Source organism: Triturus cristatus, chromosome 11 (genome assembly GCF_964204655.1).
Source record: "Triturus cristatus chromosome 11, aTriCri1.1, whole genome shotgun sequence".
Classification (NCBI taxonomy): Eukaryota; Metazoa; Chordata; class Amphibia; order Caudata; family Salamandridae; genus Triturus; species Triturus cristatus.
In genome coordinates, this window is record NC_140594.1 from 499,264,935 (window position 1) to 499,553,292 (window position 288,358).

Sequence of the window (288,358 nt, forward strand, 5' to 3'; positions counted from 1 at the left end):
AAGTGTGGTGACTGACCTAGTGAATCAGTATGCGCGTGACATCCCGGCGCGTGACATCATAAGAAGTGACATTAGATCTTAAGCCCTCACATATATGTTTAACAGGTCTATCATGAGTATATTAAAGCACATTTCGAGTATACAGGGAAACCCTCCTGATTTTTAGGCTGAAGATTCACACTTTTGTAAGCTACTTATTCAATGTTGCCTTTTGGCAGTGTAAAGGGCCTGTACCCATAGCGCTTTGCAAGAAAAAATTGCGATATCTAAATAATTTCAACGCCTCCTCGGGGGAAGTAAGCTCTATATAAATGCTATTTATTTTTTTGTAAATACAGGGAAAGACCTACACATCTGACATTCTTACAGTGCATGCATATCTCCTAAACAGTCTGAACAAAGTGAAAAGCTGCATCTCATAAGTATGTTTGAAGCACTAACAAGTTGTGAACCTTTATTTCCCCTTTGCTGCGTTTGCTTCTAGGTATGAGGCTCCTGACTGCTGCCAGCCAGGAGACTCCAACAAAAGGAGGCCTGATGACCACTCAGATTGGACCTTTGTTATGGGCCCAGCAGGAGTCTGAACTAAGAAAGCCCCCTCCCGCCTGAACATCGTCGCTATCCAAAGCAGACAACAACGCGCATTACACCAGGACGCATTCACCATATTTTTCAGTGGGGTCCAACTTCTTGGCAGAGTGGACGGTGTCCACCCTGTAAAAATAGTGGGTGGAAGCCGTCCACCCGTTTGTACCCCCGACTTGTGCCCTGGATACAACAAATACGAAAAAGGGGGCATATTATAAAGAAACGGCGTTAAAATTATCGCCGCTTTAGCGGCAGAAAACTGCCACCAAAGCGGCGATAATGGGCTTGATAATATGCGCTTGAGAATTCCCATAGAAGCCCATGTTCTGGTGTCAACATGGGCTTCTATTGGAATTCTCTGTGGCATATTATCAAGCCCATTATCGCCGCTTTGGCGGCAGTTTTCTGCCGCTAAAGCGGCGATAATTTTAACGCCGTCCTTGATTATATGCCCCAAGGTTAGGCAGTGTTTAGTGATAAAATAAGATACTCCTAAACATGCCTGAAAAGTTTATCTTTGCCACAATATTCAGTACACTTTCGGCTGCGAACTTTTTTTTAACGAATTTTTATTTATGGGTGGGAACTTGATGTGCCCACTTACTGTATGGAGAACGCACAAAATGACTACGGGTTCGATATAGGTGACTTGTGATTAATTACGAAGGCCGGAAGAGGGCGCAGTTGCGCCACAGTTGGGACTCGCTGCTCTCCTGTTTTGATGACAGTGTCACTCCACAAAGAAGCATCACCCAAGAGAGAGTACGATGTTAGTATGTTCTGCTCTTGGCAAAGTAAACAGTGTAAATTACAAGCTAATTACGACTGTCAGTCTTCACTAAAGATTGGCGGCAGCGCAAGAAAATGCCCTACAAAAATCGACATGCCATGTGTGTTCATTTAAATTTGTGTTGCATTTTTTAAATCTCATTTGTTGTATAAGATAATCAGGATGCTGGTTAATACATTTCTCAATTTAATAAATATTTTTCTACAGGAAAAGAGGAAGTCCACACGCAACCGATTCACAGCGCTGTACAATAAAATATGAAATATTATAATACATTTTCAAAAAAATACAGTCAAAAGCAAAAAAACTGAAAATGCGACCAATTAATGTGAAGATGGAGATATATATAGTACGGCTACGGAGCTGTTGCTACGTAATTCCCTCCCTGTACGACAAGTCTGTATATTAGATTGTTTAGGAAATGAGCGCACGAGTGACAACTCCAGAACACGTTCCGTCTGCCAATAAATTCGCTGAACAACCGCTTTAATGGTGGCAAGGGCATCTGATGGGCACAAAGTCTTACGTCATTCGAACGTGTCTTGGATTCTTTAACCGCAAGTTTTTAGCTGCAATACGGGCTAGTGGGTAAACTCAAAGCTAAAGGAGCCTGGAGTGAAGCAGCGTTCTTTTAAAAAAAATTCTTAAGAGTGATAAGCGATTCTCATGTGTGATGACAGGATAGGAATGTGGCATCACATAACCGTTGATACTAATGAAAACATGAAAAGTGAAATCAATGACATTTACAAAAAGGTAAAATTGTAAAATATAGAGACTAACACCAAACAGTCACTAAAGTAGTCCCAAGGCTTGTAAAAGTAGTGGAACAATTGTCTGATGTGTCAAAACAGTTTTTCCCATTATCTGAAGAGCTCTGTAGTAGGGCTCTCCTGTGCCCGGGTGGCATTTTGAAGCTATGACATATGCCAAGAACTGCTTTGCGTGCAAAAGAGCCCTGAAAGGAATTTTATATAGCGCCTAATTTTACCCTGAAGGTATCAATGCGCTTTACAAAATAACCAATAACATTACATAAGCACTTCAGAGTACATGGTCAGGTTGTAGTGACAGTGATCAGGTTGTAGCCATTCTCACCATGTGTGAAATTTAGCTTGCTGCGAGAGAGAGCTAAATCCGACGCTCAGTTGTGTGAGTCTCACGCCCAAAGAGTGAGACTTGAGGTCTCTGAGAGATATCCTAGTCACAGCTCAGCCCGTTGAGAGATTGTGTGCCCTTTAGCACATGTCTGACCGCTGAACCTATTGCCTGTGAGTGACAGAAATAACAGCAGAGATACTGCACATTGAGATATGAGGCAGAACAATTCTAGCAGAAAACTAAACAGCACAAACTTTCGGGGCGGTGACGTCACAAAACACTTTCTGTTTTTTTGTCCTGCACCCTTGGTGCTCAGTTTATTTACTCAGAGGTCACTTTCCCAGCCCATGTCATTAGCCCCCACTGACATCTGGTGGCCACCAGCTTCTGGTAACAACTGCACTGCTCGTGTGCAGCGTGTTTGTGTTGCAACTATATGCCAGATGGGCCCCGAATTTAAGATAATCACCAACTGTTGTTGATTCCCTTCACTCCCCATCACCTCTCCACTCCCCCTGCCCACCAGGGCCTGTAAAGAGCCACATGCTGAGCCGTCGTTGGTGGCAATTCATTAGGCCCAAGTTGTTTACACCCACGACCCCAGTCATTTTATTGAGTCAAAGTCTGTCCAACATAAACACAAAGTAACTTAAAAACAGTTATGTAGGGAAGTACAAACACCTCTGCCAGGGTATGCTTTGCATTATTTTGTAACATGTCGGTTTAATGCAGGCGTTTGAAAATTACAGTGTTTTTCGCACGGAGGTGGACCTAAAAGAGTGTGAGAGATTTCTGAAGAGGCTGATTATTCAAAAGGGGTCTGTGACAGTCAGTCACATGTCTTCTGCGCCTTTTACTTGGCGCACTCAGCCCCAGCCCCAGCCCCGAGGACCGTTCAAAAGAATCAGACTGTGGAGGAAATTCAAGGAAAGTTTATTTCACTTATCTGTGGATGCCTAATTTGTTCCCGCAACAGAGGTGAGTTTCCCAAACTCACCTTTGCTTCAATCAAAATTTACACAAGAACGCCCTCCCCAGGTGAAAGTGAAAAGCCCCTTTACAGCAACCTTTCCCCGACACAAGACACAGGGGAGCTAGCAACACACACTTGCCAAGTACAGCCCACTGCAGCCATTGGTTCTTGTGCACAGGGAGTGACATCGGTTTTCTAGCTCACATGTGCACACCTGACAAAAACAAATGCACTTCTGTCCAAGTGCGGGTGAGTCTGTACTTAGGCATACTTTTTGTCTTTCAATTATTCATTTATTTATTAGTATTTTTTAGACATCATTGAGGTATTTAAACTACGTCTTCAGGTTAAGGCCATTCACAGCCAACTGTACCTTTTCTGTGTAGCAATAAGAATCATATTTTCCTGCCAAGCACATTAAAACTAAAAATGGTTCCTATCTCTATTTTAATTACACCTGCATGTTCGGAAGCATTTGCACAGTTCTATTAAAATTACATGGACTTGGTTAAATGTTAAATATTTATTACAAGCACATGGCCGCCATATAGATGAGGCATTTTTTCTTTTTCTTTTTATGCATCTGCTTATAAGAAAAACATTTTAAAATACTAATTTCACCAGCTTGCTGAGGCCAGAGCCATTAGATTTACCAGTACTTGTTATGCTTACTCCTTGCTAGGGCAGTCTTGCAGTGTTATTAGATGTGCATTACCAAACTAATGGTGCAGACTTTAATCACCCCAGAACAGTGGTCTTCAAACTGAGAGGCGGCCCCCCAGGGGGTTTTAATTGATACGGGGGAGGGAGGTACAGGGGGGTTGGGGGTCAGGCTTTGACCAAAAGTACCACTACGCAGATACCAGTACTTTGTTTAAAGCAGGAATTAAATAAGCAGCAGTATTCGCTCTGTGATGGGCCATCACTAACATATTTTGTCATTGATATCCTAGCTGAGAGTAGGTATGAAAATGGAGGGGGCTCCAAATATTCTTCAAAAAACCCACCCCCATTTCTATTACTCACACTGTGGATACTTTGAAATGTTAGTAAAGCATTCCTGACACAAAAAGTATGTTTGGCAATCATGTATTTGGATGCATTTTTAAAATGGTTACAGAATTTGCCAGCAATGTTTAAATATGATTTGTGTTTAAGTAAGTCCAGACATATTTAAACCTTGGCAATTTAATAGGATAATTGTGAAAAATTCTGAGGGGGGCCTAATAAATTTTATGTTTTCACTGGGGTTGCGCAGCATTATAAACTTTGAAGACCACTGCCCTAGAAGAATGAGAAGTTGAATTAACCACAACAAATGCTCCCAGTTTACCAAAGCAGGAATGATTCACTGACCTGTCTTTTTAGCTATCTACTGGCTAACTGTTTCTGCTGCTAAAATGGCATAGGGTTTCTAGGGCCTGCTACAGGAGCTCTCGCACATGCAAATGGCAAGATAAGACAGATATTGTTTTCCCTTGTACAGATCTGTTTCCAACTGTGTCGGACTGAGACAGAAAATAGCCCCTGGCACCAAAATAAATGTCACCCCCAATAACAAATCCAATAACTAAACAAGTGTCCCACAGTTGTAAATCAGGGCAGTTTTGAATTTGTAAAAAACAGGCTGTATAGATGTTTTTCAAGATATGGGAGCCGGTATTTGTGAGAAGCTGGCTTGGTATACGATGCACACTTATGTAAGTGGGCACCGTGCACCAATCCAGACAACCCTTATGGTGATTTTAGTGGTCTTAGACAACCTTAGAAAGCTCTCTAAGCTGTAGCTGTGGAGAGCAGCATTCAGGCTTAGTCCAGAAGGAGTGTAAAGCAGCTTGTTTTACCAGAACATAATCTTATAAGTATAGATTAAGTGAAAAAGAACCACACAAGGTATTTATAAAAATATGTATTTATTATAAGACAGTCACTAACACGTACAGCGATCTCCTACCCAGAGATATACACAATGCACACAATACTTTACAATAGAAACAGGTAAGTAGCACATAATATACAATGGTCACCAAGAGGGGACTAAACCATATACTAAATTACTGGTATGAGAACCAAGACTCGAGTCAAGACTGTACCCAGAAGACATAGAAGTGTCGGGGACCCAAGGAACTACCCGAGGTAAGTAACTAGGAGCCCTACAGAGGTCTTGTGCTAAGTGTGAACACGCTGCATGATCACTTCAAGTCAATGGGTACGTCGCATTTGCAATTTTAAAGAAGAAGTCCCTTCCTAGCGGACCCTGAAGAAACCCAGTGGAAGACAGAAGTTTGGAGAGCCACCCCACCAGTGGATACCTTAGGAACCAGGATACCTGCTCCAGGAAAGCCGGGTGCATAGGTGTGAAGTGGCGTTGGAAACTGCTGTCAAACCCAATGGAGGACTTCAGAAAGATGCCACTGCTGGAGAAGGTGAAAGTGTCTGGTGGAACCCGAAGGTGGATTTAAGATGGGAAGAACCTGCAAGCAGAGGGGACAGAGTCTGTGCCACTCAGGAGTGTCCAGGAGGCACGGAAGACGAATGCCCACCAATGTCGGGTACTGCAGGGGAGCTGACGGTGACGTTAGAACTGCAGCCGGTGATGCTGTCGTAGACCAGGAACCGTATATGAGCTGTCATATGTCGGGTGTAAAGAGTTGAGGAGCCGGTGTCCGGCGGCAGCACCAACAAGCCTTTGCAACTTCAACCAACGTGGAAGTGAGGAAAGGTGCAATGTCGGGACCACCAAGGTCCAGGGGACTCACCACTAGCAGGGTAATCAGGGCAGGCCCGAGCAATCAGGGGAGCCCAAAGAATATGAAGATGACCCTCAAGAGAACCCACAGGCCGAAGGCATTTGAGTCGCAAGAGGACCTTGAGCAGCTCACCAAAGATGCAAGCCCACGATGCAAGAGATGTGGTGAGGATTAAGATCTTGGTCACTGGGGATGCTTGAAGTTAGGGCTACTTGGAGTCCGAAGATCTTGATGGAAGGAAGCTAACGAGCCTTTGCAACTGCAAGTCAGCGCGGTGCACAGGGGTTTGGTTCCTGCGGCTCCGATGAGAGATACAGGCCTCAAACTTGGTGAGAGGACAGGGCATGTCCAAAGGAATGTGAAGAACTATCACCTGTGTTGCTGAGCCTTTCAGAGTCCATGGGAGCTCAGGATCAGCAGACTGTTCAGCTTAGTTGTGGTGCCTACAGATGCAGGGAAGTGACTCCTTCGCTTCAAGGGAGATTCATGCAGGTGTCTTGGAGGCCCACAGGCCTTGGAAGGTGCAGAAGCATGGACGTTGCAGCAGACAAGCAGGGCAACAAGATTAGGAGCAGCAGAAGTCTTCCTTGTTACAGCCTTGATGCCCAGCGCGAAGTCTAGAGTGCCCAGAAGGTTGAAGAAGAAGTGGTGTCTGGAATTAACCTGGTTCTACGACGAATCTAGGGACCCACCAACAGGTAACCCCTTAAATACCGTAAGGAACGGGTTGGAATGATTCAGGGGTCCCTCCCAAAGGAGTGGATGGACAAGGGGGGGATACTCTCATGTCCTTTGTACAGTTTGGCACCAGAGCAGGAGCCAACGGCTCCCTGAACTGGTTTGAACAGGACTATGCATGGAGGGTACCAAGTGTGCCCTGCACGCATACTATGTGGCACTGGCAAGCGCTCCCACCCTGACCCAATACACTAAATCCTGTCTGGGAGGTGGTCACACCTCCCTGTGACAGGATACCTATTGTTCTGCCTACCTCTGCCCAAGCTTGGCTCAGCAGCAGGAGGGCAGAAACGTGTCTCTGGCCGGCAGCAATTCTGGCTCCCTGTCCGGGTCTGGAAGACTGGTAGCGGGAGCACCAAGAGCCTCCTAAAGGAGCTTTATGGTGTGGTGTGGGAGGTATGATTCCAACATGTTTGATACCAAACATGATAGGATTTGTTGCAGTCAGTTTTGAGATGGTCATCGCATAACAATGCTGTTCCCCTCTATATGTCATATGGCTGTCTCACTTACAAGCCAGGACACTGGACTCCGTAGGCTGTAGGGGTGTCCTGCTCATGCAGGGGCACTCTCACACTTAGAACTAAGCACCCTGTCTTCAGTATTGAAAGGCCTGCTCTAGGGGTAACTTATAGGGTTTAAGTGCAGTGGCCTTAGATATAGGGAAACCTATATATTTCGTAAGAGTTGCTAGCACCAGCTTACACAGGGTGCAATGGCAGCCCTGTAGTTGCAAATTGTGTGGGCTCCCATGGGTGGCATAATGCATGCCTCAGCCCATGAGGGACCCCTGGTGTACCTATGCTCTGGGTACCTTAGTACCATATACTAGGGACTGATTAGTGTACACCAGTGTTCAATCTGGGATGTACCTAAGTACCTATCAAACCAATTTAGGGGAGAAAGCACAGACCCTGTGGTCCTGATTAGCAGGATCCCAGTCAGACAAGTCAGAAATACCATTACATCAAGCAAAAAGTGGCAGTAACAATAAAAGCAGATCCTACTTTCCTACAGTGTTCGTATGCATTTGTGTTTGCTGTAGACAATGTTTGTGTAAATATCAAGGAAATCAACAGTAACAAGCATTTGCAATGCAATAGGTCCTGCAATTGCGAGATTTTGAGAAATTAGCATTGTAAATGACAATGCCTTTTATTTATGTGTTTAAAAACACCTGCAATAATGAAAGGCATTGTCATTTATAATACCAATAGGTAAAAGTTTCTAAAATGCGAGACCTAATGCATTGCAGATGCTTGTTGTTTACAAGCGCCCCATGCTGTGCTTTCCCGTTAATAGAGGTCACTCCCCTTTCTTTAGATGAGCTATGTCTAAAGAAAGATCCGCGGCCGCTATTCAAGTAAAAATGCACGGTATGGGGTGGTTTTACCCAAAAAAGCATTTGTTTGTCAAGTTGACAAAAAAAATGCTTTTTTTTGTAAAACGTGCCTCGTGAGAGCGTGCATGACACGCTGAATGTTGCTGGAAAGCATGTTGTGCCTGCAGTAGGAGAAACACATTAAAGAAAATAGTGCTTACAGTCCCAGTCCTCATGGAAGGTTACAAATGAAGACAAAGCGGTACTAAGGAGGGACTAACAAGCCTATTAACGAATCAGAAGCCAGCATTTACGAATGACAATGACACAAGCCAATGACAAAAAGTGACGTAGAGTGGGCTGGGCTTCAAGTCCATACTCCAGTACAGCATGCCTCGCAGAGCAGCGCATGCACTGCCCAGGTTCGACCTAAAAAACGCCACCACCCCAGATCATATAATAGGCTGTCAAACACCTAAAAAAAGTCCCACACACTAACCTTTCAGACCAACCCTTCTGGCACTGACAGATTGCCCTATAGACCAGTCTGACCATGGTTTCCAATTTGAAGGTGACACTGTTAAATCATAAAATTACTTAGGCAATTAAGGTTCGTTCTAGAGAGCAGGTCATAGGTTCAAGTCTTAGTATCAATGCTCAGTGGGTTCAGGAGGTTGTTTCAGAGATCATCTTCCAGTCACAAATTGCAAGTCGAGTAAATAGTTCAGTTAGCATTGCACCTGATGCAAACACCTGCATCTACCCAGCAAAGCATATGTTTGAATTCTTGTATGGTTAAGAAACTTTCATTTTCTGAGACCAAGGGGGTGATTTACAAAACTTTTTCACTGGGTTTGCATCATAAAAGTGACGCAAACCAGCACAAAATGTTTAAATTGACTAAAAGTATCGCAAAGACGCGCAAAGTGATACAACATTACAGCCAGTAGGCTTTCCACAAGTGAGCAGCCACAGAGAAGCAAACGGTGTGAAATGGAGGGAATAAGTTAAAACACTGAAGGCTTTGTCCATAACGAGGGCAACCAAAAGGAGAGTACAAGTGTGAATACAGATTGACAAACATTGTGCCCCGAACCAAAGACAAGTCAATACCCTGAAGGCTTTGTTCACAACAAGGGCAGCGATATGGAACCCTAAAGTGAAAATACTGACTGGGGAACCGTGCGCCTCTAATCAAAGGAATTAGATTTCCCACAAACAACCATTGTGGCAAGAGTTGACATTGGAACCCCCCATTTCCACATAATTGAAGATATGACCAAGTCCAGATCCTGATCAGAACCCTTGAAAAGCTTGGGGTTTGAAATGCGTTGACCCACACCCCTGGGAAAGGACATTTGCAGCATTAGTGTCTGGGAGAGATCTAGCACTGGTACCACTCTCCTCTTGGCATCATTTTAAGCCAGCGTTCCCAGGGCGACACATAATGGCAGGACATAATGTACATTACCAAAAGTAATTTTTCAGCCATGTGTATTATATGTCAGTAAAGGACTGGTCAAATATGTCAGTAGGTTTGTACATGTTATTTATGTAAGCATAACTGTGATCTATGTATGTTCTATGTGTGTTTGTAATAAGTGCGTTCACAAATTAAGTGTTGACCTTTATGAAGACATGCTTTAAGTGCAAAAAAAAAATCAGAAAAATATAAAGAAAAGTTAAATAAATCACAAGGGCTAAGGAACTAAGGGTATTGGTTCGTTCGTTTACTTTTGAACAATTGAAAAACAAGGCAACTAGATAGTTTGTTTGTATAAAAAATATAAGTTGTCCTATCTAGTTTGTGCAAGAACCCAAGCTTACCTCTAGTAACAACGCTTTGCATTACTTTGCATCTATGGGGTGTTACATGGGCATTCCCATAAATCACCCACCCTTTTTGACACAAAACCCTATCTACCAAAAATATGAGACAGGAGTTTGGGTAAAAAAATAACGCCTTTTGATCCAGGGTTAAAAGGAGAAATGTTTTCCTTTCTCTTTTTTTCAGCCTTTGCATGTGTGCTGTACTGTACAGCACACATACAAAACAGGACAAGTTTTAGAAGTTGTATATGCATAGTATTGTGCACTAGAAGGGTGCTCTTCCAGTATAAAACCTATGCTAGACTCTCGCACACACCCTTGCACTATGGCGCAAAGGTGTGTATGTGGCTCACGGCAGCAAAATTCTGCACCAATCCTAGGAAGAGGGGAGGAGAGTGCCATTTCTCTGTAGATATGGTGATCTTCCGCTCTCTCCCTGTCACGCAATGTAGCACAGCATTTTTGACCACTGCACTGCGATGGGTGACAGTTTAAATGTTTCCCCAAATTTCATTGAAATGGCTAGTAATTACCCCATTATTAAGTGAAATAAAGGTTTATTTTGCATGCTGTATAAATGACTCTTGTGTACTGTATTTGTATACATACACCTGCATACAAAAAGTGAATTACAAATAGGTCATGTTGAGTTGATACTGGCGGTATGGTCAATAAATGTGCATGCACATTTACCATTACTGTACAGTAAATCAACTCCAGTACCATCCGTTTATGAGTTAAACTCCAATTAAATGAGGAACTACTGTGTAGAAATTCTTTTTCCGGTCATAAAAAACACTCACAATTCCCAATTTCAAGGGCTTTAAGGTATATATTCACCACCTACTCTGTTGAAGTGGTAAATGTATCCGTGGCCATTAGATGGGATGGGGAAGGGATGGGTTAGAAGGAAAAAGGGGAAGAAAAGAGAAGCTTACTTCTAGAAGGGTGGAGCATGTTATGCTCACCCTCGCAAGAAAAACAAGCACAGGCAAAAACAGCAGGTTTCAGACAAATTGACTTTGCTAATGCTAACAGAGTTTGCGTAGCCACACAATAACACCTACTTTAAAAAAACTGAAATAGAGGGGGATGGCTTGGTAGATTAAAAAAAAGTTTTTCGTCGTAAATTTTTAACTTGATAGCAGGTGAGTCGACATTAAGCAATGTAGCCAGTGGGGAGAAGCACACGGATCAGCCTGGAATAAAGAAGGTGATGGGGCGCAGAGAAGCATGCAGAAGACAATGAGCTATACAGTCATGGGAGCCCCAAAACAGATGGTAAACAATATTGTGGTGCGCTGGGTGCAGGGAAGCACACGGTGCGTCAGAGGGACACGGATAGCGTGAAGGAGAGAAGCACAAAAGGCTGCAAAACACATGCACTCTGAAGGAGTGCTTCATGAAAATGTAAAAGAAGAGTTCCAGAAAGCGAGCACTCTGGAAGGAAAGAAGGACTTATCAGAGTGATGATAAAAACGTCTATGCTCCAAAGCAGGGACAACAGCAAGCTGAACGTGCAAATAAAACAAGCCAATAAAAAGTAAGGGAATCTGAATTACAAAAACAAAGCCAATGATAAGCCTTGGGAGGAATTCATTCCTAAGTCAGCTTCCAGTATGTCCCCTAGAAGTCTTTCGCAACCCGGAGGCCTCGACCTGAAAAAGAGGAGAGAGACTTAGGGCCATATGTATGACCATTCACTTTAGCGAGTCGCAATTGTGCCGAATTGTGACTCGCAATTTGCGACTCGCGTGTTAAAGTGAATGTACAACAGTGTCTCAGACACTGTTTGCGATTCCCAATGGTGTCAATATTCATGAGGCAAGGGCAATTTAGAACCCCATTGGGAATGGCTAGAACTCACAGCGATGGTGGCCTGCTGGGGTCAGCAGACCACCCAGCGGCGTCACTAGGGATGTGCGGGGGGTGCGGACTGCACCGGGTGACATCCTCACATGGGGTGTCACCAAAGGGCCGGTGTGTGTGCAGTAGTGCAGAGCAATGCAACCGCGCAACGCAACCTAACCTGCTTTCAGGAGGAGGAGGTGCCTGTGCCGCGTCTGCCTCCTCCTCCACCGCGTCTGCGCGCCTCGGCAGTGGCGTCGTCACTAGAGGGGTGCAGTGATGTAATTTTGAATCCGGGCCGGGAATCCCGCATGCGCATTGGGCCCTAAGTGCGCGTGACTCGGCATCACGAGGGTCGAGGAGGAGGTCTCAGCCGGTTTGACCACCCGCGGGCCGCCATAATTTAATTTTATTCTAAGGAGCCAGGCTTAAGGCTAGCCACCGACCGACGTAGCCCCCCCCCTGTCTGCCACCATTGCCAACTCAGCAGGTGAGTGTGTTTCTCCGGCACTGCAGACCGGCGGCACCAATTGATTAAGCCATGTGGGTCAGGTGGCGGTGGGTGGTGGTCAAGCCGTGGTTATGCGGATCTCCGCTCGTGTCTGTACCTCGAAGGGTGTTATACTGTGTGTATCTGTTCTTGTAAATAACTTCAGGCCTCAGTCTCGCCTGCCAGCGCGGCAGTTCTTCTCTGAGTCTGACTCTTACTGAAAACAGTGGCTGCCTGCAAGACAGGGTTCTCACTCTCTTTCCTCTCCTTTCTTTTATTTGCACCCCTGTGAAATGGATGCAAAAAAGAAAATCACTTTTGCTGGAAATCAATATCGTATTTTCTGACATTTAATTCCAAAGGGCAGCATCGTGAATAAAAGTTTAAAAATATGAAAAATGAATAACTAAATAATGTAAGACAGAATGGTAGCAAACTGGCCAGATTTATTGTATTCACACCCAAACACATTAGCACCACTTTTACAGAGTTTGCCAGTGAAGCGCTATTTTTGTTGCCTTGGCTTTGTTTTCCCTGGGCTTGGAACTAGTGCACCAATCCTGGCGGTACTGCAATTTGAGGATTGAAAAACAAAATTTGTACTGCTGCTCTGCATCTAGGGATGTTGTCTTTTTTACCATACTGCTTACGTTTTGTAAGGATATAAGCAATGGCCATTGAAATAGGTCCATTCAGGGCCCTGTAGTCATGCCCTTAACTTTTCAGACAAAAGCACTGATTTCTGAACAGTGATTGTAAAAGCGTTAAGGTAACCATGTTGTTCCTGCTTACATTTCACATGGTTTGTGAAATTTTGCATCCCCTTTGATTATTTGCTTTTTCCAGGATGCTGTCACTTTTTTTTGTTGTAAATGTAGGCCACATATTGCTCTTGCCCAGTGTGTAATTTCAATTGAGCCGCATCCAGGTGTTTATAGCTGGCAACAATTGGGTTGTAGTTGAAGGCAGTCTGAGTTTTTCTCAGTGGGGCAGAATGGTGTTCAATGTGGGGGAGAGGATGTGGCACTATGGCCAGAGCTGCTGAATTTGGAACTGGGGAACCAGGTTCAGCCTTCATGACCAGTCCATCAGACCACTCTACTGAGAGAGCACTATCTCATGCTAGACCTTATATTAGAAGCCCCGGTGTCGTAGCACCAGCAGGGGGACCGTAGCATGACAAGTGTAGGTAAACTTTCAAGGCTTGTCCACCACTATTCATACTAAAGTTCACCTCCAGTCTTGAGGGCAGGCCTATGAAGCAGCACACCCTAGAACAACAGTGACCCTGTCACTGAGATCACAGGACCCTTGAGAAGGGCCAGCTCTAGGGTGGTGCAACCACTGTAACCGCACCAGGTGCTGACTTTAGGTGGAGGCATCATTTTTGCAAGAATATTATGGTTTTAAAAGCGCTTGCTGTCTCCTTCCTGGCCTCCAGTAATTTTCGGTAACAATAAAAATGTCATGATGACTCTGGTGATTAATGTTCTACGTAGAGAGAGATCGGAATTTTGTCTAATGGAAAATTTGACTCATGGAAAGGTAGCTCAGAGGGTTAATGTATCTGCTGCAAAGAACATGTTCCATGCAGATCACAAAGTGCACATAATGTAAATAGGCCAGTGGGCTACTGCTTTTGTCAGAGAGATCCTTTTGTTACTTGCAGTTTATAAGTTAAAATCCTAACATAGAGCAGTGAGCTATTAACTGTCATCTACTCCGCAGCAACACAAGTCACATTTTTTATTAACTTTTGATACGTTTGAGCTATAAACAATTTATTCGTTTAAATGGTCAGATCATGCTGCAGATCTTGCAATATGAGGCAAATATGGCAGAGCCATTATTATTTAGAAAACATTTTCAAACTAGGATTTTTAGCCATTCATGTTTGAACTGCTGTTGTGGAAAAGGGAGAAGTGCTGATGACAGAAACTCCATGGCTCGGAGACAAATGGCTTGTGCTTCCACATTTTATCGTATTTGGGGACATTCTGTGATTAGAAGTATATCCCACTTTGTGAATACATTTTACTGTCAATAACTCATTAGAACCTTAAATAATCATGTGTATCCATTGGTTGATTAAACTGGGCTGTCAAACCAAATACAAAAAATAGGGATGTTTGCGCATTCTGGCCACACCTCTGGCTCCGCCCACTGATCCAATCCTTGGGTTATTCCCGCCCTCTGATTCTCCACCCACAGTTCCCCTACTTTTTTTCCCCCACTTCGACCACTGATATATCATGTTGCCGGATAGTGCGAACACCACACCAGTATAAAGTACCATACCTATGATATTATAAATTCCAATAAACTGTTGACTAGCAGGTAGCCCACTGTACAACCTGATTAATGAGTCATTATCACACTGTTGTTAACAGGCATAGGGGTCTCTGTCTGCAGAGGCACGGCTGGGCGCTCACTGTCTACACAGATTTGGGTGGTAGAAGAATAAATTGGTTATATTTAAATTCATGTTTCATGCTCGACATTTCATTTTTTAGTGTTCTCTGTAGGAATGTCTGTGATTTTTGACTGGGTATCCTGGTGCTCTATAAGGTAATCATTTACTATGCTTTAAAAGTTAATACAATCTAATATGTAATGATCAATGTGTTGAAAAATGCTTTGTTTTGGCCTTTCTGTCTCCCAAATTTTCTTGGGGGGGAGAAGTTCAACCCCCAAACTCCGCCTAGTAGTGGTTGCTCACTGCGCTTGCTTGCTACACGTGGGAGCTGGTCTCACTTTTACTTTGTTCTGTCTGATTCACTACTTGTGTCTATTTTTGGTGCTCTCTGAAAGAATGTCTATGGGTACATATGACTGGGTGGGTAACCTGGTGCTCTTTAAGGTCATCATCTACTATTTACTGTGCTTTGAAAGTTGATACAATTGAATATGTAATGAAAAATGTGCTGTAAAATTCACTATCATGTGACCTGGCAGCCATCTGTAATTTGAAATGTGAAGACGACACAAGGGGTGAATCTGTGGCGCTATCATTTTTCAGACCGACCACGTACTTCTGTCACTCCCATCAGAGTACAGGAAGGGGGGTGGGGGCTATATTTGGCTGCCCTTTATTGGGCATTTATGTGCTATTGAACTGCGACCTTTATTTGGAATAGCTTGTAGGAGCACCTCCCCCCGATGTCCAAGCCTGGGTGGGAGGCTCAACTACGGTGTCATTGTCACACGACTCCACAATGGTGGAGAGCTGCCTGGCAGAAATGCATCCACCTGTTAAATCTGGTTAAACCGCCAGGCACGCCCTGAAATGAGGGGGAAGCCGGACTCGGAGCGGAGGAGGTCCATGCGGTAAGTCGTGAGGGGGTGACACCATGAGTTACCCGCACCGGGTGACACCAACCCTAGTGACGCCACTGAGACCACCATGTCTGTGACTGCTTTTCAAATAAAGCCGTTTTTTTTAAATGCAGCCCATTTTCCTTAAAGGAAAATGGGATGCATTTAAAAAAGAAAAATGAAACTTTTCAGTTTCATTTTTTAAGGGCAACCAGTGGTCAGTGGGACCCCTGCCTGCTCTTAAAAAAAAATATTTTTGCACACACTCACGAGTGGTTTACCATCTATTTGAAGTAGGTGGTAAACTGCAAGTGCTTTGCAACCGCAAATGTGGTTGCAAAACAATAGTACATGGTATTGAGACTCGCTATTAGGAAGGGACGCCTCTTCCTAAAGGCGAGAGTCGAATACGTTATTTTGAGAGTCAGTGACTCGAAAAATAGCATTTGTACATGCCTGGACCCTTTTTTGCTGTCACAAATGGGCCGATCTCCCATTTGCAAATGCAAACAAGCATTTACAATGCAATAGGTCTCACAATGACATTGTTTTGAGCTATTGGCATTGTAAATGTTATTGGTTTTTTTTCCCCCTCGTGAAGCATTAATTAAATGGTGTAATGCAAAATGGCAGTAGCTCACGTTGTTGTAATTGTGAAATCTATTGCTTTGCATTTGTACTAGTGTGAGTCTTGTATTGTAAATGGTACTGGCTTTTATGAATGTTTTTTTTCTCACATTAATCTAATGCATTAAAAATGTTAATACCCACTCATTTGGAATAAGGACTATGAGTGGATATTACATATACCCATGGCCAGACTGGGTGGGACAGGTTGTATTGTACTTCCGGGTATTGAGTGAACCTATAGAGCAGTGACACCGCCTTGATGGTGCAATCACTACTACTCATAGAAAGGGAAGAGGCTTGAATCTTAGCTTACATGTACTGGAGATCCACCACAACTCCCACTACAGCATGCCGAGCTCTTTCTGCAACCTCCTACAGGCTGTTTAGAGTGACAAAATCCTGGTGTGTTGTGTAGTAATTTAAAATTGCTCAGTTTCTTCGTGTGCTGGATCCGGGTTGAGTCCATGGAGTGGGACCATCTGGCCTAGCCAGTGAGTGTATCAGGCATCTCTCTGGAGTGGGAGCATCTGATCTAGCCAGTGAATGGATCAGGCATATTGCTGGAGAGGGAGCATCTGGTCTAGCCAGTGAGTGGATCAGGCATATCGCTGGAGTGGGACCATCTAGTCTGGTCTGTCAGTCCAGCGACCAAGACTAGCATGTCCAGAAGCTGAGGGAGATTCAAAGTTCTAAGCAGGAAAACAAAGCCATGGGGCCTTAAATCTCCATACAACTAATAAACATGCTCTGAAACTGCCAAAGAAAAGAGGACAGAACTGAGAAATATCACTGCCATGTTTCAAGTACTGCCTGGGTCACCAAAACACATGCACACATTGGGAATGAAAGATCATGATGATTAACCCTTCGCCGTCAAGCTCTTCCCAAAATATAAAGTTTAAAACTTGGCCTACTTGGGAAAGGTCATCTGTTACAGGGGTACAACCACCACGACTGCCCTGTGGGTTCGTGTGCCTGCTACAGTGGTGTGCCTGTAATCTGAAGAACACAGTGCTGCTGCTACAGAGTGTGAGGTGAGGGGGGGTGGCGGGGGTTCGGGGAGCAGTGGGCCTTGGGAGGGATGAAGCACCATTAAAGAGAAGGCTAGGTGAGAAGGGTGTTGCAGCCTGCAGGGGGTTCGTGGCTGGGCGTCAGTATTAAGTACATGCAGATGGCAGTAGCGAACATCACTAGAAGAAGTAACGCGATGCCGCCAGGGGCACGGAATTGCTTACATGCTAACTGGGTTTAATGTACAATAAAGGTAATGAAGTATACCACAATGCATATGTACTTGTACAGAATGGAGAGGGTTTGATAGCAATGCAGAGGCTGGTGGAGTATAAGTGGAAATGAGGGCTTCATTAAGCGAGGCAGTAACGTGTCCCGCGCCTTGTTTGGTGTGAATGCAAGGAATAGAATAGGGATGTGTGTGGTTATGGGGGCGGACGGCCCTGAGGGTGGATGCAAAGGGACAGAGTGGTGGGAGTGGCACAGCAGGGATTCGGGTGTCATTCGTTGGTGAGGGATTGGTGTGGGGCTTTTGCTGCCAACATGCAGTGACGCGCGGGATATACGGTGGGGCAGAGGACGAGGATGGTGCAGAGCGGTGAAGTGCCCGTGAATGGGATCGCAATGGGGGGCACCAATGTGGATGGGGGGGATAATGGTTGTTGCCCAGTGCGGCGGGGGAGGCTTGGGAGGTAGGGGTGGCGCTCGGGAGGGGGTGGCCTCTTGGGAGGGTGGGAGGCTCAGTGTAGGGGGTGAGTGGTCGGTGGGGCCCACTGGACCTCAGTGGGCATTTGCGGAGACAAAAGGGGGAAGCAATGAGGCCTTATGGGCAGGGCGGCAGACTTGGTATTGGCTTGACATGCGGTGATCCTGGGCAGAGGGGTGAATGTCCTCAGGTGACTACGGGCAAGGTTTTTTGCCCGGGGGGTAATGCACTCAGGACAAAAGCAGGATAGAAAGGGGAAGTGGGGGGGCTGAAGTGGGGGGGCTCCAGGTTCGGACCAGCCTGCTTTGGAGCAGGGGAGTGGAGTGTTGAATCTTGGCATGGCTCAACATCCTGTGAGCCTGGCCGGTTGAGGTGTCTTCCAGAGTGCCGCAGGGAAGGTGTTGGTCCGGGGGTGCCAAAAGGCGTAAGCGCCTATTCTGAACAAGAGAAAGGGTCGCAGCTCTTCAGATGTACAAATGACAGCTGAAGTGGGGGAGCTGAACCAGAAATCTAATGGCGCGAAGAGACCGAAGGCACATTACAATGACGAAGTTCCACAGGGAACTTTATTAAGCGCATGTGAACTAGAGCTGGGGAAAAGTTCCACCATCCTTACAGCGAGCCTGTCACCCAAGGGACTCTGCCATCCTCTCAGCTGGGGGTGTATACATTCTGCTCCCACTGGCCCCAGGCGAAGCTCACACATGCACTCGTGATGTTAGGGGCACTCTTTGACAGTACCTTTCTGCCACCAGTCTACGGGGTCGCCATTGGCGCTGTAGGTCGTCTTCTGCAGACCCTCGTCTACTTTCACCTGGGACTAACTGGTTCAGCGTCTCCTCCTAGGCTGGTTTTGTCTGTTGCCCTTTCTTCTTTCCCCCCCCCACCCCTCCTTCCTTCAATAGCAGTTTGAGTCTCCCGGGCCAGGCAGCGGGAGCAGGAAGGGGCGGGGATCCTAGCAACGGCCAGTAATCAAACAAACTACACCTCCCGGCATCCCCTTGAAAAAGAACCACGACTGGCACCATTGTCCGTAGCAACTACATATCCCGTCGCCCACCTGGAAAAGAACTACACCCGCTGACTTGCTTAGCGAAAAACCCAACTTTCATCGTGGACGGTGGGATGCTGTTATCTTCTTCGCATCATCTCAGAAACGGTAGGAGGTGCGGACTGTAAATTGTGATCCCCACAGAAAGTGAAGGAGTTTATCAGGTGCGATGTATGGATGCTGGGCTCGTGGTCATTTCTTGCCCTGTATAGCGGAGGCACCCCCCACCCAGTCGCCCTCCCGGATCCCACAAACTCAGAGTCAGAGCACGTCCACTTCTGCTTCCACCCCAGCAGGATGACCCTCCGCTTTCGGCAAAACCACAGCTTTCCTTTCCGGCAAGCATCTGCTTTCAGCCCAACCGTTAATGAACGTATATCATTCCAGTACTAAAACAAGCGCTCGCCAGGCAGCCTCTGTTTATTTTTGCATCGCGCTTTCACTTTAAAGTGAAAGCGAGATGCAAAAATAAACACGCGGCGCCATGTCTCCTTTTTTGTCCGGCCCATCCAGACTGGATCGCATGGCTTGTTTACATAACACGCCTCCTTGCGATAAGAAACTGCTTCACGACAGCCGTGAAGCAGGTGATCCAGTCCGGATGGCCCAAAACGAAAAGGAGGCACTTCCGTTTCAACCGACTCTTTGACTGGTAGGTTTCTTGAACAAAAGAATACCCCATTCCTTGAAGCCTACTGGGATACCATCACTAGGCCGAGAGATAGAAAACTTTACCACCAGTTTAGAGTCGGTACATTACCAACAAACTTATTCACTAAAAAATGGAAGGGTGTATCGTCTGATTCTTGTAACTGGTGTTCTGGATGTGTTGACTCCGTGGGTCATATCTTCTTTGTCTGCCCTGTTTACGCAGCCCCTCGGGCTATATGGCTAAAACCCCTTTGTCGTACTCTGGGAACTAGGCAAGGGTCAGTAGCACTTGATTTCCTGCGCTTCGACACTAGCGAATATGTTGTAGTTGCAGTTGCCAAGTTTTTAGCTTGGGCGTGGCTTATTAGATTGAGGAGGCAAGAAAATTATTGTACCCTGGATTTTTGAGATTTTAACATTTTGTATTATGTCGTAAAAATTTTTTTTTTTAAAATAAGACAAACTATCCTGTTTATATTCTTTTATATTCTGTAAACTGTCTTTTTATGATGAATTATCGATAAATAAAGACTTTTTGAATTGAATTGAAAAGGAGGCACCACAAAAAGCTTATTTCCAATGGCAGGCCACCGTTTACCATAAACGGTGACGCAAGCCAATGGAAATAAGGGGCGGGGCTACAAGCCCTTTTCTAAAACTACTAATTTACAATAAATCACGCCGAGCGAGCTGCGCATGTGCGCAGCAAAGCTAGGTGAAACCTAAAAAGGGTCATACATCTGGCCCCAAGTTACTACTGCAGCCAAAGCCTCATGTGATTTTACAGTGTGATATTGCCGCAAAGTTATATCAGGTCCAGTGTTTCAACACCCAGGAAAATGTAAAAATATTTTGAAAACGACCGGGCAGGACTCTGAGACACCGTCGGTACCGATATCAATGGGAAATAATTAAGCTATGCCCAATAGAATATCATTATTTTAACACCCTCTTTTATAAAGCGACTACATTACGAAGGATCTATAAAGTGAAGGACTGATTATATGCATACAGTATAACAGACTTGGACATTACATCACGGAACGTCTTGATATAAATCACTGTATGAAACTAAATTAAACGTACATAACAACATCATCTTTTGATATACTTATATCTTTACAGCAGTGGATACCATATAAGAGATGCTGGCGCATACATGAAAGATTAATACTTATATATTGCTGCTTAAAGTACAAAGAAAGTATAAAAACGAAGTCAACGTGTGGCTTTTTTCCTGACGAAGACGCAGTTTGCGTCGAAACGCGCGTCGAAAAGATTTATCTTGTCTGCCACAAAGAAATACTGTTTTTATATATGTTATTGTTCTTATTAAATATGTACAAAAATGCTGATGTATGTATAACTGTATACACAAGATAAGGAATGACAGATTAATTTGTACTATGAAATGTATTTTAATAATTTAATAAATATATGTTTTTAAATTTATGTAGCCATTTACCACTTTTATTATTATACCCAGTTTATTGGAATTAATTTGCACTAGATAGGCATGGATATTTAGAGATTTAGAACGTTTTCTATACATTGCCTAGGGATATATATTTCACTTGTGTAGTGCCCTTCCCTAGGAATTGCCATATCAATTGGACAGGGGGTCCCTGGTATTTTTCACTATATCAACACCCAGGAAAACAAGTTGCTTCAACATTGACCACTCATGGTCAGTCGCAGTCGGATTCCATGTGGTAATTTGGCTCCACCTGACTTGTTATGAGACATTACTATGTATGAATGGATATATTGTTTTCCATGTCTCTAATGCACATAGATGCAACAAATCTGATTTCTCGTCTCTCAACATGTTCTTCAGGTATTATCACATTCTTATTGTATCTCTTTTTTAGGGAGCATGAACGATAAAAACGCTTTTATATGTTGTGTTATCTCTTGGCCAGCTTTTAAAGTTACGTGCCAAAGTGCATCTTTCCTTGCCCATGTTCACCTACTGGTTCTGAGGGTATGTTGCGACTGTTCCTAGCTTTGCTGAATGAGATTTCTGGCAGTTACTCTAGGTCACAATCCTGTGATACATGCATCCAAGAACTGCAATGGGATCCTCTCTTCTTCTTCTAATCTTGGATGTGTTTCATAATGAGTACATCTATTTTATAAAACACTTCATATCAGTTTTGCTATTTTCGTTGCACTTTAAATAAAATGCTAATGTTAACTGATTTGAAGTTCTGAAATATACTAACCTTGAAGGCATCGAAGTCTGAGCTGGCCTTGCCGGAATACTACCTCATGACCTGTAGGTCACAGAAGATGTCAGCAGCATGTGTTACCTATCTGGGCTATTCAACTGTCTTTACATCTCCAAGCTGGCCTGCAGTTCTCTGGGGCAGAATACAATCACAAGCAAATAAGCAATATATAGGAGAGAAGATTTAGCAATGTGACAATTACTTGAAAGTAATGTCATCTACCTGTGTTCAGTCCTTCAGAACTTCCGATGAGTGGCCCTCTTAGACAGACATCCCACTACCACTACTCAATAAAATATTTGCCTATGTTCCAGTCTCTATGATAGTCTAAACCACCTCCCCTCTACCCAGGGTGGGCCTGCACACAAGAATGAACATCCCTTACTTTCTCCTGCATACCTATAAAAAATCCTCAGTAACCAAGGTGTAACCAAATGGGATGGGAAGAGAAGGTTAAGGACAGAGATGAAGTCATGACATTGCAGTTAAGCAGTGGATACGTTACCACCTGATCATCTTCCTTGTCTCAGCTCTTCATTACATGGAGATATTCTCAGGCCAGAATTGCTTTGTAATCAAACCACATCCACTGGTATCTAAACTTATTTTAGCCCAGGAACAGTATCGCACTCCCCTTTACGTTGTGAAAGATAAGAGTAAATTAGTGTCACCATTGACATTCCCCTAATCCCCTACATTTAATAGTTATCGAGTGATACATGTATAAGGGGAAGCTGAAGTAGCTGCGCTGAAAGTTTCCGTGAATGAGGCCTCCGCTCTAGAGACTGAACTATCGTGGATAGAGGTCCCCTTGAATCCATCTGGTTTGGAAATGTTAGTGTAGTCACAAGCAGTGCTTTAAATGGGAAAAAATAAGTGCAGGTACTCTTAAAATGCTATGAGTGTAGCAAGTGGGCGGGACTAGGGGCGGGGCTAAGGAGACGACATATAAGACACTTCTACTATGTGGCCGAATACTCATATATTCTTGAGTGCGCACTCACAGAAACAAGCAGCAATGCTCACACAAAGCATTCCAAGAATGCCCTTTAAAATCCCTCTCTAGTGTCTGGATTCTCTCCCTCTTTCACTTGCTTTTCTCTCACACACACACACACAAACATGCGCACACAAGCAGGCAAACACCCAGACACACAAAAGACAGACACTCACACAAAAGACTCAGGTGGGATAAAGGGCATTTTACACCCCTTATCTCCCATGGCTTTCTTAATTGCTCCTATTGCTGCCTGGATTCGAGTGTGTGCACAAATGCACACCATGGTGTGAATGACAGCATAGGGCCTGAATGGATACTGCTCCGTCAAACACAGCGTGGTGCTGAACACGGGACATTATGCAGATGAGCCCTACTGAATTGTTTAAAGGTGGCTCAGCTTGGGCTAAAGGCGCTTTGGCTGTCAGACAGCCTCGTTCGTGCGCGTGAGCCAAAGCAACAATGACCCTACCTTTGATGAGAACCGGTACCCTCCTTGGCAGCAGAGAAGTGCCGGTACTCAGAGCGGTAAAAATGAGAAGTGCCGGTACTCAGTACCGGTGAGTACCGGCCCATTTAAAGCACTGGTCACAGGTCACAAGGACCTAGCCATCAACCCAGAGCTACAGAAGATGGTTTATGGCTGAAACAAGGAACCCTGAAATTAGCAAATAGGAAGCCAAACTTCCTTTCCCTAGCTGTCTCACCGAAATACAGAACAGCCACTTCTCTTATCTCCAGTATATGTAGACTGACTTCTTTAAATAAAGCTGACTGCGTAAAAAAACACACAGCTTAAATTTCCCCTGTTGCCTGTGAAAAGAACATCCTTGGCTAGAAACCCTGGTTCCTGCAAGAGAAGCACCCAGCCTGGACTTACATGTAAATGGAGAGCTGTGACGGTTAAAGACCATAATTTCCAGAAATTTTGAGCCGATGTTATGGTCACCGTATAGAAAAATATATATGATAATAACTGAATGGCAACATGTTGTAGTGTTAAAATGGAAGTTCCTGCGGCTTGGCTAACATTAGAGGGTCGTTTTGTACAGATGTTGGACTATCTTCAGGACAAGTCAGTAAAGTTGAACTTCCCAATCTTTACCAGGCACTACCTTGGGTACTTAAAGCTCTGATTATCACCCACTGGACCTGAATGCTCAGGCCAGCCAGAAACAACTGTAAACTGCATTGAAGAACAAGCATTTGCAATGCAAATTGATCATGCATTTGTGAGAGAGTTATTCACGCTGTAAATGACAATGTCGTTTACCCATGTGTTTTGGATTGGAGTGGATGAATGTGGTGTGGAGTGGAATTATGTAAGTTGGATTGGAATTGTTAGTTGTGGAATTGTGTGTTGTGGCCTGGCTTTGTGGAATTATGCGGCATGGTGTGTAGTGAAAATATGTGGATAGTAATTATGTGGTATTGCATGTATTGTAATTATGAGGAGTGGGATTGTGTATCATAGAGTGTAATTATGTGGAATGGCATTTTGTGTGGTGGAGTGGTATGTTGAGTTTTTTTTATATATTTATCACATTTAATAATTTGCAGCACCAGCTCAACGAGGAGCAAGCCCAATGATGAAGCATGTTACCTTCGGGTGGGTGAGGGCACTTGCTCATACGAGTGCATGCTCCCAGTGACTACATTCAGCCCCCACTGAGAGTCTGCCATAGCCAGTGCAGAACAGTAAACCAGCTGTTTACTGTCTGTAGTAGTAGTCAATTGTGTGATACCAGAAAAAGTGATTTAAATGGCCCGGTACTCACCGGTACTGAGTACTGCCACTTTTTCTCAAACAAGGAGAGTACTGGTACCCATGTGGACCCGGCTTCGATGTAGGCAGCACTCCTTTCATCGGTCAACTCGTACCTCAGCAGCACCTTCAACACGCACTGCACGGATGTAATCATGGGCTGAGCTGCCACAAGTGCAGCTCTTGTCATCAGGGCAAAGCATGTGCTACTCTAAAAGTCATAAGAGCAGGGGTGCGGCTGCAGGGTGATTAGTTCAACCTTTCCTCTTTCACAGTGGGAGCAGAGAGGTAGCTGTAAAACCCAATTATCTGCAGTGTGAGGTGCATTGTTCAGGGTAGTGTCAAAAATGCCCTGGACAGAACAAAAGAACGTTTACGATTGCGTTCACCATCGCTAGCCATCGCTCCACAACTGAATCAGCATGTGCAAATAATATGGTACCTCATTACCAAAAACGCTAATGTCTATTTTATTGACCTGGGATGAAAGAGAGGGTAAGTCCATTGAAAAATGTGATATGCTCTTTGAACAGAGATGTTTGCAGCCAGTGCTAATCCACCTAGGCTTACCTGTCACACTGGTGTATAAGGGTGTATTTTTATCAAAGGCTAATAAATGTAATGCATGCCTAGGTATGTGCTTGTTATTCACACTCATGGTTACTATTTATTGTGCACTGGGATTGTACGCAAAAAGCTGGGGGGACACCCTGTTGCTGCTTGTTCTGCCCATCGCTGGGGGTCAAAGACCGCAAAAGGGACTCAGAAGCAGACCGGGAGCTGTTGGAGTGCAGGACCACACTCCCCAGCGTGCCCTGCAGCTTCCAGCGCCATCGCGCTGCCACCAACGTTTGTCTTGCGCCAGGAAGGTCCTTTAAAATCTTGCAGGGGCTCCCGCAGCGCGGGACGCGCGCGGGCGTGCCTGGGCCGTGCCCGGGCGAAGCCCCGGTCAAGGGCGTGACGGTCTGCACCTGTCCGAGACTGGACAAGGCTGGACTGGGCCAGGTCCCTTGGCTTTACGGCAAAAGTACAGGGACATTGCATTGGCAAAACTACTTCACCCAAAGGTAAGGAGATGGGGAAGCGTAAAACAGTTATGCCCTCTGCTAAGGCCCGCCCCTTAACATCATCAATTACGAATTTCCTGACAAATGCAATGGGGGCAATAACAAGTGAAATAGAGTCTGTAGAGGAGAGACTGGGGGTCACACAAAGAGCACTGCATAGTGGCACACTGTCTGAGTCAGAGCTGGAGCAGGACTGTGCGCCGGAACGTAATGTTGAGGGCGGTGGCCCAGGGAGCGATGATCAAGCTGTGGGGACCTTAGTGCCTAATGTTTCCGAAACAGGCAGGCTTGTAGTTAACGATAGCTTTACACAACAGAGAGGATTTGTTGACACATTATGCCCTCCTCCGTCCAAAAAACCAAGGCATGTGGCAAGGACAAAATAGACGCATTGCCCCCGGTAACGCGAAAGAAAATTCCGGCACCCCCCACAAGGAGAGTAGTAAAGGCCTTAGTTTCAGACACTGCTTCGAGCACTAGAAACACCGAGCATGCAGGGGATTTTTTGTCTACTACACAGCTCACCGGCATACTGGAGGATACTATCAAAACACTCCTTGAACCACTTCTGGGAATATTGAACAGCACTGATACGTCTCTAAAAATATTAATTGGTGCTAATGTCTCCAAGCTAACAACTGGCCCAGGTAGTGTTTCTGATTCTATTACTGATTTAAATCAGGACATACCCAAAGTGATGTCTTCTCACTTGGCACCCTTAGCTAAAAACTGTTTTACCGATACCCCTCAGATTGCATTACAACAAGCAACACCGCAAATGGATGAGCTTCATACACGGGGTGATGGCCGGACAAACATAACAGCCAGGCACAGAGAAGCTGGAAGGCCTAATTTTGCAGACAGTCAACATAATACAGGCTCAGGTGGTGCTCGAAAAGACTTTAGAAGAATACTCCATCTCCCGCCCGATGTCACCCCATATATCATTGTTCTCAAAAATGTTCCACCCCTGCCAACTAACAAGGAAGAGGATTGGAAGCAGCTTAAGAACAAAACTGTGCATTGGTTGGCTAAAGCCGTTGATTGCATATGTAGCGATGACTTGTGCTGTAGTATAAATAATGTTGAACGGGTCTCATGGGTGGGCTCACAGCAAAAAAAGGAAAACGGCGATTGTATTATCGTTAATTTGAGGGATTGGCTCATGGATAGGCTCCTCTGGAGCAATAATGTGAGGGGCCCTATTGAGGCAGTACCACTGGGATACTTCTATAGGCCATCAACAAACAGAGGTCCCGGGCTTGATCCTAAAGCTGTCAACAGGTCAACTGCTTTTGCCATTCCAACTTTTAGTCGTTTTTCACTTTTAGATTACATGGATTGACTGTACTTTCCAGTCTTGAGCTTGTCTGGACTCAAATATGGTTTGTCACATATATTGCCCAACACACAGGTTTCTGGGGTGGACAATTTGCCATCACCTTTCTTGAAGGAGACGGATGTTGCTAATCCCCCTGATGTTGTAGGGAACCCTCTGACATGTTTTGATGATATTTTGGGAGGAGAGCTGTCTCACGCTTATGTATGTGGCCTTTTACCTTAATCATGCTAAATTATATTACCTTATTAAGTGCAGGTTTGGAATCTCTCACTTTTCGGTTTCATATCCACGAAATGTATATTCTGATGCTCAATTGGATCTATGCCCCTGTGATTCAAAATCTACGCAGAGCTGCATTTTATGTTTTTTTGTAAACTTTATATTAATCAAAGACGTGCTTTTTGAAAACCTCTTTTAAAATTCCTAAATATAAGAAAATGTCGGGCTGCTTTGCACTATCTCCAGCTTTTAAAAGATTAGTTTATCTGCCTAATGGTTTATAAATATATGTCCACCACTGCTTTTCAACCACATAAAATGGAATGTTGAAAGGCTGAACCACCAACAGCAATATCGCCAGAGTGTGTGTCAACATTTCTCATCCATTGGCAGCAAGAGACTGAGAATATGCTGCTCACTAAAGTTATACAAAGTATGTCCCATGGAAAACAACTCTGGTTTCCAGGTTTGACAGAAACACACACTAGAGCAGATAATGAAAAGAGTGTGGGATGAATTTCTCACTTTGTTGCAGCTGCGCATTCACTGATTGTGAGAAACAGGAATCTGTGGCTTTTCTCTTAAGTAAGCAAGCTTGGGTATCATAGCTAGCAATAAAGTGGATAACTATGGTGGTTTTTGTTTTTTGAATTTTTTTGTAACACACTTTATTTAGATACCATCATATCAAATCCAATGCAGTGAAAATTTACATAGAGACGGTCATTTTCCTCTTACCATGGATACAGCATAAATACTTCACGAAATTACCATCTTTTCCCACCTCCCTCCGTTAAGCTGAAAAGGGGTATTAATAAGGTCTGGTGACCTCACGTATAGCTGCCCACTGCAGTAATGGCAAATAAATGAGTAGCATAGTGTTATTACTTTTTCCAGTTAACATAGATAACAAATTCAACTATGTCCCTTCCCACCCTAACCCTCCCATCCCTCCCACTCCTGGTCGTTCGGTATTTTCTAAGTCCAGTAGGACCTCAAAGGGGAGTACTAATAGGGTAGCACGAACTGGCACTCGGTAATCATGTAATGCAATGTGTGGGTCACAATCTTAAGGCCTAATGAGGGATAGTCACCTATTCACTCTAAGTGCCTACAAAACTTGAGTACCCAGAGGGGGCAATAAGTCAAGTGATTCAAACTTGTGTGGCATTGCCTCCCAGTCCATTGAGATGGGCTGCTTCCGAAGCCCCTTCTCCTCCTCCCTCCGAAGTGCTGCCCCTTCTGCCTTTCCCCATTGCACCATACGGGGGACTTCCACCTCATAGTAAGAGTTCTTACCGCTAAAATGAGGGCTAGGTCTATGAATCTCAGTCGTACTTTCTGGACTCTTGAGCGTTTGCGGAGGCCCATAAGGCAGTTCAGGGTGTCATCTGATATAAGGGTTTGTGTGGTTTCGCCTAGAGCTTGACGAATTCCCTCCCAGTAGTTCCGGAGATGTGGACAAGACCACAGCATATGGTGGAAGTCCGCCTCATCCCCTTTACAGCGGGGGCAATTGTGTGAGGCATCAGGAAACATACGATGGATCCGCTTGGGGGGAGATATGCCCGATGTGAGATCATGGTCTGGATGAATTTTAGTTTGGCATTGCGGGAAACGCTTTTGGGGTGTTCTAGCATGCACTGCCAAGCCTTATCGGTAATCTCCGTATTAGAGTCCCCGGACCATTGCTCTCTTAGTGAAGTAAGCGTGATTGCAGCGTGCGTCCGTATTCCTGTGTATAACCAATGAACCAAATGTCCCCCCTTCCCCATGTGATATAAAAGATGTACTAGGTTGTGCTGCTGGGGTTCACTGCGCTGCGGTGCCCATGTGTTCTTTATGTAGTGGGATATAGTGGCGTGCAATAAATATAATCGTGGCGATGCGCCTGTGGTCTGTAAAAAGGTGTCGCGGTCCATCAAGTGTCTGTCAGTAAAGAATGCTCCAATGTCCTCTACTCCGGCATCCAACCAATCCTGTATACTGGTCTTCGCTAGCCTACCCTGTGGTGTGGGGATACCTAAAAGAGGGATGTTCGGTGAGTAAGGAATCGCCACGGAAGTGCCTTCCTCCAGCATTGTAAGGCGGTATTCAAAAGGGGGGGACTGTTCGTGGGGATCTTAACCTTGGGCAAAATCAGGGAGTGTAGCATCCCCCGGTCCAACTCCCCCGATGAGTACCCGATCTCCTGTAATTGTCTCCCTGCGGTCCAATAAGATAGCCACTGGAGCTGACTAGCATAGTAGTAGGCGCAGAAGTCGGGAACTCCCAGACCCCCACCTCCGCTCTCAAGTTGAAGTTTCCGCAGGCTGATACGTCTGCGGCTCTTGCCCCAGATAAGATCCACCAATAAGGTGTTTAATGTATTAAAGGTAGTCTGAGGGATTATGAACGGTAGGTTCACAAAGCAGTATTATAGGCGAGGGAGCATCACCATCTTAGAGATGGCAAACCGTCCCATTACTGAGAGCGGTAGGGAGGCCCAGAAGGCTACACTGGCCCGGAGCCCCGTTATGGCTCGCGTGATATTACATTCTATCTGATCCGCCTGTGTTCTATAGACTTGGATACCTAAGTATTTAAAGGTAGTGGGTGCCACTGGAAAGGTATAGTCGCCTAAGCGCAGGGTATCCGGACATAGTCTATCCCTGAAAAAGAAGGCCACAGATTTCTCCAGGTTTATAGCCAGCCCCGAGAGGCGCTCAAAGGTGTCGAAGACGTCAGGTAAGGGAGCATTTTCGGCCGACAGGTCCCGTAAATACAACAGGATATCGTCCGCGTAGATGGAGGTCAGGTGGGTCACTTCATCGACCGGTATACCAAGCCGGTCTACCGACCTTCTGAGTGCTATCGCTAAAGGTTCTAGTGCGAGAACAAATAATAATGGCGAAAACGGACAACCCTGTCGCGTGCCCTTGTGAATAGGGTACTGATTAGAGATGTAGCGACCCGTTTGGGCCCGGGCCGTAGGGGCCGTATAGGGAAGGCGTACCCATTTAAGGTATGTGTCTGGGAATCCAAATCTTTGAAGGGTTGCGAACATAAATTCCCAGGAAAGAGAATCAAAGGCCTGATGGAGGTCTAGGGCGATGCAACCCACCGACTGATGAGCCTGCGGAGTGGCCTCCATTATATAATGCAGTCGCCTGGTGTTGAGAGACGTACTACGATTCGGCAGGAACCCGCACTGATCGCTATGTATGAGTGTATTGAGGGAGGGCTGTATACGATTGGCAAGAGCCTTACTTAAGATTTTACACTCCGTCGCAAGTAAGGAGAGGGGCCTATAATTATGGAGAACTAGGCTGTCACGTCCTGGTTTGGGTAAGGATATGACCAATGCTTGCATGGTAGAGTGTGGTAAGTGGCCTTCCGCGAAGGCTGTATTATATACTGCTTCTAGTGCAGGTACCAATACCTCCGAATACGTGTGGTAAAATTCAATGGGTAGTCCGTCAATCCCAGGTGTTTTATTGCGATTTATATCTTTTATCGCAACTCGTATTTCTTGTTGTGTTATGGGACCATCTATTCCCACTCGTGCCTCTTCGGGAAGTACCGGCATGGGTAACTCCCGCAGGAATTCTACGATAGAGGAGTTTTCAACAGGCGGGGGCGTAGCATATAGTGTAGTAAGATAGTCCTGGAAGGCTAGGTTGATGTCCCGCTGGGTGTGGACAATATTGCCACGGGTTGTACGGACGCTAGTTATTACCGGAGGGTCGGGCCTATCCCGAGCTATATGGGCAAGAAGTGTACCAGACCTGTCTGCTTCTGTGTGTTTACGTTGAAGGAATGCCCTCTGATCAATTACCCGTAGTGTTTCTAGTGTTACAGCGTGATCAATACGGGCTGTCTGTAGTTCCGTTTGTTTATCAGGGTCAGTCACCGCTTCCTGTTCCAGTGTAGTTATCCGTTGTTCAACTTCGTGTAATCGTTGTTGCAATTCCTGGCGAGCCCCCACCAATTGTCCTATCGATGCCCCCGTACTACCACCTTGAGCGCATCCCATTCGATTAAGTTAGAAGAGGCTGTGTTCCAATTTTCCGCTAAATAATTAGTAATGGTGGTAGAGAGGGCTGTCCGGACAGGAGCATCCTCTAATAGCTGCGGATGTAGCTTCCAGGTGGGCACAGGGGTAGGCACAGTACCCCAATTTAGTGTAAGCTCTAGGGGGTTGTGGTCTGAGGTTTTAGCTAAGTAAGTAGCTTGGCAGACCTGTGTGATAGTGGATCGAGAGCAGAGAAATCGATCGATTCTAGTGTGGAGACCATGCACTGGGGAGAAGTACTCCTTGTGGGTAGGATATAGACATCTCCATACGTCCGCCAGTTTCCAGCCATCCACCCAGGTAGCAAACAGTGCAGACAACTTAGTAGTATTTGCGCAATTAAGGGGAGGGTGGGATCTATCTAGGGTAACATCCAACACAGCATTCCAATCTCCCCCCAGCACCCAGGGGATACCATCCCAGTCCACTAGTGCAGTACCCAAGCGGCATAGGAAACGATCCTGTTCAAAGTTAGGGGCGTATACACTACCCAGGATTATCAGGGAACCATCTAGTGTGCCCTTCAATATTATGTACCTCCCTTGGTCATCAACTCGACGTTCCAATTCCAGAAAGGGGACCCCATGACGTACCCAGATAGTCGCTCCCCTGGCGAATGCAGAGTAGTTAGTGGAGTACATATGCCCCTGCCATTTTTTGCGTGTTTTTACCGTTTCTGATTCTGTTAAGTGGGATTCCTGTAAAAACAATATGTGTGCTTTACACCGGAGGAGATAAGGGTGTATGCGATGTCTCTTCTTTATTGCCCCCAACCCACGTACATTCCATGTGACTAGATTATAAGACCCTAAGGTGGTAGTCGTAGTTGGCATGATACTATTTGTAAAGAAAAGCTACCTTGTAAATAGAGCCTGCCAACCAGTTTCGACCAGGAGTCTCCTTCCCTATGAACTACAACAAAACCCGGCACCGCGTCTGAACTACGCTGGGCCCAACAAAAATATACAATGATTCCATAACCAATAACAGTGCGTACGCTGGTAGGGGGACCACCGCCCTTGATCATGTCCATGTGTACGGTAATGTCGGTTACCTGGTGGCTCCACGGGGCCCGCAGAGGGGGGATTATGAATAGGCAGAACAGAGACAGTGGTGCCGCCATAATAAAACATACATATACAAATGCAAGAACTAGACCTGGAGTCCCCGCAACCCATTTCCCCTGTGTTTTCTGGGAAAAATCAAACAGAGTGTTCCATTTAAGCAACAATGTTCACCCTCAAGCAATATTATGTAGATTATTACGAGATAACAAATAACAGAGCAATTGCAGGAGTACAGAAAAAAGGATATAATATGCGTCAGGAGTTAGCTGCCATGTCCTCTGCATTTCACTTGCCGATCCATGTTTCAAAAAGTTCTGCACTCGACAAGTGTGTCCTTCGGCTGTTCATTATCACTTATGTCATCTGCCGCCCTGGGGGTGATTGTAGGAAAAAGGATAATACTTTGTTCAGAATCCGAATTCAGGGTACTGTTCTCCGAGTCTGTAGCGGTTTTATTGGAGTCCTCGCGGCAAGCCCCAGCAGCGGCCAGAGCCCTCTCCCAGTTACAACGTTGTTGTTTGCGCGATGGCCCCATTCCACTGTTCTCCTGGGTGGGGGCCCGGGATCGGTAAGAGCCTGATTCCGGAGGGGTCGGGGATTTACCCGAGCCTTGTGGTGATGAATCCGGATGGCTGAGCTGACTCGACCCTATACACATAACTTCTATCCATTCCTCGGCGTCCCCAGGGCTTTCGAAGAAGTGAGTTTTTTTGTCATAGATGACTTTGAGCCTGGTCGGGTAGAGTAGTGCGTATTTGAGTTGCGCTTTTTGCAGTTTTTTCTTGACCGCCTGGTAGGACGCTAACTGTCTCTGTACCATAATGGTGTAGTCTGGGTATAATGAGATGCGGTGGTTTCCAAACGGAATTATAGATTTTTCCCTCGCTTTCTGTAGCAGCACGTCCCGGTCCCTATAATTCAGGATTTTCGCTATCAATGGGTGGGGTGGCGCGCCTGGTCTGTGCGGCCCGATTGGCATTCGATGGGCCCGTTCAACACAGATGTATGGGGAGAGCCTCTCCGGTGCTACATGGTCCCGGAAACACGCCTCTATAAAGTCCGTCGCCTTGTTACCCTCGCTGCGTTCTGGTAAGCCGATTACGCGGATGTTGTTGCGCCTGTTTCTACCCTCCGTATCCTCCACCCTGTTCATAAGGCCCGACACTTGTTGCTGCAGCTGTTGTACCTCGGTGGAATTCGTGGTCACTCGTGGGTCCAGGTCCTTGAGGGATTGTCCATGGTCCTTGACGGTGTCTGCTAGTTTCCCGTGGTCCGCCCTGAGTAGCGTAAGGCCGGTTGTAAGTGTACCGAGCTGCGTCGCAAATTCCGCCCTGGAATCACAGATTTCCTTCAGGATTAGATCCAGTTTGTCTGGAGCAGCCCCAGTCGGATACGGGGAGATGGCCTCGTCCCATCGACCGGAGGGGTCCGCCCTGGCAAGGGGGGCCCCCACCTCTCGCCGGCCCTCCTGCGTCTTCGCTTTGGTTCGGCCCATGACGTGAGATCACTGTAGTGGGATAGTGCAATCCCCACTCCGTTGGCACGTGAAATCATATTTCTTGGAACTCCATATGGTCGGGGGGAGAGGTCCAGGCCACCCTTAAGTGGGTTACGGGTGCATGACCCTGTCCATATTACATCTTTTGTATAGAAGGGGTGGTAGGATCTATCGGCTGGGAGGGTCTTGGATCTGAGTTAGTGATGGCACCCCTCTGTCGGCCTCACGAATCAACAGGCCAAAGGATCAGGTCTGCCTCAGAACGAGCCAGCAGGCCGGTGTAGGTCTCTGGTTCGCACGCGGACGGTCGGCTGGTCAGGATCAGCTGTTTAGTGATAGTGCCACTCCCCCTCCCCTCTGGCTCAGTCCTGCTGGTCCTGGCAGTGACTCCACCACATGTCCCGGCCGGCAGGGGAACCTGGAATGGACAATGGAGGCCCCACCGCCGGCCGCGCACGTGAGAGAGAAAGCAGCGTTGTTGCAGGAGTGGAACTGGGTGAGGACGGATAATTGTTCAGTGCCCATTGGGCATGGTCCATGACATGCCCTGATCCCCAAAAGGAATCAACCCCCTACATCCAGTGCAACAAGGTCCCTCCAGGCTCCAAATCGTGTCAGGGGAGTCACGATGGGGGGAGGGGAAGTCCAGCCGCGCGCCCCAGCCTCTCAATTAGGTATTAGGCACACTGAGGCAATCCTCGCCACTCACTGCCTATCTCTCCTCGGATCTCCTGGGAGGGCTGCACGTTGTACGTCTCCGCCAGGCCTCATCGCATCAGCGCGGCCCTCCGTAGCCGCCGCCCTGTGCACGTAGCTCAAACTCGTCAGGCCGCCCACGATCCTTTCGTGTGGCCGAGCGGGCTGTTCTTTGGAGCGTGTGCCCGTGTCTTCAATGCTCCAGATTGCAGCCAGCAGCGAGTGGGGGCCCTGCCTCACAGCACCCCGGGCCGCCTGCACCGTGCTCGGACCTGCTCCACAGCGCAGGTCACGGCTTCAGCGTGAACAACGCAGCAAGTCGGCCCGGGCTCACCACTGTACCATGCCTCGTTCCGGATAGGCCCCCAGGGCATCCAGCGGTGCGGGGGACTCCAGGGCGTCAGTCGTCAGGTGCTCCGGTCGACATGTGGCCGGGGAAGGCGGCACTAGGAATTAACACCCCCCGCAGGCACCGGAGCTCTACCAGGAGTCGAGCGCCATCTTAGGCGGCTAGCCACGCCCCCCCAACTCTGGTGGTTAATGCACTTGCTAGAAAGATCTGTGTTCATTCTAATCAAAGGTTCAACTCACCATAAAATTGCATAGATCACATATTTGTATTTTTGATGTCGCTAGCTCAGTTGATTACTGCTTTTGTTGCATAGATCCTTGTGTTTCCTATAGGTCAAAAGTTAACATCCTTGAAATGTATCTTAGTAAGTTATAAGTATATCTTAGTAAGTTATGACCCTACATCACGGACCTGCTTGCAAACAGCAAGGCATATATTTAGAACCCGCACTGTTTTTTCCTCAATCTTTTCTTATTTTAAGGGTGGTAAAAAAGGTTTAGTTTTGTTAGTAATAAACACTTATTGATACGTGCTATATAAATGGTTATTAGTGTAATAATGGACAGATGCAGCTGACATTCTAACAATGCATGCAGATTTCTTGCATGCAAAGCTTGGCCAGGTAAAAAACCTGGCCCCGCTCCTTGTTCTGCCATTAGCACCACCCTTATGCCCACCCCAAACCCCCACCCCCATTCCACCATTCCTTTTGGCGAGTACTTGCACTTTTTTCCATTTTAACACTGGCCAGAACTGATTTAATGTGGTTGACTTTTCTAGTTCTTGCGAAGAGTTTTGCTGCTGTGTTAAGAACTTTTACTGGTGCAGTGCAGGTCTTAAGAAAGCCGGTAAATAGAGCACTGTTATGTTTGATTCTTAATATGACTTGACCATGATAGTCTCCGAGGGCCATATCATCAAGGAACGGCGATAACATTATAGCCGCTTTAGCGGCAGGAAACTGCCGCTAAAGCGGCGATAATGGGCTTGATAATATGCCCTTGAGAATTCCAATAGAAGCCCAGGTTCTGGTGTGAACATGGGCATCTATGGGAATTCACAAGGGCATATTATCAAACCCATTATCGCCGCTTTAGCAGCAGTTTCCTGCCGCTAAAGTGGCGAAAATGTTATCGCCGTTCCTTGATAATATGGCCCCAAGTTCTTTAAATCAGATCTAAGAGAAAATATCTGCCGTTTTTGTATGAATCTTAGGTCCTGGTGAGTGTTTTTTGCAATAGCTCTGTTGCAAAACTACCTACGGTCTATGACCTTAAAGGACTTATTCATTAAAGGTAGGATGACAGCCAACACCTGTTTTGTTCGGCAGAGATTGCCTATAGCTTCTTCATTGCTGTAACAAAAGTCAAGTGGCAGTCGGAAGGGGAATGGAATGAGAAAAAAAGAAACAAAAAGCTGTCTCCTACCTTCCTAAACTATACCTTTTGGGAAAAGGTGTCTTGCGAGTCGGGGGGGCACGTCTAACCACAGACATTCAATGCATGTGTGGAGTAGTCATTATCACCACTGAGTAAGGTTGTCTGCCCTGTGAAACACACTCTCAAGTGAAAATATTAGTTCATTGAAAAGATGGGGCCGAGGGTAACTTTACATAATTGACTAAAAATATACACAAGGATAAATGCACTGACCACACGAACAGGTAAGCCACTGAAGATGTGTTCAAGATGTGTAGAGTTGGAATTCTGTGGAATGCTTCCCGAGCGTCACCAGCCCTGCATGCAACGTACAGACCTTCTGAACATTTTTTAAAAACTTCAGAAAATGTTGACCAAGGCACCAAAGTGATTTCACAACTTTTAACCATGTGTAAAACAATCACGCACACACAATGATGGATTAACGTTGGAATTCTCCCAAGACAATGAGATTAAAGTATTTTTCCCACTCCTACACGTGTTTTTGCACTGTGTCAGTCTGGGAGAAGAAACTTGAACCACTGCTGGCGACCTATCACACCAGTGCTCTCTCCATAGCGTCTTTTACAATTGGTCTTGTGGAGTCTGGCTCTGAAGCAACCACCAACATTAAAATATTTCCCACACATGGCCACTCAGTCTGAGTCATCTGGCTGCTTAACAAGTTTTCAAAGAACAATATATGAAAAATATACCACACGTGGCTGACCATTTTGTCCTATATTTAGTGCAGTCTGGTTTGAATACAGGTCTTATCTGTAGCCCTGGTGGCGAAAGGCCACTTCCTGTGCTGTATCACTTGCTGACATTAGAGATGTGACACAGTTCACCTTTCAGCCAGGGTCAGTTTTCTGGATGGATAAATAAGGATTGAATCAAGCGCTAAGGGGCAGATTTACGTTCCCTGGTGCATCCCTGCAAATCAGCAGGGATGCGCCAGGGAAGATAGGTCACGCAAGTTTGCCCTCACGCCACCGCAGATGCGCCGCATTTACAATGCGGTGCATCGTGGCGCAAGGACAAGCAGATGCGCGACGCATCTGCTGGGGTAAGGTTGGCGCAGGGCTGAAGTTGTGATGCAAGCGCGACACAACTCCAGCACTGTTCCAACCTGCCCTATCCCTAACATGGTGTGTCATGCCTTATGCCTGCTTGAAGCAGGCGTAAGGATTTGACGCACCAGTGTCGGAAAAGTGACTGTGTGAAATCTTGTAGATTTCACTGCGTCACTTTTCCGAGGCTTTTTCCGAAGTAACGCCCACCCTGCATACATTAAACCTGACGCGGGTTTAATGTGGCGCAGGGCTTTACAACGTGACGCATCTCCCTAGATGCGTCACGTTGTAAATCTGTCGCAGCATGGTGCTAGCTTTGCGCCGCCGCCGCGTCACAAAAGTGACGCAACGGCGGTGCAAAAGTGGCGCACGGGGCTTTTAAATCTGCCCCTAAGCTTTTACACATAAAGAGCATGCTCCTACCAGCGGGGGGGGCGGGGGGGGCGCAAATGTTAGAATCCTTCGAGTCCCACAAGCCATGTCTAGAGGCTGAATGATGCATGATTGCGCAGTTGCGACCAGTGGCATAACAAAACTTGAGGGGGGCCTGCAAAGTACATGGAGGGGCCCCCCTCTGGACACACTCAGGCGTGCTCAGGTCAATGTACTGTGCTGGAGGGCACCCGCACCACGGGGGCCTTTGTTACACCACTGGTTGTGACATTACCACCGAACAGTTACGTAGTTATGCGCTAAGTTCTAATTGGTTGCACAGGATGGTTAGTTAACTATCACATCTCCTTCCTATGACAACCTGTTTCCTTTCTCTCTTCCTATCCTAGCTTTTTGAGGCACAATTCAAGTGCGGTGTATACACAGACACCAGTGTTTTTTTTTGTCTGAGAATTTTTTTTAGAATTGCAGGCCGCTGAAAAAGCAGAAAGAATCAGTAATTTAAATACAAAGCATTACGGCCTTTGGCGGCTGAGCTGCACAGTGATGTAGTAGGTCCTGGGGCTCTGAGGCTACGAATGAGCGGGCAAAGCAACGAAGGCAGCAAGAGGAGGAAGCAGCTGCTGAAGCGAGGGTCAGCCGAGCCCATGTTAGGCTGCCACCTGCTGCTGCTCCTGGGCCCCAGCTTCCTCCTCTGTGATTCTCCACTGCAGCAACACTATATGGAATCAACAATGCCAGGGCTCACTGAAAATGCCAATATGCACCGCTGAGATGCTGGTGGCCTCAATGGGGTGAGAAAGCGTCTGGCATGATGGGACACGTAGTGCCTCCAACACGTGCTCTTGGTGCCCTTGAAGTATTTTAGAGTCAAAAAGAACTACATGGTCCTGAATTCAGTGGAACAGTATTTGATTTCCTGACTGGGTGAAAAAAGGAGGAGCCTATGGAAACGAGGAGAACGGCAAAATGAATATATATTTTATGGACTAAACACACATACTGGGGTAGGTGGGGGCAGATATGCAGCACATGGGAGGAGGTGGGAGACATGAATGGAGGGGTGCAGGACTGGAAAGCAGGAAACAAATAAATAAATTAGTCCCCCAAATGAGCATAACTATACAGTAGTTAGTGGCTGCTCCTGTGGTAAGAAACAGAAAAAAAAGGAGGGGCAAGAGAAAGGATTGACCATTAGCAAGCAAGTATTTTTGAAGGACACTGAAATAGACACATTAAAGCAGTGGGTGGGCTGTAAGCCTATATATATATATATTCACTGAAAAAACCATAGGTTTCAGGGGTGTTATAGTTAGCTGGACTTTTCACTTGTACAAAACCATTGAAATTCCCCCGTTATAGTTAGTTCAGCTAACTATAACTCGCGCGCCCGCAATGCACTGCTGATGACGTCACATATTACATCTCTCATGACATGGTCAGTGACATCACTCATGACATCACTGATGACATCTCAAATGACATCACTGATGACATCACTGATGACATCATCCAGTGAATGTGTGTTATTCTGAAAATTAAATATGTTTTATATATGTATATCTCAAGGTCGATGGAAGAATAAATGGGTATATAAGTGTCTAAATGGATGATTTGTTTTTGAAAAATTGATTGTGTAACTGACTGATTAAGTGTATCATAGTGAATACATGGCTTAGTGAGTAATGTTTAAATATGTAAATATCTGTATCAGTCTCTCACTTTGTGCATGGGCTGCATGGGTTGGTGAGTAGCTACATGGGTGTCTATATAGGTTATTAGTTGTTTTTTTGAGTATCAGTCTGAGTGTCTGCATGGTTCGGTGGGGGTATTACGTAGTGCATAGGTGCATGAATGAGTGACTCACTGTTTGTATGTGTTGAACACAGTATGTGTGCAGGACTGTATGGGTGGATGAGTGTGTGTATGGGTGTGTTAGTGAGTGAATGACTGTCTCAATAGTGTCTTTATGAGTAACTACATATGTTTTAAACTAGTATATGTGACTATTGGTGTATATATGTGAGTATATGTGAGAGTGAGAGATTGAAAGAGTTCCTGTATGAATAAGTATGTGTTTCTATAAGTGATTGTTTAAAAGACTAAGTATGTGTAAGTTTCCGTAGAAGTAAGTGTGGTGGTGTGTGTATAACTGTATATGCAAGTAAATGTATGTTTGATTCTTTATTAGCATGAGTGACTATGTGTGTGAGTAACTATGGATGAGTGGCATTGTGTAACAGGATGTATAGGTGTATGAGTACATATGATGAGTGAGTACATGTATGAGTGACTGTATTGGACTGTTGGTGAATGAGTGGATGTGTATGTGGATCTTAGAATTACTGAAGAGGTTGTTGTAACTGGTATTGGTATGTCCATTGTTTTGAAAATTTTAGTCTCTATTTTTGAATGTGTGTATCAAAGGTTATATTAGGGTGAGAGGAGGTCTGCCACTCTATCACAAGGATGATGTCATCAGTGATGTCATCAGTGATGTCATTTGAGATGTCATCAGTGATGTCATGAGTGATGTCACTGACCATGTCATGAGTGATGTAATATGTGACGTCATCAGCAGTGCATTGCGGGCGCGCGAGTTATAGTTAGCTGAACTAACTATAACGGGGGAATTTCAATGGTTTTGTACAAGTGAAAAGTCCAGCTAACTATAACACCCCTGAAACCTATGGTTTTTTCAGTGAATTTCTGAGGTTTTTTAAATGCTAATTCCTAACTATAACGTGCCTGAAACCTATGGTTTTTTCTGTTAATTTCAAAGGTTTTTTAAATGCTAATTTCTAACTATGCCTACAGAGATAGGACATGTGAAGAAAGAAGAAAAAATGCACAGAAAGAAACAAAAGAAGTGCAGAAAGAAGCAACAGAAGTCCTCAAATACGAAGATAAGTGCAGGAAGAAGGATAACGTGCAGAAAGAACAAAAAGAAGAGCAGAAAGAAGCCTTGTTGCAAAATCATCCTGTACCCTCAACTTTTTCAGACGGATACTGGTGGTAACTGAGTCTGACTAACCAGTCCTAGAGCCAGTGCTATGTTAAAAGACACTTAGAATACAGTGAAAACACCTACATACACTAGGGAACATTATGCGTTGGGGTCCCCCTGTGATTAGCCTTACCTCCTCTATAAGCCCCTAGTATATAATAGGGCATGGGGATTAAAACTACCTCTTAAAACAGGCCACAGGGCGTTTTTGCACACGTTAACTCAGGCCCCGTCCCCTCCTTTCACCATTGTGTAAACACGCCCTGTGTCCGTTTTTAGTTGGGAGATTAAGTTCATTTGAGTCCTGAGGGTCCCTAGGGTCCAACTAGCCCACTAGGTACCTCCAGTAAGTGCCACAGAGCTGCGTTGCAGAGAGGTGTAAAAAGTGGCACGGCCTGGACCACCTCTCTGCAATGCAGCTCAGTGGCGCTTACTGGAAGCACTTGGTGGGCTAGTTAGCCCCCAGGGGCCCTCAGTATTGAAGGGAAATTATATCCCCAATTTAAAACGTGCCATGGTGCGTGTTTGCACACGTCACCTCAGGCCCCGTCCCCTCCCTTCACCACTGTGTAAACGCGCCCTGTGGCTGTTCTAAGTTGAGAGATTAAGTCCCCTTGAATCCTAAGGGTCCCTAGGGTCACACTAGACCACTAGGTACCTCCAGTAAGCGCCACAGAGCTGCGTTGCAGAGAGGTGTAAAAAGGGGCTTGGCCTCAGAACACCTGTCTGCAGCGCAGCTCCCTGGCGCATACTGGAGATGCCTGTTGGGGGCGCGTTTGCAGAGTGCTGCATGGAGGGGGCATGGCCTCCGGCACGATGCCAGTCTTTTATTTATTTTATTTTTTTAAGAAGGGGGGCTGTGTGGTTCCCCTTCTTATTCTAATTTATTGGCCCTGATGACCCCATCCCCCAGGGCCTGTCTCCTAATTATATTTTTTTGACCCCAATCCCCAGGGCCGGCCACTGTTTTTTATTATTTTAAAAAAATATATATTTATAGACACACCTAGGACATGCTGGACAAACCGTACGTACCTATCACCATGACGATTTGCGTGATATTCATTAAAAGGCGACTATGCATGCAATTAATCCACGTGGAATGTATTTACACCACTAGTGAAGCTCTGACATGTCTGATGCTCTACCGTGCCTATTCCCGGTAGACACCCTTGTCGTTTATTTATACAAACATGGGTAGCTATTGACGGGCACATTTAATACACATGCACACCAAGCCATTCAAAGGGGATTCGACAAAAATTCGACCAAAACTATGCAAGAAACGCCCTCACAGTTAATAAAACACACATCCACTGCCGGATGTGTAATACTTTTTATTTTACTCTCTGGAAAGGGGACGAACATCACTTGCGAGTCACAGCGCGCTCCTGACAGAGCCCAATGCTGTGTTACACCCACCATTGCCTGCCGAGTGCCACACACCTCTGTATTGTATTCCACTAGCTAGTGCATATGCTATGACACTCTCTAGCCCATGTGCACTGTAACACCACCCCGTGAAAATGTCATGCCACACTTGTCTTCGCACGGGTTATATTGCCCCATCTAACGTGCCTTCCTCGATGCCTATGTTATAACGCACAGTGCTATGCCATACACATTACAATTTGGGATATCTTTGTCACAGTGCATATGCAACGTTACACTCCCCAGCACATATTTTATATTACAACTTTAGAGACTAGTTAGGTTACACAACACTGCCCTGTGCATATTACACTCCAAGGCGCATATCGCATAGCACACGCTAGTGCCTGTGCTATCTCGTGCTCTCCAATGAATCTGTCATTGCGCACACTGTATTGCATATTATATTTCACGCCTGGTTCATCTTATATCACACTTTTTGGTGCATAGTTTATACCATACACTATATCTAGTTTTCATTTTCAATCGTGCTCTCAGGACTATGTTCTATATAACACTGTGTTCACCTACCCTTTTCACGGGCATTACATTTTGCGATAGGGGGTGGAGGGTCAGGGGGTGTTTTTGCCAAGTGAGCCCGGAGTCACAGTCACTAACGTCTTCTTCTTCCTGAATAAAAGTGAGATTATGCTGCATACTTGTTCATATTTTAAGTAGTTTGCACAGACAAAATGTTTTAAAAACAATAAAGTTTCTAATACCCGCCTTCTCTGAACAGTTAGCTTGCTGCCCCATCCCCCTCCTCCCTATCCTCTGTTGTGTGAATCCATGGACTAGCCTCCTCCCTCCTGCCATGCATGGTCTGATGTGCTGCCACTGCCCTCAATTTAGTATGATGTACCAGTCCACTCCTCCTGCCCTCCATTGCCCAATTCTATGCCCCATCATTGACCTCCTGCTTAAACTCTGTGCTTAGCTTGCTGCCCCTATTCTCCTTCCCCCTGCCCTCCGATGTCTTTGTGCATGCCCCTGCTCCATCCTTTTTGCCCACCATGTCCCATGGACCTGCCACTCCTATCTACTCTGAGTGTTCTGTTGAGCTGCCACTCCCCTCCCACCTGCCTAGCATTGTCAGATGACTGTAACCTGTCCCTGCCACCTCCACCCTGCCTGTCCACATGCCATGCCTCTATCCTCTTCCTCCTGTCCTACATGGTCCATTGTACTGCCACACCCTTCTGCCCTCCCTGGTCTGTTGTGCTGCAACTGCTCCTCCTGCCTGCCCCGTGTGGTCTGTTGTGAGGCCCCTTCCCCTGAACTTTCTTGTCTGTGCACAGGTCCTGACCCTCCCTTCTATCCTCCATCGTCCTTTGTGCATGCCCCTGCACCCTCCTTCTTGCCCATCATAGCCATTGTGCTGCCACTAACCCTCCCACTTGCCATGCATGGTCTTCTGTGCTGCCATGGCCCCTCCCACCTTCCCTGTGTGGTCAGTTAGCTGCCCCTGACCCCCTCCCACCTTCCCTCCATGGTCTGTGTGTATGCCATCACAGTCTCACTGTTGCTCTTCATGTTGTGTCTTGCTTCTAGTGCCCATCCTGCCTGACCTCCATGGCCATCTTGCTGCTCCTGCCCTGCCCCCTTGCCCCCAGCCCTCTGTTTACATGTGCAGACCCCTACTCCCTCCCTCCTGGCTTGTCTGTTCCATTGTAATGCCCCTGATCCGTCCCTCCTGCCCTTTATGGTCTGTTATGCTGCAGCCTTCTCTCCTGTCTGTCCATTATGGTCAGCTAGCTACCATTGCCTCGTGCCCCTCTGTTCTCTGTTGTCCATGTGCATGGTCCTGTCCCCTCCCTCTTGCTTTCTATGGATTGTTGTGCTGCACTCCCGTCCTGCATGCCCTGTGTGGTGTATTGTGCTGCTGCAAACCCTGATGCCTGCCCTGCAGGGTCAGTTTGGTGCACCTCTCCATGTCTCTCCTGTCCTCTGTTATCCAATGTACCATACTTGCGAACATTTTGAACTTGGTAAGCGGGAGATTTTGAAAAAAAACTGGGGTATTGATTTTCCCCTTTGAGTTACATTGAAAAAGAGGATATTGTAGACAGGAGACAGATCAAATAAAGCCCATTTGAGCTTAAAAACATTGGACGTTTCCTGGCTGAATCGGGTCTGTTGGCATGTATGGTTGTACTACCATTGCCTCTTCCTTCTGCCCACAATGGTCTATTACATTGCCACAGCCTTGAAGGAGGGTAGATTTTGTATCACAGGGGGCCCCTGGCCCGTTCTGTCCACACCTGAAGTATGAGACCCTTGTCCTTGCCCTGCCAGCCGCATTTGTAGGCCGTATTAAATTGACCAGCGGGTCCTGTGTTGCTATATAATTATCCTGAGACATCCTTACCACTCAGCCAGCATAAAACCCCTGTGTAGGCCCTTCTGTTCAATATGTAGGCCTCTTTGTTAAATTGACCATAGCTCTGCAATTTTAGTGTATAGCAGTCTGAAGGCAGGTCTGCGAGGCCTTCTGCTCCAAACTAGTAGCCCCCACCCTACCCGAGTGCTCCGTGCTCGGTATCAAAGTTCAACATCCCCCTGAAGCTGTCGACATACAGTAGGCTGCATCCTGGACTGGTACTTGCTTCCTGGGCAGGTTTCCCGCTTTTAAGGAAGTGGCAACCGCAGAGCGTCAAGTTAGGAGAACTGAGGAGATTTTATACATGAATATATTGAATTCCTGTACAATACCCATTATTTTCTGCTTGCTCTATGGAACTTACGATAAGCGATTGGCCTGAGAGACTGACCTTTTCACCCAGTCCATTGTCAGCATTAAGTGGGTAAATGACGAAATGTCTGGTAAAATCTGCAGACGAAGCTTTTGGGTAGCATACGTAGGTAGATGTAGCGTGCAAAGAAGCCCACAAAATGATATAAAAAGGGAGCACCCACAGATATCGACGGACAACCTCGCCGTCTGTATGTAGGTTAACAGGCTGTGCAGGTTTTCCCCAAGAACTGGGAGCTCTTGTCTTCCTTTGCTTAAAATGTCTTGCTCGGCTTTGCTTGAAGTATCTTATTCTATTTTACCTATATGAAATGTCATGTTATGTTTAACCATTGTTCTCTTTACTTTTGCATTTAAAAGATGTTGTATTGTAATTGCAGGAATGCTTGCTCTAAGAGTAAATGTGAGTGTCCCTAGGTAACATTTTCCTTGGTGTAACTTGTTTCTCATGATGCATTTATAGATGTGTTTTCTCTCTCTCTCTGTCAGTCCATTAATTGAGATACAGAGAATATCATGACAGCTGTATGATTATCTGGATTCTGTATTTTGTACTTTAGGTCTCTATTCTGCGGTTTCTTTGAAGTTGCATCTTCTCATTAAACTGCCATTGTATTCTGCCTCCAATTCCATGTCTCATATGTCTGTTTTCTTCATTTTTGGAGCAAGCGTTCCTAGGCACCCCGGCTCAAATTAAGGTGCCCCTTTTGTCCCTGACTCACTCTCCTGCTCAGTTCTGTGGTGGCTCCCGGGGCTCTGGGGACCGCCCCTAGCTTCCTTGACCCGTAATAGATCTTCCCTCCAACAGCCTCTCTTGCAAGTCCTGTATTGTTGGTTTGTTGCCCCTGCCCCCCTTTCCACTGCCCTCCATAGTCTGTTGTGCTTCCACGGCCCTTCCTGCCTGCTCAGTGTGGTTAAATTGTTGCCTTTGCACCCTCCTACCTGCCTTCAATTTTCAGAGTCCGTGCCCCTGGCCTCTGCCTCTCAACAGTATCCTAATGAACAACTAGATTGCTAACATTCTATATTTATTACAAAAGTGTGGAGCGCCTGACATCATCTTGATGTAATCAAAACTGTAATACCTAGAGCATTCCTTTAGAAATTACATATATGAGAGGGTCTTATTGGCATCAAAATTATGGTTAGTGCTCTAAAAGACTAAAATAAGGACATATTTTCTGAGTTTTCAAATAGCGACAAAGCACTTTTAAATTATTTGTTATCTTTATGTTTTTTTATCTAGTTGACAACTTGATTAAATGTTGCACATAGGGGAGAGGATGTGGTGTTACTTCCAGAACTGCAGACTTTGCAACTGGGGAACCAGGTTGAAGTTTCTGCTTCAGCTCGACATTCTGTGATTCTGGTCAAACCACTTAGTCTCCCCATGTCTACAACCAAAATGAATTTGTTCTTGTGTGATGTAACCAATGCTCATGTAAAGCACTCCAATACCTGACAAGTCTGCACTATATAACACTGCAAAAACACAAAATAATAAGTGTTTTGCACACTTCTGTCATTGGGCTATATTTGGGCTATATCTGGGTGATTTTGGGCTACATTTGGGCTCTTTTGTCTCCGGTGGCCATCTTGGGAGATTTATTTGTTATGAAGTTTCCTAATTTCCTCATGTACTGCAGTCTCCTCAGTCGGAAATGCTTTCAGTTTTTTACTTTGATTCCATCATGAAGGTATTCAGATATGTCACACATTTGCCATGAATTCTGAATGTTAGCACTCTAGTTGCTCATTAGATCACTGTAGTAAAACTACTGCTCACCATGGAAGTCTGCTCCTGGTATTAAAAGTGCATGTTTCAGTCTGCATGTCAGAATTTTTTAATGAAATAGAAGAGGATTTGAGAAGTCACTCAAAATGTGCCCTCATTTTCTTTCTTCAGCATTAATCATAATTTCTATGGCAAAATGAACCCCCTCATTGTGTTCCTTTTTAAATTAAATGTTTTAAGTGTTACCAGTTTATTCCAATCAAGATGGCTTCAGGTGTGCCATACTTTTGTCATAATGAAGACAGTAAGTGCTCTAGTTGTTTTTAAGAACATTCTTGGACATTCTGTCATTGGGCTATACTTGGGCTACATCTGGGTGATATTTGGGCTACATTTGGGCTCTTTTGTCTCTGGTGGCCATCTTGGGAGACTTATTTGTTATGAAGTTTCCTAATTTCCTCATTTACTGCAGTCTCCTCAGTAGGAAATACTTTCAGTTTTTTACTTTGATTCCACCAAGAAGGCATTCAAATGTGTCACACATTTGCCATAAAATCAGAATGTTAGCACTCTTTTTGCTCATTAGATCACTGTAGTAAAGCTACTGCTCACCAGGGAAAACTGCTGCTGGTATTGAAAGTGCATGTTTCAGTCTGCATGCCAGGATTTGAGAAGTCACTCAAAATGTGCCCTAATTTTTCTTTATGCAGCACTAATCATACTTTTTATGGAAAAATGAACCACCTCATTTTGTTCCTTTTTAAATTAAATGTTTTAAGAGTTACCACTTTAATCCAAGCAAGATGGCTTCAGGTGTGCCATACATTTATCATAAGTAGGACGGTTAGCGCTCTAGTAGTTCTTTGGAACACTCTGGAAAGCTGCAGTAGAACACAAAGGAATCAACTGACAGTCTCTGCCCTTGTTGGATGTACATGTTTTACTGAGAATGTCAGACTTCATTCTCACATGACTGAGAAAGATAATGTGAATTTACAGAAAATAAGCTCTCAGTTTAGCTTATAGATCACCTTCCAAACCTCTGTGGTAAAAGCATGAGAAAATATTTTTCTCTCAATCATGATATCCCAGCAGAAGGCTTTTTCACATGGTGAAATCACCTTAGAACATACCACAATTCCTAAAATGAGTATGGTACCATCAACAAATGATTTATAATGTAACTAAAGTCTTAAAATCTTCTATTAACTGCAACGCTTTTTAATGAGGTGCTATCATGTATATTGGTCCCAAGATGGCTGCCAACACTTCTTGGATGAAGTGCTGACAGCCAATCAGATCTCAGGATGAGATGTGTGGTTAGGCTCCGCCCACATATATATATTGATTTAAATGCTATTTTCTCAGGAACTACTGAACAGATTTACACCAGACCTACAAAAGGCACTTCCTTGACCTGAGGACTACCTCTCTGCCAAATTTCAAGTAACTCTGTTCAGCCGTTCGGGCTGTAGCTGTGTCTAAAGGTCCTATGGAAAAATGCATGGGAAAAACGCGTTTTGGGACCCCCCTTTTTTCTCAGCCCCCGCTTGACGAATCCCCCCGAGACTTTCAGGGTAGGAGCGGAGCGTAGCGCCCCACCTATTTTGAAAATTTCGCGAGGATTCATCGACCGGCGCCAAAGTTATTCCAAATAGAATGTTGCGGATTTCCTATGGAAACAGGGTCCTAACTATAACTATCTACTGGCGACCGCCAGTAGATAATATATATATATATATATATATATACATATATATATATATATATATATATATTACCTACTGGCGGTCGCCAGTAGGTAGTTATAGTTAGGACCACGTTTCCATAGGAAATCCGCAACATTCTATTTTGAATAACTTTGGCGCCGGTCGACGAATCCTCGCGAATTTTTCAAAATAGGTGGGGCGCTACGCTCCGCTCATACCCTGAAAGTCTCGGGGGGATTCGTCAAGCGGGGGCTGAGATAAAAGGGGGGTCCCAAAACGCGTTTTTCCCATGCATTTTTCCATAGGACCTTTAGACAGGGCTACAGCTTGAACGGCTGAACAGAATTTAATGAAATTTGGCTGAGAGGTAGTCCCCAGGTCAAGGAAGTGCCTTTTGTAGGTTTGGTGTAAATCTGTTCAGTAGATTCTGAGAAAATAGCCTTTAAATCAATATATATATCTGAGCCAGCTTACGGTGCGCTTACGGTACGCTTACCGTACGCGTACGGTGGCGTGCGCGAGCGCGATTCTGATTGGCTCTTAGATCTTAGTAAACATTCGAATCGGCCGAAACCAGGAAGCGGCGGCCGCCATTTTCTCTCTCGCACTGAGAGTGTGGATTAAAACACAAAGCCCAAAAACATGTAAAGGGGCTGTTTTGGATGCTCCAAAACACCTAGCCATGTTGAGGGAGTCCCCAAAGATCCCCCAAGGCCAAAAACGGAATTTGTATTTTTTCGCTAATTTCGCCGATTACGCTTACCGTACGCGTACGGTAAAAAAATAGTTAAAAAAAAAATTATCCACACTCTCCCCACCCCGTGTGCAAATGGTGCCCGAACGGCACCACTTGTGCATGGCTTATAACTTGTAAGAAAAAGTAAAATATTACCTATCAAAACGAAGTGCATCATATGTCCTCCATGTGCGCACGGTGCGCGAAGCGCATCGTGCGTAAATGGCCCATCTAGCGTAACGTGGGCACGCGGTGCGCGTAGCGCACCGCGTGCCCACCGTGCGTGCACGGCACTAACTGCGTAAAGTGGGCGCGCGGTGCGCGAAGCACACCGCGTGCTCACTGTGCGCGCACGGTGCGCGCATGGAACGAACTGCGTTAAGTGGGCGCGCACGCCACGAATGGCGTAAAGTAACTTATCATTTAAAAAACCGTACAAATTCACTGAAAAAACCATAGGTTTCACACACGTTATAGTTAGGAATTAGCATTTAAAAAACCTTGCAAATTCACTGAAAAAACCATAGGTTTCACACATGTTATAGTTAGCGGAAATTTTACTGATAAAAAACCAATGAAATTCCCCCGTTATAGTTAGTGCAGGCAACTATAACTCACGCGACCGCAATCTTCTGCTGATGACATATGAGTCTTTATGAAAAAAAAATATTTGTAATATATGTATAGCTAAAAATTTATGGAAGAAGACATGGGCAAATAAGTGTCTAAAAACAGTATTAGCATCAGCAGAGGATTGCGGTCGCGTGAGTTATAGTTGCCTGCACTAACTATAACGGGGGAATTTCATTGGTTTTTTATCAGTAAAATTTCCGCTAACTATAACATGTGTGAAACCTATGGTTTTTTCAGTGAATATATATATATATATATCGAAAGCACTCCTACGCCTGTATCCTGGAAAGCGCCTGTAGATCCACAGAAAAGGAGCACGGACCACCACTGGATGCAAAAGTTTGTTTATTTAAACTCGAGGTAAGTCAGCCATGACGCGTTTCGGCTCCGTGGAGCCTTGATCACATGACACGCCATGAAGTCACCTGTTGGTTTATATACATTTTTTTCTTTTTTTGCTCACATTTGATTGGTTACCGTTATGCTTTGAATTTAAAGTGACAGTGCTTAATAGTGCCCAGTTACAATGATTTTTATACGGGGTTGATTAGAGAACATCTCGGTAAAATACCGCGGTCTCTAGTGACAGTTGTGGTTACACAACAGTGTGTGTCTGCCAATTGCCACTGACAACATCTGATAGTATGCTTTTGATTGATAAAAACATTATTTACAACAATAAATAAATAAATAAATAAATAAATATGCATAAATAAGTTTAAATAACACATTACACACTGATAAATATTCTAAAACCATATGTATGGATTAAAATCATAGAAATACTTAGACACAAATGTATTGGTTAAAACTTTAGACATAATGATCATAAGTTTACGTTTTACCACTGTCTAAAATTGAGTGAATCATTCTGGTTTAAATACCATGTCACTGTCTTATTGTATCAGTGTGTAGCTAATGTCAATCATCATTGATGTTGTGTGTAATTATGGTTGCGAGACCTGTTGATTCGCCCCTGATTTTTTTGATGTTTGGTGTCAAGAAAAGTGTAAAAAAATAAGTGCAAAAATCAGTGTACCCTATCAAAATTATTTTGGAAAGGCCTTTCACAAATAATTATTGATATAAAAACCTCTAAAAGTAACCGTCAAAGTATGTGTATAAAAAACATGGATAGAAAATATTAGAAAATATAAGATATCCTGTAGGGAAGGGGACTTCTGGGGTAAAAGAGGCCGCTGTGTGTTACCTTATCAACAATGCAGTACGTCGTGAAGTTAATTTGTGACGATACTAAGGTAAGCTATACTACTATGCAACAGGAAGTGTCTGTTGTCAGCCCATGGTGTATTAATTTATAGAGATACATGAAAGGTTGGTAAAGTCAAGAGGTTGTAGGGTAATGATATGCAGTCGTGAATCAACAAATAGTCTGTTTCAGAGATAGGTATACATATCTTCTGTTGCGTTCAGGCCATTCGGGCTCTTGGAGTCTAGTTCTAAAATGAAGCGAGTCTCCATTTGTCTGAGAATCTTCTCCCTGTTGCCACCACGTTTGTTAAGGGGAACACAGTCGATTATAACATATTTGAGCAGTTTGGGGTCTGAGTGGTGATGTTCTGCAAAGTGGCGGGCCACAGGGTAGGTAGGGTCTTTGTTGTTTATCGCTCGTATATGTTGTAGTATCCTTTTGTGCCCCTGCAGTTTGGTGCTTCCCACGTATTTCAGCTTACAGGGGCACTCAAGGATATAAACAACGTATTCCGTTTTGCAGGAAAGGGCTTTGTTGATGGTCTTTTCTTGATCGTTGAATGCAGTTTTGTATGTGAGTGTGTTAACCCCGCATTGGCAGGCTTTACAGCTGCTGCATTTGAAGAAGCCCTTACGCTGACTGAGCCAAGTGCCCTTAGGTTTCATGGTTGGATTGTTTTGTACTAATTTGTCACGCATGTTAGGTGCCCTTCTGTTTGTTACAGACAGTTTAGCAGGAACAGTAGGTCCTAAAATGGGGTCATTTTTGATTAGAGGCCAACTTTTCTGTACAATTTTGTTAATTTCATGCTGTTGTTTGCTGAAGCCCAGTATCATTCGGAATTCATCATTTTTGGGGCACAGTGTGGTGTTAGGTAAAGATGTAGATGATTCATTGGGATGTACTTGCAGAAGAGTTGTTCTGTCTAATGTTGTACATTTGGTGATGGCGGCTTCTATACATTTTTTAGAGTAGCCACGTTGGAGAAACCTAATGCGGCTTTCATGTTGGGCTTTTAGTAGTTCTTCTTCTGTACTACAGATTCGCTTTAACCGAATTATTTCGCCATATGGAATGCTCTGAACCAAATGTTTGGGGTGTAGGCTAGTTGCGTGGAGGACTGAGTTGACAGCTGTAGGTTTACGATGGATTTTGGTTTCGATGTTATCATTATGTATATAAATTTCTACATCTAGAAAAGTAACTTTAACAGCACTGATATCATATGTAAACTTTAAATTGATGTTGTTTATGTTAAGTTTGTCAATAAAAGCTTTTGCCTCCAGTTCAGTTCCATCCCATATTAAAAATAAATCATCAATATACCGCCACCAACATTTGACATTGTTATTCAGAGTTTTTGAAAAGTTTCTGTGTAGGACCATTTCTTCCCACCACCCCATGTGGAGGCAGGCGTAGCTTGGTGAAAAACTTGCGCCCATTGCTACGCCCCGTAACTGCTGGTAGACACAATTCTGGAATAGAAATAAGTTATTGTGCAGACAAAAGTCTATCATGTCCGTAAGCATTTTGCTGTGAGCTTGATAGATGGGTGCTCTCTTGTCCAGATAGTATTGAACTGCTTTGAGACCATCCAAGTGATTGATGCTCGTGTATAAAGCCGTAATATTCATTGTTATCAGTAAGTATCCTTGTTTCCATTTGAAGTTATAGATTTTAGTCAGAAAGTCCCCAGTGTCTCTAAGGTACGATGGAAGTGCCTGGACATAGTCTTGGAGAAAATAATCAATGTATTGGGATGTGTTTTCTGTTAGGCTGTTCTTTGCCGAAATGATGGGGCGCCCTGGTGGTTTGTTTGGGTTTTTATGTAACTTTGGAATAAAGTAAATTTCTGGAGTTGTGGGTGAATTGTTTCGTAGGAAGCCATAATCATCTTTGTTGATCAGCCCCATGCTCCTCCATGCCATAATCTTGCTATAATAGCATTGATAGGTAGATTTAAGTTTAAAAGGGTCGCTTCTCCGATAGCATTGTGTGTCTGAGAGTTGGCTAAGGGCTTCTGTATTATAGTCTTCCCTAGACCAAATCACTAAATTACCGCCCTTGTCGGCATTTCTGATAACAATGTCTTGGTTATTGGATAGCTTTTTCATGAGTAGGTTGTACTTGATGTTTTGTTTTCGAGTCTTAGGTTTGCTGTTCTTCTGATTTGATCTGTTTATTTTTAGATTTAGATTTTTCAGACCCAAGATTATTTGTTCATGATACACGTCTATTGCATCCCTGGGCACAATGGGTACAAAGACCGAGCGTGGTTTGAACTTGGTTGTTGGTCTTGCTTTTTCTGTGTCTGGAGTCATGATGGTTGCTGCTGCGTCTTGAGAATCTGTGGATGAGGCTAACGATTGCAAGTCTCTGAGTAATGGCATGTCTTCATTGGATAAACCAAAGACTTGAGGCTCATTTAGAGGAGGTGATGATGGGATTGCATTACTATGGTTCATTTGTTTCATCAGGTGATATTTTCTTAATTTTAATTTGCGAATAGTTTTGTAGACATCAATTCTGGTTGCCGCATAGTTAAAAGAGCTTTCTGGGCAGAACGATAGTCCAAGTGAAAGTAGCTGTAGTTCGGCATTATTAAGGGTCAAGGATGTTAGATTAGTCACAGTAATATTCTGTGTGTGTGTTGGATCAACGTCTACTTTCGATTCCATCTGCGGGTTTGGTATCGTCTTGACGAGTCTCCTTTGGTGTGCCCTTCTCCTTTCTCTTCGTTTAATTGTTTCTTTGTTGATGTTTGTTGCGGTGGTCTTTTTGGTCGAAGTGTTTGTTTTCTCTCTTCGACTAAAAAATCAAGTTCTTCCGTGAGAGATATAGCCACTGGGATTCTTTTATCTCTGATGTCTGCTTCTGTTTCGCTTTATATTGCGGAACTCAAGTCTGATGTTGATGAGTTAGCTTGATGTGTTCCCTTGTAGTTTGTGGGTCTTGTCTGTGACACATTGCTGAATTTTGATATCTTCATATTTTCATATTTTTTCGCAAAAGTGAAGATGCGACCACATTCGTAATCGGCTTTGTCACGATGATATTTATAAGTTTTGCGTTCTCGAATCTTATCTTCCTCTTTTTTAAGACGTAGCAGCATATCTGCTTTTAGTTTTTCAGACTCCACTTTTTGGTCCATTTCTGCTATTTCAACATTCAGAGTGTCTATTTGTGTTTGCAGTTTGAGACGATCTGATTCAGCATATTTTACTAGCAAAGTCACTAGTTTTCTGGAAGATTCTAGATTGGTTTCTGCCCACTCTTTGAGCATTTGGGGATCTGGTGTTTCGTAACTTGGGGCGATCAATATGCGGAGCCCCCGGGGAATTCTCCCGACGTCCAAATAGCGTTGTAAGGAGCGGCCCTCCCACCACTTGCTTTGTTCTCCTTTCATGAGTTTCTCTAAGCTCCGGTATTTGTCACGGAGACTGGTGTTTCTAGTTGGTGCTGGTGCATTATGGGCTGTGTAGTTTACATCCGGCGTGTTTGAGTCGTCAAACATCGCTGAAGCGGCAGCCTCGCGATCTTTTAGCGTGTCGGCTGACATTGTCTCGAGTTTTCAAATATATAACCAAATTTTAGACTTGCGGATGTGTGGAACTGTAGAACAATTCTAGCTCGTCTCACTGCTCCCGTCTGTAGCACACCCCTCTGCCCAGCGTTATTGCGTATGTGGAACGCCACTCCTACCTCACGGCTGCTGTCGGCACTCCCCGGGTCCTCCGACTCGAGTTAGCGCTGTCCTGCTTCGCCTGGTTGTGTAGGTCCGTGTAGTCCACTGTGCGTTGCTGGGGGGCTGGACCGCCGATAATCCTCCCGGATTGTTGCTTGGAGTCCGTTGCCGGACGGCGTCTTCTTTGCGTGCTGTCAGCCCTGATGCGAGGGGGGTCCGTGTGAAACCGGAGAAGGCAAAAACCGGTTTTAAATATCGAAAGCACTCCTACGCCTGTATCCTGGAAAGCGCCTGTAGATCCACAGAAAAGGAGCACGGACCACCACTGGATGCAAAAGTTTGTTTATTTAAACTCGAGGTAAGTCAGCCATGACGCGTTTCGGCTCCGTGGAGCCTTGATCACATGACACGCCATGAAGTCACCTGTTGGTTTATATACATTTTTTTCTTTTTTTGCTCACATTTGATTGGTTACCGTTATGCTTTGAATTTAAAGTGACAGTGCTTAATAGTGCCCAGTTACAATGATTTTTATACGGGGTTGATTAGAGAACATCTCGGTAAAATACCGCGGTCTCTAGTGACAGTTGTGGTTACACAACAGTGTGTGTCTGCCAATTGCCACTGACAACATCTGATAGTATGCTTTTGATTGATAAAAACATTATTTACAACAATAAATACATAAATAAATAAATAAATATGCATAAATAAGTTTAAATAACACATTACACACTGATAAATATTCTAAAACCATATGTATGGATTAAAATCATAGAAATACTTAGACACAAATGTATTGGTTAAAACTTTAGACATAATGATCATAAGTTTACGTTTTACCACTGTCTAAAATTGAGTGAATCATTCTGGTTTAAATACCATGTCACTGTCTTATTGTATCAGTGTGTAGCTAATGTCAATCATCATTGATGTTGTGTGTAATTATGGTTGCGAGACCTGTTGATTCGCCCCTGATTTTTTTGATGTTTGGTGTCAAGAAAAGTGTAAAAAAATAAGTGCAAAAATCAGTGTACCCTATCAAAATTATTTTGGAAAGGCCTTTCACAAATAATTATTGATATAAAAACCTCTAAAAGTAACCGTCAAAGTATGTGTATTAAAAACATGGATAGAAAATATTAGAAAATATAAGATATCCTGTAGGGAAGGGGACTTCTGGGGTAAAAGAGGCCGCTGTGTGTTACCTTATCAACAATGCAGTACGTCGTGAAGTTAATTTGTGACGATACTAAGGTAAGCTATACTACTATGCAACAGGAAGTGTCTGTTGTCAGCCCATGGTGTATTAATTTATAGAGATACATGAAAGGTTGGTAAAGTCAAGAGGTTGTAGGGTAATGATATGCAGTCGTGAATCAACAGATAGTCTGTTTCAGAGATAGGTATACATATCTTCTGTTGCGTTCAGGCCATTAGGGCTCTTGGAGTCTAGTTCTAAAATGAAGCGAGTCTCCATTTGTCTGAGAATCTTCTCCCTGTTGCCACCACGTTTGTTAAGGGGCACACAGTCGATTATAAAATATTTGAGCAGTTTGGGGTCTGAGTGGTGATGTTCTACAAAGTGGCGGGCCACAGGGTAGGTAGGGTCTTTGTTGGTTATCGCTCGTATATGTTGTAGTATCCTTTTGTGCCCCTGCAGTTTGGTGCTTCCCACGTATTTCAGCTTACAGGGGCACTCAAGGATATAAACAACGTATTCCGTTTTGCAGGAAAGGGCTTTGTTGATGGTCTTTTCTTGATCGTTGAATGCAGTTTTGTATGTGAGTGTGTTAACCCCGCATTGGCAGGCTTTACAGCTGCTGCATTTGAAGAAGCCCTTACGCTGACTGAGCCAAGTGCCCTTAGGTTTCATGGTTGGATTGTTTTGTACTAATTTGTCACGCATGTTAGGTGCCCTTCTGTTTGTTACAGACAGTTTAGCAGGAACAGTAGGTCCTAAAATGGGGTCATTTTTGATTAGAGGCCAACTTTTCTGTACAATTTTGTTAATTTCATGCTGTTGTTTGCTGAAGCCCAGTATCATTCGGAATTCATCATTTTTGGGACACAGTGTGGTGTTAGGTAAAGATGTAGATGATTCATTGGGATGTACTTGCAGAAGAGTTGTTCTGTCTAATGTTGTACATTTGGTGATGGCGGCTTCTATACATTTTTTAGAGTAGCCACGTTGGAGAAACCTAATGCGGCTTTCATGTTGGGCTTTTAGTAGTTCTTCTTCTGTACTACAGATTCGCTTTAACCGAATCATTTCGCCATATGGAATGCTCTGAACCAAATGTTTGGGGTGTAGGCTAGTTGCGTGGAGGACTGAGTTGACAGCTGTAGGTTTACGATGGATTTTGGTTTCGATGTTATCATTATGTATATAAATTTCTACATCTAGAAAAGTAACTTTAACAGCACTGATATCATATGTAAACTTTAAATTGATATTGTTTATGTTAAGTTTGTCAATAAAAGCTTTTTCCTCCAGTTCAGTTCCATCCCATATTAAAAATAAATCATCAATATACCGCCACCAACATTTGACATTGTTATTCAGAGTTCTCCCAGCTACGCGTGTTTGCACGTTGGCTGGTGGGAGAAGTATGTCCTCGGTGCCAACTCGAGGTCAGATATCCCACCACCACGGATATCAGTCAAACAGGTCATACATGGCCCGTAGCACAAACACACAAAGAAACCCCGGCACTCTAATCAAGTAAAGCCAAGCACATTTGTTTGAAATAAATCTCATGAACTGCAAACACCCAGTAATGGAGAGAGATAACCACTTGAAATAGAAAATGTTATGAAACGTACAAGTATACGCTGTAAACACAGATTTAATAATTGTTAGACACAAAGCGATTTATCTAACATGTTACATCCCATGCCAGAAAAAATTGATGTACACATTTCATTTTGTGCAATTCTTGTAGACACAGATCTTGACACGTAGAACGTTGTATCAGAAACAGCCAACGCGCGTTTCGTCACCACCGTGACTTCCTCAAGGCTGTAAAGTAATCATGGATAAAACATTGAAGTGTTCTAACGTAAATGCAAAAGAGGCTTTGATTGTCTGTTTCTAAAATGTCTTCTCCTTAAAAATAGTCAATAAAAGGAAACTATTAGAAAAGATTTCTGGGTTTGAAGTTAACCCTATAACAACGGAAATGAATATGTGAAAGACACAAAAAAGGTTGAGGTGACAGATGAACAGTGAAAAATCCGAAGCAGAATAGGAACTATAGAACAGAAAAGTTCCAAGGTACACCCAACGAAACAAGTGTCCATATATGTAGAAAACTAAACAAAGAATGTTGACCAGTGAGGAAATCCTTATATGATCATACATGTGTAAGGAGACCCATGAGCCAGAGTCTGTTTCCAAAACTAGAAAGAAACATATCTTATTGCTTAGAAAAAAAGAAGAAGAGCATTTTGCGAGCACTAAGATAATTCTACGTAGGACCCCTTCTGACCCAATATATAACGGGTCATAGAGTTATGCTTAAAAATATAAAATCTATATAGTCAACAGTTAGTCAGTTCACCTCTAATTCCGGTGCTCAGAAGATAAGAGGGATGGCTAGAGTAGGCCTGGTCCCCTGGGTCCTCCGAAGTCCTAAGAATTCTTTTAGGGAATCCGGAAATCCAATCTCCCATAAATTGTTAGGGAAGTATATCAAAGCTGGAGATAGAAAGAATACGAACCAATCTTAGCGACACCAAAGCTAATCAATTTTATCAGGTATTAGTAATTCTGAGGCCTGAGCCTGATGAGTACAGGCCCCAGCTAGGCCGCAGGACAAAAGGATTCGCTCTCCTGCAAATGGAATCTACAAGGAAGTTGGCACGGAAACTGCAAAGTACAAAGACAAAGTTTATTAACCCTTAAGGGTGGTCCTACAATCCATACAACACCCTTCGGTATTGCATAGAGTAGCACAAAGAACTTGCGTACACGGTCCCCTTTTATACACAACAGAGGGGCTCATAAGTGGGTGGATACAACATGAGGCAAAGAATATTACCTTTTATGGTCATTTTCGATACAGAATCAATACATGGGCGGAGCTGACATATTCCTTCAGCCCGCGAAAACATGGTCAAGCAGGGACTAACTGATAACAGATGTGGTCAAGTCTGGGCATGCGCCAGACGGACAAAGGAGCTATTTATAGACTGTTACTAGGCAGATTGCAAGAGCAACTAACACGAAGATAGGACTCTTCTCGTGTTGAGCACGTGGAGACATGACAATACAAAATGGAGTCCAGACTTTAGTCAACATAACGTAAGAGACATGTTTAAGGAAAGAGAATTCATGTCTTTAGTAAATGCTTAATCACATCGTCGTTTCAATTTACAACAGACGACCCTTTCAGCATTTACTGAAGACATCCGGTCTATTAGAATAATCATCGTATATGTCAATTTTCATCATTTTTTCTATTTCTTTAGTTAAATGTTTCTGATAAGTGACATTGGCAATAGCTTTCTTATCAGGAATACAGAATGATACACATAAGGAACAGAGCAAGGGACCACATTGGACACAAATGCAACAAGAAAACAGAACTGCTACAATAATACAGAGACCAGTTAAGACCTTCCACCCCCAAGCGGTGATCAATGTCCAAAACCATCCAGAAAAGGACCAAGTGCCGTTTTCTGTATGGATTTCGGCTGCAATTTTATGCAACCTGTTGATTGCATTATAGACTGACGGCGTGTGGTCAGGGATAAACACACAACAACTACTTCCGATAATTTTACATGCTCCACCTCGGTCAGCTAACATAACATCTAACACCATACGATTCTGTAATGCAACAATTCTAGTAATCTGTAATTCTTCCGTAAGATTCCCAAGAGCAGCAGCGGTTTGATTTGTCACAGCCTCTACCACTCTTGTTAACCTTCGAACTTTCCTACTATTTAGGGCAGCTCCAACAAAGAAAAACAATCCTAAATTAAAATCAATATACTGTTGCAGACTAGTGTCAGTCTGATCCACGTCATCAATTGATAGAGTACGTTTATACCTATTTACAGTCACATTATTTAACAACTTCAAATCCTTATGATAAGATGCAGGTGCCAAGAATACAGGGGGCAATAGGAATGCCACATAACATACTCCAGACCAACCGGCTGGCAAACGGTAATAACCTTTATTTCCACATACGAAGTATGTATTATGGGATGCTAAGAAGGTACTGTTATTCAATCCGTCGATATTCAGAATAGTGATGCAATCACTAACACCAACAGGAATATAACCCACACTCTGGACACACAGGTCCGCTTGAGCTTGTGCCACTTGAATCACAAATCTGTCTTTTCCCACAGTGTCTCTAGTGTTCGTGAAAATATAAGGAATCGATTCATTGTCTGGTCGATACTCTTCCCATTCCCAAATTGTCCCATTCGCTTGCGGGTATCCATCTTTATCCTGATGACATTCCCTATTAAGTCTGAAGAGTAACCGTCCCACTGTAGGTTTCCGGGTGGCAAAAAGCAAAGTGTACCATGATCTACAAGAGCCATTATGAGAGAAAGGAAGAGGTATGAATGGCGTTCCTTCTTTCTTCTGATGAGCTGGCATCATACCGCATATCCAACAGTTCGTAGCATTCGTGGCAACGTGGGTATGATGCAACATCTGGATGAAAGTGTTATTCAAATAAGACTGACGATGCTTCAACTCCTGGTACGGTAGTGTATAAAAATAGTGCTCCTCAGGCACTGGAGTAGTCAACACAAGTAACTTTCGAGCAGGAGTCACATCCTCCACAAACCATGTGACTGTCCCAACAATAGATACTGTAAGCATAAAACCTGTTGCACAAAGGATTTTCTTTTTCTCCATGTCAGAATAAAGAATCAATATCTTCCTGAAACTAAAAGGATTGTCAGAACTCTTCCCCTTGGGCAGCGGTCGATTTCTTCACCAGCGGGCCAAGACGGGTGTCGCTACGCTAATGCAGGGCTGATCCCCCCCCCTTGCCTCATTGGCTCTCCGTTTCACTAACCCAAGGGCCGTTCTGACAACATGTCCTGAAACTGAAGAATTCACTTCCTTGGCCTCAGATGATATCGCTTTCCTCCAGGAGTCGCGTGGTCCGGAAAGAGCTCCTCAGCATCGTTCGGTTCACCAGCACGGCCTTTCTCTGCAGTCAGAAGTTCTCGATGGTCGGTCAATACAGCAGGCTCCACCAATCCGGGCGGTACTTTGCGACAGTGCAGAGAATGGATCCAATTCTTTCTGTTGGAAACTCGCACAGCCGTCCTCGTTGCAAGTAGGACCTGCTCAGGACCAACCCATCTCGGCTCCAAGCTGTTCGTCCTGTCAAAAATCTTCACCATGACATAGTCGCCAGGCCGGAGACTATGTCCTTCACCGGTGGACCGATCAGGGAGCGCCTCCCGGACCTGTTGATGAATAGAAACCAAGTTATCCGTTAACTGCACCAGATAATCATTCATCATTACACAAGGTACATCATACACAGTCTTAGGTTTTGGTGGACCCCAAATATTCATTGGGCGTCCAAAGACAATCTCGTACGGTGTAAGACCGGTTCGAGAGTGCGGTACCGATCTAATTGACAATAACGCCAGCGGTAAAGCATCTGGCCAAGTCAAAGATGTCGAAGCCTGGATTTTAGCAATCTTGAGCTTCAGTGTACCATTATACTTCTCGACTAGTCCTGCAGACTGAGGGTGAAACACTGCGTGAAACTTCTGGGTGATGCCCAGACCCTTCAGAACATACTTTATAACATCCGCTATAAAGTGGGGTCCGTTATCACTCCACAGAAGTCTACAAACGCCATACCGAGGGAAGAACTCCTTCAACAGCATCTTGGCGGTAGTCATTGCAGTATTGTCTTTCGTAGGGTATGCCTCAACCCATTTGCTAAAGGCACAAACCACTACTAGAACATACTTCAAATTGTTACAGCGCTCAAGCTGGATATAATCCATCTGCAAAACCTCAAAGGGTGCAGTAGGTGTCGCAAATCCTCCTGCTGGAGTTCGAGTACCCTTTCCTGGGTTGTACCTCATGCAGATCATACAAGTCTGCACCACCCTCTTTGCCGTGCTAGCAATCTCTGGATGCTCCCAGACTTGGGTAAGCAATTTTACAATTGCGGAAGCTCCAACATGTGCTAGCCCATGTGCCATCTGAACCATAGGTTGTACAAACGCCGTGGGTAGCTTCCATCTATCCATCTGCTCATTTCTCCAACAACCCTCATCATCCAATTCTCCATCATTGGACCATTGCTCCCGTTCTTTGTCAGAAGCGGTCCTCTGCATTTCTCGCACTTCTTCCTTCGCATCGTGCCATCTTTCTACCTGCGACTTCACCACATACATGGCAGTAGCACCGGGCTGCATCGCAGTCTCCCGTGCCACCTGGTCTGCTAACGCATTCCCTTCTCCAACTTTATCAACTACTTTCCTATGGGCGCTACATTTAACGATGGCAATTTTCTTCGGATATGTCAATGCAGTTAAAAGGTTGTGAACTAACTCTCCATGCATTATTTGTACTCCATGCGACGTCAGAAACCCTCTCTCCTTCCAGAGTAGGCCGAAATCGTGCGCTACTCTGAAAGCATAGCGGCTATCTGTATAAACATTCACACACAATCCTGTACTGAGCTCACATGCTCGTGTTAATGCTATCAGTTCCGCTGCTTGAGCTGATTTCTGCGGTATGCGTGCTGTCTCCACTATTGTTTGCAGTGTGGTAATTGCATATGCTGCTGAAGTCGTACCATCTGGTAGCTTCAGGCATGATCCGTCCACCCACAGTTCTCCATCCACATCTGGAAAGGGCGTATCCTGGAGATCAATACGACCCTTTGTTTGTTCCTCAGTCACAAGAATACAATCATGTGCTTTCCGTGCTTCAGACTGAGTCTCGGGGTATGGCAACAATGTGGCCGGATTTAACGTTACACACCTCTTTAACGTAATATGAGGAGCCAAAAGCGTCAGCTCATATCCCGTTAAACGGGCACTGGTCAAATGCTGCGTCTTTGTCTGATTAAGCAGGGCATCAACAGCATGGGGGACTAATACCAACAGCTTATGAGATAACACAATTCCCTCGCTTTGGCGTATTGACACAGCTGTCGCCGCAACCGAGCGAAAACAACCAGGCAATGCTCGGGCAACAGGATCAAGTACAGCCGAAAAATATGCACAAGGGCGCTGCTTGTCGCCGTGCATCTGCACTAAAACTGATAATGCACATCCATCTTTCTCATGCACATACAGCGAAAAAGGTTTTGTATAATCAGGGGTCCCTAACACTGGTGCTGAACAAAGGGCCTGTCGTAATTGCTGGAAGGCAGCGTCACACTCATTTGACCAAGGAATCGGAGTAGGTGTGTCTTTTGTCAAAAGGGCTAATAATGGCTTAGCTATGTGCGAAAACCCTAATATCCATTGCCTACAAAAAGAAACAAGCCCCAAAAATGCACGCACGTCCTTCTGCGTGGAAGGCACTGGCGTGTCCAAAATTACTTGAATACGATCTGGTGTGAGTGCACGCCCCTCCTTAGACAAAAGGTGACCCAGATAAGTCACCTTTGGTCTACAGAACTGCAATTTCTTCCGAGATACTTTGTGATTGTGGGATGCCAAAAAGGAAAGCAAGGACAACGTACTCTTCTCACACAACTCCGGAGTGTCAGCCGCCAACAAGATGTCATCGACATATTGAATGAGGGCGACACCCTCGGGCAGAACAAAGGAGTCCAATTGTCTTTTCAAAGCTTGACTGTAAATGCTAGGGCTTTCTGTGTAGCCCTGAGGAACTCTACAAAATCGATAAGACCTATTATTCAGAGTGAAACCAAAAAGGTATCGGCTGTCGGGATGAATAGGAATCGAAAAGAAGGCATTTTTCAAATCAATGACCGAAAACGTGGTCGCCGTAGGCGGGACCAAAGTAAGCAACGTCGTGATATCAGAAACCACTGGATATTGAGGTATCACGATCTTGTTTACTTCTCTCAAATCAATGATAAACCGATAAACTTTGGCATCCGTATCCTTTTTCAAAATGGGTAGAATCGGACTGTTACAGACGTTGTAGGGAACTTCCTCCACTACTCCCACCTTAATCAAATCCTGCACAATCTGTGTAAGAGCTTCCTCCCCCTCCTGGGAAATACGATACTGTGGGAGGCGTGGTAACACCGCCCCCTCCTGGACACTAATGTGAACAGGCGGAATCACCATCTGTCCCACATCAGTATCCGAAGTGGCCCACAAAGCACGAGGGAGGGTCGCCAACACAGCATCCTCTACAACCACACACATCCGTTCAGACCGAGGGTGATTATCATTTAATATCACACGCACACCAGCGGGGGAGCAGCGGATCGTAGCTCTGAAGTGCTTTAGCATATCAAGACCCATAATGTTGTCCGGCGTGTTCGGAGCAAGCAAAAACGGACAGGGTGCAGAAAAAGAATCAACCTGAAATGTGAGGGGCCGCGAAAGAGGGCTTCGGGAGAGTGTACCGTCAAACCCTACCGATGTAACCATTAAGCCAGATGGGGGAGCCCTCGGAACCAATTGTTTAGACAGCGCACTACGAGTCGCTCCTGTATCCACTAGGAACTGATCAGTAGAACCCAAAACCTCAGCTGATACGTAAGGACCCTTCTGATCAACCGGCACCTCAACTGATTCTAACCCCCATCCAACGCATTCCTATGCATGCTGGGAATCATGGTACCCAGAGCGGTCAATCCCCGACACTTGATACCGGCAGGGTCAAAACAAGCGTGATCATTAGAATTCCCTCGAAAATTCGAGAAACCTCCTCTACCTCTCGGGCCACCCTGATTGTGTCCCTGACGCGAAGCATGCAACGCCGGGCAATCTCTGGCCCAGTGTCCCGATTGTTTACAATACGCACATTGATTCCTATTCAAATCAGATCGGCCCGAGGGAGGACCATAAAATCCTCCCCTACCTCTATTGACACCCCGACGGGGCGGACCATATACTTGCGCTAACATCACCTTCGTTTTTAAATCTTTCGATTTCTTCTCCTCCTGTCCCTTCACTTCTTGCTCTTGACGCTCATAATATTGAGCTATAGTCAGGAGGGCTGTCGGGGTCGCGGTGGACCAAGAACTTTCACTCGCTTTTAGGCGGGCTGCGATCGCCGGCAGTAAATTCGCCACATATTTATCAGCAAAGAGGTGTCGACCCGTATCATCCGTAAGTGACTGACCACTAAAATCATGAAACGTCTCCTCAAAGCGCGTAAAGAAATCTGCAACTGATTCATCGACTTTCTGCTTACACGAGGCTAACATGTTCCAGTCAATCTTTTTAGGGGGAATGATTGTTTTCAACTTAGTCAGAATAGCAGCAGGGAGATCTAAGATAATCTGAGGTGGCTTCTGCGCGGGCTTCCTCTCCCTATCCTCATCCTCAAGTTGAGACCACTGAGACTTAAAAGCGGCAACATCGTCCACCTTCCGCACGGATCGCCACATATCCGGTGGTAAAATAAGCCCAAAGAACAGATCTATATCCGCTAAGGTCATAGTACAAGAATTCAAGGCCCCCTCGACTTCTTCATAAAAAGCCGCTGGATTCTTGCGGGGATCAGGCAATGCATTTTTTAATGCCATGACATCAGCCCTATGCCAAGGGGTATAAACCCAATTGTACACAAAATATCCCTTAGCATCAGCGGAGGTAATGTCCGCACTAGTTCCCGCTCCCTTAGGGGGAACATACAAGGGTGCCGCCTCTCGCATTGGTTTAGCATGCACTAGTTCGCTCTTATCTGAGTGGGAGGTGGGTGAGCGGCCATCACCGGTACGCGAATCCGACTGCTTTTCCTCCTCTGCTTTTTGGCGCGCCCTCTCTTTAAGGTCATTTGCTGCGTCTCGTAATGCAAACAGCCGTCGAACCGCATCAGGCGCCTTAGCGGGAGAAAAAACACCATTACGCAATGCTTTAGCATCTAATACCACATCATCAGGCTCAAAAACGTTGGAATATTTCCAAAAGGCAGTAATCACTTCATCAGAAAAGTGGCCCAAAAAATACAACTTCTCTCTATCCTGCCACGTTTCCCAAGAGTCCAACAATTCAGCGAGGGATAACTTGCCCTTAAGTGCACGATAGGAAACTTGCCGAAGCTCACCCATTCGGTCAGCCGATAACATAGACCGCGTGTCTACCTTACCCGACGCCGATCCAGAATCCTGCGATCTCGGGGCGGACGCGCCAACATAAGGGGGCGGAGAGCGATCTAATAAATAAAAATCATCGTCAGGGTTATTAAGGACAGGATAAAGTGGTTGACGAACAGCATATTGACCCGAGACTTGCAACCTGCGCTCTTTCTCTTGCCTCTCCGTCTGTTCTCTTTCCTCCCGACGCTTCGCTTCCTGTGCTCGCACATGATCATTCTTCCGTTGCTCTTTATCAAACAGCGCTTTCTCACGTTTCTCTCGCTCACGCACTTCCCTCACCCATAATCGCACACATTCAAACATGTCTTGACGAGCACGCCGTTTACACATACACTGTTCCACATACTCAATCTTACGCATATCAAACGACCCATACAAAGGCCATCGTAACTCAGGATCCTTTCTGGTGTATTTCCTCCATACTGTGCTGTACAGTATGGAAGAAAGACCATGCTTCACATACATATCCCTATTAGGAGTCCCCTCTGGGGGAGCTGGAGCAGATTCCTCGAGGTTTAACCGGTTCCCAAAACAGCAGCACCACTTACGGAGTGCGCTAAAAGCAGGCATGCTCAAGTATAATGCAAAATATGCAGTATTATCAAAAAAATGGCACTTAAACGTTGTGCCGTTCAAAGTTACACAGCTCCGGAGAAATATCTCCACATTACCTGCCTATATGTGTTGCAACGCATATATTCTCACAATAACCAATACAAGATATGACCGGTCATCACAAATCAAACACAAATAGCCAAACCAGGCTTCAAAAACTCGGAGCAAGTACCGTACAACGGTTCTTACCAATCAAGAGTCCAGATTCCAACTGCCAAGCTCCAAAATTCGCCCAAACGGCTGTCACGGCAGGACCGACAGAAGAGGTCTCAGTCGAGGACCGGCGCCACCCAGATGGTCAGCTCGGAAGGGAAGGAAGAAAACCTCGGGATGCCAGGACTAAAGTGCCTCTGGCAGTGATCACATCCCCGGCCAAATTCCTCACCTTCGTCACGACCAATCCTTCGAGCATCCGAGTCGCCGATGAGCCCCACGTGACGGGCGCCAATTGATGAGTACAGGCCCCAGCTAGGCCGCAGGACAAAAGGGTTCGCTCTCCTGCAAATGGAATCTACAAGGAAGTTGGCACGGAAACTGCAAAGTACAAAGACAAAGTTTATTAACCCTTAAGGGTGGTCCTACAATCCATACAACACCCTTCGGTATTGCATAGAGTAGCACAAAGAACTTGCGTACACGGTCCCCTTTTATACACAACAGAGGGGCTCATAAGTGGGTGGATACAACATGAGGCAAAGAATATTACCTTTTATGGTCATTTTCGATACAGAATCAATACATGGGCGGAGCTGACATATTCCTTGAGCCCGCGAAAACATGGTCAAGCAGGGACTAACTGATAACAGATGTGGTCAAGTCTGGGCATGCGCCAGACGGACAAAGGAGCTATTTATAGACTGTTACTAGGCAGATTGCAAGAGCAACTAACACGAAGATAGGACTCTTCTCGTGTTGAGCGCGTGGAGACATGACAATACAAAATGGAGTCCAGACTTTAGTCAACATAACGTAAGAGACATGTTTAAGGAAAGAGAATTCATGTCTTTAGTAAATGCTTAATCACATCGTCGTTTCAATTTACAACAAGCCCATTCTTGATTTATGCAATCATTTTTTCAGACAGTTATAAGTTCACCTTATTCGACGGTATTCGGATGGTAGAAAGTGCTATGTTGTGCTGGGTCACTTAAAATCTCCAAGGTCCTGGAGAGTAATAGAGTCCCGTGATTATTTTCATAAAAGGTTTGAGCGATTAGCGAAAACTGGAAGTAAAGTAAAGAACAAAATGTCATTGATATATACGACCATGTCTCGAGCAACCCCAAGAAAAGTCAAAGTAAAAGAACATTACTATATATAAACCTCAAGCAGATCGTAATTTCCATAAAGTGTTTAAATCTAAAGACAATAGGATTTTTATATTTTTGGGTCCAAATCCATACGAGGCATGTCCACTAAGCTGCCCCTACTCACAGAAATCCTGCTCGCGAGAAATGCTGATTCTCTGCTGTCTCAAATCCAAAGGTAATGGATATCCACACAAGTATCTCCAAAAAAAGTATATATCTATGTGACAGGAGAGAAAAAGGATGTATGGGTTCAATAAGTAATGTAAAACATTACTTTTTTTATAGAATACATTTTTTATATTTCTAAGGCAAGAGGGGTGGGTTAAGTCTGACTAGATGACACTTACGAAAGTTTCTGCAAACTCATATGCTCCGCTCTCGTCAAACATCTGTTCAAAATTTCAAGGAACCATGATAAGATCCTATGAATCAATGATGGAGAGATAAATGTGACAAATGCGTCAAAGTTGGAACCAAAAGATACCTATTGTCACATATTCACATAGTCCGGTTTACACATTTAGCCAAACCATTTGTGTTATAGAAGACTTGAATAGAGTTTAAATTGATTCAGGGAGGAGAGCACGGAGTGTCAAGGCCAAACGCGGGAGAGAAGTGAGCACGGAACAAGCCACCGTTCCTGTGATATTTAGAACAAGCTCTCCCCAACAAAGGCACTCCCCCTTTCCTCTTCCCCCAGGATAGATCCTAAACGTCTGCAATAATTATATCCTCCCATCATTTAGAGTCATATATTTACTAGTGTAGCTAGCCATGACACATACCCCAAAATTGACAAAACGGTAGTTTACTCCCAATCACTGAGGAAATATGAATTTTTATGATCAATTGTGTCCCCTATCTAGACCCCAACGGCTCCATGTACATGCTACAAGTACATGTATGTTCCCTCCACTTCAAGCTATGAAGACGCAAATACAATTGTGTCCAACGTTAATATGTCCTCTTTCAGATCTGCCATGAATGGGTCAGATATTCCGTTCCTAAGTATGCCTTGCCACCGTCTTTATATGGTATACTTTTCACGTTTTCCAGCTCTGGCAAGGTAGGCCCTGAATTCTGCCATCGAGCCTTTTACTGCTTCTGCCTCTGAATGCTCCAGCCTGGACCTGCATCTGTATCCATGAACTTTGTCTTACTCCCTGCGCGGCTAACGGTGCCTAGCCCGGCCTGTTGCCTGCCAAAACTATATTCAGCCTTCAAGATTATCTGCTCCGCTCCTTAAGAAATGCATTCCTGTCTAAGTAGTTTAGGTAAACATCCCCCCAGCTGCAGAGCAAAGGGCCCGGCCTTACTGTCTCCGTGCAAGTAATTCATGACTTTCGTTACCATGGTAGGCCCATGCCCCCTCGCATCTTATGTAGACACTTAGACGCTTGTACACGCACTAGCAGTCAGTATAGAATAGGATCTGTCCGAAAAGACCTTTCCTTCCAGATAATATAGTTCCTTAAACACAAGATATTAGATATGATTTGGGATTAGGTTGTCCTGACATCCCAGACTTCTGTCTCCTCATGTAGGGCTAAATGTCAAGTTCCCTTCAACCTCTAGTCACACGTCAATCACACGTCATGCGGCTGCGCGCGCATCTCTGCCATATATTTTTGCTGACTTTGCAGGATTCTCTTATGGATCCACCCATTTGTGTCATCATCCTAATGACGTTTCTAGTACACGCCTTTATGCACGCCTATTGTAACGCCTTTTTCATTACGTATGTGTATTCTTATCAGCTGTAACGCCTCCTGCATCTGTCTTTACTGTAATGCATTTACTATATATATTATAACCTGTCAATAATGTATTGCTGATCCCTTCCTGAACCTTCGTGGTGACGGAACTCGATTGCCTGGTTCGAACCATCATCATTCCTTTGTAAGGAATAAATTCCCTTTTATAACCTCAAATACCACGGATTCTGCCTCTTATTATTACTGAGTTATTCTTCTTGAATTTTACCGCATAAATTAAGTCTAGGTAATTTAAATTTACCACATAATTGGCGCCCGAACAGGGACACCTCTCACACCCCACGCGCCGGAGGTGCGTTGCAGACCCGGTCTCCTGCCACAGCCGGACGGACAATTACGCGTACCCGCAGGATTTCCTGTATCTCCCTCAGGCCAACGGGGGCGACTGAGGCTGCGATCAACACCCAGACGAGGCGGTGAGGAGTGCGGAGAATCCCGACCAGAGCCTAGCTGAGAGAGCAAGATCCGAGGTATACAGAGGCCCACCAGATTCCGAAGTTCCGAAGTATCTAAGTCACGAGTCGAGTCCAGTCCAGTTTGGTCTAGTCCAGTCCAGACTTCCGAGGCCTTCCGTTCTGTGCTTCCCGGTGAGTACCGTTACTGGGGACGCATCTAGACGTGCACATTAATTTGTGCCGGTCAAGACGGGTTTGGGTACACAGACCTGGTCTGCACTGTTTTAGCAGTGTATCTGTACTGTTTAGCAGTACATACAGTATATTTAGTATTATGCAGTTAACTAGTTTTATTCTAATTATTATTGTTCGTTTCTAAAAAATGTTTTGATATGTTTTAAATGTCGTGGTATGAGTGATTGTTCGATCTTCATTATTGTGTCTATTGTAATTAATTGTGTTCAAGTCCGAGTAAGAATTAAGTAGCAAGGTTCAAGATGCCGTTATTTTCAAAATTAAGACAGATAAAAACTAGAAAAGGGATACTCGAGGAAGCTGTTCCCATTCCACCTAGGGACACTCCAGGGTACTTTATGTACCATAAACATGGCCTAGATGCCGTATTATATCTTGATCTATGGGTGGACTACACCAAGGATTTAGCAGAGAGTCAGAGATGGCCCGCTACTGGAACATGGGATGCAGATTGCATCATGAGAATAGAAGAAGCATTATGGAAAAAGAAAGCCAGACAGTCACAGAAAGATGCCATTGAACTATGGCATAAAGAATCGCATAGACGCACAGAGAAAGCGCTCAGAAAGGAAGAGAAAAGTAGGGAAGATTCAGAAAAAGCCCGAGAAAACATATTAATTGACGAAGGTATCCGAGTAAAAACAGAACAAGTAGACAGACAACGAAACACTCTTATGAATGGTATGTATCCTCTTCTGGCCGAGGGTTTGCCTAAGGCCACCATGGAGGTACCAAAAGATCTGCCACCTCCATTACTCCCGATTAAAGTACATCCCAAGACCGCAAAAGACATTTTCCTTTCTTCCTATTTAGATGATGCAGCCCCCGAATATGCTAATGGTGCGCAGCAACGCACACCACCTGTTAACGACGCTCAACACCAAGATCAGCTGCACCCACCTCCGCAGCAGCAAACTCCTTCTCACGTTCTAAACATTCCATCTGTTTCTACAGTCCTTCCTGCACCCACACTCTCTACCCTACACCCAACAAATCCTTTTGGCCTTGGCACCTCAGGAGGTGCGACAGGAGGTTTTTCCACGCCACCGCCAGCAACTAGATTGACTTATAGGGATTTAGCACACCAACGTACACCCCAACGAGCTAATGACAATATATTAAATGAGCCTCTTACAGATTGTAGATATGATCCAGTGCCAGGTAAACACGACAGGATGTTGCTATCTTCAGTACGTTTACGACGAGCTGCAAACTATTTAATGACATTACCAGGAATGGTTGAACATCTAGACAGAATATATCGCTTTGTCCAAACAGGGCAAGGTCCTGAAAGTATTGGCGAGGCCATGGAATACCAGAAAGTAGACATGCAGAAATTATTGTTACGCTTCTTCATAAACTGCTTGATCAGAAACAGAGATAGGCCTGAAGTAGATTCGGAGGAAATGCAAGTACTTACCAGATGGGGTCAGAATATAACAGACGGAAAACATGATAAACAGAAGTGTATAGAAGTCATGTGCCGAAGGATAAGAAAAGAAGTAGAACGAATACACGAAAGAAGATTAGAAGCAGATAAAACTGAATCAGAGGAAGAGGAGGAGGAACAGTCAGAAATGAACACAGGACAATTAGAATTACCAGCTAGACAAACGATAGCTTATGTAGGAAAAGGAAGATCTTTCAATAATCCAATACGTCCGATACGTCCAGAATGTAACAGAATTTTTCAAACAGTTATCTCAAATCCAAGGACCCCTGAACACTTATTCCAGGCTACTGATAAATTACTTCGAGAACGAAGGGGGTACCATGTGCTCGATTCTATGGATGAACAAGAATTAGCCAGGTCAGCAGTACAATGGGCTGACAGCTCTGAAAAATACAGTGATAATGCGCTAGCACACACATTTCTGAATCTCGCCCCAGACGAACAGCGTTTAGCTAGTATATACATGATACAACATCTCCTTATATTATATAAAGGCCAACACTCCGATCCTGGTCCCCTACCTGATATACTGATAGAGCTACTCATGAATAAATGGAGAGGTCTAGGTACCGATCTAATTAAAGTAATTCTAGAATACCGACATAGATATAGTGCCTTTTTGTGTCCAGAACATGATCCAGCTCCTTCCATGGAGAGAAAAACGTATTACATAGACAGACAGAATCCCTTACGCGAAGTACACCCAGTTAGAAATGATGACAATACGTTTAGACGCGTGTTTGTGTACACGCCCATAACTAAAATAGAACTATTGGAAATGAAAAAATTAGTGCCCAGCCATGACAAAGATCCAGCAGGTTTTCACCGTGAACTAAAGGACATGTTACTCATGGGTGATTATACCTATCCTGACATTATGAAAATATTGAAAGTATTATTGCCTGCCGGTATTTATGAGAAACTCAAAGAAAAAGAGTGGGAAGTGGGAGACCAAAAGATTGATTGGACCGCATTAGAAAACGAAGAAAATGCCCGAACTGCAGGCGTAGGGCTTGGGGACAGAACAAAAGCATTGCCAGGATTATTAGTACAAGTATTGCCACGTTTATTAACTACGAAAAAGGAAGACTGGGGAGCAATCTCAGCTTGTAAACAGAAACCCGATGAAGACACTAGTGATTTTTATTCCCGATTTGAAAAATGTTTTGGTATTAATAGCGGCCTGAAAGCAAGTAGCGATTCATATCCACATCTTTTTGTAACAAAACTAGTCGAGAATTCCCTGCCACAGGTTAAAAACAGAGTATTGAAAGTTGAGAGCACTTGGCAAGCTAACACTCCTTCACAGATGTTACAAATGTTACAGTATCACCAGAATAGAATTAGAGAAGAACAAGAACACGAACAAAGACGTATGAAAGACACGAAAATGAAAATGCTCGTCGCTCAGTCAGTTCCAGCTGACGGTCATAAAAAGGGTGCGACACAGTCCAGTAATTCAGCGGTTCCCGTTAAAGGGACATGCAACTATTGTAAACAGCCAGGTCATTATATAAACGATTGTGCAGTTCTGAAACATAATATCTCTACGGGTAAGACCAAGGAGAGACCACGTCCGCCTAGACAGGATCAGATCCAACAACAAGCACCTCAACATGTACAGCCTATGCCGGTTCCACAACAGACCGTAGTGGTACCACAGCCACAGCCTATTGCCGCAACACAAAACACGACACAACAGATGTACCAGTATGCACAAAATGACTATCCAGATTATCAACGCTACACATGAAATAGCCTAGAGAGGGAAGTTGGCTTACCCCTTATTGAGGTTCCTGTAGATCAAGAGGGTCCTTATGTACAGAGTCAAGTATTAGGGAAAGACAGAAAGTTTCTACTTGATACAGGGGCAAGCAGAACGACTATAAGTCACGACGAAGTCCCAGGGGCACCCCTCTCAGGCTCACAAAATATTTCCCTTGGTTTTTCAGGAAAGCCTACTATTAACGAAGTATTGCAACCGCTTGCATTTACAGTTGGTCCATTGACACGGACTACAGATTTATTGCTTACAAAATCATGTCCAGAAAACTTGTTAGGTATAAAAACATTGAAAGCTCTAGGAGCTATAATATGTTGTTCTCCGGACGGAGTACGACTATTTTTGCGTGACTTTAAAGGTCACTACGTGTCAAGAGACATGGATCACCGGTTACAGAATCTACCTGCACATTTATGGGCTCAAGGCCCCACTGATGTAGGTTGTATGCACATTACACCATATCGAGTCACACTCAAAGCAGGAGTGATATTACCACGAATGCGACAATACAAGTTACCTCCAGATGCTGTAGTGGCTTTACTGCAAATCATTGACGAGCTCATTGCACAAGGAGTGGTTGTAGAAACCGACTCCAATGTATGTAATTCTCCGATCAGTCCGATTCTTAAACAAACTGATCCAAAAGCACCCCCAGTATATCGATTAGTTATTGATCTGCGCGAATTGAATAAATGCATTGTACCACAATATCCCGTGGTCCCAGATATCTCTTCATTACTGACAGCTATTGACTCAGAAGCAACGTTCTTTACTGTAATTGACCTCAAGAACGCCTTCTTTAGCGTCCCAATCGATCCGGAAAGTCAATATTTGTTCGGATTTAGTTTAAATGGACGAAGTTTTAAATTCGCACGCGCACCTCAAGGATTTACAGAAAGTCCTAGCATCTACAGCCAAGCACTGAAAAGACAACTTGACAGTATCCACATGCCAGTTAACACTGCACTGCTTCAGTATGTCGATGATCTGCTGATCACCGCCCAAAGCGAACCCGATTGTGAAGAAGCATCACTGACGGTTTTACATTTTCTGGCCGACAAGGGGCACAAGGTGTCCCCTTCGAAGCTGCAATTCTGTGCCCAGCAAGTTGTGTACCTAGGGCACTTGCTGTCCAAATGGGGGAGACAGCTCACACCTGACCGCATCCAGTTAATTGTAAACATGCCACCACCCAAGACACAAAAGGAGGTACGGGCCTTTATAGGCCTCACTTCGTACTGCAGGCAGTGGATTCCCCAATATGCATTTTTAGCAAAACCACTCATTCAGTTGACAACCCAGGAGGCAGCGACATCGACTGTCCTCCCTTGGACTTCAGAACATACACAAGCATTTGAAGACTTAAAGAAAGCTTTATGCCAAGCACCTGTTTTAGCGACACCATGTTACAGTAAGCCTTTTACACTCTTTGTTACAGAACGTGAAGGTGCTGCTTTGTCAGTACTCACTCAGGAACAAGCAGGATCACACAAGCCATGTGCTTACTTTTCTAGCACATTAGATCCCGTAGCTCAAGCTCTTCCTGCGTGTCTGAAATCAGTTGCAGCGACAGCTCTAGCGATCAGACAAAGCGATTCCATAGTATTAGGACATCAATTGACAGTACAAGTACCACACGCAGTAGAGGTTCTCTTGAACCGGACACAAACACAACACTTGACTATAGCACGACTGACAGGTTACGAACTCACATTGTTTCAGCCACACATAGAAATCAGACGTTGTAGTACATTAAATCCTGCCACACTTTTGCCATTAAGTGGAACAGACCCACTGGCACATGATTGTATTGAAGTCATTACTATTACGACGAAACCCAGACAAGACTTGACAGACGTCCCATTACCAGACCCGGACCTGACACTTTATGTAGATGGTTCATGTATGAGAACAAGTACAGGAGAGTTAGTGGCCGCTTATGCAGTCACGACAGACACCGAAGTCATTGAAACAAATTGTATTGACACATTATCAGCTCAAGCAGCAGAACTTATTGCTCTGACACAAGCCTGTATTCGAGCCAAGAATAGAAAAGTTAACATATACACAGATTCACGTTATGCATTCGGAGTTGTACACGACTTCGGAGTCCTTTGGCGAGAGAGAGGTTATTTGACTTCTCACGGTGCCAACATTCAACACGGTCCCCTTATTCAAGCTCTATTAGATGCAATACATCTACCTACTTCAATATCTATCATGAAGTGTAAGGCCCATACAAAAGTCACCGATATCATTTCCCAGGGTAACGACCTAGCAGACCGAACAGCTAAGCAAACAGCACAGAATAGGACTCATGCAACTGACTTGACAAAGACAATAGTTCCGACGCCGACACACTGCATGACAGTTAGGGATCCCGCCCTTGATGTAATTGACATACAGACACATGCTACACCAGAGGAAATAAAGAAATGGACTGAATTAGGAGGGATCCAAACAGATCAGGGATGGATGACGAAGGGAAAATCTATATGGTTTCTCCCCGACTCAATGGTTCAAGTTATCATTAACACAATACATAGTCCAGCACATCTAGGAGAAAAAGCTATGTTAGACAGTATTCAACACATTTGGTTCAACAAACACTTACGAGCTGCAGCCAAACAGAAAGTCCGAACTTGTATGATTTGTTGTCAGTTCAATCCAGGTAAAGGCGTACCTGTAGAACAGGGTGGATTTCAACCTCCCGATCACCCTTTTGAAGTCCTCCAGATGGATTATATCCAGATGGAACGATGTCGAGGATTCAAATATGTCCTCGTAGTTGTATGCGCTCTCTCCCGTTGGACAGAGGCATATTCCGTCTCAGATTACACTGCCCCGACTACTGCCAAACAATTAGTTCGTGAATTCTTCCCACGGTATGGTTTGCCCCGTATCGTGTACTCAGATAATGGCCAGCCGTTCTCATCAGAGCTAATGAAACACATTTCACTCTTGTGAGGCTATCAATGGAAATTCCACTGTGTCCGACATCCCGAGGCAGCAGGTCTCGTGGAACGTCATAATCAGACCCTGAAAATACGACTTTCTAAAATCTGTAGAGAGAAAGGCGTCGACTGGATAGTAGCCTTACCAGTTGCACTCTTTTACATGAGAATGGTAGCACATTCTCGCACAGGGCTATCCCCGTACGAGGTGGTCTTCGGTAGGCCACCAAATATGTGGGGGACGCCTATACCTCGTAAAATCACTGATGTTGATTGTAACATGCTGACAGATTACCTTGCTTCCTTGATGTCTGCACTACAATCTTGCCGTTCACAGGTAGCTGCAGCCTTTCCCGACAACACCGAGGTAAAGCCCCATGAAGTGGTTCCTGGAGACCTTGTTTTTATACGAAACTTCGACAGGAGGAGCCCGTTGGAGCCTCGCTGGCAAACACCAAAACTGGTTCTTCTAACGACGAGGACAGCAGTGAAGGTCGAGGGTCGCAAGGGTTGGTTACACTCGAGCCATATCAAGAAATTTCATGGACTACCATCGGATCTGAACTCTCAGCCCTGCCCCTTTCCAGAGACTGATTCAAAACTCCCCCTGGTTGAAAAGACCGAATCACAGGAATATAAACTGAAACTAAGGTCTAGCAAGTCAGACAATTCGATTGTTTAAGTCCTCTCCAAGGTGAATCGGTTGAATTAAGTCTTTGACATGTATCCTCTAGACCGAATTAGAGAGAGAAATAGACAGAAACAGCTCAAGAAACATGCATACTGTAAATCACTTCATAGTCACTGTATAGTGACATTGTTGATTATGTTTTTTCTAAGTCTTTTTATTATTGCTGCAAGTATATTGTTGCACATGTACTATCCTATTTTCAAGCGTGCTCATTCTGCTTACAATGTTACTGCCGAACATTCTTTTAGTGAACTACCTCCACATGAGTTGTCCTATAGATTTGCGCTGCGCAACAACACATTCATTAGTATGTTACATCATTCCCATCAGATCAGCAATGCTACAAATTGTTGGATATGTGGCCGACTTCCTCCCTATCAGAAATACAAAGGAGTTCTGCCTCTCTTTCCGTACCCGTTTACACACAATGGTTCCTGTGGAGCATGGTTTAGTTTGATTAACTATTTAGATTCAAACACTGTAGTTTACCAGAGCAACTGGGTATGGGGAAACCTGAACTTAGTTTTGCTTAAAGCCTGTTATCCTAACAAGGAGGGACTTCCCAAAAGAACAGGAACTGACCTAGAAAATGAAGTATATGGATTAGGTAATTTTACACTTAACCTCATGATTCTGAATATTGAATCTGAAGCTGCACTAGTCTTGCCTGCTATGTCAGTATTACCAGTCAAAGGTGAATTCTGTGTAAGAAAGAATGGTTCAGTACACCTGGGTCATAGTAAATGTACAACTGTGATCGAATTCAGTGATAAAGGCAAGTCTACATTTAGAGCTTCCCGTCATTCCTACTTCATATGTGGTCATACCGCATATATACGCCTACCTCTCGATTGGGATGGTACCTGTTACATTGCATTCCTTCTGCCACCTGTTTTCCTAGCCCCTCCTGATTATCATAGAAATACCAATCTAGTACACCATAGACCCCAGAGAGATATCCCGATTGTTGATTACACTGAAACAGCATGGGAACAATATACAGATTTCAATAAAGGTCTCTTTCCTTACATAGGTGTTGTCTCAAATAGTAAACTGATACGTAGATTAACCAGAACCCTTGAAGCAGTAGTGAATGAAACTACTTCCGCCCTAGGCAACTTAACAGAGGAGCAGTCTGCGATGCGGATTGTTGTTCTCCAAAATCGTCTTGTCCTTGACGTCATCCTAGCCGATAGGGGCGGAGCTTGTAGGGTCATCGGATCAAGTTGCTGTGTTTTCATCCCAGAAAACGCGCCATCCGTATATAAAGCCATAACTCGTCTTCACAAGATTGCAAACCAGATACATCAGAATCCAGGCACCTGGACATGGTCCGGTTGGTTCTGGAGCGTGTTGTCAGCCTGGGGATGGAAAGTCCTATCCTTCCTAGGTATTGGCTTTCTCATAGTATTCAGTTGTTGCCTGTGTCTACAATGTGGACCAGCGATTTGCGGCCTGTGTGCCACATCGTGTATTCCACGTTCAAGTTTTCATTCAAGATCCCGGAAGAAGAAAGAAGAGCAAATGATGTTACATGAACAGATTGATGGATTCCTGAAGATCGATATTTCATGAAGGGTCCGTAGGGGACAAGGAGGGAATGAGGAAATATGAATTTTTATGATCAATTGTGTCCCCTATCTAGACCCCAACGGCTCCATGTACATGCTACAAGTACATGTATGTTCCCTCCACTTCAAGCTATGAAGACGCAAATACAATTGTGTCCAACGTTAATATGTCCTCTTTCAGATCTGCCATGAATGGGTCAGATATTCCGTTCCTAAGTATGCCTTGCCGCCGTCTTTATATGGTATACTTTTCACGTTTTCCAGCTCTGGCAAGGTAGGCCCTGAATTCTGCCATCGAGCCTTTTCCTGCTTCTGCCTCTGAATGCTCCAGCCTGGACCTGCATCTGTATCCATGAACTTTGTCTTACTCCCTGCGCGGCTAACGGTGCCTAGCCCGGCCTGTTGCCTGCCAAAACTATATTCAGCCTTCAAGATTATCTGCTCCGCTCCTTAAGAAATGCATTCCTGTCTAAGTAGTTTAGGTAAACATCCCCCCAGCTGCAGAGCAAAGGGCCCGGCCTTACTGTCTCCGTGCAAGTAATTCATGACTTTCGTTACCATGGTAGGCCCATGCCCCCTCGCATCTTATGTAGACACTTAGACGCTTGTACACGCACTAGCAGTCAGTATAGAATAGGATCTGTCCGAAAAGACCTTTCCTTCCAGATAATATAGTTCCTTAAACACAAGATATTAGATATGATTTGGGATTAGGTTGTCCTGACATCCCAGACTTCTGTCTCCTCATGTAGGGCTAAATGTCAAGTTCCCTTCACCCTCTAGTCACACGTCAATCACACGTCATGCGGCTGCGCGCGCATCTCTGCCATATATTTTTGCTGACTTTGCAGGATTCTCTTATGGATCCACCCATTTGTGTCATCATCCTAATGACGTTTCTAGTACACGCCTTTATGCACGCCTATTGTAACGCCTTTTTCATTACGTATGTGTATTCTTATCAGCTGTAACGCCTCCTGCATCTGTCTTTACTGTAATGCATTTACTATATATATTATAACCTGTCAATAATGTATTGCTGATCCCTTCCTGAACCTTCGTGGTGACGGAACTCGATTGCCTGGTTCGAACCATCATCATTCCTTTGTAAGGAATAAATTCCCTTTTATAACCTCAAATACCACGGATTCTGCCTCTTATTATTACTGAGTTATTCTTCTTGAATTTTACCGCATAAATTAAGTCTAGGTAATTTAAATTTACCACATCACTATAAAGCTCCAAACATTCAAGTTGCCAACCGCTAGCAGAGTCCTCCCGTCACGCACTAACTGCCCGTCTCATTTACCTCCGATCCGCAATACGTGACGTCCCGAGATTCCTGCCGTCCGTGGGCTTCCTACATCGTGTAGACCCGCCCGAGGTCTGCTTAAGAACCAATTATGCCCCGGAAGTATTCTCCACAAATTCATGAGTAGGAAAAACAAATTAGAGGACAGACTTCCGTTTGGAAGTGTGGTCGCCATATTGGAATGGGAAGAAAATAGTATGTCTCATTTGACCATTCCAAAATTTGTGTTTTTAACACACCTAAGTACTGCATTCGGTGTCCCGAAATAATAAAATCTATTATTAAATCTGTGTTTACAGCATATACTTGTACGTTTCATAACATTTTCTATTTCAAGTGGTTATCTCTCTCCATTACTGGGTGGCGATTTATAGACGACGTGTGTGTGATTTGGAAGGGATCTAAAGAATCCGCACAGAAGTTTGTCGATGAAATTAATAACAACAATTTGAACTTGGAGTTTACAGCGAGTATTAGCAATGAGAGGGTTGAATTTTTGGATGTCGAATTATATGTGAGTAATAACATCGTTCATTCTAAACTCCATAGAAAGGCCACGGCCGGTAATTCGACATTACATGCTAGTAGCACACATCCCAGACATCTTATCAAGAGCATCCCCTATGGGGAATTTTTAAGGATAAAAAGAATTTGCAGTAATGAGAAAGATCTGACAGATTGCCTAGATGATTCAATACATAGATTTTTGGCACAAGGGTATAGGATGAAGGACTTGCAGTCAGCTCTGATCAAAATGAAAGGCATAGATAGAGACACAACAATACCTAGTGATCAAATTAGTGAAGCATCTATTGAAACCAATAATTCTGAAACCAAAAAGTCAGTGGTTAGGCTCCTCACGACTTTTAATTGTCAAGAGAAACAAGTAAGGAGAATTATCAATAAAAGCTGGCCGATTCTTAAATCTGATATTACTCTTGCACCTGAATTGAATGCCCTGCCAGCTATCACATTTAGAAGGGCACCCTCTATGAGGGATGCCCTAGTAAAAACCAGTCCAGACGTATGCAATACCAGTCACTGGCTATCCAACAGAAAAGGTTTTTACAAATGCAGCTCTTGCAGGGCATGTAAATTTGTAATCAACAAACAAGAATTTTTAGATGCTTGTTCTCTTACCCCTTTTAAAATCCAGGGACTATTTACATGCAAAACTGATTATGCTATCTATGTGTTAGAATGCACTTGCCATTTGAAGTACATAGGTAGCACTAAACTGCAGGTTTTTAATCATATTTTACAACACTTACGTGCCATTGTAAATTCGGACTCCACCTACCCTGTTGCGCGTCATTTTAAATTAGTACATCACAATAACTTGAATGATCTCAGTTATTTTGTAATTGATGCAGTTCCCAAATCAATAAGAGGGGGCAACAGAGAGAAAAAACTACGACAATTGGAGAGCCAATACATCTTACAATTTGACACTAAGATGCCAAATGGTCTAAATACTGGAGAGGATTTATACAACTTCTTATAAACTAGCCTTTTATCTTTGAATATTTATCGGTGTTTTGGTCTTGCATTTTATCAGATTTTTTACTGGTTTTACTTATTGGTTTTACTGAGATGTAATGAGTGATGTCATCAGTGATGTCACTGACCATGTCATGAGTGATGTAATTTGTGACGTCATCACCAGTGCATTGCGGGCGCGCGAGTTATAGTTAGCTCAACTAACTATAACAGGCGTATTTCTCTGGATTTATATGAGTCAAATGTCCAACTAACTATGACGTCCCTGAAACCTATGCTTTTTTCATTGAATTTCTAAGGTTTTTTTAAATGCTAATTCCTAACTGTAATGTCTGCAAAACCTATGATCTTTTTCAGTGAATTTCAAAGGTTTTTTAAATGTGAATTTCATATTTTAATATTTATAAATCCTATATTTTTCTATTTTTTTGTGTAATATTTTGGAACTCTATTATCCTTTTTTTTATTTGAAAAATATGTAATGTTTTATATCTTTAAAAAAAAGTATGTATATCATTTTATTGTTTTATTTGAAAAAACTGAAGTCCTGTACCGGTAGTGTACCAAGCTCCATCAGCACGCGAATCCTATCCGCCGTATTGCTACACTCGTACAGGATGCACATTTCGTATCCGACGGGTTCATGGCACCGCGTCCTGCATAACATCATATATGTATGTGGTCGCGCCAGCTGCTACTTTTGTATGCAACGGGCACGCAGTACCAAGCCGCGCCTTATGTCATGTACGTATGGGGTCATGCCCGCTGCGCATTGCGTATGCGATGAGTGCACGCTGCCAGGCCCTGTGTTACATCATAGATGTATGGTGTGGCCCCGGGAACGCCATTCCCTCATTTTGTTTTCGTCTCAAAACTATATCTAAATAAGTTTAAAGTGTATATGAGAACAAGCGATAATCTAAAATATTTTAAACATTTATATATTTCTAACTGTAATAAACTTATATTATGGTAAATATATTTTCCCAAAATCGCGTCGGCTGTGGCCTCCTTGTGAGCTCAGTGCGCCATTGCCATGCGACCTTAAAGAAAAGCATTTGATTGGTTCATAACATTTCCCATTGTAACAGTTGGAGGACCCCACCCATTTTAGTCATTCTCTCTACTGCGTTTGATGAGAGACTCCTCTTCTGCTTACAGAGCTTTTTTGAAAACATTTTGCTATGTACACATATCTGACACTGCACTCAACATGCAACCATCATCTTCATCAATACTCATGCTCTGTAAAGTAGCCTTTCACCTGTGATAGCCATGCATGTAAAAGCTACATAACAGAACTTTGCCCCACTGCCAGAGGTAACATGGTTGCATACGCTGTCCACAGCACAATGTAATGTGGTATGGCCCAGGGGCAGTAACATAAATTATACAAAACTCTGCAATAAATAAATCAAAACAATTCGAATTGCGATCTCTGCTGTCCACTGTATACACTGTTATTCAGTGTTCTTTACCAATACCAAGAAGAATTTTGTCATTGTACTAGACCTATAAGTCATCTTCAAAAACGTCTTCAAGCAAGTATACTAAAAGGCTATTGTGTATATTTCAATAGACGTTGTAGTTAGTTGCCTACTGGATTCTGTCATTAAACAATCATCACTCGATCTGAATTGTGAGCCCTGCTGACCGCAGTGTAGGCCAGAGGCAGTGGTCATTCACGCCTCACAGCCACGTGCCGTTGGATTCAAACGCACGGAGTTGGTTGTACCTGATCAGAGGGGGTACACACAAATCATCACAGACTTTAACTTCTGACATCCTTAATCACAGAATCAAGACCCCGTTTCACTGTTCCGACCTGCTGTACCGCGGTGTACTCCACCGACTGCAGTCAGCCAAGCCCAATAATCATGTGCACCAGTTAGCTACGGAAGCACAGAGTCTGATGCACGTCAACGGAGGGAGTTCTATGAAAAACAAGCAGCAGGTAATATCAGACATCGTCCATATTGGGATCAAGACACCGTTCCACTGTTGGGACCTAGACTTGGTTGCACCTGGTCGAAGGGACTACCTTCATCTCCACTCTCAGATGCAGTTCGAACATCGTCCATTCTGGGATCAAGACCCTGTTCCACTGTTCGGACCTGCTGTACCGCGGTGTACTCCACCGACTGCAGTCAGCCAACCCCAATAATCATGTGCAGCACTTAGCTATGGAAGCACAGAGCCTGATGTACGTCAACGGAGGGACTTCTGTGAAAACCAACAAACAGCAGGTAATATCGGACATCGTCCATTCTGGGATCAAGACACCGTTCCACTGTTGGGACCTAGAGTTGGTTACACCTGGTCGAAGGAAGTACCTCCACCTGCACTCTCAGATGCAGTTCTAACATCGTCCATTCTGGGATCAAGACCCCGTTTCACTTTTCGGACCTGCTGTACCGCAGTGTACTCCAGCGACTGCAGTCAGCCAAGCCCAATGATCCTGTTCAGCAATTAGCTACATAAACACAGAGTCTGATGCACCTCAACTGAGGGAGTTCTGTGAAAACCAAGCAGCAGGTACTATCGGATATCATCCATTCTGGGATCAAGACACCGTTCCACTGTTGGGACCTAGAGTTGCTTGCGCCTGGCCGAAGGGAGTACCTTCATCGCCACTCTCAGATGTAGTTCTAACATCGTCCATTGTGGGATCAAGACACCGTTCCACTGTTGGGACCTAGAGTTGGTTACAGCTGGTCGAAAGGAGTACCTTCATCTGCACTATCAGATGCAGTTCTAACAGGTGAGCAGTCTAAATATCGATAATTTAATTTCGACCTACCATAATATCGAGTCTAAAATATCGTAGGGACAGAATATCGATGGACAGAATATCGACCCTAAGGTAAGTAATATCGATTTTTGTTATATCGATGATAGTAATATCGAAGTTAGTAATATCGATATGAAATATATCGATGTTACTAATATCCATGTCACTAATATCGATATTTATAATATTGTTATGTATTTTATTATGTATTTAATATGTATGTGTTAATTATTTTTTGTTAAGTGTTCTACTGTTTTTAAAATATATGTATACAATTTATATATGTTAATAATGGTTTTCTTTAAGTTAATTTTGTGTTTTAGTACCGTAGCGGGTTGTGGGTTTATAGGGGAATAGGGTGGGAAGTAATTTAATTATATGAATTTAATTATACATTTTTGGGAATTATAAATTAATTTTAAATATATTTTGCGTTTAAATTCTGTAGCGGGTTGTGGGTTTATGGGGGAACAGGGTGGGAAGTAGTTTAATTATATGAAATTAATTATAAATGTTTAGGAATTATAAATTAATTTGAAATAATTTTTGCGTTTAAATTCTGTAGCGGGTTGTGGGTTTATAGGGGATTAGGGTGGGAAGTAATTTAATAATATGAAATTAATTATACATTTTTAGGAATTATACATTTTTTTAAAATAATTTTTGCGTTTAAATTCTGTAGCGGGTTGTGGGTTTATAGGGGAAGAGGGTGGGAAGTAATTTAATTGTAATTAAGTAATATTTATATTTATGTATTGGTATTGATAATTATATTATTGTTAATTAAGTATTAATTGGTAATTAATTTTTATTAATTGGTAATTAGTTTTGAATAATTGATTAATTGTTAATTATATTATTGTTAATTAAGTATTAATTGGTAATTAAGTTTTTATTAATTGGTAATTAGTTTTGAAGAATTGATTAATTGATAATTATGTTAACTGTATTATTTTATTATTTGAGTGTTTCGTGCGTTTATAGGGGAATAGTGTTGGAAGTAATTGAACTCTAATTAAGTAATTATTAAATTTGTAGTTGGATATTGATAATTAATTAATTGTAGATTAATTATTAATTGGTAAATATTTAAAATAATACTTTTTTGGTTATGAAAAATAATTTATTGTTGATTAATAATCAATTGGTAATTAAATATGTTTAAATATTATTTAGTGGTATTTCTAATTAATATATTAATAAGAAATTATTAATTGGTAATTAATGTATAATAATTATTATTTTGAGTTAAAAAATATGTAATTGTTTAAGATCTTTTAATTGGTAATTAATGTTTGATAATTAATTTTTGGTATACAAAATTTAATTGTTCAATAATTTTTAAATTGGTAATTAATATTCCTTAATTATTATTTATTGGTATTTATTAATAAGTTTTTTGCTAATTAAATATTTATTGGTAGTTATGTTTTTAATAAATATGTATTGGTATTTGTAAGTAATTTTAAGTTATTTAATAATTAAATTATTAATTATTGTAAATAATTATTTTATTTTAAAGTATGTTATTTTTAACTTCTAAGCTATCCAACACTTTCTCTACTGTTGCACTCTCTGGAGTTAGAATAGTAATTTTTACCCCTACGCAATCCAACACTTTCCCTACTGTTGCACTCTCTGGAGTTGGAGTAGTAATTTGTACCCCTACGCTATCCAACACTTTCCCTAAAGTTGCACTCTCTGGAGTTGGAATAGTAATTGTTACCCCTACGCTATCCAACACTTTCCCTACTGTTGCACTCTCTGGAGTTGGAATAGTAATTGTTAGTCCTACGCTATCCAACACTTTCCCTACTGTTGCACTCTTTGGAGTTGGAGTACTAATTTTTACCCCTACGCTATCCAACACTTTCCCTACTGTTGCACTCTCTGGAGTTGGAATAGTAATTTGTACCCCTACGCTATCCAACACTTTTCCTACTGTTGCACTCTCTGGAGTTGGAACAGTAATTTTTAACCCTACGCTATCCAACACTTTCCCTACTGTTGCATTCTCTGGAGTTGGAATAGTAATTTTTATCCCTACGCTATCCAACACTTTCCCTACTGTTGCACTCTCTGGAGTTGGAATAGTAATTTTTACCCCTACGCTATCCAACACTTTCCCTACTGTTGCACTCTCTGGAGTTGGAATGGTGATTTTTACCCCTACGCTATCCAACACTTTCCATACTGTTGCACTCTCTGGAGTTGGAATAGTAATTGTTACCCCTACGCTATCCAACACTTTCCCTACTGTTGCACTCTCTGGAGTTGGAATAGTAATTTTTACCCCTACGCTATCCAACACTTTTCCTACTGTTGCACTCTCTGGAGTTGGAATAGTAATTTTTAACCCTACGCTATCCAACACTTTCCCTACTGTTGCACTCTGTGGAGTTGGAATAGTAATTTTTAGCCCTACGCTATCCAACACATTCCCTACTGTTGCACTCTTTGGAGTTGGAATAGTAATTGTTACCCCTACGCTATCCAACACTTTCCCTACTGTTGCAGTCTCTGGAGTTGGAATATTAATTTTTACCCCTACACTATCCAACACTACCCTACTGTTGCACTGTCTGAAGTGGGAATTTTAATTTTTACCCCTACGCTATCCAACACTTTCCCTACTGTTGCACTCTCTGGAGTTGGAATAGTAATTTTTACACCTACGCTATCCAACACTTTCCCTACTGTTGCACTCTCTGGAGTTGGAATAGTGATTTTTACCCCTACGCTATCCAACACTTTCCCTACTGTTGCACTCTGTGGAGTTGGAATAGTAATTGTTACCCCTACGCTATCCAACAATTTCCCTACTGTTGCACTCTTTGGAGTTGGAATAGTAATTGTTACCCCTACGCTATCCAACACTTTCCCTACTGTTGCATTCTCTGGAGTTGGAATATTAATTTTTACCCCTACGCTATCCAACACTTTCCCTACTGTTGCACTGTCTGGAGTGGGAATTTTAATTTTTACCCCTACGCTATCCAACACTTTCCCTACTGTTGCACTCTCTGGAGTTGGAATAGTAATTTTTACCCCTACGCTATCCAACACTTTCCCTACTGTTGCACTCTCTGGAGTTGGAGTACTAATTTTTACCCCTACGCTATCCAACACTTTCCCTACTGTTGCACTCTCTGGATTTGGAATAGTAATTTTTACCCCTACGCTATCCAACACTTTCCCTACTGTTGCACTCTCTGGAGTTGGAATAGTAATTGTTACCCCTACGCTATCCAACCATTTCCCTACTGTTGCACTCTCTGGATTTGGAATAGTAATTTTTACCCCTACGCTATCCAGCACTTTCCCTACTGTTGCACTGTCTGGAGTGGGAATCTTAATTTTTACCCCTACGCTATCCAACACTTTCCCTACTGTTGCACTCTCTGGAGTTGGAGTACTAATTTTTACCCCTACGCTATCCAACACTTTCCCTACTGTTGCACTCTCTGGATTTGGAATAGTAATTTTTACCCCTATGCTATCCAACACTTTTCCTACTGTTGCACTCTCTGGAGTTGGAATAGTAATTTTTAACCCTACGCTATCCAACACTTTCCCTACTGTTGCACTCTCTGGAGTTGGAATAGTAATTTTTACCCCTACGCTATCCAACACTTTCTCTACTGTTGCACTGTCTGGAGTGGGAATCTTAATTTTTACCCCTATGCTATCCAACACTTTTCCTACTGTTGCACTCTCTGGATTTGGAATAGTTATTTTTACCCCTTCGCTATCCAACACTTTCCTTACTGTTGCACTCCCTGGAGTCGGAATAGTAATTTATACCTCTACGTTATCCAACACTTTCCCTACTGTTACACTATCTGGAGTGGATATAGTAATTTTTAGCCCTGCGCTATCCAAAATTTTCCTTTATGTTGTTTTTTTGGGAGCTGGAGTAGTAGTTTTATTGTCTCTGCTATTTAATATTTATTTTTATTATTTTAGCTAATGTAGTATATAATTAATTTTAACAATCTTTAAATTAAATGTAATTTTGTAAATTTGTTATACATAATCATTTAATTTTTATTTATATTATTGTTTTATGTGTGTAATGTGTTTGCAATTTGTTAATATTTTTAAATAATTTATAATTTATTACAATAATTATAAAAACATTATTAAGTAAGTATATATAATATATATTATATGTATATGTTTAATTCATTTTTTATTAAATTATATTGATTAATTATTAATTTTTAACATTATTAAATATATTTAATTATGTTTATTTTATTTATAAGTATTATTATGTTTATTTAACATATTTATTGTAACAAAAAAAAACTATATTTTTAAAAACGATATTTTTGACATCTATATTTTTTTTCTCGATATTTTTGCACTTACCATGTTGTAGATAGGATGTCGATATTCTTGACATCGATATTTGTGTTGCGATATTTTTGTAGGTCGATTTTATGACCTTCGAAATTTTGTCAGAGATCCGTTCTAACATTGTCCATTGTGGGATCAAGACACCGTTCCACTGTTGGTACCTGTTGGACTACTGTGTTAGTAGTATACAGAGCACTCCATGGTGCTGGGCCTCAGACTGGGCGCTGTCTGCCTGTGTCGCGGTAGCCAGCGTTGATCTCAGGAGCCTTCCCAGCTCACAGACCTCGGCCCAGGAGCTTTCGCCGGCACGTGGTGGGCCCTCTTTCACATACGGCGGTGTCGAAAGGTGAATTTTGGGGCATATGTGCGTCGCAGCAGCTATGACGGTTTCTGGGTACCAGCAGGCTGAGAGCCTTATTCCCGCAGCCACCTTCGCTCACGGCGTCAGCCTCATGGCGGTGTAAGCTGCGCAGACCTGACAGACATGTTCGCCATTCCGGAAGAGAACCACATCCATAGAAACATGCCGTTTATTCATACCCCTATGCTAGCCTTGCGTACGCCGAGCCAGCCCACTACGCTAAAGATTGGGGGGAGGGGGCACGTAAGCACTAGGGTGCCAATTACGATCCGGTAAAAAAATTCCCCGTGCGACTCGTATCCGGTCTTTTTACCGTACGAATCGTACAAGTGCCGTACGAACTGGCAATCACGATTCGCATGGTAAAAAGTCCATACGAACCGCATCGGGAATGATTTCCCACACGTCCTCGGGTCAGAAAATGTGTCCGACACGTCCTCGGACGATTTACCGTACAAATGTGAAAGGTGAAGTCCGACCGAGGAATCACGATCCATCCCGTGCGTCCGATCTCACAACCGTATGGAAAAAACACCGTCCGCACCGAACTCCCATAGCAACCATGGAGACATGTGCCCGCATACGCGCCCAACACTCCCCCCCGCCCCCGTACGTCCGACACGTACCCCCCGTGTATGTACACCCCCACCCGTGCATGTACACCCCTGTACGTTCGAGTCGTACCCCCACCCCTGTACGTGTCGTACCACCGTCTATGTACACCCCAGTACGTTCGAGTCGTACCCCCACCCCTGTACGTGTCGTACCACCGTCTATGTACACCCCCCCGTACGTGTCGTACCACCGTCTATGTACACCCCCCCCACCCCTGTACGTGTCGTACCACCGTCAATGTACACCCCAGTACGTTCGAGTCGTACCCCCACCCCTGTACGTGTCGTACCACCGTCTATGTACACCCCAGTACGTTCCAGTCGCACCCCCACCCCTGTACGTGTCGTACCACCGTCTATGTACACCCCAGTACGTTCCAGTCGCACCCCCACCCCTGTACGTGTCGTACCACCGTCTATGTACACCCCAGTACGTTCCAGTCGCACCCCCACCCCTGTACGTGTCGTACCACCGTCTATGTACACCCCAGTACGTTCGAGTCCTACCCCCACCCCTGTACGTGTCGTACCCCCGTTTACCCACACCCCTGTACATTCGAGTCGTACCCCCACCCCTGTACGTGTCGTACCCCTGTGTATGTACACCCCTGTATGTTCGAGTCGTACCCCCACCCCTGTATGTGTCGTACCCCCGTGTACCCACACCCCTGTATGTTCGAGTCCTACCCCCACCCCTGTACGTGTCGTACCCCCGTGTATATACACCCCTGTACGTTCGAGTCGTACCCCCACCCCTGTACGTGTCGTACCCCCGTGTACCCACACACCTGTACGTTCGAGTCCTACCCCCACCCCTGTACGTGTCGTACCCCCGTTTACCCACACCCCTGTACGTTCGAGTCGTACCCCCACCCCTGTACATGTCGTACCACCGTGTATGTACACCCCTGTACGTTCGAGTCGTACCCCCACCCCTGTACGTGTCTTACCCCCGTGTACCCACACCCCTGTACGTTCGAGTCCTACCCCCACCCCTGTACGTGTCGTACCCCCGTGTATGTACACCCCTGTACGTTCGAGTCCTACCCCCACCCCTGTACGTGTCGTACCACCGTCTATGTACACCCCTGTACCTTCCAGTCGCACCCCCACCCCTGTACGTGTCGTACCACCGTCTATGTACACCCCAGTACGTTCCAGTCGTACCCCCACCCCTGTACGTGTCGTACCCCCGTGTACCTACACCCCTGTACGTTCGAGTCCAACCCCCACCCCTGTACGTGTCGTACCCCCATGTACCTACACCCCTGTACGTTCGAGTCCTACTCCCACCCCTGTACGTGTCGTATCACCGTCTATGTACACCCCTGTACGTTCGAGTCCTACCCCCACCCCTGTACGTGTCGTACCCCCGTGTACCCACACCCCAGTACGTTCCAGTCGTACCCCCACCCCTGTACGTGTCGTACCACCGTCTATGAACACCCCAGTACGTTCGAGTCGTACCCCCACCCCTGTACGTGTCGTACCCCCGTGTACCTACACCCCTGTACGTTTGAGTCCTACCCCCACCCCTGTACGTGTCGTACCACCGTCTATGTACACCCCAGTACGTTCCAGTCGCACCCCCAACACAACCTCCTAAGTACGGAGCGCACCCCAGGCCCCAACATCACAACCGCATGTACGAGTCGAACCAAGCCACACACAAGGACAGCACCGACCAACCACATGGCCCATGTACACACCGTACACACGCTCAAAATGCACGTACACAACCAGGACAAACCAAAACAACACAAGAATACACCATTCGAATGGCACAAAGCCACTAAACATGTCCAACAATCACTAAAATAACACATTCACTGACCTGCAACTGCCAAAAACAAACAGAGGCCCAATACACCACCACTCCTTATAACACACCCACCCAAACTTCAAACACAGCCACACCCACCAATGGACCAATAAAAAGGGCCCACACACACAAACCATGAGCCTTTGCAACAGACTCACTGCTGCCAGACACCACAGACAACCTACAGCACCATACTACAAGCTTCACCACACCTTACACTTGCACACCTTCACACAACCACCTTCACAAACACCCCCTCATCACATTCACACACACACACACCTGCACAACCACACCCACACACCCACAACCATCCACACACCCCCCCCACCATCCACACACACCCCCCACCATCCACACCCACACCCCTCACCATGCCCACTACCAAGAATCCAAAGTTCAGTAACCGAGAGTTGGAGGTTCTTGTCGATGAAATCCTCAGAGTCGAGCCACAGCTCTTTGGAACATTGGTCAGAAACACCAGCATGGCAGCAAAAACAGCCATGTGGCAGACCATCATCGATGCTGTGAATGCTGTTGGGGACACCAGAAGGACCAGGCAGGAATGCCAATCCAGGTGGTACGATCTGCGGAGGAGGGTCCGAGCCAAGATGCTGGAGGAACACAACCAGGCCAACGCCACTGGAGGAGGGCCCTCCCGCAGACCCGTACACTACCAGCCCTGGGAGGAGAGGGTGATAGCCATACAGCCGGTGGAGGCAGTCGAAGGATTAGGAGGACTCCGAGACCCGGGTGAGTACACAAACAACGCACCTCACATGGGGGGAACGTCATCCACAACCAAAATCACAAACAGGCACGCAACCACCCCAAGCTATCGCATGACTCAACCACACTCCATGAACACGCACATGCCACTGGCGCCACCATGCCCCATGCACCCAGCTGGACAATGTCAAGTCACAGGCCACAGAAGACACCAACACATGACACGGTAACCCGGATGGCAGGAGGGTGGGCCCCAAAATTCACATAGTGCAACTCAGAAGCAGACAACAATGCCCTCTGCCCATATGGCCCAGGTCACAGCCAGACAAACAGTGTGTCCCCACACAGGAAAGACTCGCCAGCAAATGGTGGACGCCTTGCATCAACACATGGGGGTGAAGGCACTGTTTTGCACATGACAGCAGCTAATGAACAGCCAACACTGTGAAAGAGTGGCAGCACACACCACCACAGCAGCAGTGCACACACAGACACTACACCCAATGGGTGCCTGGAGATCAGAAACAAACTCACATCAACAAGCCAAGGGCCATTCAAAGGACTGGAAAAAGTGTGTGTCTAGGAAGCTGGGCTGAGGTGACAGAGGGTGACACACAGAGGGAGGGAGAGGGGGACAGAGAGGGAGGGAGAGGGGGACAGAGAGGGAGGGAGACACAGGAAGACGGACAGAGGGAGGAGGCTGACACACAGAGGGAGGGAGAGGGGGACAGAGAAGGAGGGAGAGGGGGACAGAGAGGGAGGGAGAGGGAGACAGAGAGGGAGGGAAAGGGGGACAGAGAAGGAGGGAGAGGGGGACAGAGAAGGAGGGAGAGGGGGACAGAGAGGGAGGGAGAGGGGGACAGAGAGGGAGGGAGACACAGGGAGAGCAAATCAGCCGTGTGATGTGTGGGAATGTCTGCTCGTCAGCAGGTAGACTGCGTGCATGTAGCCAAGGGTGGCCAGTGCCAGAACCCCCCCTCTTCTCCATGGCAAAACACAGGGCCATGTCACAACCAGTTCACGAGCACAACGACAGCTACCTGCATCATATAAGTGTGTGGATCCACTCCATGTGCACATGTACAGTGCTTCACGGAAGGCGCCAATGCATGGCTCGCCACACCTGCCCACTCTACTGCTGACTGCAGTCACACTTGACGCAGCAAGTAAGACTGTGCCACACATAGTTAAAGGGGCCAAAGTGGTGCCCAAGGGACACACCCATGCACAAGTGCACTGTGAGTGGATTGCAAGACAGATCCTAATTCCAAGAGGAAAAGTGCCAACTTTGAAACTGATGAAACATGGATGTTGCATGGACCAAAATTAACATTGTCTCTCTCACACACAGGTCAACGTCGTGGTTCACCCCCCAACACTGGGGGGGAAGACTCACAGGACCCGGATCTGCGGGAGCTCGATCCCACCGGCAGCGACGACTCTCACCACTCTGTGGACGACCCCGACCGACCTGGCCCCTCTGGTGTCCAACAACCTGCAGCACCTGCGTCAGGTACAACTGTGCCAACCACCACCCCCACTCCTGCCACATCCCAGGAGACACCCAGGATCCCTGCCCCACCACCACAATGCAGCCAGGCTGGCCAGGAGGGACACGGTGTCCCGGGCACCCAGGAGGAGGCAGGCGACAACGCCAATGCCACCCCTCAGGGGTCCCGGAGACCCGATGTACCCACAAGGGCAGGCCAGGTGCAAGTGGGCAGGGGTGGTGGGAGTGGAGGACGGCGGAGGCGCGAGCCTGACCAGTTGGCTGGGGAACCGGTATTTTCCCATGTCCGTAACATCCTGGACACATACCGGCAGGACACCACGGGCCTGGCCCAGGTTGTGTCCGTCCTCGAGGGGATCAAGACCCAGCAGGCCCAGCAACATGCGGAGCTACATGCCTGTCTACTGCAACACCAATGGAGGATGGAGGACGGACAGGCTGAGCTCGTGACGGCGTACACGGGAATTCACGATACACTCCGTCGGATGGCCGACAACATGGCCGACCCTCCCTGTGCCAGAAGGTGGAGAACATCACCACCCACAGGGAGGGAGCAGGAGGAGGAGGAGGAAACATCCGATGGAGCATCCCAGACGTCGTCACGGCCTGCTTCTGAGGGTCCCCGCAGGAGGGCGGGTCGTCCACGGAAAAGACCGTGAGGGTCGGCGCAACATCACCATCTCCCAGGACACCTGGCCTGGCACCTGGCCCACTGGAGCAACAGCATCACAGCATCAAGAGACATTCTCTGCCACATGGCCCTGCTGGTCACTGTCTGACCAATGTTGACAAAGACTGTGGCATGGACTCTGAGGATTTCCAATGGCAAGGACACCAACTCCCCTACTGAACTTTGGATTCCAAACTCCCGGAAAGCCCCTCACTTTATCCCCCCCTCCCCCCCCCAAATAATAAATCACACTATGAAGAGAAGATGCCTGCTGGTTGCATTATTACCTTACATGTGTGTTGTAAAGTCTAAACATGCCTGAGTTCTCTTTTGACTTCAACCATCCACACCCTGGGGCCTGAGTCTGGCACAGGACACACGGGTCACAGTGTATTAGGCAAGACAGACATGGAGCACCATACACTCCCGTGATGGGCCCAACCAGCTGAGGGGGTGGCCGCACAACCGTGCTGACAGACACATTGAGTACAGCAACAGTCATGCGCAGAGGTCAGGGATCATGTGGAGTGTCCTGGGGGGCACACAGGTATGTGTAAACAGGTGGCAGAACCATGTCCTGCAAGCTTGAGTCCGGTGGATGCAGAGAATGGGGGCCTGGCCAACGTTGGATGCATGGGGATGGCACATGTCACAATACCCACACAGTCATGGACATCATGCCCAAAACACAGTCTCAGCCCACACACACAGCTTGCATCTTGCTACTCGACACATTGACACATAGCCACAATCAGGGAAAACCATGCCAGACATGCTGGATGCACCGTGGCAACACACCAGCATTGACTGAGAAGAGGCACCTTGGAGGCATAGGGACACCTTTATTATTCATGTTTTCGGGATTGCAGAGGCAACTTGAAGTACACATGAACACATCTTGTGGAGTAACATGTGGGTCCAACACTGGCACCCCCCTTCTGCAGCACAAATGCGTGTTAGCCATGGAACTGGCACACAATTGTCGGCTAACAGCTAAACACCCACAGCTGCTCACGGAGAGCCTGCCATACACCATTGATCCGCTGATGTGGAAGTCCCACACCATGTCAAGCCAATGCTAACCGTATGTGTCCGAGGGCAGTGTCACACACATTGATGCCATCATCACAATCCACTATCCCATCACTGATGACTGTCAACCAGTCAGACCATCTATTCAGGTGTACACAGCTGCATGTCGTGTCCCATGGTGATGCTACATGGCTGCAGAGGAACCAAACATCGACAGGGGCAGTGTGCATACATCGTGAACAACTGCCACACCCAATACACCCCTGATGCATCCCTTACCCTATGGAGACTTCCAAATGTGTCCGTGCCTGTAACGCTGAGTCAGCCCACGATTACGTGTCCATGAGGAATAGCAGTGCCACAACAATGCAACCAGCAGACGGCATGCGCAAGTACCTGGGGAAGAGAGACACACAAGAAGTCAGCCACAAAAAGAACAGCCACTTGCATGTGCATTTACTCGACACATGTATGGATGACAACATGCTAGGTCACAATTATGACTGGGGAAATACAACCATCACTGCCACCATCACTCCAGTGACACACCCACACACACCTCTGACTCACGTGCCATACATGCAGGTGGACACACACATCACAACACATGCCACACGGGGACCAATGCGTGCACACTCAGACACTGGTACTCACCACTAAGCAAAGAAGTCGCGTATGAGCCGAGTCTGTATGTCCTCTTGCGGCTCCATATCCTCCACATCACTAGCCCCATTGCCAAGCCCTTCGTCCTCCACGGGTGGATGGTCCTCGTCATCTTGATCCAGGATGAGTGGCACAGCTTTCTCAACTGCCATGTTGTGCAGCATACAGCAGACCATGAAGATTTTGCAGACCTTCGCAGGGGCATATGGGAGGGCGCCGCCGGTCTTGTGGAGGCACCGAAAGCGGCTCTTCAGCAGGCCAAACGTCCTCTCTATCACTCGCCTTGTCCGGCCATGGGCGGTGTTGTAGCGGAGCTGGGCCGGCGTGATGGGGTTGCGGAGAGGTGTGAGCAGCCAAGGCATGTTGGGATAGCCAGCGTCCCCTACATGGGAAGCACATGGACATCGTTAGAACTGGTGAAGCGGTCGTGCTGGTAGGCAATGCAAAATACAGGACAGACAGACTGTACCCACCAACAACACATGCTCTTTCATTGCGCAGCTGCATCATCATTTCAGGCATCCTGCTACGCTTCATGATGTAGGCATCGTGTGCTGATCCTGGAAAACGAGCACAGACATGTGAAATCACCATGTTGGACTGACACACCACAAGGGCATTGATGGAGTGGTAGTGCTTCCGATTGCGGTACGCTACCTCCCGTGCGTGTTATGTTATGTTATGTTATGTTAATTTATTTCTTCTATAGCGCACGGCTACTCCAAGGAGCGTCCCGGCGCTTTGCTGAAGAACAATAACAGATGGAAACAACACATAGCGACTGCCAAAGAAAGATAGAGAAGAGACTCAGGATATCCAGAAGTACTTAATTAGTAAAGAGCCACGTTTTAAGCTCCTTCCTAAAGGCAAGGAGACTCGAGGCCTGTTTGAGAGAGAGTGGTAGTTCATTCCACTCCTTCGGGACTAAGTAGCGGAAGGATCTGCCACCCATCCTTGCACGCTTAATGACCGGGACTGTCATTTTAGATAACAGAGATGATCTCAGGGCCCTGCCCGGTACATATCGGGATAAACGCTTCCTTATGTACTTGGGGCAAGGGCCGTGTAGAGCCTTAAAGGCAAAAGTCAGGCACTTAAAAAGAATTCTTTTAGTAATCGGCAGCCAGTGTAAGTCTCTCAAAAGAGCCGAAGCGCCGGCTCTTCTAGGGAGCCCGTAAATAGCACGGGCTGCTGAATTCTGGACCACTTGCAAACGGGTCAAAAGATAATTTGGAAGGCCCAGAAAAAGTGCGTTTGCGTAGTTTGCGTGTGGTGGTACCAAAGCTACATGTGTCCCATCTATGGACCCAATGACATGGGGCATCCCTCCCAGGGCATAGAATCCACGCTTGACCGCAGTCAACTGTTCAGGGGTTGGTAACTTGATGAAGTCATCCAGGTGAATCAACATTGCCTCTAAGAAATCATGCAGCACACGGCAGAACATGCTCTGGGACATGCCACCAACATGATCTATGGTATATTGAAAGGTACCCGTGGCAAGAAAATGTAGGGCAGCCATTACCTTCAGCTGGGGTGTCAGTGCCGTAGGATACCTGTGCTGCGGTTGCAGGTGTGGTGCCAGTCTCGCCGTCAACTCCAGAATCAACGGTTGGGGGAAGCGGTAGCAACGGATGCTGTCATTCTCCCGCATGGCAGCCAAGTCCGGAATTGGTCGGGCAAGAGGCGGCGCTCTGCAGTAATTAGGAAGTGACAAGGAAGAGTGAGTGCACTACGACAACAATTCATATGTACTGAGCACATGTTAATCTGTCAATACACATATGCTACATAGGGAGGCAGGTATGTGCTACATGCCCAGGACACGTATGGCTGCCAGGTGACACTCCTACCAAGACCCAGCTACACACGGAGATTGAGAACCTCCCCATGCCATGCCATGGGAATAGCTGTGTCCCAGTGCAAGTGAACAGCCAGACGCAAGACAGGAGTGACATACGCCCACACATCAGCAGAAGTAGGATGCCGATTGCAGAGACTGGTAGCGGAACACTAGAGCCACAGGTCACATGACATTACACTAGGACAGCCCACACACCTTGCCATGAAGGTGCACATGTCATGACTCACCACACAATCATTGTGAGGATGCAGACATGTCCTTGTCACGCTACTCCGTGTCCCATGCATACATGTGCACCTCACATCCGATACCACATGTGGCATGGTGTGCGGAACAGTGTGCAATGTCAATCGACACACAGACACATGTTGGTTGCTGCAACAACTGCAGCTTTTGAGGGTGCTCCAACATCAACCTGATGGGAAGCCCCCACACATACATGACATTGTCACATTGTGCACCGTGGGTAGTGACAAGGCAGGTGTGGTAACCCCTGTACCGGGCATCAGGGGACACTTCCGTGTGTTGGTGTCCGTGCCATGGCAGTGACGCTCACCCCAAGTGTGCAGTACGACATGCACACATGTCAAAGGAGTCAAGGGCATATCTGGCACACATTGCACCGTCACACAGTACATCTGTACACATCTCATCATACATCTGGTGCCTTCTCCACTCAGGAGTGATGTTCCACATCACAGCCTGTCACACCTGTGCCCCACACATGTAGTAATGCACAGACGATGCCTTGATGTCCATTCCTGGACAAGTATGTCCATCCATGGACAAGTATGTCCATCCATGGACAAGTATGTCCGCCCTATTCCTACCTGTGTGCCGCCTATCACCACTGTGATGTGTGAAAACAGCCGTACTGCTGCTAAGAGGGCCTGTGTACGTTCCCATATCACTATGGGAGTGCTGCCGTATGTGTACCCATCGTGATGGCGAGCGTACAGGCATTTGTACGGTCCGTACCACTACGAGTACGCATACGCAAGAACACCCATAATGGTAGGGCCGTATGCACGCCTGTACGCTCCCTATCACTATGGGTGTCCTCGCGTATGCGTACTCGTAGTGGTACGGGCCGTACACACGCCTGTACGCTCCCTATCACTATGGGTGTCCTCGCGTATGCGTACTCGTAGTGGTACGGGCCGTACACACGCATGTACGCTCACTATCACTACGAGTATGCATACGCGAGGACACCCATAGTGATAGGGAGCGTACAGGCGTGTGTACGGCCCGTACCACTACGAGTACGCATACGCGAGGACACCCATAGTGATAGGGAGCGTACAGGCGTGCGTACGGCCCTACCACTACGAGTACGCATACGCGAGGACACCCATAGTGATAGGGAGCGTACAGGCGTGCGTACGGCCCTACCACTATGGGTGTTCTTGCGTATGCGTACTCGTAGTGGTACGGACCGTACACACGCCTGTACGCTCCCTATCACTATGGGTGTCCTCGCGTATGCGTACTCGTAGTGATAGTGAGCGTACATGCGTGTGTACGGCCCGTACCACTACGAGTACGCATACGCGAGGACACCCATAGTGATAGGGAGTGTACAGGCGTGTGTACGGCCCGTACCACTACGAGTACGCATACGCGAGGACACCCATAGTGATAGTGAACGTAGGCACGCGTGTACGGGCCGTTGCAATGCATTTGGGGTGCCCTAGGGCCCCGAAACGCACCGTACCTGTGTGTGACGCTCCAAATTACATAGGGGACACATGAGGGACAAGTATTAAGGCCTACATGCATGCTGGTTGTCATGGAGACCAAGTTCAAATTTCGAATTTGTTCTGGAAGGTGCACAGCAGAAGTTGGAATTCTTCTACTTTGTTGCAATGTGTTTGTGGGGCTGACATCATGCAGGAGAATGAAACCGATAGAGAACCCACAGACTGCTAGGTTTGAAGGGATTGGAGGAAACATAGGATGCAAATGTGAGTGACCAATCACTCTGTACTCCTGTGCATGAGATGGGCAGCAAGGCAGATATAAGGCAGCCAGGTCCCATGAGGGAGCACTTGCCTGCACATCTCTGTATTCCACGACCCAGCTGCTGCTACTGATTCCCTGGAACCATGTCAAGGGCTGTGGAGAGGTCACAGCCATTCACCCTGGAGGAGAACATGGCTTTGGTGGATGTGATCCTCCCACGGTACCCCATGCTGTATGGGCGACCAGGTTATCAGGTGAGTGCAGTGTCCACTGCCACAGACTGTGTCCCTTTTTTGTGACTGTGACTTCTGCCATTGTGTCCAGGTGTGACACACATGCTATGTACTGTAGGGGGGGTCCCAGGGGGGGAATGCCTGATGTCTCCCAGCAGTGCCCTGAGACAGGAGGGTGGGTGCGGAGTCCTCCCAGCAGTGCCCTGAGACAGGAGGGGTGGGGGCCTATCACTCCCAGCAGTGCCCTGAGACAGGAGGGTGGGTGCAGAGTCCTCCCAGCAGTGCCCTGAGACAGGAGGTGTGGGTGCGGAGTCCTCCCAGCAGTGCCCTGAGACAGGAGGGGTGGGGGCCTATCACTCCCAGCAGTGCCCTGAGACAGGAGGGTGGGTGCAGAGTCCTCCCAGCAGTGCCCTGAGACAGGAGGTGTGGGTGCAGAGTCCTCCCAGCAGTGCCCTGAGACAGGAGGGGTGGGGGCCTATCACTCCCAGCAGTGCCCTGAGACAGGAGGTGTGGGTGCAGAGTCCTCCCAGCAGTGCCCTGAGACAGGAGGGGTGGGTGCAGAGTCCTCCCAGCAGTGCCCTGAGACAGGAGGGGTGGGGGCCTATCACTCCCAGCAGTGCCCTGAGACAGGAGGGTGGGTGTGGAGTCCTCCCAGCAGTGCCCTGAGACAGGAGGGGTGGGGGCCTATCACTCCCAGCAGTGCCCTGAGACAGGAGGGTGGGTGCAGAGTCCTCCCAGCAGTGCCCTGAGACAGGAGGTGTGGGTGCAGAGTCCTCCCAGCAGTGCCCTGAGACAGGAGGGGTGGGGGCCTATCACTCCCAGCAGTGCCCTGAGACAGGAGGGTGGGTGCAGAGTCCTCCCAGCAGTGCCCTGAGACAGGAGGGGTGGGTGCAGAGTCCTCCCAGCAGTGCCCAGACACAGGAGGGGTGGGGGCCTATCACTCCCAGCAGTGCCCTGAGACAGGTGGTGTGGGTGCAGAGTCCTCCCAGCAGTGCCCAGACACAGGAGGGGTGGGTGCAGAGTCCTCCCAGCAGTGCCCAGACATAGGAGGGGTGGGTGCCTATCACTCCAAGCAGTGCCCAGACACAGGAGGGGTGGGGGCCTATCACTCCCAGCAGTGCCCTGAGACAGGAGGGGTGGGTGCAGAGTCCTCCCAGCAGTGCCCTGAGACAGGAGGGGTGGGTGCAGAGTCCTCCCAGCAGTGCCCTGAGACAGGAGGGGTGGGTGTGATGCACAGTGTGAGCCTGGCTCATTGATTGTGTAGTTGCCCTAATTCCACCTGTGTCCTTTCAATGGCCCGTACAGCTATTGGCCTTCCCCCACAGGATCATGTCCCTATGACAAAGTTGCAATGCGTTGGATGCACACTATGCCTTGTTGTAAACAGCAAATGTGTTCTAATCTGTGTCCCCGTGACATGTGCAAAGTGTATTGATGTAGTGTCACTTGTTCATCCTCACAGGTAGACGCCTCTGCCAAGGAGCAGATATGGCTGGACGCCGTCAGCGCCGTGAGGAGTGCGGATGGTCGGAAGCGGCGCCTGTCCCAGGTGAGGAAACGCTGGCAGGATATCCGGTGCTGGACGCGGAGGATCGCACGGGTCCTGCTGGGGGACTCACCTGAGAGCCACAAGAACCGCGGGCGCCGCCGTCTCTCCCACATCCAGAAACGTGTGCTGGCGGTGGTCTTTCCTGACTTTGGCAGGCGTCTACAGGAGATGCAGCAGCCAGAAGGGGGTAGGTACATGTGTGTGTTTGTTGTGTTTCACCAGCATTTGTAAGTGCAATGTTCCATGGATACACTTCCAGGGTTTATGGTGCTGTGCAGATCCTGTTCCCCACAGTATTGCAGTGCTCTCCTGCCTCCCTTCCCCTCCTTGCAATGTGTTCCCTGGTCTGTGTGTAGTCACTCCATCACAAGGTTATGTAGCCTGACACCTTCTACAAGTGTACAATGCCTGCAGCATCATGTGTGGGGGTGGTGTGTAACAGGTTTTGTGACCTTGCCTGTACCCTGTCCAGTTCTGGACTTGTGGGTTCCATGTCAGTTGGCACTAATGCTGATTCCAGACATGGGAGTTAATCTCTCGAGTGCCAGGCCTTCCAGCAGGCATGTCCCATGTGGTGACCTGTGACATGATGTGCATGATTGTGCGTTAGGCATAGTGCAGGGATGTTAGCGTGTGTTGCAGTCATTCCCATTCAGGAGCATGGAGTTGTGTGGCCACTACTGTCCCCAGGGGCATCTTTTCCTAGGTATCATGTGTGTAATCCGAGAATGTCGACAATCTCTGGGTCTACAGCATAGGTTGTGCTCTGTGCCATTGTCCCCTGGCAACATGTATATTGACGTGCGATGTATTACAAGTGTCCACTGTACAGCCTGACCTGATTTTCCTATTACATACTCACGGTGGCCATTGCCTTTGTGTCTTGTTGCAATCATCTGATGCTGCCCATTTGTACATGATAATTTGCACAGCCGCACCTTGGGTAGTTTGTGTGCAATATAGAAGTTTTGCATCACATGTGTATTTCACCCTGACTAAGAGATGTACGTGCTTCCTGTGTCTCCATAGATTTGTCTCATGTAGGGGGTGGGTGGTGCGGGCATGTCCGACATGTCAAGACTTGATATCTCCTTGCTAGGACTGGCCAGTGTGTGATGTTTGCCTGGACATACACTCAAGGTGCAGTGTGCCAGTCAGGGTGGGCATGTTATCAGTATTACCTATGCTGCATGTGCCTCTAGTTCCTGCCTATGGTCCCTGCTCATCCTTATTTGCTGCCACGCTGTGTGGTGCAGATGCAGTGCTGGATTGTCCCCAGGGCCTTGCTCCTCAGTCAAAATTCCATATCATCTCATTTGCTATTGTGTCATGCTCTCCATAGTTTTTCCATGGCATGGTGGGTCAAAAAACGGTGTCTTGCATGCCCTACATATGTACCTTGTTTTGTAGATGTAACTCTTCCTTTGTTTCAGGCTATGCACTGTAACCTACGTAGATTTGACTCATGTGACATATGTATACAGGTGTATGATTACTTTCTGTCTCTTCACCCTGCCCACAGCATCGTCGGGGGACACGGAGGGAGACATGGACACAGACGGCGCGGAGGGACCGAGCACCAGTGCCAGCGGTGACATCGGGGCTGGCACTTCGAGTGGGACTGAGGCGGTGGAGAGTGAACCCGGGGACCTGTCGACTGGCACAACAGAGTATGAAGCTGACGGGTCAGAGTATGATCACTCCGAGTGGGCGGTGGCTGCACCACCATCTGACAGCAGCCCTACATCTGGCACCGCCCCCTCCATTGGCATCAGCCGCCTCCCACGTGCCCGTGTCCCTTCCCAACGTGCCCGGTCACCACATGTCTCCTTCCTGCCAGGCACCGCACCCCCTGCCCCTGTCTCCACTGCTGCCGCCAATGTTGAGTCTGTGGACATCCAGCGGCAGTTGCAGATTGGTCAGACTGCGATCCTTAATGTCCTCCATGGCCACAGCCAGGTCCTCAACAATATGGAGGCATACTTGGAGGGCATTCATTCATCGCAGGCTGACCAACGCAACTTGCTGAGGTCCATAGACTCCACACTGACTGCAGCAGTGGGTCTCCTGCAGCGCTACGTCCCACCCCCTACCCCTGCTCCTTCCACAATTCCCACTCCCATGCCTGTCCCACATACACCCAGACGTAAGCATGCACCCACCACAACAGACACAGGCACCACACCAGCAGGGAAGGTCCGCCGCACACCTCCTGACACGCACACACAGGGTGCAGTAGGCACACCCACTGGGTCGGGGGGCAAACGTGTGACACGCAGCCAGAGTGGGAGTCCGCATTCCACCCAATCCACTCCCTCCAAATCCCCTCCCCTCAGCTCTCCTGGCCACATCTCCCCCAAGGGCTCCTTCATGGCCGCTCTGTCCCTGAGCCCCACATTGACACCACCCCGCAAGCGGTCAAGGAGGTCCCCGGTCAGGGTGCTTGAGTCCCCCCCTGTCCACATCCTCCCCCAGTGGCGCTACGACCCATCCCTCTGACCCCCCCCCCTCCTTGGGGCCTGTGGTTCCTTCGGGTGCAGGGGAGTCCCTGGAGGACCTTGCTACGGTGTGCAGCGAGATCCTGGCCTCCGCCTTTGGCCCTGCCCCACCCCCTGTGGTGGAGTCCTCCATCCCTGCACCCACGACGCCTACCCTTCACCCTCCTGTCCCTGCGGTGCCTGTTTCCTCACCCCCACATGATGCCCTCACCCCTGTGGAAGACAACGGATTGTAACTGTGCAGGCAAGCTAGGGGACACGCATCCCACTGTGTCCCCCATCCAGCTGGGACTCCTGGACTGCCCTATGGGCTTTGTTAATATTGGACTTACGTCATACTAGTTTTTTGCTCATGCTGAATAAAGCTATTTATTTTTTTTCCCTTGGAACACTCCTGCATTGCTGGCATTGCTGTTGGTGGGGCTGCTACATGGTTGTGGGTGTTGGTCATGTGTTGGGTGTGTGGGAAATGTAGTAGTGTGCTGCTCATGGGGGGACCCTGGGATCTGTGTGCCTCACACGGTGTTAGCTACCTTTCTCCATTCATGTATGCAGTTGCTGCATGTTGCAATTGTCCCAAGGTGTATTCCTTTCTCTGTGTACCCTGACTTCTTCCCTGCAGGGTGTCCCCTGACTTTAGCACAGAGCTGTGTGTCCATTAGCTGGGTGTGTGACCTAGTCCTTCACCTTTGCACATGCATGCTGAGCGATGTCTCCACCTGCATCATTCGTGGCATCCTTGGTAGTCATTGTACTTGTGTATGTGGCCTATTGACATGACTTCATGTGTACATGTTTTCTTTTCTGCGCTATGCATGCGTATACTCCCAGCCTCACACACATGTGGTACATGTACTGCAGGGTCTTTGTGCACCTGACTGACATTTGTGGGCATGGTATATGTGACTACTCCACCCTTTGCGTTCCATGGGCACTGCTGGGAGTGATAGGCCCCCACCCCTCCTGTCTCAGGGCACTGCTGGGAGGACTCTGCACCCACCCCTCCTGTCTCAGGGCACTGCTGGTAGTGATAGGCCCCCACCCCTCCTGTCTCAGGGCACTGCTGGGAGGACTCTGCACCCACACCTCCTGTCTCAGGGCACTGCTGGGAGTGATAGGCCCCCACCCCTCCTGTGTCTGGGCACTGCTGGGAGGACTCTGCACCCACACCTCCTGTCTCAGGGCACTGCTGGGAGGACTCTGCACCCACACCTCCTGTCTCAGGGCACTGCTGGGAGTGATAGGCCCCCGCCCCTCCTGTCTCAGGGCACTGCTGGGAGGACTCTGCACCCACACCTCCTGTGTCTGGGCACTGCTGGGAGTGATAGGCACACACCCCTCCTGTGTCTGGGCACTGCTTGGAGTGATAGGCACCCACCCCTGCTATGTCTGCTGGGAGGACTCTGCACCCACCCCTCCTGTGTCTGGGCACTGCTGGGAGGACTCTGCACCCACACCTCCTGTGTCTGGGCACTGCTGGGAGTGATAGGCACACACCCCTCCTGTGTCTGGGCACTGCTTGGAGTGATAGGCACCCACCCCTCCTATGTCTGGGCACTGCTGGGAGGACTCTGCACCCACCCCTCCTGTGTCTGGGCACTGCTGGGAGTACTCTGCACCCACACCTCCTGTCTCAGGGCACTGCTGGGAGTGATAGGCCCCCACCCCTCCTGTGTCTGGGCACTGCTGGGAGGACTCTGCACCCACACCTCCTGTCTCAGGGCACTGCTGGGAGGACTCTGCACCCACACCTCCTGTCTCAGGGCACTGCTGGGAGTGATAGGCCCCCACCCCTCCTGTCTCAGGGCACTGCTGGGAGGACTCTGCACCCACACCTCCTGTGTCTGGGCACTGCTTGGAGTGATAGGCACCCACCCCTCCTATGTCTGGGCACTGCTGGGAGGAATCTGCACCCACCCCTCCTGTGTCTGGGCACTGCTGGGAGTGATAGGCACCCACCCCTCCTGTCTCAGGGCACTGCTGGGAGGACTCTGCACCCACACCTCCTGTCTCAGGGCACTGCTGGGAGGACTCTGCACCCACCCCTCCTGTCTCAGGGCACTGCTGGGAGTGATAGGCCCCCACCCCTCCTGTCTCAGGGCACTGCTGGGAGGACTCTGCACCCACCCCTCCTGTCTCAGGGCACTGCTGGGAGGACTCTGCACCCACCTCTCCAATTTCACAATATGTACGCTCATGACATGCACGGATGTGGGTACGCTCCATGCATTCGAGGTGGGGGTACGTGTCGTACTTACACTGTTGGGGTGGGGGTACGCTCCATGCATTCGAGGTGGGGGTACGTGTCGTACTTACACTGTTGGGGTGGGGGTACGCTCCATGCATTCGAGGTGAGGGTACGGGTCGTACTTACACTGTTGGGGTGGGGGTACGCTCCATGCATACGGGGTGGGGGTAGGGGTCGTACTTACACTGTTGGGGTGGGGGTACGCTCCATACGTACGCGGGTGGGGGTATGGGTCGTACTTACACTGTTGGGGTGGGGGTACGCTCCATGCATTCGAGGTGAGGGTAGGGGTCGTACTTACACTGTTGGGGTGGGGGTATGCTCCATACGTACGCGGGTGTGGGTACGGGTCGTACTTACACTGTTGGGGTGGGGGTACGCTCCATACGTACGCGGGTGTGGGTTCGGGTCGTACTTACACTGTTGGGGTGGGGGTACGCTTCATACGTACGCGGGTGTGGGTACGGGTCGTACTTACACTGTTGTGGTGGGGGTACGCTCCATACGTACGCGGGTGTGGGTATGGGTCGTACTTACACTGTTGTGGTGGGGGTACGCTCCATACGTACAAAGGTGGCGGTACGGGTCGTACTTACACTGTTGGGGTGGGGGTACGCTCCATGCATACGGGGTGGGGGTCGTACTTACACTGTTGGGGTGGGGGTACGCTCCATACGTACGCGGGTGAGGGTACGGGTCGTACTTACACTGTTGGGGTGGGGGTACGCTCCATACGTACGCGGGTGTGGGTATGGGTCGTACTTACACTGTTGGGGTGGGGGTACGCTCCATACGTACGTGGGTGGGGGTAGGGTCAGCACATATCCGTCCCCACACTATGTGATGCTTGTGCGGCCCGTACCCAGGCCTTTGCCACGTGGGTACGAGCCGTCCCGCCATTGTTGGGGTGACGTGGGTGTGGGCGTGGTACGACTCGTACCCACGCTCTTCAGGCGTGGGTACGGGACGTACATGTCTGGTTGTGTTGCCGGTTCGCGTCGTGACGGACTTCCGTTGTGGCGGTCGCTGGCTTAGCTGGACACGCCCCCACCCCCTCGTAGTGACCAGGGCATGGGAGTCAGGTATGTCCAGGGCATGTGTGCTGTGTGACTTTGGTGGGGGGTTTGTGGCCTGCCCTGGTCCTGCCACCCCCACCCCACCCCACTTTACCCCCTCCCTTAGTTGTTCTGACCTTCTGCGGCGTCTGCGTCCGAACCTGTAGAGGAGGTCGACTGCTATGAGGGCCGGGATGACACGTAGGTTCGGGTCCATGTCTGTCCGTCGCGTACGGGTCCTCCTTGTTCGCGTCGTCCTGTCTGTCTGTCGCGTACTGGTCCTCCTTGTTCGCGTCATCCTGTGTGTCCGTCTCGTACTGGTCCTCCTTGTTCGCGTCGTCCTGTCTGTCCGTCGCGTACTGGTCCTCCTTGTTCGCGTCGTCCTGTCTGTCCGTCGCGTACTGGTAGTCCTTGTTCGCCTCGTCCTGATTTCCCGGCAGTTTTTGGCTGCCGGAAAATATTCACCGTGCGGGATGACGTCGGTGCGAATCGTAATTCCTGGTTCGTGAATGGCAGGCTGCGAGCGTCCCGACGTCAGGTCGGCGCTTTCCCGGATCCCATTTGTAGGTTTATTTTGTTCGGTCGGGGTTTTTTACGATTCGTACGGAAATGGTGTTCCCGTGCGAATCGTAATTCCATGTTTGTATATTTTGACGACCGGGTACGCGTCGGACGGAGAATATGCTCCGTCCGACGGTTCGTACCCGGTTTTTACCGGATCGTAATTGGCACCTATGTTTTCGTAATCTTCTCCACTGACTGTACTATCATGGTTGCGTCCACTGTCCACTTCACTTAATAGACCATCAGTGTATGTTGACATGTACATGTCGGTGCTCTGCATACTCAAGTCTGTCCGGCACATCCCCTCAACACTTTTCATTGTATACTTTTATAATCGAGAATCACTTGCCACCTGCGCACATACTGTGCTCCCATCTCTTCCCGCATTCTACATTGTGTGACAGAGGTGCTATGTTTGGTTTGTGTACATGGCTAGCCATGGTTCCCACAGTATGTAGTGTTGTTGTGTCGGCTTGGTGTACATGTTGTTTGTCATGTTGTATATGATTATATATGGTAGCGCGTTTATTTACGAGCAGTGGTTTCTCCCATTTACATATCGCTGTCTTAAAGGGGATACCAAAGTTTTTCTCACAGGTGAAAAGTGGGACCACAATGGCAATCATTCATTACTATGCAAGAATGTCCAATTGCACGACACTTCTAAGCTTACAGCCCCCAATCTTGCGTGCTTTCTTTAAAAGCACGGCAACTCCCACAATCATACCAACATTCACACAGCTTTCTAACGGCAGTTATCTGCTTCTTAATAACATGGACTGCTACGCAATGTGAGCTGGCATACCGTATGTCCTTACTGTTTCAAACCGTATAACTTCCTCTGGCAATAACTATTCCCACCCACACAAAGTAACTCCCAAAGTTCAACTTGGCCTTCAATAACTACTTTGAAAACAGATTTTATTAAACGGAGAAAAATGAAAGCGCTTTTCTTTCAATCAGAAGTGTCCCTCACTTCTCCAAAAGTAATTTATCAACTGCAGATAGCACGAACTTCAAGTAAAATACACTCCCTTTTAAATACGAACCTCCCATTACACTTTGTGAATTGTTACACAATTTTCAACACATCTGACATTTAAGGTCTGGCACATTTTTTAACACTGTCTCCTCCGGCCTTCTCACAGGCTTTCAAACTGTTTTGAGTCTAATACCAGGCTTCATTCATTCGATCATCTCTGGAATAACAGCAACAGTGCCCATAATTCTCACTTTGTTTGTGGCCATCCTACTAGCTTGTTAAAAATGGCTGCGCTTTCTGTGGTAACAAGCATGTTCGACAGAATACGCCTCCACGCGAAGCTACATTAATACCGTGATAAAATGGAACAACTTTTCGGCTGCCTACTTATGTCTATTATCGGAGCCAGCTACAACATGACATTTATTTACACGTATACAATCTGCGTGCAACCATCTTTTTATCGCAAAACTTTCCCAATCGACTGGCGAATGGATCTATTCCTTGCCAACATCCCAGCAAACGCCCCCGATATCCAGCAGGTAATGGAGTATCTTGAAAACCATGATCTTGATTGTTCGGGCAGTGGAGCAATGGCGGATGCAACGCAAAAAGGTATCCTGGCGGAATGGGATTCCTGCGCAGCCGCGAAAGATCTCCTGCAACGTGCGACCTTTGACAACATCGCAGATTGCCTGCCAATTCAAATTGCCACTCCAACATTCGAGGAACATTACTGTCCCTTCGAGGATATGAATTGGATCGCTTCACTTTTCTCACATGATGGCAACAATCGCCTCTTGGAACATTACGCATCTCAAGCCGCTGAAGAACTTCTGGACTGCAATCTTCAAGACTTGTAAGAAATTCACTTTATTCTTGGATCGATTTTTTCCAACTTTTTTGACTTTTTCCTATTAAATTTTTTAATACACCTCAATTGAACTATTTTCATATAAAGACTTTCAAAGTATGCTTAGGCATTTGAGCTCTGTTTTCATTATTGGCCCTTACGTCTCCACACTAATCAGGGATGGATGATGTATGGCCTATGCAAATACGCTATTTACTCGCTAAATTAGCCTAAACCAGACATCCATTTTAAAACCATATCTATTCTTTGTACACACGTCTCTCTGCCTGCCTGTTATCCACGAAGCCCTTTCACACAAATTAGCTCATCCTCAGCCTCTGCCGATGAGCTGGCGATCAAGATCAAAAAACACGGCATTGTTTAGGAACTGGTTGTCACAGTGTGGTAATCGTATCCTACCTTTATTTTCATTCTACAATTTACAGTCATTCATGTCTAATAGGTATTGTTTATGTCACATGGAACTGTAACGTGTAATGTGGAATTGACTGATACAGGAGCTTAGGTTTCAATACAGCAGAAGCGGTTGGAGTTTGCCTCAGCTGGATGCCTTAGCTCTTGCACCAGTGGTTCCATTTATGGCACTTAAATAAAGACACTTTTTATATAACTTGCAGACTCCATCGCGTTATCCCACACAGCCACTTTCTTAAACACACCTGATTTCACCATTTGTCTTCTGTGGCATTGCAACATTCTGCATTATATTCTTCACGATTATTTCTTTATTCCTGCTTGCTAAAACACTCCATTTGAGTCTTCAGACCAGAAGGGGTCTTCCCACTTCCGCTATAGTCTAAACCCATACTAACACCACTTGCACAGCTATGCTACAGCGGCCAGTATGCTACAGTGCCCAGAGCACATCAGTTTACAGCAATCACCTCACGGTTTCATCCCCGAGTGTACTGGCACCTCACCACAGCACCATCTCACTCTGGGCAAAACAGCACTTTCACACCGCTAGGGGTGAATTCTTCGCTTCACACTCCCTGTATAGCACACCCTAACCACCCCACAGAGCTCACAGCGCTTTAGTCTAAACCCATACTAACACCACTTGCACAGCTATGCTACAGAGGCCAGTATGCTACAGTTCCCAGAGCACATCAGTTTACAGCAATCACCTCACGGTTTCATCCCCGAGTGTACTGGCACCTCACCTCAGCACCATCTCACTCTGGGCAACACAGGGCAAAACAGCACTTTCACACTGGTAGGGGTAAATACTTCACTTCAAACTCCCTGCATAGCAAACCCTAACCACCCCACAGAGCTCACAGTGCTATAGTGTAAACCCATACTAATACCACTTGCACAGCTATGCTACAGAGGCCAGTATGCTACAGCGCCCAGAGCACATCAGTTTACAGCAATCAGCTCACGGTTTCATCCCCGAGTGTACCGGCACCTCACCTCAGCACCATCTCACTCTGGGCAAAACAGCAGTTTCACACTGGTAGGGGTGAATACATCGCGTCACACTCCCTGTGTAGCACACCCTAACCACCCCACAGACCTCACAGTGCTTCTACCCTCCTCTTTCCTACTCTTTTCACCCTTTTTTCCCCTTACTCACTTCAACGGAATCACAAAATGGCTGCCAACACTTCCTAGTTGCAACCGCTGGCACCGCACGCAGCCAATAAGCAGCAAGCTTGTGCTCGTAACGCCTCAGCCAATCAGAAGGCAGAATTCCCAAATATCGATATCTGTAAATTTCAATATTTCTCCAAAACTACTGAACGGATTTACACCACATAAACAAAAGCGTGCTTTCTAGACCAAGACCCTTCTCCCTGCCAAATTTGTTGTAATTCCGTTCACCCGTTCGACCAGTAGCCTTGTCTAAAGTTTCCGATGGAAATTAACATGGAGAAAACACGTTTTGGGACCCCCTTTTTTCTCGGCCCCCCCTTGACAAATCACCCCCAAACTTTCAACATAGGAGCTGATATGAACAAAGAATATGTTTGGAAGATTTCATGAAGATTCATCAAACGACGTCAAACTTATAAGCAAAACAAAAAATGCTCTTCCTATGGAAACTTGGTCCTAACTATAACTACCTACTGGTGACCGCCAGTAGGTAATATATATATAGATATATATATATATATTACCTACTGGCGGTCGCCAGTAGGTAGTTATAGTTAGTACCTATTTTCCATAGGAAATCCGCAACATTCTATTCCCAATAACTTTGGCGCCGATTGACGAATCTTCGCGAAATTTTCAAAACTTTTGACCAGCTCCGGTCCGCTCCTATCCTGAAAGTCTCGGGATGATTCGTGTAGTGGGGTCCGAGAAAAAAGGGGGGGTCCCAAAACGTGTTTTCCCCATGCAATTTCCCATAGGACCTTTAGCCGCAGCTACAGCCCGAACTGCTGAACGGAATTACACCTAATTTGGCAGAAAGGTAGTCCTCAGTTCAGACTTGTGCCTTTTGCTTAAATGGTGTAAATTCGTTCAGTAGTTCCTGAGAAAATCAAAAGTAAAATCACATATATATCTGGTCGGAGCCTAACCACACATCTCATCGTGGGACCTGATTGGCTGTCAGCACTTCATCCAAGAAGTGTTGGCAGCCATCTTGGGACCAATATACATGATAGCACCTCATTAAAAAGCACTGCAGTTAATGGAGGTTTTAAGACTTTAGTTGCATTATAAATCATTTGTTGATGGTACCATACTCATTTTAGGAATTGTGGTATGTTCTAAGGTGATTTCATGATATCATGAATCAAGTTTGAGAGAAAACTATGTTCTCATGCTTTTCCCACAGAGGTTTGGAAGGTGATCTATAAGCTAAACTGAGAGCATATTTTCTGTAAATTCACATTATCTTTCTCAGTCATGTGAGAATGAAGTCTGACATTCTCAGTAAAACATGTACATCCAACAAGGGCAGAGACTGTCAGTTGATTCCTTTGTGTTCTACTGCAGCTTTTCAGAGTGTTCCAAAGAACAACTAGAGTGCCAACAGTCCTTTTTCTGATAAACGTATGGCACACCTGAAGCCATCTTGATTGGAATAAAGTGGTAACTCTTAAAACATTTAATTTAAAAAGGAACAAAATTAGGGTTTCATTTTGCCATAGATAGTATGATTAGTGCTGCAGAAAGAAAAATTAGGGCACATTTTGAGTGACTTCTCAAATCCTCTTCTATTTCATAAAACAATTCTGACATGCAGACTGAAGCCTGCACTTTCAATACCAGCAGCAGACTTCCCTGGTGAGCAGTATTTTTACTACAGTGATCTAATAAGCAACTAGAGTGCTACCATTCCGAATTTATGGCAAATGTGTGACACATCTGAATGCCTTCTTGATGGAACCAAAGTAAACAAGCATTGAAAATGCAATAGGTCTCGCCCTCGTTTAAGTTAAAGCAATTCTGTTTGTAATTAGGTGGCTTTTTAGCTTTGCTTGTATTAGTGTTTTTCAAACTTTCATGAACATATTATGCCTATGCATGCATATATGTATATGCATGCATTTATATTTGTATTTGTATAGATATGCAGATTATATATATGTTTATATGTATATATATATATATATACACATACATATGTATAAATGCAAATGCATATATATATGTGCATATCTGTGCGTGTAGAGAGAGGTAGAGAGAGGTGTAGAGGGAGAGGTGTAGAGGGAGGGGTGTAGTGGGAGAGGTGTAGAGGTGTAGAGGGAGAGTAGTAGAGGGAGAGTAGTAGAGAGTGAGTAGTACAGAGTAGTAGAGAATAGTCAGTCAGTGTCAGTCAGTCAGAGTCAGTCAGTGTCAGTGTCAGTGTCAGTCAATCAGTGTCAGTCAGTGTCAGAGTCAGTCAGTGTCAGTGTCAGTCAGTGTCAGTGTCGGTGTCAGTCAGTGTCAGTGTCAGTCAGTGTCAGTCAGTGTCAGTCAGTGTCAGTCAGTGTCAGTGTCAGTCAGTGTCAGTCAGTGTCAGTATCAGTCAGTGTCAGTCAGTGTCAGTCAGTGTCAGTCAGTGTCAGTCAGTGTCAGTCAGTCAGTGTCAGTCAGTGTCAGTCAGTGTCAGTCAGTCAGTGTCAGAGTCAGTCAGTGTCAGTCAGTCAGTCAGTGTCAGTCAGTCAGTCAGTGTCAGTCAGTCAGTGTCAGTCAGTGTCAGTCTGTCAGTCAGTCAGTGCCAGTCAGTGTCAGTCAGGCAGTGTCAGTCAGTCAGTGTCAGAGTCAGTCAGTGTCAGAGTCAGTCAGTCAGTGTCAGTCAGTCAGTGTCACTCAGTGTCAGTCAGTGTCAGAGTCAGTGTCAGTCAGTGTCAGAGTCAGTGTCAGTCAGTGTCAGAGTCAATGTCAGTCAGTGTCAGTCAGTGTCAGTCAGTGTCTGTCAGTCAGTGTCAGTCAGTGTCAGCCAGTGTCAGTCAGTGTCAGTCAGTCAGTGTCAGCTAGAGCAGGTCTGCTGACCTGGTTCTCTCCCTCTAAAGCAGCTCTGCTGACCTGGTTCTCTCCCTCTAAAGCAGCTCTGCTGACCTGGTTCTCTCCCTCTAAAGCAGCTCTGCTGACCTGGTTCTATGGCTCCAAAGCAGCTCTGCTGACCTGGTTCTCTCCCTCTAAAGCAGCTCTGCTGACCTGGTTCTCTCCCTCTAAAGCAGCTCTGCTTACCTGGTTTCTCTGGCTCTAGAGCAGCTCTGCTGACCTGGTTCTCTGGCTCTAAAGCAGCTCTGCTGACCTGGTTCTCTGGCTCTAAAGAAGCTCTGCTGACCTGGTTCTCTCCCTCTAAAGCAGCTCTGCTGACCTGGTTTCTCTCAGTCAGTGTCAGTGTCAGTCAGTGTCAGTCAGTGTCAGTGTCAGTGTCAGTCAGTGTCAGTCAGTGTCAGTATCAGTCAGTGTCAGTCAGTGTCAGTCAGTGTCAGTGTCAGTCAGTGTCAGTCAGTGTCAGTGTCAGTCAGTCAGTGTCAGTCAGTGTCAGTCAGTCAGTGTCAGAGTCAGTCAGTGTCAGTCAGTCCGAGTCAGTCAGTGTTAGTCAGTCAGAGTCAGTCAGTGTCAGTCAGTCAGTGTCAGTCAGTCAGTCAGTCAGTGTCAGTCAGTCAGTCAGTGTCAGTCAGTCAGTGTCAGTCAGTCAGTGTCAGTCAGTGTCAGTCTGTCAGTCAGTCAGTGCCAGTCAGTGTCAGTCAGGCAGTGTCAGTCAGTCAGTGTCAGAGTCAGTCAGTGTCAGAGTCAGTCAGTCAGTGTCAGTCAGTCAGTGTCACTCAGTGTCAGTCAGTGTCAGAGTCAGTGTCAGTCAGTGTCAGAGTCAGTGTCAGTCAGTGTCAGAGTCAATGTCAGTCAGTGTCAGTCAGTGTCTGTCAGTCAGTGTCAGTCAGTGTCAGCCAGTGTCAGTCAGTGTCAGTCAGTCAGTGTCAGCTAGAGCAGCTCTGCTGACCTGGTTCTCTCCCTCTAAAGCAGCTCTGCTGACGTGGTTCTCTCCCTCTAAAGCAGCTCTGCTGACCTGGTTCTATGGCTCCAAAGCAGCTCTGCTGACCTGGTTCTCTCCCTCTAAAGCAGCTCTGCTGACCTGGTTCTCTCCCTCTAAAGCAGCTCTGCTGACCTGGTTCTATGGCTCCAAAGCAGCTCTGCTGACCTGGTTCTCTCCCTCTAAAGCAGCTCTGCTGACCTGGTTCTCTCCCTCTAAAGCAGCTCTGCTGACCTGGTTTCTCTGGCTCAACAGCAGCTCTGCTGACCTGGTTCTTGGCCTCTAGAGGAGCTCTGCTGACCTGGGTCGCTGGTCCTAGAGCAGCTCTGCTGACCTGCTTCTTAGGCTCTAGAGCAGCTCTGCTGACCTGGTTCTCTGGCTCTACAACGGCCATGCTGACCTGGTTTCTCTGGCTCTACAGCAGCTCTGCTGACCTGGTTCTCTGCACTCACGAAACACGCACCCGACTTCGCGAAAATATATGTAAAAATAATGTAAGTTTATTATAAGTACAAATATATTATTTTTCTGAATATCTTAGATAATCTCTTGCACATACATATCATTTTGGAACATAAATGTTTTTTGCGGGAGTCGCGCACCCCGTTCGCCCCAGCACGAATAGGACGTCACGTGGGACCAGCAACCGCGCAAGCATCTCATACCGTAATGCGCATGTGTTGTGAATGCGCGGGAGAAAGAGTCGCGGACTGGTCGCATACCAATCGCGCACATCACGTAATATTAAATGTATATGATGTAGCTGAAAAACACGCAGCCGTCGCACACCGTACGCGGATCCTTCACGACTTTTCTAAAATGGCGGCTAAAATGCGTGCACTCACCGTGATGTGTACGCTTTGAGTGCGCGACTCCGAAAACAATTATTTTTTTTTTTTAAAGGAAATAATATAAATATATTAAAATAAAAAACGAACACAAGAAAATTTATCAATATTTCAGTTTGAATTTAAATTTTTTTATAAATAAACAGTTAAAAAAACTGTAGAAAATCAGTACAAAAAAAGGTATAACTACTCACACTTAAAAATTAGCATTTAAAAAACCTTTGAAATTCACTGAATAAAACATAGGTTTCAGAGACGTTATAGTTAGAAATTAGCATTTAAAAACACCTTAGAAATTCACAGAAAAAACCATAGGTTTCAGGGGTATTATAGTTAGCTGGCCATTTCACTCGTACAAAACCATAGAAATTCCTCCGTTATAGTTAGTTCTGCTAACTATAACTCGCGCGCTCGCAATGCACTGCTGATGATGTCACATATTGCATCATTCATGACATGATGAGTGACATCAGTGATGACATCTCAAATGAAATCACTGATGAAATGATCCACGTGACAATCTGATACGCCTCATCATACACTAGTATAACCTTTCATCACTCACTGTAAAATACATTGTACCATATTTGAAACCATTGACACACCAATATCAGTTACTACATACCGACGCACTGATTCCTAAGTCTACACACACAACTACCCATTCAACAACAGAATCATTTATACATGCAGTCACTAGTTAATAGAACACTATCAAATGCACTTATACACATATATAGATATTGACACATCAGCAGTCATCTTAGTCGGTTATGCAGTCATCCTACTCACTCATGAAAAAAAATAATCACACTTACATTTACTCACTTACACAATTATCCAACAACACCTCATTTATTCAAACACATAGTAACTCATAGTTACTATGTTAAAAAATCACCATTACAATTATACACTCATTCATATAGTTACTCTCACAATCACTGACTCTTACACATACTTATTTATATACACCAACCCTCACATACAATGCCTTTTATTTTTTTACTTTGTTGAAGATGTACAACTAAAACATATATTCGCTCACCAACACACAAATAAATACACTCATTTACCCAAACAACTGTTTCCACATGCACTCTTAAACCTATACATCTAGTCAATCAACCATTCACACATCTATGCAGAGAGTTACACACACACCATCCAACCCCACACAAACTCAGTGTCCCATACAAATACTCACCCAACTAATCAATAACTTTTATACACACTCATGTTGTTAGTGACCAACTGATGCAGCATGTTACAACAAAAGAGACAGTGAGTCACACATTCACATAGTTTAGTTACTAATCCATGTATTGAGTGAGACACTTTTAACTACTCACTTAAACAGACAGTCAGACAGCTACTAAATCCTCCAGACAGTTATATATCCACTCAATCTTCAATACAGATTGGTATATATATATATAATACATATTTACATTTCAAACTAAACCACATTCACTGGATGATGTCATCAGTGATGTCATCAGTGATGTCATTTGAGATGTCATCAGTGATGTCATCAGTGATGTCACTGACCATGTCATGAATGATGCAATATGTGACATCATCAGCAGTGCATTGTGGGTGCATGAGTTATAGTTAGCAGAACTAACTATAACGGAGGAATTTCTATGGTTTTGTATGAGTGAAATGGCCAGCTAACTATAATACCCCTGAAACCTATGTTTTTTTCTGTGAATTTCTAAGGTTTTTTAAATTGCTAATTTCTAATATAACGTCTCTGAAACCTATGTTTCTTTCAGTGAATATATATATATATATATTACCTACTGGCGGTCGCCAGTAGGTAGATATAGTTAGGACCTATTTTCCATAGGAAATCCGCAACATTCTATTTGGAATAACGTTGGCGCAAATTGACAAATCTTCGCGAAATTTTCCAAACTTTTGGCCAGCTCCGGTCTGCTCCTACCCTGAAATTTTCACGGTGATTCGTAAAGCGGGGGCCGAGAAAAAAGGGGGGTCCCAAAACACGTTTCCCCATGCATTTACCCATAGGACCTGTTAACGCAGCTACAGCCCGAACTGCTGAACGGAATTACACCAAATTTGGCAAAGAGGTAGTCCTCAGTTCAGACTCGTGCCTTTTGCTTAAATGGTGTAAATCCGTTCAGTAGTTCCTGAGAAAATTAGAGTTAAAAAGATATATATATATCTATGGCCTCGGTTGGATCCGCCCACCCTCCCCGCACCCAGTGCGCACCCTACCGTGCACGAGCTGTATTCTAATTGGCTGTCAACACTCCAGATCAGGAAGTGTTGGCAGCCATCTTTGTTTTATAGGTTTCTTGTGCCTCTGTTCTACCGAGGCAGAAGAAACCTATAAAACAAATGCGAAAAACGCGACAAGGGGGCAGGGTAGAAACACCCTGACCCCCTAGGCCTGCTCAGGGGGTCCCAAAAGGACACCCAGGGCCAAAAAAAGCATTTTTTTAAAAAGAAAATCGGCGAGATTCGTGCACCCAGCGCGAATTTCGGCCGAAAATAAAAAAAAAGAAGCGCGGGGCTCCTGCACTTCTTTGGTAATTGGTCCCCGGGGGGTCCAAATCCCGGGGGCAGTAATAAAAAAGTGTAGGGGGGTCCCAATCCCCCCCACACTGCCCCGGGGACCGCCACCCCCCGGGGCTCCGAGGTACTATACGCAGGTGGCTCACGGCCCCCCGCAGCCCCGGGGACCACCACCCCCAGGAGCTTATAGAAAATGGGTGGGGGGGCTCGCAGACTCCCAGCCCCGGGGACCGCCACCCCCCGGTGCTTAAACTTATTTGGTATGGGGGGGCTCTCAGGCCCCCCCAGCCCCGGGGACCGCCACCTCCCTGGGCAACTTGTCCATGTGGGAGGGGGGCCACACGGCCCCCCTCCTGGAGCCTTGAATAGGTCCTGGGGACACATCCCCCCTTCTAAAAAAAAAAGAAAAAAAGAAAAGACTGGATCGGGTCAGAGGCCCCCCTCCTTACACCTCTCTGCAAACACGCCCCCTGGCGCGTTTGCAGAGGGGGAACTAATTCCCCTTGAATACTGGGGGTCCCTGGTGGCCAACTAGCCAACCAGGAACCTCCAGTATGTGCCAGGGGGCTGCGTTTCAGAGAGGTGTAATGAGGCCACACCCCTTTTTACACCTCTCTGCAACGCAGCTCCGTGGCGCTTACTGGAGGTACCTGGTGGTCTAGTTGGCCGCTAGGGGATCTCAGGATTCAAGGGGACTTAATCCCCCAACTTAAAACGCGCCACGGGGTGCGTTTGCACAGTGGTGAAGGTAGGGGGCGGGGCCTGAGGTGATACTGTGCAAACACGCCCTGTGCCGCGTTTTAAGTTGGGGAATTAATTCCTCTTCAATCCAGAGGTCCCCTAGGGGCCAACTAGCCCACCAGGTACCTCCAGGAAGCGCCACGGAGCTGCGTTGCAGAGTGTTGTAAAAAGGGGCGTGGCCTCTGAACACCGCTCTGCAACACAGCTCACTGACGCATACTGGAGGTACCTGGTGGGCTAGTTGGCCCCCAGGGGACCACAGGATTGAAGAGGAATTAATTCCCCAACTTAAAACGCGCCACAGGGCGTGTTTGCACACGTCACCTCAGGCCCCGCCCCCTTCCTTTACCATTGTACAAATATTCCTCTAAAATCAGCCGAACTACGAATTCCGATTTACTCACCTGTTATCAGGAGAGAACCAAGGGCTGCATCTTTTAGCCCAGCACTGACCCTGAAAAGTAATTCTAAGCGTACTTACCATTAACTTGTATTTCCTTCCATAGGAATCCATTGTGTGGTTTTCAGCAGAAAATTTTCTGCGTCCATTTTTGAAACGTACAAATATTCCTCTAAAATCAGCCGAACTACGAATTCCGATTTACTCACCTGTTCTCAGGAGAGAACCCAGGGCTGCATCTTTTAGCCCAGCACTGACCCTGAAAAATAATTCTAAGCGTACTTACCAGTAACTTGTATTTCCTTCCATAGGAATCCATTGTGTGGTTTTCAGCAGAAAAGTTTCAAAGTGTCCATTTTTGAAATGTACAAATATTCCTCGAAAACCAGCCGAACTACGAATTCCGATTTACTCAACTGTTCTCAGGAGAGAACCCAGTGCTGCATCTTTTAGCTCAGCACTGACCCTGAAAAATAATTCTAAGCGTACTTACCAGTAACTTGTATTTCCTTTCATAGGAATCCATTGTGTGGTTTTCAGCTGAAAAGTTTCAAAGTGACCATTTTTGAAACGTACAAATATTCCTCTAAAATCAGCCGAACTACGAATTCCGATTTACTCAACTGTTCTCAGGAGAGAACCCAGTGCTGCATCTTTTAGCCCAGCACTGACCCTGAAAAATAATTCTAAGCGTACTTACCAGTAACTTGTATTTCCTTTCATAGGAATCCATTGTGTGGTTTTCAGCAGAAAAGTTTCAAAGTGTCCATTTTTGAAACGTACAAATATTCCTCTAAAATCAGCCGAACTAAGAATTCCGATTTACTCAACTGTTCTCAGGATAGAACCCAGTGCTGCATCTTTTAGCCCAGCACTGACCCTGAAAAATAATTTTAAGCGTACTTACCAGTAACTTGTATTTCCTGCAGAAAAGTTTCAAAGTGTCCATTTTTTAAACATACAAATATTCCTCTAAAATCAGCCGAACTACGAATCACGATTTACTCACCTGTTATCAGGAGAGAACCCAGGGCTGCATCTTTAAGACCAGCACTGACCCTGAAAAATAATTCTAAGCGTACTTACCAGTAACTTGTATTTCTTTCCATAGGAATCCATTGTGTGGTTTTCAGCAGAAAAGTTTCAAAGTGTCCATTTTTGAAACGTACAAATATTCCTCTGAAATCAGCCGAACTACGAATTCCGATTTACTCAACTGTTCTCAGGAGAGAACCCAGTGCTGCATCTTTTAGCCCAGCACTGACCCTGAGAAATAATTTTAAGCGTACTTACCAGTAACTTGTATTTCCTTCCATAGGAATCCATTGTGTGGTTTTTAGCAGAAAAGTTTCAAAGTTTCCATTTTTTAAACATACAAATATTCCTCTAAAATCAGCCGAACTACGAATTCTGATTTACTCACCTGTTCTCAGGAGAGAACCTTGGGCTGCATCTTTTAGCCCAGCACTGACCCTGAAAAATAATTCTAAGCGTACTTACCAGTAACTTGTATTTCCTTCCATAGGAATCCATTGTGTGGTTTTCAGCAGAAAAGTTTCAAAGTGTCCATTTTTGAAACGTACAAATATTCCTCTAAAATCAGCCGAACTACGAATTCCGATTTACTCAACTGCTCTCAGGAGAGAACCCAGTGCTGCATCTTTTAGCCCAGCACTGACCCTGAAAAATAATTCTAAGCGTACTTACCAGTAACTTGTATTTCCTTTCATAGGAATCCATTGTGTGGTTTTCAGCAGAAAAGTTTCAAAGTGTCCATTTTTGAAACGTACAAATATTCCTCTAAAATCAGCAGAAACTAAGAATTCCGATTTACTCAACTGTTCTCAGGATAGAACCCAGTGCTGCATCTTTTAGCCCAGCACTGACCCTGAAAAATAATTTTAAGCGTACTTACCAGTAACTTGTATTTCCTGCAGAAAAGTTTCAAAGTGTCCATTTTTTAAACATACAAATATTCCTCTAAAATCAGCCGAACTACGAATCACGATTTACTCACCTGTTATCAGGAGAGAACCCAGGGCTGCATCTTTTAGACCCGCACTGACCCTGAAAAATAATTTTAAGCGTACTTAACAGTAACTTGTATTTCCTTCCATAGGAATCTATTGTGTGCCTTTAAGTAGAAAAGTTTCTAAGTGTCTATTTTCACAAACTAAAAATATTCCTGAAAAATCGTCTGTATGACTTAATAACATTTTTTCAACTGTTTACAGGAGATTCACCTGTGCTAGATCCAGGATCCACCACTGAGTAAGAAAAAGTAATGATAACACTACTTACCTGCTAAGTGAATTTTCTGCCATAGGATAACATTGGTGATTCTATGTGAAAAATGTTCAATCAACTTTTAAAATCCAATAATAATCCTTAAAAATCACTACTGTAACCAAAACGCTTTTACTCAACTGTTTACAGGAGATGTCCAAGGACTTAATCTAGCATCCAGTCCTGTGGTTAGAAAAGTAATCCATAAAGTAACTAATTGCATTTGACTAGAAATTCACACCGAGCTCAATGTTGCTTTGTGTTTGAAATTGTGTTGCCCATTGCCACAACTGTAACTACTGTACTTAAAAGTCTATTGCCTATTTGCAAAGTATTTAAACTAAAGTAATTCATTCTGAGAAAGTATATTTTGTGTTGTAATGTATAATGTAAATAAAAAAATAAAATATCTAAAAATAAACAGTTTAAACAATGTAGTAAATCAGTATAAAAAAAATCACTATAACAATGAATACATTAAAAATTGTCATTTACAAAACCTTTGAAATTCACTGAAAAAACCATAGGTTTCAGGCCTGATATAGTTAGGAATTAGCATTTAAAAAACCTTTGAAATTCACTGAAAAAACCATAGGTTTCAGGCCTGATATAGTTAGGAATTAGCATTTAAAAAACCGTTGAAATTCACTGAAAAAACCATAGGTTTCAGGCCTGATATAGTTAGGAATTAGCATTTAAAAAAACCTTTGAAATTCACTGAGAAAACCATAGGTTTCAGGCCTGATATAGTTAGGAATTAGCATTTAAAAAACTTTAGAAATTCACTGGAAAAACAATAGGTTTTAGGGGTGTTATAGTTAGCCGGACATTTCACTCGAACAAAACCATTGAAATTCCTCCGATATAGTTAGTTGTACTAACTACATCTCGCACGCCCGCAATCCACTGCTGATGATGTCACATATTACATCATTCATGACATGGTCAGTGACATCACTGATGACATCTGAAATTACATCACTGATGACAGTAATCAACTAAAATACTCTGGTATTCAAATTGTCAAACAGAAAGAAAGGGGTGGAAACAGAATTCTTGAGTTAAGAAGAGCAGAGTCAAGAATGATTTTACTAATGGGTACTGAAAACCCATTAGGACATAATTTGGATGCTGAACTGAATGTGCACCTCTGAAATACTAGAACCGATTATTCATGATGGGTCTTTTGAACAAAACCTTCACTGTTGATCTAAACTGTAAATTGTTACTTGGACTCACTGTATCTCTTATCCCCTTCCATTTTTCCACTATTGCTGACATAGGATATGTGAATTTTTCTTTGTAATAATTGGAATAAGTCTTTTTGACAGCATCAGGCCGGAATTATTATAATCCCTTGATAACTAATTGACATTGCTAATCAACATCATTCCATACTTTATGAGAATTAATTAACTTAGGAAGATGTAAGTTAGTGGTTAAAAACTATTAGATAATCACTAATTTCGTAGATACTCATCATTTAGCAGGGTCTTATCATTAACATTTGTTAGCTTATAATTAATTACTTATTGTCCAAGGTACTTCACCGTGATCCTGACTTATTCTAAATTCCAATTGCTATACATTACATGAAATGATTGTCTAAATTTTTCTATATTGTCAGCATCTACCATGGTGGACAAACTATTGTAGTTATTTGATTTAAATCTTGTTTTACTTCAAAATGATACAATACGATCACCGATGCATTTTTGTCTAGTATGTCTTCACTTTCTATTCTTGTAATGTTTCCTTTAAAAAGACACTCTGGACACTGAGACTCTATGGTCCAGTTGAAGGCCGAGTGCCGAAACGCGTCGACCGTCTCTTGTGCGTGTTTATTCATGTGTACCTGAAAATAAACACTAATCGAGTGTTCTCTGTGGTGCCGTGCTTTCCTTGATGCGACGAACCCTTGGGCTTGAGGGTGAAGCGAGAGAAAAGTTTTGTCTCATATATATATATATATATATATATATATATATATATATATATATATATATATATATATATATATATATATATATATATATATATATATATATATATATATATATATATATACACAAACAAGCAAAGTCACTTCTGCAGCAGCCACTCGGCGTGAGGAGTGTCCGGCGGGGTAGCGAACCCCAATATCCACACAATGACCGCAATTGACTCAGACATTACACTCCTGAGTTAGAAATTACAGCGCCGACACTCGAAGTGATGAAAGACGTATGTTTTTATTCACACACGGCAGTAACAACGTCCCAACGCGTTTCGGAGTTACAAACACTCCTAGATCACGGGTTAGGCTTCAACGTGCAAACCACCTTATTTTAAAGAGACAGTAATTGCATTATTCAACCAACATAGAAGAGATACTATGTTTCCCTATTACACTTTACAATATGAAGTGAACGTGAAAAGGCGAAATTCATACAATCAATTCATGCTTAACAAATGTTTAAGCTTTAAGGCATACATACATTCAGTTCCAAAATTAAAATGAAAACAGATGTGCACCAAATGTTCCACAGGTCTAGAGACTCCATTTGCATGTGCCTGGAAAATGGTATCAAACATTGCTGTGTAATTGAATTCAAGCGCCAGTGGGCGATTTTCAAAAAGAGGGTAACATCTGAAAGGATATAATATAGTCACCTTGTAAACTTAAAGCATGATAATTTTTAACATTTCAATATCATCTGAAATATTACAATACCATTTTATCCAGCCCCAGTGGGCGTTTTAGTTCATAGATTCACCAGTAACTTAATATTAAACAAAACATAATAAGGGTGACCAAAACATTTCTTAATCTCACTAGGACCCTAAATATGGTCACAAACAACTCAGTTACGCCCAAGTGGGCAAATATTGGCCAACAATTCTTATCGATCGATAGTGTGCCAATCCCAGTCCCTTGTTGAAAAGCTTAAAAAAGAAGAAAAACATTTATATAATATTCATTTGGTATAATTCTTATACCGTGTTGTCAAACTTAAATAACAATGTTAAAGTTAAATATAGTCATCAAAACTGATACCCATCTTGGAAAATACAATTTAGATCTATTTCATAGTCAATGCTTTATGCAGGTATGCTTCAGCCATAGAGTATCAAATCACCTCTTCACTCTTGCACATATTCTCCGTCTAAAGTAAAAGTAAACAAGGTATACTCGTTAAAAAACAATATATCAATACACAGATTAAAAAAGCACTGGCCTATGCAGAAGAAAAGATACTTAATTGCAATCAGAAACATTTTCAGCCGAAATCTACTGCCATTTCATCATCAAGGTTCAGACAGTTAGGAAACACAGTATCATATTTTATTATCATCTTAGATTCAAGTCTCCTCAACTCAGTGGTACGGTCACCTCCTCTCTCTTTGATCGGTATAGTATCAAGTACTGCAAATTTCATTCGATTACAATTTTGGGAATGCTGTGTTTTAAAATGACGGGCCACAGGATAATGCAGATCATTGTTTCTAATGGCTCGCATATGTTCTAAAACACGTTTCCTGGCCCTATGAATTGTGCTGCCTATATAGACCAGTTACAAGGACACACCAGCGCATATACCACATATTCTGAGTCATATTTGAGATGTTTATTGATGATAAAAGGTTTTTGATTAACGGACAATTGAACCCTCTTACAGATATTACTGAATTTACAGGCTTTACACCGATTACATGTGTAAAAGCCTTTGATGGTACTTCTGGTTGCTTCTGGTTTGAAAAGAGATTGACATAATGAGTCCTGTAGAGATTTAGCCTTCCTGAATGTTATTTGTGGATGTTCCCCTATAGCAAGTGTCAAATCTGGAGCAGCGTGTAACACACTCCAGTATTTTTTTAGATGTTTCTTCAGATTCCAAAATTGATTATTATAGGTACTTATGAACCTGATAATCTCTTCCGGTTTTTCTTTAGGCTTTGTGCAGAATAAACTGTTCCTGTCTACATTCTCTATTTTATGTACAGCTTTATCTATGATTTTATGACTGTACCCTCTTTCCTTGAACCTTTGTTTCATGATGTCTACCTCATTAGTGAATCCTTCGTCACTGTTGCAGTTGAGCCTGGCTCTCATTAATTCGCCATATGGAATACTCTCAATTAGAGCTCCAGGGTGACAGCTGTTAGCTCTTAGTAAGCTGTTCCCTGAGGTATATTTTCTATATAACCTACTCATCAACTGATTGTTCTGTGCAGTGATTTGGATGTCAAGAAACTCAATAGTACATATATATATGTATATATATATATATGTGTATGTGTGTATGTATATATATATATATATATATATATATATATATATATATATATATATATTACCTACTGGCGATCACCAGTAGGTAGTTATAGTTAGGACCTAGTTTCCATAGGAAAAGCGTTTTTTGTTTTCCCAATAACTTTATAATCTTCGCAAAATTTTCAAAACTAGTGGCTCGCTCCGGTCAGCTCCTGTCTTGAAAGTTTCGGGGTGGTTCGACAGGCGGGGGCAGCGAAAAAAGGGGGTCCCAAAACACGTTTTCCCCATGTAATGTTCCATAGGAAACTTTAGACAAAGCTACAGCCCGAACTGCTGAACGGAATTAAACCAAATTTAGCAAAAAGGTAGGTGTGGTTCAGAAAGATCCCTTTTTAGGTCTCACTACCTGCGTTGCACAGAACAGCAGTGCTCGCGCAGGTGAGAGTCTTTTTGTCCGGGGTTCAGAAATGGACCCTGGAATCGCACACACGTGTTTTTTTTGTCTGCTCTTCTGTGATTGGGCTTTGAGTGCATGTATTTTGTTAACAGAGCATGCAATAGGCTAAAGGCGGGCGCATTGCTCCGCCCACGGCCTATTGGTGTCTGTTACGTGCACCAAAGCCCATATGTTTTCAATTATCGTGCCCAGTCAATTTTTTTTGCATTTTACTGCCGCTTGTTTTCTTAGCATGTGCTGCTTTGTATTATGGTACCTGCAGCTCTCTGCATTTGCAATTGGAAACTAAAATTACGTAATAAAAGGTGAAACCACAGAGTCGCTCTGAGTGAAAGTTTCGAACTGGACACCGGACTCTGGCCATTTTTTTATTTTTTTGCGGAGAAAGCCCAGCTGCCTGTCTTTACTTAAAGTTTTATATACTGAGGGGCAGCCCTGGTCTGCAGAGAATGTTCCAGAGCTATGTAACACAAGAGCTCTTCTCTCCACCTGCCCCCTCGGGAGTTACTATGAGCGATGAAGCGGTCAACAGACTTCCCACAAGGACCCCCAGGGCCAAAAATAGCATTTTGTTTTTTAAACTGCAGAATTCATGTTGGGGTCGCGAATCCTGCAGTGAAGATTTTAAATTTTAAAAAAATGAGCGCTGGGCTCCCGTGCTTCGTTTTCAAAAAGACTCCAGGTGGGCCAGGTCCATTCATTTATTTGCGCGGGACCGCCACCTCCCCGGGGCTTGTTCTTTAATCTGTGGGGGGCCTCCCAGCCCCCCCAAGCCCCAGGGAACGCCTACCCTGGGGCTTTTTTTAAATATGCGCGGGGGCACCCGCCCCCCGCTGCCCCGGGGTCCGCCACCTCCCCGGGGCTCTTTTTCAAAAATATTTTAAAACATGTCTGGTGCGGCAAGAGCCCCCCACACCTCCCTGGGGCACATAATCATTGCAATTTGAGGGTCCGTTATGGACCCTCAGCCCCGGGAACCACCACCTCCCCGGTGCTTTCAAAACTAAGGGAGGCCCCCCTCCAGGAGTCCTTGATGGCCCTGGGGACCGCCACCCCCCAGAGCCAGCTCCTGCAATGTCCCGGGGTGCCCACCTCCGGTACATTGCCGTTTGCCATGGCAGGACGGGAGCCTGATTGATTTTCCACAAGGGAAGCTGCATGTCAACGGCTCCCCGTGTGGAAAAGCAATGCCGGATCCTGCAGGAGGCGGGAGCCGGCGGGACCGTGGGGGCATTGGGGCTCCCCCACGGTGCCCAACGGAGTGGCCAGGCCCCAGGGGATGGGGTCCATGGAACTAGAAGTGGCCCGGGAGGGAAGCCATGTGGCCCCCATCACCCCAATTTTGTTTTTTTTTTAAGAAAAAGGAAAGGCCGGCCTTGGGGGATGGGGTCCCCGGGGCCATAAATGGCCTGAGGAGGGGGGCCATGTGGCCCCCCTCCAAATATTTTAAAAACATTTTAAATACTGGCCATATCCCGGGGGATGGGGTCTCCTGGGCCAAAAGTGGCCTCGGAGGGGGGCCACGCGACCCCTTCTCATATTTTTTAAAAAATTGAACAGGTCAGGCCCTGGGGGATGGGGCCCCCAGGGCCCAACAAATAGGAAAAGAAGGGGGGGTCACACAGCCCCTGTCTAAAAAATAAAATAAAAAACCAGCATCGCGCCAGAGGCCCCGCTCCCTCAGTGCATCACTCTGCAAACACGCCCCATGGCGCACTGTAAGTTGGGTAATTAATTTCCCTTGAATACTGGGGGTCCCTGGGGGCCAACTAGCTCACCAGGTACCTCCAGTATGTGCCACAGAGCTGCGCTGCAGAGAGGTGGTCTGAGGCCACGCCCTTTTTTACACCTCTCTGCAACACAGCCCTGTGGCGCTTACTGGAGGTACCTTGTGGGCTAGTTGGACCCCAGGGACCCTCAGGACTCAAGGGGAATTAATCCCCCAATTTACAATGCGCCAGGGGGCGCGTTTGCCCAGTGGTGCAGGGAGGGGGCGGGGCCTAACAAAACAAGTGTGCAAATGTGCCCCCTGGCGCATTGTAAATTAGGGGATTAAGTCGCCTTCAATACTGAGGGTCCCTGAGGGCCAACTAGCCCACAAGGGAACTCCAGTAAGTGCCAAAGAGCTTCGTTGCAGAGAGGTGGTCTGAGGCCATGCCCCTTTTTACACCACTTCTGGTGCACCGCTGGTGGAGCGATGAGGTCCTCTGGTGTCCTGAGGACCTCAGGACACAAGTGGACTTCATCCTCCGAGAAGCAGTGCGCCAGAAGCCGCGCTTGCAGCGTGGTGTAAAAAGGGGCGTGGCCTCGGAACACCCTCTGCAATCCAAGTCTGTGGCGCTTACTGACGGTGGCTGGTGGGCTAGTTGGCCCCCAGGGACCCTCAGGATTGAAGGGGACTTAATCCCTTAACTTACAACGCGCCAGGGGGCACGTTTGCACAGTGGTGCAGGGAGGGGGCGGGGCCTGATATAACAAGTTAGCAATCTTGCTGTGTGGGACTTACTGGAGGTAATAAAAGGGTAGTTGGTCCCCAAGGTTGACGTTGGGGGCTAACACCCCCTCCTGTTACCTCCTGTAAATCCCACACAGTGCAATTGCTAAAAGGTGTTTGGAGGTCACACTCACCTTTCTCCACCACTCTGAAAACGAGACTGCTATGTTATAGTTAGAAATTAGCATTTAAAAAACGTTTGAAATTCACAGAAAAAAACATAGGTTTTAGGGACGTTATAGTTAGAAATTAGCATTAAAAAAACCTTTGAAATTCACTGAAAAAACCATAGGTTTCAGGCACGTTATAGTTAGAAATTAGCATTTAAAAAACCTTAGAAATTCACTGAAAAAACCATAGGTTTCTGAGACGTTATAGTTAGTTGGACATTTCACTCGTACAAAACCATAGAAATTCCGCCGTTACAGTTAGTTCAGCTAACTATAACTCGCACCCCCGCAATGCACTGCTGATGACATCACATATTACATCATTCATGTCATGGTCAGTGACATCACTGATGGCATCACTGATGACATCTCAAATCACATCACTGGTGACATCACTGATGACATCATCTACGTGAAAATCTGATGCACCTCCTCGCACCCTAATATAACCTTTGATGCAGACTAATATTTTCAAAACCATAGACACACCAAAACTAGTTACTACATACGCACTCACTGATTCCTAAGTCTACACACACATCCACTCATTTACCCATACAGTCACTCATACAAGCAGTCAACCATCAATACCGCACTATCATATGCACTCACATATCTATACAGACACTCAAACACCGCCACTCATCCATAGAGTTACTCACACACCTAGTCAGTCATGCAAAGAATCAATCACATTCCCATTTACTCACCTATACAGTTATACACACACCACCTCACTTATTCAAACATATACTAATGCATACTTACTCTCTTATACAATCACTGATACAAGTACACACTCATCCATACAGCTACTCTCACAATCACTGACTCTCACGTATATTCATTTATATACTCCAACTCTCACATACACTGCCTTTTACACATGTAGTTACTTGGACATGTACCACTGAGACATCCATTCACTCATCAACACACCCATACACACACTCACCCATCCATACATCTGTTTCCACATGCACTCTTTAACCCATACTCCCAGTGAATCAACCACTCACACATCTATGCACAGAGTCACACACCTCCCACCCACCCACACAGACACTCAGCCACCCATACAAATACTCAGGCAAACGATCAATAACCCATATAGACACTCATGTAGCTACTTACAAACCCATGCAGCAGCTTACACAACAACAGACAGACTGATACAGACATTCACACAGTTTAGTCACTAGCCCATGCATTCAGTAAGACACGTTTAATCACTCACTTATACAGTCAGTCACGCCCCTACTAAATCCTCCATCCACACACTTTTAAACCCACTCATTCTTCAATAAACCTTGTCATATATATATATAAAACATATTTAAACTTTACAGAAACACACAGTCACTGGATGATGTCATCAGTGATGTCATCAGTGTTGTCATTTGAGATGTCATCAGTGATGTCATCAGTGATGTCACTGACCATGTCATGAATGATGTAATATGTGACACCATCAGCAGTCTAATTTCTAACTATAACGTGCCTGAAACCTATGTTTTTTTCAGTAATTTCAAAGGTTTTTTTAATGCTAATTTCTAACTATAATGTCCCTGAAACCTATGGCTTTTTCTGTGTGTATATATATATATATATATATATATGTATATACAAGAGGTCTCGAACACTCAACCTAAAAACAAATAACTGCATCCAATAGCATTCCAATAGTAGCCAGCCCTAGTATTTCCACTAAGTTTGCAAGGAAGTCAAATGTCTATGATAAGACCTGAAAGCGAAAGACCTCACAGAGAATTGTAATACAACTGCTAATGCTTGAGAAAGACCCAGCTATTGTCACCCTAAACTCTCAACTTGTTTTCAGAGTGCTCCAGTTTCTTGCAAGCAAAAGGCATTAGAAATTGACCCGACAGTGTACGAGCATGTTGGTAAATCACATTTTTCTTGCAGTGCCAACTGATACAGTAGAAGGAACCAATTATTCTCCTGCCACTGGGGAACAGTCATGAACAGCAGTGTTCAGGACGACTGCTTCAGCATTTTGGTTAGGACTCAAGAGAAATGCTAGACGGCTCATAAATGGGCTCTTGGCTAATTTTGGAGAAGATCATCAATTTTATCTGCCATGCTCCTGAAAGCATGAGAAATCCTGGGGGTGGTGAGGGCAGAAATGTGGCACGGGGGAAAAGCTTTTTTCCACCCAAAATTTGATAATGCCTAACATTCCAAACTGTACACATTAGATCAAAATATCTCTAAACGTTTTGGAGGAGGGAAACGCCCTATGGGATCTATCGGCTAAAACATTATTAAGTGCCCCACGATGGAAGGCTTACTAGGCATGCCTGTACCCCAACACACATTTGATCTGAAAGAGTATCTACAGGTTTTGAAGAATTGTCTACTCTTTGCCTATAAATACTTTTGTTACCATTTTATGGGTTGAATCACTGCCAGCTGGTTTTAAACTACAGAAGAAAATGCACTGATTAACAATCGTTGTTACAGGTGGTCCTTCCAACTGTACAAATGGGAAAATCCTTCCTGTGACCAACCTACTGCCAGCATTTTAAAATATTTAACGAAGGATTGAGACAAAAGGGCGGCTTTACACAGAGTTAAGTTCAAGCCAGCATATACATTCCACAGAGCTGCCCAAACAGTTCTTAATTTGAGCCGGTGGTTATTGGGGACAAACACTTATTTTTCCTTAACAGACTTTGATCCATAACATGATAGACAAAAACACAAAAGGGGAAAATAGGGAAAAGAGAAAGATGGTAAAACAGTGACAAAGGGAGAAACGAGGGATGAAAAGGACCTTGTAAGAGTGAGATAAAGAGACAGGAATTATCTGGTAGCAGATTGAAGAGACAGAGATTAAAATCAAGACTTGGTATTTGGCATCCCGACCATTGACATTGCCGGCCGCTGACTTTAGCAAATCTTTTGACTCCAAAAAGTATTAAATTAAGCACTTTGCATAAGCCTCAAGATCAAATAGTTCTTTATGCAGAATGTCACCTGGTGTTAATTTGGACTGCCAGACTTAATTACTAAACATGTGCTTTACCTTCACTGTTGGTGGAAACTCTGATTCGGCTTCACCAAAGAGATATAACGTGGACAGCTACTTGGAAATGCCTGTCTTATCCAGTTGCTACATTCTTTAGTAAACAGGCCCATAAGCACTGCATGGAGAGGCTTGTTAGATGAAAAGAAATGGGAAACAATTTGAGGAAGCTGGCTTTTCTTAGCCTGAAAGGGTATTGTTTTGATACATGTAGATACATACAAAAAAGAAACAGAGAACTCTGAGTAGTTGCCAAGTTTAGATGGAGAGCAGCCGCTGTATAGAGCACCCTACAACACCAGCGGCACTCTGAATTTGCTCACCTCAAATGTCTGGTAAGAGGCTTTTGTCATTTTCCAGCTCAGCGTGGGTGGCACTGTGCTAATCCTATACTTAAAGTCTTTGCTGTAGAAATGGCAAAATACTTTGTCATCTTCTATCTCTGCGTGGATGACACTGTGCTAATCCTATGCTTAAAACATTTGATAGAAAAGCAGACAATCGAGGTGAGCAAATTCAGAGTGTTGCTGGTGTTGTTATAGGACGATAAACTTTATATATTCATTCTATACAAACTGAACTTAATTATTACAAATGATATAGCTGAATTTTAATGATTTGAAAAAACAAAACGTGTTTCAAATCATACAGTTCAATGTAGCCAAGTGGAGTGTCGTTAAGTGGAGTGTCGTACAATAGAGTGGAGAAGAGTTTCGTATAGTGTAGGAGGAAAGAGTTGTGTAGAGTGATGTAGAGAGTAGCGTAGTGGCGTAGAGTAGAGTTGCGTATAGTGGAATAGTGTAGAGTGGAGTAGCATACAGTGAGTGGCATACTATGGAGTGGTGTATACTGGAGTGGCGTGGAGTGGCGCACAGTGTAATAGCATAGAGTGGAGTGTCGTACAGTGGTGTGGCATATAGAGGAGTGGTATGGAGTGGAGTTACATAGAGTGGAGTGGCGTAAAGAGGAATAGCATGCAGTGGAGTGGCATAGAATGGAGTGGCCTACAGTGGAGTGGCATTTAGTCGGACAGCATATAGTGTTGTGGTGTAGAGTGGTGTTGTGTAAGTAGAATAGCATAGAGGGGAGTCGAGGAGCATCCAGTGGAGCGGTGTAGACTGGAGTGCAGTACAATGGAGTGGCGTAGAGTGTATTAGTGTATAGAGGAATGGTGTAGATTGGAGTGGCGTAGAGTGAAGTGGGATAGAGTGAAGTGACTTATAGTGGAGTTCAATGGGAATAGTGTACTGCAGAGTGACATACAGTGGAGTGGAGTAGAGTGGAGTGACATAGAGTTAAAAAGCGTTGAGTGGAGTGGCATAAAGTAAAGTTGAGTACACTGGAATAGTGTAGAGTGGAGTGGTGTACAGTGGAGTGTTGCACAGTGAAGTCGTGTAGACTAGAGTGGCGGAGACTGGAGTGTAGAGAGTGGAGTGGCGTAGAGTGGAATAGCAAAGAATGAAATGGTGCAGAGTGGATGGGCTAGAACAAAGTAAAGTGGCATACAGTGTAATAGCATAGAGTGGAGTGACGTAGAGTCCCATGGCATAGAGTAGAATAGCGTAGCCTGAGATATAGGTATGTAGTAGGTTTTATTGTTGTCCCCTACCTATTACCACTTTATGAAAGTGGTACTAGGTAGTGAAATATATTTGTATTTTTGTATATATTTTTAAACAGTTTACAGATAACTGCACTACTATCTACAAAGCATTGCGGTATTTACAGAAAAAAAAGAAATATATATCAAAAATTACAAAAACACTGTAGTACACTGTATTAGTGAAATTTAGTGTAGTACAGTGTATTTATAATTTTTTAAACAATTTAAAGCTTTTTTGTAATGTTATTACTGCGGTACACCACAGACTTGTTTTTAAAGAATTAAATAAGTTTAAAAAAATTAATATATATTAGGACACTATATTGGGGAAATATAGTGTAGTACAGTGTTTTTTTTCATTTTTTTACATATTTAATAATGTTTTTTATTTTTAAGTACCACAGCACTTCCTAGGTGGTACAACAGTACTCCATGAAATTTTTAAGAATATAAATAAACTTATAAATAGTTTGCCACTTTATATATAGTATATACTAATAAAGTGGCAATAGGTAGGAAAACAAATGTCAAACCTAATACTTACCTATATCTAAGGCCTAACCCACTACAAAGCAAAAAATTACTTTAAACAACATGGTGTCGCAGCCTTGGATCCTCAGGGTCGTATGTTGCTCTTTATGGTCCACCGCTCGATACCCCCACGGTCTGATTTAGTATACAGACTCAATGAAGTAATCAAGCGGGGGAAGGGAAGGATGGGGACAGCGGGGAGGGAGACCTGTAAAGAAAAATAATTCCTCCGTATTCTAGTCAGCATATAGTGGTTATCAAGGCTCCATACATATCCGAAAATATGCAGTGCGTGGCTTTACAGGGGTGCAGGGCTGACTTGAGTGTATTCAGGTTCCCCTGTAGTGAAACAACACAAAGAGGGTCCCATGCATAGGCATATAAACATACGGTGAATAAAATACAAAGCTCCTTCAAACGTCAGGAATGATGCATTATCCAGCTCCACAGTAGTCAGGTTTTTTGTAAGTGGAACAAATGTACCCCAGATTCTGATACGTCTCAGAACATAATGATATAGAACAGATTGTTAGTCATCAAATTCTATAAACATGGGAATGTTTTAGATCATGACGATAGCAAGTATTAATGCCCTTTTTATCTTCCTCCTAGCATGAGAATCCAAAGGAAGATCCAATATCGAGCATTCCAAAAAGGTTACTCAAAGAAAACAAGCCGTTCAGAACACGGCTTGTGCATTGACATCCACGCGTTCTCTCACAAAGGTATAGACACTCCTACAGGAGAGAACGCCTCAAAAGTTAGGGAAGGTAGCCGCCTCCCTACTGAGTCACATGAACAAGAAAATCAGGAAATCAAACACACTTTGAAACAAGCGGGGCTCTTTCTGCTCTACCGCAAGAACCCGATACGACGTTCAGTCAATGGGGCAGCAGCGAAAGTAGGGTCGGGTCATCACAGGTATGCCGCATCCGCTGAGCGACAAGGATATATAAGCAAGGAAAAGCGGTGCAATATGCACCCTTACCAGACCTCGAAAGACTCCGGCGTCTCAGCGGCAGGAGTAACCGGCCCCCGCTGCTTCCTTGGAGGGGATGAAATAACGTCCTTCCGGGTGCCGATGACATCATCAACGCGGTCCCTGCATGGGATCATGGGAATTGTGGTCCGGGTCACGAACGTTATGCCTCTTCAGTGTCTTCCCTGATGAAACCTGACACATGGCTGCCTTTTCCCATGCACTCACCTGGTCCCAACTGCGGAGATGACACTGGAGCCGTTGCTGGACCTCGTATCCCTCTCAGGGCCTAACCTGTTCAAGGAACGAAAACTCCTTAAACAAAGCATGGACCCTGGGGAAGGGGGGTCGGGATAAAATAAGAAAAGAGGGACTTGCAGTATTAGATCTGCTCTGCTGGCTGTGTGACACTGAGTGACAGGACCTGTCACTTCTGAGACCTTCTAGATGCGCACTGGACCAGAACCTCTAGATTTCTGATGGCCAGCACTGGAGATAACCAGAGGAGGCAGTTACCATCTGAACACTAACAGGTCTCTAAATACAGTAACCATACATTGACTTCAGGGAAATGCACTTGCAGTATCAATCAGCAGCTCGATATGAAAGCAGAATATCCAAAATCACAGATTGGAGTTTTTGGGACACTCTCAAGGATTTAAATACAATGTTCATACATACAACAAAGACTCTAAAGTGCTTTCTTTAGGCACCACAGTTCACCAGGAAAAACATGGATGTTAGACCCATTGGTTTCTGTCTGGCTGGGATGCATTGAAGCCAGACAGAATCTACCATCCTGAATAGGATGAGTCTGATAACCTGTTCTCACCCTTTAGAGGCATGGCACAGAGAAGTCAGCCTTATCCTCAGGGTCAAAGTATAAAGTATTGGCACACTCTGCCCTCTCAACACACTCCACACCATATGTATAAAACACTAGTCTTAGTATCACACACACATTGAAATCAAAACAACATACACATTGGATATATGCTTTACAGATATACGAAAGTGTCAAAATCTACCATTTTCAGGGCATGAGAATATGTACTAGTCACAGGTATTTACTTGGCCCATTATCCCTTTCGGCATCGTAAGCGACATAAACCCATGTGCATACTTCCTTGAGGTGTTCACGATCCAAACGCCCCTCCCCCGACCAATTCAACAACGACAGAAACATATATGCAGGCTGTTCAGAGGTTTTCCACGTTCCCGCTATCACATTAGCATAAAACACAGCATTCCTAATATGGGAAAGCCCGTACAGTTTTAATGGTCAAGAAATCACAAAATTTGACTGCTCACTCAAACCACACCAGCTAATGATACACATTGCACCCACTGGCAACACTTTGATTAGATTGTTGGGACCACCTAAAGTGAAAGGAAACAGTTACTTGGTTTCCTCCATCAAGATTAGGGCCTCAGGGACCCTGCAGCATCTTCACGAGTGTGGGATCACTATGACCCCTGTAGGCACACGATTGTGATACTGGAAGCTGGGGTGCTTCCAATTTGGAGAAATATTTCCCCTCAGGCGAAGGTGCGCGCGAGACACAACGAGTCCCCTAGGGACCAGTCATGATATTATCAAAAACAGAGTACTATGTGGTGTGGGTCTGGGGAGAGGGAGCAGTACACCTCGGACTGAGGCCGCGATGTCAGGCACTGTTGTCCTCCTGATATGGAGGTCAGAGACAGTCTAGGCTTCCAGCTCGGGTCCCGCGGACTCGTCAAACTTCCCCCAGCACCCCTGGGACACCACAGGCTGCAAAGTGCGAGCTATCACAGGTTTCCAATTGCATGCTCGGGTCCGTTAGACTCAGCAAACTTCCCCAGCACTCCTTTAATGCCTCACGCTAATGCACCCCCAGATGGGCTGCTAATCATTACGAGCACACTCCTCTGCACAGTGTGATTACTGCATATGTCAGGATGGTCCTTGTCCCAACCAACGATCGGTTCAACCTGTATCTGCCACACCCTGCGAGGAAATGGGGAGATCCTTTCTGTCCCTGGGATCTCGGGGACAGGAGGCCAGCCAACTGGCCCTTGTTGAGTGCTTATGGACCAAGGCCACGACAGTTGACACTTAGCATCAGGCGAGCAGCATCCAAGCACAATCCACACACTGATGGTCTCCTTCTTGGAGCACGACAGCCCCAGGCATCACACATTTGTGGATAATCTAGTTGCATTCCCTCCTGCCCCAATGATTCCTCTTGTCGATGTCCCAGCATCGAACCACCGTAGTCTGGTTCCAATCCCTAAAGTGTCTCTAACTCCTGAGGACAGAGCCCCAATAGTTATACCCACAATGGCCTTTGAAGAGGAGATCATTTCAAAAGGCCAACTTTACACTGAACAGGCACTTTCTAAATGTTATCCTGTCTGCCAACCTACCATGGGATGCTTGATCAATATCTTTAGTGGGGCCAGGACCCTGCCCCCTAGAATGCAGGTGCAAATTCCACCCCCTCTTATCTGTCCCAGGAAGGCCCCTCAGATCCAGAGGTTTGCAGTTTCCATTGAGCCCCTAGTTTATGGCCCTCTATCAGGAATGCACTAATATAGCTGTCCCACTAGCACTGAGATGTGGATTGGAGACAAGCCGACAGGCACACTGAGCCATGAGCACTAAAATGCCCACTTCCCAAAGTGGCATTTCCATATTAGTAATGTTTAATTCACTTGCACTACCGGAGAGGATTTGTCATTACTAACTTATCGATTTCAAACACTATGGTGCCACTCTTCTGCATGTATAAAATATAGCTCAATAGCCTTTCCGCGGATCCCTTATGTCACTCAATGCGAGAAGCGGCCCCACCATACCTAGCACACCATCCTGTGCCATTCACTACCAGTGTAGTTCTCACGCAAACATGCCCTACCACTTTCCGACACCCCATCCTGCTCCAGGGAGTACTCCATTGTATGGAGAGACATGCAGGATACTGGCCAGTAGCTTTTTAAATGCCAAGCTGAGTAACTGTAACCTGCACACAGGCCCTGCCATGGCAAACCAGTAGCATGTTTCAAGTGCTGCCTCCGTGGGTGGCACAAACAGTGCTACAGGACCACAGAGGAGCATTTGAATTCAGTAGCGGTCCGTGGAGGGAGTTCCGTGGGGCGGTGAGGCAGGGCGGGGAAATGTAAACACCGGAATATGGATGAACGGAGGTAAGTACACATTTAAATAAATAAAACAAATTCCTTTCCTACTCCAGACCCCCACGACTCCCTGAGTCAAAGCCTCGAGATCTTCTTTGAACTTTAGTCAAGTGGAAGAACTAGGCTAAGTACTTTAGATCAGGTTAATGCTCATTAAACCTCCTATAGTAGTAAACACAGCTGTGCAGGAGAGAGCGAGGAGGAAGACGTCAAGGGAGCTGGTGGCCAGGAACCACAGGTTCAGATGGACATGAAGGAGACTGGAGCGCTTCTCGGTTCCAGCAGGATTCTTCAAGTGAGTGGGAAGGGTGTCACATGTTCTCCAGCGAGCGAGGCCAAGCCACAATTCGGGTTTGTTTGGGGTTTAAATACTGACTCGAAGGCTCAATGGATGTTGCAAGATCACGTGTGGCACATGTACGTCTGGAAGGTTCTCGAACCTTAGAAAAAACATGTGTTAGTACACTCTCTTTGGCCTTACAGAATGGGCAGTTGCAACTTGTTGATCGGAAACAAAATAACAGGAAACAAATGTCTCGTGTTTGCTCGAATGCGCGTAATGGAAAACGAAACCAAGGCCCCAGTAACATTGAGCACAAGGCTTCCCATTGGCTTTTGGGATTCTGGGGAAAGCTTGCAGGGATTAAATGGAAAAACACACCAAGGCCCTAGTAACAGCGGGGGTAGTTAATCCATTGGTTCACAGGATTTGGGAAACACTTGCAGGGAGTCAAGCGCAATGGAATTACGGGTTTCTGGGGAAGAATTGGTCATAAGGATGTTGGGGGAACATCAGTTATGAGGGTGTTGGGGAGCATCGGTCATGATATCATAGCATTTCTTAAAGCACCACAGGGGTAAAGCAACATGAGCCCTGCACACTAGGATCACCACACAGAGGCCACATGAGGGGGTCATGACACCTTTAACTTTTGTAAAGGCAGTCATCATCCAATCACATACTGCCTTGTCATCCCAATGTATGACTGTACTTTCGCAGAATTTAGCAAAACTACTGCGATCACAGATATCACTAAGTTAAAATGCCTTATAACTTTAAAAAAAATACTTACTCTGCTTACCTGTAGTAGCAAATAAGATCTTCTGCACACCATAATCTATAATCCTGCCAAATTCAATTGCAATTCGTTCAGCCGTTTTCACGCTACGTCAAATACAAAAGTCTATGTAAAATGTAATGGTAGGAAAACACATTTTGGGACTCCCCTTTTTCTTTGCACCCCCTTGACCAATCACCATAAATCTTTGCATCCACCACAAATGTAGAACAAGCATTTACAATGCAATAGGTCTCGCATTTGCGAGAGTTTGAGCCATTGGCGTTGTGAATGACAATGTCTTTTATTTACATATTAGTTTTGAAAACATAAAGATAAGGCATTGTCATTTACAAAGACAATGGCTTAAACGCGTGCAAATGCGAGACTTATTGCATTACAAATGCTTGTTTTTTAAGAGTAGACAGTGGTTCGTGGAACCGCTGCCTGCTCTTGAGAAATATATGTATCAACATTCACAAAGGGGAAGGGGGTCCCATGATGACCCTTTCCCATTTGCAAATGGTTACCACCACACTTGAGGTGTTGGAAAAAAGGAATGTTTTGTGTCCGTATTTTGGTTGCACAACATTCATACATACTATTGCAGATCAGTATTAGGAGGGGACACCCTAAACACGCCCCTTCCAAATACCAATTCACAAACCCAAGTTGCGATTTGGTAATGGGATACCGAATCGCAATTTGGCTTTTGTACATTTTTAAAACCTTTTTTGCATTTGCAAATGTCCTGATTCTGCAAATCAGGCCGTTTGCGACCTCAAAAAAGGTTTTGTACATTTGGCCCCAAATGTCTTTTCTTAAATCACCTTCTATAGAGTCCAAAAAGCTCCACTCTAGGGCCTGTACAGTCGTATGGCCTTATTTTGAGTTGTGGGTGGGATATTTCGTCAGCCCTATTACAAGTCCATTATAACATAATGGACTTATAATAAATTGGAGAGAGGATGTGGCCTAGCTGCTAGGGCGGTCGAACTCAAATCTGGGGTACCGGGTTCCAGCCTTGGCAAGGACGCTCAACATCCTGTGATTCTGGGCAAATCACTTAATCTCCCTGTGCCTAACAAAAATGAATGTGTCCTCATGTAACGCAACTGGTGCTCCTGTAAAGCGCTCTGATACCGTCGGGTCAACTTTGCGCTATATAAAACTCCGTATTAAGGTGGATGGAAAATGTGTTGAATTTGTGACTGGGTACCCATCTGTTAAACTCTAAATCAGGCGCTTTGTTTTTGGCACCCTCACCCTCCGCATTGCACATGCCACATACCTTCTGAGCTATTGAAAAAAGGACTACATTATTTTATAAAAGTTCGGACCAAGCTTTCTACCGAGCCCACCGCCTCAGTAAAGCAGCAAACAAATTTAACACCTGTGCAGCCTAAAATTGGGTCTAGCATTCAACCGATGGGGAAGGTCGGTCGACCATATGTATATATAGTAAGTGAAAGAAAACATAAAGCAACCTGGCCAAAAGTATAAATAACCTCGAGATAACAAAACAGTCAATCACACAAGCAGACAAAAGTGTTCAGACAGAATCAAACATTTAAAAAAAAAACACAAGCAACTCTAAAAGAAATGAAATACAACTGGCTGCAAACGAGGAGGAAACTTACAAACACATCATATTACCAAATCGACAATACACTTTGAAATTCCGGCATGATTATTTAAACTGGGGAAACATTTCTAAACACTAAAACTCTGCTAAGCGAACACATGTTCTCTGATCAATTGTTAATAAAAATAGAATTTCTACCTACTCAACTAGGCGAAACTCAAGAATCTACTAAAAATGGCCTGAAGGTATAAGGAAAAAATTGGCTCTGTAATGTCTGAAAAACAAACTGTCGGCCTTAGTCTTTTTACCCAAATCGGAGTGATATCCAACGTTCTTTATGCCAAGCCAAGATCAAACATCAATGCATCAACGGCCAAACGAAAAGCCTCTAATTAGCAACCAAAATACAAGCGCAGGATTTGTAAGAGCCCATAGCAACTCAAAGGAAGGCTGCCACTCAAGAGTCCTCAAAGTAGTGTATAGTCCCAAATCATTAGAGTACGAAAACAACAAAATTATGATCAAAATTAACTGTCTGGGAACCGACGTAGCCCCTGGTGATACTGGAGAGCTATTATTGGCACAGTTTTTGAACATCTGGTGCCTGGAGGGATGTTCATCAGGTGAGGAATCTGCAGGAAGACTATGTCCCTGATTAATACATTGGTGGAGTGGGTACTCTGTCTCACAACAGCGACACAGAACCCTCTACGCCAAAGCAAAGTTCAGTATGTAGACAGCATAAACTACTCCATCTCAGCTGCCTACATACACCTCCAACGGACCGACGAAGTAAGGGCTGTGGAAGGTTTGACCATGTGTCAGCCTGCCCTATTTAGAGTTGGCAAACACATGGTCAATTTTCACTGTTCATCACTGTCAGGTAAGAACCTGGTGGTAAGGGACAGTGAAAACAGTAAAATCACTTTTCTCCCATGAGGTTTTTTTAGTATGGCGGAGGGGTGGGGGCATTGATTTTTATTTTCAAAAATAAAATGCCATTTTAGGATTATGTTTTTTTAAATAAATAAAATGTTGAAAGTTTGACATATGGTTATGGGATGTTGAAAGAGCCGTCCATCAAACTTTCAATGCATTGACAGGAATGCTTTGACAGTAGTCCCTAGAATTGCTAGCGATTCTGCTGGACTGGCGGACATCTGTAAATCTGGCGAGCAGAGTACCCTTGCCATGGCAGGAGTAAAGTACACTCCCTCTGCCAAACTCTAAATCAGGGACTAGGTATACACCAGAATTATTGCTAGCAAATGTAAGTGACATTTATCTTACCACTTCTGCTGCCAGAAGTATCTTGTGGGTGAAGGAAGACCGCACTGCTGATGCCCATGTGCATACATACCAACATTTGAGAACAGGAAAGTGGAAGCCTTTGAACAGAAATCGGTGCAATTTAATATCCCACCGACTAACGAAGTAAGCAGAAGAAATTTAGCAACGCATAATGGGTAAAGAACAGAGAGCTTGTCGCTTGAATTGTTTGTTCAGGCATGTGTAGTTTTCCGTGAGGAAAGTATGCATTGGTGCTGCTCGTTGCGTGTCAAGGAAGTTTACCATGTGTGTTCCGTTCCATTTCTGCTGCCCATTTTGCTGTCCGCGCTATCCCCAATGTGCACCTTGCACCACATTCCCTTTGAAAAGTGTCAATAGTTTTGGCTCCTGTGAAAATGCTTTGCCCAAGCATAACATGTAAGCTACTCTTACACTGAGAAATGAAATTTTACTTTCTGTACAACTGAGAGATGTCCACCAAGCATTATTTAAATGCAAACTTCTCTTACTTTGAAGCTACAAAACCGGTGACGGCGCAAACTTACTCACGACAGTTACACGATGTGCAGCAGCACTGCAAAACTTCTTATCGATGTGAAAAATAAAGCACAGGCTATTGGAACTAATCTGCCACCTCACATACTTATTATATCCCGAACACGTGTTTTAAGCGTTCACAATCCAAAAAGGTAGGCAAAGACAATGTTTGTGACTTCCTCTGGTGGGAGGAACGCGCTCCCGAGAAGATCTGCGCGATTGGTTGCGTCAACAGCAGACTGGCAGGATCTTCCGGCTAGGGCGTGCGCACGCTTTCAAGGTGACAAGAGGGCTATTGGTTAAGGCATCTAGAACGTGAACTTCCGGAGGACGTTTTCAGCTTTAGGGTGCGCGAGTCTAACCCTGTTTGTGAGGAGAAGGGCTTGCTTGTGGTAATGCCCGCGCCTCACGCAGCAGATTCCCCATTGCATGGAGAGTGCCCTCCGCTCAGGACGCCCCTTCGTGTGGAGGTTGGGTTTTTGCTACTGAACATTACTATTATGGTTTCCAAAGGTAAGAAAGTCAGTCAATCAATATAAACTTTATTCGGCTTTAGAAACAAGTAATTTGTTATTTAATCCCCTTCCGTATTTTAAGAAAACTATGGCGGCAGTTAGACGGCTGCCAATGTTTTGCTACGAGTTGGAGCTATGCTAATCATGTAGCAACGCAGAAAGCCAATTAACGTGGCGCGAACAGTCACCTAAGCAGACGCTGATGTGAATCACTGAATGCTGGGGCGTATGTATGAGCGTTCACAGAGACTAATGAGGACGAAAGTGAAACTGGATACTGGCTTGCTGAGGGAAGAGAGACAGGAGATGTGCACGCCGCGTGGCTGTAGGCGCGTACACCAACTCAAATCCGCCGAGACCATGCGCGTGCCCATCTCCTGTCCCACTTCCGAGGCAAGTCAGTAACAATAGATCTCGCTGGCGACAGCGCTTCGCGCTGCGTTCGCCAGGCGAGACCTAAAAACCTATAGGTCTGGAAAGGTTTGTGGAGCTTCATCAAACGAAGAAAAGTTATTAGAAAGCAAAAATCAGAGGAATTCCTATACCTGGGAATCCTAACTATAACTGTATCCAATCTGTAATATATTTAACTTACCTGAACTTTACTTGCCTTTCATGTTACAGGCATGTGTGGTAAAGGCATTTGTAGTAAACTCATGTTGTAAAGTCATACATTCATTGAAGGAGCCCCTGGTTGAGGTGATCAGTCTGTTTCTATCTGTGTGTGAACGAATACTTATGATCTGGCCCCTGTGATCTTCCTCTTCGGTCGGAGAAAGTAAAATGTGCAACTGTTGTGGACCAATCTACATCAATGTGTAGTTTACTAGAAAAATAGTTCATTTATTTACAGCTGAATTGTTTTGTGAATAACTTTTTTGTGGTATAGAGACACTTTTTGCCAGTGACACTTTTTGCCAGTGATAAATGTGGAGAAGCTGGTCCTTCTCCTGCCAACTCTCGCCAGGCATCTGAAGAAAAATGTATTGAGATTTGTGGAACTCTTGGTGTAGTTCCAAATTTTAGCCTTGACGAGGGTAAAACTGCTCTCATTGGAGCCCTATCTTTGAGGTGCAGTAGTGCCAGTATTTGTCGTGCACTGAAAAATATACATTATAATATATACAGCTTTTTTTAAAAAAAAATGATTATTTGTCAAACTGCTTTTTAGTGTGCTAGAAGGAGACAGGGAAGATATTAGACTAAAATAAGACTAAATTAATATGCACCACAGAAGAAAATGTGTTACAAGAGCATGATGATCTAGTGATAAAGAAATGATAGAGAGATGGGCTAAAGGGAGAGAGTTTCAAGTGTGGAGGCAATGATGACAGAACAGTTTTTGCCAATGTGAGACCTGTTTGAACAAGGAATGGTGAAATAGGCGACTGGAGAAGATCTAAGGTTAGGCACAGGGGAATAAGGATGAAGTCACTTCCTAATTAGAGTAGGAGCCTGGTCAGCCACTGATCTATAGACCATGTATCACATTTTGAATGTGAGACGGTCATTAATAGTAAGCCATTGGAGTTGGGCAGGGAGAGGCTTAATGTGTGGAGAGAAGTGCTCATATGTGCCTTTTGGTTCCGAGTCACTTGGAGCCATTGAAGTTGGTATTTAGGGATCACCAAGGATAGGCGCTTTGGCTGCTTTTTTTCAATCAGCATTTAAAAAGGACAATTCTTTCTTAATTGGTGCCGGAGGAAAGTACATATGGAAATTATATAAGTGTAAAATACACACACATTGGGGAGGCGTAGGGGAGGCGCAATGAGAAGAAATTACTTTATTTCTTCTTGTTTTTTCCTCTTTCCATGTGCGCTGCATGCGCCAACCCGGGCACCCTTGCACCATGGTGCAAGTGTCTCTTGTCTGTGTTGTGGAAATGATTGTATTTTGTGAAGGAAGGGAACACTTCCTGCACAAAAACAATCAATGGAGGCGATTTCCTCCTTCTATGTGTGCTGCTGAATGTAGCACACATAAAAAGGGGAAAAAACTTGGAGAAATGAAGTTATTTCTCCTTGTTGCGCCTCTCCTATGCCTCCCCTGGAGAGGTGTAGGCTTGTGACACATTCCCAGGTTTACAGACATTGTAAATTAGGGAATGTGTCAAATGCCAAAGGTGTTAAGTGGGAACACCCACCGTAATGCCCATGTCACCTCTCCTCATCACAGTGTGAGGTAATGCAGTGACTTGCACTGCGTTTTGCCTCCCATCATATCTACAAGGCCATGAAAAGCCATGCTGGGTGGCTTTAGGCAGCCTTTTAGATATGGCACTGCAGTGTGCGCTGCTGGAACATCAATAAAAGTGACGTTCTGGTGGCGCACCAGGCCTTGTAAATGAGGCCCTGGATATTTCAGCTGGGACTTAGCTTGGTCAGTCAGACTGAGAGGGTGTGAGCTTCAACTTTTCCCAAAATCATGCTGGATTCTCATGTTAATCATTATATGAGAAGCAGCAAATGGGGGATTTACAGACTAGTGGAAAGTGAACGGAGTGCAGATTGTGAGGAGGAACTCAAAACACAGGGCTTCACTTACAAACTTTTGGTGTAGAGTAGCACCACAAGCCTTCTTGCTGCTCTGCCCTACATCAAAAGAAAATGGCAAGAATGCACGCTATCTATGAGATATATGCAGTGCATTCCTGTCCTCTTCCCTAGCACTAGCGCTCAACTGGCTGCCATGCAGCAACACGGGCACCCTTGCACCATGTCTGTGTTGTGTAAATGATTGTTTTAGTGCAGGAAGGAAAACCTTCCTGTGCAAAAACAATCAATAAAGGCGATTTCCTTTTTCTATGTGTGCTGCTGAATGCAGCATGCATGGAAAGAGGAAAAAACCAGAAGAAATAAAGTTATTTCTTCTCGTTGCACCTAACCCACGCCTCTCTTGAGGAGGCATAGGCTTTTGACGCATTCCCAGATTTACAGAACGTTGAAAATCTGGGAATGTATCAAATGTCATGGGTGTTACGTAGGAGCACCCACCGTAACGCCCATGGCATGCCTCCCCATCGCAGTGTGAGGCAACGCAGTGACTTGCGCTGTGTGCCACACATATATCTACAAGGCCATGAAAAGCCTTGCAGGGTGGCTTTACGTGGCCTTGTAGATATGGCAATGCACGGCGCAGCGCAGGAACATCAACAAAAGTGACGGTTCCGTGGCGCACAGGGGCTTGTAAATAAGCTCCACAGTATTTTGTAAAATAACTGTGTGTGTTTTTTTTGTCTGAGTGAATATTTAATATTCCACATGAAATCCGACACACATCTGATCATACCCGACTGAAAGCTCCTGTACCCAACTATTTATTTAATAGTACATTTATAAGGGGGGTGTAGCACCCCAAACACCCCCGACTGAAGTTAAGCCTCTGTATTTAAACCAGATTATATTTTGACAACAATGATCTGGCACCATCTCCCCCTCTTCGCTCACTTGTGAACATTATTTTGCCAGTAAACTCCTAACTAGTGCACACGGTGTTAATCATTGTAAAGAGTGCTCTATAATGGAATATGCGCCTCAAGATTTATGAGCTGAACCCTCCAGCGCTTCTCACAACAACAGATTGTTGTCTGAACAACATTTTAAATGCTTCTCCATTTATAACCAGTGGATGACAGGAAATGCACGAGAGTGTCTTAGTTTGAAAGATTTTAATGCAATGGCTAGAGGATGATTCTTACAAATTAGGTTGAAGTCAGTAAAAGTCAGACCCTGCTAAAGCATAGAAATGAAAGAAAAATCAGGGGCAGATTTACAAGCCCCTTGCGACACTTTTACGCCACCGTTGCGTCACTTTTGTGACGCAGCGGTGGCATAAACAATGCGCCACGTTACGACACATTTACAACATGACGAATCAATGGAGATGCGTCACGTTGTAAAGCCCTGCGTCACATTATACCTGCGTCAGGTATAATGTATGCAGGGTGGGCGTCGTGATGCCAGAAAGCCTCGTAAAAGTGACGCATGAAATCTACAAGATTTCACTGAGTCACTTTTACGACGCCAATGCATCAAAACCTTACCCCTGCTTGAAGCAGGCGTAAGGAGTGACGCAGCACATTAGGGACAGGCATTCCTAAGCATTGCTGAAATTGCGTCGTCCTTGTGACACAACTCAAGCAATGAGTTACCGGTATGCCAACAGATGCATGACAAATCTGTCAATCCTTGCGCCATGGTGCGCCGTATTGTAAATGCAACACATCTATGGTGGCGCAAGGGTTTATTTGAAGTGACGCATCTCTGCTAGTATGTAGAGATGCGTCAGTTCTTCTAAATCTGCCCCCTCAGAGGTTGAAAGCCTTGACTAATATACTGTTTAGATAAAAAAAAAGACTAATGTCCTTGTGACAGCAGGCCGGAAGTGAGATAGAGGAACCAAAAGCTATGTCTACATTTCAGTGCCAATTTAGGGGAACTTAAAGCCAACTGTTTAATTATGTTTTCTAATTTTAGGTTCACAACTGCAATTTGTTTGTACACGTTTGCATGTCTGGGAGAGGGACCGTGTTACACAGTTCTTTGCAATCCATGTCTTTTTTCTAAAATACACTTTATACTACAATAATGGCAGAGCAATAATAGCAATGTGCCTATTTTTTTTTTATAAAAGCAGCAGTATTCCCTACAGGCTCTAATGCACCACTGTGCCAAAAGCAAACATTCTGCAATATGCATGAAACCATCTGAAATGTATAACATAACACACCAGGAAACTTGCATCACTGTCGCCTCTTTTTTCTTTGATTGCTTCTACCGATTGTGTTATGCTCAATACTTTAGAGGCATCCGACTGTATGGAACTTCAATTGAGCACATAAAAGAATCGATATAAAATAATAAAAGTACCAATGGATTTTGGATATGTTATATATTCATATGAATTTTCTTTTTGCAGAGAGGGCTGAATGCAGGGGGGAGAGCATCTGTTTTTCCAACAGCTCACACTCGCAAGTAACATGGGGGCATATCATCAAGCCCCGGAGATAAAATTATCGCCGCTTTAGCGTCCATTTTTGGACGGAAAGCGGCGATAATTATATCGCCTAATCAGCAAGGTCACGCCGTCGCGTGAATCCTTGCATTATCGCCCTTTCCCCCAAAGCCCATATTTGCATCTCTGATGCAAAGTGGACGTTCCTGCCCTGACATAACTGGAGAATTGTCGCTAAGCAACATTTCTCCAATTATCAATGGGCACGCTAACCTGCAGAGCGACAAGCAAAGTAGCGATAACCTCTGTTATCGCTACTTTCCTTACGCCTGCTTCAAGACTGACTTAGCCATGATATCCTATGTAAGGTGGATATCATGGCTAAGTATGCCTTGCCCTATCAGCAAGCTTTCGCCAAACCTTGTTCGATTATCGCTGTATTTCCAGCGATAATCGCACAATTGGCAGCTTGCGCTCTGAATTTTATCGCTTTGGAGATAAGCGTTGCTGATAGCACACTATCTCCGCGATAAAATTCAGAGTTGGCCGGCGATAATTATCCTCGCGCTAAGAGCGCTGAGCGATAATTATCACATGGCCTTGATGATATGCCCCATGGCAGGTAAGTCTGACATGTAAGTGACTCTGCCCCAGCCCTAACAACCCTTCCAAGTCATGGGCCTGGTCATATGTGAATCCTGATGCATGGGTGTTAGTGATATAGCGTTAATGGCCTGTCAGGGGCAGCAGCGTGATGGGGAGCTGGCTTCCTGTTGGCTATTGTGGCTCAAGCCACCAAATGCTTTCATTATCATTATTTACATATAGTAATATTCTTTTTTGATGGAGTTAATTACGACCTGCTGCAGCTTTGTGAAAGATAACACTCATCACTCTTGTCCAATGTTTATAAAACTGGTGATGACGACATTTTAGATCCGTTAGTAACCACCACCTTGAAATATTGTCTGAAAACAATTTTACTAGATCTTTTTTTAATCTGCATTGTGAAACTTTCAGGGTAGGGAGCGGGTTCCACTGTGTACTCAGCTGCTTCCCCACCAAACTCAGACGAGGCTGACTCAGTGACCTCAAACCGCTGATATGTTATCTCTCCAAACATCCCATTTAGTGGCTTTCACCCCTCGCTGCCGGATTAAGTCCTCCCACTTCCTAACTTTTATAAACGTCTCTATCTGGTACTGAGGCATATCTTTATTGATAAGGGCTCAACCAGAATATTTGCAGGACTTGCACTGCTAACATCGGCATTTTGGTAATATTGAAATCTCACGAGATTCCAACGTTACCATTTATAAAAAGAATTCTTATTTTCTTCGGTTTACAACTGGGATTCAGAATCTAATCTAAAAGCCCAACATCCACACATAACATTAGATTAATAACGAAATTAATAACCACACCATACCGACCCAAAATATCTTTAACGAGGGATCTAAAAATTTAAAAATATTTAATTAACTGGGCAGCCCTAAACAGATACACTGGGAAATACTATTAACACACTATACATAATGTAATTTCAACAGTTTTGAAGACCGCTATTAAGCACACCATTTCCAGCTCTGGCAATGTAACACGAGGCACTGTCTTGGTTTCCTTTTTTTGAGAGCATAGGATTTGAACACAGATGACTGAAACATGTTCAGAACACTCAAAACGAGCACTGGCAAAGCCAATAGGTCTGGGACGGCTTGTATTATGTAAGTGTTTGTTGTTATTCTTGCTGTTTATTGTTATGTGATATTTTTTGATTTTTTTAGATAGTAGGTTCTTTATTGTCTCAGTTTATCGTAAACTTTATACAGTACAATACAATACAAAAAAAAAAATACATAGCTTCATCGTTAAAAATAATGAATGCACTGGGTAACAGAGGGGAGTAGAATATGCCAGTCACTTTCTTTCATTTGTTTTTTGATTGAGCTGTTCAAAGCCAACACATGGTAAGAATAAGAAAACAGATGCCAATATTTTGCTACAAATACATAAATGGGTATTCACTTAGTCATACCACAACGTTTCGTACTTTCAATATAAAATGCTGACGTAAAAGTATTGAGTGCAATATATAGTGCAGATGCAAGTTATAAAATACCCCAAAACAATCAACTCTAAAATTTGAATGCGTTATAAATCACATAAACACCTACTATAAAACGAAACATCGAACCTCAAAGTTTACCTACTTCTATACTTTCCAGTCTTTTGTCTAAAAATCTGCACCGTATTTCATCAATATATACCTAATAACAGTGTATACCCTTCGCCACCAGCATTAAACTCGCTCAAACTGCAATCTGGCCCTTATTTCTGAAAATGTTGCTAAACTCCCCGCGCATCTAGCGTAAGCCTCCTCAAATACCATAGTTCTTTGCATTTTGGCTCGCCTCTGTCCCAGAGAAGGAATCTCCTATATTCTCACCTTCTGCAGTATTAGACTGCGTGCTACAGAAATGCCAACATAAAACAAACACTGGACGCTTTTATTAGCCCTTCGAGTGGCATGTGAGGAGCAAAACAAAGCAAGTGTGGGTTCCAGCAATATGTGCAGCTGCGCAATATCTGCAAGCTTCTGAAAAATATTCTCCCAGAAATTATGGACTGCGAGGCATGTAAAAAACATAGTTATCCAGTCTCCTGCTCTATATTGCTTACAATTGCCACTATGGCATTTATCCAGTGGAACCTGTTGGTAGTGTGAAAGGCCAAGCACCTTGACAAGATTTCAATTTTTAAAAAGTTTGTGACACTCAGAGACTTATGTCCCAGTTCTGAAGTCAGCGAGTGGTGTTCGTGGCTTCGGTGCAAGCAGTGGCAATGCATCAATGTCTGAGGGAAATGCGCCAGTTCCAAGTGGCGCAACATCTTCAATGCATTGGTTTCTTGGGTTGCAGCACCAACCACTCATTTTCGATGGCCCAGGACTGGTTTTGGCACCACTGGCAGAGTAGGATTCACAGCAGAGGAGCCCAGGTGGTGAGAGTAAGGGGAAGCCTATCCCTGACGTTTCAGAAAACAGAAGGCAAGCCAACAAGCAAATGGAGAAACTTTAGAGATGTAGGGAGTCAAGTTCAGTTCTCTCACTCACAGATAAGAAGCAGCAGGCAGCAGGCCAACAAGGCAAATCAAGCAGCAAAGTGGCAGTCCCTCTTGGCAGCTCTTGTTCCTTTTCAAAGTTCCAGAGGTTTTTTAACTACATGGTTTCAGAGGTCCAGTGCTTATACCCATTCTACCCTTTGAAGTAGGGAGACTTAAAAGAAAGGTCTTTGTGGTGCACAAGACCCTGACCTTCCCTGCCTTGGCTCCAGACTCACTAAAGGGGGGGTTTGCAACCCTTTGTGTGGGGACCGGCACAGTCCTATTCAGGTGCAAGTGTCATTGCTGGAGTGGGGTTTTCTTTAAAAATTGTATACCCTCTCCATTTTGCATGTTTACATTAATAAGAATAATTAATTAATAGTAATTGTACTAATTGTTTGCTGTGTGAATTGACCAACATTACTAATATAAGAAATACACGTGGGAATTGCATTTGCATGGCCTAATTAATACGTAAACTAATTTTCGTATGCATATTAATAATAGACAATTAGAAATTGCATGATTATATGTTACTTTCGTGATGTATTCGTGATTTGTGCTTTATTAATGTGAATATAACCCGCATTAAGTGTTGCTTCTGCTAGATAAATACACACACATATGGGTATTAGTAAGGGGATAACATTTTATTAGTCATTTCCATGTATTAATTACGTTTTTGTGTTTCTTTGCTTAAGTTGACCATTTGGTGGCCACAAAATGGCCGACATCCCTATTTGACGAACACAACTCCATTATGAAGGTCTCTGGGTGAAGTGCGCATGTGTCACCATCAGCACCAGTGGCCTCTGGACGACCCTAAACTCGACTGTACCCACCAAGGACACACCGGGCTAACAGCCAGCTGCCCCGAAAAGAAACAATAAAAGTTACTTCAACATGAAATTATGAACTATACCTAAAGAAACATTTTCCGCGTGAGAATTTGGTGGAACTGATCTCATCAACCAATCACGAGTATTCAAAATATTGGTCGTTACTTTTTGGAATGTTATTTTACTATAAAAATGGTAGAATAGAGAGGTTGTGGAGCGAGACCCTTCAGAAGATTTTCGATTTCCTGACGTTATGCTGACGGAGAGGACGGTGACACTGCAGGACAGTTGTTTCCTAAGACTCTGACAGTATGAACTGATGACCAAGATTTTGACTTAGAGGACGACTTTTAGCCAGAATAGGTAAATATGATGGTCTACTGCTTGATTAAACCAAAGACTCGATTTTCAATTATTTAGATAAAAAATGTAAGATTTATTTCAAGAAATGTGTTGGGTCGTTATTATGAAAATTGTATTTATGTAAATAAGTTATAGATTTGGTTATCACTCCAACCTGCAGCTAGCTGATCCATGGCCTATTCATGGGAGGAGTGCTAAAGGTGAAGTTTAGGCCTGAATAAATAGGGATATACGAGCACTTCCTTCCATTACAGCGAGTGGAACAATCACCTCCTTGGAAACAGGTTATTAGAAGGATGAATGTTGGTGTTAAGGGCCCCACCAGCAAATGTAGTGATTGAGTGTGATCTATGATCTGTGACGAAGGGAGGGATTTTGCATTCCGCGCTGTAACATCAGCTCTTCCCTCTCACTCTATCACAGGAAGACACATCAGAGGGGTGATGGGCCATCAGGATGTGAGTCGCACACCTCAGCTCCCTTTGTGTGTGAGTGTCTAGAGGGAATGCACAAAGCTCATCTGGAACCCAACCTAGATGTACATTCCAGAGACGGCCAGAAGGCACTGAAGGGTTTAAGTAAGAAAATGTCATCTTTCTAAGAGTAAAAACAACAATTGATGGACAGAATGCAAACAATGTCATACATTCACACCAGTACTAAGATCTGGGCCTAAATCCATCGTTTTTTTGCTCACCATGACGTTCCAGTTTGGACCCAGCCATATGCAAATCAGTCTTGACCCTGCGCCCAATGGGAACAGTCAAGTCTGAACTGCCAGGCAAGGTCCTCCCTGGACTGGAAACAAGCATCCTAGGACCGGTTTCGTGCTTTCAGCCCTCATCAGCCAGGATAGCTTGACTCCAGTGGCATAGAGAGCACAGGACCCACGTCTGGGCATACCCGTCCCACTCGGGGTGACAAATGCAAAAACAACAATTGATGGACAGAATGCATAACAATGACGTACATTCACCCCAGTACAAAGATCTAGGCCTAAATCCATCGTTTTTTTGCTCACCATGCCATTCCAGTTTGGACCCAGCCATATGCAAATCAGTCTTGACCCTGCACCCAATGGGAACAGTCCAGCCCGAACTGCCAGGCCAGGTCCTCCCTGGACTGAAAACAAGCATCCTAGGACTGGTTTCGGGCTTTCAGCCCTCATCAGCCAGGATAGCTTGACTCCAGTGGCATGGAGAGCACGGGACCCACGTCTGGGCATACCCGTCCCACTCGGGATGACAAATGCAAAAACAACAATTGATTCACAGAATGCAGAACAATGTCATACATTCACCCCAGTACAAAGATATGGGCCTAAATCCATTGTTTTTTTGCTCACCATGCCATTCCAGTTTGGACCCAGCCATATGCAAATCAGTCTTGACCCTGCGCCCATTGGGAATCGTCTGGACTGTTTCCATGAGGCACAACGTCAGGACCGATTTGCATATGGCCAGGTCTAAACTGGGGTGGCATGGTGAGCAAAAGAATGATGGATTTAACCCAGATCTCTTGACTGGTGGTGAATGTTTTGATTTGTTCTGCATTCCGTCCATCAATTGTGTGTCTTTTATCTTTCTAAGAGTGGCATTTTCAGACCTGCAATTTAAAAACCCAATTCACTCAAAGATGTGCTTTTAAATTGTGAGTCTAGAGATACCAACCTTGCTTTTCCTATCTTTTCCCAAATGAAAGTTACAGTTGTAAAATGTTACAATGCAGCTCCAATGTTACCCTATGGGATAGACAGGCCTTGCAGTATTGAAATACGAATGTTACGAGTATTTCACTAACAGGATATGTAAAACTGAAAGGTACATGTCCTACCTTTTAAGTAGACTACACCCTGTTCATGGGCTGTCCAGGTACTGCACTAGGGGTGACCTTTGTGTCATAAAAAGGAAGGATTAGGCTTGATAATTAGGTCAACTTTTCAGGTAGAAGTGGCATTTTGAAACTATACATCCAGGCTCTGCAGTGGTAGGCATGAGGCATGTTTAAAGTGCTGCTCACGTGGGTGGCACAATCAGTACTGCAGCCCACTAGTATTGGATTTACAGGCCCTGGGCACATGTACGGCACGGATGTATGATGTAACAACGCGTACCATTACAACGCGGTATGTTACATCGCGGTTTTAACAACGCAAGTCGTTACATCGACTTGTGTTGGAGGGCGCTGGACATAGGAATAGTGTGAATTACTATTCCAACTCCAGTCTACGTACAGTAGGGAAGGTGTTGGAAAGTAATTCACACTATTCCTTATCCTACAGCGCCCTCCAGTGCAAGTCGGTGTAACGACTTGCGTTGTTAAAACCACGATGTAACCATACCGCGTTGTAATGGTTGCGTGGTAAAGGATGTTTCCCGTACGGCACTGTACTAGGGACTTATAAGCAAATCAAACATGGCAATCATGAAGAAACCAAATGCCATTAAAAAAAAAATTGATACAGAGCACAGTCAGTTCTGCACTGGTCAGTAGTGAGAAAGTGCACAGAGTCCTAAAGCCAGCACAAATGAAGTTCAGCACACAGTCAAAAACAGGAGCTCAGAAGGCAGGAAGTTAGGGAAAAGCATGCCAAAAGATGCCAGGCATAACAGTAGACATTCCATCGTATTTTATTGTCCATTACAATGCTTAGGTATGTAGGTCGACTTTACTGTGGCTTATAAACCACGTATATATACCATACCATATACCATATATACCATATACCATGTATGTTATATTTAGGGTTCTTGCATACACACAACATCAACTTTGTTTTGCTCATATTAATCACCAAATTTGTGGCTATGGTAAAGGGATGGACTCTGGACAATTAAACTTGTAGACCAATCTGTGTTGTTGAAAGGATCACTATGTGTATATGTGAGGTATGAAATTTTTGTATTTGTCGGATCACTATGTGCATATGTGAGGTATGGAATTTTTGTATTTGCCGGTTTGGGTAAATCTTCTCTTTCCGGCTGTAAAAATGCTGACAGGGCTGAAATATATAGGCTAAATAGTAGTGGAACTATAAAAACAACACAGAGATGGATGGAGTGCTTGAATTAATCTCAGCGACTGACAAACTGTAGTGGCACGGTCGGTGAAAAATGATGGATTGGGATATGCCTGAGTGATTGCCAGTGGCTGGGATTATTTCAAGCACTCCGTCCATCACCTTGTTGTTGTTGCAGCTGATGCCCTAAGTATGATGGGTAGCCAGGACGTGGGTCCCATGCTCACTCTGCCACTGGACTCAACCTCTACTTGGCTGATGAGCCCAGATCAGGGCAAACCCAGTGCTAAGTTGCTAGTAGTCTGGTTCAGGAAGGACCTGGTTTGGCAATTTGGGCTGGACTGTTCCCACTGAAGCAGGGTCAAGACTGATTTGCATATGGCTGGGTCCAAACTGAGGTGGCACAATGGGCGAAAAATGATGGATTGGAATGCGGTCCTAAACAATTGCAAGTGGCTGAGAATAATTCAAACATTCCATCCATCACCTTGTTGTAGCTGACGCCCTAAGTGTGACTGGTATACCCAGACCTGGGTCCCATGCTCATTGTGCCACTGGAATCAAGCTATACTTGGTTGATGATCCCCTATCAGGGTAAAACCGGTCCTAGGTTGCTTGTATTGCGGTTTAGGGAAGATCTGGCTGAGCAGTTTGGGCTGAACTGTTCAGTTGGAGCAGAGTTAAGACTGATTTGCAAATGGCTAGGTTCATACTAAGGTGGCAAGGTGGGCAAAAAATTATGGATTGGGATTGACTAAGATTAATTAAAGCATTCCATCCATCATGTTCTTGTTGCAACTGATGCCCTAAGTGTGACAGGTATGCTCAGACATAGCTGCTGTGCTCATGGTGCCACTTAAATCAAGCTTTACCTGTCTGATGAGCCCTAATCAGGGCAAAAACGGACATAGGTTACTTGTTTTCAGGTTCAGGGAGGACCTGGCTTCGCAGTTTGGGCTGGACTGTTCCCATCGGAGCAGTGTCAGGACTGATTTGCATATGGCTGGGGCCAAATGGAGGTGGGACACTGGGCAACAAACTCTTGATAGGGATGTGGCCTGTGTGATTACCAGTGGCTGAGATTAATTCAGGCATTCCATTCATCACCTTGTTGTTGCAAATGACTCCCTAAGTGTGAGGGGTATACCCAGATGTCAGTCCCATGCTCACTGTGCCCCTTGAATCAAGCTATTCCTGTCTGATAAACCGTTATCAGAGTGATACCGGTTGTAGGTTGCTTGTATTCTGCTTCAACAGCCTGGTTTGGCTGTTCCCAATAGAGCAGTGTCAAGACTGATTGCACATGGCTGGGGCCAAAAGTAGTTGAAACGGAGGGCAAAAACAATGGATTGGGATGTGACCTGAGTGATTGCCAGTGACTGAGATTAATTCTAGCATTCCATCCATCACCTTGTTGTTGTTGCTTGTGACACCTTTAGTGTGACTGGCATACCCGGAAGTGGATCCTGCAATCCTGAACGCTATTGGACCACACAGGTGCAACCACCTGCATCTATAAGGGGCCGTCCTGTGCCACTGTACCCTTGTCTTCATTATAGGAACCGCCCCGAACACCAGGCTTCCCAAGAGGATGCAAGGAGGTGTGCAGGATCAGCGACCCCATGCCCACCCCCAATGATCTAACTGTGCACCCTAGCTCACAAGCTGGTGTGTACATCCTCTGGTTATCTCAGGATTGCTGGACCTTACCCCTTAGCGCTGTCCTGGGGAGTCTGCTTTGGAGGATCCCCCTGCTAACTAGAGGTGACTTTAGGATTCTAGACCCCAAGCCCAAATATACGGTCAGGTGGGAGGAAAAAAAATGCCGCTGGTACGCACGCCGTCGCCGCAATGGCCAGGTCCTGAAAGAGGCCAAGGGTTGGCAATCTTTATACCCCCTTGGCCACAGTGGCGGCGACGCGCAGAAGTGACACAACACTCCTGCTACACGGTGCACTTCCTCTCGCCACACCTCTTGTGAGGTGAGACGACAGGAAGCCACCACTGGCAGTAACCTCGCTTCCACGGCACGGAAGAGGAGGGCTGGGCCACAGAGGCCCTGTGTCCTAAGCGCCGTGCCCCAACTCCCCCAAAGAGGGGCACTCTGTCCATAGGACCCGGATTCCCCCAGTTTGGCCTGCACCGACACACCACCCAAACGAGGCACCAACAGAACTTACAGAGAAAACTTGGTTTTAGTGGAGCGGTTTTATTCAACATTGGAAAACCACACTTGTGAAAATCAGTCATCAGAATTCAAAGTGATAAGAAAGGCACGTGAGGAGTGAAAACATCACAAGAAATGACACTGGATTTTGTGCAAACCTCACTTGTGGACAAAACAGTCATGAAAATTCAAAGTGTACTCTCCAAAGCCATCCTGCAATCTCGAAGGCCATCAGACTGATGGAGCGGGTAGTAAAAAATGTTGTATACCCCCCTCTATTCTGCATGTTTATACTAATTAGAATAATCTATTAATTATAATATTATTAATGTGTTTGCATGAAGTTTAATCAACATTACTAATGTACGAAATACATGTGGGATTGCATTTTTCATGGCTAAATAATTGTTATTACTAAAATACGTACGCATACTAACAGTAGAAAATAGAATATCGCATGATATATGTTGCTTCTGTGATGTTTCCGTAATGTCGCACCAGATGACATCATTGGGTGAATATGAACACTTTAAATGTCGCTATACACTAGATAATTGCAAGGACATAGGGGAATTAGTAAGGGTTTAACATTAATTCATTATTTCTATGTATTAATTACTCTTTTGTGTTTGTTTCGCTTAAGTTGTCCTTTGGGCCTAAAACAAAGATGGCCGCTGACGTAAACTGACGTGATGGCCACTATTCCACGAGGTTTCGGACGAAATGCACCTGCGCTATCACACGTTTCTGTGGCCTCGACATGACCCTACTCTCGCCGTGCTCAAGCAAGGTCACGGTGGGAAGCCCGCCAAGTATACTAACAATGGACATACACAAAGAACCGGATGGATCATGTATAATGACATAACCTCCTGAACTGTGTGAAACCTCACCGAACGATCCCAACCGACCAATGGGAGAAGCCCAAATTCTGTAAAATGTATCATCCTGACATAATTTTTATTATAAAAATGACGGTAGAATAGAGAGAAAAAAAAGCTTCCCTTATATCTTGTCCTTTTGCTGACGGAGACGACGGTGACGCTACGTTCCTGAATCTTTGACAGACTGATTTGCTGCCCATTTCTTTGATGAATTGAGGACTTCCTAAACTCTATGGGCACTGATAGATGTTTGCACGTCTCTGGTCCTTGACCATCTTTGGGACTGTAGCGTGCCGCATGAAGAACTTTTGAATTCTGACTGATTGACGACTAAATCTACTGACTTAGAGGACGACTAATAGCCAGATTAGGTAAATATGATGTTCTGCGATTTAATAATATTTAATAGATGGAACTAAAATCCTTGCAATAATTAGATAAACAAATATTGATTAAAAAGAAAATGTGTTTTGTCATTTATTGAGGGAGGTAAAGATCAAGATATTAAATGTGTTTTTAGATTATCTAAATCACCTTACTAATCCAACTAAATGATCCATTGATCACGTGGGAGGAGTATCTTGATGTTTAGGACTGAGATCTGTAGCGGTAAGGATATTAGTGTATAAATGTGTAAATAAAGTTCTCTCTATAGGTTATAAGGTATTCCTCTCATGTCAGCACTTGGAACATTCATCTCTCCTGTAAGTGCAGGCCAGTGAGAAGTGAAGCGTGAATGTTGGTGTTATGGGCCACACCACTGATTGTAGGAGTGAATGTATTAATGTGATATTTGGTCTGTGACGAAGGGAGGATATTTGGTACGGAGATTTGTCCTGATTCCCGTTACCCAGGTTCCGCGCTGCATCAGGACCACACAGGTGCAACCATCTGCACCTGTGAGGGGCAGTCCCGTGCCACGGTACCCATATCCTCATTATGGGAACCACCCCTGAACACCAAGCTCTCCAAGGGGCTGCATGGAGGTGGGCAGGAGCAGCGAAAAATGCCGCCAGTCTGCACGACGTTGCAGCGCTTGCCAGGTCCAGAAAGAGCCAAGGGACAGGCAATCTTTGTACCCCCTGGGCCACCGCAGCGGTGACACACGGAAGTGACTCAACACTCCTGCGATACGGCGCACTTCCTGTTGCCCCATCCCACCTTTTGCGAGGTGAGGTGACAGGAAGTCGCCTCAGGCTATAACCACCCTTTGCCAGCACGTCACCAGATCTTGAAGGGGGGTCTGGGCCACGGAGGCCCTGTGTCCTAAGCACCGTGCCCACCCAAAGGGGGGGTGCTCTGTCCATTATCAGTCGATGTTCACTGGTACTGCTCCTATGGGAACTTTAGGTTCTTTTAATTGTGTTGTAAGGGAAAATTTAATAAATTTTGTTTGGGTGGATATTCCACTGTATACCTTAGTTTGCAGGAGCAAGCTTTCAGATGTTGGAGGAATGTAAGATCTCCAATATAATGTCTGTCCATGCTATGCTCATGGCAGAATTATTCTCTTTCCCCTTTCACACATTTGTAATCTCCTTTTCTATCTTTCACTCATCTTTAACCCTGTTGATTAATTTTGTGACGTGAAAGGGTCTTTTTCGAATGTGACCTTCTGACCATCTGCTAGATGCAACCTTTGTGAGGCCTTTTCACTTGGAGTTTATAATCTGTATGTTAGTTAGAGCCAGACGAACACACTACTGCATATTATTCAGCTACATAGACCTCACCTCAAATCAGGACTTTATTGCTTTTAGAACTGTCAACACATCACGTCTTTGCACTATGGAGGTTACCTTCCTGCCAAAGCAAGATGTCTGAGCCCAGTACCTCAACCCAAACATGTGAGTCAACATCTGAGAGACATCCACCTTAAAACTTGACATCATGTTGTGCAACTCCCACCTGCACCATTACCAATAAACAATCAACCATGTGACTGCTCATACAACTAAATATTAGAACACTACCCCACACTTCACACATCACCATCCCACTTATAACAGTACACACAACAAAGGCCACCATACAACTACACGCATCATACCATACTCAACACGTCATACTAAATCTCACTAGAAAGCAAGAGTGCTCCTCATGCACCACAACATCACTTCATGTACATCCATACCAGGTTTCCCTTTGACCCACACCATACAGCATCCACCACCAGTCAATAACACCACAGAACATACCTCCACCTCTCAGCACACTTCTTCCTGCACCACACTCGACAACGTACCATATCACACCACGTGCCATCTCACCACACCACGCATATAATCCCACTCCCCATCATACTGACCCACTCTACCAACAACCCTAGTTGCTGCAAGGGGTGTCTGCTCCTGTTGGGACTGGTGTCTTGAAAAGTGTGCTACTTGACCCCACCCTCCTCCAGTTCATGCAAACACCATCCAGATAGCTCAGCTCCAAATATCTTAAATCAGATCCTTTATTTCCTGAATAGTGGGCCCTTAAAAGGCGCATTGGGGGGAATGGAGATTTTACGATGATCATCTTCATGATGGTAAAACAGGAGTTGCAGCAGGTGGTCTCTGTGTGAAAGGACAGTATGGAAGCGTGAAGAGTCTGAACTGCTGCATTTAACAATATGCCTGGTGGTAAACCGTTCATGTCCCAAGGGAGGGTGCAGATCACTTGAAGGAAGGGAAGACGGAAAGCTTGCCATCTTGACTTTGGCTCAGTATGTGCATCTAGTTCTGTATGATCAGACATCCCTGATGCTGGGGGTGGTTTGTGACTGCTGTAAGCAATGGTAGTTCACATCCCTCTCATATGAGGTGTGCACCAAGATCTAGCTCCAGGACAAGAAACTACACAAAAGCAAACTGTGTAATGTCCACATTGAAAGTATGTGAATGTACTAGAGCTACAGCTCGCATGTAGATCCACCAGGGCCCATAAAACCACAGCTCACGCTGTCACAGATGACCTGGGGCAGGTACAAGGCAGTATGCCACAAGCTCCCACTACAACATACCTCGCGGGGACAGCACAGGACATTTGCTACATTCACTTAGGTTTGGGCAGCAGGTTGCTTGGTTCTGCACCCTATATGGGCCACCACCGCAGGAACCAAAATCACAATCCAAACCACATCACACTCACTGACTAGGGCACAGGGGGACTTAGCTCTCCACCCCTCTGGAGATCAACCGTTACTGCAGATGCTTGTCTGCTACTAGGGTGGCAAGTAATCCCTGCCAGGTAATGTTCCCATGCATGCCCATGGGTTTATTTATTCAATCATTTGTGAGTTGTACATAGCGCGAATTTAGCCCGAAGGTATCAGAGCGCTTTACAGAGTACGCACAAAGCATGCGCTGCAGAGAGTAGATAGAGATATAGAGTAAAGGTAAAACATTAAAAAAAAAAAAAAAAATGTAAATGGTATACAATGGGATAAGTAAACACAATAGCAGCACACCATGGCACATATCAGCTATGAGTGGAGACATATGCTGTAAAACCCACGTGTGTTTACATTTAAATTGCATTTGTATAGCGCTCGCTACGAGGCGTAGTTTGCAGCCTATCAGTGTCATGCGCATATGGGATATGGAATACCTGCTCCCTGGTGGTAATGCAGATTGTTTTATTCTATTGGAAGGAGATTAGTAAAGTCAGGCTTTCCCTTCCGCGCGTGTTTGTGTTGAAACCGAGCATGGCAATTCTCAATGTCTGGAATGCTATGGGCGTGAAGAAGTGCGCACTGACAGCGGCCGGGAGCCATCAGGTTAAAGCGCATTTGTCTCAATGAGTTCTGTTTCTCCAGCCCGGGGTGGGACCATTCATCAACAGTAACAGCTTCCCTGCCGAGGGCCGTGTGGTGCCTTCCTCAAGCAGGGGGTGGTCCCATTCCCAGCACTCCCAGGGGTCCAGTCACCCCGCCAAGAGCTGGTGTCTCGCTGTAGGCGCTTGGAGTGACGCCGCGACGAATGAAACGACCAAGTGAGGTCATGGCCGCGGTTTGGAAATATACGACTGGCTGGCCTTGACAGGTTTACTGTCTCCGTTCTCTATGCAGATGAACGAAGGCGACACCCGCCACAAGGCAGGACATGGTGGCGCAACTTAACAGGAGCAACAGACACTTTTAGGTAAAAAAATGCATCGTGGCAGGGAAACGATCCGTATAATACACGAAATCATAGGATTACAAATGTATTTTTGTGTGTATTACATTCACTTATATAGAGGTGAAATTAATTGTATGGAAAACAGGAGATTCACTTAAAGGGTAGAGCCTCGAGCAGGCAGTAGGTTTTTAGGGAGGTGAATCACGTATCCGGTGCCGGCTTTAGGGTGATGCAACCTGTGCCACCGCACCTGGCGCCAAGCTGGGCGGCGCTGTATTTTAAAATATCTTACACATTTCAAGGAATCTGCTGCTGGTTTCCTTGTTCGTGAAATGGGTAATAAAAATGTCGAGATAATGCTGGTGATTAATGTTTTTTCTGAGTGTTATGCAGTTGCAGTTTTGACTCATCATAAAGTGCCTGTTATATACATCTTGTTTTAGTGCAGACGGCCGCATTCTCTGTTTTATTGTAAATCTTGACTTTGTTTTTCTACAGAGGAAGCAGTCTTATCATATAATACCTACTAGTAAGGATGGTGTGTGACTCCTGCCCTTTGAATGGCTCATTGCCTTAAACATATTCTATACATTGTTTTATATCTTTGTATGATTCATTTTCTCAGTCTGTGTGTCTCATTTAAAGCACTCTGACACTACACAATGGGAGGAGAAGCCCTATAAAAGAAATTAAATGAACTTGAGAGAGAGCTATGGAGAGATGAGGGGCACCGTTGGAGGGTGGCAGTGGGGGAACCAAAGGAGCAGGAGGCCATAGGGGCCGCAAACAAAGATCGTCGCACTGGGCACCACCAGTGCCAAAGCCAGCCCTGCGGGCATCATTCAAGTATTACATGTGACGAAATAAACAACACTCCCAAGGCAAGTTCCATGACTCTGCACTGGTGCTGTGCCATTTTACACCCACATTTGACACCGACTTGATGGCAACAGGGCACGTGTTGCGCCCACACTGTTTTAAGAGTTCATTCACTCATCTTCATGGGCTCTTGACCAAGCAAATAAGGAAAAGACTTTGTGTCTGTGCCTGCACCATATTCTAGACACAGAAGAAAAGATGCTGTTAGGAGGTGAAGTCATGACACCCTAGACATCCTCATGCAGGGGTATCTGTGCCCTTGAAAATGCAGGCCGGGTGCCGCCTGCGCTGTGAAAGGCGGAATGACTGCTTCAAACATCTGGTTTGCCTTTTTACTAAGGGGAGTTTGTGTTTGCCCTTGGGGAAGTGAATTGTCAGTAGTAGGGATCAAACAGGGACAATGTGCCTTTACAGTAATATAGCCCCAGTTGGTTAGTGCAAATATTGCTTTTTCGGTGCAAAAGTTTGTACACTTGAAGTATTGATGTCAGCAGATTGACTCATTGCACTGAATGCTTGCTGCTGACATATGCCATGAGTTCCTTTACCAGGCTACAATCACACCTGTTATATGGGGTGACAATATTTCCAGGATTTGCTAGGACACACTTGTGTGATGGGCACATTTTTTCATAATTGAATGCATGCCCCTGTTTTTCTGAGAGTGATGAGGAAGTTCGTTGAAATGTCGCTTTTTGGTTTGCCCCTTTCTCTTGCGAGGAGCATGAACCCAGGGTGCATTAGTAGCCCAGCTTCTGCACTGCTTCACCCTCACGCAGGTGTTTCTTTTTACAGTGTACAGCTGTAGACAACACTGCATAATGTTTTCTATATACAATACGCATAACTCTTGGGCGAATCAAGTTTTTCACAAATTATGTGAGTGAAGTTTTCAGCTAAATGCTGGGACGTTTTCAATGTTTTTTCTCCCAAGATCCCCATTTTCACTTTCTACCAGCAAGTTAAAATGATCTTACCTACCTCTGCATTCGGCCAATGTATGTCCGTATAGATTTTGTAAGTTGCACAGTGAACGTTGCTGGTGTGGTGAATGCAACGGCGGCACATACTTGGGTCCAGCAGCAAGATATTTTCTCCTGAATCAGGTTTCACATGTGAGATAGATGATCAGCAGTAAGCATACATTACGTTTGATAAGCTTAGCGCATTATGCATAGAATACACCAGATAATGGTTGCATAAGAAATATGTAGTTTCCCCTCCTGGAGTAGTGCAGGAAAATCCTGATTTTACTAAAGATATAGAGGTAAATATTATGAATTCCTAACTTGCTGCTTTTATTGTAGCTGCCACCAATCACAAAAAGCTACACTTGTCAGCAAACACCGGGTCACAAACTACAGGTTATGGAGAAGTGAAGCCATCAATCAGTCATGAGCTCAGTCTATATATACAAGTCAGCAGTTAGCACTATCCTATTGATGTGAAGAGAAATAAACTCCATGAATGAAATGGAAGAGCATCAGAAGAAAGCCAACAGAAAGAGCAGGATAACTTTTATCAAATCCCCAGGAGACTCGTCCGGAATATCCAGGAGTCTGGATGGTTGAGCTTAATGTGTGCCCTGTTGAGATGAAGCATTAGGAAGAAAAAGCTTTTGTAGCAGTTGAAACTGAAAGAAAGAATCAATAACATCTGTAGTACATAAGATTTAAAGGGGGAGAACACATCTGGCAAAATATAGACCATGGGTACTCACAAACATTTTCTCAGGGGCCAAAAGTACAGTAAGGGGTGTGCCCGAGCGCCACACTCGTGCTGGCGAAAGCCCAGAGAGCCAGGGTGAGATGGGGGTTTGTGGCAACAGAAACGAAACATGCACCTTTTCCAAGGATTTGTTGAAAAAGTTTTCTTTGAAGTCTTTATGCACATTTTGCAGCAGCATTTCATACTGTGTGTATCCTATACATTGTATACATTTTAAATACATTTTAAACAAATTACTTTCATATTCACAGTACTTACTATCATAGGATGGGACCCAATATCACTAAAATACACTATTGCCTTTCCCCAGTGCACTAGACAGGATTCAAGTCAATGAACTTCCATTTACACTGAGTTTCTGTATTGATCAAACTACCCTGTCCTAACACAACAATGTATTTCCAGATATTAGTTTAACTTACATCAATGGTTCATTTAAGGTGTGTGCATTACAATTAATATGCAGCTACCAGTAGGTTAAAGACCAAGAAAATGTTTACAGAACAGTTTGTCCTTTTTAGCTACATACTGGTCACCTCTCCACATTCAGTAACACTGTCCTGTGCGTAGTTTCCATGCTTTTCCAATGCCCTTAAAGTCTGCTCAGCTTAGCTATCACCAATATGCAGGGTTGCCTAGCTGATTGTACAATCTGAACTAGATGTAGAAACAAAGCCCATAGCCTGATGACCACAAATAATGTACCCTTGTTACATCGTTTTCTTTCATTTTTGATTATGGGCTTTTTTCTATAGTCATTTGAGCTCGTTCTATGACCAGGGCAGCTCAGCTCATAAAACAAGCTCAATTGCCTTTATTAGAAAAGCCCAGAATAATCACACTATGTTGATTGATTAGGAGCAACAGAATAAAAACGGAATCAAGCAGCTTGCTTTATTTCTCTGCTACAGTTTGCCATGTTTCCAGTGAGGAAGGTCTGTGGGCCGCACGGTAAGGTCTGTCGGGCCGCCAGCGGCCCGAGGACCATACTTTGAGTGCCACTGATATAGACAATGGAAGGACAATATTCACTTCAGTCTTATTAATAAAACCAAGACTTTCTTTCATTATTCTAGCAAAGAAAATGTGCATTTTATTACAAGACTGGGGGCTCATAAACTAGCTCAACTGACTATGTAAGAAAAGCCCAGAATAATCACACTATGTTGCTTGATTAGGAGCAACAGAATAAAAACAGAATCAAGCAGCTTGCTTTATTTCTCTGCTGCAGTTTGCCATGTTTCCAGAGAGGAAGGTCTTCTGGCCGCAAGGCAAGGTCTGTCGGGCCGCCAGTGGCCTGTGGGCCACACTTTGGGTGCCACTGAGTTAGGCAATGGAGGGACAATATTCACTTCAGTGTGATTAATAAAAGCAAGACTTTCTTTCACTATTCAAGCTAGGAAAATGTGCATTTTATTACAAGACGGGGGGTTCATAACATACTTGTTAAAAGCACATTTGCTACTTCTAAATAGGCATGAGGCACTGGTTCACAATAAAGCATCCTGAATGTTGATTCTGTGGACCAATCAGCAGATGTAAGATTGTGTTCTAATGCTGTTTCAGCTCAGAATGCCCTGGCAACATGCCCCATTGATTCAGTGTTAAGAAACCTACTGGATGAATTATCCTCGGATGTAGGTGCTCGGAGTGCCAATTTGCCATCATGTCAATGCTAGGAAGAAATTGTACCCCAACTGAAATTTTGCAATGGGATTGAACTCAAAAATGTCTCTGCCAGCCCTTCTCGGGATTTAGACTTGTTCCTCCCAGTTGGTGTTTTATAGGATTGCCGATGTGTTGTCCATCTGAAAAGTGCATTGAAATGTGGCTTGTCCCAGGTGGAACCGAATGGCAAAGTCGCCTGCAAAAGATCTGACCAGTTTACATGCATTGACAATTTCTTTACAGACCATGTCCTTTGAGTACTGGACACTCCAAGGACCGTAACTCCAGAGACTGGCATCTGACTCCTAGACTAGATATGGGGCTCTGGGAGTACGACCACTCCAAGCAACTAAATGGTCTTGCTACTATGTCATTTCTTCTCAAGTATCTTTCTCTAATGGTATTTAGTCTCTGTATGAGAAACCCTTCTGTAAATGTCTGATATTTGACAATAGCGTGCATGGTAATGAAGGGATTCCCCAAATATGGCTTAAGTAGACAATACTAAAGGTTCCAGATTGTGGCCAGCTGCGTGAGACATTTATGAGCGAGTGGCATCATCCTTGATTCTTTTTATTAAGAGTTATTGTGGAATATGAAGGTTGTAAAATATCTTACTTAGAATCTACAGAGAAACGTGGTGGAACAACATGGATGATAAGACAGATCAACAGGGCGAGACTTAAGTTGGTAAATCCTGGTGTGGCACTGAAATGTATGCAACTTCCAGTGTTCCAACCAAATTGGAACACAAAGGCAGGAGTCCTTCAGGTCCAGCTTCACCATCCATTCTCTTGGAAGGAAGAAAATCCCAGAGATGAATTGTCACCTCCATTTTCAAGTGACAGTGTTTTTTACCCAAATAATATGTTGGTCACAAATCTCATAGAATAGGATTATTAATTTTTCCTCATCATCGTCTGCTCCTCCCCACCCCAACCCCCACCCCACTGCTCTTACTTGCATGGGCCGCAGCTGTTGAAATCATCAGGTTAGGTTCTTATGTGATGCTCATTGTGGCCTGGGGAGAAGGAAGTCAATAACATCCCTAGCCAGAGTATACATCTTCCCTTGATGACCATGCTCCAATTGCGTAGATCAGTATCAACAACCCATTCAGCAGCTACAGGATCAAAAGTCAGATAAGAATCTAAATAAATGAGGATGCAAAATGATGTGGTGCGTAGTGGTTTCGACCATCTAAATACATGAGGATGCAAACTTATATGATGTATGGTGGTTTCAAGAATGTAAACACATGAGGAAGTAAACCTATGTGGTGCACAGTGGTTTCATAGCATGTAAATGAGTGTGGTGGCTCAGTTAGCAAAAGCAGTTGCTATAGGGGTCTGGATTACATCAAAGCTACAATTATGGGATCCAAGTGAGTCGTCTCAGCTTAATATGTGTTACTGTGCTTTGAAAATGAAGAAATACTGCATTTATCGATTCACTATACAATCATATTCATACTTAATGAACTAATGATGTAGTTTACAAAATTATAAATTATGTTTGAAACTTTATATAATGGAACAGATGATAAAAGCAGAATCATGCATAAAGAAAGAAGTGCTTCTTGGGTCTGGCATGGTGCAATCCAACATCATAGAGGGACGTAAGTGCAGACGGGAGGGCATTCTGTGGTGTCTGCTATTACATAAATGAGACACACTCAAAATGTTGAAGGCCAGAGGGAATGTTTACTGCACCTCATCCATCAGCTTCTCATCTCGGCAACTGCCACCCTCAGAACTCCCACTCAGTACATTCCACGCACAGTGGAATACTCATAGTGTAGTGTCCCAACTATGAACACCACTATGTCATTATCCCACACATTCTATACACTAGCGCTGGCCCTTTAGTGGGAGAGCTGAAGGTGCGAAAGAGCATGTTATTGAATGTAGAGAGTAGAAGAAGCCATCAAAAGAAATTAAATCACATTTGGCAAACTGGCTGCCCCGTTAGCAAGGAAGCCATAGGCTGTCATGAAATCTAACCTTTCCTATCAGTTAGGAGCGGCCCGTGCGGGTAAGAGCAGTGAGGCTGGGTTGGAGGGGGGATTCGTACGGACGACCACGAGAGAAAATTAAATAAATAAGTCATGTTCCTTTGTCTTTGTCTGTCGAATTCCCCCCACACCCGGCCCCACTGCCCCACTACTCTTAACTGAACAGACCGCGGCTGCCATCAGTCTCCAGAGCATGTTTGACAAAAAAAACACATGTGGACATGGTGAGAACAACTCCTATGCTTGTTGTGTGAGGACCTGCCACTGGTGGAGGAATTTGCACTAGAGGTCATTATGAAGAGCCTGTACTGGCAGAGAGTGTTAACATTTGAAAATGGTAGGTGATATGTGGAGTTGGGACTAATATAGTTAGGGTGACAACCGTCTGTAAATTTCATGGCCTGCCCGTTATTTTGGCCTCTTGTCCGTTGTCCGTGAGGAATTCTTTCACGGAAGCCTTTTGTCCGTAATTTCAGACATTGGAGCGAGCTGTCCCCCTGCAGCAGCCTGACAGTTCTGTAACTCTCACAGCAGAGGCCAGCTTGTGCTCCTGGTGTGATTAGTGGCCTGCAGCAGCCCCTCCCCGACTTGGCACAGGCAGCTATCGGTCCATTATCATTCTGTATGTCGGCCTTATGATCACATACAGAATTATAATTGGCCTCCCTGCGCAGTGACAGCATTTGCTGGGCCTCCTCCTGCCAGAGTCCAGGGCATGGCAAACTGCTTTTGTTTATGGGCTCCTGTCACCTCACCAGGGGCCAAGCTCTGGGAAGGTGAAGGTTTCATTTTGGTGCATGTTACCCAGGTGCATCCACTGTTAGCCTCTTAAACTGTCACACAAGCAGTGATAATGGTACAAATACAATTGTCCTTTAATATTTATTTATTTTGCTCCAATAGTGCAAAGTTTCTGAATTTGTGTTGTTATTGTTTTGATGTTTACCCTGGCCCAAGCCCCCTCAGCTTTTGCACAACATATCCCCTTGGGATGATTGATCAGCTCGGGGTTTTTTTCCAATGGGAGGAGGGGGCATGAAAAATCTGAGTTGCCTTCAGCTTTGATCTTTTAATTCTTTTTTTTTAAAATACGCAAATGCAGGTGTTTAAGTTTCACTCAGCACACACTACAGATGCAGTGCAAGGTTGTCCCAACCTAATATAAGCTTATTTTGACTTGTACTTGTGTTGGTTGCCTATTTGCTTATGTAATATTGTGCGACCTCCTCTGATGTGTCTGTAAAATGTACCATTTGTCTCGAATTTTTGTCCTGAATTCTGACCTTCTGTCCTGAATTTTTGTCCTGAATTGTGTCCCTTTTTACTGAATTTTTGCACTCACTGTCCTGAATTTGCACCCATGTCAGTTGGTCTCCCTAAATATAGTGTGAGGAGCTTCCTTTGATTGGCCCTGAGCAGGGAGCACTGGTGAGGCGTGTGAGAAGCAGTCACTGCTGAACATTGTGAGGAGCTTGGGCAGTATGAGGAGCCGGCAGTGAATAGTTTTAGGAGCACTCATTAGTGGGCATGTGATGCACTGATGGGTAGTGTGAAAGACTTTATTGGTTAGCAGTGTAAGAAGGTCACATTGGTGGGCAATGGGTGATTCAGGCACTTGTGGTCATCTTGGAGCACAGATATTGGCAACCAGTGTTGTCATCTGGCACTGTTGGGCAGAGTAAAAATTGGACTTTCATAAGAAATTTATAGAGCAGGCACACGTGGAAAATGTAAGTCACCGGCATTGGAGGGCAGTGCGTGACATTCTCACTGGTGGCCATCGTTTGGGCTAAGGATTGGTGAGCAGTGAGAGGATCCTTCCCTTCTCTGTTGAAAATTGAAATAGCGGTGTGAGTAAGCATTTACTGAAGACATGAATTCCCCTTATATGACCGAGTTTCTCTCGTTATGTTGACTAAAGTCTGGACTCCATTTTGTATTGTCATGCCTCCATGGAGAAGAGTCCTATCTTCGTGTTAGTTGCTCTTGCAATCTGCCTAGTAACAGTCTATAAATAGCTCCTTTGTCTGTCTGGCGCATGCCCAGACTTGACCACATCTGTTATCAGTTAGTCCTTGCTTGACCATGTTTTCGCGGGCTCAAGGAGTGTGTCAGCTCCGCCCATATATTGATTCTGTATCGAAAATGACCATAAAAGGTAATATTCTTTGCCTCATGTTGTATCCACCCACTTATGAGCCCCTCTTTGTGTATAAAAGGGGACCGTGTACGCAAGTTCTTTGTGCTACTCTATGCAATACTGAAGGGTGTTGTATGGATTGTAGGACCACCCTTAAGGGTTAATAAACTTTGTCTTTGTACTTTGCAGTTTCCGTGCCAACTTCCTTATAGATTCCATTGCAGAAGAGCGAACCCTTGTGTCCTGCGGGCCTAGCTGGGGCCTGTATTCATCAATTGGCGCCCGTCACGTGGGGCTCATCGGCGACTCAGATGCTCGAAGGATTGGTCGTGACGAAGGTGAGGAATTTGGCCGGGGATGTGATCACTGCCAGAGGCACTTTAGTCCTGGCATCCCGAGGTTTTCTTCCTTCCCTTCCGAGCTGACCATCTGGGTGGCGCCGGTCCTCGACTGAGACCTCTTCTGTCGGTCCTGCCGTGACAGCCGTTTGGGCGAATTTTGGAGCTTGGCAGTTGGAATCTGGACTCTTGATTGGTAAGAACCGTTGTACGGTACTTGCTCCGAGTTTTTGAAGCCTGGTTTGGCTATTCGAGTTTGATTTGTGATGACCGGTCATATCTTGTATTGATTATTGTGAGAATATATGCGTTGCAACACATATAGGCAGGTAATTTGGAGATATTTCTCCGGAACTGTGTAACTTTGAACGGCACAACGTTTAAGTGCCATTTTTTTGATAATACTGCATATTTTGCATTATTTTTGAGCATGCCTGCTTTTAGTGCACTCCGTAAGTGGTGCTGCTGCTTTGGAAACCGGTTAAACCTCGAGGAATCTGCTCCAGCTCCCCCAGAGGGGACTCCTAATAGGGATATGTATGTGAAGCATGGTCTTTCTTCCATAATGTACAGCACAATATGGAGGAAATATACCAGAAAGGATCCTGAGTTACGATGGCCTTTGTATGGATCGTTTGATATGCGTAAGATTGAGTATGTGGAACAGTGTATGTGTAAACGGCGTGCTCGTCAAGACATGTTTGAATGTGTGCGATTATGGGTGAAGGAAGTGCGTGAGCGAGAGAAACGTGAGAAAGCGCTGTTTGATAAAGAGTAACGGAAGAATGATCATGTGCGAGCACAGGAAGCGAAGCGTCGGGAGGAAAGAGAACAGACGGAGAGACAAGAGAAAGAGCGTAGGTTGCAAGTCTCGGGTCAATATGCTGTCCGTCAGTCACTTTATCCTGTCCTTAATAATCCTGACGATGATTTTTATTTACTAGATCGCTCTCCGCCCCCTTATGTTGGCGCGTCTGCCCCGGGGCCACCGGATTCTGGATCGGTGTCGGGTAAGGTAGACACGCGGTCCATGTTATCGGTTGACCGAATGGGTGAGCTTCGGCAAGTTTCCTATCGTGCACTTAAGGGCAAGTTATCCCTTGCTGAGTTGTTGAATTCTTGGGAGAAGTGGCAGGATAGAGAGAAGTTGTATTTTTTGGGCCACTTTTCTGATGAAGTGATTGCTGCTTTCCGGAAATATTCCAGCGTCTTTGAGCCTGATGATGTGGTATCAGATGCTAAAGCATTGCGTAATGGTGTTTTCTCTCCCTCTAAGGCGCCTGATGCGGTTCGACGGCTGTTTGCATTACGGGACGCGGTGAGTGACCTTAAAGAGAAAGCGCGCCAGAAAGCTGAGGAGGAAAAGCAGTCGGCTTCACGTGTCGGTGATGACCAATCATCTACCTCCCACTCAGATAAGAGCAACCTAGTGCATGCTAAACCAATGCGAGAGGCGGCACCTTTGTATGTTCCTCCTAAAGGAGCGGGAACTAGTTCGGATATTACCTCCGCCGATGCTAAGGGATATTTTGTGTACAATTGGGTTTATACTCCCTGGCATAGGGCTGACGTCATGGCATTAAAGAATGCGTTGCCTGATCCCCGCAAGAATCCAGCGGCCTTTTACGAAGAAGTCGAGGGGGCCTTGAATTCTTGTACTATGACCTTAGCAGATATAGATCTGTTCTTTGGGCTTATTTTACCACCGGATATGTGGCGATCCGTACGGAAGGTGGACGATGTTGCCGCTTTTAAGGCTCGGTGGTCTGAGCTTGAGGATGAGGATAGGGAGAGGAAGCCCGCGCAGAAACCACCTCAAATTATTTTGGATCTCCCTGCTGCTATTCTGACTAAGTTGAAAACAATCATTCCCCCTAAAAAGATTGACTGGAACATGTTAGCCTCGTGTAAGCAGAAAGCCGATGAATCAGTTGCAGATTTCTTCACGCGCTTTGAGGAGACATTTCATGATTTTAGTGGTCATTCCCTTACGGATGATACGGGTCGGCACCTTTTTGCTGATAAATATGTGGCGAATTTATTACCGGCAATAGCGGCCCGCCTAAAGGCGAGTGAAAGTTCTTGGTCCACGGCGTCTCCGACAGCCCTCCTGACTATAGCTCAGTATTATGAGCGTCAGGAGCAAGAAGCGAAGGGGCAGGAGGAGAAGAAGTCGAAAGATTTAAAAACGAAGGTGATGTTAGCGCAAGTGTATGGTCCGCCCCGCCGGGGTGTCAATAGAGGTAGGGGAGGATTTTATGGTCCTCCCTCGGGCCGATCTGATTTGAATAGGAATCAATGTGCGTATTGTAAACAAGTGGGACACTGGGCCAGAGATTGCCCGGCGTTGCATGCTTCGCGGCAGGGACATACTCAGGGTGGCCCGAGAGGTAGAGGGAGTTTCTCGAATCTTAGGGGGAATTCTAACGATCACGCTCGTTTTGACCCTGCCGGGCAGCACCGAGATAGACCTAATGTCTTTGATCGGCAAAACCAGTATCAAGTGTCAGGGATTGACCGCTCTGGGTACCATGATTCTCAGCATGCATAGGAATGCGTTGGATGGGGGTTAGAATCAGTTGAGGTGCCGGTTGATCAGAAGGGTCCTTATGTATTAGCTGAGGTTTTGGTTCTACTGATCAGTTCCTAGTAGATACAGGAGCGACTCGTAGTGCGCTGTCTAAACAATTGGTTCCGAGGGCTCCCCCATCTGGCTTAATGGTTACATCGGTAGGGTTTGATGGTACACTCTCCCGAAGCCCTCTTTCTCGGCCCCTCACATTTCAGGTTGATTCTTTTTCTGCACCCTGTCCGTTTTTGCTTGCCCCGAACACGCCGGACAACATTATGGGTCTTGATATGCTAAAGCACTTCAGAGCTACGATCCGCTGCTCCCCCGCTGGTGTGCGTGTGATATTAAATGATAATCACCCTTTGTCTGAACGGATGTGTGTGGTTGCAGAGGATACCGTGTTAGCACCTCTCCCCCGTACTTTGTGGGCCGTTTCGGATACCGATGTAGGACAGATGGTGATTCCGCCTGTCCATATTAGTGTCAAGGAGGGGGCGGTGTTACCACGCCTCCCGCAGTATCGTATTTCCCAGGAGGGGGAGGAGGCCCTTATACAGATTGTGCAGGATTTGATTAAGGTGGGAGTAGTGGAGGAGGTTCCCTACAACGTCTGTAACAGTCCGATTCTACCCATTTTGAAAAAGGATACGGATGCCAAAGTTTATCGGTTTCTCATTGATTTGAGAGAAGTAAACAAGATCGTGATACCTCAATATCCAGTGGTTTCTGATATCACGACGTTGCTTACTTTGGTCCCGCCTACGGCGATGACGTTTTCAGTCATTGATTTGAAAAATGCTTTCTTTTCGATTCCTATTCATCCCGATAGTCGATACCTTTTTGGTTTCACTCTGAATATTAGGTCTTATCGATTTTGTAGAGTTCCTCAGGGCTACACAGAAAGCCCTAGCATTTACAGTCAAGCTTTGAAAAGACAATTGGACTTCTTTGTTCTGCCCGAGGGTGTCGCCCTCATTCAATATGTCGACGACATCTTGTTGGCGGCTGACACTCCGGAGTTGTGTGAGAAGAGTACGTTGTCCTTGCTTTCCTTTTTGGCATCCCACAATCACAAAGTATCTCGGAAGAAATTGCAGTTCTGTAGACCAAAGGTGACTTATCTGGGCCACCTTTTGTCTAAGGAGGGGTGTGCACTCACACCAGATCGTATTCAAGTAATTTTGGACACGCCAGCGCCTTCCACGCAGAAGGACGTGCGTGCATTTTTGGGTCTTGTTTCTTTTTGTAGGCAATGGATATTAGGGTTCTCACACATAGCCAAGCCATTATTAGCCCTTTTGACAAAAGACACACCTATTCCGCTTCCTTGGTCAAATGAGTGTGACGCTGCTTTCCAGCAATTACGACAGGCCCTTTGTTCAGCACCAGTGTTAGGGACCCCTGATTATACAAAACCTTTTTCGCTGTATGTGCATGAGAAAGATGGATGTGCATTATCAGTTTTAGTGCAGATGCACGGCGACAAGCAGCGCCGTTGTGCATATTTTTCGGCTGTACTTGATCCTGTTGCCCGAGCATTACCTGGTTGTTTTCGCTCGGTTGCGGCGACAGCTGTGTCAATACGCCAAAGCGAGGGAATTGTGTTATCTCATAAGCTGTTGGTATTAGTCCCCCATGCTGTTGATGCCCTGCTTAATCAGACAAAGACTCAGCATTTGACCAGTGCCCGTTTAACGGGATATGAGCTGACGCTTTTGGCTCCTCATATTACGTTAAAGAGGTGCGTAACGTTAAATCCGGCCACATTGCTGCCGTTCCCCGAGACTCAGTCTGGAGCGCGGAAAGCACATGATTGTATTCTTGTGACTGAGGAACAAACAAAGGGTCGTATTGATCTCCAGGATACGCCCTTTCCAGATGTAGATGGAGAACTGTGGGTGGACGGATCATGCCTGAAGCTACCAGACGGTACGACTTCAGCAGCGTATGCAATTACCACACTGCAAACAATAGTGGAGACAGCACGCATACCACAGAAATCAGCTCAAGCAGCGGAACTGATAGCATTAACACAAGCATGTGAGCTCAGTACAGGATTGTGTGTGAATGTTTATACAGACAGCCGCTATGCTTTCGGAGTAGCGCACGATTTCGGCCTACTCTGGAAGGAGAGAGGGTTTCTAACGTCGCATGGAGTACAAATAATGCATGGAGAGTTAGTTCATAACCTTTTGGCTGCATTGACATATCCGAGGAAAATTGCTATCATTAAATGTAGTGCCCATAAGAAAGTAGTTGATAAAGTTGGAGAAGGGAATGCGTTAGCAGACCGGGTGGCACGGGAGACTGCGATGCAGCCCGGTGCTACTGCCATGTATGTAGTGAAGTCGCAGGTAGAAAGATGGCACGATGCGAAGGAAGAAGTGCGGGAAATATAGAGGACCGCTTCTGATAAAGAACGGGAGCAATGGTCCAGTGAGGGAGAATTGGATGATGAGGGTTGTTGGAGAAATAAGCAGATGGATAGATGGAAGCTACCCACAGCTTTTGTACAACCTATGGTTCAGATGGCACATGGGCTAGCACATGTTGGAGCTTCCGCAATTGTAAAATTGCTTACACAAGTCTGGGAGCATCCAGAGATTGCTAGCGCGGCAAAGAGGGTGGTGCAGACCTGTATGATTTGCCTGAGGTACAACCCAGGAAAGGGTACTCGAACTCCAGCAGGAGGATTTGCGACACCTACTGCACCCTTTGAGGTTTTGCAGATGGATTACATCCAGCTTGAGCGCTGTAACAATTTGAAGTATGTTCTAGTAGTGGTATGTGCCTTTAGTAAATGGGTCGAGGCATACCCTACGAAAGACAATACTGCAATGACTACCGCCAAGATGCTATTGAAGGAGTTCTTCCCTCAATATGGCGTTTGTAGACTTCTGTGGAGTGATAACGGACCCCACTTTATAGCGGATGTTATAAAGTATGTTCTGAAGGGTCTGGGCATCACCCAGAAGTTTCACGCAGTGTTTCACCCTCAGTCTGCAGGACTAGTCGAGAAGTATAATGGTACACTGAAGCTCAAGATCGCTAAAATCCAAGCTTCGACATCTTTGACTTGGCCAGATGCTTTACCACTGGCATTATTGTCAATTAGATCGATACCGCACTCTCGAACTGGTCTTACACCGTACGAGATTATTTTCGGACGCCCAATGAATATTTGGGGTCCACCAAGACCTAAGGCTGTGTATGATGTACCTTGTGTAATGATGAATGATTATCTGGCGCAGTTAACGGATAACTTGGTTTCTATTCATCAACAGGTCCGGGAGGCGCTCCCTGATCGGTCCACCGGCGAAGGACATAGTCTCCGGCCTGGAGACTATGTTATGGTGAAGATTTTTGAAAGGACGAACAGCTTGGAGCCGAGATGGGTTGGTCCTGAGCAGGTCCTACTTGCAACGAGGACGGCTGTGCGGGCTTCCAACAGAAAGAATTGGATCCATTCCCTGCACTGTCGCAAAGTACCGCCCGGATTGGTGGAGCCTGCTGTATTGACCGATCAACGAGAGATTCTGACTGCAGAGAAAGGCCGTGCTGTGGAACCGAACGACACTGAGGAGCTCTTCCCGGACCACGCGACTCCTGGAGGAAAGCGATATCATCTCAGGCCAAGGAAGTGTATTCTTCAGTATTAGGACATGTTGTCAGAACGGCCCTTGGGTTAGTGAAACGGAGAGCCAATGAGGCAAGGGGGGGGGATCAGCCCTGCATTAGTGTAGCGACACCCGTCTTGGCCCGCTGGTGAAGAAATCGACCGCTGCCCAAGGGGAAGAGTTCTGACAAACCTTTTAGTTTCAGGAAGATATTGATTCTTTATTCTGACATGGAGAAAAAGAAAATCCTTTGTGCAACAGGTTTTATGCTTACAGTAGCTATTGTTGGGATAGCCACATGGTTTGTGGAGGATGTGACTCCTGCTAGAAAGTTACTTGTGTTGACTACTCCAGTGCCTGAGGAGCACTACTTTTATACCCTTCCGTATCAAGAATTGAAGCATCGTCAGTCTTATTTGAATAACACTTTCATCCAGATGTTGCATCATACCCACGTTGCCACGAATGCTACGAACTGTTGGATATGTGGTATGATGCCAGCTCATCAGAAGAAAGGAGGAACGCCATTCATACCTCTTCCTTTCTCTCATAATGGCTCTTGTAGAGCATGGTACACTTTGCTTTTTGCCACCCGGAAACCTACAGTGGGACGATTACTCTTCAGACTTAATAGGGAATGTCATCAGGATAAAGATGGATACCCGCAAGCGAATGGGACAATTTGGGAATGGGAAGAGTATCGACCAGACAATGAATCGATTCCTTATATTTTCACGAACACCAGAGACACTGTGGGGAAAGACCGATTTGTGATTCAAGTGGCACAAGCTCAAGCGGACCTGTGTGTCCAGAGTGTGGGTTATATTCCTGTTGGTGTTAGTGATTGCATCACTATTCTAAATATCGACGGATTGAATAACAGTACCTTCTTAGCATCTCATAATACATACTTCGTATGTGGAAATAAAGGTTATTACCGTTTGCCAGCCGGTTGGTATGGAGTATGTTATGTAGCATTCCTATTACCCCCTGTATTCTTGGCGCCTGCATCTTATCATAAAGATTTGAAGTTGTTGAATAATGTGACTGTAAATAGGTATAAACGTACTCTATCGATTGATGACGTGGACCAGACTGACACCAGTCTGCAGCAGTATATTGATTTTAATTTAGGATTGTTTTTCTTTGTTGGAGCTGCCCTAAATAGTAGGAAAGTTCGAAGGTTAACAAGAGTGGTAGAGGCTGTGACAAATCAAACCGCTGCTGCTCTTGGGAATCTTACGGAAGAATTACAGATTACTAGAATTGTTGCATTGCAGAATCGCATGGTGTTAGATGTTATGTTAGCTGACCGAGGTGGAGCTTGTAAAATTATCGGAAGTAGTTGTTGCATGTTTATTCCTGACCACACGCCATCAGTTTATAATGCTATCAATAAACTGCATAAAATTGCAGCTGAAATCCATACAGAAAATGGTATTTGGACCTTTTCTGGATGGTTTTGGGCGTTGATCACCACATGGGGGTGGAAGGTCCTAACTGGTCTCTGTATCATTGTGGCAGTTTTGTTTTCTTGTTGCATTTGTATTCAATGTGGTCCTTTACTCTGTTCCCTATGTGTGTCACTCTGCATTCCTGATAAGAAAGCTATTGCCAATGTCACTTACCAGAAACATCTGACTAAAGAAATAGAAGAAATGATGAAGATTGACATATACGATGATTATCCTAACAAACCGGATGTCTTCAGTAAATGCTGAAAGGGTCGTCTGTTGAAAATTGAAATAGCGGTGTGAGTAAGCATTTACTGAAGACATGAATTCCCCTTATATGACCGAGTTTCTCTCGTTATGTTGACTAAAGTCTGGACTCCATTTTGTATTGTCATGCCTCCATGGAGAAGAGTCCTATCTTCGTGTTAGTTGCTCTTGCAATCTGCCTAGTAACAGTCTATAAATAGCTCCTTTGTCTGTCTGGCGCATGCCCAGACTTGACCACATCTGTTATCAGTTAGTCCTTGTTCGACCATGTTTTCGCGGGCTCAAGGAGTGTGTCAGCTCCGCCCATATATTGATTCTGTATCGAAAATGACCATAAAAGGTAATATTCTTTGCCTCATGTTGTATCCACCCACTTATGAGCCCCTCTTTGTGTATAAAAGGGGACCGTGTACGCAAGTTCTTTGTGCTACTCTATGCAATACTGAAGGGTGTTGTATGGATTGTAGGACCACCCTTAAGGGTTAATAAACTTTGTCTTTGTACTTTGCAGTTTCCGTGCCAACTTCCTTATAGATTCCATTGCAGAAGAGCGAACCCTTGTGTCCTGCGGGCCTAGCTGGGGCCTGTATTCATCATCTCGATAGTAAAAAAAAGCCAGCACAGGTGCATAAGATGAGGAGTGACGCTAGTTGGCAACACGAGGCACTAGTTCTGGTCGACATTGTGAAAATCTGACACATACTGTGGCAAGCGTGCACTGGTGTGCAACATAAGCAGCAGGCACTCGTGAGCAATGTAAGGAGACGCCATTGGTGAATGGCCAGTATGTGTTTGTGTGGTGGAAATGCTGAGAGGCTATTTAAGGAGCTAACATTGATCTGCAGTGTATCTAGCACTGGTAGCACCATGAGATGTATGCACTGGTGGGTGGTGTGAGGGCCTTTGCTGGTGAGCAGTGTGAGGTATTCACCTTGGTGTGCTCTGTGATAAAGTAGTGCTGGTTGACAGTGTGAAATGGTGGCATTGGTAGGCTTTGTATTTTGCTAGCACTAGCAGGCCGTGTGAGAAGCTGATGCAGGTGCGCAGTGTAACGAACAGACACTGGTTTGCAGTGTGAACAGCAGACATTGATAGGCAGTGAGGGGTAGTTGTGCTGGTGGGCAATGGTGGAGGGATGGTTGTTCACATGGATAGGCAGAGGGAAACTATTGTACTTTGGCCAAGTCTTGAAACTTGATGTTTGTGGAAAAAGCTGCTTTAATTGGAAGAAGCAGAGCTCACAGTATATCAACGTATGGCGTAGCATAAACTCTAAATAATTCTAATATCATCCTAACAAAGATCTCTATTCCATTCCCCTTAGTACTATCCATCCCATAAGGCGCTAAAGCCTCATCCCCCTGCTTTAAATCCAAACATTACTAACAGGTCTTAATTTTAACTTCCTATTTCCTATTTCTTATTCGTAAATCTCAGTCAACTACCCATCCAGCATCCTGACCAGGTCCATGATGTTTCCAAATTCACTCATTGTTATGTTGTCTTGCTCCCAACCTCCCATACTTTATCCATGCCTTAACCTGAGTTCTCTCTTTCCGCTTAATAACATTCCTACTCTTCCTGCTTCCAAACAGTCACATATTGAGTACTAGGTTGAGAGGTGGGATCTTCACAGTAAAGAGTCATAGAATTACAGTTCAGGAAGGAACTTAAAACTTGGTTATTTGCGTGCACCTCATCGGTGGGTTGATTTTCCGGTTAAACTCTATGGCAGCAAGCGCTAAGACGGCACGGCAAACACGCGCTCTACAAAAACCCATTTTTCTTTTAATTTCATTTCAGAATAACCCTTCCTACTCATGTGCGGAGATGCGCATGTGCCACACTATTGCTGCCTTCACCAATGTTCCAGACGCGGAGATGGTGGTCCTCTCCCCATTGCATGAGGTCTGCCTTTTGCTTGAAGAAGCAAAAACCCTTAATGACAACAACAGAATATGGATAATAATTCTTTGGTTAAATGAGGTAAGGCAACTATTTCCAGCAAAATTGTAATGGCGCAGAATCAGCCAGTTTCATTATTCAGCAGGATGGAAAGCAGTTCATTTTCACATTCGAGTTCCACCCTGCATGAAATTCCTCCTTCCCACCAGCGTGACATGCCTTTGGCCTTCCTTGGTCACATAGCTGATGGTGTGTATTTCCTCTATCAAAGCTACCTGCCTTTCAATGCCCTAGCACCTCTAAGAAGCATGTGATTGCAGGGCATGCATGCACGTTCTCTTGCCATATTTTTAGTATCCATAATTGCTGGGACTAGGGCAAGGACAAATGAAAATACACCCATATATTTACAGAATGTAAACATTTGAGTGTATTTTCATTTGGAAATAGAATAGTAAATTATTGTGTGCTAGACTATTTGGTTTTATCCCTGTGTGCCCCCTTTGTTTTCTAGTGGAAGCATCGAAATATGCTTTCTTCTGTGAGGCATGGAAATCGGGCAAATGGAGATTGTTTGAACACTGCTCCCGAAAATGAGTCAAGTCATAAGCCATTCTGACTGCCTGGCCTCTGATTAGTCAGAATCAAATGAATGCTAAGCCCAGGCATAATTTTAATTTCACTGGAGTAATTGGAGCAAGCTCGGTAATTCCGTATTTCTCTTTGACACGAAATTGCCAACAATAATGTGATTACTCCAGCTCACATAGTTAAGAGTAATTTGGGGGGAAATAATCCTCCTGCAAGAGCATATTTACCAACCCTGAGCAGCTGCTAGCGCTCGCAATTTATGTTCTGCTGCAGTTAGTGCTATTTCATAGCCCAAAATGCATTCTCCAGTCCATTTTGGGCGCAAGGGGGTATTTTGTGCTAAGAAAATAGCGCTAAATGCCAGGAGTAATTATGGGGAAAATGCTACCTCACGAGCACCTTTAGCGAACATGAACGCCTGCTTGCGATTCCTATTTTGTTGCATTTAGCACTCTTTCTTAGCGCAAAATGAATTCACACACCCATTTTGGATTTGAGGATGCATTTTTGCTTTAAGAAATAGTGCTAAACTCAGAATTACTCTTCTCCTGTAATTATGCATAATCTTGCTGCATTTTAGGTAACTCCGTCTGATTATGCTACGTTGAAATACGCGAGGTCCACCCACTGCTAATAAATATACTAACCGATTCAAACTGGTTGAATAGCAGCCAATCACACTGTCTAAATGTCTAGGGTGTTTCAATCATTCTGATGGCTGCCTGGGGAAGAATAGGATTGGCCCTTATCTTTAGACAACGATCATTGGCCACAGGTCAAATGACTGAAACTCTTGAGACCGTTGTCATTCAGGAAAAATGATGGGGGGTCCTGTGTGGGAACAGAGCCCGTGTTGTAACTCACCCTTTCCACACCACCCTCTCCATTTGTCCCATCCACAACAGGTGTCTCGTAAATGGTGTATCACATGGGCATCCTCTTTACAGTGCACGATATACATTAACCACCATTACTCAAAAGAACAATTATGTCGTACACACTGGGCGTTAGAAAGCGAGCGTTAACTCTTTTGGGCCGTGAAAAGTCGAACTTCTATCAAGCCAATCTTTCGAAGCTTCGCAATTTGCAGCCAGTACTGCAACATTCAAAGTGCACCCTCATTCAGACTGACTGGGTGGATACCCACTTTTAATTGATTTGTTCACAATCTGTTTGGTATAATTGACTTGTGAATAGTGTCATTTGCACTCTGTGGTGGAAATTCGATGTACTGTTAATCAGTGCTTTAAATGGGGAAACAAATAGTGCAGGTACTAATTTAAATGTGGCGAGTGGGCGGGGCTCAAGGCAAAACATGCCGATGCTTCTTGACTTTTATTCTAGTTGCAGCACATACCAAAACACATGAGAAATTTGTTTCTATAAACAAATCAGGTTAATTCATTATACAAAACGAAAGCCAAACACAGTGATATTTTAACATTTACTTATTTTGTAATATTTCTTACGCTTTTCATTTACACAAAAACACACACACAAGCAGGCAAACAGACAAGCATAAGCAGACACTCACGCAAAAGAATCAGGTGGGATTAAAGCCCTTTTAACCTCCATACCTCCCATGACTTTCTTCATTGTGCGGTCACTTGGCTTCCTCGATTCCTTGCAACACTGCGTGACCGCGAACACCCGGATATCATGCAAATGAGCCCACGCTGAATGATTCATGCGTTATGAAAGTACTTTGGCTGTCAAAGAGACAAACTACCACCACTAGAGGCCAATGGCCAACCCTTTTATGAGTACTGGTACTCTCCACGGCAATAGAGAAGTGCCGGTACTCAGAGTGATAAAAATAAGAAGTGCCGGTACTCAGTTCCTGTGAGTACCGGCCCATTTAAAGCATTGCTGTTAATTACACGCAGTGCATTGTCACTGGAGCCTCTTTTATTTTCACTGGGAACCAATAGACCACCGATAATCTCATCTCACTCAAGGTTCTACAATGTAAATCCAGCAGGCTGAGATCCATTCCAGATTTTCAGGATAACCACATAAGATAAATGTAACTACAATAAAACTACAGGAAAGTTATTTATGTAGTCAGCGGATGCCCTGAATATATGACTCAAATACAGACCTCCTGGACTTGACACTTGAGCGCTACAAGTGCATGCTACGTATTTTTTATCTTATTTTTCTATCCCAAAGTGCAAAGTCTTTGCAAAAAGGTAGATCACCAGGCAAATAAACCTATAACAAGACTCGCCCAACCATGGGGCATATTATCAAGAAACGGCGTTAAAATTATCGCCGCTTTGGCGGCAGAAAACTGCCGCTAAAGCGGCGATAATGGGCTTGATAATATGCCCTTGAGAATTCCCATAGAAGCCCGTGTTCTGGTGTCAACATGGGCTTCTATTGGAATTCTCTGTTTTCTGCCGCTAAGGCGGCGATAATTTTAACGCCGTGCTTGATAATATGCCCCTAAGGTCGTAAGCACGCTATCTTGCACTGCAATTGCCACACTGCAAGGGGAATACTACTCTAGGCAGACCTTTAAATGTCTTCCTTTAAATGTCTTGTCAGTGGAAGAAAATGATTGCAGTATGTTTAGGTTCCCCAAGGTGGCAGTACAGGACGGCTTTGCTTTAGTTTGTCTCCCTGAATTAAGCAGTGGCTTTAATAAGAATAATATTATGATGGACGGCAAATAAATTAAAACATTGTTGCGGTGTCAAATGGTGCTTGACTTTAACAATTTTTATTTGATGGCGAAGGTGGGTAAAAACATTGGAAATGCTTTCACAGGCTTTACATGTCAGCAGCGTCGAACATCACCTTCGAAGAGTGACTTCTTTCTGCCCTTTTCCATGGGACCGAACTCACCGGAGGACTGGTCATTCTGTTATTCAGGCATTTTCCCGATGCTTTGAAGTCTGGACATATGCTTTCGGAACTAAATGGGTGGTTGCCTGGCCCAACCATTAAAGCCCCCACCCATAGCCACATTCGTGCCGCGGCCTCCTACAGCGTGTGGTGTTTGAACAGTTTTGCCATGGCTGATTTTGGTTTTCAGTTCGTCCCAGAACTCACCAGGCCAAAGTTGGGACTCACCTTGGCAGAATTTGAATCAATTATACACCTCAGTAACCAGAAAATACTAGGTATTTTTAGAGTACCAAGAGCCTCACCCCGAGGCCTCTGGAAATGTGTTTTTGAGGTAAAAATTGGATTTTGCACCCTAATAGCGGTAATTGCTACAGATCCAGGGGCTTATTTATGAGAGGTTTGCAGGACCGGAGCGTCACTTTTTTTGACGTTCCGTCAGTGCAAGCCTCTCAATCATATCTATGAGTCCTCGCAAAGCCACTTTGCGTGGGTTTACATGGCCTTAAAGATATGGGGGCTCATTTATGAGCCCCTGCGTCACTTTTGCGCCGCCGGTGCGTCACTTTTTGTGACGCACCAGTGGCGTAAAACATGCGCCATGTTGCGCCATATTTACGAAGTGACGCATCTAGGTAGATGCATCACTTCGTAAACCCCTGCGCTACATTATACCTGCGCCAGGTATAATGTATGCAGGGTGGGCGTACCCCCGCAAGAAAGGGTCGTAGGAGTGGCGCAGCGAAATCTATGAGATTTCGCTGCGCCACTTCTAGGACGCCGATGCGTCAAAACCTTACGCCTGCCTCATGGCAGGCATAAGGGTGACACAGGCCCTTTCACATGGGGCTTGTCCAATGTGAAAGGAACATTGCTGGAGTTGCGTCAGGCTTCCGACACAACTCCAGCAATGCGTCACTTTTTGCGCTGCCAGATACATCAGTTATACTGACGTATCTGTCCTTCCTCGCGACATGATGCGTCATATTATAAATATGACGCATCATTGGTGTCGCATGGAGGGCGCACTGAGAAGTGACGCATCGCTGCTTTCACGCAGCGATGCGTCACTTCTCATAAATGAGGCCCATGGAGTAAGACAACGCAGCGCAAGGCGCTGTGTTGCCTAACTATGCACCAGGGAGGTGTTCCGTGGATGTTGCTGTGGGTTTTTCCACGCAACACCGGTGGGTTTTGGCGCTGCCCCAGATGTATCTAATGACATAAATCTGGGAAAGCACCACATTTTTACGCCTCCCAGAGGAGGCATAACAAAGAGAAGTATTTTTATTTCGCTTTGTTTATTCCTCTTTCTATGTGTTCTGCATTCTGCAGCACACATGGAAAGAGGAAAATGTCTCTCAGGATTGTTTTTTGCAGGAAGGGGCCATGTCCTGCACAAAAATAATCCCATTTGCAAGGGAGGCACCCTTGCACCATGGTAGAAGGTTGCCTACATTGGCTTAAGGCAGCAAATTGTGCATCAGCGCAGGGGGAAAGGTTAGGAATGCATCATATTCTATAAATACGGTGCATTTCTGACCTTTCACATTGGCGTAGGGGCGGGCAGCAAGAAGCCTTGCAGCACTGCCCTTCGCCAATTCCCTGTAAATGAGGCCCCCAGTTTTCCCATTTACACCTTGTCATGAAAAATGACGTAATGTGTCAGAGGAAAAGTGGTCTAAAAGAGGCGGCTCATAAGGTATCTCTGTGTGCAAAGTCTGATACTATGTGCCATATTTATTAAAGGGTTGCGTCACTTTTGCATCACGCAACAGTGTGCATGTGCAACACAACCCTTAAGTGTAATTTATCAAGCCACGCAAGGCCACCTTGCGTGACCCTGAGTTGCTTCATAAATCCAGAACAACGCAAAGCAGCACAAATTGTTGCATTGCGCTACTCTGCTCTAGGGAGGCATTCCATGAGTGGTGCTTGGGTGTTCCCATGCAACACCCATGGATTTTGACGGATTTCCAGATTTACCATAAGTGTAAAGCCTGGCTGAAGACGGCTGAAATGCCAGAAACCGGTCCTAGGAAGCTTGTTTGCGGTCCAAGGAAGACATGGCTTGGCAGTTCGGGCTGGACTGTTCCCATGAGGCACAGGGTCAGACTGATTTGCATATGGCCATGTCTGAACTGGGATGGCAGAGTGGGCTAAAGAACGGTGATGGATTAAACCCAGATCAGTTGACTGGGGGTGAGTGCTTGCAATGTTTACACTCAGTCCATAATTTCCTTTTGTTTTGCTTTGTTCGCCATAAGTTGGCAGGGTATGCTCAGACGTGAGTCCCTTGCTCACTTTGCCACTGGATTCAAGCAAGCCTGGCTGAAGACGGCAGAAATGCCAGAAACCGGTCCTAGGAAGCTTGTTTCCGGTCCAGGGAAGACATGGCTTGACAGTTCGGGCTGGACTATTCCCATGAGGCACAGGGTCAGACTGATTTGCATATGGCCATGTCTGAACTGGGGTGGCAGAGTGGACTAAAGAACGGTGATGGATTAAACCCAGATCAGTTGACTGGTGGTGAGTGCTTGCAATGTTCAACACTCCGTCCATCATTTCCTTTGGTTTTGCTTTGTTCTCCATAAGTTGGCAGGGTATGCTCAAACGTGAGTCCCTTGCTCACTTTGCCACTGGATTCAAGCAAGCCTGGCTGAAGACGGCTGAAATGCCAGAAACCGGTCATAGGAAGCTTGTTTCCGGTCCAGGGAAGACATGGCTTGGCAGTTCGGGCTGGACTGTTCCCATGAGGCACAGGGTCAGACTGATTTGCATATGGCCATGTCTGAACTGGGGTGGCAGAGTGGGCTAAAGAACGGTGATGGATTAAACCCAAATCAGTTGACTGGGGGTGAGTGCTTGCAATGTTCAACACTCCGTCCATCATTTCCTTTGGTTTTGCTTTGTTCGCCATAAGTTGGCAGGGTATGCTCAGACGTGAGTCCCTTGCTCACTTTGCCACTGGATTCAAGCAAGCCTGGCTGAAGACGGCTGAAATGTTAGAAACCGGTCCTAGGAAGCTTGTTTCCGGTCCAGGAAGACATGGCTTGGCAGTTCGGGCTGGACTGTTCCCATGAGGCACAGGGTCAGACTGATTTGCATATGGCCATGTCTGAACTGGGGTGGCAGAGTGGACTAAGAACGGTGATGGATTAAACCCAGATCAGTTGACTGGGGGTGAGTGCTTGCAATGTTTACACTCCGTCCATCATTTCCTTTTGTTTTGCTTTGTTCGCCATAAGTTGGCAGGGTATGCTCAGACGTGAGTCCCTTGCTCACTTTGCCACTGGATTCAAGCAAGCCTGGCTGAAGACGGCTAAAATGCCAGAAACCGGTCCTAGGAAGCTTGTTTCCGGTCCAGGGAAGACATGGCTTGGCATTTCGGGCTGGACTGTTCCCATGAGGCAAGGGTCAGACTGATTTGCATATGGCCATGTCTGAACTGGGGTGGCAGAGTGGGCTAAAGAACGGTGATGGATTAAACCCAGATCAGTTGACTGGGTATGAGTGCTTGCAATGTTCAACACTCCGTCCATCATTTCCTTTGGTTTTGCTTTGTTCGCCATAAGTTGGCAGGGTATGCTCAGACGTGAGTCCCTTGCTCACTTTGCCACTGGATTCAAGCAAGCCTGACTGAAGACGGCTGAAATGCCAGAAACCGGTCCTAGGAAGCTTGTTTCTGGTCCAGGGAAGATATGGCTTGGCAGTTCGGGCTGGACTGTTCCCATGAAGCACAGGGTCAGACTGATTTGCATATGGCCATGTCTGAACTGGGGTGGCAGAGTGGGCTAAAGAACGGTGATGGATTAAACCCAGATCAGTTGACTGGGGGTGAGTGCTTGCAATGTTCAGCACTCCGTCCATCATTTCCTTTGGTTTTGCTTTGTTCGCCATAAGTTGGCAGGGTATGGTCAGACGTGAGTCCCTTGCTCACTTTGCCACTGGATTCAAGCAAGCCTGGCTGAAGACAGCTGAAATGCCAGAAACCGGTCCTAGGAAGCTTGTTTCAGGTCCAGGGAAGACATGGCTTGGCAGTTCGCGCTGGACTGTTCCCATGAGACACAGGGTCAGACTGATTTGCATATGGCCATGTCTGAACTGGGGTGGCAGAGTGGGCTAAAGAACGGTGATGGATTAAACCCAGATCAGTTGACTGGGGGTGAGTGCTTGCAATGTTCAACACTCCGTCCATCATTTCCTTTGGTTTTGCTTATACCTGGGAATGCGCCAGAACTGCTGCCCCTCCCCAGGTGAGGCGTAACAAGGAAAATACGTTTATTTCTCCTCTTTTTATGTGTGCAGCACACACAGAAAGAGGAAAGTGCCTCAGGGGATTGTTTTTGTGCAGGAAGGTGTTCCTTAGCCTCCCCATGTACTGAATGAATGCACAAGTACAATTCTGTTGTCCTGCATCATAAACCTCCATTCCTTTTGACACCAAACCATATTGGTTTTCTAAGCTACACAAAAAGTAGATGATAAAGCTCTTACACTATAATGCCATTTACGTGCGAGAGCAGGTTTGACTTTGAATGCAGACAAGTGTGAGCTCCGTTAGACAAAGCTAAAATGCTTTGGTCATATCTTTTCTGAAGGGGTTATGACGCCACACCCTACTAATTTACAAGCGCTGTCAAATGGTGATCCCCCAAGATGTTTCTATGGTGCGTTCATTTCTTAGAAACATACAAGACATTGCTACTGTAAGTGCTGCGTTGAGACTTAACGAAAAAGAATGCTTCATTTCATTGGTCACATGAATGTGAGGTAAGCTTTAGCAGAATTAAACATGTCATTGAGAATGCTACGGAAATGGCATATGTTGAACATGGCCCTTCTAATGGGATATCACTAAAACCTTTTGCTTTTTCTCCTCCTGGTTTTTGCTGATTCTCGTTTTGTGGCCTTAGAAGGACTCTGGGCACTTTCCCACTGTAATGCAATGTTAAAGTGTGTACCATTCCTACCCATGCTAAGAAGTGGTGCATACCTGATTGGTTTAGGTGATGTACCTGTAAGTGGCATGTAAAAACAAACCTACTGTTTTCGTCTCATGTAAAAAGGTACACCACATACCCAGGGCAGGTACTGCACTAGCTAATGGTGGGACGCAGCACTGTGTATGTCACCCACCAGAATAGCCTTTCAAACTTGTATCAAGCTTGCCATTGCAGGCCTGTGGGTGCACAGTTTTACCTATGCTCAGCTTGGCATTTCTAACTCATTAGCTAACCCTGAGTGGGCCTTCCACAACCACTAGAGCACTCCTTGGGTAAGTCCGTGGTGGTGGAGCAAGTGGTAGGAGAAAGGCAGGGCAGGCACACATCCAGAACTCCGATGTGGGTTTTCACTACCAAAGAGGTCGGCTCTTCCCAAGGGACAACACAGGGTTTTTTACTGATTCTCTTTTAGTGGCCTTAGGGCTCTGGCCACTTTCCCACTCTAAATGCAGTGTAAAAGTGTGTGTGCCCTTCCTGCACACAATAGGAAGTGGTGCTTAATTGAAGTTTTTTTGATAAGCACATTTTTTTTATTTTGCATTTAAACATACAAAAATACACGGACAACCGTCCAAAAGAACTGGCAGCAAGAATATAGCTCCTATGTTCAGTGACATTCAATAGCAAGACCTCCCGCCCCCTCCCCGACCACTTCACTCTCTCCACCCGCATCAACACCCCTAGATCACACCCCGAGCCATTTCCCCCATATTCTGTTAAACCTTTTGGGACAACCCCGTACCGAATACATCATGCGCTCCTGTTTTGCGCACCAGTCCACCCCCCTCCTCCATGTAGCACCGTTGGGTGGGTCAGTCCGCTTCCCTGCGGCAGCAATATTTAGTTTGGCCACTACCAGGGCAGTAGTTAGGAAGAATTTCTCATGACGGGAACCGTCCAAACCGTCCGTTATCCCTAGCAGGGCCAGTCGGGGATCATGGGGGACCTCCCACCCCAGCGTCTCAGTTAGTTCAATCTCACCCCAGTAGGCTCCCAGACGCGGGCAGGTCCACACCATGTGGAAAAAGTCCACCGGGTCGGCCCCACAGCGCGCACATGAAGCCTCTGGAGAAAGACCCGCACGATGGAGGCGTTCCGGGGTCAAATAGGCAGTATGCAGGTAATAAAGCTGGATGAGCCGCAGCCTGGCTGATGAGGTGATCGTCCTGGGTGCCATAAGGGCTTCCCTCCAATCGGCCTCATCCAGTGGTCCCACCCATACCTCCCAGCGCAACTTCGTGTCCTCCCAGTCCGTTGGGGTGTTGTTGAACAGGGTCCGGTAAATACGGGAGATGCCCCCACTCCCCAGAAACCCCATCATCACCTGCGCTTCCGGAGGGCTATGATCAGGGAGCAGTGAATCTAGAGGGACATGAGACCGAATCGCGTGGCGCAGCTGGAGATATTTGTAAAACTGTGAGGGGCACAGCGAAAAGCGAGCCCGAAGCTCCCGGAAAGAGCACATGTGACTCCCCCGCCACAGGTCGCCTAAACAAGAAATCCCGAGGAGATCCCACGCTCGAAACCCTTCCAAACCCGTGACCTCCCGCAGCCAAGTGCCATGCCAGTGCGGTGTAACACGGGTCAGCTTCCCCGATCACCGGGTGTGTCGTAGAGCGGCACGCCAAGCCAAGAAGGGGGCCCGTACAACGTCCGGAAGCGACCGAGGAACCGTCGCCCCGTAGAGCATATTCTGAATAGAGGGAAACCCCAGCAGCTGTACCTCCAACCTGTAGGCCGGATCGTCCCACCCGCCCCAAAACCAATCATGGACCACCAGGAGCCGAGTCGCAAGGTAATACAGATAAAGGTTGGTCATGCTCAGACCTCCATCATATGACGGAATCCGGCACCGGCTCAGGGCCAGCCGGGCCTGACCGCCACCCCAGAGAAACTTGGTCGCCAGGCTATCTAAGTCCCGGAACCAAGGACGAGAGAAGAAGCAGGGCGTGTTCTGCAGCATGTACAGAAACTTGGGAAGGATCATCATCTTGTAGAGAGCAATCCTCCCCAATGGGTTCAATGGGAGGGGCTGCCACCCCACCAGGTCTGATCTGGCTTTATTAACCACGGGAGCCACGTTAAGAGCCCAGCAGAGCTCCGGTAGCAGGGTAACCCAGATTCCCAAATACTTAAAAGAAAGCCTCCGGAGGGGAATATCGGATTGCCAATCGAAGCAGTCTCTAGATGGATGCAGCGGAACCAAGACCGATTTCCAGGGATGGAGACGGAGACCCGACGCCCGACCAAACCGGTGCAGAATCCGACGAACAATAGGACCAGAGACCGCTAGGTCGGAGAGGTAAAGGAGGACATCGTCCGCATACAGAGCTATTTTATCGGGAGCCATGCCCGGCCAGTCCCACCCACGAAGAGCAGGGTCCGATCGAACCAAGACGGCCAGGGGCGCCATTGCCAAGGCAAAGAGGAGGGGCGAGAGCGGGCAACCCTGACGCGTCCCCCGCCCAATGGAGAACGGGCGGGATAGGGCCCCATTCACCAGCACCCTAGCCCGTGGAGCCGCGTATAAGACCCGGACCATGGCGCGAAATTGAGGACCGAACTCCATCTTCTCCAACACTTCTCCAAGACAGACCCACCCCACCGAATCAAAGGCTTTTTCAAAGTCGACCAACAGCAAAGCTAGATAAGGAGAGAGGCGCTCTCGGTGAGCCATGGCGAGATGCAGGCGCCGCAGGCAGTGCATAGTCCCTCGGTTCGGCATGAATCCACATTGGTCCGGATAGACCAGTAAATTGAGGTACGGACGCAACCGTTGCGCCAGGATGGTGGCGTATATCTTGACCTCAGTGTTAATAAGAGATATCGGCCGAAAATCCCAGCAGGACTGCGATGGAGGCTGCGTCTTAGGGAGAACGACTATCGTAGCCGTGTCCGTCTCCAATGGGAACAAACCTTTCTCTATCACCTCGGCATAGAGGCCCAAAAGCTGCGGAGCGAGGGTTTCACGGTAGTGGGCGTAGTACTCCTGTGGGAAGCCGTCCGGACCCGGGGTTTTCCCAGGTGCCAAGTGGCTGATGGCATCGTCAATCTCTTGCAGCGTAACGGGTGAGTCAAGGGTCTCCCTGGCCTCCCGTCCCAAGCACTTCAGAACCGCTCAACCCGTCCCCAGCAACTCCATAAGGGGGATCCCTGGCTCCCGAACACGGTACAGCGTGGAGTAATAATCGGCGAAGGATTGGGCCACCGCCACAGAGGCCGTGTGGGTTTCACCGGTAGGTCCCACAATGGCGGGGATAATCCTGTTTGTCAGGGGGTACGTGGCCAGCTGGTGGAGAAGGGCACCATTCTTATCTCCCCAGCCGTATACCCGCGCCACCGAGGAGCGCCATAAAGTTTTTGCCGCTTCCATGGAGTGCAAGCGGATCTCATCCCACAGAAAGGCCAGTCGCCGCGCTCGCCCGGCGTCGGTCAGAGCCTCCGGATCGCGCTCAAGCTCCAGGGCTTGCGCTTCACCTTCAGTAAGCTGCTGGAGATGCTTCCGACGTTGCTGCTGTACAAGGCCCCTGGCCGCTCCCCTAATAGTCGCCTTCCCAGCCTCCCAGAGGACGGCCGCGGAAGAGACAGAGCCCACATTATGGTGGTAGTAATTAGAAATCTCGGCTCCCACCGACTTCCGAAATTCCTTATCATGAAGGAACCAAGCGTTCAGGCGCCACACCGGGCGGGCAGAGAAGGGAGGTGGGCCGAGGGCCAGAAGCAGCGGAGAATGGTCCGAAAGGCCCCTAGGAAGAATGCGAGCATCTTGTACCCCCGTGCATTCGGTAGAGGGGACAAATATTAAATCAATCCTGGCGTGCGAATGGTGCGCCGCCGAGGTGTGGGTGTATTGGCGGGCCTGCGGGTGCCAGACCCTCCAGACATCGCACAGACCCTGGGCCTTGGCCCAGTTCGATAACTGCTTCGCGCGGGAAGCCCTGGCAAGGGAGACCGGGCCGTCGCATCCATGCTAGGTGTATATACAGCGTCGAAATCCCCTCCCAAGACGAGTGCGCCCGCCGGGAGTGTTGGAAGTAAGTTCGCAGTGTATGAGAGGACGGGTTGCAACTGGGACGGAGCCGCATACAGCGATAGAAGGGTGAGGGGCCGCCCCTCAAGAGTGCCACAAACCGCGAGCGCCGTGCCCTGGGAGTCGAAATGCACCTGGGCGAGAACGAAGGGAAAAGTCCGTCTAAGCAGGATAGCCACTCCCCGGGAACCCCTAGCGAAGCCCGAGTGCCACACCCTATCGTACCCATAACGAGCAAGAAAGGGACAGTTATTGCCAATAAGATGGGTTTCCTGCAAGAGAAGGACATCAATCCCCATACGCTGCGCATATTTAAGGACTGCCATGCGCTTGAAACGATCCAAAAGACCGTTGACATTCCATACAGAAGACGCACGGCGGCCCTAGGAATGGTAGCTTCAGCCATAACCCCAAGTCGGAGCATCTAGTGTACGCGGAAGGGGGGTGACCCCAGAGCGCATTCCCAGCAACAAGATCAGGGGGGACGCAGGCGCAGGGGCCCCCCAAGGGGAGAGACCCCGGGAAAGCAGGCCAGTGGGAAGGTCAGGAGCGCACTGATGCCATAAAACAACAACCATGAGGAGGATCCTTCCAGCCAACATTAACCTCCCTAGGAGAACGAAACAACCCCAAAACCACCCCAACCCCCCACCCCCCACCCTATACTTCGAAAACGGAAGCATCTGTCGCCCGAACTGTGAAGAACAACTACCAAGCTAAAACGCTCGGGCTTGAGCACCTAGTGGACCCCCAATCGGTCGGATTTAATTGAAGTTTTTAAACATGCCTCAAGCCTCTCATTGAACACCGATGAGGTTTTTGAACATGTATCACGCCTGCCATTGCAGGCCTTTGTGTGCGCAATTGCACTTATGTTCAGTTTGGCCTCTCTAAAGCACTGGCCAAGTCTGAGGGGACTTTTCACTACCAGTAGGGCACCCTGGGGTGAGTCTTAAGGGGTGAAGCAAGTGGTAGGTGAAAAGCAGGGTAGATGCGCATGTGTGTTTCCTGTCCAGGTATTGAAGAATACCCATGTGAGTTTTTACTACCTATGACGTTTTCATTTCTCATAGTTTAACTTGTGGGAATTGGTGAAATTACTTCAAGCTGCAATAGTGGCTTACAGTGGAACAGCCTGATAATGTTTCCTATCATTGGATTCAGAATGACAAACCCTCTCCTGTGATAAAGAGGGATTTGTAATTAATAGCTTAGAAATGCCACTTCTAGAAAGTGTTTTTTTTACAAAAAACAATGGGGAAACCCTGTGTCCCTCAGAACCTGGGTATTGAACAACAAAGCTACAGTGGTTCTGTCGGGAGTAAGACCGATTTCTTCACAACATTATATTATTTTCAACAGGAACACATGCGAAAACCACTTCATACATTCTGAGTACAATCAGATTATTTATTAACACAATTTCTCAGGCTGTCAACAATGAAAAGTGACAAATAGTCCAGTGAAATAAGTGCTCAGTGACTGTTGTGAGATGAATGCAATATATACAAGTGCAGATAAAATATGTACAAATATTCACAATAGAGATTACGATTTGATTACAAAGGGAGGGGTCAGTACAAGTATAATCAATGTCTCAGGTAATGCGCAAGAATGCATTATATTCAGAACCAGGAGACTTGATATTACTGAGCAACAAGTTAATAACGCCGAGGTTTCGACCCTTACGACAGCTTATTTCATGGGTGTCATGGCGGGTAAGGCAAGTTAGGAATCATGGAACCCTTTTTGGTTCCTGAGGGACTCCAAAGCACTGTGATGTAAGTGTTAGAGCGGAAGGCATTGGAGGCAGATTTAGAATGATGGGTTTGCAGTCACAAGAAGACGAATAAAGACATAAAAAAAACTAAGCTCCGTGTGTGGTGTAGTCATTGGTGGGTACCCTGGCTGGGGAAGACGCTGCAATGTGTTCAGTACATTGTGGGCAAGTTACGATTACGTTGCTCAGGGCATTTTGAACAGCTTTTTAGGTTTTAAGCCTCAAATGGGACAGGTATATCACCCAAATGATAAAGAGGTGTGTACCCCAGCCCTGAGTGCCAAAAGGCATGGGAAACTATTTCCTGACATTTTGGTACGTTCTGGCACCACACTAATCTAGTGTGCGTGCAGAGGCTCATGCCTTTCCCTTGTATTGCAAGGTCCACACCCTGCTCTGGATGGGTGCACCAAGTGTGCTCTCATAGTGGGCTTAGGACTACTGTCCAGGCACTGGGTAAGTTACAATAAGTGGTGGTAGCACCATCCCAAATATTGCAAATCTTTAGTGACTACTGACCTTTCTCCTGTAAAGTTCCACTTTATGTGAACCCCAGACCTTGTGCTAGCATTCTATGTGTGTGTCAAGTGTGTGTGCGTGCAGTGAGTGTGTGCCAGATGTGTGGTAGTAGGAGTCTGTGTTTAATAAGAGTCTACTTCCTGGATCAGTGGGGTCCATTTTGGATCGGCCCTGATTTGGCATCGCAGAAGATGGGGGGTGGCTATAGCTTCCCCAAACATTAAAATATATTGACTGCATTCCTCTCACTAGAGGATGGAGACCAAGAAATTATAGTGAGGGAAGATGGAGACAGGACCATCTTTAAAAATACAGTGACAGGGCTATCTAGCAAGGGCCTTTTTTTTATAAGTTCTCCCTAAGAACTGGTAGATGGTAGGGATGAGGAGTTAGACTACAGTTTCTGTTGTTCAAGGTGAGGAGGTTTCTAGTTGTTAAGGCTTGCTGTTTTTTTCTGGTTCTGATTACCGCTTCAGGAAGGCTGATGACAGCCATGTGAAAATATCTCATACTTAATTATGCCCTTGCTTGGGATACTTCTGCAGGGAGGAAGCACCATTATGAGGTACTATGTGAGCCATCACCTTGCAGAAAGGCTGTCTGAGATTTGAGATATATCACACTTCATTATATCCTTATTTTGGATAATAAGACTGGCTGATAGTGCCATTGCTGGGAATTTGAGGGCCATCACATTGCACAAACTCTGTTCCGGAGGCACAGCCAGAAAATGACTATTGAAAAAAGAATCAATCCAAACCGGTTCTGAAATCTTTGATAGTGGATCCACATTCCTTGTCTGGAAAATGTGTATAAAAGCAGGAATCACACTTCCCCTCTTTTTTCCAGTTCCACATTCTTCATGACCTAGAAGTTTAGAATCCTGCTTGCCTACTGTTGGAAATTGGCCCCCTCAGAAGGATCCTCCCAAACCTTTTGCCTTCCTCCACTTCATTTTCTGACATTGTTTTTCTTGGCCAAATGACTCGGAGTGCTTTACCACTGCTACCAGAGCTAAAGTGCATATGCTCTCTCACCTAAACATGATTACTTGTGTTTATCCACAATGACCAGGACCTGTAAATTAAATGCTACTCGTGGGCCCACAGCACTGAATGTGCCACCCACACAAGTAGCTTTTAAACATGTTTCAGGCCTGCTACTGTAGAGCCTATGTGTGCAGCGTTACTGCCATGTTGACTTATTATTTAAAACCCCTTGCCAAGCCTTAAAAAACCCTTTTATTGCACATAAGTCACACCTAAGGTAAGCCCTAGTTAGCCCTTAGGGCACGGTGCTGTGTACGTAAAAAGTAGGACATGTAATTTTAAGATAAGTTGTTTTTCACTACTGTGAGGCCTACCTTTCACACACATTAGCATTGGGAATTCCTTATTACATGTTTAAGCTGTAATTCCTGATTGAGAAGAAGTACCTCAGTCATCTTTAATATCATTGGAATGGTGATGATAAATCCTCTTTGCTGGTAAAGTTGGATTTAACATTACTATTTTAGAAATGTCCCATTTAGAACGTTGGTATTTCTCTGCTCTTAAAGCTCTGTGTGCCTGCAGCCTGTCTTCAATACACATATGGGGTGATTGATAGCTTTACTTTGTATATTCCCTTTAGACAGCCACAGACCAAGGAATGATAGGTGTGTCTGAGTGTCCATCTGCAGCCTGATGGCTCATCCTAGGCAGGATGGGAAGGAGGAGCTGACACACTTGAATAGGCAGTGTCCTACCCCTACACAATCGGTTGATTACCCACCTGTAGATAGCCTGGAACCAGGGCTAGGAAGAAAGGACCTCTGTGCACTTCAAAGACCCTTCTTTGAAGTCACTCCCACTTCCAAAGCACAATTGGGCATAAGTACTGTGTCTCTGACCCCCCCCCCCCCATCTCAGACACTTCTGGACCTGTAAAGAAACTCTGTCAGGAAGAAGGACTGCTATGCTGCTACAAGGACTGTCACTGGACTCCTGCTCTGGAAGAACTGCTTTTCTGCTGTGCTGCCCTGTTTGCCCTTTATCCTCTGACCCTGATGAGGAAAAACTGGACTCTGCTTGAACCCAGAGTGATCTCCAAGTGCTTGTTGGCTTGCCTCCTGTTTCTGAAACTCAGAGATATTAAAATCTCAACACCTGCTCCTGTGCCAGGTCTATTGGAAGAGGACCCAGGTGCCTGCTCCAGTGGAACTGACATATCTGCTGTCTGCCTGTAGCAGAACCGACGCATTGTTGCGGGAGAAGAATCGGTGCATCACACTTGGATCCAGTATATCACCTTGAAGGACCGATGCATCGCCGCCGCTGCAGTGTGGAAAGATCAACTCATACCCTCGACTACATGGAGAAACCCAGCACATCGTCTACGGAACCGGTGCATCACCACACCCGTGTGAAGAAAATCGATGCATCATCTTGTCTGCGGGATCGACACCGGCGCATCGCCTAGCTGCAGCCCACATCTAGCTATTGTGACCAGGATCAAAAGACTTTGTGCACCAGGTCTCACGTGGCTCCTATATCCAGCTTGCGCTCCATTGCGGCCAGCCTGAACTCTTGACTTTGCCTCGGTACAGCGCGACCAGATAACCTCCATAGACACTTATTGCTTCTAAGCGCTACTTTCACATTTAATCTTTCCAAATTCATATCTCGACTACTATTCATTGGATTTATGTCGTTTTGGTCTTGTTTTATTCATAAAAATCACCTTTCATGTTTTTCTAACCTGGTGTGTAGTCTTTTTGTGGTGTTTTCATTGTGTTACTCTGTGTTGCACAAATACTTTACACATTGCCTCCTAAGTTAAGCCTGCCTGCTTTGCGCCAAGCCACCAGAGGGTGAGCACAGGTTCATTTATTGTGTGTATCTGACTTACCCGGACTAGGATTGTGAATCCTGCTTGGACAGGGTGCATATCTGTGCCAACCAGAAGCCCTATTTCTAACACCTATGGAGAGAGAGAGGAAGAGCGTGCTAGGCCCCACAGGAGGATAGACTCTCCAGAAGAAGCCCAATGGGTTCCTGGCTTGAGGAAAGCATAAGTGACCCATGTGTGAAGGGTTCCCTCATCTCCCCCAGAGGCTCTTGATGACCATTGCACTAAGACATTGAATTGCCAAGCACTGTTATCGGCATCCAGCCATGTGCCCAAGTGAATGGTGTTGCCAATGCTGGAGGTTCTCATTTGTCAGAGATGCCTTGTTCGGCCTGGAGGATGCACCTGCCAAAGACATCCACTTGCTGAAGACTGGTCTGGAGGCCGCACCAGCCCATCCAAGCATCCAGTCTGCATCTTGTCCGGCAGGCAGCTACTACTGAAGACAAATGCTACAGTATGAGCCTGCTACGTTGAACCCACCCAGCAGTCCAGCCCTGAGTGAGTTCACCACAGCAGCCACCCCCCCCCCCACATTGTAGGAGCTGCCACCACAGGAGGAGGATTGATGAATGTTCCATTCTCATCCCACCAAAGTTGCATCTATAGTAAAACAGGTAACCAGATGCCTACCTGTGAATGGAATGAGAGACTGAGAAGGCAGAAGAACTCTGCTGTAAGAAGGTCAGACTTGTATCAGAAGAACTTGAAATTAGTGAGAGAGCTCACCTGCTGTGCACATCTAAATATAGCAGTATTTGTGAATGAACTGCACTTTTGCCTCTTCAATGCCTATACCCATGTTATAAAACTGGGGTTCTGACCACTAGGAAACTCCAATAGTAAGTGGAAGGTATTAAAGTGGAGTAGCCTCTCACTATGACCACAAAACAGATTAAAACCCAGTAACTGCACCCCTAATTGCGCTGTTTAATATTAAGTGTAGTTTTGCTGTGTGATGAAATTTTTTTTCCTTAAAGACAAGCACTTGCTAGTCAATACATTATTCTGTTGGTTGGTTTACTGCTAAATTCTGAGCTCTTGCTCTTCACACTTCCTCCCTGGAAAGCCTTCAAATGCTCGCTGTCGCTACCCTGAGAGTCAGGTTTGAAACAGGTATACTTGGCCCATTTTGCTGGGCCAGAGTAGGACATACCTCAGAACACCTGTGACAAACTACCTCAACCAACACTGTCTGGCCCAGTAGCCCCTGTCCAACCAGTGACCCTCCTCCTCCAAACAGGGTTTAAAATACCCTTCAATCGAAATTTCGTAAGGGAATTTCTTTGTTTTTTATTGATTCTTTATTGTCTTTTGAGTACCTAACTGTGAGGAAATGGCTATTAGTTGGGTAGCCATTAGTTGTGTGGCCTGCAAAAGTAATGGGTACACATTCACCCTCCACTTGAAAACCAAAAAACCCATTGTATCGCTTGACTCTTTCAGGGTAGAGAAGCAGAGCAGTCCAAGGCCTACTCAATGGGAGGTGGTGTGGGCTAATAATGGCCATTCACAGGTACGCAGTAATAGCACTCAAATAATTGTACAGTCAACGCATTTTCTTTAGAAAGTAAAAGTACATTGATTCACACAAATGCTACTCAATACTATGTAGTAATTTACAAATTTACATAAGGCTGGTGGAAATGCCTTTGACAACATTACATTGGACCCCAAAGTGTCATGAGCTCAAAATTCACAGTACACTCCCTTCATGTACAACGCAGCATATAGTCATATATGGGGGTGTCAGTGTACATTAGATCAATATTGTCCCATTTCAAAAATTGGAATCACATGTTATGGTAATACCATCACTGACTTCAGTACCCAAAATCCTGGTGCACTTATTATGAATAGTCAAGCATTGCAATTATGTACCAGCATTTTTTATTTTTATTTTACGGCGTTTAATATAGCGTGAACTTGACCCGAAGGTATCAGGTATCAGAGTGCTTTACATAGCACCAGTTGTGTTACGTGAGGACACATTAATTTTTTTTGTTAGGCACGGGAAGATTAAGTAATTTGCCCAGAATTACAGGATGTTGAGCGTCAATGCCGAGACTCAAACCCGGTTCCCCAGATTTGTGATCGAACGCCCTAGCCATTAGGCCAACTCCTCTCCCCAGCATCAGCAATAATAATGCATAACATCTTCGCATTAACAGTAGTAAAGTATGACCTCCTCTTCTGCACTTATTATGAGTAATCAGGCATTGCAAGAAGGTGCTCACATCAATATTAATAAAAAATTGTTTAGGAATATGAATTACTGTCAGGATTAACAACCCTTTAAGCAAAGTATTGTTGACATCTTTGAATAAAGCATTGCTTAGACTCAAAGTGCATAATAGTTTGAATGAAGCAGTGTCAAACTGTCATGAACACTTTTCAGTGAAACATTTTGAAAACCATATTTAAATAAAACGTTCCACATGTCTGTGTCTTTTTGTTTAACTATATCTAGGCCAGAGAACCTGTTGCCATAAACTCAGCCCCTTGAGGGCACTGTACTCCCAGCTGTAGAGCATATACTCGTCCCTGAGGAGTGCTTGAACGTAACAAAACATTCCAGCTTGACCCCTCTTTTGTAAACCCTTCAAACCTATGGTCAGCAGTCATTGTAAAAGTTCCTGGGAGGAGGAGCTGTGCTCCTAGAGCCACCCCCCCCCCCGTTCTCTCTTGCATCATTAGGGGCAACCCTGCCATCTTGGAGCCACCACATTGCGGCGTATTTTAGGCTAAGCAAAGTCCTTTTTTAGGTCTAGCCTAGCCTAGCGCTGCTCTAGGAAAACAACCTCTTGGAATCACTCTGGACTTTCCACACGCTCGTGCATGTGTTTTTTTTAGCATTTGTTCTATTGGGCTTTGCTTGCGTCTTCATAAAAATACAGCACGCAATTGGGCAAAGGCGGGTGCATGTCCCACCTTTCCCAAGGAATGTATCCGCCCACGGCTTGCGGTTACGAGCAGGGGTGTCATCTGTTCGGGGTCATGTCACCATCTGTTTTTAATTAGCGTGTTTGCCGCGCTGCCGTGCTCACTCGCCCCCGCTTCTCTCTCCACGCCATTCTTTGCTTTTCATGAAATGTTTATTCCCAGAGCGTTTTGCTCTCAGGAGCCAGCAGCAGCAGCACGCAGGCTGCCATCTGTTTTGGCTCAGGTTTCATTTCCAGACCTTGCCACTTTCATTAGAAGGCGCATCCCCTCCACCCCACCTCCACAAGAGTGCACTATCATGTTCTCTAAAACACAAAGGAACAGAAACTAAATTAATCATGGTGACATCTTACTGAAAACCTTGCATTTCAGCCGCTGCTTCTCTAGAAACACCAGCAGCATGAAAATACCGACAATAAGCCAGACTCAGTTAGCCTACCCGGTCCGCTCTGGTCCAAGGCGATTCTGTTGGCTCAGTGGGCTGATGCTTCCACCCTATTTATCTTATGTTTGACCTCACAGCCGCAAGTTCGAATCCCAGCGCGTCTGCTCAGCCTTTCATCCTACTGCGCTCGCTTTCTGATTTGGTACTGGCATTATATAATGCAATCTTAACTTTAAGGCAAGCACCCTATTAATCTTATGTTTGACCTCACAACCGCAGGTTCGAACCCCAGAGCGTCTGCTCAGCCTTTCATCCTACTACAGGCCGACAAACTAATTGACATTCATTTGGTTGGCAATAAATATCTGTTACTCTGCACCAAGATGCAGCATACTCCAGCCCCACCTCCACTTGCACACTTGGATAACTCACTTTCACCTCCTTTCAATTCGGCTCCTGACTTTCTCTACTGTGCTCGCTTTCTGATTTGGTACTGGCTTTATATAATGCAATCTTAACTTATCTTTTCGCTCCCCCACCTCAGAAATCTGCAAGCACTTCTCCTTTCATTCCTTTTTATTTTTTGCATTATGTAGCACGAATGACGGTATCAAAGCACTTTACATAAGTACTAGTTCCATTACAGAAATCTGCCCGGTGGGTGATAATGTGCTGCATGGCTAAACACTTATAAGGTCCCAAAGGCGAGACCTATTAGCTATGCCAATGCTTGTTCTTTATGAGTGGCTCCGGCCGGTTTCTTTGTGTTGCGCTGTGGGGTCTTGCGCTGCATGGCGTGTCTTTTTTCCTTTTTTTAAAATGTAGGGGTGCTCTGCCCACCCAGGCTCAACGTGCCTCCCAATGTTGGTGGCAGTTAAGGGAGCCCACCACTGGCTGCCCAGCAGACTCCCCAGGTGGGCAGCACTTCCTCCGCTGCCCACGGGAGCTGCCAGCTCTTCTCCCCTGCCCGCTCCTGCAGGCAAGGCGCTGCGTTTTGTGATGGTCACCTGCTCCCCTCAGACACGGGGACCGGGGCAGTCCCACCACAGATGGGGAGAGGGCTGCAGCACTTCCTCGTCCTTCTCCATGATGCCTTGGGGCCCGGAGTTGGGATCTCCTTCTCTCTCTCTCTTGAAGGAAGCGTGATGGTGCTCCCCTGTCGTGGATGCCATTGGGGACCCTCCATATGCTGGAGAGTGGGCTCCATGCTGGCCCCCTCCCAGGATTTCAGATTCAAAATTCCTGCTTGCGGTGACCCTTGGGCCCTGACCCCGGTGGAGGGGGGTTTAGCAGACGGGCAGCGGAGTTCCATGGGCTCTGAGATCGCACTGGAGGGGTCAAAGGTCAAATCCTTCTGCTGATATCTCAGGCCCCATTGGGCCGTTTTACATACTTTTGGCCTCATTTTGCTCCTGGTGGCCAGCCCCTAGCCACCTGGAGCGCTTTCCTCAGGCCTCCAAGGAGGCAAGCTTTGCAGGGAGCTGGCTACACTGCTTCCCTGTACCAGCAGGGTGGATAAGACAGGCAGAACTTAACGCCTTACACTAACCATAAGTCATAATAAATATTCATAATTCAGGGAAAAGGTTTCAGTTGTGTACTCTTATACATTATCCCCTTGGCAAAGGGAAATATCAGCTGAGCTTCGGTCATGCACTATCAAGGTTTACCACAGAGCCTGATGTTCGGCTCAGTTTTGCACGCAGTCACTATATCAACATCACCCACTGTACATTGCCTGTAGGTGTGTGAAGTGCAGGGTAAGGAAAGGAATTGGCCTTCGGCAAGTCCCTGTTCTTAGCTCCCTTCTGGACTTAACCCATTGTGCACAGTCTTTGGCCATGAGCAGAAAGGATTTAGTGCAGGGGTAGCCTTTGGATATGTCCTGTGACAAGCTCCTGCATGGATACAGATCACTGCTCACAACATTCACTCAGGCACAGCAGGACTGGAGCACAGGTTTGTATGGAAATGTTGTGGGAAACCTCTTCTCCCTTTAGATCTCCCCCTGAACATTTTCACCATCATTTGTGGTAGGAAATGGCATTTCATTAAAATAAAAGGTAACTATAAAGCAAATACAGAAAAGCCACCTTCTGTCTTAAACATATATATGGATCTGTGTTTGAAATTGACTTCACAAAACAATACTTAGCAGGTGTATATGCATTTACCACTGTGTAGCTGTATACAATAAGTGCTCACAAATAAACTCATTTCAAAATTGAGGAATGTGCAGATCAAGGTGCAGTTTCCCTTGAAAGTCTGTGAATGCCATAATCTTGTGAGCATATGAGCATGCACAAACACCTCTCCAACTCTGTCCAAAACTGGGAATGGTCGAATATTTGCTCCAGCAAAATGTAAGAGTAAATCCACTTGGAGAGTAGGAAAGGAAAGAGGACTTCACCATACTTCATTGGGGTGTAAAGAAAGAGGTTTCTCTATGAGGAAAATATGTTTCAACAAAGGATAATAAAGAAAGAAAGAAAAAGGTGCACTGCACAGTAGAGCTGCCTTCTCCAATATGTAACTGCTTGATTCGGACAATTATGCACTGAGATAAAAGCAACTCGTAAGAATGTACACAATCTGGAAACCTCTGACTGTAGCAGCTTTTTCAAGTCTCCTATTGACAATATGTGTGAATAACAAAAAGAAGTAAAACTGTACGTTGATAGTAGTGTTAGTTCAGATTTTTTTTTTTTAAATAAATGCAGTGCACTAATAAAACGAACTCTAGCTAACCTGGCAATTGCAGGCCTCATACTCCATTTTGTTTGTAATTGTTGTTGCCTATGTTTTGTAGTTTGAGGACAAACTCATATTTCCATATCTTGGTAGAATAATGATGTATGTGTTTTTACAGACAAGACAACGACCTTCACAAGAATAGTCCAGTAGAAATGTGCATGTCCGAGCAGTGCTTAATTTGTAAAAAAATAAAGTGCCAGGGCCCTTCTCGGAAGGCCACTACAGCTTGTCCCACGCATTGCCCCTGCCAGCGCTGTCAATGACAGTACCAACATAACACCTAACTATCTCACTCCTACAAGTGTGACAATTCAGACTATTTTAGGCCACATAAAGCTATAATTATGGTGTGCGAGCCTTGTGGTATTCATTTTCAATGTATATTGTCTTAATAAACACAGCTTTTGTGCTCATCTCAAATTGAAAGACAGCGCCACCATGTGGTGGACTGTCACTAGAGCCGGTGCCGACATTCAAGTACCGGTGCCCAGCACCGGAAACCACCGGCTCAAATTAAGCACTGGTCCAAGGTAACATCTAGCTGTGTTAGCAACATCACACAAATTGTAGCAATGTTTGTTCTAGCACAGGTGGGGTCTGTGAAAAGATACATGTTGTGGAATTAGGAGAGTTTTTCAAAATGTATTTACCTGCAACTGTTTTGCACTGTTTAATTCAGTTTGGTCTATTTTGTGGTGTCAGTGGACAGCTGCGTTGAATGTATGAAATCCCTTGTTTTGTTCAGAACCCTACAAATGTGTCCTCTTTTCGAATGTGTTGGAGACCCCTTTCCTACTGGCCTTAGGAGGCAAATCCATGCTGGATTGCTCTCCCATTTTGTACTCTGTGTTTTGCTGACCTGAACTTTACTAAGTTCCCTGATTTATTCTGCACTTTAACCGAGCTTTGCACTATGATTTATTGATTGCTTGATTTTGACTTTATCACTCGATTTCTGTATGACTTTAAATCTAAAAATAAGCCTATAACATTTAAGCCTTCCCTGTCTGTTATTCTTGTTGGACCAAATGGTTTCTACATGTCTAATTTGACATTTACATTTACAATGCTTTAAAGAGACACCGGTCTGGCTAGGTACACCAAAATCTGCTAAGGGATTAACACTGCTGCTGGTCCATCATTTGTGCGAGGGACAAGGTGGAGTGTTTCTGCATGTGCAGATTTACTTTCATTTATGTGGGAATGGGGACCTATCATTTTAACAGAGGAAGTAAGGTGTGGAGGGCAGATTCACTCTGTTTCATTGTAATGGCCAGGACTTGGAATGTATGTGATATGATGCTGGTGTTCATTTTTCAATCTTAGCCCATTTGGTTTCTGAAACTTTTGACTGTGAGCCTTGCAAAACTGGTTTAATGTATTCTGGTATTGGCGGGTGTTTCAACTACTTTTAACATCACACAAGAGTCCCCATTTATCACCCTCAACAACCAGCTTATGTTAAAATATGAGCATTTGTAAAGCGCACTATCACCCGCAAGGGTATCTTGGTGCTGAACAGATGTGTATTCCTAGCCCTTCCTATTGTATGTTAATTAATTGAAAAGCCCGGTCAACAGCTTCTTGCAGGATTCAAGAAGAGAGGAGGAGGCTCTGATGTGGAGTAGGTGGTCTTTGCGTGCTTTAGGAGCAATGTAAGAAGACGCCCGTCCTCCTGATCCGGTCCTGTGCATGCGTTGGATGTGTGCGTGTAGGAGACTTGTGGAGTGGAGGTACCTGGGTGGTTGGTGGAAGGAGACTGTTCAGGTAGATGAGGCCTAAGTTGTGTAGTGCTTTGAATGTGTGCATGAGGTGTTTGAAATGAGTGGGTTTAGGTATTGGTAGCCAGTAGAGCTCCCTGAGGTGTGGTGGGTTGTGAGTTCTGTATGAGAGATTAAGGATGAGTCTGGCTGCCGAGTGCTGGATGGTTTGCAAACCTCTGTTGAGATGTTTGGTATTCCCAGGGTGATGATGTTCCTGTAGTCTATTTTTCTGGTGACTGGGGCATGAGTAACATATTTTCTAATGTTGCTTTGGAGCTATTTGAAGATCTTCCTCAGCACTTAAGTATTTGATCCACTAAAGTATGGGTAAATGCACCTCCAAAGTGCAATTTTCTGCCATAAAACAACTTGGGGAGAGGAGTTGGCCTAACGGCTAGGGCGCTTGACCTCAGACCTGGGGAACTGGGTTTGAGTCTTGGTAATGACGCTGAACATCCTGTGATTCTGGGCAAATCACTTAATCTCCCCGTGCCTAACAAAAAAAAAAAGAATGTGTATGTGCTATGTAAAGCGCTCTGATACCTGATTGGATTCGGGTCAAGTTCGCGCTATATAAAACTCTGCAAAAAAAGAAAAAAAAAGTTTTGGGTCTGAATGTGCATCTTTAAAGGCCAGATACTGCTACGGAAATGCATTGCTTGCACCCTAAACGTGCTAATTTCCATTGTATTAGCTATTTATTGACTTAGAGGTTCTACACAGCACCAACACTCTGTCTTTTTTTAAGGACCATAAATTAAGAGAGAGACAACAATAATAATGGAATTCATCGAAAATGTGCTTGAGTAGTAGGTAGAGTATGCAGCGTAGGTTTTTTGGACAATGAACGTTATTTCTTTGTTATCCCAGACTTTTACGTATAGCATATCAATCACTTAACTAATATTTACGTTATTGTGTCATGTTAAGCTATTCTTGTACAGGTCTTGCATTGGCTCGCTGCTATTTTCCCACAAGCACGATGTTTGCAGTAGGCCAGGGTCTAATCAGCGTATTTTTAGGTGTCATGAATAGTATAATACAGTTGCCTACATTGCTAGCTGCAATTTGTTGGAGCTGTGGTGAAAGTATAAATGTATGGGGTGGTGCTCTCTGTGGATTCTTGTGTTCTGAACTATGATTCAAGAATGCAGTCAATTATATTTGGGTAATGATCTAGGGTGCTCTTGAAATATGCTGGCGGAATAGTGAGTATCGCTCAGTATGCCAGACGCTTAGGGCTAAACACCTAGGCTTAGAACAGGCCAAGACTGATAATTGCCTCAGGGCCAATCATTGTGCCAGAGGGCTGCATAGGGTGTCAGGGCTGGGTCACGTTACTTACTGTTGATATCCAAGGCTCAGCCTCTAAAGAGTAGAATTATTTAATACATAATCTATTTTGCCAAAATGTGTGTGTCCGTATTAGCCCCACTGTCTAAAGCATTGTCCCATTATGTAAAGGACTATTTCCATGTCAGTATTCACCTTGTGCCTTGTATGTAAATCACTAAAGCTGTGCCAGTATCCACACCATAGGTCATCCCACCTCCAAAACTTTGAGGATTGCTGGGTACACCACTGGCACACCCCCCTTGGCTACTTCAGTGTCTCAACCCTAACATAACATGTGTATTTGTAAAGTGCTCATTTTCAACAAAGGAGATCTTGGCGCTGAAAAAAAAATGTTTGACCTCCAATGAAAGGCTGAGTGAACCCGTCGGGATTTGAACCCGTGACCATGAGGTCAAACACAGGCCCCTACAGTGGATGCATAAGTCTACTAATCCACCAGACCCTCAGAAGGCCAAAACTGACAGCAGATTCCCCAACAAACCCTAAAACTCAAACTCCTGGAAAGGGAATTAACCTTGCATCTCTGAAGCATTATAAAACAGTTGCGTGTGTGACTGGCAAGCTGGCAATGTTGTAATAGTGGCCCTGGATCTAAGTTGGCCTTCCTTCTTCGTGACCTAAGAATGATCAGGATCACAGACAAGGGTGACTATGCTGTTCTGATCTGCCTCGACTCCCCTCGACTTCTATGTATTCAATCCCCAAACCTTCCTCGCCCTACTCATTGCTTTCAAATTAGAAGACCTACCATGGTAATGTAAAAGTTTCTTTAGTTTAGTCTGCCAAGCAAGCCTCTCTTCTACCATGCCACAGTGATCAGACCTCTTACGTATTCTCTTTAATGTCCACCTATGCGTCTACCTGATCACATCATGTGTATTAACATTTTATTGTATGGAGGCAATACCACATTCTAAATCTGAATTTGGAAGATGCCCATCCCACCTTTCAATCACCATGTACAACCTCCTTGAAGCCACCGTCCGAGCCACAAAAAGTTGCTCAAGTTGAATCAAGACAAAACCATATCATCCCCAGTCTCAAACAAACCTCTGGAAGCCAAGGCTTCTGGCTATGAATGCTAGGCCCCTTATCAAAACTCACAACCGGCACCACAAGTTAGAAGACTGTTAGCCATCTAAATCAAACACACCCATACTCTACAGATCTAAGCAATTTCTGCTACACATGCTCCATTAAAAGTCCTTGTATGCCAGGCATTTCTTTCCAGAGTATTATATGTGGACACTTTGATATCATCCATACTGGACTGTATTTGGTGTAGTTCCAGTCCATCAGTTGCAAATGGTTTCTGGTGGATCCGGCTGTGGACATGTATTTTTGGACTTTGAACTACATGTGTTCATTGGAAAAGTAACAAAGAAGGTTATGTTGTTTAAGGAAAAAATTCATCTGAAACCAACAGACACAATGAGACGTCAGTGTCTAGTTCCAAGATGCAACTGTAGTCAACTAGGATTTTTTAATAGCAGTTCATAAAACCAAATATTATATAATTTCATCATCTGGTGATACACAATTAGTTTCATAAAGGTATCATCATTTACACAGTGTCACCATCATTATTCAGACAACTTTTTTGCACCCATATCAAAGTGTTAGGGCCTCATTACGATGGTCGGGGAACCACCACTGACAGGCTGTCCATTGCGGTCCGCCCAACATCCAGGCCTTTGGCCCAACCGCTGGATTACAATACCGGCAGTCGAAGAACTGAGGTTGTGGGGAAGACTGCCGCCTCAGCCAGGATCCAAGATCCCGTAGGGGCGATGGTGAGACTCCAATCCCTAAAATGGGGGCAGTGACTGCGCAGGCACCGCCATAGGGATTAGGATGTCCCTTTCCGACTGCCTTTTCATGTCGGTTCAACCGCCACGAAAAGGCAGACGGAAGAAGACTTTGTAAACCCCAAGCAGGGACCCCATCCCCCGCAAAATATAGTGCCCTCCCACATCCATGCACCACGTGCTAGGCACCACATGGTGCCTGGCACATGTTGCATTGATGTGCACAAAGTGCCTTTCTTTACTGCTGCTTGTGTTTCTGCCTTTTTCCTGGGCTGCAGCACAAGCTGCAGTAGAAAAATGCACTTTCTGACTGCCTGCACGGTGGTCTGATCATAATAGCCCAAGTGGGACTGCCGACACATTGTCGGATAGTCACCCGTCCGATACAATGGTGGTCGGCGGTCAGACCGACTGCTATCATAATGAGGGCCTAAGTGTTGTCAATTTTGGTTTCTTGTTTAATTAACTTAACTGTGTGGTATTCAGTGGACTATCAAGCCCTGGCGGCCTTAAGTTGATATATAATGAGAAATGCAACTGTACATTTTCTTTGATGAACATTATATCTATTTGAAGTCAAATATATTTTGGACAGAATGTATTCCTTGCTGTATTTTTTTGCTAATATTATTTTCATTCTATTATGCATTTATGTGTTTTTCTTTTTACATTTCTTATTGTTTTGTTTCCTTCTTGTTATTTGGCGCTCTGATTCTTTGTTTACATCTCCTTCTACAAGACCCAAAACGTGTTATCGTTTAATATTTACTTATTCCAGTTTGTTTTAGCTCCTGAAATTACTGGATCTCTGATGTAAATTCACTCGCAGAGTTAAAAAAAAAAATGAGGCCTAGGAAATCGGCAGCATTTTTGTGGCGGGAAACAACAATTGCAGGACTACCGCAATTATGTAATACTTGCTTGCACCACACATTTTGCATTCTTACTGGATTTAGCTTATTTACTTGGAAGTCTGTAAAATATGCCTTTATGTGGCGTAATATTTCAGACGAGAATAGAGGAAATAATCAGTGATACAGGCATAAAAACACCTGTGCACAGAGAACAAAGAACAGGACCAACAAACAGTACATGATATGGCATAACAAATTCTCACTCCAGCCCCTTCACGCCTCGGACCGATCTACTGGTTGTATGCCAGCATCCACGCGTCATCGGCTTTGGGTATGATGTGCATGAGCTGCTTTTTTAATGAAAAAGTACACACTGCTTCGTGTACATTGGTGTATTTTGTACTACTTTTCTGGCATACATTAAGAGCAGCTCCTTTGTCAACCGTTTCTGGCCCCCGGCTGCATGCATAGTGGTTTGTCATCCCAGAGATAAGCAGACTGTGGTGTGCGCCACTGGATAAGCCGGTGGAACAACACGTGCAGTGGCCTCGTGTGCTGTGCATCACCGTCCTGTGTGCTGCTATCAGAAGGTCTCTCCACCCTACCACACCCAGGCTGCAAGAAGTCCTACTTCGAGCAGCCTTTCTTTTGAGAGAATGAAACAGCCACATGGTAGGTGTGCCCTATGCGGTTTTAGAGGAAGCTTTTCCGATGTTCTGCTGACATTTCCCACCACCCCGGACCCCAGTCCGGTTCTAGGAGTTTTGAGGACCCGTGCAAAGGAGGATGTGGTGCGCGGCCCCTTTAATTTACATAAGTGACAACTTCAGGGCTCCCGAAGCTGCTTTGTACAGACTCCAAATCTAGGCGGCGCTGCTCCCTTCTCTGCCACCTACAAGCACCTCTTTCACAGCTCATATCGGACTGAAGGTGTGAGAATAGTTTGGGGGCTGAGATTTAAAACTGTGCAGATGGTAAAGTGCTGACAATAGGTGCCCCGCAGTGTCTTTCAATGGGCAGCCAGGAAGGAGGCCTAATTGCAGGACAAAATGTGTCTCCTTGTAACTGGCACAAGATAAAGTCTCCCTCTCGCCTAAGCCTCCCCACACCATCCCTGAGAGGCCCAGGGGGGCCTCCTCCTGTAAGCCCAATTAACAGACACCTTTCTTCAATGGGATCGGCAGGGGCACAAGAGGTTTGGTGGTGTGTTGCACTGGTGCAAGGCCCGGGGCAGCTGCCCACGCTGCCCATGCCTAGTGCCGGCCCTGCCGTACCCCACCCGACACCACAACTGCAATTGTGGATTCCTCATTTGGCTAGTTTGCAAAGGGAGCTAACCTTGTATCACTTTTCGACCCACCCTTCCTGTTTTCAATTCATTATTGCAAAGTCCTGAGTTGATTCGCACATTTTGAGCAAACATCACTGTGAGAGTGACTTTTATCTATGTCCCTAGTGTATATAAGCAATCAAACAATATAGTATTTCATCTCTTGTTGCCAAATTTCGCTGAGCCCTCACTCTGTTTAGAAGAGGCTTACAATTTCAGATCAGAACATTCATGTTAAAGGGTCTTTGTTTTGGTATTTTAAGAATACTAGGAGTGTGTTTTGGCCTGATGTAGAAATTATGTCATGAATGTAAAGCCTGTGTTTCGCAAAATCACAGGGTTTGGGACCACATAAGAGATTTTTGCAATGTACAAAAACATTCTACAAATTGGGAAAGTCTTTTTGATTCATAGAAACGCTCTTGTCACCGCTTTCTGATTGTTTATCAGAGGAGGTGTGAAAGGCCCTTCTCCCTTATGTTTCAGAGTTGCAATGGGACGTATAGATGGTTTCCAAACCATTAATCAGGTACTGACCCCCAACTTGGGGTGGTAACAGATCTGCATTTTGAGAATCGTGTAGGGCATCCACTTGGGCAGCCCACAGAGGTGCGGGGTGCAGTGACCCGCTGGTCATGTTCTAGTGTTTAACAGTAATGTGTTTTCACCAGTCACTCCTATAGGGCTGGCTTCCCACTCAACCCACACCTATCCATCACAGGTGTCACAGCACATGTGATCCTGCCAATAAAAGGGGCTGGGCGCACGTGCCCTGGGCCAGTTTTGGAAAGTAACTCCATGTTTCTGTGTGATTACTTCCTGTGTATGGGGGCCTATGGCCCGACCCTTACACAGGGCACCACCGCATGCTCCACCTGATGTCTCACTTTATGTCAATATTTTTTAAACTAGACAGGGACTGCTTTAAAAAGAAATATTGACATGTAGTGAGCGTGAACTCGATGATGGAGGTGTACTGTCTCACTCAGGTCTACCTACCTAGGGAAGAGGTGTCCGCGGCAAGGGCGACTGACTCCGGAATCTGGGGATCATGGTTCGATCCCCGGTGCCGGCGGTAGATTAGCCCAGCATAATGTGACTCTGGGCAACAGTTTGCTTAATCTTCCCGACGGCCCCCAGCGCCTAGAGACCCTTACGGGTGATTGTTCGCACTTTACAACTGTGGATTATTATTATCTGCATTTGCAGCAATTCCTAAACAGTCTCATATCCAGATAATTTATTGCAATGCTTTCTTGTTGAAATTTAGGACAGGCCTGAAAGCCTGGACTTTTTTATTTATTAGTCATTTGTTTCTCCATGGATGCAATAACACTTATTAATGTCAATTAGATTCTAGTTCCAATATATCCTTGGGCGAGTGCAGCGCTTTATAAAGATAAAAAAATAAAAAACATATATGTGATTTGCAAAATGTAATAACGATGATGCAGGAGGATTTGCTCCCCCTACAATTGTTTGTTCTGGTGCCTGATTATTTACTGAGAAGAAGCAAAAAGTAAGAGTGCAACTTGCACCCTCTATTAATAAATCAGCTCATTTGTCCTTTGTGTCACACACACATAGGTCTCCCCATCTGATGATCTATTGAATCAGAGGCCTTTACAACGATGTTGCATGCAAGTCCGCTTATTCGTACAAGGGAGGCGTGGTCCATATAGGCAGTGATGTGCTGGGAGGTTGGTCATGAGTGCTGGGTCAACAATCCCTTTGATCGCTGAGCAGTTGCAAGAACTATGAGCTGAGGTGCAATTCAGTGCAGAATGTTTTATAAAAATGACCACATTTGCCTTTCAAGGATAGGCGATCATTCCCACTATAATTGAAAAATGTATTTGTAGAATGCGAAAACAATCGAGCTGCGGCCCGGTTCTTACTTTTTAGGTCTCGCTTGACCCAGCGCATGCGCTGGTCTGGCGAGACTTATTGAGAGGGCTCCAAAAAGTGCTACCAGGCCAGCCTAGAGCTACAGTGCATGTGCGCGGGCCGCTTTGATGTTTGATCATGATCACGATCACTTTCACTTTTGCGGCCGCACAGCCGCTTTGCATAGCCAATAGGGCTCGCTTTTGGGACCTTATAAGTATTTAGTTATGCAACTGTTGCATAGCTAAACACTTATAAGGTCCCAAAGGCGAGACCTATTGGCTATGCCAATGCTTGTTTTAGTCCCTTCAGAGCTATTCGTGCAGAGATGGAGAAGGTCAAATACTTCAGCCCACAATTTGGCAGGATGCCTGACCAGCAGTCATATATATATACACCGCAAGGGGAAACCAACAAAGAGGTTTTATTCACTAGTCAGGCAAGTCACTGGCCCTTAAAAGAAATATATGTGACGCCATTCACTGCAATATGAAATGACAACATTTAACACACTCCCGTCGTTATTGCTTATAATTTTGTAGTATATAACATTTTCTGTTTCCGCTCCTTCATGGGCAGGATACTCTTATGAAATTAAAAGGTTACCCAACAATCCAGTGCCTCTGATGAAACACTGGGCTGCGGGTCAGTCTGTTCCATTCTAAGTGCTTGAGAGAGCCACTGGCATGTCCGGTATGGCCATTGCTGGAGCAGGGTTTTCTGTTTAAACCCGAACATCAGCTTATATTTTTAAATGTCATAATTAAAATTACTAAAGAATAATTACTAGATATTAATTTTGTCGAGTTTCTGACTAATCAACCTTACTAATGAAAGAATTACACGTGGGAATGCAATTGCATGGCTTAATTAGTACGTGAATTAAGTTGATGAGCAAATTAATTAAATAAGTGTGGCTAAAGTGCTATTTGTTATGTGTTTGCGCTTTAAAATAATATGCTCTAACGCTTCATTGTGTCGCAAATAGCTAGATAAATACATACACATAATGGTATTAGTGGGAATTAACACTGTATAATCAATACGATGTAGTAATGTTGTTTTGTGTTTCTTTTAATTAAGATTGTCAATTCTGGCCTATTGGAAAATGGCCGACATTTACAGCCTGCATTTGAGTAGATGAAATACGAAGAGAGGCCTCGCTGAATATGGTTGAACATGACCTCGGCCTCTGTCTGAGCTAAAAGTTTCCAAGAGGACAGCACAGCAGCTCCGGGCTCATCGCCAGATATCCTTGGAAGGGAATAATAGTCACAATGAACATTTGATAAACTTGCAGTGGCTTCACTATAATTCCGGAGAAGAGCATCCATGAATGTTGCAGATTTAGTTTGTGCTTCCTTCTTCCGTGTTTTTATTTTTGAGATATTCGAGAGCGGAGGTTTTTCTAAATGTTGCGAGTCAACATCCTTTCCTGCTCGCTCTGCTCAACGGACGCTTGGAGTTTGTTTGTAACTTTTAATGTGTAAGTTTTACTATAAATATTGTTAGACTAAAGAGGGTCTAAGGCCACTTCTTCTTGAACCTATGCTCGCGAGGATCGATGCTGATTGAGAGGACGGCGACTCTGGAGACTTTACTAAGAGACCTGTTCTGATCTAAATACGATATTTAGCTAGACTAGGTAACTATGAGAATAATGATTTTGCTATTGATTAACTTTAATTGAAATTAATTTAGATAAAATAACCTTTGTTTGAATTTCAGTGTCGGGTGGTTATTTCTTTGTCAATTTATTGAGATTTCAAATGTCGTCGTATTGAGTTATATGTAGTGAGTACGGCTTCTGGAACGTAGGGAGCTGGTGACGGTTCCGTAGTAGGGCAGAGGGAAGTGAGTGCTGCTCTCGGGAAAGACGGGATTGTTGGACCTGTACGTATGCAGGGAAAAGCGTGTGACAATTGAAGTTGTGCGTCGCATTGTCTGGGTTCGATTCAGTGACATCGTCGTGTGTTACTACTAGAGAAATATTTTTTGTATAAGAGGAGTGTGTATGGTAGCGAAGGTTATCTGTGAAACTCTGGTTTTAAGTCCCAGGGATCCGTAAGGTTTGCCGTTAAAGCTTACCGCTGGAGAAGTAATAGGTATTCCTTGAGCTTGTTTGAAGGACTGGGCAGAGGTAAGCGCTGCTTGGTTAACGTGTGTTATAATTCTGTAGCAGGACAGACTGTTCGCTGTTCTCGGGAAAGGCAGGATTCTGTGTAAATGTACTACATTTTCTGGTGTGAAAGTGCGTAAATGTATGAGCATTTAGTTGATTGTGAGACTCTTTGGAGCATTCCGGGAGGAAACAGTTAATGGATGCATGTTAGAAGGGCAGAGTAGAGGGATGTGCTACTGTGTCAGCGAAAGTAATAATTCCGTAGTAGAGCAGAGGTAAGCTGTTCTGGAGAGAAGCGGGATTTTTGTGAGAAAGGTCTTTACTATTCTGTGGTTAGCGGAGCAGACAATGGAGATGTTTATATGTTGTAACAAATAGATTTTGTAGAATCTGAAACAGAGTCTACCAAGGAGGCTTTGTAAAGGAGGGGTAGACGAGTGACAGGAGACAGGAGTAGAAGCGACTGCAGCGACTGCTGACGTCAGAAAGACCACGCTGTGATTGGACAGTGGATTAGAACAGTGCTCGCGCTGTGATTGGTGCGTTAGTGTGAGCCGCGTAGGGATTGGAAGAAGTACAGGGTGACGTAGACGCTCCGGGATTGGTGCGTTGGTGTGAGTCGCGCTGTTATTGGACAAAAGATCGTACAGTTGCGGAAAGGACTAGAGGGTTGTGGTAAACGCGAAAATGATTACCAAACGGAGGAAAAGAAAAAGAAATCCTTGTTAGGTAAAATTAAAAAGTGGTTCGACAAGGATAAGGACATAATAACTAGAGAAGGTGAATTGCTACCTCCAACAAGAACCCCTGCATCCTTTATGGTTGCGAAATATGGGTATCATACCTGTATTTGGTTAGACGATTGGGCTAAGTATACTAAAGAAGATGGTGTTCTAGCGTTCCCGGAACATGGTTCATTTAATTTGGCCGTGTTGAGAAATTTAAGGGAAAAGATGATGTGTCTAGAGCCTAGACCAAGGCCGACACAGTTTGAGGCATTGGTAGAATGGGAAGATGAGGTGCATGAGCGAGAAAAGCAGAGGAGTGGAGGTAATTATAGGTACATTTTTGGGAGGAAATATGATCGTGAAACTCATCATGATCGAATGAGGAGATGGCGAGATGCTAGTATGTCAGAGGGACTATATCCGATGAGAACTATTGAGGAAGCAGAAGGGAGGAAAGGTACGGAAAAGGTACCTGATGCAGAATTGAGGAGGTATGGGGCTAATGATTATGAGGATGAAGTCTTGGATGACTTGATTTACAAGAGACCACCTCCATATAGACCAGAACCAGAGGTGAGAACACCAGATGCTACACCAATAAGGGATACTTTGCGAATTGTTAAAACAGAGGTTGCGACACATGATTTGAAAAGTGGTAGCTCTTTCGCGGAAAGGGAGAGAGAGAGAGAGCGAGAGAGAGAGAGTGCAATCGGGGATGAGAAAACAAGAGAATTAGCAAGAACCACATCTGAATTGACAGAGAAAATTAGAGAATTAACCAAGAATCTAGAAGCTGTTACAGTGCCTGTAACCATAGGTCCGGTTATGCCTATTTTTGATAAGCAAAGAATGGGTGAAAATGGTTTGACAGTTCCATATGTAGGAAATGGTTTGGTTGGTTCTTTGGGAGAGTCAGGATTGAGGACAAGAGAGAATCAGTTGAGACATACCATATGTCTAGCGCGGGGACACGCTTCCTGCGTACCCAAGCGCTCTATAAACTTCCCTAATAATAATAATAATATGTGGTGGAGAGTCAGATGTACAGCCTGATTCAGGATTGAATACTGGTTGTTTAGGGGGATCAATATTGGAACCACAGAGGATGGCAGAACGAGTGGGTACAGTGAAAAAGTCCACAGAAATAACGGCTGAGGATTTGAATGATTGGTTGAAAGTTCTCCAAAAGAAGGATAAAGATTCACAGGCAATTGATGTAGCCAGGTTGCGCATAGAACTGGAGGAACTCATAGCAGGAACAATTCCTACAGAGATGTTGAAAAATCATCATGATGGAGAGTTGTTATTCATGTGCAAGAGTATTACATGGAGGGCTAAGAATACACATGACAGGTTGAAAGGAATAGTGAGTGAAATGGGAGTTGATATGGATAAGGTGAAAGCTTTGCAGAAGCCTTACAGAGTGGATTTTTCTGATAAGGATATCGAGAATCTAAATGATGTTGGAAGAACAGGGCAGATTAAAGAAATGATTTCCTTATTGCGAAAATGGGGTGATGTGGAAAAGTGGAAGGATAGGTGGTATAAGAAAAGAAAAGATTCAGTGGACAGGACTTACTCAGCATTTCCCATGAGAGAAAAGGAAAAAACAGTGGATGCCTATCCTATGAGAGAGATTCCTGGAGGAGGATATGTACATGTCCCATGGACTAGACAGCATATTTTGTCATTTACGAATGATTTCTCTCGACTGAGAGAAAAGCCTGTCGAGTGGTATAGGCAGGTAGATAGGTTTGTGAAATTGTCAAAAGTGCTGTGGATTGACCTGAATAGTCTGTTTGATATAATTGTTCCAGCAGACTTGTGGGCAGAGTGTAAAATAGTTGTAGATTGGCCTGCTAAGGAGTACCCAAGAGATCAGAAAACAGGAGCTCCAGACCCGGAGGTTATGAAGAAGTACGAGCAGGTTATTGTGTTCCTGAAGAATAAGGTACCCCCTAAGGAGACAGACTGGGTTAAGATAGATCGGACACATCAGGAAGCAAAAGAATCGGTTCATGCTTTTTATGAAAGGCTGATACTGGCTTTTAAACAGTTCAGTGGGGATGAACACCTGGGTCATAAGGATTTGAGTCATTTTGTATACAGATTTGTATATGGCTTGAGACCTGAAATCAGTGAAAGGATTCGAGAGCACACAGTTGATTGGCAGAGTAAAAAGATTGATGAGATCTTGAGACATGCGAAGTACTTCAGTGATGAAATTGAGGCGAAACAAAGAAAGCTGAAGGAGAAAGCAATGTAGGCACAGGTGAAGGTTGCAGAAAGACAAGAAGCACAGCTGGTTGAACAAGCAAATAATCCAGGAAGTAGGCCCAGATATGGTACAGGAAAAGGAAAGGGGAATCTAGAAGAGGCCAAAAAGAAGTTCAGGTGTCACAACTGTGAACAATTGGGGCATTGGAAATCCGAGTGTACGAATCCACCATTAGTGAGTAATGAGAATAAATCTTTGAATCAACAGGTGCAGAACGAGGGGTGTAATCATCAGCAGCAACAACAGAAGGTTGTCAAACAGCAGAATCAAGAGCCAAAACCACCCTTGCCACAGAATAGAGGGTCCCAGAAATATAACCAGGACTCAGGATTCTACAATGATGAGCAGGTAAACAAACTGAGACGTTCAAATCCGGTACAACAGTACTGGCTAAAGAATGAGGGGAGTGATTCTGAAGGGGACTACTGACGGTGCCGAAGAGAGGAGGAAGAGTGCATACTTGGAGCAACTCTAGAAATAGACCAGGCAGGACCATTTGTAGATGGGAAAATAAATGGGGAAAGTGTTACTTTTCTGGTAGACACAGGAGCGACAAGATCAACTGTCAGGTCAGCAGATAGAGAAATCTTCCTCTCTCGGACGAAGCAAACCAAGTGGTTGGTGTAGCTAATACACAGATTAAGACTCGTCTTACTGAACCAGTAAGGGTAAGGATAGGGAAATTTTCAGATATGCACAGGTTTGTGGTCTGCAACACTAGTCCAGTGAACTTGTTAGGTAGGGACTTATTGTGTAAAATGAATTGCACAATTTTTTGTACTCCGGATGGAATAGCTTTTGAGACACCGGATGAGGATGTCTTGTACAGGATGACTCTAGATAATAGAGAAAGTGAGATTGTTGGAACATATGCTGTGTTTAATCCAGATGGCTTGCCTCAAGAGTTGAGGAATACAGTAAAAGCAGCAGTTTGGGATTTTACTGGAGAAGATGTGGGATTGATGAATAATGTAGATCCAGTAAAGATTACAGCGAAGGAGGGAATTACTTACCCTAATATCCCACAATACAGACTGACACCAGAGATAATTGAGGGAATAACCCCTATAATTGACAAGATGATTCAACAAGGTGTTTTGAGGGAGTTACTGAGTAGCCCATGTAATTCACTGATAATGGGGCTGAAGAAACCTAATGGGAAGTTCAGGATTGTGCAAGATTTGAGAAAGATTAACAAAATTGTGGTATCATGCTGTCCCATTGTGCCAAATCCATCAGTGATTTTGTATCAGATTCCTCATGATGCTGAATGGTACACAGTAATTGATTTGTGCCATGCTTTCTTTTCAATTCCATTGCATCATGACAGCCAGTCGATTTTTGCATTTCGGTTTGGACAGCGTATTTTGGCATGGTGCCATATCCCACAGGGGTATACAGAGAGTCCATCGATATTCAATCAGTTGCTGAAGAAATCATTGGAAAGTCTGATCATGCCTGAAAGTTCAGTATTAGTACAGTATATTGATGACCTACTTGTGGCATCAAAGACACGTGAAGCTTGTGAAGTAGATACCATAGCTTTACTGAATCATCTGGCAGATGGAGGGTTAAAGGTATCTCCAGCCAAATTGAAGTTTTGCAAGAAAGAAGTACATTATCTTGGACACAATATTGAAAAGGGTCTGAGAAAAGTGACCAATGACAGGATCAAAATTATCAGAGGAATGAGAGCCCCAATGACCCAGAGGGAAGTGAGAATGTTTCTGGGAATGGTGGGTTATTGTCGTCAGTGGATAAGTAATTTTTCCCTGATAGCAAAGCCACTGATTAAATTGACTAAGAGTGAGGTGAAAGACCCATTGGAATTGAATGCAGAACAAATGGCAGCATTTGAGGAATTGAAGAGCAGATTGTGTGATGCTCCTGCTTTGGGGATGCCAGACTATGAGAAGGAGTTTGAACTGTACTGTAGTGAGAGGAATGGATGTGCACTTTCAGTGTTAATCCAGAAACATGGACGTTTGAGAAGGCCGATTGCGTACTTCTCATCAACACTTGACCCAGTAGCTGTGGGTTTACCAGGTTGCCTGAAAGCAGTAGCTGCTACGTGCAGAAGCTTGGAACAGAGTGAGGGTATAATAATGGGATATCCTGTAAGGGTGTTCGTACCTCATGATGTGGCAATTCTTTTGACAAGAAGCAGGACTCAATATATGTCACATAGTCGGCTGACTAAATATGAGAAAATCATTCTGGGAGCATCAAATGTTACTCTTGAGAGATGTGTGAATGTGAATCCAGCAACACTCTTGCCAGATGCTGAAAATGTGAGTGTGAGAGATGATGTTGATCATGATTGTTTGGATGTGCTTGATTACTGTACAAAACCAAGACCAGACATAAGAGATCTGCCACTGCCTGAGAGTGATCATGTGCTGTTTGTGGATGGATCATGTCTGAGAACAGAAGAAGGTGTGTTGAGTGCAGCAAATGCGGTGTGTAAAGTTTCAGAAGTTATGGAAGCTTCATCTTTGAAAGGAGTAAGGTCTGCTCAAGTAGCTGAATTGGTGGCATTGACAAAAGCTTGCAAGATTGGGAAGAATATGAGAGTGACTGTGATGACTGATAGTCAGTACGGATTTGGAGTGGTTCATGATTTTGGCCAGCTTTGGCTACAGAGAGGTTTCTTGACTTCGAGTGGAACTCTTATAAAGAATGCTGAAGTGATTGGGAAGTTGCTTGAGGCAATACAGCTGCCTAAAAAACTAGCAGTTGTGAAATGTGCTGCTCATGGACAGGGAGATGATTTTGTTACTCTTGGTAATCGCTTTGCAAATGACATAGCAAAGTATTGTGCAAAGAACAATCATTCGATTAACAAGGGAAGAGAAAGGGAAACGTTTTTTTGTTCTGTAATGTTTACTAATGTCCTGGAAACATGGGATGAGGTGAAACAGTTGCAGGATGAAGCAGGAGATGAGGAAATGAGGGATTGGATCAAGGCAGGTTGTGCACCAAGAGAGAAAGATCATGTTTGGATCTATAGAGATGGAAGACCAGTTATGCCAAATTCCATGTTGTCAACAATGGCAAGAATGTATCATGTACAGGGACACCTGGGGAGGGATGCTATGATTAGGTCCTTCAAACAAACCTGGTATAATGCTAAGTTCAGGCTGATTGCAGGGAGCATCTGTCAAAGATGTTTGATTTGCAAGCAATTCAATACTGGAAAGAAAACAGTGGTGAGCCTAGGAACAATAGGCAGAGAAGGAGGTCCTTTTACCAGAATGCAAATCGATTTCATTGAAATGCCACAGGTCAATAGATTGAGGTATGTTCTAGTGGTAGTCTGTTTGTTCTCAAGGTGGGTTGAAGCCTATCCGACTAGGAGAAATGATGCAATAACAGTGGCCAAGTTGCTGTTAAGAGAGTTGATTCCTAGGTACGGGTTCCCAATGACAATTGAGTCAGACAGAGGGGGACACTTCTACAATGAGCTCATGGGTCTAATTTGTGAAGCATTGAGCATACAGCAGAAGCTACATTGTGCATACAGGCCAGAGGCTTCTGGCGTTGTTGAACAGATGAATGGCACAATTAAAAACAGAATTGGTAAGATGTGTTTAGCCACTGGAATGAAATGGCCTGATGTCTTGCCTCTAGTGTTAATGACTATTAGATCTACTCCAGACAGAACTACAGGGTTGAGTCCACATGAAATATTGATGGGACGAGCAATGAGACATGCATTCGTGCCTGTCAACAAGTTGATGACAATAACTGATGACATGATTTTGGATTACTGTAAAGGCCTGGCTGACGCAGTTCATTCTGTGTTTCACCAGGTTGGAGGAGACGCCACCACACTTGAAAAGAAGCAAGCCCATGATCTGAGTCCAGGGGACTGGGTGAGAATAAAAGTGCACAGAAGAAGAAATTGCTTGGTTCCAAGGCGGGGAAGGCCAAGACAAGTCATTCTGACTACGACAACTGCTGTGAAGTGTGCTGGTGTGAAGAACTGGGTTCATGCAAGTCATACTCTGAGAGTTCCAAATCCAAAGGATGGGACTGGGAAGGAGTATTTTGAAGAGTCAGATTCCAGTGATGATGCAGACGCTGAAACAGTGAGAAGAAAAAAGAATCCTGAAAGGGGGGAAGGAGAGTTGGAAAGAGAGTCAGGTGATTCTTTTTTCTTACCGAGAGAGGCTTCAAGAGAAACATTGAGAGCCTCAGAGGAAAGTTCGGATTCTGTAAAAGAGCCTGAAGTTCCAACAAGCAGTGGAGAAAATAAAGGGGGAAAGAGGAAAGAAAAGAGCAATTCCGCAGAGACTACACCTGAGTCAGATGAAGAGATTGAGGATCCACCTGAGATTACTTCTGAAGAAGTAGGGTCAGAAGAAGATAGAGAGGGACAGATTGCGGAAGACCACCGAGGAGGTGTAGGGAACATTCCTGATAAGCTAGGTGAAGGGACAAGTAGACAGCAAGAAGATTGTGTGTCGGAGACCCGAGGAGGGACAGTAGTAGGGAAATCTCAATTGGTGGAAAAGAAGACTGCGGAGCAAAAGAAAATCGTTGATGAACAAGAGGCAAATGAGACAGAATCGGATGAGAGTGAGAATGAGAAAGCAGAGGGTCGAGTTCTGAGAAAGAGAACTTGGATCGGAGAAAGAAATAATAGAGAAATGAGGCCGAAAAAGGAGTGTAAAGGGAGATCTTTGGCCTAACAAGATAAAGAGGCTGAGGTATCGACTGACACGAGTGAATTCATCGAAAGCTGAACAGGTGAACGAGGTGTCGAGTCAGAATCAAGCAAAGGGTGAAAAACAAAAAGAATCAAAAGAACCAGAGGAAATTAAGAGAATCAGAAAACCCAACCAGAAGTATAGGTCACCGGAATGGACGTACGTGGCGTTGCCTGAAGAAGTAGAAGTGGCAGAGAGTCAAGGAAATCCAGAGGGGACCTTACGGGAAGTGGTTGAGGAGGAAAAAGCTGTTGGAATCCTGAAAGTTATCTTGACTGACATTGGAGAAGAGTCAGATACTCAGGATATTGAAGATCTGATACAATTTGATGTTGCTGAAGAAGAAGTGAAAAGTGATGAAAATCCAAATTGAGTGAACTGAAGGAGTCACTTGGAGAAGAGTGGAAAAGAAGAAATCTAAAATTAACAGATTGAAATAATCTAGTGTTCTAGAGATTCAGTAGTGGAGTAGTAGAGGCTAAGTCAAAAGACACAGCCAAAGTAGTAAAATGGCTAACACCGAGAATAATCAAAATAGATGTACCTTTCTGAAAAGATGGTGCAAAATGTGCTGCTGTTGTACGGGACTATTAATGCTATTATGCAGTGTACTTGCTTTATTAGTTACTTTTAGAGTTACAATAGATACTTTTGGAATACATATTGAGAATATGACTAACATAGGGAAGAGTTCACAGAAAGTAGTACCAACTAGAATTAGCAATATGTATATACACAAGGATAGATCAATTAATGATTTTTCTAGCAATGTTTTTTCAAAATTGTTGTATGAATACGTAAAGACAATGGAAGTAAGGGATTGCTACGTCTGTATGCAATTGCCTGCATCCGTTTCAGAGGGAGTCACTTATCATCATCTTCCAGCTACGTATGAGATTTCGTGTAGTGTGCTAAGTAGTATCTTTTATTTGTTAGGGAAAATAGATTATGAGATGTCTAATAGAGATAACATTTTTGGGCAATTGCCTATGAATAAGAAATTGAATCCTGCAAAAGAAGCTAACATATTTGGTGATATTTTTATTGAAACAGAAGAATTAAGATTAGATTCAATTTTTAGAAACAATTTAACTTGTAGTTTGAAGGAAGAAGAAAAAGCTTTTCTAGACATGGTAGAGAAAAGGAGAATGAGCATGCATGAAAAGGCAGGAGGGTATAAAATGAGTGAGACAATATGGGACATTGAGATGGGAAAGGAGTTGAAGAATGGGGCCAGACCAACTTTGGCTTTAGATGCACCACAGAAGGGTAAACTATGCATTACTAGGAGGAAATCCCAATATGATAATTATTTCGTTGGGACTAGTGAGTGTCATGATACATACTTTATTGCAACAGGATGGGGATTCAAAGGAGGAGAAGATCCAGTTTTCCCGGGAGTGTATTATATTTGTGGGAATAAGGCTTATTACAGGTTGCCTGACCATTGGTATGGCACATGTTATGGTGGCCTGGTCTTTCCAAATATTTTTCATATGGATAGAATAGAAGATGCAGAACAAATTAATCTATTAACACGCTTTAAGAGAGAAACTTGGTCAGAAATTGTAGGAGATATTTTTGGAGCTTTGATTCCAGCAGTGGGAATTTCATTAAATGCATATGGAAATCGGAAACTGTCAACAGTGGTGGATCGCTTATCGACAAGCACCGCTGGAGGGTTTCTATTGGTAAATACGGAGATGGTTGCCTTACGCGCCATGTCTATGCAAAATCGACTTGCCTTTGATATTCTATTGGCCAAAGAGGGTGGAGTCTGTGGAATGCTGAAAGTTCAACATTGTTGCACTTACATTCCGGACGAAAGCAGAGATTTAAAAGTCTATATCAAAAATATTACTGATTTGCATGAAGAATTAGTACCACTGGAAGCTGAAAGTATCTGGACTAAAATGGCTAATAAGATGATTGCTGTTAAGAACTTTTTGCTAAGATAGGTAGTACCATTTTTGGTAAGATATTATTTCCATTGACATGTGTGATTGTTGCTTTATTGATACTTAGATTAGGGTGTTTATGTTGTAAAAACAGGAGAGGTAAAAAGAAAATAATAAGAGAAAATACTGAAAAGAAACAAAAGAGGTCAAAAAGAGACCCACAAGAAATAGAATTAGAAAAATTTAGGGAGAGAGTGTACTTAGAATCGAGAAGAGATGATGAAAGAGAGACTGGTGTGTAATGTAACACAAAAAGACATTTGAATTTCTCCTAAGAAATGGGGAATACATTTTTGGGTTGGTTTTTTGTGGTGATAAAATATTACCAAAGGGGGGATTGCTGGAGCAGGGTTTTCTGTTTAAACCCGAACATCAGCTTATATTTTTATATGTCATAATTAAAATTACTAAAGAATAATTACTAGATATTAATTTTGTCGAGTTTCTGACTAATCAACCTTACTAATGAAAGAATTACACGTGGGAATGCAATTGCATGGCTTAATTAATACGTGAATTAAGTTGATGAGCAAATTAATTAAATAAGTGTGGCTAAAGTGCTATTTGTTATGTGTTTGCGCTTTAAAATAATATGCTCTAATGCTTCATTGTGTCGCAAATAGCTAGATAAATACATACACATAATGGTATTAGTGGGAATTAACACTGTATAATCAATACGATGTAGTAATGTTGTTTTGTGTTTCTTTTAATTAAGATTGTCAATTCTGGCCTATTGGAAAATGGCCGACATTACAGCCTGCATTTGAGTAGATGAAATACGAAGAGAGGCCTCGCTGAATATGGTTGAACATGACCTCGGCCTCTGTCTGAGCTAAAAGTTTCCAAGAGGACAGCACAGCAGCTCCGGGCTCATCGACAGATATCCTTGGAAGGGAATAATAGTCACAATGAACATTTGATAAACTTGCAGTGGCTTCACTATAATTCCGGAGAAGAGCATCCATGAATGTTGCAGATTTAGTTTGTGCTTCCTTCTTCCGTGTTTTTATTTTTGAGATATTCGAGAGCGGAGGTTTTTCTAAATGTTGCGATTCAACATCCTTTCCTGCTCACTCTGCTCAACGGTCGCTTGGAGTTTGTTTGTAACTTTTAATGTGTAAGTTTTACTATAAATATTGTTAGACTAGAGAGGGTCTAAGGCCACTTCTTCTTGAACCTATGCTCGAGAGGATCGATGCTGATTGAGAGACTCGGGAGACTTTACTGAGAGACCTGTTCTGATCTAAATACGATATTTAGCTAGACTAGGTAACTATGAGAATAATGATTTTGCTATTGATTAACTTTCATTTGAATTAATTTAGATAAAATAACCTTTGTTTGAATTTCAGTGTCGGGTGGTTATTTCTTTGTCAATTTATTGAGATTTCAAATGTGTTTATTGTTTAAATCATGACTCGAGACAAATCAATTAGGTTGCATTGACCTCAGATTAGATGCAGATTGATTTAGGAGTTCTCTCATATATTCAGTGTGGATAGAGTAATAGAATGAATGTTAGTGTGATGGGCCCTAGCGTATGGTGAGTGTATGTGCGTATGACTGTGGAATTACTCTGTCCGTGGAAGTAGGGAGAATTTATAAGCTCCGATCTGCAGCACCATCACGTGACTCATTCTGTCCCAATCTGTACTTCCTGCCGGTGGGATCAGACAGCAGGGCATAGGTTGGTCAGTCAGATTGTGGGGGTATGAGCTTCAGATTTCTAAACAATGATCACACTGACATAGTGTGCTAAAATACATTATCCGAGAAGTAGGACATGAGGGGGGCTTAAGGGGCAGTGGGAACGAGAGCAGTGCGGATTGTTAGCGGTACTTAAAACATAATGGGGCAGATTTATGTTTCCTGGGGCATCCCTGCAAATCAGCAGGGATGCGCCAGGAAAGATGCGTCACGCAAGTTTACCCTTGTGCCACCACAGATGCGCCGCATTTACAATGCATCGCATCATGGCGCAAGGATAAACAGATGCGTGACGCATCTGATGGCATAAGGGCGGCGCATTGCTGGAGTCGTGTCGCAAGCACGACGCAACTCCAGCAATGCTCAGGGGCTGCCCATACCGAACATGCTGCGTCATGCCTTACGCCTGCTTCAAGCAGACGCAGGGTTTTAACGCAGCAGCGTCGGAAAAGTGACTCAGTGAAATCTTGTAGATTTCACTGCGTCACTTTTCCCAGGCTTTTTCCGATGCAACGCCCACCCTGCATACATTAAACCTGACGCAGGTTTAATGTAGCGCAGGGCTTTACAACGTGACGCATCTCCCTAGATGCGTCACGTTGTGAATAAGGCGCAACATGGCGCATGGTTTACGCCGCCGCTGCGTCACAGAAGTGACGCAACCGTGGCGTAAATGTCTCACAAGGGACTTGTAAATCTGCCCCAATGTTTTGTAAAATAACCCACAATTTTAAAGAACTTTAAAACGAATGTATGACGTTACATTGCATACATTCACAACACGGTATTTTACATCGCATTCGTCACAACGCAAGTTGTTACAACGACTTGCGCTGGAGGGCGCTGGACTTAGGAATAGTATGATTTACTATTCCAACACCAGTCTACATACAGTAGGGAAGGTGTTGGAATAGTAAATCATACTATTCCTTAGGTTAGAGCGTCATCCAGCGCAAGTCGTTGTAACGACTTGCGTTGTAATGACCACGATGTAAAGGCATTGTGATGCAATGCCCGCGTTGTAATGGATGTCTCCCCTTTAAAACAGAGAGGAGAGAGTGTGTGTGTTTTAGTTTGTGTGTGCATGTAATAGCCTACTGGAGATCCGACAGACAGCTCCCCATACCTGAATAAAAGCACCTGTCCCTAATTATTTAGTACAGAATACATTTATTAGAGAGGTGTAACACCCTAACCCCGGAAACTGCCCCCTTTCAGACTGACGAAAAATCTCCCGGTTTCCTTTAGGCAAATCCTCTGCACTACTCATTGAATGTATTAGGGGCGGCCCTGCAATCTAGGAATGTTGTCAAAACTGGTACAAAACATACATGAAATGCAGCTAAAGCATTTGTTTTTTTGCTGGTAAACTTGCGTTGGAGCCTGTCAACTTTAATTTACTGACTGTCCTCTTCCACCGCATGTTTTGCAGCTAATATTGCAAATGAATTATTATTTCATGCAGCTATACTGCCTTTTTTACAGCTTCAGAGTAATAATAAAGTAACCCCCCAATCGAAGCATAAAATTAACACAATTGTGGATGGCAAAAGTGCTATGGACGCTACCGACATGACACAGGCATTACAAATTGTGACCTTGGAATACTAATTCTATAGGAGAGGCAATGTGGGCAAGTACCTGACCTCTCCCGTCCACACTTCCGGTTGCATTTTCAAGTTTTCAACATATGGTGAAACAGCTGGCACCCTGCCTGGTGGTGTGTGTCACACTGTGCCAAGCAGGAGATCCGGCTGTTCTGTTCTCAGTCTCATCTGACCCGCCCTTGGGCTTCCAGTCACTAGGGGACTGGGCACAGCTCACTCTGGAGAAAATGGCCCTGCTGAGGCCTTCCCAAGCTCCACCCACACCGTGACGGCATCAGTGACGAACCTGGGCACCCACTGCAAACTGCACTGCCCGGAAGGGAGGCAGGGGTCTCCGTAGCAGGCCCGGCTCCAGGAATTTTTATTTGGGTGGGCCAAGGGCGCAATCGGGTGGGCCACTGCGGGCCCAATTTGTCGCTTCTGGAGGTAGCCTACAAGCCCTGATTACATCATATGTACTTGCAAACAGGCAGCATGATACAATGGATTGCTTCTGTGTGTACACGGAGCATGTGGAGAGTTATTTGAAAGTAAGACCAAGGTTTGGACCTAACTGAAAACCCTCGAATTCCAGCTGGCTTGGCAGTAAGAGTAATGTCTGAACCTAACTGCAAACCCTCGAATTCCAGCAGGCCAGGCTTCAACACAAGTACTTGAATGCTAAGCATATTATAAAGCGTTCAAGATTAAGGAAGTCCCTATTACTAAACGAAAGCCATGACACCAGTGCCCCTCATCGCTCCAAAGCACCTCCCCTCATGACCTCCTCCTCGGATTCTCTCATTGCCATCCTCCAACACTGCCCTTCATCTCTCCGTAGCCTCTTCCCCTCATTACCTCCTCCTCAGACTCCCTCCCTACCACCCTCCACCAGTGCCCCTCATCACTCCATAGCCCCTCTCCCATGACCTCCTCCTCAGACTCCCTCCCTACCACCCTCCACCAGTGCCCCTCATCTCTCTGTAGCTCCTCCCCATGACCTCCCCCTCATACTCCCTCCCTCCATACCACCCTCCACTAGGGCACCTCATCGCTCCAAAGCCCCTCCCCCACATGACCTCCTCCTCGCATTTCCTCACTGCCACCCTCCAAACATTGCCCCTCATCGCTCCATAGCCCCTCCCTCATGACCTCCTCCTCAGACTCCCTCCCTATCACCCTCCACCAGTGCCCCTCATCACTCTAAAGCCCCTCCCCATGACCGCCTCCTCAAACTCCCTCATTGCCACCCTCCACCAGTGGCCCTCAGCGCTCCATAGCCCCTCCCCCCGTAATGTCCCCCTCGGATTCCCTCATTGCCACCCTCCATCAGCGCCCATCATCTCTCCATAGCCCCTCTCTCGTAGGCATTGTATTTGTTGTATAGCGCTACTTGTAGTGTAGGGTGTCTCAGTACTTTTCATCACGCACACATTATGCAGAGACAATGAATCATACAAGTATGTAAATCAGCCTATACGGAATGTCACATAAGCTAATGAGGGTTACCAGGTGTAGGACTCACATGTCATCCATACTGCTGGGAAATATGTTTTAAGAGGGTTAGGTCTAGAGAAGCACAAACACAGGATTTAAAGCATAACCCAGTGGTTGGGTGTTGGCTTTACTGATTAGAATGTATATCTGCCCAAACAAACTCTTTATTGCAACATTAGAATTATGAAAGACTAGGAAAATTTGAACTAACTAGCAATACAAAAAAAAAAAATCGAATTATACTATTCTGGTTTGAATGCAGGTCTTTGATGACAGTTCATAGGTCACTGTCCTATGTTAGGATTGTAACTTCTGAACTGCAAGTAATCAAACGATCTCTGTGACAAAGGCAGTAACCCACTGAGCTATCCACGTTAACTACAGTTTTTCTGCATTTAAAAACTACAAACAGACAAAAGATTGCTCTCAAGCAGGATCATTAATCCTCAGAGTTATCTGGACATTTTAATAGTTGTCGTGCATCCTTAGCAGAGCCAGTCAAGATGATGATACAAACGATTTAAACAAACGATTTAAGTAAAATATACACAGCACACAAAGTATGTGTCTTGCTCACAGATGAAAAAAACTGCAACAATAGCCACACATTCTCTTACCTGCTCCTTAGGAACTCTGTCACAGCCCATCTGATAAACAGCTCAAGGGGTCAGGAAGGCCAGGAAAATGAATCAGCAAAAACAAACTCCTCTTCACCAGCTGAAAAGAATGAAATATCCATGCACAAATCCAGTGGCAAGGAAAGGATTTGTCACCTTCACCATGCCCCTATTGTACCTGCACGAGTGGGTGGGGACACAGCCCACCTTTCTAATAGTAGATGCGTGATTGGGGGTGCGAAACAAGGCCCAATCACGCAACTCCTATGGAAAGAAGAAAAATAACGTTCAGAGAACGTTTTAAATTGCAGTGCCCATTTTCTGTTGGCCTTGCTAATGTCGCTGCCAGGGCCAAGGTTCGTGTTTGGGTGGGCCAGGCTCATGTTTGGGTAGGCCTGGCCTACCCGGCCCACCCTCTAGAACCGGGCCTGCTCCGTAGGCATCTGCTGAAAATCTAGAGTGGTGTCTTCATGCAGGAAAACATCGTCTTCTACCCCAAAATACACCACAGTTGTCAGTGGCCTGGTGCAAAACGTGACTGGTTGCAAAACATGGCCAATGAGAGACCCCGTAATGGTGACCGTTGAAAAAACAGAAACTGGTTCCATCAGCTACTAACACAGTAGGGGCGGAGTTTGCGACTACATATATTTGTCACAAAATCACATTCAAATGAAAATCAAGGCATTATGTTGCAGTGTGGGGGCGGGGGGTTGGGGTGTTGCGTGATTGTGACTACTGAAAATCTCCAAATATTTCCTAAAGCTTGCTTTAGAAATGTTAACCACATGACGAGCTGGATCAGTGCTTGATTGGGGCAGTGGTCGAAGTGAGAGGGATCGGCAGGGCACGGCGAGGCCCCTACTTTTTCAATTTAATATAATCCATTCCCCATATATTTTATTTTAAAAATGCTTCCCAGGACGGCAGAAATAGCGAAGTCCTATAGATAAGGTTTGGCTTATGGGGACGGGCAGGGTGGGCAGAGAAGGAATTGGACTCTGTCTTTTCCTTCTTGGCCAGAGAAGGCAAGGACGGTGTCCACTTCTCCTGCTCTGCCGTGGGCAGCTGTCACCCCTCTTCCTTCTTCTTCTTCTTATCTGTCTCGCTCCTTCTCAGTTGAATTACATTTTTGACTTCAAGAAACAGCTCTTACCCTCTATTTCCTCTCCTTCCCTTCTTTCGTTCCCATATGAAAAGGATCCAAAAAGAGGAAGCAACACTTTTGCTGGAAATGCCTTCTTTTTCTGACATTTTTCTATTCCAAAGTGCAGCCTCAGGACGAGAGAAAAAAGGTTCAGATTACGAAAAATAACTAAATGAAGCAAGACCGAGTGGTTGCAAAGTGGCCAGATTGGTTTTATTCACACTCAAACAGATTAGCACCACTTTACAGAGTTTGCCAGTGAAGTGGTACTTTCGTTTTCCCATCTTTGTTTGAACAGCATTGTTTTACCCAGGTGGAGAAGTGCACCATTCCTGGAGGCATTGCAATACCTGGTTGATGGCTGGATTGGAAAACGTTAACCTTTTATTGGATCCAAACGAGTTCTTTTCCCTATTTTAGTTTAGAAAATGTGTTCAGGGATGTGGTCTTTTAAAACCATCCTTGTGAGAAGCTGGCCAGTTATATGATGTCCACTAATGTAAGTGGGCACCTTGCACCAGTCCAGACAACTGACCGCGAATTTGTTTTCAGCACAGTGATACTGAAGATTGATATTTTCCATCTTGTTGATCTGGAGAAAAACATTTTTCTTCCTTCATTTCAATCTATCTCAACACACGACGACATTGAGACTAATTCAAGGGTCCTTTGCTCCCCCTCCCTAAATTTTTCTATAGTGCTTACTTATTTCTCTGTATGAATGGGAGTATGAATGAGTAGTAAGTGGATTTTATGTCTTTGATGTCTAGGATGTCACCTTATCACATGAAGTATGTAATATGTCTGTACTAAGATTACTTTGTTTTAAAGAAAAGGAAAAAAATTGTTTTGTTTGTTCAAACTATATGTGATTTAAAACTTAATAGATAAAAGAAATAATAAAAATGTCTGGTTTAAAAATTATAAAGGACTTATAGTTTGTTTTCAGAAAATAATGGCATGATATGATATGATATTTGGCAGGGTCTTTTTGGCAATGTAGAATCTAACCAGATCATTTATTTAAATACATAGGCCGGTTTAGAGGTTTCCCTCTATTTTTCTATTTACCAGTCCAGACAACCCCAATGGTGATTTAAGAGGTCTTAGACAACCTTAGAAAGCTCTCAAAGTGGTAGCTTTGGAAAGCAGCCTTCAGGCTTAGTCCATAAAGAGTGTAAAGCAGCTTGTTTTACCAGAATGTAATGTTATAGTATAGATTAAGTGAAAAAGAACAACACAAGGTACTTATAAAAATATGTACTTATTATATATTCCTCTCTAACACATTTAGATATCTCCTACCTGGAGATAAACACAATGCACACAATCCTTTGCATAAAAATACAGTACATAGCACAGAATACACAGGGGGCACCAGGGAGGAACCAAACGATATACTAAGAAAGTGGTATTAGAGCCACAACTCGGGTCCAGACAATGTCAAGAGGATGTAGAAGTGTGATATAATGAATGTAACGATGAGGGTTACAACTATGTGTGCACCAGAGAGTAATATCTAGTAGATAGGTATTAACTTGCAATTAATAGTCTCCTGCTCACTTCCTAGTGGCCCACCGTTAAAACCACCTGAATACAAAACTTTTGAATTATAATGGAAAGGAGCGGAGTAATATTACATAATATAAACAAATAAATGTTGTAGTACAACAAATGAATTTATATTATTTGTTTTTATTTCTCATTCTTTATATTTCTTAATATTGTTCCTTCCTGACTTTTTCAATTATTCAATCATTAAATAGTATTCCAATCAACTAATACATTGGTTTTCATCTAAACCTATACATGTACAATTGTTACATTAATTCCAACTAACAATATTCAAAATTTCAAACAATATAATAAATCAGTTGAGTGAATATTGCTCAATGTACATAGCCATACAGCCGACGCGTTTCATCCTGTCTAGGACATCATCAGGGCTGTAATGAAGGAGAAAAGAAAAAAGAATATTGTATCACTCTCCATTATTCCATGTATGATTCTTACTAAGTACCTATACAAGGAAGAAATGTATCCCCAGTATACAGAATATACCTATTGAACAATACAATCATTAAAATAAAAATCAAAAATATCCATTTATGATCGAACAGTGTTAACAATTACTTTCCATTCTAATGATGAGCTAATCGCTACTTTGACCCGTGATTTTCCAGTTGTGCCCTTGGTCCCACCCATGGCCGTATTATTCCTTTCACGTGTTCCATTACAGAGAGGATAACCCACAACATCCTGCCTATAATATAACTGTTTACAAAATCAACATTCATTTAAGAACTCACAATTTATTATTAAACTTAAAGATATAAGTTCCAATTCAATTTTATATTTTCCAAAAATTGACCCTTTTGTCATAAAACCACTCTACCTCTCCCCTCCTGCTAATAATATCCAAAAGCTTGCATTTCTCTAATAATTATTTCTCACCTTCATATTACATGGAACAATCCTTGCACAACTATGCTTTCCTTTACTTTAATTCACCTCTTAGTTTTCCGTTGCTTTGTTTATTGTCACCAACATTTTTTTTTATCCCAATCAATCCTTCTGTATACGATTGATTACTCTAAAATATATAACAAAAGATACATTAGTAATAACAATCCTTTCCATCCTTCCATTAGTAAGTTGACTCGTCCAATTTCCTTATCGTACCTATAATCTTATGTCCTCCCAACTCCCACATCTGATCCAATGATCCCGCTCAGTTGCTTTTAATCGCCATTATCCGTTTGAAACCTCCAAGCTTCCATCAATATTATTGCAAATTCAACTTGTTTGTTATCCTCCTGTTCACTGACTATTTAACTGTAAATGTAACCAAAAGACACCACATTAATATCACTACTATCAATCCTCCAAAATTAAAATAAAACGCCCTATTACAAACACGTACCTTGCAACAGAAAACCCTCGTGACTTGCAGCCGGTCCGATAGCCTAGCTCTGTAGCCTGATACCGCTAACTCTCCTTTTGAAGGATTCAAGCACCAATAATTTTCTCCGATTTCCAAACCTCATTACCATATCTCTCCGGGTGTTTCCATTCTGGTCCACCCGTTTGAACCTCCAATCAAATCACGTTTAACTACATCAAATTCCAAGCAATGTCTGAATGTCTTTCAAACATTGCCGACCAATCATTTTCTCTGTTTTTCAAAACCACGTAACCAGGGTGTTTCCATTCTGGTCCACCAGTGTGAACTTCCAATCAAAGTGCTAGGGACCCAAGAAACCACCCAAGGTGAGTGACTAGGAACCCCACGGAGAGCATGTGCAGTGTGGGAAAACAACTGCGTGCTCCGTATATTCTACGTGTAAGTAGCGGTTGGAATTTTAAAGATTAAGGACCCTTTCCAGTAGACCCTGAAGAAACCCTGTAGAAAACAGAAGGTTGGAGAGCTACCCCACCCGTGGATACCCTAGTACCCCTGTTACCTACACCAGGGAAACCGGGTGCATAGGTGTGAAGTGGAGTTGGAAACCGCAGTCAAACCCAGTGGAAGACTTCAAGAAAGTGCCGATGCTGAAGAAGGAGAAAGTGTACGGTGGAATCCAAAGGTGGATTCTAGTTGAAAGGTACCTGCAAGCAGAGGGGATAGAGTCTATGTCACTCAGGAGTGACCAGGAGATCTGGAAGACTAATGCCCACCAATGTCGAGAGTTGCAGGAGAGCTGACGGTGACCATGACTCTGCAGCTGTGAGGACCAGGCGACGCTGAGGAAGACCAGGAGCCATGCACCAGCTGTACGACGTTGGATGTCGAGTGCTGAGGGGTCGTGTCCGGTGGGAGCACCAACAAGCCTTGGCAAATGCAACACATGCAGAAGTTGAAGAAGGTACAATGTAGGGACCAGCAAGGTCAAGCGGACTCACCACAAGCAGGGCAGTCAGGGCAGGCCCCAAGCAATCAGAGGAGACCAAAAGAAACAAAGGTGACCCTCAAATTGACCCACTGGCCAGAGGCATTGGAGTCATAAGAGGACCTCAAGCAGCTTACCAAAAGATGTAGGTCACGATGAACACGATGCGGTGTGGCCAAAGTTTCTGGTCAATGGAGATGCTCATTCTTGGGGCTACTTGGATCCCGAAGATCTTCTTGGAAGGAAGCCAACAAGTCTTTGCAACTGCAAGTTGGCACTGTGCACAGGTGTTCGGTTATTGCAGCCCCCATGATAGATACTGGCCTCAAACTTGGTGAGAGGGCAGGGCCTGCCTCAAGAGCTTTGGAGAACCATGACCTGTGTTGCAGAACCTTTCGAAGTCCGGAGGAGCTCAGGATCAGCAGACCTTTCGGCTTAGTTGCGGTGCCTGTGAATGCAGGAAAGTGACTCCTTCACTTCAAGGGAGATTCCTTCAGGTGTCTTTGATGCCCACAAGCCTTGGAAGGTGTCTTTATGGTGCACAGGCACAGACGATGCAGCTGACGGGAAGGGAGATGAAGTCGACCCCAAACGAAGTCCACCGAAGTCCAGAGTGCCCAGAAGGTAGAAGAAGAAGTGGTGTTTGATCAGAATCTTGTCCCACGACGAATCTAGGGACCCACCCATAGGTAAGCCCTAAGTACCCTAAGGAAAGCGTTGGGAGGATTTAGAAGACCCTCCCAGGGGAGGGTCTGGATGTGGGGAGGTTACTCCCATGTCCTTTGTCCAGTTTCGCTCCAGAGCCGGAGCCAATGGCTCCCAGGACTGGTTTGTACTGGACTATGCACATGGACACCAAATGTGCTTAGACTTAGTGGCACTGGCAAGCGCACCCACCCGGGCCCAATACACTAAATCCTGTCTGGGAGGTGGTCACACCTCCCTTTGACAGGATGCCTATTGTTCTGCCTTCCCCTGCTCAAACTTGGTTCAGCAGCTATGAGGGCAGAATAGTATCTATGGTCGACAGCAACCATTTTGTACTGCCATGGTCTAGAAGGCTGGTACTGAGAACGCTGAGAGTCAAACGGCTGTTTTTACTGATATCTTTAGTGTCTTTCTGCAAAGAAGTTCAGCCAACACAGACAAATAACAAGTTGCATATAGACCCACATGCATAAAAATCTTTTTTACGCCTAGTCATAACAAACAATAGTATTGGGAAACACCGTAACATTAAAATACAAAATAAAAAAAAAGAAAGTAATTTTAGTGTGCTGTGGTCTGGTCCAGTTCGTCATGTACATCTGTTGTTCTGCCGGCTCTAGTAATGCAGGTTATAGACATACCAACAATATGGGCAGTCATGACAATTTCTACGTCCTATACTAGATACCCCTCAACATCTCTTTGCTCTCGGTACATGCAGCATAGCAAGAATGCCATGGGCCCTGGTGCAATCAAGGACAATGGCCTCTTTGACTGCTGTTTGATTGTAAAATACAGCATTGTCAGTTTTCAATGGGGCCCCTAGGGCCCTGGGCCCCGCCACCCCTGCACTTGCTACACCAGTGGTAGCTAGCTTCCTCTTCAGTTCCCAGACATACTGCAACTGTTCATCTTTTAGCTCCAGCCACACAGGTCAAACATATCCACTAGGGTGGCAGGGGACCAGACACCACAGAAAGCCATTCCTCTGCTATTGTGCCCCAAAACTGTGCCTTTTCTGTGTTCCCCACTCTAATTCCCAGATCTTTAAGCACTTTACACCCAGATGTAGTCCACCTAGTGGCCTCATGCTTCCAGCTCGATACAGAAGGAGGCAACCTGGATTTCCAGGATATTTCCGTTTTGTGCTTGGTCTGTAGCATGGCCAAGTATAGTATCCTTTCGCAGTGTCAGGCTTCTTAGCCCGCAACACAGGAGATATATTTCTGGAGAGTAGATTCATTCTACCTGTTACTGATGTCAGAACAGTCAGGTTTGCCTCTTTCGAAAACAAAATATATTCAGATAGTTCCATACCATATGATGAAGACTGCATCTGGACAGTGTGTGTCCGATGTGTCATACATCTTCCCTATTCTCCTAGATGTTAAGTAGGTCTAGAGAAGATAATTTAACTGAAGGAGTTTAAAGCACATATTACACAAGACTCCTGCCACGTGTTCCTGGCACTTTTCCAGTCTGTCACAGAAACATCACGCCCAAAATCCGTCTCTAAATACAGCCGGAACTCTTCCAGTGCTCTTTGTCCAAGACTGCGCTGAGAGACATACACCAGTGTGCTCGCACTCTTCCATCCCCCTGAAGTCATTACTTGTATTCTCATTTTGTTTATTGACTGAACACACCCGTGGATGAACCGACATGCCCTCACTAATCTATGCTCAATGGTAAGTGAGGCAAACATGCATGGTATCAAACACTTGCTTTAACGCAGTGAATTATTCATGTTGTATGACTAGCACAGAATAAATTACTTCATACGATCAGCCTTGCCTTGAGCACGTTTTGTGCATAAGTGACTTGCATGGGTGGGAGTGTTTGCGCAATTAATTGTTTTGTGCATTATTAACAACAAGCAGAGTGTGGATTTATTTTTGGTTTTACATATACACATTGACATAGTGCTAATGCATTTAAAACAAATTTGCTGAGGCCCGTAGAAGTGTGTTTTTCAAATCAAATCAAATCAAGAGTTCTTTATTTCGGCCTTTATGGCCATGAAACCACAAATAAAAGGTACGACACAATTCATACATTAAAATGTCCCACAGGTAAAGTGCATGTGCATTACAATGTCAAAGAATTCCGAATTAAAGTTTTAAAATGTACAAAATGTATAAAAATACACATTTGTGACATTTAAAATATGAAAAAGATGGGGTTGATAAAAGTTTGGAATCACAGAAATGAGATAAGATGATCGAATTAGGTGGGGCCTAGTTTTAAAATGGCTCGGCGTACACACCACATAGAGAATAAATATCGAGAAACTGAGTACACGATGGGCATGCTAGTATCATATTTTAGTATCCTGTAAGCCTCCGCACAATGTTTTTTTTCAAGGTTTCTACAGACCTGTAGTAACCATTGGTGTCTAGCCTTCTTGTATGCCGGGCAAAAAAATTGTACGTGTTGGTCCATCTCCGATATGTTATTGCAGACCTGACAACCCTGAGTCAGAGTGCCCCCCCAGTTATTTGTGAATGCTCGAAATAGCAATAATCCATGTCTAAATTGTAGATAGAGCTTTTGAGCAAGGGGAGGCTGGATGACGACAAGGGCAGGTTCTAGCCTATATAGCTCTTTAACCTCTAGGAAGAATGCAGTCAATATACTAGTCGCGGGATTCCTCTTTATCTGATTAAGTTTGTATTCTCTAAAGGTCTTTGACAGGGCCTTCCTGGAAAATGACAAGCAGCTTCCTTCAGCGTTAGCCCATAAGTCACCCATCCCATAGCTTCTCAAGAGTTTTTGATATAGGCCAGCCATGGGATTTTACTAGCTCCCTGTAAGTTTAACACTTCCTTCAGCTCTTCTCTAAAAATGACTAATTCTGGGGTACTCCATAAACGTCGCCAATGTAAGAGGGGTCTAAGGGCAGCTTCCTCTGCAATTGGGCCAACCCCAAGATCCATTCGAAGTGGCGGAAGTGGTGTACTTTTGGGAAGACCTAGGAGTTGCCTGACAAAGGAATTCTCCTTCTTGGAAAGAGGGTGGGATGGCCGATGGCCCCAGATTTCTGCCCCATACAAGGCTGCCCCTCTTGCTTGGGCTTTATAAATTTCCATCACCGGTCCAACCATTTTATGAGTACACTTCCTAAGCATCTTTGCTAACCCCCTCCCCGCCCCCCCGTTGTCTGGGCCAACTTTAGGCTAGCCTTCTTAATTTGTGCACTCCAGTCCATTTACTCAGTGAGTGTTATTCCTAAGTATTCAAAGACAGTCACTTTCTCTAGTGGTTTCCCGTCTAGCTGAGGATTTGATTGTGTGGTGTTTCCTGCATTAAAAGCCATGTATTTGGTTTTCTGTGAATGTATCTCTAAACCCCTACTTTTACAAAATGGAAGATATCTAGGGCCTCTGTATTCCCATAGGGGACTTAGATAGTAGGAGGGTATCGTGGGCAAATATCAAGGCGGGAACCTTGAGGTTCGCCAACCTAGGAGCATCTATGTCCCTCCCAGCAATCAGGGCCTCCACTAGGCCAATTAATAAATAAGCAAAAAATGGTCGGGCCAACACACACCCTTGTCGTACCCCTCTATCTATAGATATTTTTCCCATGCCTGATTTGTGCATAATTACATTCATGAAGCCGTTTCATCTGGTGGCAAAGGTACGGAGGGGCCCCTATATTTAATAGAATGGACCACAGTTTGTCCCTGGGGACCACGTTGAAAGCCGATTTTAGGTACACAAAGATCAAATAAAGACTGCCACCCTCCAGAAGCACTGTCTTCCAGTATAGTAGTTGCAGCCTAAGAATTTGATCTATTGTGGACATTCTGGCTCTAAAACCTGCCTGGTAGGGGCTAAGTATAGAATACTCCTCCATCCAGCTCTCTAATCGGCCCAACAGTGTGTTTTTCATGCTCATGTTAACTAGGACTCAATTTAGGGTTCGACACCATTATGCTCAAAAGTATGTCTCCTCCCGCATTACACTGGTCATTAGTTCTGAAGCTCCCAGTCAAGCAAAGTCATGTTTGTTTATTTCCATTGACGTTGTCTTGCTCGAAGAGAATGCTTGGTCACAATAATGTTTCTTTTTTCAAGAACCTTCCACTTACTCACTGCCCTATTTATTCATAATAGTTTGCTGTTGGTCATGTAAATAGTTTGTCCTGCCATCTTCGGATGACATTAGTATAAAGTGGGGAGAAGGAATATTCTAATAGTGAAATAGCGGTTAGGTGCTAAGGCAATATGATATTTATTGAAAACTGTGCTCTGATGTGCTTTGAGAATATATGTGGGACATCCAGAGATTTAAAGCCCTGTTACAGACTTTTACAGATCCATCTGGACTTCCACTAAATTGTGCTACATCTAGTTTCTTCTCAAGTGATGTGGTCAGTTATATTCATGCATACCCCCAAATGCATAGCTGAGGTGTGCTCAGCCCACCTTTAGCTAACTAGGTATGAATATATATTTCATATTGACCATAATCTACAAAACAGGACATTTCTGTGGGTATTTGCAGCATTGAGGTAGAATAGCCTTTTGGAAACTGCTTCCATTATCCATGATTGGCCGCCAGACATTGGCTAAACTGGTAATGCTTCCTCGATTATTATACTCTATTGCTAACCATGTAATATGACATCTTGAAAATATATTCTGCATGTTGAGGTCAGTGCTTCTCTAGGCTTGGGTAAACCTGTACTCCCGATGACTCGGAATAGGGCCATGGAGTATCACATATTAATAATCCATTTTTTGGCCAATCTGTAGTAGCTAGCACCTTGATTTTACCCAGTACTAATAGAGGAGATAACATTTCTGGCTGATGTTATGCTACTGCTGTCCATAAACATTCTCATTTAAGATGTGGGAATAGCAAGCTACGCCTTTCCAAGCTGTAGCACACCATACATGCGTATTGTCATTCGAGTATTGCCATTGCTGGTGGTGGGGCCCTATCTGACCTGGATGTCTAGCTATGGTGCATGGCAAGGCTACGAACAGTGATCTAGCGTGCCCATGAATCAGTATGGTCCGAGGCAGGAATTCTTACCGTTGGGTACTTATTTCAAGGGGTGGACTTATACTCACATTCCAAGAGGTCAGATATTTATATCACCTCGTGACAGGGCAGGTCTTGATGCATACCCATATGACATGCGCAATACGGAGTACCTGGGGCTGCAAACATTCTGGACCTCCCAATCACCTCAGTGGTTTCGTCCACAGTTCTTCAAGTGTATGGCATTTTGGCCAGAGATATGGAGTAGCCTTTCCTAAGCTGACTATTTAACTAGCTTCTCTCCTCTACGTCTGTTTTCCTCTAGTCACCATTCACCTCAGGTGCTTACCTTTTTTGCTATGTCACGCATAACAATTCAGGGAGTGTATTCCCTCATGAGTATGAAAGCAACAAACTTACTCCATGACTTATTAACATGCTGTGCTTGAAGTTCCAGTGGCCTTCATCTGAGTGCATACCTTTTTGCAAGTTGTCTCTCGACAGATTCCTTTATCTCGAATGGCATTCTGGAAAGAAAATCTGCAGTAACATTCTTCTTTCCTGGAAAGTATTCCACTTTGTAAACAAAATGCTAGCACCTCAGTAACACTCTTGCATTGCTAGCCGATGCAGTAAGCATTCCCTCTGGATTCCATTATTTTACTAAGGGTTTGTGATCACCAAATAACACACACTGTTCGCCCCAATTTAATGATTTAAAATGCTCTAATGCCACCACACACATGCATAGGCTCCTTTTTCAATTACCAAATATTTTCTTCATCTGGACTTAAGGTATGTAATGCCAATGCTATAATTACCTCTTCTCCCTCCTCATCTTTCTGCATTAGAACTCCGGCAAGACCCTTGTTGCTGGCATCTGTTGTCACAGTAGTTAAAAATTCAGGATCAAACCCCCTTAACCCCTTCAGCGTGGCGCGGATTACCGCGCTGTGCTGAAGGTTCCGTGCGCGGGCGGGGCCATGACGGAGCGGTTCCGTCATGCGCACAGCGCAACCGACGCGCATGATGGAACCGCTCCGTCACTCGCATCGAAGGGGTTAAGGTTGAGGCCCTAGCAATTTCTCTCTTAATTTCATTGTAATCTTTCTGACATTCCTTGCTCCAAATGAATTTGTTTTTATTCTTTAATAACTGCCTGATCCCAAAGGTTTTGTGTGCGAGACTCTTAACATATTTTGCATAATATTGTGCGAATTCCAGAAATTATTTTATTCCCTCTTTATTCAATGGAGGTGGTGCACTTTGGGTGACTTCCACTAATATTGGTTTTGGCTTAATACCGTCTTCACACAAAACATGACCCAAATATGTGACAGATTGCACAGCAAATTTTAGTTTGAATATTAGACAGTTAATACTTTTTTTGTAAAAATATTTAATACAGTTTCCAAGATGTCATCATGTTCATTTTTGTTCCTACCATAAATTAAAATATCATCTTAGCAACAATTCACGTTCTTCATCCCACCAAAAAGCAGATACATCAGCTGTTGAAATACCGCAGACACCGAGGCTAACCCAAACAGCATTCTTGTACACTGGTAGCACAAGGCAAAAGCAAAGGCATAATAAAAGCCATGTAAAACTTACTCACTTCATATAAAGAAATGTAGTGGTAAGTTGCTGACAGATCTATGGTTGAAAAATATTTTGCATTCTTTGCCAAGTCTAACATTTCCAAATCTTAGGAAGGGGAAATTTGGATGTTGTATAATTATTGTAGATCTATGCAAAGCCTGATCTTACCCTGTGTTGCATTACAACAATAAGGGAAATCCATTTGGATGATCCAATGGCTTCTATTACGTCAGCATTGACAAATGTCTCCAATCCCTTTCCAACTTCATCTATTAACAGAAAGGGAATATTTGCCACTTCATTAATTTTAGGGCATGTGCTCTCCTTTAACTCAATTTGGTGTTGGAAATCCAATAGATTACCACTTTTACCACTAAATACATTTGGGAATTTCTTAAGCAGAACGTTCCCACTATTCTCTTCTTTGTCAACGACCATAATGGGACCAGGGTTGTTAGGGTTTAAAATCATAACCCAATTCTGTGTACAAAGTTATTCCTCCGAATATCTTCACTGACAATAGAGCATGAGGTTCTGAATCTGTATGTATTTTAATGTCGACACCCCAATATGCATAGCGCACTATAGGGCTGTTTACGGTGTAGTGTGGGAAGCCGCTGACCGACAGTCGGATTCTCTTTGACCGTGTCGCAACCATCCGCCCGACTAGGTCGGAAACAATTACGACCAACTGATTATGATGCTCAACAGTCGGAAGGGAAACCGTTCGGTCATTCCGAATCGGTTCTGATCAGAACATGAAGAATCTGATTTGGTCAGAGCCGATTCGTACAGCTCTACGGACAGCTTGTCCGACCAACTGATTACGATGTTGGATTCTGATAGCATTTCCAACTCGGTTTGTAATCGGCCCCTATGTTTTTTTAATCACTCAATCAATCAATTAATCAATCAATCAATCAATCAATCAGTGGGGCTTATAAAGCACAGCTTGTCACCTCGGGGGTCTCCAGGTGCTGGAGGGATATGCAAACCTTGGTCGGAGGGCGAATGGTGGTCGAACAACCATGTCTTGCGCTGCTTTCTGAAGTCCTTCAAAGATATGGAGGTGCGCAGGTGGAGGTCATTCCAGGACTTGGTGGCGAAGCTGCTGACCGACAGTCGGATTCTCTTTGACCGTGTCGGAACCATCCGCCCGACTAGGTCGGAAACAATTACGACCAACTGATTATGATGCTCAACAGTCGGAAGGGAAACCGTTCGGTCATTCCGAATCGGTTCTGATCAGAACTTGAAGAATCTGAGTTGGTCGGAGCCGATTCGTACAGCTCTACGGACAGCTTGTCCGACCAACTGATTACGATGTTGGATTCTGATAGCATTTCCAACTCGGCTTGTAATTGGCCCCTATGTTTTTTTAATCACTCAATCAATCAATTAATCAATCAATCAATCAATCAATCAATCAATCAATCAGTGGGGCTGATAAAGCACAGCTTGTCACCTCGGGGGTCTCCAGGTGCTGGAGGGATATGCAAACCTTGGTCGGAGGGTGAATGGTGGTCGAACAACCATGTCTTGCGCTGCTTTCTGAAGTCCTTAAAAGATATGGAGGTGCGCAGGTGGAGGTCATTCCAGGACTTGGCGGCGAAGCTGCTGATCGACAGTCGGATTCTCTTTGACCGTGTCGGAACCATCCGCCCGACTAGGTCGGAAACAATTACGACCAACTGATTATGATGCTCAACAGTCGGAAGGGAAACTGTTCGGTCATTCCGAATCAGTTCTGACCGGCACTTGAGGAATCTGAGTTGGTCTGAGGGATTCGTACAGCTCTATGAACAGCTTGTCCGACCAACTGATTACGATGTTGGATTCTGATAGCATTTCCAACTCGGTTTGGCCGACACAAAAAGACTGTCGGAAAGTTACTTTGGGGGCCACTACCAGGCCCCCCTTCATCCTGAGGCCTCCAGTTGGGGACTGTGGGGATACCTAAGGGAACCCCCTGTAAAACCATTTACTGTGGGGCAGGCACCATGAGGTTCCCGCAACAGGGTGCAAGGTTTTCCGCATATATCCTTTTTCCCCATAGGAGCATGTGTCGGTCGGAACAGGCTCCCATAGAAGTCAATAGGAGTCCTTCTAAATGGTGATCGGAAGCATCATAATCGGTCGTGTAGAACCAGCAAACGTGAGTCTGTTGGCTCCGAATCCAACAAGGAGTTGGGCGGAAGGTTTCAGCATGACATCGTAATCGGCCCCTATGTTTTTTTGAATGAATTAATCAATCAATCAGTGGGGCTTATAAAACACAGCTTGTCACCTCGGGGGTCTCCAGGTGCTGGAGGGATATGCGAACCTCGGTCGGGGGGCGAATGGTGGTCGAACAACCATGTCTTGCGCTGCTTTCTGAAGTCCTTCAAAGATATGGAGGTGCGCAGGTGGAGGTCATTCCAGGACTTGGCAGCGAGGTAGGAGAAGGAGAGACCTCTGCAGCGGTTGCTACGGATGACCAGGATGTGGTCGAGGGTGAGGGTGGAGGATCGGAGCTCCCTGGTCCATTGGTGGATTGTCAGGTGGTTGTTGATGTAGGTGGGTCTGGATCTGAGGAGGGCTTTGTAGGCGTGCTTGAGGAGCTTGAAGAGACATCTTTCCTGGACAGGGAGCCGGTGGGGAGCTCTGAGGTGGGGGGGGGTGATACTGGTTCATCTGGGGAGATCGAGGATGAGTCTTGCCGCTGAGCTCTGGATGGTCTGGAGTCAGTTCAGGAGCTGTTTGAAGGTTCCTGCATAGAGTGTGTTGCCGTAGCCGAGTCGACTGGAGATGAGAGCTTCGGTGACTGTCTTCCTTATTGAGACGAGGATCCAACTGAAGATCTTGCAGAGCATGCAGAGGGTGTGAAAGCAGGCAGAGGATACAGCGTTGATCTGTTGCTTCAGGTTGGAATCCATATTGGGAGGGGTCGTGCAAGTTGTTTTCTTCAAGGTAGCCCATGAGCTGATGGTTGCTGTCTTTTTTCAGGATATTACGAAGAATGGGAGAAGCGAGATGGGAAGGTAGTTTTTGAGTTTGTTAGGGTTGGCTGAGGGTTTCTTCAGTAGGGGCTTCACCTTGGCAGCTTTCAGGCGTCAGGGACGGAGGCTGTGTTGATGGAGGTGTTGAGGAGTTCTGTGAGGAAGCATTCATTTACTTCCCTTCCTAGGTTGTAGATGTGGTGCGAGAAGTGGTCTGTGTGAGATCAAGAGTGGATGGAGTTCTTGATTGAGATGGTGTCTTCGGTTGAGAGCTGCTTCCAGTCGGCAATTTCGTAGGGGTGGGAGGCGATGGTTTAGGTCTGGAGGTGGTTGAGGTCGGTGGATTGGGGTTCAAAGTTGCTGTTGATGTCAGAGATCGTGCGGTGAAAGAGTGTTGCGGAGGGCTTGGGAGGGGTGGATCATGTTCTCAGTGGCGGAGGGACAGGAGAATTATCTGAAGATGCTGAAGAGTTCCTTGGTGTGGTTGGCGCTCGCCTCGATGCAGTTGTTGAGGGCTTATTTCTTAGTCTCTCTGAGATGGTGGTGATAGCTATTGAGGTTGGATGTGAAGGAGTCGAGGTTGGTGGGGGTCTTGTTGCAGCACCAGTGTCTCTCTAGTTTTTTCCATTGGGCTCTTGAGGGGCAGTAGCTCTGGGGTGAACCTTCTGGCTTGCTAGGCAGGTCTCCTGCCGGTGGTGTTCTTCAGGGGGTGATGGTGTCGGTAGCTGTGGAGATCCAGTTGGAGAGATTTGGACGTCAAGTTCGAGGGAGGCGGGTCTTGCTTTTTTGGGGGCGGCAGTCCAAAGGTGTTTTGTGACTTTGCCCCAGTTCCGGTGAGAGAGAGTGGGGTTCTCGTCGGGTCTTCTCGCGACCATCAATGGTTTTAAAATATTGTTATCACTTATGTTCAACACAAATGACCCCTTGGTGTCAGAGATATTTTTGATCTGGTTAGAGTCACCTTCTTTCTAGAGCTATCTTTGTCAACACGTTTGACTGTAAACATTTTCTACATAACTTATAAAAACGACCTATCACACCACATGACGTACATTTTGCTTCAACTCTGGACATGCTTTACAGTAAGCCAAATGTGACTTGCTATTGCAATGATAGCATCTAAAATATTCTCTAGAATGTTCCTTACCACTGAGGCTGGGTGGCGCTGGAAACGCAGAGTTCAGGCAAAAACTCTGATTCCGCGGCATGGCAGAGTTTGCCCCTGCCGCCCACCATATGTAGGGAGTTAAGAGTGAGGACAACCAGGTCTCACCTGGGTCTGGCATTCTCCACTGTGCCCGGACTGCCCACCTCCTGTCCTGGTCTCCCAAGACATACAGCATAGAAGGTTTGCTTTTGCACAGAGGAGACCAGGACAGCAGGAGGGGAGCCCGGGCACGGCGGAGAACGCCAGACCTAGGTAAGTGCTGTAAACCAGGTGGCAGTCTGGGGTCAGGAACCCTCCAGGTATGCTGCCTGCATGTAGGGCGGAGCGGAATTCTACAGAGTTTGTAGGCAAATCTATGGAATTCCACATAGTGGCACTCTGCCAACTCCACCCACCCCTGCATACTACTAGGATCATTTTTTTTGAAACTTTGAAGTTTCAGATTCCTTTCTTAGACTTTTGCCACTACTTCATCATGGATCTCCTTAGATCCAACATTCAGCGCTTTAGCACTACTGCTTGATAATTCTGCCTTCTGCCCTATTACAAGAATGTCTTTGAGTTCCGAATAAACACGTACTCAAAGCCTTTCTTGTATAGTTTGATCCCTAGTATGTATGTCCACCTAATCTAATACGTTCTTTTAAAACTCCAAACTTTCAATCTAGGACCATTTCTTAAGAGCAGCAATGTATTTGCCAATGATTTCATTAGCTTACTGCTTCCTTTGGAAAAACATATATTTTATCATCCCTATACACATGTTAGGAGTGAAATAATGATTAAAATCAGTAATAGCTTTTTCAAACATATTAGCTCCTCAACATTCTTAGACATATGTTCATTGACTTATAAGCTCTCTGGGCCCACAGAGCATAAGAATATTATTTTCTTTTGTTCCAGAGATATTTTTCAATCTTTGTCGATGTAGTCAGGTGGATTAGTTCAGTGTTCATTCTTCAACGCTAGGGACTTGTTCATTGTTCAAACTGCACTGCTGGTTACCAAGTAATCCAACAGATTTGAGTAAAAATTAATGTCCGGGGCGTGGCCAGGCAAGATGGCAGGGTGGACGTGATCCGCGCCCGCTCCGGCCACGTAGCTGACTCTGCCAGACCTGATCCCGAAACTACTGACTTTCACCGGAGTCCAGACTGAGCAAGTGATTACAGGCGTAACCGGGGGAAAAGTGACAAGACCCGAGATCGACTGCGCTTCCCAAGATGGTGCCGCTGGACCTTGGCTGATATCCCTGAGACGCGGGTGGGCCCGGAGGGGCATCTGTGAAGTAGAGGAAGCGGCCGGCGAGCAGTGTGGCTCCAGTTGGATGTGGTGAAGGGTGGCAGTAAGCTCCGACCGGTGAACATCACTGACAAAGTTAGGAAACTCCATCGGCACCGGGGAAAGTACCCCCAATATGTCGGAGATCGCTGGACAGCAACAGAGGCAGTGAGTGTGGGGGCTGCATGGAAACACGGAGGTCCATACGGAGGGCTGAGGACCAACACACCCCCAATTGCAACAAGAGGGGCTAATTTGTTAAGGGCTGGCGACCAGTCCCTGGCCTCGTCTGACCCAAAAATAGTGGCCATAATGCGGTAAATGTTAGAGGGGCAGAACCGGCCCACTTAAGTCATCGACCCCGCCCCCCCGGGCCAACAGGGAGTTTCCAGGATGCCTGGAAGCACAGTTTCAGGGACCGGTCTATCTGCAGCGACATAAGGCCTGAGCAATAAACCCCACCTGACCCTAAGATGGCGACCACTGACACAACTTAGTTAAGGGGAAATGTTCCTAGCTAGAACCAGTCGATCCTACAAGGAGCCAATACGACAGCTCCCCCGCGGGGGCAGTACATGGCATAGTAGAGAGGAAACAGAACCCCCGGTGGGCCAAGGGGAGAACTAAGCCCTCAAAGGAGAGGATTTGTTGACCGCATCTATGCCACCAAAAAAAGCTGCAAAGTAAATCTCTAGTTATTTTGCACCCGCTAGAAAAAGCAAACTCAAGACCAGAGGAACTCAGATATGTTGCTCACTAAAGATGACCTGATGGCCTCCCTGAGCGAATTTAAGGCCGAATTGCGCACAGAGCTTAAGATGGATCTGAAAGCATCAAAGGAGCAATTCAAATCTGATCTGAATGAAGCGTATGACCTCCCTCCAACAGGACGTAGACTCCATAGGAGCAAGAGTACTGGAGGTAGGGGGCCAAACACAAGACCTAGATAAGCGAATGACAGACACCCACGGCAGAGTGCAGGGCCTTCACAAGCAACTGCAATTGGCCTTTCTGAAAAATGAAGACCTGAAAAACAGGTAGAGAAGAGACAACATCAGAATTAGAGACCTGGAGGAGGGCGCAGAAGGGCCAGATCTGGAGGCCTTTGTAGAGGGGCTCTTGGGAGGGAGGCACGGACTAGCCACAGTCATGGTCAAGATAGAAACAACAGAAGCCTTGTAGAGAAGCAAATTCGAAGATCCTAGGGAGGAGACGAGAAGCAGCAGCGACAAGCCAGGGGAAATGCCTCCATCCCATGGACTTTGCAAGACACAAGGGATCACAGAACTACAGAAGATAAAGAATGGGCAAGCTATGTTCTGTTTGCATTAATGATAGCCGGAGCGGCTCGCCAACATGCCATTTTTCTGGAGAGATATCACTGCTGGGGGCTAGCACACAGGGGGGGTGGTGGTGGAGAAGCAGGGGAGGAGACAGCCTACATCACAACTTTGCAATAAAGGGAAGATGGGTGACGGGGTATGGGTGGAGGACCCAAAAGGCCGGGGGGAAGGAGAGAGGGTGGGCAAACTGGGACGGACGAGTCTGACGGGTTGTGTAAGAAACCAAATAAGATGATCATTGTAGCCTCGTGGAACGAGAAGGGCCTGAACTCCCCTCTCAAGCATCACAAAGTTTGGAAGTTTCTGGTTGACCACCAATTTGATATTGTGGCACTCCAGGAAACGCTCTAAAAGAGGTCATAGGAGCTTAGGTTATGGCACAAAAGCTATTCCCTTATATAGCAATCCTCTGCAGGGACAAAACAAAAAGGTGTAGTGCTAATGTTCCACAACAACATAAAATTTCAACCAGAGGGTATAAAGACGGACAGAGCGAGATGAGTGGTTATGGCAAAGAGAATCTGAGGGGGAGACTTGTTACCTTTGTTTCGGCCTACACACCCAATACAGGCCAAGCGGCCTTTGTGACCTCTTTGCTTAATATGTTGGGCGCTTCGCGGAAAGTCAGATAGTACTCATGGAGGACTTCAATCTGACATGGCACTCTAAAGTGGACTGAACACATCCCCACAGATCCTCCACGAGAAGCTTTTCCAAAAGCCTAAAACACACTTTCCAATCTCTGGGTCTCAATGATGCGTGGAGAGCCCTGACCCTACCGCAAGGGACTATACTTCTTTCTCCCATGTCCATCAAACGTATTCATGATTAGACTACGTACTGGTTAACAAGGGTCCACTCGGGTACCTCCAAGAAGCAAATATTAACCCTATTACATTCTCAGATCACAACCCTGTCACGGTGTGTCTGAACTGGGGAGTCGTAGTTCAGGGCACTTCGAGATGGTTCTTCCCGATCTCCTTAACACGGTACAGGTTGCTCCGAGATGAATTACGCTCGGCAATTAAAGAATTCTTTGAATTAAATAAACCACAAGCAACTTCGGCCCTGAACAAAAGTGATGCCTTCAATGCGAGACTGCGGGGTAAAGGCATCAAACTCAAAGCCTCACTGAACAAACAAAGAGCTAGGGAACGGGTAGCGCTGGAAGCAGAACTAGGAAAGATAGAAAAAGAACATAAAAAGGCACCCAACCGTATATTAAAGCACAAGCTCAGCACACTAAAGGGGAAACTCAACTCGATCTACACCATTGGAGTGGAATATACACTCTTAGCCTTTATGCTCAGGGGAACAAAGTGGGCACCCACCGGGCTCGGCAGCTGCGGGAAAAAAGAGAAAGGGAATACATAGGAGGAATATGCGGTGATGGAGGGGGTTAGAACATTCAGATACAGGTAAAGCGAATATTTTTGGGGACTTTTACAAGGAACTCTATCGGGCATTACCCACAGAGATGAAAGCCCAGCAAAGCTATCTGGCCCTGCTCTTGCTTCCCCAGGTTCTACCAACCTGGAACAAACGACTGAAAGCACCAATCACCGATGAAAAGGTGGGGCAGGCAATCGTGGCATTAAAACCACATAAATCCAGGGCTGGATGGGATGACCGCACACTTTTATAGATCCTATGCACCAGAGATTATCCCTCACCTGACCTGTCTCTTTAACAAGATAGGGAAGGGCCAGAGGGTGACACCCTCAATGGCGGAAGCCATGATTGCAGTGATCCCAAAGGCAGGGAAGAACCCACAGCAGTGTTCCTCCAATAGGCCGATTGCACTTCTGAATTTGGATACCAAACTATACTCAGCAATTTTGGCAGCTAGATTGGAGAATCTGATGCCAGATATAATCCACCCTGATCAACCAACCAAGTTTTATAAAGGGGAGGCAAACCAATGACAATATCCGTAGGACGTTACACCTTATAGAAAAGGTCTCTAAATTCAAAACGCTGGCAATTCTGATAGGGTTAGACATGGAAAAAGCCTTTGACAGGGTGAACTGGTGGTTTCTTTTTCATACGCTGGAAAGCTTTGATTAAAGCCAACTACGCACAACCCCGATCAAGAGCGCAGGTTAATGGGGTAAGCTCCGTGCCATTCGCCTTGGGCAGGGGAACGAGACAGGGCTGTCCACTGTCCCCTATGTAGTTCGGCCTGAGTATAGAACCCCTGGCAGCATGGATCCAGGCAACTCCAGAGATCTATGGGATTAGCTTTGGGGGCGAGGAGCACAAGATGTCAGTATTTGCAGATGCCATCCTGAAGACACTTGCCTCTCCTCGCTCCTCCCTACAGGCTCCCCAGGAGGAGCTGAAGAAGTTTGGGGAGGTCGTGGGCTTCCGAGTTAATTTGGCCAAGTCATCCATAGTAAATCTAACCCTGTCAGAAAGGAAGATGACTCTTATAAAAGGGGAAAATCCGTTTTTAGGGGCTAAACATAAACTCATGTATCTGGGGATTCAGATCACACCTCATTTAGAGGGATTATTTAGGGCTAACTAGGGCTAACTATCCCACCCTACTGCTTCGGAAAATAAGCATTGGAAATCACTTCATATATCATGGTTGGGGTGAATACATGAGATCAAAATAACGGTTCTTCCCAAACTTCTCTATCTTTTCCAGGCACTACCGATTGACTTAGAGAGAGATTTCCTCCCTGGACTACGTTCACTTATCATTCGCTATGTATGGCAAAATGGTAGTGCCCGCCTGCCTTTTCACGTGTTAAGACGCCTGAGGGGCGAAGGAAGAGTGGCTCTACCAGACTTTGGCCTATATTATAAGGCAGCACAACTGCGAGTGATTGCGGATTGGTGCATGAAGGAGTCGGACAAACATTGGCTCCACATGGACCGGGCAATAGTGCATAGGACAGTTTGGGATGTCCATTAGATGGTCAAGAAAGATAGACCACTGAATGCTTACCTGAGTACACCCACACCGACGACATTCAAAGTATGGAACGACGTCACTAAGGGATCAGGATGGACAACATTTCCCTCTCCATTAACTCCGATTCACTTCAACCCTGAGTTTCCCCCAGCCTTGAAGGTGGGCCCGTTCAACGCTTGGAGGTAGGGGGGATGCCTAGTACTTTCGGATTTTTTCCATACTGTCACATTCAAACATTGTCAACGGGAATTCTACCTTGCATCTACCGAGCATTTTCACTATCTTCAGCTTAAACACTGGGGCCTACAACCTCCAACTAGGGAGGCTGCCCCACGAAACTTGACACCAATAGAGACTTTTGTGCAGAGGGTGGGTTCCATCAAAGGAGTGACATCTTTCCTGTATGGCCTCCTAATATACATTGTGCGCGCTCCGAGGCCACACTACACCAATTTCTGGGACCAAACATTGGTGGAGGGAGGTCACAGAGGGTTTGTAGGGGTAAAGGGTGGGAAGTTACTTAATTTTAATGAATTAATATTGAGATGTTTTCAAAAAGAATCTTTTTTATTAGTAGCATGCAGATCAAAACCTATGTACAAACAGTAAATTATAAACATCAGTGCAAAATACTGTTGCCTGACCATGAGAGCAACTTGGTACAGTTTTCAGATCATAGAGCGCATCTCTTAGGAGGTGCCATACAGGAGGTAATCTTACATTATAATCCCGGCTCTAATGCGGGTGCAACATTCTAGGACCCTTTATGTCCTGCCCCTAAGGTGGTCCATTTGCATTTTACCAGAGAGCTGCGCTGTGTGGATGTCCTGGCATCCTCCCCCGGGCGGTCAGTGTTGGTCCTGTCATGGTGATTTGTCCCCTGCGTGCTCTCCAACACAATAACCCAGGTCTCAATATCTCGGTCCGCATTCTCATTTGTGTGAACCGTCCGGAGCCGGCGTTCTTCCGCTACTCCCCATTTGCATAAATCCGCCCTCCATTTCTCCGGGAGGGGGGATGTAGCTGACTTCCAGTGAATAGCTATGCAGCGTTTCACCAATACCTACCCGAGCATAGCAAATTTATGCTGCATACGAGTTGTGGACTTGGGGGTCGGGAGTACCCCTAGGAGACATTGTTTAACTGAGGACTCAATCGAGAGCTTCGTTGATCTTCGCAGTGTCCAGCACTATGCTCCAGTAGGAACAGAGCCTGGGGGAGTCCCAGGTCACATGGACAAAGTAGGCAGGAGAGATACCACATCTTAGGCACTTAGGTGAGTGCGACGGGTCAAACCTCGCCAGGCTCAGGGGGGTAAGGTAGTTGCGATGTAAATAATTGAATTTTGTAATCTTGAATCAGGCATTGCTCGAAACACCTTGCACAAGCACAATTGCACGTTTCCATTCCCCATCCCTTTATGGAGTAGGCAGGTCTTCTTCCCCCTTTTACAGTATCTGGGTCAAGTTCAGTCTGCGGTCCGTTTTTAAGGCCTTTAATAGCCGGGATATTAATCTTCGGAAGGAGCCTGGGTCTAGGATTGTGCTTGATTCCTCGGGCTCGCTCGGTGCGTGGTCCAGATTTCCCGAAACGTGCGGGTTATCTTTGCATACTTGAGGAAGTGGCCCTCCAGGACCCTATAATGCTCCTTGGCATCTTCGAAGGATAAAAAGAAATCGTTGAGGTAAAGATCCCCTGCAATGGTGCAGCCACCTGCACTCCAGCTGGCCACGTCCATTATGGACTGTATCTGTGCATGCATAAGGGGCCCTCTCACCGCTCGCTCCCAAGCCCAGGCAACCTGTTTCACTATGAATGGGCAATTCGGAGGGGTTCTAGCCCCCATCATCAGATACCTGGCAAGGTCTGCTTCAGGACACCAACCAAACAGCAGTCTTTTTTCCGTGTTCGAGCCCTCTGCACACCACATTTTGTGGGGTTAATTACCAGCCAGGGTGGCCTTTGCTGTCTGCCGCACGTATATCAGTGCATTATCCACATAAAGGGACACGATGTGGGTCCGTCCACCTGCTCACCCTCCAGGCCCCAGCACTCCATGTCTCTCCGGAGACGAATTGCAAGTGGCTCCATAACAATCGCAAATAGGAGCGGGGACAGGGGGCATCCCTGCCTTGTGCCCCGTTCGATGGTTATCAGCTCAGAGAACAACCCGCCAGTGTCAGGCTGGAACCTAACAGGTTTCTCTTTAGGAAAAAGATAAAGACTTTCCTTTTTCCAACACCCTAGGATTTCGCACTGTGTGTTTGGTCCTCCTAGCACCAAGACGCCACGGCATAGGTGCGCTTTATAAATGTTTCAGTCAGTCAGTCAGTCAGTGTGCACCCTAGCTGTGTGCCTCTGGTGCATAAGTTGCACCAATGCCACAAACTCCAGACCCATCCCCATTCTTAGCAGAACGTGCCATAAATTATCGCATTGCAGAGTGTTGAAGGCTTTTTCGATATCTAATGAAGTTACTGCTGCTGGTGTCTCCGAGTCTCCTACAGAGTGCATTACATGTGCTAGCCTACGTAGGTTCATATGCGTGCCCCGGGCCAGCATATACCCGCACTGGTCCTCGTGCACCAGGTGGGTCACCAACCTATTCAGCCTAGATGCCAGAACCTTAGCCAGGACTTTGATGTCTACTCCAAGCATGGAAAGGGGGTGGTATGAGCTCGGTGACGTGGGGTCTCTGCCTGGTATGAGTAGCATTACTATTTGAGCTTCTCTCATAGTGTTTGGGAGTATCCCCGTCTGCCTAGCTTCCCATAGCGTCTCCAGCAGTCCCGGGAGCAGTTGGCCTAATACTCTACAGGTAAACCATCAGGCCCACGGGCATTTCCCCCCACCATGTCCTGCACTGCCTCCTGGAGGTCTTCAAGGTCGATCTCTACCCCCAGCAACACGCCCTGCTCCTCGGTGAGTCGCGGCAAGGGTATTCCTTCAAGGAATTCACTATGGTGGCATCTCCGGTCCTTTGGCTCCTGCTGTCCACGCTTGATAGATGAGTGCGCAGCTGTGAATTTATGGCTGATTGTGTGTGTGCGTGTGTGTGTGTGAGGGACCCGTCTGGCTGACTGATTGATAATATGGTCGGGGTGGGCGCTCTCTCTTGAGAAGCCACGCTAGCAGCTTCCCAGTTTTATCGCCTTCTTTGTGTAGGAGCTGTCGATATTCTTGTCTAAACAGACAGTCCAGTCTGTCAAATGGTTCCCCTACTAGGCCATGAGCCCTCAGTTGATCTTTGTCCAGCGCATTTGTATTAGGGTTCGTACTCTGCAGAGCATTCAGGTCACTCTCAGCAGCTACCAGGTCAGCCTCCAACCATAGTCTCATCCCCCCTCCTTTGATAAGCACCCCCGCGCAACACCACTTTTAACGCATCCCACTCCGTGCCCCTGGCATCAGTAGACAGCCAATTACTATAAAAACAGCTGGCGATCAAGCCACTGAGCTCTGTACAGGATTCCTCGTCCTTCAAACCATGGCTGTAGCCTCCAGAGCGGGACCGCAGGCCTAACCCTGCCTGCATCCCATTGCAGTAGGACTGGGTCCTGATCTGACAGAAATCTCCCGAGTATGCATATACCTTGGGCATGTTCAGCCACATCTTCAGTAAGTAAGAAGCGATCCAGGCAACTATAGACCACATGTGTCGGGGCATAGCATGTGTACTCACCCTTCGTTGGATGTAATGGCTAGAGGTCTCTATGGCTGCAAGGTCTGTGCACCCGAGGGCCCAGGGTCCGCCGCGCCAGCGCTGAGGTCCCCGGCAGCTCTGAGTGCGCCACTGTGTTTTGGGCCATGAATTGGTCTATCTGTGTTTGTTGGACCCCCTCTGGGGCTGGTCCTGGCCCATGGCAGCAATCCCCAGTCTGTGTTGTGTGAGCCTGGTTCCGATCTGCACAGGCCCTGTTCCGATCTCCATCTCCCCTGATCAAATTCAGCCTGCTCCCTCCGGATGGGCTCGGTTTGACTCAATGTGCTTAGCTCCGGAATCCAGGGACCTGCAGGGGGCTTGTGGGGGGTTCAGCATGTGAAGGCGAGGACCGGAGTTTCTAGATAGCACCAGGGGAAGCCCACAGTCCGGGTGTCGCCAGGTCCTCAGACAGTCCACTCCCGGTCACCAGATGCCTGCGGCTGTGCAGTCACACAGGCACCATGATGTGCAGGCTCCCAGTTGGGCCACACCCCGTTCCCGCGGGGGCACCGGCATGGCAGGCCAGCCAGAGTCTCTCCTTTAGGCCTTGTGTTCAAATATCTGCCTCTGCTTACGCCCCCACTGCACACCTGTGGGGGTCCATGGGGGGGGAGAGGAGGAAACAGCGCATCCTCCCTCTCTCTCCGGACCCTCCCTGACTGATCAGGGGGGTCTCCTCATCTCAATCTGTCACCACCCGGTGTCCAGGCTGTCTGCAGGCCCCAGCTCCTCTGCGACGCCCTCTTCAGATGCTCTGGCGTTTTGGGTGCTCTTAATGCTGCAGCTTTGTTCAGGGGGAGGCCCCTCCAGACTCGGACTTCGGCATTCCGGCCTCTGTGCCCGCCGCTGGGCACCGTCACAGCCAGGTCTCGGGCCCTTGTCTGCAGCTGTCAGGCCCAGCACCGGGTGCTTTGGCCCGCCTCGCGGTCGGTGGCGCTCCACCCCACCACACAGCGGCTCAGTTCCTCTGCCTCCACCGATCGGCAGTCACAGGTCAGCCTCCACCTTCCACAGCTCCTCTCCTGTCCGCCGGAGGGCCTCCGCCACCACGCCCAGCGTGTTCCCAGGACCGAGCAGCCCCAGCTGCATGTCTCGTCGCCGATCACTCCCTCCCGAGGTCTCCCGGTGGATCAGACTGGGGCACCACTCGAACCAGGGTGGCCTCGTGGTGCCCACAACTCTGGATAAGGACACCCAGAAGCCCGATGGCAGGGATAATCCTGGATATTTGGTAGGCCCAACGCGGATCTCTCTAAGAGCCCCCCCACGCATTATAATAAAATATTGCACCAGGGAGGTTCCCACATCCATATTTTTAATTGCCCCTGGGACCAGGCCCACCGGGGGCCTAACCTAAATGAAAAATGTCAGCTGAATTTGTGGATCCACAGTGAATCCTGCCCCAAAAAAGTTTTTAATGCTTTTGGGGGGCTCTGAGGTCCCTGTGGGACCCCCTGAACAGATCTAGGGAGTCAGGGTGTTTCTACCCTGCCATCTTTTCTTTTTTGTAATGGTTTTGCCTGTGACTCGGTTCAACTGAGTCACAAGATGGCTGCCAACATTTCCTGGTTTGAATTGTTGTCAGCCAATCAGATCTCAGGCATGAGATCGGGAGGGTTCGCGGATCCATTGCGGCCACAGTTGTATATCTGAGAAATCTTTCAGTGTCTCAGGAACTACTGAACAGATTTACACCATTTGACAAAAAGAGTGCTTTCTGGACCATTCTGCCAATTTTGGTGTAATTCAGTTCAGCAGTTCAGGCTGTAGCAGTGTCTTAAGTTTCCTACGGAAATTAACATGGAGAAAACCGTTTGGGGACCACCCTTTTTCTCGTCCCCCACTTGACAGATCACCCCGAAACTTTCAACACAACAGCTGAAGTGAGTGGCCCATTCGTTTTGAAGCTTTCGCGACGATTTGTCAAACGGTGGCAAAGTTATTGGCACATCAAAAAACGCTTTTCCTAAGAAAACTAGGTCCTAACTATAAATACCTACTGGCGACTGCCAGAAGGTAATATATCATATCACACCGTCAATCCTCAGCTTCATGCCATAGACGGAGACGGACCACAAATACGTGCCAAAGTGTATAATTTATTAGCCTGTTCGGTCCTGACGCGTTTCGGTTCGAAAAGAACCTTGATCACATGACAGCGGTACAAAGCGTCATTACGTTTTTAAAGTGACAATGCAATGAAGGTATGTATAAACATAGTAAAAAGACTGTACAAAGACTGCGGCAGCTTACAGCATTTCTAATTAAAAGACAATTCAAATCACTGGTCATACAAATGTGTCAACATATTGCGGAATCTATATGGATAAATGCCAATACATTAATGAACTCAATATTGTAAATAATGAAATTTACATCAACACAATTTGTTATGTGACGCTGCCTGCTGTGTCATAAATATTCAACTTCTCATGTTGTTTTACTCCTTCAATGTCGTGAAATCTATATATAAGATAAGAGAAAGTGCAATATTGAATAAAGTGCAAGTGCTGTATAGTGCATAGTCAGATACATTCTTCTTTGATTTCCTAAGATTCACCTCAAGATACATCAATTTGTTGAGTCTTAGTCTGAGTGTTGGGGTTTTAGTACCATTCTTTTGTATTTGTATAAATACATTACCAAGTGCTGTAAACGTGCTGTATATAGAGTCACAGTGATAATATATTAGAGAAGTCACAGTGTTATTGTATTAGAGAAGTACATAATATTGTTCATCAATATTAGTATTAAATAACATGGTATAATAGATAACAAATTAAAATCTAATAAATTAATTCTATTAAATATCCTAAAATTCCAATGTTATAAAATTTAATACCATAAAAAAGTTCTAATAAATATCATTATAAATAATGTACGCAATGCTGTACTTCTCATATCAACTATTGATCAAAATAGAGATACTGTTGCTGACTTGGACACTTCGATATATGTATACAACTCTATAGTGACCGCATCTAATGGAAAATATATATTTTATCATTATATTATGTAAGAACTTGCTGAAAATGGCCCCTAGATTAACAGTACCTTCATAATTGTTACATACTATATCTTTGGGTTGTTACATAGATTGGATTTTTAAAGGCAAGTGTACCGGTCCTCCGTAATATTCAAACCATTAGGTTGTTTGGTATCAAGTTCGAGAATATATTGCGTTTCCAATCGTCTCAGGGCACTTTCTCTATTGCCGCCTCGTCTACTTGGTGATATAGCATCGATAACAAAGTATTTAAGTTCTTTTTTATTGGATGAGTGATGATCTTTAAAGTGGCGTGCAACTGGATAAGTATTATCTTGGTTGTTGATTGCCCTGAGATGTTGCAAAATGCGCTTGTGTGCTGGAAGTTTGGTACTGCCCACATATGACAGATTGCATGGGCATGTAAGTACATAAATTGCATGATCAGTTTTACAAGTCAGCAATTTGTGTATGATGCGTTTTTTATCGCTAAATGGTGTTTATTCTGTCATATTAATGACGTGTTGGCATGCCTTGCAAGTTTTGCAACGAAAGAATCCTTTATGTTTAGAGAGCCAACTAGAAGATTCGATTGTTTCTGGATTTGTTGTAACTAATTGGTCTCTCATGGACGGACCTCTGCTGTATGTTACCAACACCCTGGGCGGTAGTTCAGGTCCAATGACTGGATCATTTACTACCAATGGCCAATTCTTCTGTAGAATTGATTTGATTTGGTTGTGTTGATTACTATACTGTAGAACAACCCTCAATGTATTTTGTTTTGTTGTTGTATTCTCAGTGTCTAATATAGTGTGATTCTCCAGTATGTTTCTTTTCTTTTCTTTTAGTAATTCAGCTCTCGGTTGAAGCATGGATTTGTTAATTGCAGCTTCAATGATTTTATGGGGATAGCCTCTCGCCAAAAACCTTAATCTACATTCTTCCTGGGCTTGTCTCAAATCAGTATCATTACTGTGGAGTCTTCTCATCCGCAGCATCTCACCATATGGAATACTGTTGATGAGGTGCTGCGGATGTGCGCTCCCTGCATGGAGAGTTGAATTTCCTGAAGTGGGTTTCCTAAAAAGTTTTGTCTCTATATTTTCATTGTTAATGTATATCTGAGTGTCAAGGAAAGTTACAGACTTCTCGCTAATAGTGGCGGTGAAGTGTAGATTAAGGTCGTTATTATTGATGTCTGTTACAAATTGTAAAGCCGACTCTTTTGTCCCTTTCCATATGACAAACAGATCATCAATATATCGTAGCCACGATATCACCCCATTGTTGTCTTGCAGTAGCTTATTGAGGACCAGCTCCTCCCACTTGCCCATATGGAGGCATGCGTAGCTTGGAGAGAAGCTGGCCCCCATAGCCACTCCTCTGATTTGGCGGTAAAGAACATTATTAAACATAAATATGTTATTGTTAAGACAAAAAAGTATCATATCAAGTAGCATTTTTTGGTGTTTCTCACAATGATCCTGCTCTTTGTTCAGGTAATTTTCAATCGCTGTAATGCCATCATCATGCCTAAGGTAATATATATATATATATAGTAGTTATAATTAGGACCTATTATCCATAGGAAATCCGCAACATTCTATTTGGAATAACTTTGGCGCCGGTTGACGAATCTTTGCGAAATTTTCAAAACCGGTGGGGCGCTCCGGTCCGCTCCTATCCTGAAAGTCTCGGGGTGATTCGTCAAGCAGGGACTGAGACAAAAGGGGGATCTCAAAATGTGTTTTCCCCATGCAATTTTCCATAGGAACCGTTAATCGCAACTACAGCCCGAACTGCTGAACGGAATTACACCAAATTTGGCATAAAGGTAGCCCTTGGTTCACACTCATGCCTTTTGCTTAAATGGTATAAATCCGTTCAGTAGTTCCTCAGAAAATCAAAAGTAAAATCATAGATATATCTATGGTCGCAGTGGATCCGCGCACCCTGCCGAGCACGAGCTGGCAGCCATCTTGTGCCTCGGTAGAACCGAGGCACAAGAAAGCACAAAAAAAACGCGCAGAAAGCAAAAAGGGGGCAGGGTAGAAACACCCTGACCCCCTAGGCCTGCTCAGCAAAATCGCTCAGGGTGCGCGGATCTTGCCGATAAAAAAAAACTAAGCACGGTCTTCCGCACTTTGATGCTAATTAGCCCCCAGGGGTGCCAAGTCCCGGTGTCATTTGGAAAATAAAGTGTGGGGGGCAATCCCCCCCACACTGCCCCGGGGACCGCCACCCCCGGGGCAAAGTATGAATCATTGCGTGGGGCACACGCCCCCCCCGCAGCCCCGGGACCCGCCACCCCCAAGGACTCGACTTTATTGAAATTGTGGGGGGCCACACCCCCCCCGCAGCCCCGGGGACCGCCACCCCCGGGCTTTTTTTAATAAATAAATACGTTGTGTGGGGGGCTCAAGCCTCCCCACATGCGCCGGGGACCGCCACCTGCACGCGGCCCCCCTCCCAACAGTTATTTTTTAAAAAGAAGGAAAAGGCCATGCCCACGCGGCCCCCTTCCACATTTTTTTTTAATTAGGGGACAGGCCCTGGGGATGGGGTCCCCAGGGCCAAAAAAATAGAAAAAGAAGGGGGGCTACACAGCCCCCTTCTTAAAAGAATTAAATTAAAAAAAGACCGCCACGCCCCTTTCTTCATCACTCTGCAAATGCGCCCCTGGCGCGTTTGCAGAGGGGGAACGAATTCCCCTTGAATACTGGGGGTCCCTGGGGGACAACTAGCCCACCAGGAACCTCCAGGATGCGCCAGGGGGCTGCGTTGCAGAGAGGTGTTCTGAGGCCACGCTGCTTTTTACACCTCTCTGCAACGCAGCTCTGTAGCGCTTACTGGAGGTAGCTGGTGGGCAAGTTGCTCCCCAGAGACCCTCAGTATTCAAGGGGAGTTTATCCCCCAACTTAAAACGCGCCACGGGGCTTCCCCGGGGCGCCCCCTCCCTTCACAGTGGTGAAGGGAGGGGGCGGGGCCTGAGTTCACATGTGTGCAAACACACCCTGTGGCGCGGTTTAAGTTGGGGAATTACTTCCTTGTCTATCCTGAGGGTCCCTGGAGGCCAACTAGCCCACCAGGTACCTCCAGTAAGCACCACGGAGCTACATTGCAGAGTGTTGTTAAAAGGGGTGTGGCCTCTGAACACTTTTCTGCAACGCAGCCCCCTGGCGCATACTGGAGGTACCTGGTGGGCTAGTTGGCCCCCAGAGACCCACAGGATTGAGGAGGAATTAATTCTCTAACTTAAAACGCGCCACAGGGAGTGTTTGCAGACATGTCAGCTCAGGCCACGCCCCCTTCCTTCACCACTGTGCATACGCGCCCCGTGGCGCGTTTTAAGTTGGGGAATTAATTCTCTTTCAATACTGAGGATCCCTGAGGGCCAAATAGCCCAACAGGTATCTCCAGTATGCGCCAGGGAGCTGTGTTGTAGACAGGTGTTCAGAGGCCATGCCCCTTTTTACACCTCTCTGCAAAGCATCTCTGTGGCGCTTATTGGAGGTACCTAGTGGGCAAGTTTGACCCTAGGGACCCTTAGGATTGAAGGGGAGTTAATCTCTCAACTTAGAACGGCCACAGGGCGCGTTTACACAATGGTGAAGGGAGGGGACGGGGCCTGAGGTGATGTGTGCAAACACGCCCTGTGGCGCATTTTAAGTTGGGGAAAAAATTCCCCTTCAATCCTGAGGGACCTTGGGCACCAAGTAGCCTGCAGAGAGGTGGTGCAGGCCGTGCCCCTTTTTACATCTCTCTGCTACGCAGCTCTGTGGCGCTTACTGGATGTACCTCGTGGGCTAGTTGGACTATAGGGACCCTCAGGATTGAAGGGGAATTATTTCCCCAACTTAAAACGCGCCACAGGGCGTGTTTGCATAGTGGTGAAGGAAGGGGATGGTGTAGGAAAGTGGCTGTATACATACTGGAACGAAGTAAAATCAGCCGAACTACGAATTCCGATTTACTCACCTGTTATCAGGAGAGACCTCAGTGCTGCATCTTTGAGCCCAGTACTGATCCTGAAAAGTAATTCTAACTGTACTTACCAGTAACTTGAATTTCCTTCCATAGGCTAACATTGACTGGTTTCACTTGGAAATTCTTCTAAGTGTGGAGTTTTGGAACTTCAAAATGTTCACCTAAAATCATCCGAAAAACGAATTCCGATTTACTCACCTGTTATCAGGAGAGAACCCAGTGCTGCATCTTTTGCCAATGTGCAACATTCCGTCCATCATCTTGTGTGTTTTGCTGTTCACCCTATGTGGGAAGGGTATGTCCAGACGTGGGTCCCGAGCTCACTACGCCACTGGAGTCAAGCTATCCTGGCTGAAGAGGGGTGAAACCGGTCCTAGGATGCTTGATTCCGGTCCAGGGAAGACATGGCTTGGCAGTTCGGCTGGACTGTTCCCATGAGGCACAGGGTCAAGACTGATTTGCATATGACCATGTCTGAACTGGGGTGGCGTGGTGAGCACAATAACGATGGATTAAACCCAGATCTGTGACTGGGGGTGAATGTTTTGCCAATGTGCAACATTACGTCCATCATTTTGTGTGCTTTGCTGTTCACCCTATGTGGGAAGGGTATGCCCAGATGTGGGACCCATGCTCACTACGCCACTGGAGTCAAGCTATCCTGGCTGAAGAGGGGTGAGACCCCGAAACCGGTCCTAGGATGCTTGATTCCGGTCCAGGGAAGACATGGCTTCGCAGTTCGGGCTGGACTGTTCCCATGAGGCACAGGGTCAAGACTGATTTGCATATGGCCATGTCTGAACTGGGGTGGCGTGGTGAGCAAAATAGCGATGGATTAAACCCAGATCTGTGACTGGGGGTGAATGTTTTGCCAATGTGCAACATTCCGTCCATCATCTTGTGTGTTTTGCATCTTTTAGCCCAGCACTGACCCTGAAAAGTAATTCTAACCGTACTTACCAGTAACTTGTATTTCCTTCCATAGGAATCCATTGTCTGGTTTTCACCAGAAAAGTTTCTATTTTCACAAACTACAAATATTCCTTAAAAATCGCCTGAGTGACTTAAACACATTCTTTCAACTGTTTACAGGAGATACGCCAGTGCTGGATCCAGGATCCACCACTGAGTAAGAAAAAGTAATGATAATACTACTTAACTGCTAAGTGAATTCCCTCCCATAGGATAACATTGGTGATTCTATGTGAAAAAGTTTCTGTCAACTTTAAAAATACAATAATATTCCTTAAAAATCACTACTGTAACCAAAACGCTTTTACTCAACTGTTTACACGAGATGTCCCAGGACTGAATCTAGGGTCCAGTCCTGTGGTTAAAAAGTAATCCATAAAGTAACTAATTGCATTTAACTAGAAATTCACATTGAGCTCAATGTTGCATTGTGTTTGAAATTGTGTTGCCCATTGCAACAACTGTAACTACTGTACTTAAAAGTCTATTGCCTATTTGCAAAGTATTTAAACTAAAGTAATTCATTCTGAGAAAGTATATTTTGTAATGTAATGTATAATGTAATTATAATGTAATTTAAAAAAATAAAATATCTAAAAATAAATAGATTAAAAAAATGTAGTAAATCAGTATAAAAAAAATAAGTATAACAATTAATACATTTAAAAATTGTCATTTACAAAACCTTTGAAATTCACTGAAAAAAACATAGGTTTCAGGTATGTTATAGTTAGGAATTAGCATTTAAAAAACCTTTGAAATTCACTGAAAAAACCATAGGTTTCAGGTATGTTATAGTTAGGAATTAGCATTTAAAAAACCTTAGAAATTCACTGAAAAAAACATAGGTTTCAGGGATGTTATAGTTAGCTGGACATTTCACTCGTATAAAACCATAGAAATTCCTCCGTTATAGTTAGTTCTACTAACTATAACTCGCGCGCCCACAATCCACTGCTGATGATGTCACATATTACATCATTCATGACATGGTCAGTGACATCACTGATGACATCTTAAATGACATCACTGATGACATCACTGATTACATCATCCAGTGAATGTGGTTTATGTTGAAATTTAAATATGTATTATATATATATAGCAATCTGCATTCAAGAATGAGTGGATATATAAATATCAATATATGGATGGACGATTTAGTAGCAGTGTGATTGACTGTTTACTTGACTAATTTATAGTGTCTCACTAAATATATTGGATAGTGACTAAACTGTGTGAATATCTGTATCACTTTGTCAGTTGTTGTGTAAACTGCTGCACCAGTTGGTTACTAGCTACGTGAAAGTCTATATTAGTTATTGATTAGTTAATTGAGCATTTGTATGGGAGTGAATGTGTGTGTGGTACGGTGGGGGGAGGGGGGGTGACTGGCCAAAGATGTGTGAATATTTGATTCAGTAGGTATATGAGGTTAAGAATACATGTTATAACAGTTGTTTGGGTAAGTGAATATCTTTATGGGTGTGGTGATGAGCAAATATATCTCTCAATGGTACATGTCCAACAAACTAGAAAAATAAAAAGCAGTGTATGTGACAGTTGTTTTATATAAATAGGTATACATAAGACTCAGTGATTGTATGAGTGACTGTATGGATAACTGTATACTTATAATAGTAATTTTATAACACACTAAGTATGAGTTACTGAATAAATGAAGTGGTGTTTGTATAAGTGTGTAGCTGAGTAAATGTAAGTATTATCCATTGTTTGCATAAGTGAGTAGGATGACTGCATAAGTTAATAGGATGTGTGCTGGTATGTAATGTCGATATAGGTGTATAAGTATATTTGATAGTGTTCTATTGATCATTGACAGCATGTATGACTGAATCTATAGGTAAGTGATTAGATGTGTGTGTAGATCTAGGAATCACCGAGTGGGTTTTTAGAAACTTGTACTGGTCTGTAAATGGATTCAAATATGGTACTCTGTATTTTACAGTGAGTGATGAAAGGTTATATTTGTCACTCTTGCTCCACGACTTACTTGAGTCAGACTAGTGCAAATGCCAGCATCCACGGGAGCGAAGACCAGAATCCCAACTCTCCCCTAGGGTAAGACCATCTCCAGGAAGAGAAAATCCTCTGAGAGATGAATAATACCCAACGGAAGAGCAGGGACAACCAAGGGACCACCGGGAAGCCCACCAGTGAGGCTAATGATTCCCAGAAGGAAGGGGCCGGCGAATTATATGCAGCACTGTATAAAAGAAAAATAACAAACAGGGAGAGAGGAGAATGTGAGAGTTAAAGCCGTGTAGTCTAAACATAAGAGAAGTACAAAAAGACCGTGAATAACATCTACCTAAAAAGAATGGGTGTGTACCTCCTCATACTCACATCAGAACAAGAATGATTTCTTCCAAAAGTTATCTTAAATCTTAATCCAACCAACGGGGTAAATGAGGCAAGTCTCTATCCAGAGAAAGAAAGGCGCGACAAGTAGAAGGAGCTCACAGGTAGAAGTCTATACAGAGCAGTTGGTACTGACGAGGGATTGGATCAATAAAGTTTTTTGATGCCGTCAGTAAAAAAGCACTGCTCAAATCGCTCCGTTCGTGGATTCTAATCACCAAAGAAAAATCAAGTGGTGTACCTTGATAGTCTCTCAGGTGTGTCCAGAGTACAAAAATAATATCTGCTCGGTAAACAATTGCCGGTAATCCTTCAGTGAGAGTCTTCGTTAGCCTCTATAACCGCGCTAAACAAAAGACGCGGTAGTGGGCGTGATTGTAGGGGGAAAGAGCTGAGGAACCAGATGAACGCACGAGCAGCGCGTCGCACGTACCAGGTTCTTTGTGCGTGCAGATCCTCAGCTCAGTGTTGGAGAACGCAGGTACGATTGCAGGCGGGGATGTGTCAGATCCGTGCAAAGGAACTCTCTGGAGTTTCGCTGATTACAGAAACAGCACTCGCCCTCGCTCGAGTGTATCTCTATGGTCCAAGGGGGGGAGGGGTCCAAGGTAGGAGAAAGTACGCGTCTGCAGTTCTCTAGTCCTCCGAAAATACAGCACAGGTTTCTCTGGCGAGGAAGATGTCCGTGATTCTCGGCCAGTGCGAACCCAGAATCGACGACGTTTTCTCCAGGGGGAATTAATCCGGTAGGGAGATAATCACTAGTTTTCAAGAAAGGCAGGTCAGGCTGAACAGCGTGGTTCACGAGAGCTTAGGAAGCCAAGCGAAGAACTCAGGGAGGGGCTTCTGTTTAAACGATCTCCTTGACCAATGAGCTCGTACTAGTGTAACATGTGGCGGTACACAACCCTGTCTTCAGAAATGTTGCATTATGGGAGTGGTAGTGTGTGTAAGGGGAGCACGGATAATGCACAGGTAGACAATCGTGTAACAGTTCTGCCCCCTAAAGGCCTATTCACAGGTCGGGGTTTGGCTGGGTGCAAGGCACAAAACCTTCTTATTAGAAGGGGTGCATGAACCTGATCAGCAGGTTCCCATGTTCTATCTTCGGGAGCGTATCCCACCCAATCAACCAAGTATTGTAGTTTGCCTCGTTCTCGCCGAGAATCTACTATTCTCTTGACTTCGTACTCTTGTTGCCCATCTACTGTAATGGGGGGAGGTGGGGGTTCAGGACAGGAAGGTTGTTCGTATTTCTTGAGTAAAGAAATGTGAAAAACAGGATGTATTTGATATTCATGGGGTAACTCAAGTTTGAGGGCTACAGGATTAATTATGCGTGAGACTTTGAAAGGCCCTATATAACGAGGTTGGAGTTTCCGGGGTCCTGATAATCTAAGATTTTTTGTAGCCAACCACACCTGATCTCCTACTAGGTAAGTAGGTACAGGGCGTCTATGTTTATCAGCTTGCTCCTTCATGTGTGTTTTGGCTTCTTGTAGTTTTTGTTTAGCCAGGTTCCATATTGAGGAGAGTCGTGCATGGTGTTCAGCTACCGCAGGCGTTGCCGATAAAGAAAGAGGAAATTGTAAGGGTAGACAAAGGGGGTGGTACCCATACAAAAAATAAAAGGGGGAAATCTGAGTGGCTGAATGACAGGTGTTGTTGTAGGCGAATTCCGCTAAGGGAAGGGCTTGTACCCAATCACTGGTAAAAGTGCCTAACAAACAACGTAAATACTGTTCAAAGGTTTGATTAGTTCTTTCTGTCTGCCCGTCTGTTTGGGGGTGATAGGCCGAAGACAGGCGGTGATCTATGTGTAAAGCTTTACACAACCCTTTCCAAAACCTAGAAATAAACTGGGGGTCTCGGTCAGAAACGATTATAGAGGGTAAGCCATGTAATTGCACGATATGTTGTATGAATATGTCTGTGAGCTCCTTAGCGGTAGGGAGTTTTGGAAGAGGTATAAAATGAGCCATCTTGGACAACATGTCTACGACTACTAATATGGTTTTATACCCTCTTGTAGCCGGTAAGTCAGTAATAAAATCCATGCTAATGGAAAACCAAGGAGTGTGGGGAATGGGCATAGGGTGTAACAAACCTGCCGGTGCACAATGAAGAGCTTTTTGTCGTGCACAAGTGGGACACGCTTTCACATAATCATAGATGTCCTGAGTCATCCCTTTCCACCAAAACCATCTCTGACATGTGTGTATCGTTTTGTCTCCCCCAGGATGTCCTGCCAAGGGGGATGAATGACACCAATTCATTATCAGGACACGTAACCCATCAGAGGGAACATACAAATGGCCCTTATGATAATATAAGCCGTCTGTGATAGAATTCCTGGGATCCGATAACCAATCTTCAGGTTTAAGTGAGGCACATTCCGTAGCTAGAGTCTTAAAAAAATCGTTTTCAAAGCCTAAGTCTCCTATAGCTGCTATTTTATTATCAGGAATGATAAGCGGGGGTGTTTCTTCTATGTGCTTATTCTCTTTTCCCAATCGTGAGAGTGCATCCGCTTTGCCATGTCTGGCTCTTGGTTGAAAGTGTATCACAAAATCATATTCACTAAAAAATGAAACCCACCTCATTTGCCTCGGGGTAAGGGCTTTTGCTGATTTAAAAAACTGTAGATTACGGTGGTCTGAGAATATGGTAATGGTGTGTGGAGACCCCAACAGGTAATGTCTCCATTCCTGAAACACGAGTTTTATGGCCAGCAACTCCCTTTCACCTATGGTGTAATTTTGTTCGGCAGCAGAGAGGGTCTTGGAAAAATAGGCTACAGAATGAAGAGTCCCATTCTGAGGGTTTCGTTGGGAGAGAACCCCCCCGACTGCATATTGTGATGCGTCGGCTTCCAAAAACAAAGTTGAGACTTATCTGGGTGTCGAATAACAGGGGCCGAGACAAACATTTTTTTAGCGTTTGGAAAGCTTGTTCAGCAGTGGTATCCCAATTGAAAACCACCCCCTTCTTAAGGAGTCTAGTGATAGGGGTGATGAGGTCAGAAAAGCGCTCAATGAACCTTCTGTAGAAATTGGCAAATCCCAGAAAGGATTGTATTTCTTTTACAGTAGTGGGACTGGACCAATTGATTATGGCCAATACTTTAGAAGAGTCCATATGTATCCCTTCAGGGGAGATAACAAATCCCAAAAAATCCACTTTTGAGGTATGAAAAACACATTTATCAAGTTTGGCAAAGAGATGGTTATCTTGCAGGTGTTGTAAAATCGTTCTAACATGTTGCACATGTTCTTGTTCTGATTGTGAAAAAACTAGGATGTCGTCAATATAGACGATTACAAAAATGTCAAGAAATTCTCTTAGGATTTCATTAATAAAGAACTGAAATGCCGCTGGGGCATTGCATAAGCCAAACGGCATTACGCAATATTCAAAGAGCCCGAACTTTGTGCGGAAAGCCGTCTTCCACTCATCTCCTTGCCGAACACGAATCAAATGGTACGCTCCACGAAGGTCCAGCTTTGTGAAGATTTTTGCTTTCCGAACCTGATCGAGAAGAGTGGAGATGAGGGGAAGAGGGTATTTGTTCTTAATCGTGACCTTATTGAGGGCCCGATAATCCAGACAGGCTCTTAATCCCCCTTCCCGTTTGGGAATAAAAAAAATAGGAGAAGAAACCGGCGAGGTGGAATGACGGATAAAGCCCTTCTTGAGTATGTCCTGTAGACAGTCATACAGATACTTGTTTCTGGCTCAGTGAGTGCATATATTCTGCTCACAGGCAGAACCGCCCCCGGGACCAAATCTATCCGGCAGTCATAAGACCTATGGGGGGGGGGGGCAATGCTACCGCTTTTTCATCATCAACACATCTTTATAGTCATTATATTCAGAAGGTAACTCAGACGTGCTAGAGGTCTCCATAGCACAGCATAAGGACGTTTGCCACATAGGGGACTCTTGATAGCAGTGTACCAGACAATAATGGGAACGTAGGGTGACTTTTCTCGAGACCCAATCAATATGGGGGTTATGTACCTGTAACCAGGGTACCCCTAGTATAGCGCCGAAATTGGGTGTGTCTATTAAATCGAACTGGATAGTTTCTGAGTGTCTGTTATCACATACCATAGTAAGACGGGGGGTTTGAAAAGCAAGTAAACCCGAAGATAACTCAGTGCCGTCTACTGCTCTGATTTTCTCTGGTTGATTCTTGGATATGAATTCTATTCCTAACGCCTTTGCCAAGGAAATATCCAAGCAGTTACCAGTCGCCCCCGAATCTAGGAATATAGGCATGGTCTTTCTGTGTTGAGATGGTAAAACCAAGACTACCATTAGGGTGAAATGTCTAGGTACCAGAGGCATAATGTTAGACAACACTTGTGAGATCTGTAGCAATGAAAGACTGGGAGGGTCGATCCCCTGGTCCTCCGAATCCTTTAGTTTTCCGATACATTAGCGTAGCCAGTCTGTACCAGTGGTGTTTTTGCAGCTGTCTTAGGTTTAGCTGGACACTCCTTCGCATAATGACCCCCTTTTCCACAGTAAAGACATAAATTGAGTTTTCTACGTTTCTCTCGTTCCATACTCGATAAAGGACCCCTGATGCCACCTATTTGCATCGGTTCACCGAGGTCCTTTGACTCTTTCTTCTCGGCTCTGCCCAATAAAAAACGAGGATAGTTGCCTTTTGTCTTTTCGCCTCGTCTTTCGTTAAGACGGTGATCCAGCTTCACCACCAGGTCTATGAAAGAGGAGCAGTCTTCAGGGGGTTCTACTATTTGCGACAGGATGTCTTTTAACTCGTCCTTTAGACCTCTATAGAATAATGATGTCCTCTTTTCTTCAGGCCACTGAGTTTCAGTGACCAATCTATTAAACGTGGTAATGTAGGTCATTAGGTCTTTAGATCCCTGTTTCAACCCCAGCAATTCATTATCACTGGCTTGCATGTAGGAATGGCGTGCAAAAAGACTTTTCATCCTATCTTTGAATAGTGGCAAGTCGTATAACACAGGGTCGTCATTCTCAACTAGCGGCACCGCCCATAGGGCTGCGTTGCTGGTTAAATAGGAGATAATAAAGGCAACTTTAGCTGCGTCGTCAGGAAACGAGGTGGCTCGACAAAGAAACTGAAGGTGGCACTGATTTATGAACACCCCGTATTTGCTACTGTCTCCGTTAAACCTTTCCGGCATGGCTAATGGAGTTGGGGACGAAGTTACTACTGTTACGTTAACCGGATGAGCCCCACTGTCCCCGGGAGAAGGATCAGGATTGTCGGAAATAGGTGAAGGAACATGAAAATGAGCGGGACGTATATAGCTCCTTTTGTATTTTGAGGCTGCCTCGTCTACACTGACCTCTTATCGCCTTTCTGTCTTGAGGTGATCTAGTTCTGTAACTAACCGTTGATTTTCAGTCCTCAACAGTCGGAGTTCCGCTTGTAAATTTACATCCACGGAGGCCAATTCGTTCATAGTTGTTTCAGGCGTCTCACTGGACAGGGTAGCGTCCATGAGTACGTTATCCATCTTCGCTCAGGGGATGTATCTATACGTACGCTTGGCTTTCTGTCACTCTTGCTCCACGACTTACTTGAGTCAGACTAGTGCAAATGCCAGCATCCGCGGGAGCGAAGACCAGAATCCCAACTCTCCCCTATGGTAAGACCATCTCCAGGAAGAGAAAATCCTCTGAGAGATGAATAATACCCAACGGAAGAGCAGGGACAACCAAGGGACCACCGGGAAGCCCGCCAGTGAGGCTAATGATTCTCAGAAGGAAGGGGCCGGCGAATTATATGCAGCACTGTATGAAAGAAAAATAACAAACAGGGAGAGAGGAGAATGTGAGAGTTAAAGCTGTGTAGTCTAAACATAAGAGAAGTACAAAAAGACCGTGAATAACATCTACCTAAAAAGAATGGTTGTGTACCTCCTCATACTCACATCAGAACAAGAATGATTTCTTCCAAAAGTTATCTTAAATCGTAATCCAACCAACGGGGTAAATGAGGCAAGTCTCTATCCAGAGAAAGAAAGGCGCGACAAGTAGAAGGAACTCACAGGTACAAGTCTATACAGAGCAGTTGTTACTGACGAGGGATTGGATCAATAAAGTTTTTTGATGCCGTCAGTAAAAAAGCACTGCTCAAATTGCTCCGTTCGTGGATTCTAATCACCAAAGAAAAATCAAGTGGTGTACCTTGATAGTCTCTCAGGAGTGTCCAGAGTACAAAAATAATATCTGCTCGGTAACCAATTGCCAGTAATCCTTCAGTGAGAGTCTTTGTTAGCCTCGATAACCGCGCTAAACAAAAGACGCGGTAGTGGGCGTGATTGTAGGGGGATAGAGCTGTCAAAGTACCAAATCTCCACAGGAGCCGATGATGGTCCCAACGCCCCGCCACCTCAGGCGCCACCCAAGATCAACTCGAGGTAGCGACTAAAGCAGGGGGGAAAGGGGAAGTGGATGAGAAACAAGAGAGACTGCCTGGTAAGTTGATGGTACTTCACTCGGTCGTCTGGGTGGATCTTCTTACTGCACCTGGATTTTAAAGACATACATGTAAAAACTGCCTAAACATGTTTAATGCTAGATGTAACACCACAACACTAAATTTACCCTGTCGACCCCAGGCTATTTCTTCTCTCTGTGATGTTTTATAATTGGGTTAATTTCTGCATCTGAATGTAAAGAAAGAAGACAGCACTTGTAATTCGTTTTCCAAAGAACTAATCACTCTGAATATGTACTCTTAGTTAGCGCTCTCCTATTCACCTTAGCTACGAGTAGTAGCTCTTTAATTCATCTGTCCGTAATTTATTCTGGAAGGAGTTATAACTCCCTGAGGTTCCCTCAAATACACCAGTAACTGGAACCCCAAGTCTATTTAAGGTCTCGGTTTCATGTGCTTCAGGCAGGAAGGCTTTTATAATGTCAAATAAGCACTGTAGTTCTTTTAGGTTGAAATTTACCACTCTGCCATCAGGAACATAAGCGTTACAAAGGTGTTACCTTAGAAATGCTAGGAAGGTTGGAACAAATACCGCAACTGGAACATGTAGACTGAAGCGTTGCTTGAAATTCTCTTCCTTCGATAAATTCTTGTCAGGAAAGTCGAATCCCACGTTGCGCATGCGTTATAGAACCAAAGAATTGTGATTACGTTATTCCCTGAGGTAAATACCAAACAAGTTCTGCGCCTCACTGTGACGCTACTCTCTTCCAGAAAACTACAGTTGAAGTGCGCAGTTCTCCTGTGGAACGCGCACCTTGAGCTCCCTAATTGTCGCGTGAGGGGAAACACTAGACCGCTGACCTGCTTTGGATCTGTGCCCATTTGCGCGGCCATTTTCCTCACCTGAGTTTCTTATCATTGTTAAGCATTGTCTCAACAGGATTTTGGGCGTCACACACTTTCGTTTCCTACATGGATGCTTAATTTGTTTTGTCCATGAGTTGCCTCTCGCTTTGGCTGTAGTAGTGGCCAAAGTCTTGACAGTACCTCCCTCCAAAAGGGGCTCCCCCAATTTTGGTTTCATGGGATTGATCTTATGGAATTCTCTAATTAACTTGGGTGCATGCACATTAGAATGAGGCTCCCACGATATTTCCTCAGGCCCAAACCCTTTCCAATCAACCAAGTAATGCAATGTATTTCTGGAGATTTTTGAGTCTAAAATTCTGCTCACTTCGAATTCATCTCCGGACTCCACTCTAACTGCGGGGGGGTCTGGTTTCAGCCTTGCATTAGGAGGACTATTTTTTAGCAATGATATGTGAAAAGCTGGATGGATCTTTAACTGTTTAGGCAGTTGTAACCTCACTACTACTGGATTAATAATCTTAAGGACCTTGAAAGGACCGAGGAATCTCGGCTGAAACTTTCTATTCCCTTTTAATCGCAGATGTTTGGTGGACAACCAGACTTGATCTCCCACCACGAACTGGGTGCCCACCCGTCTCTTCTTATCAGCCTGTCTTTTGTAGGACTCTTTTGCCTTGAGTAAGTTTGCTTGTGCCCTTTTGTATGAGTTCTTTAACTCCCTCACCATTACTGTGACTGCTGGCACTGTCTCATTTAATTTTCCCATCATTAAATCTGGGTGTCTTCCTGAGTTCAGATAGAACGGGGAATACCCAGTTGAACTATGCACTGCATTGTTGTAAGCAAACTCCGCAGTCCACAAGAGATCCGACCAGTTTCCATCCTGCTCCAACAAATAAAGTCTCAGATATTGTTCCAGCTCCTGATTGACTCTCTCAGTCTGACCATCGGTTTCAGGATGATAACTGGTAGAATATCGTGTGTCAATCCCTAAACTGTGCATGAAGGTTTTCCAGAATTTGGAAATGAATTGAGTTCCTCTGTCAGAAATGATTATTTGTGGAATTCCATGTGCCCGAACTGGTAGATCTACTATCAAGTCTAAAGACACAGTGTGCCATGGATATGGTGCATTAGGCAGGGGCTGCAATAGCCCCTGTGGAGCCTGTCTACTGGGCTTCCCTTTTATGCAAGTCTCACACGTTGAAACGTACTGTCCCACTTGAGCTGCCATGCCAGGCCACCAAAAATTCCTTTCAATCAACTCCAGAGTTTTCTTTACGCCTTTGTGGCCCGCCAAACGATCATCATGACAACCCTTCAGAGCCTTGATCTGCAAGTCTTCAGTAGGTAGATACAATTTCCCATCATAGTACGGAAGACCTTCTGATATAGTTTTCTTGTTGTCCTCGCCGACCCATTCTTCCCAAACTCGGTCTGAGCAGTTTTCTCGGATTTCCTGAGTAAGTTCTTCCAGATGGACAGCTCCTACAATTTTATCCAAAGGAATGATTGGTTCCACCTTAGGGACTCTCAATTCTTCTGGTGCATTCATTCTGGACAGGGCATCCGCTTTTCCGTTTTTTATTCCAGGTTTATAGGTGATCACGAAGTTAAAGTCTGAAAAGTACAAAGACCATCTTAATTGCCGTGGAGTGAGTGTTTTAGCTGATTTCAGAAACTGCAAGTTACAATGATCTGTGAATACTGTCACGCAATGCTTGGCTCCCAATAAATAGTGTCGCCAATCCTGGAAGGCTTCTTTTACAGCCAACAGTTCTTTGTCTGCAATTGAATAGTTAATTTCCGGTTCTGATAACTTTCTTGATCTAAATGCCACTGGATGAAGCTGCCCCGTCAGTTTGTCCCTTTGTGACAGAATCCCTCCTGTAGCGAAGTCTGACGCATCGGTTTCCACAAAGAAGGCCTGCTCCGGGTCTGGGTGCATCAAGATTGGGGCTGTAATGAAGGTTTTCTTAAGGAATTGAAATGCTTCTTCAGCTTCGTTGGACCACTCAAATTTCTTCCCTTTCTTCAGGAGTTGAGTAATAGGGGACACCTTGGCCGAAAAATCTGGAATAAATCTTCGATAAAAATTGGCAAAGCCAAGAAAACTTTGTATTTCCTTCACATTTTTCGGTGAAGACCAGTCTTGAATGACTTGCACTTTTGCGGGATCCATAGCAACTCCTTCAGCGGATATTATGAAACCGAGGAACTCCACACGCTCCACATGAAAAGAGCACTTTTCCAATTTGACGAATAGATGGTTTTCTAATAATGTTTGTAAGATTGCTCTCACATGTTTCACATGGTCTTCCAGGCTGTTCGAAAAAATTAGAATGTCATCGATATAAACCACGGCTACTCGATCCAGATATTCCCGAAGAACATCATTTACAAGATGCTGGAATGCCGCAGGAGCATTGCTTAATCCATATGGCATCACCTGATACTCGAAAAGGCCATATTTTGTCCTGAAGGCTGTTTTCCACTCATCACCTTCAGCCACTCTCACCAAATGATAAGCGCCACGTAAATCAAGTTTAGTAAAAACTTTAGCTCTTTTGACCTGATCCAGTAGAGGTGAAATAAGAGGTAACGGGTATCGGTTCTTCACAGTTACCTGATTCAAGGCTCTGTAATCAATACAGGTGCGAAGAGTTCCGTCCTTTTTGGGTCGAAAAAATAGCGGCGATGACACTGGCGATTGGGAAGGTCGAATGAAGCCAATCTTCAAGTATTCATCTATGGGAGGAGGAGCCAAGATGGCGACCGGAGCAGACGCTTGAGCGCCCGGCTCCGTCGGTCCGTGGCCTCGGACTACTATCCTGATGCCCATCCTCGCCGATTTTCGAGGTGCACCGTGTGCGAAGACGCGCTGACCGCGCTGCCGCTTTCCCGGAGTCTCAGCCCGCCCGGATGCCCGAGTTCTGGGTGCTTTTGTCCTCTGCACTGAAACCCTGCGCCATTACGGCCTTTGCTGGCCCCCTGGAAGCTCCGCAGTTGCCGGACCAGCTAGCGCTAACCTGAGCCCCGCGGTCCCGATTTCACCTCGCACCACGGATCGTTGCCGGACGAGCCCGGAGAGGGACGGCCGGACACCTTCTGCACCCTGTGCCGGACGGGCTGGAGCTGTGGGGTGGGCCCCGGTGCGGCGGGTCCCCTGCCCCGCTCTGAGGACCGCGCTGTGGGAGGCAGCTGCCCCCTTCACCTATTGCCTAGCCAGCGGCGGAGGGAACCTGCGAGAAGAGAAGCGATTGTCGGCCTTTCCCGTTGCGGCGTAGACCTGAGGGGAATTGACTCCTTGCTACGACCCCCCCCCCGGCCATTGCACCGTATAGCGGCAAAACATGGCGTTTAGTGCCTGCTTGCGGTTGGGGGGCGATACTCCGGTCTCGCCCGCCGCCCACTTCGCCCCCTCTCTTCCGGACACCAGCTCCACTGTGCCGTCCCGGATTGCTGCCGCTGTGGGGGCCCAGCCTCCGCTTACATGCGGCTCCGTTCTGGCTGCCCTGCGGGACTTCCAACTACAGATGTGCGCTGGCCTGCAGGCGCTGAGTGAGCGGTTTGACCCCATACTGTCGGCCGCGGGTCGTGAGCGCACTGTGTGCCATCTACAGGGCGTGGGTCTCCCGGTGCTTTTGTCCGCTTGCGGGGACGCAACGGCGGTGTGTGACTGTGTTACTCTGGTGCCTTCACCTGGCGCTCCCGGCGCCCAGGGTACACCGCTCCACACCTCAACTGCGGATGCTCTGTCCCCCTGGTCATGGCTGCCTGCTTCATTGTTGCCTGCCCCACCGCGTCCACTGGACTATCCTGTAGAGAGACGCCTAACGGCTTCGGGGAACCGTCCGCGGTGGCCCACTGCTGACTTTTTGTGGAACTCCTGTACCTTACCTGCCAGGTTTGGATTTTATGTGGTGCAAAGAGGGACCTTAATCGATGGGCGGCGGCCATTTCGTGATCCTACTTCACCATCCTTTCACAAGCGACCATCTTGTTTTTGTTTGCTCGGGACACGGGGCCTTCATGCAGGGGCTGGTTTAATCCCAAGCCCGCGATCGGGCCAGGGCTAGACTGACTTCTAATGCCATGGTTTATGGACGGGCTGGCCTGGGACTGGAACTGTATGCATGTTATGCGCGCACTCGTTGCGACTTGTATCCCTTCGCTTACACTGTGGTGCCATGTTATCTTCGCATGCCGTTTTTTGGCGTAGTGGGCTCTCAGTGTGTGGGGGCCATGACTGGCTGATGGTTCGGGGCGCTCTGGTGTCCCGTGGGCTCCTCCCCGCCTTCTTTTCTGTTTTCTTATTTTCTTTCCTCTATTCCTACTTTCTTTCTCCTCTATATTTCGGGTTCATTGGGCGACAGGCACTATGCTGGGGGGGGGGTAGGCCGTAGCCTCCGCATTGGTGTAGGGTGGGGGGGTAATACTCTGTTCTTAATTAGTTCTATGGGCCTTTTTTCCTTTATGTCTCTGCGTTCTACTTTCTTCGATTCGGGGTCCGGGTGCGGGGTGGATCGAGTGGGGGCGGCTCCGGAGGGGTGCGTACTTGCTCATGTGACTATCCTGTTATATTTCTGCACCGCCTCACTGTTTGAGTTTTTGCTTCAATTGTTGTTCTTCCTGCTGTTGCTGCTCTCCCGTGTGGTGAGGCTATCGTGCGGACTCGAATCTCCTTTGTTCCTATCCTTCATTGACTTTTTTCTTGATAAACTTATCTAAAACTTAAAATTAACCTTCACTTCTCCTTCCCCGAGTGTCAAAGATATCTCCAGTATGTGATCCATAACTTGTTGTTAATCCTGACTGTTGACGCACGGGGGATTTAATGTGGGTATCAGTGCTTCATTGTATCGTGGCCGGCCTGAAGGTTGTAGGCCCGTATTTGTTCTTTTAAGATGCACGAATAAAGGTTTTTAAAAAAAAAAAAAAAAAAAAAAAAAGTATTCATCTATGTATTCCTTGAGATAGACATTTTCTGCTTCAGTCAAGGCGTAGATACGACTACACGGCAAGGTGGCTCCGGGTTCTAACTCGATCTTGCAGTCGTACTCTCGATGTGGCGGAAGTCTCTCCGCATTTCTTTTGTCGAATACGCTTGCCAAATCTTGATATTCCACTGGGATTTCTTGTGTTCTTAAAGTACATATGCAATTGGTGAGTTGAGCCAATTCTGTAGCTGGAGTTCCTTCTGACCTGTTTTTTGTTCCTGCGAAACAATTCTGGATACAATGCTCAGAGTTCATTTTGACTGTTCTTCTTTCCCAGTCAATTGTGGGGTTGTGCTCAGTCAACCAGGGTAAACCAAGAATCAGTTGGAACTGTGGAGCATCAATGAGATTGAATCTTATGTATTCTCGGTGACTCTGTAATCCAACTAACTCTAAAGTCTCAGTTTCATCCGTAATGGGCCCTGACGTGAGGTTTGAGCCATCTACTGACTTGACCACTTCTAGATTCTTCTTTCTGATTGCTCTTACTCCTATTTCTTTTGCGTAGCTCAGGTCACAAAAATTCCCTGTGGCTCCAGAATCGATCATGACTGACACCCCAGGAACCTCCTTGTGCCCAAACTTAATTGTAAATGACACAATCAAATGCGGAGCTGACGATTGTAGTGTATTAACCAATTGTTGGTGTTCTGGAGTCGACTGATCCTTGTTTCCCACCAGGGCAACTCCCTCTACTGATGGGATCTGTCTTTTAACCCCAAGTTGGTCTTGGGTTTTTTGAGACAGTCTTTGACAAAATGTCCAGAATCTCCACAATACATGCATAGATTTTTTGTTCGTCTTTTCTCTCGCTCTTCCTTGGTAAGAGGCCCTCTAATGGATCCTATCTGCATAGGTTCTTCTCCACTAACTGTATCTGTTTTGCTACTGTCTGTCTTGACGCGGTCCCAACGGGGAACAAAAGACCGGAACTCTTTCTTCTTCTCCGAACGTCTTTCATATAATCGATGATCGATTTGAAGGACTAGGTCAATCAACTCTGAAATTTCTTGAGGTCTCTTGGGAATTTGGGCTAGAGCGTCTTTTAAGTCATCCTTTAGACCTCGATAGAATAAGGCTGAACATTTATCCTCTGGCCAGTTGGTCTCCACAATCAGTTTGTTAAACTGTGCGATATACGCTACCAAATCCCGACTCCCTTGCTTCAGATCCAGCAGTTCATTGTCTGTGGCTTGGTTGGCGGTTCTCCGATCAAAAATTCTCAGAAATTCCTTCTTAAAAAGCTCATAGTCGTACAGGGCTGGGTCATTTCGAGAGATCAAAGGCATTGACCAGGCGGCAGCATCACCACTCAAGTAGGACAGCACGAATGCAACCTTAACCTGCTCTTCCTTAAACACTACTGATCTACACAAAAAGTGTAAGGAACACTGAGTCAGAAATATCTGTGCCTTGTGAGGATCCCCATTGAATCTTTCAGGATTAGCTAAAGGTACTATTGGGGCAACTGAATGAATAACTTGTGTAGCTACCTCTGCCGCTGACCCACGGGTTGTCTCCAATGGAGTGGTTCCAGCAAGGAACTCTTCCATTTTCAATTTAATTTGGTGAGTCTCCTGTTGAGACCTCCTAATCTCATCCCTAAGATTTCGATTTTCATCAGCTGATTGAGTCAATTGGTTTTGTAAACCTTCAAGCACTCCAGCCAAAGCCTTTAAATCGAAACCCTCAGCCATATCGACTCAGGTGGATTAGCGGGCACTTCAATCTGTCAAAGTACCAAATCTCCACAGGAGCCGATGATGGTCCCAACGCCCCGCCACCTCAGGCGCCACCCAAGATAAACTCGAGGTAGCGACTAAAGCAGGGGGAAAAGGGGAAGTGGATGAGAAACAAGAGAGACTGCCTGGTAAGTTGATGGTACTTCACTCGGTCGTCTGGGTGGATCTTCTTACTGCACCTGGATTTTAAAGACATACATGTAAAAACTGCCTAAACATGTTTAATGCTAGATGTAACACCACAACACTAAATTTACCCTGTCGACCCCAGGCTATTGCTTCTCTCTGTGATGTTTTATAATTGGGTTAATTTCTGCATCTGAATGTAAAGAAAGAAGACAGCACTTGTAATTCGTTTTCCAAAGAACTAATCACTCTGAATATGTACTCTTAGTTAGCGCTCTCCTATTCACCTTAGCTACGAGTAGTAGCTCTTTAATTCATCTGTCCGTAATTTATTCTGGAAGGAGTTATAACTCCCTGAGGTTCCCTCAAATACACCAGTAACTGGAACCCCAAGTCTATTTAAGGTCTCGGTTTCATGTGCTTCAGGCAGGAAGTCTTTTATAATGTCAAATAAGCACTGTAGTTCTTTTAGGTTGAAATTTACCACTCTGTCATCAGGAACATAAGCGTTACAAAGGTGTTACCTTAGAAATGCTAGGAAGGTTGGAACAAATACCGCAACTGGAACATGTAGACTGAAGCGTTGCTTGAAATTCTCTTCCTTCGATAAATTCTTGTCAGGAAAGTCGAATCCCACGTTGCGTATGCGTTATAGAACCAAAGAATTGTGATTACGTTATTCCCTGAGGTAAATACCAAACAAGTTCTGCGCCTCACTGTGACGCTACTCTCTTCCAGAAAACTACAGTTGAAGTGCGCAGTTCTCCTGTGGAATGCGCACCTTGAGCTCCCTAATTGTCGCATGAGGGGAAACACTAGACCGCTGACCTGCTTTGGATCTGTGCCCATTTGCGCGGCCATTTTCCTCACCTGAGTTTCTTATCATTGTTAAGCATTGTCTCAACAGGATTTTGGGCGTCACACACTTTCGTTTCCTACATGGATGCTTAATTTGTTTTGTCCATGAGTTGCCTCTCGCTTTGGCTGTAGTAGTGGCCAAAGTCTTGACAAGAGCTGAGGAACCACATGAACGCGCGAGCAGCACGTTGAACGTACCAGGTTCTTTGCGCGTGCAGATCCTCAGCTCAGTGTTGGAGAACGCAGGTACGATTGCAGGCGGGGATGTGTCAGATCCGTGCAAAGGAACTCTGCGGAGTTTCGCTGATTACAGAAACAGCACTCGCCCTCGCTCGAGTGTATCTCTATGGTCCAAGGGGGGGGAGGGGTCCAAGGTAGGAGAAAGTACGCGTCTGCAGTTCTCTAGTCCTCTGAAAATACAGCACAGGTTTCTCTGGCGAGGAAGATGTCCGTGATTCTCGGCCAGTGCGAACCCAGAATCGACGACGTTTTCTCCAGGGGGAATTAATCCGGTAGGGAGATAATCACTAGTTTTCAAGAAAAGCAGGTCAGGCTGAACAGCGTGGTTCACGAGAGCTTAGGAAGCCAAGCGAAGAACTCAGGGAGGGGCTTCTGTTTAAACAATCTCCTTGACCAATGAGCTTGTACTAGTGTAACATGTGGCGGTACACAACCCTGTCTTCAGAAATGTTGCATTATGGGAGTGGTAGTGTGTGTAAGGGGAGCACGGATAATTCACAATATTAGTGTATGATGAGGTGTATCTGATTGACGCGTGGATGATGTCATCAGTGATGTCATTTGAGATGTCATCAGTGATGTTATCAGTGATGTCACTGACCATGTCATGAATGATGTAATATGTAACATCATCAGCAGTGGATTGCGGGAGCGCGAGTTATAGTTAGTAGAACTAACTATAACGGAGGAATTTCTATGGTTTTGTATGAGTGAAATGTCCAGCTAACTATAACATCCTTGTAACCTATGTTTTTTCCCAGTGAATATATATATATACATACATATATATAGATATAAATATATATATATAGATAGATATAGATATCAACAAATGCTTGAAATGTAAAGCGTGTAAACATGGAGTGAACAGAAAAGAAGTGCAGTTACCGTTAACTACTAAACCTTGGAGGATTCTGAGGTTTTTCAATTGCAGGAGTGATCACGTGGTGTACGTGCTACAGTGCACGTGCTCCATGTTATACATACGCAGTACCATCCATATGGCCCATGTTAGAATCCTCCAGCATTTGAGAGCAGTGAAAAATAAAGACCCAGCCTACCCAGTGGCTCGCCACATTAATGATTAATGAGGCCCTGGACTGGATCACCTCATTCCTCTCCGACAGAATCCAGAGAGTCCGCCTCCCTCCCTTCCGCTCAGCGGCCACAGAGATACTCTGCGGCGTACCCCAAGGCTCCTCGCTCAGCCCAACCCTCTTCAATATCTACCTGAGCCCCCTCGCCGCCATCGCACGAAAACACAACATCAACATCATGTCCTACACCGACGACACCCAGCTGATACTCTCCCTCACCAAAGACCCAGCCACCACCAAAACCAACCTCCAGCAAGGAATGAAAGATGTCGCAGAATGGATGAAGCTCAGTCGCCTGAAACTTAACTCAGACAAGACGGAGGTCCTCATCCTTGGACACTCCACATCCGCCTGGGACGACTCCTGATGGCCCACAGCGCTGGGCTCTGCGCCGACACCCCCGGACAACGCACGCAACCTGGAATTCATCATGGACTCCTTCCTCACGATGACCAAGCAAGTCAACACATCTCGTCCTCCTGCTTCAACACCCTGCGCATGCTCCGTAAAATCTTCAGATGGATGCCCACCGAAACCAAAAAGACCATCACCCAGGCCCTTGTCACCAGCCGACTGGACTACGGAAACGCCCTATACGCAGGAACCACTGCCAAACTTCAGAAACGACTCCAACGCATACAGAACGCCTCCGCACGACTCATCCTCAACATACCTCACCACAGCCACATATCCGCCCACCTGAGAAACCTGCACTGGCTCCCCGTCAGCAAGAGGATCACGTTCAGGCTCCTCACCCAAGCACACAAAGTGCTCCACGACATGGGTCCCGATTACCTCAACAGCCGCCTCTCATTCTACACCCCCACCCGCCAGCTCCGCTCCGCCAGCCTCGCCCTCGCCTCCGTCCCACGGATCCGCAGAACCACCACTGGAGGAAGATCGTTCTCTTACCTGGCAGCCAAAACATGGAACTCCCTCCCCGCACACCTACGACTGACCCAGGACCATCTCACCTTCAGGAAACACCTCAAGACCTGGCTATTCGAGCAGTAGTAGCATCCCCCCTCCCTTCAGCGCCTTGAGACCCTCACGGGTGAGTAGCGTGCTCTATAAATGTTTTGATTGATTGATTGATTGAAGGGTGTACACAAGGGAAGAATAGACGATCTACCGTATTATGTTATCGACTCAGTGCTGAAGAAAAAAAGAGGAGGCAATAGAGAGGTAGAGCTAAGAAAACTTGAGTTTAGGTATATTTTAATGCTTGATTGCAAAACTCCCAATGGTATCAGCTCCGATGAAGGACTACTCATACATTTAGTCTAGTAGGTCTTTTTTATGAATTTTTAGATGTGTAAATGTTTTTTACTAGACACGGTGTATTTATTGTTAAAGTCCGGGAGTGATTTTAAGAGAGAATCGTTTTGGCCCTTCCCCCTTTTAGTGTTTTTTAAAACAGAAGAGAGGATATCTAGAAAAGTGCAGTTCCCTACAAAGTAAATAGGAGAAATAATGCAATGGGAGTGAGCAGCGGTGGAGGCTGCTTGGGTGAATTGGCAGTAGATGACTCTGATGCATATTTTCAAACCAATATTGTTTTTATCATGCACTAACACTTTATTTTATATGGCAGCTAGGACTCATTTTGGCGTGTTTGCACATGAATACTGCATTTGTACTGTATAAAGACGAATATTAGGTCTTGAAGTTAAACCAATGATATGGTGCAATTTCACTTTATCACAAATGGCAGCAAAGTCAATACATAGCGTGGTTGCACAGGTACAGTACAGTCAGGTACTTTTCTAGGCAGTGTGACACAACTGGTTAGTGTAAGAGGAACGTTGTTGTATACTTTGTTTAGAAATACGTCACTTTACCATTTTACCATTAGTTATGTAATTCAGCATTTATTATATCTTATCACCTTCTGTTTACTGTTCATTGCTTTGGTTTAAATAGTGTTGTAGTTATGTGCTCCACTTCTCGTGGCCTCTCCTGATTCCAGAATTGTTTACTTTGTTACCTGTGGGCCAGCTGAAGGTGTCCTGTGTGACTGGCATCATCTCTCTCTGTCCCCGGGGCCACTTATGTCAATAAATATTCTTTTCGTCCACGAACCAACTCTCGTCTATACTTCAGATCAGGCTTCAACAACGAGTAGCTCGTGAGCTACTAGTAGCTCTCCAGCTATCTGTGAGTAGCTCTCTTCTGTGTAGACCAGCATACTAACTTATTAACTTTTGCTAGGTTGAATTAAAATATGTATACCAAAACTGAGAATATGTATTAAAGACGAAATTGTGTGTATTTTCTAAACTCATTGATTGGTGTTTGCAGAAAAATGGTTGAATTTTCAAAATATATTCAAAGCCCTTATTTGAATAATAAAATCATCGGGAACAAGGAAGACTTATTACTAATATAATCACATTGATGCCAAGGAAATTGCAGATATGGTGGGTATGTGTTACCCATGTAGAGGCATTAAAAATTGACAGCCTTTTTCTTCGCACTAATGCTGGCAACTCTGCCTGGTGCACCAAGCCGATCACTGCTAGAAGAATTGCATATGGTGGCCACTAATGTAATCTTGTCTAACATGATCACTATTATAACACTAATAGTATCAGTAGCTCTGGATTGTTTTCATTGAACTTAAGTAGCTCTTTTTACTGAAAAGGTTGGAGGCCCCTGCTTCAGATATTCACACGAAGTAAAACCATGAAGAACAGCCAATAATAAACCTTTATTAGTGTGCCTGAATGTAAAGGTATTACAAACGCAGAGTTCTACATCGCACCTATTGTGCGGCCTCACCTCATATAAACCAGCACTTTCCATTTGCTAGGTCTTCATCCATTGCTGTCAAGTGCCCACAAGTCTGATGCATTGGGCCATTCTTGGCTGTGTACCCAACAGCACATAGAATTCTGGGATGATGAGTTTTGTAAATATAGGCACAAAAATTGCAACATGCAAAGCCCTGATGGCGAAAAAGTAAATATTAGCTGAAAGTATCACACATGAAATGGAGACGCCAGGCATTTATAAACTACAAGTCATATTCAAGATACAGTGTGCTTTAGTTGAATACTGTGTGCATGAGGCAATCCGTAAACATGGGCTAACCATATACAGGGCAAGCAAGACTGCGCAAAAAGTGTGCAGGGTTGGCAGTGCATGGAGCTGGCATAAATCAAAGCTGCCTTGTGTGTGCGAGTGCGCAGGTCCGGCAGACAGCAGTTATAGCGTAAGAGTACAACTCTACGTCTGGCAGTCTGTGGCTGAAAGAGGATGAGCTAGCCTTCAGGCCTGGTAGTGTACAAGGTCTACAAGACTAGCAGATGAGCCAGGCCATGGACAAGGTTTCCTTCACAGAGCGCAATTGCTTGCTACCAGACAGTATGCAAGGCTGACACATCACAAAACAGTCTGCATGCTGAAAATGTGAAGGGTTTCCAGGGAGTGCTTGGCTGTGAGTGAAGAGGGCTATGAAACACAAGGCTGCCTCGGGGATCGATGTGAGAGGTGCTGGCAGAAAATGTGCAGAACCGGTATGTGGCTTTCCGTAGACAAGTCGCCCAAGCATAAGACTTAGGAGCAGATTTATGACGACTGGCGCATCACTGCAAATCAGCAGGGATCCGCCAGTTAAGATGCGTCACGCAAATTTACCCTTGCGCCACCACAGATGCGACGCATTACCTATGCGGCGCATCGTGGCGCAAGGATAAACAGATGCGTGACGTATCTCCAGCCAGAAGGGTGGCGCATTGCTGGAGTCGTGTCGCAAGTGCGACGCAACTCCAGCAGTGCTGGTGGCCTGCCCATACATAACGTGGTGCATCACGCAGGCGCAAGGTTTTGACGCAGCGGTGTCGGAAAAGTGACTAAGTGGAATCTTGT

At 45.2% G+C, this 288,358-nt stretch overlaps 1 long non-coding RNA gene across 1 annotated transcript; it reads left to right on the forward strand.

Annotated features, from left to right (window-relative positions):
* The first annotated feature begins 25,721 nt into the window (after window positions 1-25,721).
* LOC146784480 (uncharacterized) lies at window positions 25,722-216,283 on the forward strand. The gene is made up of 3 exons (XR_014970912.1): window positions 25,722-25,853; window positions 181,988-182,170; window positions 215,918-216,283. It is a non-coding gene; the product is annotated as an uncharacterized LOC146784480 (long non-coding RNA).
* Window positions 216,284-288,358: the final 72,075 nt, after the last annotated feature.